The 261,192-nt window shown below is 42.1% G+C and overlaps 1 protein-coding gene across 4 annotated transcripts; it reads left to right on the top strand.

The window, feature by feature from the left end:
• The first annotated feature begins 49,098 nt into the window (after positions 1 to 49,098).
• On the top strand, positions 49,099 to 250,091 carry CARMIL1 (capping protein regulator and myosin 1 linker 1). 4 transcript variants are annotated; one of them, XM_075084536.1, is made up of 38 exons: positions 49,100 to 49,257; positions 53,140 to 53,237; positions 131,771 to 131,821; positions 136,231 to 136,290; positions 138,527 to 138,648; positions 140,640 to 140,737; positions 141,093 to 141,163; positions 141,287 to 141,360; positions 146,439 to 146,514; positions 149,063 to 149,151; positions 154,710 to 154,804; positions 158,730 to 158,816; positions 163,867 to 163,970; positions 165,749 to 165,826; positions 165,942 to 166,018; positions 166,948 to 167,052; positions 171,688 to 171,757; positions 176,023 to 176,104; positions 177,460 to 177,559; positions 177,647 to 177,701; positions 183,260 to 183,432; positions 185,607 to 185,675; positions 190,040 to 190,133; positions 192,795 to 192,893; positions 195,527 to 195,655; positions 195,917 to 196,048; positions 201,343 to 201,518; positions 203,573 to 203,660; positions 206,655 to 206,804; positions 223,490 to 223,556; positions 223,868 to 224,064; positions 228,116 to 228,222; positions 231,031 to 231,463; positions 236,592 to 236,670; positions 239,476 to 239,709; positions 242,414 to 242,548; positions 245,165 to 245,311; positions 249,470 to 250,091. In XM_075084536.1, exons 1-38 carry the CDS (start codon positions 49,218 to 49,220, stop codon positions 249,520 to 249,522), a joined length of 4,194 nt encoding a protein of 1,397 aa, XP_074940637.1. In that variant the 5' UTR covers positions 49,100 to 49,217; the 3' UTR covers positions 249,523 to 250,091. The 4 variants fall into 4 exon arrangements, with proteins under 4 accessions (XP_074940639.1, XP_074940640.1, XP_074940637.1 ...); XM_075084538.1 differs by lacking the exon at positions 239,476 to 239,709 and having other exon boundaries at positions 49,099 to 49,257; XM_075084537.1 differs by lacking the exon at positions 245,165 to 245,311.
• The last annotated feature ends 11,101 nt before the right edge of the window (positions 250,092 to 261,192 follow it).

Raw genomic sequence — 261,192 nt, 5'->3', positions numbered from 1 at the left:
AAAATGCAGTAATAAAGGGCCTAACTACTCGGTGACTGATGGGCAGCAGCCGGGTGGCTGCCTCGCAGCAAGAACTGAAGTGGTTGCAGGAACAGGGTGAACTCACACCCATCGCCCAGTTAATCTACTGGCAGTGCTGGGAGTGAAGCGGCAGCCGAGGTGCTCTCACAGTACTGGCTGGCTCTTACTCCTGCTGTTTCTGTAATAGTTATAGTAGTTTTTTTCCATGTTGCTAATAGCCCAGCCATGTTTCTAGTGGGAAAAAGCCATCTCTATTTCATACCAGCCGTCTGTGAATTTTTATGGCAGCTATTTTAGAACTCATCTGAGTGAGTTTCCTCAGACTTCCCCAGTCTGAAATGCTATGTGTTCCTTTAATAAGGATGTCACTCATAACTAGGAGGCATTTTTCATACATTATTGATTCATTATTCTATGTGATGGATGTGGGAGGTGTTATGAATCCATGGTAGGAGATCTGGAGGTAGACTCATTTGCTTTTAGTACTACGTGATTAAAAAGAAACTCTCTGCTTGCGTAGGCAATGAAGGTATCACATTTCTCTTATCACCGAGATGGTAGAAAACTTGATTTCTTTCATTTCCTCCATCCAGAAAGCAATGATTGCCAGAACAAGCATACAGTGTGATCTGTTCAGAAGATATACAGTTGCTAGACTAGATCTGTTCTCATCACTTGCAAAACAAAGAGACAGGAAGTATGCATTTAAGGGATAAAATCAAATATTTAGGAGATAAAATCTGCACCGTGTAAATGAAGGATTTAATCTAAGCCTTACCTTAAAGACCTGGGTTTGTTTTCCTGTCTACTATCTAGTACTCAAATCCAAATGAAATGTTAGAAGACATTATGTTTGGGTGCAGGCAATGTAGAGATCAAAATCGCCTGGTTTGGGAACATTCTCACTCAGGGTTTTGTTTCTGCCTGTGACAAATCCAATATGCTGGAGAGTGAATGCAAATCCTGTGAAATCACCATGCCCTGCTCTCACAGTTGGGAGTTTGGTAGAGCTTTGCTAATGCCCTGGCTATGCAGCCCTGTGAGTGACGGCACCTTGGGTGGAGCCTACGAGCACTGCCGACAGCTCTGCAGACTCATGGGCAAGGGGAGCATCCCAGCAGAGGAAAACTGTGAGCACAGCTTCTTATAGTAGTGCACTCTAGTTAGCCAAACACCAGCTTGTACTGGCTATGCAGTCACTTAATCTGATGATGGGCTGGAAACATGGCTGTCAAGAAGACAATTTATAGATAAGTGACAGGGTTACAGAATGACACAGAAGAGCCATGGGTACCCCAGCTAAGCTGTGGGTACATCTGTGCCAGATTTTTCCCCTGAGGCAAAGAAAGAAGAGAAAAGGGTCAAGAAAGGAAAGATTTTGGAGAACTAGTCATGTGGCATCATCTAAAAATAAGGCCTCTGGCCCAGCTGAGAGCTGGCAGCTGGGTGGGAGACATCGGAGAGCCACTTCCTGTCAGAGAGAGATGCTGAAATCCTAAATGAAAATTAGAGTTAACCTAAGTTGAAAATGTCTTTCTTGGGGAAGATCCCCAGTGACTTTCTGACAGGAAATTTTGTATCTTGCAAAACCAGCTCAGTGAAGTTAAGCAACTTCTGGTAGAGTCAGAAATTACCATCAGGTGTAATTTCCACTCAATCTGAAAACTGTGGTCATGTGTGGAGCTGGTAAGGCCCATTTCACCAGCAAACACTCAGCAGCCACATAACTCTCTCATGAACATTTGAGAGTTGAGAAAACTCAGGCACAGACCAGGAAAATGTTTACCCACAGTCATCAGACAAATCTGCAGCAGCAAATGGAAGAGAATGATTTCTTGCTGAAGCTACCGGCACCTGACCGTGGTTGAGTGTCATCTCTGGTAGCGCAATTGCCAGGAGTTCTCTGTCTGACAACAAGTCCTCTGCCACATGGAAAAAACTTTACTCCTCCTGACAGTAAGTCAGTCTTTGAAGAACAGGAAAAATGTTGAAAGATGACACAATAAAATCATTACAAATTATTGCATTATGTGTTCAGTCACCTTATGCAAATCACAGGGTGTGTTCTACATCATGAAGTGTAGAAATTAAAAGAAAATTAAAATAGGGCTGGAAGAGATCTGCAGAGGTTCATTCTCCTGCCCCAAGACAAGACCACCCTAGACAGATATTGGCTAAATTGTTTTCTAAGTCCTCAGGTGATGGGCAGCTGAGCCTTCACTGGCAGCCTGTCCCACTGCTCCACGGTCTCCAGCCTAGAAAAGGCTGCCTAAAGTCTAACCCAACTCTGTCCCGCTGCTGTTTAAGACCAAACATCAACGTGATATTTACCTTTTAGAAAATATGTTGAATTAAGGTACATTTTAAAGGAAATACATTGACTAGGGATTTTTTCCTTACTTTTCTTGAGCAAGGCATTTAGGAAACCTTTATGTGCAATAATCTCAAGCCTTTCCCCCAAATTCCTTGTTGACAGCCACTTGTCAAAGGGATAACGGAAGAACAAAGATTGATTCAGGAAACAAATATATCCACATGTCAAAAACAGTTACCGTTTTGAGTCAAACATCCTCTTTCTGAAGTGAAATGAATGTTGCGATTTCATATCGTACCCTCAACTTTACGAGATTAATGGGCTGCAGAGCAGAAACTGCTGGGCTTGTGCCAATGGGTAAATGTGGTGGCTTGGCCAGACGCGCTTGCTGCAGGGTGGCTGGCTCTGGGACCCCAGCTGGGTGGGCAGCAGGATGATTCCTGTGGGTGAATGGATTCCTTGCTGAAACCAAGGCACAGCTGCTCCTGGTCCCCCAGCCTGGCGCTGCCTGGCACCCCACAAGCGCCTCTCCCTGTCCCCAGCGCCTGTCCATGCCCTGCCAGGGGCTCCTCCCACACTGTCCTGCCCTGACCTCACAGCTGGGTTTGCACAAGAAGACTGAACCACACCTGATACTTCTTGCTCCCAGGAGGGGAGGTTTCAGATGTTTAAATGTTGCCACAGCCCTTTCACTTGGCACCAGTTCAGCTCTGCTTGTTGCTGGCCACTTGTGCTAGCGAGCATCTGATAGCACACTGTACACGAGGTATAACAGGGATACAAGCTGCTAGGAAGTACAGGGCAAGGCAGAAAGCAGTTGTGTCTGGGTGAAGGAGTTCTGAGTTGGTCTTGTTGGGAAAACTCTTTATGCAGAGGACAAAGAGGTGCAAAACATGTTACTTGTGGTGGGGGATGAATGGGTTGAATCAGCTGAATGGCATCATGCATCATCTGTCACTGGTAGTTTTCACCAGCAAAGGAAATACTTTATGTAAATAAAGGCTTATTAAAACCAGTAATAAAGAAAATGAAAAGCAGAGAGGTTCATATCTAAGGCAGCACACATTCAGAAATGGGCAGTGCCCAGCTGCAAGTGCTAGAGCAGTCCAACTAACAGTGCAAATAGATGATGCTATGTGGTATTGCTTTCATTAGTTGCTGCATAGAAATGTCTCACTGTGAAAATCAAGGAAAGTAATAAAATAGCATCGAGTTGTTTATTTGCATGACTGTCCCAGCAGGACAACGCTGTTTTGCACAAGGTTTGAAATCCCAGGGAGGATGGTGTAAACAAGGGAACGCTCACCCAAGATTGCAAAGTATGGTCTAGCAACCCCAGCAGCCCCCAGGGGAGAAAAGCTCTCCTAAATGAACATTTTGCTTTCCTCCTCAGCATCACAGGAGGTTTTGACACAAACAGAGTCTTTCTGTACATTAACAAGACTGTGGCTGATGTAAAATTTTTGTTAAAACCTTTTAAAAGCCATTCCTGGATGGCAATAAGAGGCAGGACTCAGTATTACTATATGGATGTTTCTGCTGCAGCTTGCTTCACGAGGGTGTGATGCCCAGGTTTGTGGGGAAAGTAAATAGTTTTTCCTCACTAGCATGTCTTACAGTAGAGCTACAGATATCCTACTGTGTATGAGTATTTTCTTCAGCCTCTCTTTCAGTGTCCAGCTGAGCACGTGGTGCTCACCTTGCCATGGCCAAGCGTCATCAGTGCTCTGGAGCAGCAAGCTCAGATGTTTCCAAAGTAGATAAATGAAGCCCTCTGCTTTTTCTGTGTGCTTTTGTCTGAGACCTTAGCACGCCATATTCCTGCCTACTCCATGGGATGGTCAGAGCTGTCAAAGCTTTTCTCCTAAAGCCAGTTTTCTGTAGGTCTCTCAGTTATAGTCTCTGCCTGCACCTAACTCAACACACCTATGCAAGTGCACTTTGTGCCTCATACATCATTTTGGTGTGTGAAGTGTTTCACTGACTCGAGATATACTATGAATGTTTCTAAACAGCCATACTAGAAGGTATGCTTCCTATCAAGTATGCCAATCGCTGAATTTAACACAAGCTGTGAAGATAAGTCTCCAAGTGTGTGAGTGCAAATGAATCCCTGGATTACACTGCCTGAGTCTCACCAGAGTGAATGTGCTTCCCAGTGCCATGCAATGCTTTGTACTGCTGCAGGAGCACCAGGCTGTGAGAGCCTGGATGTCCAAGAAAGAGGTCAGAACAGCAGGCAGCTCAGAAAAGATATTTTTTTTAAAGATCATCAAATATGAACTCATCTGAAAGTACACAAAGTTCTTTCCCATTAAGGAAGAACAACCCCAGGATCAGCATAAAGATTTGAGGTGTTACATGCTGTTCTCTGGGTCTGAATTAATCTGTGTGCGAGAAGCAAAGGCAGCACAGCCGTGCCAGAGCTGCTTCTGGTGTTTCTGAGCCATGTGGCTGGGAGGCACCAACGGGAGCTGCCTTTAACAGTGCAGCTGCTGACTGACAGGCAAGTTTGTGTGAAGGGATCTCGAACCATCAACGCCCTTGCTATGCATGGCAGGCATTTCAACAACTGCTAAAAAGCAGCTGCCAGGGGAATTCCCTCAGAACACCCTACCTCTACAGAAAGCTTTTAGGAATAAGGAAGGGACATTTCTTACCTATTTGTGTTCTTCATGGAATCATAGAATAGCTTGGGTCAGAAGGGACCTTTAAAGGTCATCTAGCTCAACCTCTCTGCCATGGGCAGGGACATCTTTAACTAGATCAGGTTGCTCAGAGCCCCGTCCAACCTGGCTGTGAACATTTCCAGGAACGGGGCATCTACCACCTCTTTGGGCAACCTGTTCCAAGGACACTAGTCACAACTCAAAACTTCTTCATTTTTATACCTGTGCCAGCATGGCTCTATTGGCAGAACTTTGCAACTTTTGGACTAGAGAAGTCTAGGAATCTTCAGTAAGATTTATACTCCAAACTAGCTGAAGTTAGAGGGGCAATCTAGATGTGCAATATGTGGTCTGTTAAAGTTAGGTAAGCCAAATTCTAGCAGTTCAAATGGAAGCTAGAATTATGCAACTCTCCTCAAACTGAGTTACTGAAACAGCCCAGGTAACTTTCTGCTCTGTCTTCATCAAGTGTGGGACCTCCAGACTGCATGACCTGTGTTCCGAGAGCCTAAGTGTAACTGTATGTAATTTTTAATGATCTTTAGCAATAAGATACACTAAGGAAACACAACGGAGATAAGATCAAAATAACTTGAAATTGGAACATTTGAGAACTTGGCAGAGAATTTGCTTATAAAGTTTACATGGCAGGGAGGAGTGTGATCCCCCAAATGCTGGGGATTAAATTTCCAAAATTACTGCAGGGATATGCAATAACAACTCCATAATATTTTGATTAGGAAGGAAGCAAAGAACATACTGCTGGATGCTGCTGCCATAGCACACCCCTTGGCAACACCCTCTTTACAGAAAAGGAAAAAAAAGGGGGGGGAAGAGGGGGTGGGGGAAGGAAACCTTCCTATTGCTTAAAGATACATAAGGGTAGAATTCAAGACTCAGGGACACGCACTCCTTCCCTTACCACCATTTTCCTCCCTGAACCCATCAAAGAGCAATCTGTGCTTACAGAAACCCAGCCAAATAGAATAACTTCTCTTCAGGACTGTCAGAGCCAGTGATGGTTCCTTTGGGGTCTAACTAGTCTAACAGGCTCTCCTTCATTGCTTTTATGTAAATTCTCAATATTCTTCATTCCTGGTCAACCCTGTTAATTTAATTTGATTTAATTAATGATCCACTTCTGACAGTTTTGGGGTTGAGGACATTTGAGGCTGAGGTTTAAGATGCAGCCGCAGCAGGAACTATTCCTGGTCTGTGGGCTGGCTTGTTCTTGAAAACAGGTTGCTGGGTGTTAGCTAGCACTATCAGTTCCTCTCTCATGAGTGCCCACCACATCACCTAAAATAGAGAAGTGTCCCAAAGGCCTTGTGTCCACCCAGGGCACAGAAGGAAGGTGGTGTGCTATTCTTTCTGACAGTGCAATATCATCACTGTCTGCATTTGAGTTCTGCTTTCAGCCTGCAGGCACTTTCTTGGTGCATCTGGTGACATACCCTAAATCTAAAAAACTAAGGTAGGCCCACAGAATATTTCTAAAGACTGGACTTGGAACTAAAATTCATAGCTCTACTAATATTAAAAAACAGTAAATGCAACAGAGAAATTGATTTCATGGCACATACTAGTTCTCCCATGTCTTATCCCAGCTAATGCCTCAATGGGATAGCTACCTCTCTCTTGTCTGTATAATGGGGACTAATGACTTCATCACCCTTTTTCTGTCTAGCATTCCCCATTACTCCACAGTTATAAGCCACCCTCTTCTCTTGATATATTTAAATAATTAGCATTGTTAGGATAAACTCTGCAGTTTTCTGAAGCTATTACTTAACTCCCAATATGCGTGACTTGTTAAAGACTGCTGCTTCCAACCTGAACAAGAGCTTCTGTGCCCAGAAGCATGTCTTTGCCTTTTCAGTTATATTTGTAGGTTGAACAAGAGAAGGTCCCCTTTGGTCTCGTCTCCCTGCAGCTATTAATTTGTTATCTCTCACTAACCTCAGAGGTTTTTGAGCCTGTTGACTAGCATCACTGCTAGCTCTGAACAGTTCTAATGTGGAAACCAGTGAGTGAGTGTGTGCCCATATCTCCTGTGAAAAGTCTTATTTCAGATGAAGCAACTACCTCGTAGTAAGAGAACAGACTTAGATGATGCTGAAATTCAGAAGAACTGGGTTATATTCCTGACCCCTCCATCATACAGTTTATATAACTAACCATAATGACAAAGTTAGTACTTTGTATCTGGCATCTAGCCCCCCAACAGACCCCAGTAACATACTGCAGCTTCATAACTCTTCCAGGTTCTCCTCCCTAAGTATTCCTGTTGCTGAATATTAAATGTCAGCAGTTAGCAAGTAAAACCATACACATAAGTGATATTCCAGCAGAATGCCTTCCAACCCAAAACAAACCTTTGGTCTTATTCCTGACACCTTAAAACTGTCTTTTACCAATAACTAATCTACTTGCAGTAGGTCACTAGAAAATACACAGTACCAGTTTTACTATCTTTATATCAACCTCCAAAGCAAAAGAGGCTTCAAAGCTAATTTTACCAATCCTGAATCCCTCATGACTGTTGTTGCAATGCTAATAAAGTTGCAGAGGGAATGAAGAGAAAGGATGATATTTTCCAGAATTACAAGAGGTGTTACAAACATAAGTTTAGACACATAAGAAGACAGTGAGAGAAGTGCAGTGGAAACCTATCACAAAGATCTCAGAAATTGTTGTGAAACCAGAATTTCACCTGCTTTCTTGTGTGATCCTGTATGCTTGTGCATAACAGACAGGCTAAAAAACCCCAACTTTAAACACAAACAAAAAAGAACAAAGCATGTTTGCACCCATGGTGCAACTTTGGTGGAACCTGGTCACCTCAGTCCACCAGCAGCATTGACACCCAAACTAGCCAAAGCTCCTCAAAGGTCATAAGGATAAAAATTTTCACCAGTAAGCACACCTACACCACACCCCCGCCAAGTTTCTTTACTGACTTTCCAAGACAGTACCAACTACCTCAGCACCTCTCAGACATGAGACCATTTTCACTGCAGCAGTCCAGTACCCCCATGCAGCAGGAGGAAGGTCCTTCACAGGATAAAGCCATTTATGTAGGCCTTGTGGTGGTCCCATCCACCCTGCCGTTGACGCCAGCACTCATCTACTCCCACCACGAGCCCTTTAATGGAGCTCAGTCAGGAAAACCTAACCTACAAAAAAATTGCCGCGAGCAGCTGGGTCATCTGGGTGTGCTGGTGGTACTCCTAACCCACACACCAGTGTGTGGTTTGGCACAGCACAAAGCAGCTGTATCACTTTATTATTCAACATTTATGATTGTCAGGGATGCTGGCCACACCTAAATCCCCTTGTAGCCCTGGGCTTTAATTAGCAACATGCTCAAAATACTTTCAATGCTTCTAGAGGATAGCTATAGGTGTCTGCCGATAATGCTGGATGGTGCCTGCAGTCCTCTGTGTAAAAGGTAATGTAGCTGCGTGTTAATGAGTGTCACGGGTACTTAGCATCACTCAAACAAGCTAAAGAATTAATTTCTATCAACACCTCTCGTTATAGCAGCTCTGAATATTTAAAAAAGGAACAACAGTGGTTAAGTTAATAACACAAAAAGACAGGAAAAGGACCATTTAACACTTGCCCAAAACTATTGTGGCTAATTAGCATGAAATCGGGAACTGAAGGTAATGAGACCAAAGTCAGCTTCCTCCAGATCATGCCAAAGCCTGACCACAGTAATAAGGAGGCACACATTGAGCAAACGTGGAGGAGCACTAGTACAAATAACCCTCCAGCTGCATACCTCAGTGCACTTACTTTCCACCTTTGCAGAAAGCTCTTCCCCGTGCAGGGTCAGGCCAGTGCTAACAGCACAGAAGAGACTCTTCCCCAGTTCCCAGTGCTGTTCACCGCTCCAAGCAATCTGCTCCGCTTCCCTCATGCTTTTTCTCCTTTTCTGCCTTCTGAAAATGGGTATTGCCTGGACATGGGCAGTCTCTGGCTGGTGGTAGCTGCCTGCCAGCCTTCACGGGTGCGGGGCCAGCACAGAGCGTTCGTGCTGCAGCTACAAGCATTAGCCGTGCTTCTGCTCCGGCAGGGAGCAGTTATCTTGTAAAAATCACAGCTCTCGGAAAAACATCTCACACAAGATGAGAAATGCCTTCCTTACAGGCTGCCGCATTATCTGAATAAAAATGTATTCATTTATCTTATCTTACATTTTAGTTTTATGAGCTGCAGCATCTCAGCATGGCTTTATCAGCTTTGGTTGATAATTGTGCTAATTTTTCCATCTAAATTAAGCCACATAATGCTCAGGAGCTAAAAACAGTTGCATTATGATGTGTATTACAGAAACATTGAATAAATATTATGAGGAAATCCTTCTGTGATGATGGTCAGCTGCCTTTCTTGTAGCAAGCAAATATGAAGGCATTGGGAATATGGCAGGACTTTTTTCTATGCAGAATCAGGAAACTTGGGTGGAGGGAGCTGGAGTTGGTCCACCCAGGCAGAGCAGCTCAGAAGCTGCTGAAGGTTTGTCCTTTTGTTGTCCCCAAACCTGTTTCTCTAGACCTGACATAGGAAGAGTGTCACAGAGACAGTGTCATGTCTTTGAATTAGCAGGTGGGAAGACACACCCCCTGTGAGGAGGTGGGCATGTGCTTTGACCCCAACAAGGGGCGAGCCTGTAATGAAATCAAACTGCTCCCTGTAGGAGCCAAACTTTGGTGACCTCTCTTAGAGACCTAAGGCTGGAAAGGAGAGTCTATGTAAGCTTCGAGAGAGAGGTTGTTTCCTTTTAATTTGTTATTTCATGTAGCTGCACAGGAGATACACCCAGCAGAGTGCAGAGACCTTGGCAACAACAGACTGCAGACAGGACTTCATCTGAGCGAAGATCTGGTTCTCCTGTCGGTGGGCTCGATGCACAGACCCCCTCAAAGGGGACAACTCTGTTACTAAGGAGGTCACAGCAAACTTAACCTTGGGCAGACAGAGAAGAATGTTTTAGTCCTTTTATGGTCTCATCTAAACCAAGGACAGAAGAATTAAACCGCTCTTCCTCAACTGTACAAGTTTGTTTCTTTGTTTTGGATTATTTCACTTTAAAGGATGTAAATGCCTGACAAATTGTACCTAATTCTGCATAATTTGGGGGCAGCTGAGCATCACTCCTTTGCTGAAAGCCCCAGCCTCCAGTGTACCTTTTTCTCTTCAGGAGATCTAGAGGGAAACTTTCCCTTGGGAGATTTGTAGGACTTTGTGCTCCTTCTTTGATGACCTAATTGCAAGTCAATCAGTGGTGCCCACTCCCAGCACCTGGGAAAGGAGGCTTCAGCCCTATATAGGGGGTTGCAGGGATGCAGTCACAGTCTCTGATTGGACCCATGGGGTCTGGAAAGAAAAGGAGGCAGGTTTATCATAGGGCTGGGGATATGGACCACTCAATCCCCATTAACTGTTTGCTGTATCAAAAATGTGCCACCAAATAGGTGTGACCACTGGACTTGCTCTATATTGTGTTAGTAATGCAAGTGCATTTAGCAGAGATATATAATGAACGCAATTTATTTGTGTTTGTTGAGCTGCACCCTGCCTCCAATTGGATATTTGCAAAACCAACATGAATATTTCTGTTCAGACATGCTTTGTTCCTATATGACTGAACAAACCTCATGAAGTAATGGAGAAAAAAAATTTGCCCCCTATTTTTGGCACTTTCTTTCTATGAAGAGCTTGATTAGAGGAGGCTGGTATAATCAACTCAGCACCTCTGCTCCGCCACGCTGTAAGGTTACCAGACAAATTAAATTGTAAGTTGCACACACATTTTTGCCTTCAGGGAACAAATGCTCCCCAAAGGCCATCTGCCACCACAGCAAGAGGGGTTTAAGCTTCTGCTTTTCAACAAGAGAAAGACCCACAAAAGAAGGGAAATGAGATCAAAAGCCTTCCACAAGTGCATGTGCTGCAAGATGGGATATTTTACAGAGCAGAGAGCAATTTCAGGAGAAGGGCTCTTTGGGGCTGTGGAGAAGGGCAGCTCTCTGGTTCCTCTCCTGTGGGGGTACAGCACACCCCAAAGCACCCCCTTCCCACAGATGCACCTGCTGGAGAACCCTGCCAGCCCCGCAGCGCACTCAGCACCTGCTGCCAGAACATCCACATCGCTCACCTTACTGTCATACATACGTACCAAGCCCATGCTGGAAGAAAACTTAAGCTTAGAAGACATGAAATCTGTTGTTGCCACTGTTTGGTTGGTTTTTTTTTTAAAGTAAATTACATTTAATGGAAATACCTGAGATACAAAGTACCTTGTTTTCATTTTAATTAGCAATTATGGTTGCTAATGAAAGCAATACCAGAATAATTGTGTCATAGTACAAAAATAATGCACATATTTCTCTATGCCAGAAAAATAAGATTATGACCTCTAGTCATAGTTCCAGAAGAGCTAATGCTTTACTAATACAGGGCTTAATTCAAGTGTATATGAGAGAGAACTGTGTAGCTTTTGATGAATGGTGCAGGACACCATGTCACATCGAGGTTGCAGCAGTCCCTTTTCTTAGAGTTGCAACACAATTAGCCAGAGAATCAGCTTCAAGTGATCTCACATTCCTCACTTTCTTTTGTTTTTCAAATTTTCTTTGTATGTTAAAATATAATCTGTAATTCTGTTGGTATGGATTTTCTTTGCCTAGTGCCTTCATATAGACTTTGACCATTTACTCAGGGAAGCACTCATCAGACAAGACTGATTTCCTGCAACCAACTAAATAGGGGTATTTTTTAAGAATAAAAGAAAGGCACATTCTCCACAAAAGCTAATTCATGCAGCATGACTCTTTGAATATATAGTCTAGCAACAAGCAAGAGTTGCAAGTGGCACAGGAGATCCTTGAAAACACTTCTAATTGATTAATTCAGGAGGGTAGCACTGTGGAAATGATTGATTTTAGTCTACCAGACCTCTCTTAGACCTTTTCAGAGACTCTGTTGATCAGTACTTGAATGGACAAATTTGAATACAAATGGCAATATGACAATAGCACCCAAATTCTTTAAAGTGAAGTTTTCCCATAATTTTCATGTATCAAATTGACTGCAACAGGTTAAAGACGCCCCAAAGACCAAAGCATTTTTTAAAAAATGTATCTTTTAAATAGTGGCAACATTGATGTCAGTAGTAATGACTGATCTCAAACGACTGATCTGATTAACAAATAATAGGTGACTGTGTTCTCCTTAGACAATGATGAGATGTAACAAGGGCTACTAGAAAGGGTAGATAAAATCACAATAATATATTTTTTTTAAGTCATCCAGTTATTTTCCTATTTTGTCTGGATTTGCACACCAAACTAAGGGCGTGTACGTTACCAATGCTTACTTAAACTTAATCTGCCCTTACTTTGCCAATCAACGTAAAAAATATTAGTGATGTGGGCTGGTATTTCTGTGGCTCAGCTGGAGTTTGGGAGGCAGGTGATAGCTGCACTGAAGACATACAATTATGAAATACTGAAATGAGAAACGAGGACTATTTGTAGGTGCTTGATCCTCCAGGCTTGGCTTGGGCAAGCTCACATTGCAGCTCCGGCCCACCTTCAGAAGCCATGCAGACCTGCTGCAAAGAGAGGTGGTTGTGCTGCCCTTCCTTCAGGATAACACTTCAAGGATAACACTTGAACATGGCTCATGCTTTTAGAAATAACCATTTCATTGTTCTTCCAGAGTATTAATTGAAATATTGTCATGCTGATGGCAGAGGAGGCAGGCAGTGACTGTGAAGGAGCCCCTCGCTCCATGGGAGGAGAATCACTGCTGTCTTCTGCCTGAAGGCAACCTCTTCTTGGTGAACTTACAGCTTTTTGGAAGCTCTTTGGCTTCCCTGGGCCCCTGTCCAGAGCCAGGCTTGTGGGGGTGACATGGATTTCACACATGGATGTCTGAGGGGGCAGTTGAGCAGTTGAGGGCTCAGCAGGGTAAGCAGGACACAACCTGGCCCCCTGTTTGAAAGGGAAGGCAGCCTTTCTCCTTCTGGACACCCCCAATATGACATTAAATACATGGTTTATTTGTGCTTGGTGGGACCTGCCTAGGTTACCAAGTGCTGCAAGAAGGGGAAGTGTGCAAACTCATGCTATTCAAAGGTATTTAGGTACCTTCTGCTGGTATTTGCAAAGGGCCTTTGACATCTTTTGAGGGTCTAAACCTGCTGTAGTTTCTCTTCACAGCTTCCAGCGGTGCCTGGCTTTCATCAGCTCAGCTGTGTTGTCAGAACCAACCTGTGCCATCAGGCCCTGTAACTGCAGAAAATTTCACTAAACAAGTTACAAGTGTTTCTTCAGATATTGTGGTCAGGACTTATTCAGGCTGGCTGGGACTGACTCAGGTTTATATGCATTTGTTTGTCTCAGAATTTACCAACTTGTGCTCTGCAATCTCAGCTCTTATTTATAGATGTATTCAAAATCTCTTACCCTTGTGACTGTAACGTAAACTGTGAAAATTAGTCACAGAGTGTAACCAAGCAACATCTGTCCAAGCTACGAGGCTGCTTGAGGAGGTCTCAGTACAGATGTTGCCAGCGAGCACCAAGCAGTCCTCTGTCCCCTGCCCCACAGCCTGCAGACATGCATAGTGAAGAAGGGGAGAAGATCACCTCCTATGTACCTAAAAACATTTCCTATCAGATGACCTAAGCAGACGGCATGTCACTTTGGAGTGAGGAATGGCACCTCCTGGAGAAGTCCACCCTTCCCCTCCACCAACTGGCCCATCAGCCAGGTGGCAAGGGCAGCATGGCAGGATCGTGTAGGACTTCCCCAGACTGGGAGCCGAGCACCTCCTGCAGGGACTCCTCCCTGCACATCTGCTGCCTTTCCCTGTGGCTGTCGGTCACTGCGCAGGGGAGCCCATGTAGCTGGCAAAAAGCTGTGATGCTTTTCTCCTTATCCTCTAACCCCTGACAGCTTACAGCTCTTTGGCTGCCTGTCAGAGGGAGCCCAGGCTTGCTGGGCTGGAGTGATTAGCTCTGCATCCCACCTGCGTATTGCGCAGAAACGGCTTTTTTGTGCAATCACCCTTTAGGTCCCTCCTGCTAGGGCCATGGCAGCACACCTCTCATTATTCAGCATCTCCACCTTTTTGGGGTTGCAATAATTATTTTTCTTTTCCTATTACAGGTGCATAGGAAGCACCACGGAAGTATGGGCCTGAGTTAAGCTCCCAAGTTAGTCCAAGTTAGCAGTCAGACACGTTCATGAAATTGTACACAGGGCAATCGGAAATGGCTTAACCAAGCTTATTACCACAAGCAGAGTGTTAATGAGCAATAATTAGTTCACTCAAGAGCTGTGGGCTTACCTCATGTGGTTAAAAAGGAGTGGGCTTCTAATATAATGCCAATTTTCATTGCAGAGATATCATCACGTAATGCTCATCTCAGCATCAAGAAGATATTGGAGTTTCTCGGTTCCTCCTGAAAAACTTGCTGAAATACTTTGGTGTTTCTAAGAGCATCTGTGTATATTAAAAAGAACCCATATGCCTGTGTAGGTAAAATATTAATTGCTTAAGTTTTAAACCATACTGGATTTATCCAGCACTCTTAATCTAGGAGAGGAAAGGAAATACAAGCAATTACAGGCAAACTGAATTGTTCTGTCTATGTTCTTCTTAGAAGTTTTTTTTCTGCTTCAAGGTGATTTGACATTTTTGGGTTAGACTTTAGAAACTCAGTGTGCGAGGCTGGCTTTGTACTGCTGCTCCAAGCACGAAGCGATTCAATTATGCAACAGCCCACCCCTTCCCCAAAACTAAACCCTCTCAGATCCTGAACTCCTTTCAGCACAGGTTTTAAATAGAAAGGCTAAGTAGGGTAAAGCTGGTTGTGGGAGCTACTTTATCGTCCATATTTTCCATCAGACGATTCCTCTGACCTGGCTGGGCTCTCAGGTCCCTGGCTGTTTTTCCTCCTGCTGGGAGTTTCCAATCTCCTCGTGCTCTGTGGGTGATCAGGAGCGGGAAGTGGAGACGACTCTGCATTGCAGAGCTCTCTGCCATAACTGTGGGGCTATCCACTCCTGTGCCAAGATTTGGTGAATGCAACATATGTTGTTTTAATATAAGGGTTCAAGTTTTATCTTAGATTTTGTATCAGATAAAAGGGCATAGTTTCACTGAGGTGAGGTTCTGTGAAAGCATTATAAGGCTGTTCATCTTATGCAAAAGTATATAATGGATACTCCTGCTAAGCAGTTTTGCAAACTTGGTGACAAGCTTACTGTTATTATTTTACTGCACACTGTTTCCTTAGTACTTTGAATAGGTTCATCTTCTCTCAGTTTTGTCTTAGTGATCTAAAATCTGCACATTAAAAACAAAAGTGGAAATCTCAGCTTAATTTCTTTGTTTGCATCCAGAGAATTTACCCCAGAAATTTGTCTTCTGCATCAGAGCAAGTTGCGTAACATTTTTGTAAGTGGAGAGTTTTGCTTGACACAAACATGAAAGCACCTTTTGGTGGGTATGTTGGTGAGCAACTGATGTGAAAGTTCAAAGCAAAGTTCTCACTTCAAAAAATTTGGCAACTCTAAGTGAAACAACAAGTCTTTTTCAGTTTTAATAGCACAACGGTAATATTTCTCTGGAGGTCTGTATTCCTCCCAGAATTTGTATGATGCATACTGATATTCTCTGTAGCTGTCCATCACTCAGAAAGTAGCTGCTTTCCATTATTTCATACAGATGCTTTACAAATACTTCTGTAATTGGGTTTCTCCTCAAGAGAAACACCTAGCTCTTGCACAGTTACTATTGCTCAGCCGTGGGCGACTACAGCCCACACTGGCTTTTGAAGGTGACTTGCAAAGAGGACTTCAGGATGTGGTGGCATTGATGGAAAGCTGCCACCAGCACTCGGAAGCTTTGACAAATGTAATGCTGCCTATGGCACAGGATCATAATCCACAAGGGATTAAAAAACATTTAATCATAAACACCGATGACATATTTACCCTGCTTGGGTTTAAGTCTTCATCTGACAAGACCTATGCTTGGTTATTTCACATCTTTTAAAACATAAGTTAAATGCTTTTATCTGGACTTCCCAAACCAGATGCTCAGGGTAGTGATCACTCCATGCCTGGTGACTGTACTAATGCTTTTAAGGCTCTTGCATGTCTTTTGCATTTCTTTAGCCCTGGCATTCTCCACTGCACAGGCATAATCTGTTGTTCCTTTTCATCACTTTCTCTTTGCTTTCCAGCTTAGTTTTCCAACATGTCACTCCTTACTCAGATGGAAAGGATTAACAGAGCTAAAAAGCTTAAGTAAAGCAGTCATTATATTTGGCACATGTTCGCTAGTGCCTATGCTGTGGACGCTGTAACCACTCTGTTTAAATGACCAGCTTTGGACCAGCTCATTATTTTTTTCAGCTGACTGCTAAATGCTTACCTATTTTGAAAAAATGTTAGGGTTGAAATCCTCTTTAGAAGATCACTATGAGTGGAATTTATCTTGACTAGTTTTATCTATCTAGAAGTTTTGAGACTAGCTTAAGCCCATACTGTTCTCAGGGAGGAGAGGGCAGGAACGGAGAGCAGCAGCATAATTCAGCAGGAAGCAATGATATAGTGATTCAAAATGCCTACACTGCTCCTTTGCCTTTGTCTTCAGAGCAGGGGCTGAGGGTGTTACGCTCAGACTCGGAGGCTGTGCTGTGCCCTCTGCTTGGGAGAAGGTGCTGTGGGCCAGTTCCTGTCTCCCCCACATAGTGCAAGGCTCGTGCACCTCCTCAAAGCGCAGTCTAAGTGGCATTTAAGTGAGATTGGCCCTAGGCCCACTCAGGGATTTAATTCCTTTGGATTTTGTCTAAGCAGTTACTAAAGCTATTTAGCACAAGGCATTAGGTAATGTAGCCTGCTCTGAAGATGTAGGGCTTGTGGGTTTTCCAAATATTCAGCAGAATGGTGAAGTCCTCACTTTATGAACGTAACAGTTTTAATGCCAGAAAAGGGAAACATTTGGCTGTTGGACAGTTGTTTCCTTACACTGCCCCTAATGTTTGGCAAGTGCTGTTTTAAGCCCAGATGAAACTCATTGTAAGTCCCACAAGTGTTGGGAAAAGTTTAGTGGCTGAACCTTCCTTTCATTCAGCGCTTGTCTTCTCCTAAGGTCAAGGCATCTTTGACAAGGATTTGCAGGACATCTGTAAGCTTGTGTTGTAAGAAAATGAGGAGCAGTAGTGCCTTCCTGACAAGGGCTATTTCATCAGCACAGTACTTTTTAGCTGATGCTGAGCGTGAGACCACTATCACTCTGCATGAGAGTTATCAGATTTGCTGATAATTCAGCTGAGGATTGCTAAAGTTTTGTTGTATCCAAAAGGATGAAATGGAGAAGGGTTTATATGCTAAGTCTCTAATGAAAAAGCAGAGTATAGCCCTCCAAAGAAAGGGGGAAACCACAACAAATAAAATAACTACTGCTACTGGTTTAAGTTACAAAAGTTTTTGTCTGTCTTGCTCAAGCAATTGCAGTTATCGCCCATTTCCTCGGAATTCTTAATGTTGGCACCTGTGAATTATTGCATGGTATACAAATGTATCTACTCCATTTGCATCACCAGCTGCCCTGCCAGGGGGCTGCTGCAGCCTCACCATTAAGCTGTCAGGTTCCCTGGTTGTAATGACTAATGACAAAGCAGTTCCAGCTTCTCTGAAACACACCAAAAAATGAATGGTTGGGGGGGTGATAATAAGAAAAACAAAACAAACCACTCAAGTGTTCTTGAGGTTGTTTTTAAAGACTTATTGATGTGAAATTCTCAGTATCTTAATTGGTGTTCAAAACATACCTAGAAACCCATTATTATTTTCCAGTCACTGAAGGATTGAGTTTCAGCACTGCATGGGTACAGAACTAACAAAGGCTCGGTGGGAAGAGGTTTTGCACAGCAATGGGTGAACATTAGTCATACTTGTATATTCTTCTTTCCACACCTCAAAGGTCTGAGAAGACAAAGAGCCGTGCCTTGGATGGTTTTGAAATCCATCAATCTCCATCAGTCCTGAATGGACCCCTCCGAGTGGAAAGGCTTTTTGCCCACGCAAGTATCACAGCGCTGCACAGGGCGTCATGCCTCCGGGTACGTTACAGTACATTTTCCAAAGAACGTTTCCTTGAGGTAAGAGGTAAAATATAGTTGTATCCAATATTGCATAGAGTCAACTCCTCTGCAGGAAAGCAATCTCCTCCTCCCTTCCCAAAACAAAAACACCATTTAAAACCACATTATTACCAAGAATGAGTAGGACAAACAGTGCAGTCTTTTTTATACGCCATTTAAGGGTAGTTTAAAGCCAGGTTCAGCTATTAGCTTATAGAAGATAATTTCCATTTACAAATATGAACAATATTTCTGTACTGCTTTCCCTAACACCAGTGACTTGTGTAATTTTTTTCCTATGAACTAATTACACATACCGTGAAATGAGGTGGGTTTTGATATTGTGTGAGGCTATGCAGTTCATGTAAAATTGTGCTTTTGCCATTTTTCTTTTCCAGAAGACATATTTGCTCCTGGTTTCTTGCTTTTCTCTGATTTTTGGTGGCAATTGATTTTTTTTTCACTTGCAAACAAATTAAAATACAGAGCAGACATTTTCCTGTCTAAATTGCACAGCCAGTTTGGAGCAGAAATAGTAAAAGGCTGTTCACAACATTACTCTACATTACTCCAGTAGGCCTTGCTGGTGAGGAGAAAAAGTGCCTAACGATGAATACTTAATGAGATTTGATCAAAGCTCACCATTGGTTCCTTGCCCTAAAGGTTAGAGGTTGTAAAAGCCACATTAGCACCAGAGGATATATCTCTTTAGGCTCACCCTTGCTAGGCAAATGCTATGGCCAGACCCAGGATGGGTTTGTGGTGATGACAGGCAGTGCTGCCAAGGACTGGACCCAGACCTGGACCTGAACCCAGACCTGGACCCAGACCCAGCACAGAGCCACGGGTGGCCGGTCCTCGTGGGATGAGTGTGTGGATGGGCACCCCGTGTCTTGACTCCCAGCCCCAGCTGGGATTATGGCTCTAAACAAGTCACTTAATATTCCTACTGCAGCTTCCCCACTCCTTCCCTTTCACCAAATGCTTATAATGATACGTGAACTGGTATGGACGGGTCAAACCCAGCAGAATAGCTCCAGAGACTTCCCAAGGCCAGGGACCTCGCAGACTCTAAGCACCAGGCTGGCATGGCAAGCCAGCAAAAGCCACCTGAAATGCTCCTCAGCCACTCAGCCTGCAGAACTTCCCAGTTTACTGTTCTGCATCAGGGACATACAATGCTTTTTCTCCACATGAAGTCTTACATTTTTTGTGCAAACCCCATCTGTTAAACTTCAGGAAAACCCAGAGAAAACTCCTCCCCACAGATCCCCAGGACTTTAACATGTGTTGGTGGCCAGAAGCCAAGTACATTTTAGGGAGTAACAGCAAGCAGCTGCTCTTCAGACTCTTCGCAATGCAGCTTTAAGACTGCAGTTATTACTAGCATGATTCAAACTCAGCTTCCAACTCTAGAATAAGCAGGACCTTTTAGCCTGCTATCCTAAGGAAACATTGTACATGTGATGATGCTCTGATTGGTCTTTCCGTTAGTATTTTTGAACCCACTGACCAGCTTCATTCAAACATAGCAGTCAGGCAGCATTCTGGGAGACCCCGTGTTCCTACACAGTTCATGAACCATGTGTGCCTGGGCGAAGGGAAACAAGAGAAAAATCAGGTCAGCCTGTATGAGACCCCAGAGAGCTCAGGGAGAGGGAGATGCTGTGGATGCCCTGCTCCAGGAAAGCTTTACAATGTTTTTCATCTGCATGGACATGGAAGCATCCAGCAGGAAAGTGGTATCAGTTTTTATAGTGGTGTCATGAACTTACACTCCCTGTCCAATGTCGCCCACAGTATTGGAACCAGCCCTCATTGTGAGGTGAAAACAGTCAATTTTGTGAATGTCAAAAGAGTCTCAGAGGGCTTCTCTGGTGTGAGCTGCAGTTGCTTTCCCTCAGCCAGAGGGACAGCCACAGCCAGCCAGGCAGTGAGGAGAGCACCGCATTTGAAAACCTGCCTTTGTTCAAAGCAGCAGTTTTGCCATGAGCACACGTGCCTGCAGGGAGCTTCCTTCAGTAACTCAGCTGTAAAATGGGGCCACAAGAGCAGGCACAGAAGGACTGCAAAGTCCCCTGACAGTTCCTTTGGATGACTGCTTTAACAAGAAGGTACAGTGACAGCCTATGCTCACAGGGACTTCAGAATCCAGCCAAAAGTATTTTCCTTGATTTTTTTTCTTTAATTCTCAACTGTACATTTCTAAACAGAAGAGAAGCATGTCTCCTGTAATAGCAGCACTTTTGCTGCAGCGCCTCAGCAGGAGGCAGCTAGGGAGGACAAGCTGAGTCTGGACACAAGGAACTTGCAAGGAACAGACCCCCCACAACCCTTGCCTCAGCACCAGCCACACCAGGTCACAAGAAGCTGTGCTCCTTCAACAATGCAGGCTAAAGCAATTAGATTAAAGATGCCAGAAGTTATTTCTAGTAACGAAGCCAACAAACACTCTTCAAACTGATTAGTATTTTTCAGACTCATTAAAAAAAAATCTTTATCCTTCTTTTTCTTTTTGTTCAGTGCTGCAATGTTTTCCAAAGCCAGAGGCAAGACAAAAAGACCGGCTAGGGGAGATGTGCAAAGATAGCACTATTGTCAACCAAAGAAACCCCCCTGAATTATTCAGAGTATCTGCCATTCTCGAATTTCCCATTCTTAAAGCTTGAGCTAAGTGCTGCTGTATGCATTTGGCAGTAGTTCTTATTAACTCAGAGGACAGCCCAAGTAAGGAACATATGTATTCATAGGATAATTAATGTCTAAAGTGAATGTTGTGGTGAGAAGTTTCCATATACATTCCCAAACTATCTGCCAAATGCATATTTGTAAAGAGTAGGAAGCTTCAAATGGAAAAGGTAAATGTAGTCCTAAGTAGACATGAAACAGAACTGCTTCTTTTTTTCTACTTCATTAACAGCTAGAAAATTGATCATAAATCTGTGACACACCAAAATACTCACAAAGCTGCAAGCATCAAAAACCAATGAGCAACTGAGCACAGTCAACCAACAACTAGGAAAAACAGACTTTCTGACATCTACCAGTAATTTTTGAATCTGAAAGGCAAGCTGGAGTTTGACAAAACAATACTTAAGAAGGTAAATGTGAGAGCTGGGTGTCCGCGCTATAATGCTGTGGGTTAGAAAAATTCACACAGACCTTGGTATCTCCATGGATAAACTAGGATAGTGAAATGACGTGAGCTCTGGGCAGAGGTGTTGACAGACAGCATGTTCATTTTATCATATTTATCCTTTAGCAGTGTAGTCTGAATGACATTCTCATTCCAAGATCCCTTTTCCAATATATCACCCCCTTGATAGGGGAGAGAATGCTTCAGTTTGCCAGCCAACCAACCCATCCTCCTAAGCCATGTGTTGCATCTCCTCATGAGTGATTAGACACTACAGTTGCTTGAACCAAAGAACTCTCCACTGTTTCCCCAGTTTGTCACAGATGCATTACCCTTGCTTAGTCTCTGCAGAACCACTTGCAGCATTTCTCTCCAAGGTGCCAGCTGAAAAGGAGCCAAAATAAATCAGCTAGAGGTGGCTGGATCTCTGTACAGTGGCACTCACTGCAGTATATAAGGTCTGTCATAGACAGCAAGTGAACTACCTCCAGTTAAACCATGGTGAAATGGTAAATAACATACCCCAGCAACTTCCAGCAAGGCTGTATATATATATATTAGCTCAGTGATGTGCATGGTTCCTACCAGCCAAAGAAGCAGGAAGGCTCAGGACATGGTCTGCACTGTGACAAGCTACCCATCTGGTTATGTTTCGTTCAGTCAAAATTTTTTCATACATGCAGCTGGTCAAAAAAAAAGGGGCAGCTATTATTCTGCATTTTCCCATATTCCCCTTCCAACACACAAACCATCCCCCTTTAAAACTCTATTAGAAATGTGAAAAAGTGCCTAGGCATGGTAGGAAGGGACCCTTTCAAACCAGCCTCTCCCAAAGGTGGTACACCAGCCACAGGGCTTTGCTCAGCAGGGGCTCCCCCATCTTGGGGCTGTAGGGGACAGATGGACAGCCATGATAGTGCCCCTGCCTTCCCGCTGTGCCCTCCACAGACAAGCAAAGAGCCCTGGACCCAGGGTGGGCACTGGGGGTAGCGGGACCCTGCTCTGTGCTGGCCCCGTCCACGTGGTGGGATGGATGCGAGCCGAGGAGGGCAAGGGCACAAGGGTGGGAAAGGGAGAAGGGGTGCTGGGGGGGGATCGGACGCGACACTTACTGCAGAACCGCCGCCGCCTGGCACCACGTTGCCAGAGCCGCGTCCGCACCCAGTGCAGGCATGGGGACAAGTCCATGGCTCGAGGGGCTGCCCGTCCCCGGGGCCACCCAGGATACCCTGGTCCCCTCCGGGCAAACATGCTGCAGCCCCGGGCCACCTGGAGGATTCGGCGGGCAGCTGCTGAGGCCCTGCCGTCCCTCGGTCGCCGTGCCATGTTTTATGCATGAAGGTGACGGCGCGTAATTTCATCCTTATTCTCTGCGCCCAGTGTGTACGTGAGCTCCTGCGACGTGGAGGAGCCACAGCATCGGCTCCTGGGGAGAGCAAGCTCAGAGGGTGGCAAGGAGCATGCAGCGCTCCTGGGGTGGGGGAAGGCGCCCGTCGGTGAGAAGGGCCCTTTTTCAGCCTCTGTGGTAGGGGCTGAAGTTCATCCACCCGCAGGTCTACAGGCACTGTGCTCTGTGGACCCCAGAGGGGAAAGACATTCAAAGATATTAGGATGCACTACAGAAGCCCATGTGCACTCCAGTCACAAACCCACGGCCTGGTTTGAAACCCAACCCTGCTGCTGCAATGTGAGGAAACAGGGGTGCTGAGAGTGTTGGAGCACAATAAAGTTTTAGCATGTCCATGTCAGTACTGCACTGGTAGGGGTGGTCAGCATTTCTTACTTGTACTCTGAGTTAACTTTTGGTGTTACAGTAATCCCCAGAGTGCCACTCATAAGCCTATCACTGCTGTGCGAGGCACTTGTTCTGTAACATAACAAAATGGCCTCTCCACCAATGAGTTGACAATTTAGGCACCTGATCTCATACCTGATCTCATCAAAAGCTTTGCCTCGACAAATACTTCTGTATTTCTTACCTTAAATGTTCCCTACATCTCAAGAAAGAGGTTACTGTACGGCCCTGCCCCAGCACACCCTTTACCAGGCAAGAGCAAACCTAAGAGGCGGGTCTGGAGCTCACGAGCTGTGTTGCATACCCACAGGCAGTGTCCTGCCTGGCAGGACCCCTGGAGCCTTTCCCTATGGCAGGTCCTGCTGTGAGACCACTGAAGGTTGGACAGGAGGGTGGCAAGCCCTGCCACATGCACCGGTGAAACTGGAGAGCAGTGGCTGTCAGGGTTTCTTGTTTCATTGCCATTTGAATCTCAGAGTAGGGTCGTCCAAGGGGCCATCGTTGATTTTTTAGGTCTGATGTAGGCAGGTAAATCTTGTGCTCTCATTGTAATGATAGATAAACCCCAGCAGATGCATTTGAGCTTCATTTTAAAGTTTGTTGAATTCATCCTGGTCTGGGCTAAGAGTAGTATTTTGAATATATGGGAAGTATATGAAGCATTGAAGTATATGGGAAATAAAATACTCATTGATATTTGTCCCTGAAGTTTGTGTAATAGCCCATGTTCAGCTCATCCATGCTGGGAATTCACACAATATTTAGTATGACAACCCCAAGCACTCTGGAAATTTAAAATCAAACCCACAAATTACTGTCAAGGGAAGATACAAAATTCCACAGACCCCATTATGTTTTGCCAGACATCAGTCATGTCAGATTATTCATTTGGAGCTGATCAGAAATGCAATTAATGGGTGGTGCAGAAACACTTTGAAAAACATGAAGAATTTGCTTTGGGTCTTGAGTCATTGTGCAATAACTTGATTTTGAGACCAGAGTGAATTAGCTGCATACTGTGGTTGACAACACTGCGGGCATAACAGGGAGCAGCTAACCCAGGGTATTTTCTCCACTGACATGTTTCTGGTATGTGAATGGGCACCACCACCTATTTCTGTTTCTATCAAGGTTTCATCAAATGACGGGTCTGCTGAAACCATTGCTGTACCAGACTGGAAGGGATTCCTGGGTCACCATGTCCAGTCTCCAGCTGCCTTAGGCAATCCCAGCATATTTCCAGTCTTTAATAAATTGTACCTCAGAATTAGGGTTCCTGCCTTCTTTCACTTGAGGAGTAAGGAAATATGGTTGAGGGAACTTTAAGTAGTGAAGAGTCACTTTTTGATCAGAATTCAGCACAGCTGTTACCTCAGTGTCACCAGTCACTTGCAGTGACTCTGATGCACATAATTTACAGCAATAAATGAGATATAACAGCAGGTACATGTGGGCTGGAAATAGAAATTACATCTGAAATAAGAAAGGTATGACAGCTTTTTTGTATTTTATGCTTAAATTGTGCTAATAATTGTCTTTTTAGAACCATACAGACAAATAAATAGGAATAATGTAAGAGACTAGCTATGTAACATTCAATTTTGCTTGAAAATATGTTAAGATGACAAGTGTATTTGTGCTGATGATAGCTTGTTTCCTTCAGTATTTGATGTTTGTCCTCCTCCTTTTTTGTCCTTTGTTTTGAACACAAACACTCCTAAGCTTAGAATAAGGTATTTGTAGATATATTTTGACCTTAGAGTAGGCAGAAGTCATCATTTTGATATGTGATTTCTGCCAATTCATTATTTTCTTCATAACACTCTGGGTGATTTGCATGTGGTCATCTTACACCAAGGCGCAAAGGAGACATTCAGAAAAGCTTAATTAGGCATGTAATTTTCAACCCCCCACCATCCATTTTCCTCCAATTAATTTTCTGAAAATGAATGATGACATGTCAGAGTCACAAGGCAGGGCACCCAGTACATGTGTATTTCTGCATTTTACTTTAAAATCTTGGTGGAGAGGAAGAGACATGCAGTTGCGCAACAGAAATAGGAACCACTGAGCCAGTTCGCATCCAGTCGTGTTGCTCCTGTAACTCCAATCAGCAAGAAAAACCTCGGCAACAGCCAATAAGGGCAACAGCCTTCAGTCACGATAGAGTTTCCAAGGTTAAATATAATTGCTCAATCCGATCCTAGACACTGACATCCCAGCGCAATGTGGTTTTCTAGCAGCTGCTGCTATTTCTCTAGAAAGACTGAGACCTCCTGCAGATAGTGATGGCCGCAAGTTGATGCCTGAAGCCCTGACATGTGGCTTTACTAGCTTTTTCCCTAACATGCTGCTGATAAACAAATACAGTTAATGAACCTTTTCCATCATCAGAGGCAGTCTGTTGTGGGGCTAGGTTCCTCCACTTCTCTTAAAGGCTTTGAGATGTTCCGATTGCAATATAAGCAATAATTTTTCAAGTTAGCAAACCACAAGCCTGCTAAATGTCAGAGCACTGTACTTCGGCATGTCAGGTGTCTATTTTGATGTACAGTGGAATTCAATCTTATTTAATGCTTGAAAACAGTTGATAAGGTGCCATGATGTTAGCGGATGTTGAGAGTATACGGTGCACTCAGGGATGGAGGAACTAGGATTTCAAGGAGAACTTCCACTTAAGCCACTCACTCATGTGTTTCAGTATAATGATTCAGTTAGTTAAATTACTGGGTAGCAGGGTTTATAAATGCTGCAGGGGAGTAAAAGTCAGCATTGATGCCTCAGGATACAGTACTGGCCGGTCAGCGCTCATACTGCAGCGCAGTCCTGTGCTACTCTTGTGCCACCTACAGACCAGTTCATTAATTCATCGTTTCCCTAAAAGGAACATTTTTACTTTATTTTTAAATGCAAATATTTGATGTTGGATTTTGCCCAAGGAATTAATATCTAGTGAATACAGTCAGTCTTCAGGTCTAATTTAGAGCTGAACCACCCTATCCTGCACTGGTTGGCTCAGTAGAAGAAATGGGTGGGGTGGGGTGGGGTGGGGTGGGGTGGGGTGGGATGATTTGTGTTATCCAGCATGTCAGATCCAACAGTGCTTTCTGGCCTTAAATATGTAATCCCCTGCTGAAATCATTATCATTGCACAGATGTTCAAAAGTAGAAGCTACCTGGAGAGTTTGCTGTCTCTCCATAGGTTCTTTTCCTTACATGGCTGAGCTACAGTGAGGGGTTGAACTACGTTCCTATACCAGGGAGAGGTATTGAAATGCATGCTGCAGGTCCTCACCCACCAGGTGTGCTAATGGGGAAGTGCTTTTCTTTTGGCTTTCCAAGCCCCTGACATCAGGAACTACTTTGCAGAATTAAGAAAATACTTTTGACTTTGTTATCAAAAATCAAGGCAATGGCTAAATGGATGTGTGGAATATCCCCCCACTTGGGACATTCCTGAAGTGCTTACAATGTAGAAAATACATACACTATTTGAGCTGTAAAGTTATCTGCACCTATCTTGGGCAGATAAACCCCAGATTGGCAGGCTGGCCTAACACTGTGAGTTGCTCTGCCAGCTGGATTTAACAATTGTTAGGAGGCTGGATATCGCTATTGCTCTGCAAACGTCGTCTTCCTCGCTCCACCTGAGGCAGTTAACCTTCTGAAGGGTTCAGATTAAAAAGAGTTATTCCAGCGCCCATCTGAGAAGTGACTGAAACCTGTAGTGGCACATTGATGTGACAAGCCTGGGATTGGGTGTCTTAAATGCCTGTGGCATTGATACCTGATACTGGCTTCAAAAGAACATACAGCCTCCTCTAATTGGAGCAACATAGTTAAATTTTGAAATACTTGGAATACTTGACAAATAATATAGCCTTAGAACATGTTATATGCGATTAGATGGAAGGGAGTCTTGAGACACTGTATCCTTGAGTAGAATAAATAAGGGAAATGTACTAGAATAACCTAGTTTAGTATCAGTAAGAATTGTGTAGCCAAGCCAAAAACAAACTGAACATGCTCAAAGACTGAGTTCAACCGGTGGACATGGTGAGGAAGACTATCCACGACCACCAAAGGAGCCTGGAAGACCACCAATGAACACGAGTGTGCATGCGTTAAGGACATTTGCATATATTAATGAGTTCCAAGAACAGTATGATTATGTTAATAATTTCCTAGAAATCTAATAAATATGTATATTTCAATTGCATATAATCCCTGTAGTAGAGCAACTCGGTGCACACACCAGGTGGAGCGATCCCCTGTGCGCCCGGTGCCGCAATAAAGAATGCCTGCTTTCTAAAACTACAGACTGAGTTTTAGAGAGTTCTTATTTTTGTCAACTTACGGTATCAGCATCTATCAAGAATTTCTCCAGAATAACAGTATCAGTGGGCCGTGCAGGCTGCTGTCAGAGCAGGTAGTCCTTCCAGAGCTTCTTGTAACAAAAAGGGTGATCAGAATGGCACCCTTTTCCACATGTGATCTTAAATGATCACTTTGCTCTGGGGCCAACAGAGCCTTGGCCAGGCCAGGGCGTGACACTGGAGAAGTTGCTTCCAGCTGCAGCTTCTACCTCCCACTCGTGTTCCCCTCCAGCTGCACATTTCAGTGGGGCCATGACCTCACTGTGTATTTTTAAAAATATGTGGAAAATAAACTTTCAGCTAAATGGGCCGTCTCTTGCAACTCTTTATTCAGTATAAAGGTAAAAATGGGAAGACGGGATGATAGGCTTTTTCACTCTAATTTGAAGGATGGTGGAAATTTCAGGTACCCTTTAAATTCATATTCTTGTCATATTCCCTCCATATACACTTTATACTCGCTGGGTAAAAAACTGGCTGGATGGCCGAGCCGAGAGAGTTGTGGTCAGTGGACCCAAATCCAGTTGGTGGCCAGTCACAAATAAGGTTTCCCAGGGCTCAGTGTTGGGGCTGGTCTTGTTTAATGTCTTTATCAGCGATCTGGATGAGGGGATCAAGTGCACCCTCAGTAAGTTTGCAGATGACACCAAGTTGAGGGGGGAGTGTTGATCTGCTTGGGTGTAGGAAGGGTCTGCAGAGGGACCTAGACAGGCTGGATCGATGGGCCAAGGCCAATTGTATGAGGTTTAACAAGGCCAAGTGCCAGGTCCTGCATTTGGTCACAACAACCCCATGCAACGCTCCAGGCTTCGGGAAGAGTGGCTGGAAAGCTGCCCGGTGGAAAAGGACCTGGGGGTGTTGGTTGGCAGCCGGCTGAACATGAGAGAGCAGTGTGCCCAGGTGGGCAAGAAGGCCAAAAGCATCCCAGCTTGTATCAGGAACAGTGTGGCCAGCAGGAGAGGGGAGGTGATCGTGCCCCTGTACTCGGCACTGGTGAGGCTGCACCTTGAATACTGTGTTCAGTTTTGGGCCCCTCAGTACAAGAAGGACATTGAGGTGCTGGAGCGTGACCAGAGAAGGGCAACGAAGCTGGTGAAGGGTCTGGAGCACAAGTCTTGTGAGGAGCAGCTGAGGGAACTGGGGTTGTTTAGCCTGGAGAAAAGAAGGCTGAGGGGAGACCTTATCGCTCTCTACAACTACCCGAAAGGAGGTTGTAGTGAGGTGTGTGTTGGTCTCTTCTCCCAAGTAACAAATGCTAGGACAAGAGGAAATGGCCTCAAGCTGTGCCAGGGGAGGTTTAGATTGGATATTAGGAAAAATTTCTTCACTGAAAGAGTGGTCAGGCATTGGAACAGGCTGCCCAGAGAGGTGGTAGTCTCTGTCCCTGGCGGTATTTAAAAGACATGTAGACACAGCACTTCAGGGCATGTTTTGGGATGTGTGGTAGTGTTTGGTTGACGGTTGGACTTGATGATCCTAGAGGTCTTTTCCTACCTTAATGATTCTATGATTCTATGATTTAAAAGGGATGACGAAGGGATCATGGATAAATTTTGTGTTTGGAGACACAATATTTTCTTTTTCATTATTTAAAGTTCAGTATGTGATCTTAATTAATTTTTTCCTTGCATTTTACTTGTTGGCCTGTGGGCATTTTCTTCTAAAATTAATTGGATTAATCATTCCAGAATTCTCAACTGGATGAGCACGTATTTAGAAATTTTTAGAAACAGTTTCAGAGATGGGCAAGCATTTGGATTATGCTACCAATCAAGTTGGCACACCATTGTATTGGAAGAAAGTTTCTCAAGTAACTATGATAGCTTTCTTCTTCTAGGCTCAACTATCTCTCAGGTACCCTCTCCAGACAGGACCTGCCACAAAGCATCAAATATTCAGGATTTAGATAGAAACTAACTTTCCCACTTGCATACACAAATTTGAGTCAGAAACACTGCAGGAAGCTCACACCTGACAAAAAGAGCTTTCAGAATAGATTGCTAGCCCAGAATAACAGCAGGAGACATAACAGTCATACCTCTTGAAATACTTATCATTTTCCCACCAAATATTGAAAATACAGCTGCACCACTCATGGGTCAATAAATAAATATTGTACTCAAGGCATAATTCTGTTGTTTCCTTAATCTTTTCCTAAGCTTCCCTGCCTTCACTTGCAGACATCTACCTGGCACAGTAAAGCCTGCTCATTGAGCCAGGATTTCAGGCTATCCAGGATTTCCACAGGCGTGAGTGCTAAACCAACTGCTAAACCCTTTCAGATGGATAAACTTAGGGTGGATGGGATTGTGTTTCTGTAAAGGAGGATGCCTAAAATGGGAGCTGCTGTGAGAGTGGAGCTCATATGGAAGCTCCCATCATGACTTTACCGTTGCCTTCCTCCTTGAAAAGACGTACCCAAGCAAAACACCAAAAAGTACACAGCAGACTTATATCTGGTAAGAATATTTTGAACACTTTATTACAATAATCTTGTAGCCATGTTTTATTTAGATAAGGGGTAGTTTTCACTATAAAAAGGTCTTAATCATGAATAACTATGCTTTTAAAGTGATATCCATTCCCAAATTTACTAAGCTGCTTTATGTCTTTTCCTTTGAAGCCTGCTCCCTTACTTACTCATTTAAAGTATCATTTCTGATAGTCCTTTTAATCATCTCTTCTATTAGTTGCATATCATATTTCCTGAGTTTAGCTCTACTCAGTATTCTCCTAAAGATTTTATCTCTTTGTGTTGTTTTTAAACAGGTGTTGATTGTTAACACATCATTGTTTTCCATAGCCCTGGCTATATTTTCAGTATTCTGCGTCTTTCTCTTTGAAGTTATTTTTCAGCAGTTGTGACTCCAGCACCAAACACAGCACTCCAGGAGCTTCACAAGGACTATATGGGCCAGAACTTTATGTCCTTCTTTTGTATAAGTATGCTTTTGCAAGCACCATGGTATATAGCCCTATATCACAAAGGAAGCTCACACCCTGTTTGTTTTTCAGTCTTCACAATTGACTTACTCTAAGTAAATTTACTTCTTAGGATTTTGATTTCATATTTATATAAAAGTGATTATTACTAAGTTTGAATAATTTTTAATGTTATCCCATAGAATAGGGAATAGTTAGATATCTCATATAACTGTAACATATCTGGTTACCTTCAAGCAGAAGAAGAGGGAGCACTTAGACTACTAATAAGATTTTAAAAGATGAGTTATTATTTATCTTCCACTACCCCTTAAGATAAATTCTCTCTTTTAATAATCCTGTCAGAAGGTGCGACTCACCTCTTGGAACAGATGTAAACAAAGAATCCACAGCTATTACAGCTAATATTATATGGAGACCCAGTGCAGTCATTCACCTTCATGATTTCTGACTTTGTAAAATTGAGAGACCCTAATGGCATGATTCAAAGCCAAAGAAAAGTGTCAACTTAAATTCTCACACTGAGGTTGCACAAGAGATCTGGTAGGAGAGAAATAGGTTCAAATTACTCTATAGTCTGACAAAAAAATTCCCTTCCGCTTGCTCGTGACTCAGATGCTTTTACTCACTGACCGCCTTAGAAAAGCATGCCTGATGAAACATTTCTGGCCATTGTTTCTTCCCCTGCCTCTCCAAAACAAATGACTGTATAAGAAGAATCTTTTAGGCTTATTCCAGGGACTACTGCAGAGAATCAAAGCCTTTAACTCAGTGCACCACTGTGAAGGCGCATGAGTGGTCGTCCAGAAAATACAAAAAATCATTAAGTCTGCAGAGTCATATTTCAAAAATAGTTTGCCTCAATCTCATCAGTACCTTCATTTTCTTGTGAAATTCTGAAACTTCCAAGCTTCAAAAGCTGTGATTGAAAATCACATCCCAATTATTTGTAATAAAACTGCAAAAGGAGGTATCCCTTGTCTCCAGTGGAGCGGTAGCATTTACATCATGATGTAAATAAACTGTGCGTTAGGCCTGAGCTTCTCTTCCAAGTGAACACCTTGATCATGGCTTTATTGAAAGTTTTCTGGTCTGAGGCTTGGTTTGGCACATCATACAGCTTGCTGGGATAACTGTAACTTGGAGAATGACAGAAAAACTGTGGGTGGAAGGGGCTTCTGGAGGTCACCTGGTCTAACTCCATGCTCAAATCAGGGTTGCCTTCAGAGTCAAACGAGGTTTCTCAGGGCCATCTCTACTGGAGCTTTGAAAGGTTTCCAAGGATTAAGCTAATAAAGCAGTACCGAGTACCTAAGGTCCTCTACGTACATTAAATAAAGATAGGCCCTAGATTTTCAGTCCTGATAACTAACAATTCCTGGTTCTTACCCTAGACACATTTTTTAAATGCTAGGGCTCCTCCCCTTTCAGGTTTGTCCGTAACTGAAATTGTACCCAAACTGCATGTCAGTATGTTTTCCCTGGGCTGGTCATCTAGAGGTGTCTTGTCCTCTGTCCTCCTTTTGGAGCGTAACCACGTGTGATAAATGGGTGACACCTCTCCTGTGGGGCGCAGTGGCACAGCCTCAGGTGCCCTCTGCTGCTGCTGGCATGTGGCACAGTACAGCCTACTAGGATTTATCCCGGTAGGCTTTAACCTACAAAGTGGATAATTTTTTTTGCCCTTTTTGGCTTTGGTCCAGCATGAGGAAGGTCAGGGCACACTGGAGCCATCTGCATACCAGCCCTTTGCCTGTGGCCAAGGCAAAGCCTCCAGCTCCCACTGGGGTGGAGGGGTATCTCCTGTGCAGCAAGGCCAGGAGAGGAGGAAGGATGTGGGGTGTCCCTGCAGCTGCGGGGCTCCAAAATGTTGAACAGCTCCTGAGCAGAGATAGCTCCAGCCAGGAGGACTGGCTTGGTTGCTGCAGTAGGTGGCCATCACCTAGTGGAGAGAAAATAAAGAGAATGGCTTGCAAGGTAATGCACACAAGACCTGCAAAGTTGCTACTGCTACCAAACTGAGATGTGGGTGGTGTATACTGAGAGGACACATGATGTCCAGGAGGGCTCCTGCATAAGCTAATTGTTCATGCAAAGCAAATTTTTCTAAACCGGAGAGTTCAGAACAGGCATTGCCCTTCACTTCGGAAAGAAATTTGGATAAGTCTGTCAGCTCTTAGATTCATAAAGGTTCACACACTAGTGATCTTACAGCCCATATAGCAACAGCACTGGGAATCTGTAACACTCTGACTTCAATACTTTGTAGAGCTTAAAGCATCTTTAATATTGTTGCCATGAACAAATGGTCATTTGCATCACTATAATGGTTACCCATGGAAAAAGGCAGTGATTTTTTTTCTGGGCATCTTCAAGACATGACTGTTTTACTTGGGGAGGATCTGTGCACTCTGTACAATCAAAACAAACTGACCTTGAGTGAGGTAACATTTTTATTGCCAGGCTCTGAACTAGCTCAGTGATCTTTTCAAGAGGAGGAGGATGTTTTGCATTTTCTTCCTCACTAGCCTCCATTCTCAGGAAAAGCTTTCAGTCAAAATCCGAAGAACTCAGACATATCCTCTCTGACATCTCTGCTCAGAATTCACCTTTCCCATGTTAACATACAAATTCACATATGACATCACCTAAGCTGGATGAACAAGAATGTCTGTTTTTCCCTGTGTCACTCTATTGCCTTTTCTTCCCAGCTCACATCTCTGCCTTTAATCTGTTTTGCCTAGCTGATGCTTCTTTTCCACTATTTAGGCAGTGAGGATATGAGGCGATGTCTAACTACCATTTGAGTATTTTGTTAGTATAAACCCCAGCACTCTAGGTTCCTAGGAGTTACTGTAATTTCAACAATAAAAATAAATCTCCACATAGGAGGAAGTGCTGGACTGGAGTGAGGGGTCTTTCAATCCCCTTCCACTTCCTTGAGCTAAAAAGATTTTTCAGAGTCCTGGGGGTTTGTTTGTTTGTTTTGTGGTTATGTTTTGTTTTGTTTTTTTTGCTAATATGGCAATTAAGAAACCAGAGATTTTAAGGGAACCTCAAAGTTTATGTGGAAGTTTTACAGTGGAAGCAGAAACAACATCCTGAAATAGCCAGAACTCATACTGTCCCCAGGTTATGGTGGCCTTCTCACATATTTCTTCTGCTCCCTAGGCTGAAGTCTGTCCTGAAAGGGGCTGATGAGGGGGTGGGGACCCATGGCGAACAGTCTCAGCAATTTCTACTGCGAGATCATACTACTCGTGCTTGCCCAGGTCTTGCAAATGCTTCTAGTGGAGAAAAAAAAAATTATTCCTCAAATTCCAGCAAAGGACTGGTAATGATGTCTCACAGTGAGATGATCCTTGAGCTATCCTCTCCCTAAAGAATAGTCTGGCTGGAGCAGAACCTCTGGCTGGCTGCTAAAGGAGCAAAGCCTCCAAAGGTGTTTTTCTCTCCCTGGAAGATGCAAAGTTTAATAATTCTTAACCATATGAAAACATAAGGGAAAGAGCACAAATCCATACTTATGCTGGTATTTCTGTGACTCTTTAAAGAGCTAAATAAATGATGGTTAAAGAAAACTTTGCCCTATAGAGAACAGCCAAATGGTTCAAAATGTAATAGGATTATTTTTACTTTAGCACTTTCTGGCCACAAGGTGTCAATACTTACTCACAAGAAGAACTAATGGCCGGTGTATTTATTCTCAAGCAGAGCTGCAGCAGTTCACGGCTCTTTCACGAGCAATGGTAGCTAGGGAGATAGAAAATGAAAAGGTAGTAAATGCAAGGAATGAGTATAAACCTCAACTGTAAAGTTTTCTCCTCTCATCTTGCAAGGTGATCACATGCATGCTTTGTAGTATTAGATATGCAGCTGCACCTCTATAGCTAATGGATTAAATCAACTCAACTCTGTTATTATTTTTCTGCAATATTTCAGTTTTGATGACACACGTTAAAAAATTGTACTCTTTCCAACATATTTCTATTTAACAAAGATGTGAAAAAGATCAGCAAAAAAAGAGAAAGATCTAGAGGCACATCCAGAAGCACTTAACACCTCTGAATAACAAGTGACAGAAGAAAAAAAAAAGTGAGAAAAAAGAAAAGGGAAAGCCAGGCTTTCAAAAAGCTCAGCACCATTTAGAAGTCTGATAAACAGCCAGGTTTTTCAGCAGTGCTTTAATAATGAAACGTCTTACCAACTGATGCTGTATAAACAGCATTTTTTGCCTTCAGAAATCCTAACAGAACACTAATAGTCCAGCTCCAATACAGCAAAGACATTTTTCCCTTTCACCACAGCTAATGGACATTGAAATCCCTCTGGGTTCCCCGGGTGAGCTTCAGTTGCTCTGAGCGGCCATTCTGCGTTCAAGTACTCACTCTGAGCGCTAGTGGGAGAGAACAGCACTGATTTGCTGAAGAGCAAAAACACAAATGATGTGGCACATGTAATTTAGTGGTATTCTGAATTGTCTCTTTCAGTTGTGCTATATTTTTTTCCCTGTGAGTAAGGTAGTGTGTGAATATGCATGGATTTATGATCCATGGTGTCACATTGCTTGCTGTAAGGGAAGGGAAGCATTTTTGTCTCCCTATAGGGATTCTTTCCAGTGTTGGAAAAAACCTGGAAAGAGGAGAAAACCCTTTCTGTCCAGTCCACAGCAAAACAGTCTCCTAGTGCATCCACACTCTGAAAACTGACTAAAGACAGTGCATTTTTACCTGGGTAGGTATCTCTTGACCTTAGTCAGTTTGTCCTCAGTGTTTCTCACACCTGTTAACACCCCTCTGCAGCACACACAGCCACCAGCTCTACTAGCTTCATTGCAGCAAGTTCCCCATTGCGACAGTAGCAGAGCCACCGGAGCCAGCAAGCTGTCGCCAACAATGTCAACTGATGGCCACACGGTCATGCAGGTGCCGCCAAGGTCTGGAGCTTGTCAGCAGGACCTTTGGTTACTAATGATAATGCCTAAGATGGAGGAAATCCAGCTCAACTGCTGGAGACTTGACTGAGTTGGCAGCTGAAGAAAACACTTTCTCTTTCAAACCAAACCTACTTCATGTTGAAATCATCATTAGATAGTAAACATTGCAAGCTCTGGGAAGGGTGTCTGGGGAGAGCATAGCTGCAGTTCAGCAAGGGAATTAGCAAAAACTTGGTGGGTCTTCCAGGGGAATGAGAAGAAAATGATGATTTAATGGCCTTATTAAAAAAGCAAGGAGGTTCCTAGGCGTGGTGAAGCAAGAAGTTGCTTCAGGATGGATTGCTTTGTGTAAGTGTTATAGGGAACTGAAAAGACTTCACTGGGCAGCTTCCACCCCCGGCCATTTCCCTCTGCTCCAGTGTGGCCACAGTGTCCGTGCTTGGAGTGGTGAGCATCTCCTGCTGCCTCACAGCTCAGCAGCTTTGGCACTTATTGCACTCAAGTGTTCTGGTGCGTGTTGCATTAATTACATTGGCATGTATTGCATCTCCCCAAACTAACTGGTGCATGTTGTGTGCTAGTGTCTGGGCTGGTCCCCTTTCTGTGTGTGGCGAGGACATCTGGCACCTTTTCCCTGACACGGAAGTGAAGGTTTTGTGGCTGAATATCTGTGTATTGGAAACAGGGCATTACGGGTGCCTAATTCCTTTGCTGAGAAAGGAAATGAGTTGATTGGGTGTGTGCAACTGGGAAGAGTGAAGAGGAGTGAAGTCTTTGTGTTTGAGGCAGTTTTTCCCCTTTTTATTGAATCACAGGTAAATAAATAACTCAAACAATCCAGGACAGCCATGGGGACAAAATCAGAAGAGCACGCTTAATGCACAGGTAAAGCATAAATAAGTTCTGTCAAAGCTCTAATTGTATCTGTGTTTACCCTGAGATGCTGACAACACACATTTTGCTGCTTATTAAAAAACATTAATTTCAGATGCCATCTGATGTAAAACTGGAAATAGATACAGCTACTCCCAGGGCAGCAGTAATAAACTAAAGGTTCACGTAGCTCCCAGCTTGCTCAGAAACATGCCTGCAAGACTGTCCTTGGAAAGGGCTGCACAGCAGCCAGCCTGGTTTGTATCAGGCTGTTCCTGCTCAGCCAAGGGGATGAGGTGCCCATACCCCCCTCCCCAGCAACCCCTCAATGCTCCCAGGGGTGGGGTGAAGCCATAACAGCAATTGTGGCTGCTCTGTTTGCAGCTAGGGTAGAGGCAAGCTGGATCTCCTCAACATCTTCAGAATACTGTTTTTTTTCTGATGACCACTTCTCCCCCAGAACAAACAGGTTTCTCTTCTCCAAACCCCATCCTTCAGGCATCCTATTGTCGCTGCTGCAGAGCCCAGGAGTCTGGCTGGTTTCTCTGCCAGGGCCCTGACTGTGCTGAGGTGAATGCTGATTTAGCTCTTCAACTTCTGTTTTCACCCAAACCCACTATTTCCATCTCTGCTTCCTCCCAGCCCTATCGCAAATATTGCAGTATGCATATTTTACTGCATACCCACTGTTCGGGATATTTTTAACAAGGTTGTTTCTGGCTCTTATTCTTCATATTTTGGTTTTGAGTTACTGCAGGTTTTACCCTTTGTATTTAAATGTGTTGCAGTTGAGAGAGAAGTAGGAAAAATCCAGGACCATCTGTCTGCTTGCAGTATGAGGAGCAGCACTGCCAGCTTCATGCTGCCTTGAATTGAGCTGGTCACCCTGGCTCTGCTCCAGTGCCTAGGGACCTCACTGGGGCCAATGCAGCCCCTTGTTCTCTACAGACCCCTCTGTCTGCCACCAGGCATATCTAAGGTCATTTTTGTAATCTGCCTACCCATCAGAAATGCAGCTGTGCTTGCTGAACAATTAAATGCAAGTTATCTGACAAAGATTTTAGGCTTCTCTTGTGCTGAATGTAAATGAGTGCATGAAACATTGACCAAGGTTTCCTATTGTGAAGCTACCTTGGGTTAAGGGAACTCACTTGTCTACCCAGCTAAGCTCCTCTGTACAGAAAACTGAATAAAGCCATGCCATGAGTACAGAAACAGTGCAGGTAGGTATTTTTTTCCCATTGAGGTACATACTCTGTTATAATTTTTTACCAGTCACGTGATGGTGAATGAAGTCAGGGCGAACACCTTGTGGAAGTTACAGAGGTGATTTTTACTATTTGAATCAAGTTAGGTAGGTCTTGTCTCTGCTACGATTTTACATAGATTTGGCTGGTAAGGTGTAAACTCAGATCTTTTTGCACCTCAAAAAAGCCTACAGCAACATCTAGCTATCACTTTTTTAAAGCCAGTAAAATGATCCCTGGAGCCTCTTTGTGCACGCTGGAACAAAGAGGCTTTCTTAAGAGTAGGCAAAAAAGTAAAAAAAAGGCAAGTAATCAACCAGGCAAGGCCAGTGGTCAACCACAGCCCTCTCTAGGAAAGACTCTCACTGTCTGCATCACTTGGTATCTCACAGCAAACCCTCTCTTCTCTCCGTGTGCCCACTGAGCCCAGGTATTTGACATTGGAGAGTGATGGAATTTTCCAAAGCACAAAATTTAATGGGTTGTTACAAAACAAAAATCATTTTTGACCTCTTGCTGAAGAATGGGGAGCTAATGCTTTCTATCAGCAGAGAGCTGTTAACGCATTGAAAAGATTACGCTGATTCCTTGACGGCGGCGCAAATGAATTAGAATGAGGGAAGGAAAATTGTCATCTTGTACTGAGCACCTCGTAATTTTGCTGTCAGTTGAAGAGCTAAGATTACTGCCAGCAGCAGATAATACACAGCGAAAGGAACCAAAAGCATCAAGTTGCAAGAAAAAAAAAGGAAGAATAGCATGTGTGCAGTGAGGCAGGGAAGGAAGAAAGGGTAACAAAAACCTGCTCACAACTGTAAATTAACCACTTAGGGGCAGACTGAAGAACACTAAATGCTACTGGATCCTTTCTGTTGAAATGAAGGTGAAATAAATTAAATACAAACTCATCCCTGACACCACTTTGTTTTATCGCACATAATCATAATAAACTGATATATTTGTGCTTTGAGAAATTGCGTTACAGAAAATGACAGCCAAGGCTGACGACTGAGGAAAACGCTTCCAAAAATCTCTAATCAAATTCAGGAGTAGATTTTTAGTCCACTGGGGGAGTAACCATTTCATAATCATTTTCAGAGATCATTTGAGTACTTGAACTTGATGAGAACTGGCGCTTATATGCTAAAACCAAACTTCAGGCTGATTGCGAAACATGTTGTTCTTGTTGTACTAGTTTATTATGTAAATGATGCAGAGAGGGAACAGAAATTATACTGTTTGACCTATACCACTGACGGAAAAGTGCAGCTTGCAAAGTGTGAATGTTACGGTCAGCCATATAGTTCCCTATTTGCCACCTTTATGTCCCGGCCTAAATAATGTGGTCTTGTTTCTGCTGTCCTAGCTGGGAGGCATCTGTAACTGAGATAAAAATGTAGCTGGAGATTAGAAACTGCAAATAGTTACTAATAAAATTATGCTTTGCAGATCACTCATTATTTTCTGAATAAGTATGTGGGTAATTCTTTTCTAATAACAAATACCTTCAGCATGTGTGTGGTTTTTCCAATGGTGATTTGAGATTAGAGATTAGAGAAATGGAAGAGTAGTCTAAAGCATTCACAACAAGTTAAAAGAACAGCTGTGATTTTTCTGGAGTATCTGCCCTTTATGACTATGTTCTCAACCTCACGATGTTCTGACTTGGTTTTCGTTTGAATCTTCTCACCTGGTTTACAGTACAACCCTACAAAGAGTTGTAACGGCCTGGTGGTGTGCATTAACTCTGGCAGGCAGCTCAGCCCCACACAGCTACTCGCTTACCCCCCCACTGTGGGATGGGGAAGAGAATAGATGGGTCAAAAGTGAGAAAACTCATGGGTTGAGATAAATATATTTTAATAAGTTTTTTAAAAAAAAAGGAAACAAAGGAAAAAAAAACAGCCAAGAAAAACAAGTGATGCAAAAAACCACAATTGCTCTCTACGAGCTGACTGATGCCCAGCCAGTCTCCAAGAAAGAGCGGCCCCGGAAAACTCCCCCTCCCAGATTTTATTGCTGAGCGCAACGTTATATGGTATGAGATGTCCCTTTGGTCAGCTAGGGTCAGCTGTCCTGCCCTCCAAACCTCTTGCCCACCCCCAGCCTACTTGCTGGCGCAGCAGCGTGAGAAGACCCTGTTGCTGTGTAAGCACTGCCCAGCAATAGCTAACACATCCCAGCGTTATTATCAACACTGTTTTCATTAAAAAAAAAAAAAGATTATGTTCATTTCAACATCTATGTATCAGCAAAACATAGCACCATACTGGCTGCTACAAAGAAAATTAACTCTGCCCCAGCCAAAACCAGTACATCCAGTCAAGTGACTATGAAATATGGCAATAAGGTGAGCAGAAACATCTTAGGCTGGTTTTGCTGATGGCGTACCATGAAACTGCAAGGCAGGCTTTGCTTCTGTGATCTCCTCATATTTGTGGCTTATCTCAGGAATTTTAAAAGTGTTTTCCTTCTACTGTTCTCAAAGTGCTCCTTTGGCATAGCTGGCTTGAGGTCATTGCCTCTGCAGCGAAACATCCAGTCATTGCATTTTACTGGAGAAGTCCTCTGAGCACCCTTCAGCGTGCAGGGGAGGAGAGACAGAGCATGCTTAGGCTAAGTCTATAAGCCAGAAATAAGCTGTGCTGGGAACCATACCCAGCCCCTGGAAAGCAAACACCTGCACTAAAAACCCATTCCCTGGTGTGAGTCTGCCAAGTACCACCTAGCAAACCACTCTTCCTCGCTGCATAGTGCCTAAGCTGCTCCACGTACCCCTCTGAAGGCTAAGGGAGCTCATTAGCACAGATACAAGCCACCCCATGCTCATCAACCTCAGCACCCAGCAACTAATAGAAATACAGCCTTTCTCTTCACATGTGGTATGGTAGTGTTTCTCCTGGTTTTTTAAAGCTACTGATGTGAATTTTACCTCTCCTTTGCTGGGGAGAAGAAAAGCTGGCTGGAGAGCAAAGTGAGGCAGGTCAGTTGTTGGTGGACTTCCCTGCAGTACCCTGAGGGCCACGATGAATGGCAAGAACTGTTTTCTTGCCCCTTCAGCAGACCAAAACCTTTCACCACATTTGGTTCAGTGGTGTCATTTGCCCCCAAATACCAGCCACTTTAGGAATTAGAATTAGGGCTTGGAATTAATAGCCTAAAGATACTATTGTTCAGTAAGACTGAGTAAATAGCCATACATGCAGGCAAATCTACTCAGAGGAACATATGCATGTACTCTGATGAAAGGAGGTTGTGTGTGCTGGTGATAATCCTATTGCACAGGACTTCTTTTTTTTCAGATCTGACAAGTGATGATTTGAACATGAAAAGTAGCACTTTTTTATTAATTTGCCTCAAATCATTGCTGACATGTATGCATCCAGAAAAATTGGTGTGACCTCAACTTTGCTGTATTAGTCAGCCCTTATGTTAACATCCTGTTATGGCCAGCCCCAGAAATGGCAATCTCATTTTGCCAGTAAATTCCTATTACATTGCAATATCACATGTGATGCTGTTTTATATTAGGGACATGTTGCTAGGGTGTTCTTGCTGTTTGCTCACACTGCTTTCCCTGCTTGCTAATTCCTCCATATGATACTTGCAAAACTTTCATAAGTTGTCCTGGGATGACTGATGTTCCTTACTTTATTTTACAAAAGATCTAGGACAACCGTGGACACTATGGAAATGGCAAGGAGATCCTCTAGAAGGATCTCATCCTCACATGGAGCTCTCTTGAAGCCTGACGCAACTGTGGATTTCACCAGGTAGGTGCAAGCCTGACTGCAAAAAAGTAAGTCCCCTAAAATAGTACCGAACCAAGCCTAACAGTACAACGATCTGTGAAAAAAAGACCAATATGTTGTTAATCTTGAACACCATTCAGCCAAAGCTCTGTAAAAGGTTTATCAGCTGAAATGGGTGCAGGTTCTCTGACTGCATTATGCAGGAGGAAGCTTGTCCAGAGGGAGCAGAAATACCATACAGAATATTAGTGCCACAGCTCATATGAGAGTTCACATCTTCTGTGCAAAAGGAGACTCCTGCAGTTTTATGTTCTAGCCATATCCCAGTCTTTTCCTAAAGGTGGCTGATATTCAAAAGGCTGGTAGCTCAGTGTAGCTAGAAGCTATTTGGTATTTGAAATTCACCTGTAATTGGTGCCAGCCTTCTCTTTGTTCACCATATATTCATCTTTTTCCGCTCCCAAGGCTGTAGAGTCCAAGATAACTTTTCCTCCACACTTCTCACCCTCTCTTCCCTGTCTCTTGGGCTATCACACTGTGAGCTGGAGGGTTATGTGTCCAGCCATTTAGGCTTAGCACACTCTCTTGAAGGCTCTTGTTGACATACCACATGGTCAATGACCTCTCCAGAATGTGCTGCTTCTGGGTAAAGCTTTTTGAGATCTAAAGAACACATTTTTTGCAGCAAAGGCTGCTAGATTGAATGAAAGGTATTGGTATTGGTGGAAGGGCTGTTAGTTTCTGGGGGAGAAGGCTTAAGAATAGTAAAGGCTGAGAGAGAAACTCAAACTTTTAAAAAGGAGAGCGAGAATCATGTTCAGTTTGAAATTTAGGTCAGAGTTACCCCAGAGTAATTTTTGTACGGGTTCATTCATCTGCTGGCCACGAAGAAAATCTGTCTTCTTCTTCAGTTATTTCAGACAGTACAAGTCATGTCTATGGAGCAAGTTTCACTACCTCAATTACAAGGGACAGTTAATCTCACGGAGCTGATGGGAACCCAATCAAGGCATGTTGTTTGATTAAGTTGGAGTCAATGGTAAGAAAAAGAGGCTTGCTGAGACACCTGACATAATGAAAGCCTCCAGTAGAGGAGAAATAGGATTTCACAGACCCTAAAAATGGTGCAGCTTGACTTAGTACAGGTGAGCTGAGGAGCTGCAACACTTGTGTACCTGTTTTAAATGCTTTAAAATGTTGCATTTCCATTCAGTATCTTGCTAAGTATATTCCACATGTCGCTAGCAATGTCTGGTCTAGAACAGAGAAAACCAGGACACCAGTCTAGGCTGCGTGTTTAGGAATTGTCTGCTTTTGCTCTCTAGTTCCACATCTGAAGTCACAAAAATTATAACAGTTTCTAACTAAATGTGATGGGATATGCAGTGGATTATGCTTTCACGTGAGAGCTAAGTAGCAGAAGCAGATGAGCTCTTAAGAAACAATGATCCTGGTTTTATGCAAATATGCCTGCTTAAAACGAATGAGGGAAGAGGAATATGGAAATAGATTATATGATAATACAGTAGAGTAACCAGAATTATTCTGAATAGATTTCTCTTTTTAAGATTTTTATGAGGCATCAGCTGCTCTTTGTAATTCTTTTCTTAACACTACCATCAAAGTATGTCTTATCAAAATATACATCTTTGCTGTGGCATTTATGTTCACCCTGTGAACATAAATTAAAATTGAGACAAAATATGGTGTTTTTTTGTGCAGGGCACTGAAATAATCATAACAACATACAGCAACTGAGAGTAAAGGGTTTGAAAAGACTCAGTCACAGATAAGAACAGGAGGCTACTCACAAGTGTGCCATTTCCTTTGTCAAACTAGTGATTAATCGAGGACACGCACCTTCCCCATCAATTTTGTCTTGACTGGTGAAATCCAAAGCAGGCATCCAATTATTCAGCAATATAAGACATATTTATTACTGTGCAATTAGCTACCTACTTGTTTTCTGCTCTTCTTCTAATTAATGTTTAATGTCAAAACACCCCTAAGTCCTGGAACATCTACAGGTTTCTGAACAGATGTGATCAATGTGAGGGGCCCAAATATCACATTTAATGCCATCACCACACATAGACAATGAACACAAAGATATTTATTTGGTAAAAATTATAACAAACAAACAAAAAACTGTAGAAAGCCCAAAATTGGAAGTCCTATAAATTATTTTTAGGCTGAATGGAAATAAAGCTGGTATGGATGAGTAGATTTCATGAACTTAGCTCAGGCATAACTGTAAGAGTGTGTCTTAACTGTGTTTCACATACTTGCATAGAGTGACAGGTTAGCTGCCTCTTGGTCTTTAAAATGCCCCTAATAATTGCAGTGACTGAAAAGTAACACTTCCTTAAACCATACCACTCTTGGAAATGCCTGACTGGCTGGTATTGTGGCATGTGAGACAGTATGGCCCCATTCTGCGTTCAACCAGGACAGTAAACAGCATCTATGGGGTTGCAAAGGCAGAGCTGGTGTAGAACTCACCTCTTTGAATTTGTTCTTTGGAATGTGACTGGCAAGGCTGGGACATTTGTATCAAGAGCTGCTTTCTGTCCCATCTTTCGTGAGACATTCTGAGCTTTTGCTGCATGCTGCAAGGCAGCTTTGCAAGTCAGATTGGGTCACCTGGTTCCTTCCATCACGATGCTGCTCTGCAGCAGGATGACTCCAGGGTGCAACCTGAGTGTCAGTCCAACACCTACGGTCGGCCACCAAAGTCTTTCGACTGGCTTCAGCAGGAGTAGGATCACACAATTGATCACATCATAACATTGATGACACCACACTATTGCTTCTCAGGAAAAAAGACGGAGACTCTTCAGTGCTGAAGCCATAATCCAAGTGGCAGAGAAGTTGGCAGGGAAGACACGCAGCAGTTGAGACTCCGAATACCCTTCCTTATGACAGCGTGCATGGCTTGGCACCGACTCATATTGACACCTGCCTTATCTGCGGGAGAAGACAGGATTTACGCTGAGAAGGAGGACAAGGGCAACAGATAGGCTGGAAAACAGGAATATGTTATACCGTATGTCAATACAGGGTGTGAGGTGCCATGATAATATAGACCTGTGACAGGTGGAGTCAGAAGTTCCTCAAAAGCTGTTTCATGCAATTAATGGTTAATCTGATGCCTGAAGGCTGCAGTTTTGAGGACATTTCCTCTCCCTGCATCCCCTTCTGTGTCAAATATGTCCCTGATCAATGTCTTCTGAAGCTCCTAGTTCCTGCCTGCTCTGTTACCGTCAGCTAAATATAAGCTGTGGATGCTGCAACGTTCCCTGCAGCCATCTAACTCACACACGATCCAGCCCACTACTCTCATCAGCATTTCTGTCATGCCAGAAACTACAACAACTTGAGCAGTCTTTAGAGATAAAATATGTCCAACAAACCCACACAGATCCCATTCCTGTGGCAGGCAAATCAGTTATCTTTTGAATGACTTTTAAAACAACTTCATAGGTCTTCTGCTCTGGCAGAAGACAACGCAGCCTCTTCCCATTCTCCAGGTGCCTGCTGCACGTGATGCGCAATCTTGCACGACTACTGGAGTGTGATCCTAGCCAGGGCACCCAGGTTGTGATCATTCACACTGATGCAGGTAACGTGAGGTTAGAAAGCCCTGCTAACATAGCAAGGACTGCTCAGGAGCGGCTCAGGGCATGAGCTGCACCTGAGAGTTATGGGAATGTCACTGAGATGAGGCAGGAAACCCAGCTAAGTCTGCCCCTGTTGTCCCAGTTTAAATTGGGCACCTCTGTTCTCCTCAGCTGTGCTGATATGCCTCTATCGGTGGGGGAGGAGGGATAACAGACGATTAAAATTCAGTTACTGAAATGACAAAAATCCCCTTTCTGACCCCCTTCACTGATTCAGGTTACAACACAGTATCACAATTTCTCACACTGGCACAACATGGAAGGTGGTACGCAGCTGCACCGGGTGGGGATGACTTGCTGTAGGGGGCTGAACTTCTTCAAGTGTCCTTGCTGCTGGGGAAAATGTCTGTGACAACTGCATCCCTGCTGAACTGACTAGTGGAGAGTAAGGCTGAACAGGAAAGGATGACGATCACACCTCCTTACAAAACCAGCAAACCCTCCATGGTGTGGCTTTGCCTATAGACTGTGGAGAAGAGTCTCTGTTCGGGAGGCTCTGGGAGTTGATTGTTTGGGATCACTGGGAAAGTGGTCCAGTCCTCTCTGTGCTGGGAGGTAGACCCTTGGGATTGGAAACACCCTTCTTTTCACAGGCCAGACTGAGGTTGTGATGGCCCCAATGTCTAGGCGTTACTGTAGCTGGAGGAGCAGGAAGCAGCAGCCTGCCTGGGCAATCATGTTCTGCCTCCTGTCCAGGGAATAAGGAATGGGAAACAATGCATTTTGCTGATTTAACCTGGCCTTGGGAGCACTGATCCACCTGAGTTTAGACTGTACCTCCCCTACCTTGAACCGGGTCCAGTCTCCTAGGCGCCAAGGCAGGAATTATACAGTAACCTTGGCAGTGCTACTTCGTTAGCTTATAGTGCTGGTGATTAAAACAAACCAAAGCAAAACAAAAAAGCGCTGCCTGCTGCCATCATTCATTCCTTTTTTTTTTTTTTCCCTTTACACACCCTGGGCTCGCCATGCCGGCCAGCTCATGTGGTAGGAAGCCAAGAGGGAGGAGGTGCTAGCAGTATCCCAGCAGAATGCTGCAGGCAGGCAGGCAGGCCAGGAAGGAACACATCATTTTTGCAGCTGATGCCTGCTGAGAGGCCTGCAGTTGTCTGGCAGCAGGCAAGGAAGCAAGGTCCATGCTTTACATACTGTTTCAGACAGAAGCGAGGCAGTGGTTTAGTGCAGCATGAGAAGCTGTCAGGTTTCATGTAAAAGTGGTCATAGATCCAAAAATGTAAATTTTTAGTAGAGCTGGTGAAGAGTGATGGAGGAGAAGGTGTCTTTCTGGAAATTTTAGCTGAACACAGGGCATTAGGCTCAGTACGGAAGTAACTGCACGAAATTACATGACCTTTCTTATCCAGACTTCATGATCTGATTTTTCCCTCCTGGGTATCAGAAAAGATGTGAACCTCTCAATTCTTTTTTCGTTTCCTGACGAAAGATGCCCATGTTCCTCAGTGGAAGTAAGCTTGCGTGTATACAGCAAGCAAGAAATGCAGTTTTCTGCTGAGCTGCGAGGAAAGACTGGCAGAAAGGAAAGGAAGAGTTCAGCAGGTACTCTGCATACATCAGAAAAGGATGTAGTTACAGTGAGGAAAAGAGAGCAGAGGACCAGCAATACAGTGCATTCTGTATATATACACATTCATATCCAGATAAGATTTGATTGACATTGCTATATATTAAAAGCACACAGCTTCTTTACTATATTATTTTACTAATATATTCACTTTTTGTTTATTTTCTTTAAAGGATCGTGTCGTGATTTAACCCCAGCTGGCAACGAAGCACCACACAGCTGCTTGCTCACTCCACCCTGGTGGGATGGGGGAGAGAATCGGAAGGGCAAAAGTAAGAAAATGCATGGGCTGAGATAAAAACAGTTTAATAATTGAAATAAAATAAAATAAAACAAAACAATAACTACAACAACAACAATAATAAATTGCAGTGAAAAGGAAAACAACAAGAAAGAGAGAGAGAGGAACAAAACCCAGGAAAATCAAGTGATGTAACCTCTCACCACCCACCAACCAATGCCCAGTCCTCCCCAAGTAGCAATTGCTGCCCCCAGCCAACTACCCCCAGCTTATATACTGGGCACGATGTCATATGGTATGGGATATCCCTTTGGCCAGTTTGGATCAGCCATCCCGGCTGTGTCCCCTCTCATCTTCTTGTGCACCTGGCCGAGCATGGGAAGATGAAAAGTCCTTGATTTAGTATAAGCACTGCTTAGCAACAACTAAAACATCAGTGTGTTATCAACATTATTCTCATCCTAAATCCAAACCACAGCACTATACCAGCTGCTAGGAGGAAAATTAACTCTATCCCAGCCCAAACCAGGACAACATCCTTACTTTTTGTGATGATGATGATTATTACATGTAAAGAGCAAACTGGAAAGAGAACAAATTGTAGCCATTTCTGTAGTAATCGTATCTGTATTGGTAAAATAACCTCTGATGTTATTTAGAGATCTGGTTGGTGCCATGGGGAATCACCACAAAACTGTTTGACAAGTCACATCAATTTCAAACTGCTAGTCACGTTTCTTCTGAAGACCAGAGTATGCAGTAGTCCCTGAGACACAGAGTGCAGCAGTACATTATTGCACCAGCAAAATAACTCTTCTTGGTTTTACACTGTTGCTCTCACTGAATGCATTTCAGATTTCTTAATTAGACATAAACAACTTTAATCTCCCAGATCCGTCACTCATGTTGCAGAGTGCTTGAAATATGAGGTTTATGCAGTAATCCACCCCTTTAGGATGGAGGGCGACCAATCACAGTCCTGCTGCAGTGAAAATGATCCTTTCATTGAAACTAGGCATCGCTACCAGAAGCAAGCTGAAGGATTTCCAAGGCTGCCAAGCCTCTTCCTTCACTCCCATCCAATAAGCTTCTTTCTGTCTTGATTTTTATAGGTGCAATTAGGCAGCTCGCGTGCCGCGTTTCTGTAACATGGCTGTTAACTCACGGCAAAAATCGTCAACAGCAAAGTGCACCAAGCAAAATGCTGCACTTTGTGGATTTTTCTTTGGTCCTGGGAAAGGAGGCATGTTCGGTTCCCTTCGACCTAGCAGAAGCTCCGAGACCCGCCTCTCTCCCTGCACAAGGAGTTTGCTAAGCAATCTCTAGCGAGGGCGTTATCTCAGAACAGGTACTGAAGCGGCTGCCGTCCCCACGGAGATAAGGTGGGGGAGTGAGGGAGAGGCGGATGAGTTCTGGACCAAAGGTCACCCTCTCCCAGGGCTTGAAACGATCCAGCCTGAGCAATCCCTTTCCCAGGCGGCGAGCACCGGCTTTACGATGACAACCACCCCCGTCACACCATACACCTTTTCTTTAATGACATGAGCCCAGAGGAGATTTCCCGCGGTGCAGGAGCCCGAAGGTGCAGAAAGGCACAGGAGGAGGGCCGGTGCTGCTACCGGAGGCCTCGGTGGCGGACGAGCCCTGGGGCGGCGGGGAAGGCCGAGCCGGGACCTGAGGCGGCGGGGGGGCCGGGTCAGGCCGGCTGAGCCGAGCCGAGCCGAGCCGAGCCGCTGGCGGCCGCCGGCAGATGGCCCCCGCCGCTGCTCTCCCGGGCCCGCCGCAGCGCCGGGGGCTGACCGGGCGAGGGAGGGGCCGGCCTCGCCGCGCTGAATTTCCCAGCCCGCTGCCCTCCTCCCCTCTTCCTCCTCCTTCTCCTCCTGCCGCCTCTCGCTCTCGGCGGCCGGGCGGGCGCGATGGCTTCCTGAGAGCGATGCTCTCGGCCGCCGCGTCCTCCTCCTGTGCCGCCGGGTGCTGGGTGGGCGCGGGCGGGCGGCTCCCGGCGGCTCTCGCGAGGTGAGGAGGCCGGTCCGGGGCGAGGGCGCCAGCCCTCCCGGGGCGGGGGCAGCACCGCCACCGCCTCCTCCCGCCCGCGCCTGAGCCGCCGGTGCCGGGCGGGGGGAGCCGGGCGGCGCGGAGGGACCGGCCGTGTGAGGGGGAAGGAGGGAGCCGGCGCGGGGGCCGCCACGCCTGACGGCCGCCTGCCCGCCCTGGGCCGTTCCTCCCCTGGGAATGCCCCTCCCGGCCGGGCGGGCAGCCGGGGGCGTCATGTAGCGCGGAGGGAGCGGGCTCCGCCGGGCGGGAGAAGCCCCGTCCCTCCCTCCGTCCGTCCGCCCTCACCGCACACACGCAGCAGAGCGCGGCGCACCGCCGGCCCGCCCGCCTCCCCCGCCCCGCCGGTTGCATGCCCGCCGCGCCTGGCGGAGGGACGGCGCGCCGCTGAGGCAGCCCCGCCGCCGGGCACCCCCGGGCAGCGCCACCATGGCCGAGGAGAGCTCCGACGTCCCCAAGGAGTTGATCGGTAAGGGACGGGGCATGGCGGCGGGGGCGGGAGACCGGGCGGAAGGTGTTGTGGGGCTGGCGGGAGGGGGGGCAAGTTTGGAGGCCGCCGTGCGCGACCCCGGGCTGCAGTGCTGCCGGTGTGTGTGTGGGAGGGATGTGGGGGGACCCGGGGGGGGGCCGCGCGGAGACGGCGAGGCCGCGCCGCGGGCACTTGGCCCCGCTGCTGGGTGCGGGGACGGGCGGGCGGGGGCTGCGTGGGAGCGGGGAGGCGGCCGCGGGCGGGGGCTGTACCCGTGTCACCGGCCCCGGGCTGGCGCCCGGTGTGCCCGCCCGCCGGCGGGCAGGGCCGGGCCGGGCCCGGGGGCTCGGCGGGGTCCGGCGGGCGCACGACGAGGTGGCCCCGTCCCGCCCCTGCCCCCCGCACCCGGAGCCCACCGCTCCCCCGGGCGCCCCGGCCCGACGGCGCGGGCTGGGACTGGGGCGGCGCGCTGGGCTCTGCGCCGGGCTTGGTGTTTGATCCCCTGGGGTTTGCATAGTTCGAGTCTCGTTTTCCTACGCGTGTACGACGGAGTTCGTGATAAAAGTTGTATAGCTACACGCACTCAAACCCCCGTGTTGCGTGGATTGCGCTTAGGATTCGTAGGTGATGGTAAAGGGCCCTGAAAATTCCCTTGGGGAGCTTTCGATAAATGGATCACTAGCGCTGTACGTTGGTAACTGGTGTCGTTTAGGGGTAACGGGTCTGATGCTCAGGGCCTGGTCCTCAGCCGCCTTGCCCAAGCCAGACTTGCCTTGGTTTTAATTGCAGTTTTGCCTGTTGAAGAGAGATCTAATGGTCTCACCAACATTAGAATGATTTAAAGTGTTGCCTTAATGACAAGTAGAAACAGAAATTTGTCAGGCAACAAGGTACGTGTTGCATTGAATACAGTCCTTACAAACCCCTCCTGGTTTGTTTGCACTGTTGCGTTCCCTTCAGTTTCATCAGCCAGTGCTAGTGGTGGGAATTCGTTTTAACATTTATAAAATATTGGTAAAAATCTGGATGGAAAGTTGCAGATGTCACAGATTTTTTTTTTCTGTATGGCCAAAATAGCTCTGTTTTCCAGTCCTTTTAATGCGCAAACTGTGGGGTTATGAACTTCAGTCTTTAGCTTTACTACTAAGAAATGATAAGCTGGGAAGTGTGCTAGGAGCAGCTATGGTCAAAACTGTGAACCTTTTCTATTTTAAAATGGCCAGGTATGTTTTAAGTGCTAAACATGTGGTGGTACTTACTCGCTGTGGATCTGCACCGTACCCCAGTATATTGTAGGTGAGGTGTGGTGCATATTACGGGTAAAATTAAAGTGAGCATCTTCATACACCGCACCCATTGGTGGCTTTGGACAATTTTAAGTATTTACCCCCCAGTCCTGGTGCCCTGTGCCCACCCAGCTTGCTTTGTCAAGGGCTCTTCTGGGGCATGTGGATCTGTTCATGTAGGTTGGTCTGATTTCTAGCAGTATTTTTGGTCTCTGTGTGTTAAAATTTAACCTTTTAAATAGACTTTTTATAGTAACCCTATGCTTTGAGAACAGGATGAAAGGATGTGCCTTAGCACTGAGTGATTGGAACGTGGAGATTAAACTGGGGGTAGGAGTGTTTGAGCTGCGGTTTTTGTTCTGTTACTCCCTTCCCATGTGACCTTTGTTCAGGTCTCATAGGTCATAGTCTTCAAAAAAAACCCCTCTCTTACTCTTGGCTTACCTGGATCTGCTCCTCCGAGGTACAGGTGTCTGAAGGTAGGCACTCATAGTCTCCAGTGTTAAAAAAATGATTGAGTGCTTGAAAATATGAGTCTTAATGTTGCGTTTCCATCTCAATCTGTAAAATTGCTTTGCTACTCCACTTGCAGCTAATGTGTAAGGAAGTGTCTTCAGTCACATGGGCAGTATCTATGAAATCTATATCTTAACTCTTTGAAGGAGCATTTGTAGCCCGTTCTGGCAGATAGAGCCTTAGAGGGAGCTGACATCCCAATGCTCTGCGGAGGAGTCTCGGGTGCCAGGCCCGTTTTCTGCCTATTGCTTGTTGAAGTACGAGTGCCGGAGCTGAGGGCCTGCAGTCATTCCCACTGCTGCTGTGTGGGACCTGTGGGACAGCCAAGGGAAGTGAGGCTTCCCCACGCCGGCGCCTCAGGAGGAAGCCTTTTGCTATACACAGGCGCTTGGAGCTGTTTTTGGGAGAGGAGAAACCAAAAGGCAGAGTCTGGGGGAGGAGGCGAATTAGCAGAGACAGCAGCAATACCTTTCCTTCTCCAAGGTGGTAGGACTTAATGGAAAAGACTGTGTGGTCAGCTTGCTTCTGAGTTCTCAGGCAGGGACAGGAAGGCCAGAATTCAGCATCACCCATGGGAGGGGAAGCCTTGAGAAAACAGTTGCACATGGGAGGACAAGGCTGGACTTCTCCCGGGGCTTTGCTTACCTGGCTGCTTGGGGAGCTTGCAGCCTGGCTCCTGACCAAGCAGTTGCCCGGGGAGCCAGCCATGCTGGCCATCTGCCACTGGGCTGTCACAGCTTGGGGCAGGCTTCTCGCCGGGCAAGCCGCTGCTACCGAGGAGCTTTTGTTTCCTGATAGGAAAATTAAAATTCCTGGGGATAACATGCCGATTCTGCAGAAAGAGCTTTCTGGTGGAGAGTCGCTCCAACCAGGCGCGTTTCTGACTTGCACACCCTACTGCCCTGCAGGCAAAACGCTGTGGCCTGGGCTAAACGTCCAGGCTTAATAAATGGTGTGTTGTTTGTGCTAACACATTCTGACTGCCAGATGAAAATTGTGCAGAAAAGTGCTATACAGAGCACTATATTAAACGCCTTAGGAAGAACCCATTATCTTCAATTTTAGCCTTTAAACTTTAGTGTGCAGGAGGGCAGAGGGTTGTGTCTGGGGAGGGTGGAGACTTGCCTTTTACAGATGCCAGTTGTAGTGCTGGAAATAGAAATCTTTTAAACACATTAACCTTTCTCATCCCTTTTCTGTGGGGGCTGGGGAGTGAAACCTGTGGGAAGGTGCCACATTGTTGGCTCATCCAGATGAACTCCTGTGTTTATCTCCCAAATCACATCAGTGTCAGTACTCGTATAAGCTTTCAGACATGGTTTACTGTGTATACATTCCCTTCAGGCCACGGTGCAAACGTTTAGGGGAGGGGCTCGTTCATTCAGTACTTGGCAGAGACTGCCATGTACGTGTCTATGCATATATGTATTAAAACATTATGGCAATTAATGGAACTTTGGCGTTGGCGCCATGAGGTGCCTACATAGTTGCTGGGGCTTGGACCGAGACCAGTGTTGCCTTCCATAGCATCCGCGGCATAGCTGTCAGGTGTTAGCATCTCGAAGTCTGCTTGGTTTGCTTTGCAACGTAAATGCGCGGCGTGCAAGATGTGGGAACACTTGCTTTTCCATTTAGCCTCCCTGATATTGACAACAACAGGCTAAATTTTTTGCAATGCAAGAAGCTAATTTGCTTTAGCAAGCTTTTCAGGTACAAATAATAGCAAGTGAGGAATTTGTTGTGTTTTCCCAGAGTAGAGCTAAGCAGTGCTGGGGCTTGTTTTGGGAATGCTTTTGATGTGTAAGTAGTGCTGGAAAGAAATATCAAATGATGCTTAGAATCCCGGCATATGGAATCGATAATCCTATCATACTAGATGTAAATGTATCACCTACACAATAATTTATAAAAGGTGTACATGTGTTAGGTTGTGTTTAGTACTGGTGTATGTGCATGAGATTTCCATGAGTGCAAGCGGCTGAACAACGTAGGTCTGAGTCTTTTGGAAAACTTGACAGTGGTGTCTGTTTCCTTCTCATGTTGACACTGAAGGTATTTAAGATATTTTCTTTTATTTCAGAAAGCATCAGGGATGTTATTGGGAGGAAAATAAAAATTTCAGTCAAGAAGAAAGTAAAGCTGGAAACGAAGGGAGATAAAGTGGATAACAGAATATTGGTAAGTATGAGAGAAGGACTCTGATTACATATGTGAAAAAAAAGCCTGTATGTTTTCAGAAGGCATTAATTCTCCTCTGGAAGGATTCTTTGAACTTTGTGTGTGCCATAAGGTACACATATCCTTATTTTCCTATTTCCTTTCTAGCCTGCATAGCAACTTGATGTGCAGGCATGCACACGTGTGTACATGTTTATAACTGAATTGCTCTTCAGAGTTTAGGGCATTGTGTTGTGGACTGGTGCTAAAGCAAGCTGTTATTAGAACCTGTTCTAAAATAATTCGCTGCTTTTGCTGGTTTCCCATTTACATCCGTAGGAATTTTGAGTGGACAAGAATGCAGAATGAAGCATGTAGAATTACTTATCTTTTGAGAACGTTCTGAAGTTGTTATGCAGTGAAGAGTAACAGTAAAACTATTGTGCTTTTTGAACTCAGATGACTGCTTTTTGGTATTCTCTGTTAAGTCATACATCTGCACTTTTAAAAGAAATGCTTAATGTGTAGGATCCTCCATTGTCATTCCTAAAACTGTAGTGGAGGAAAGCGTCAGATTAATCTCACTTAAGTATGCTTTCCTGTTTTCACAAGAATAGTTTTGCTGGCCTCTCTTGATAAGAAGAAAGCTGTGGTGATGAGCTGGTATGCTTGCATACTATCATGAATACTTGGAATGCAAAAAGAGATGGAACTCTATTTTTTCATTCTTTTTATATGTATCAGGAGAACTACAGTAACAGACACAAATAAGTACAGTGCTGTTACAACATTTTGCAAGATATTTGAGATGTGGTGCTTTGCGTCAGTAAAAATGCTATTGCACATTTGAAAGTTCTGTTGCCAAAACTGTTGTTACAGATTTTAGGTACGCTCCCTATGCAGATATTCTGTTTTGTCTTTAACAAATGCAACTTATTAATCAGTTCTGAATTATCTTTGTAAAGTACATGTCGCTTATCCCTGGGCAGTAAGGCTCTAGATAAAGGTCAACTTTTCAGCTAGAACAGCTTCTTAAGGAGTTTGAAATATATTCTGCATAATATCTACCCATGCTATATGTAGCTCCTGGGTTTACAATTTCTGTACTGGGAATAGGTTGAATATGTGCATGTTGATTTATCATCACTATTTATATTTGAAAGCCATGCTTATAGGGGAGGCTGATAGTTTCACTGTAACACTTGATTGACTTTCTGACTTATGCAGAATCATTATTGTTATCAATATGGATATTAGGAAAAAATTCTTCACCGAAAAGGTTGTCAAACATTGGAACAGGCTGCCTGGGGAGGTGGTGGAGTCTCCATCCCTGGAGGTATTTAAAAGAAGGGTAGATGCGGTGCTTGAGGATATGGTTTAGTGATGGACTTGGCAGTGATAGGTTAGGGGTTGGACCTGATGATCTTAAGGGTCTTTTCCAACCTTAACGATTCTATGATTCTGTATTGTGGAAGTATTGAAATACTGTTCTGATCTGATGGGACCAAAAGAATGTCAAGCTTTGAATTGTCAGTGAAGTTTCTGAAGGATGTGCTACTAGGCAGTAAAATGCCTGAATGTGATAACTTTGATGTTTTTTCCTCTCTTTGATCTCCTAAACTCTCAGGTGGGGGACTTAACCTATTATGACTAAAGAGGTACTGAAAGGGAGGAAACCTCTTTAAGGTGTTCACAAGTTAGCGAGCACTTCTTGTGCATGCGCACGTGTTGTCTGAAGTGCGCAGTATAAGTCTTTGAAGGGGATGAATTGCTGAAGGAGGTGTTGTCTGGTACAACTGTTTGGTCTTTGATGCAAAAATGTAGAGGATCTATATTGTGGGGAAAAAAAAAAGGGAAAATGTCTTTGTGGTTAGAGAAATTGACTGTTGACTGCTGGGGTTGGGTTTTGTGTTTTCTTCTGCCACAGAAGAAAATTGCCCTGTGTGAAGCTTTACAAATCACTAATGGCATTTTTTTCCACAGTGTTTTTCTAACTGCATGTATGTATCTTGTATCTTCACTTTATGTGGTTTTTTTTGCAGAAGTGCTGAGTGTTATCTGCTGTGGCAGAGGCCAGTGGAGACTGGTTCCTTTTGAGGATGCAGAGTTCTCTGAAATGCAGAGTGCTCTGAAAAAAAAAAAAATGACATCAGCAACACCTTAAGTTGGGGTACCTCAAGTTAGTGGAGGCTTTTTGGCCTTACTGTGTCTATGCAGTTCCACTTAACTGTGAAGTAGAGGAGATATACCCTCCTCTCCTCAAAAGAGTGATGCTGAAAATAAATAACCTTGCTTCAGAAATATGCAGGTGCTTAATGCTAAATACCACAGGAGAGCTGCCAACAAGATTAAGAATCTTTGTACTCTGAGCTGGGACTTAACAGTATTCAGTAAATAATGTATATGGCCGCATTCTGACCAGGGCAGGTAATACTGAATGCTGAGTTGCTATGCCTTGGGTGACCATGTCAGACTGAATGCTCAATGAAGCGTTGGCAGCAAAAGCAATTCAGTAATTAAAGACTATATCCTTAAGTGCATGCACCAGAGGGCTCAAATGTGATTGCATGGGCAACCTTCATGCCAGCGTTCCTCGACTCCTGAGAGCTTAGTTTTGAAATGTTAATCTTCTGAGTGCAGTCTCCAGAGTGCACGTGCGGCAATGAATTGTTTTGAGATTTTGGTTTAAATTTTATTAGTAATTAGGTGTTTATAAACAAATTAGGTAACGTGCATTGGGTCCAGCACTTAATAAGGAGAAAATACCCGTTGCTTTCAGTCTCTCTAACCCCAGAGCCATGGTGGAATGTGCGCGAGGTTTTAGAGGAGGTTGGTTGCAGAAGTTGGCACTGAGCCCTGGCACCCGAATCTGCGCTTTAATTAAATGATTTCTCATCCTTCCTTCCTAGGAAAATCCAGCAAAATCAGTACCATTTTGAGAGAGAGATTATTTAAAAATGACTGCGCTTGACAGGTAACGATAAAAACACCTGACCTCTGGCCCTGCTGCTCACAGGGTATTTAAGGTGCACAGTACTAGAATATGGATATAACCATCTACTTAAGTCACTCTACTCTAGGAAGTTCCTCTGATAATAAGGATGAAAATAGGAGTCTGAGATGAAAAAAAAACCCCGTGCAAAACTGCTCGTGTTGCTTGTGGTGGAACTGGTGGATAAAGTCCATGCTTCCCTTAAAGTGCTTTAGGATCTCAGCTCTTGGTGCTGAAGTTTGGAAATGATGACTGGGAATGTTGATGTAAAACAGACTTTTTCAGTCTGTACAACAAGCTTGTTGCCTCAGCAATCTCAACATTCAGTTACTTAGTTTTTCAGTTAGTCATAATGATGCAAACCAGTAAATGGCGAGCTGTTCACCTGCCTCCGGTCTCAGGTGTGCAGGCAGCAAACTGATATCCAACCCTGAAAAGGCAATAACCGACTTGAACGGGCAGAAGGTCAGTCCTCAAGCCATGAGGGCCAAACCCCAGCCCTATCCAAGTCAGCTCAATACTCTGGCAGAGCGAAGCTGCCACTAGGAAGGTGAGGAAACACCCAGGCATGGAGGAAACCTTGAAGGGCAACAAGCCACCAAGGAGGAGCTGCCCCACAGCATGAGGAGGACAGGCATCGCGGGCCTCCCTGATCACGGCGCAGGCCCACCATGCACCAGCGAGGCGAGCAGAGCAGGGCTGAGGGTGGCAGCCGGGGCGGCTGTGCGCTGGTGATCACCCCAGCACCCTAGTGAGACCTGAGGTTGGGTCAGAGGGGCAGGCTCAGCCAGGAAGATGGCCGGGCACCGGTGTAGCTGCAGTATTGCTCGGGCCGGGTGCCGGCATTCCGGAGCAATATAGGGAACCCCAGTCAAGGCTTCTACCAGCTTTTTGGGTCACACACCCGCACCGCCTCGGGTGCAGGCAGCCAGACTCCGGCAGAGCCCTTGGGCAAGCTGCCCTAGCTGTCTCCACGGGGCTCTGAGCCAGAGGCAGGGTACTGCTGCAGGAGTGGGCCCCACTGTGTTTGGCTTCAGTACGGTTCCACAACAGCAGTTTTACCGGGTTAAAATAGGTAAAGATGTCACTATTTTGTAATTGGGTCGATGATTGCTTTGGTTTTGTGGGATTGTTTTGTTTAAACTTTCTTTTGAGGGCAAGGCTTCAGGCATCATGCTGAGCGTCACGCTGCCAACTTCTGACCTTCTCTCTAGTTGCAGGTGAAGCTGATGGGTATGTAGAGGTCTCAGTTGTAATGATAAACGTGTCGGTTTTGTGTGTGTGAAAGCAGTCAGAAGGAGAAGTGTTACACCTACTCCCTTCCTTGAGGGCCCCACCTTTTGGCACCATAAGGGATCAGTCTGAATGCTCTGTCCGTGAGAGAAGTTTCAGTGTTTTGTCTTCGTTTTTAGCCCGGAGGCCTCGGTGATTATCAGATTATCACCTACGGACGAACCCTGGCAGGAAACCAGGATGCTTAGTTTCCCTGTTGTGGTGCTGCTTTTTTTCCCCCCAAATTCCCAGGGTATCTGTACAGGGTTTTTTCTGAATATTATCCGTTGCAGTTTCTTCCAGTCAGATTTGTTGCAATTGGTAGCAATCACTGAGAAGTTGAAATTCTAAGATAAAGGCAGCTTGTTGAATACATCTGACCAGCTTGTTATGAAATACTGATGTTTTCAGTAGTGGTTCATGACAGGCCAGAATTCGGGATTCCTCTTACTTCTTGTTTCTTTGCTATTAATAAAAGAGAATACCCCTAGTCTAGTTGCCTTTGAGATTAGTTTTGCTTTCCAAAATAATATTTTAGGCATTAAAGGTGAGGAAATACTGTCATTGAATACTTTCTGCAAATGACTCTATATGGCTGGTCTGGGTTTTTTACTTTGGTGACAGCTTTTGGGTGTGTTTTTTTTGTTGTTGTTGTTTGCTTGAGGTTTTTTTTTTTATGTTTTCCTAACCTTAAGGTAATAGAATAGTGTGATACGATGTAGTGACCACGAGAACTTTATGAAGAAATCCCACCGAGGAATTTCTGTTATGCTGCTCCCCCAGGTCATTTATGTTCTCTTTGTTAAAATAAACACAGTGCTACTTCTGAAACTGGGACAGTTGCTTTGGCCCGTGGCTCTCCTTAAAATGTACTGTACGCCCAGTGTGGATCACCAGGAGTAATTTGTATGCCCTCATCACTTTCTTTGGGACGTATGTTTCCATGGGCTTTTAAAACAAAATGTTTAGTGAACTCTTTGTCCAACATGTTTATATTTATTCTGTGCACATGGTCTGAGATTCCATATCCTGCTTTTAAAAGTCACTTATAGAAGCTCAAATTCTATTTAAAAAAAAATCTGTCTGTATTTACTTCAGCATTTATGGCAGTCTTGTGCAGTGCCTGTGTGGCCTCTGAATACTGCTTGAACAACCTGGCTGAGTGTACTGAAGCAGTTGAGAAAAGCGTCTATGAGCTGCTGTGACTGTTCAGCTATAAGGGTGGCTGTCTCCGGGTAGAGGCAGTAATATTTTGCACTGCCAAAACTATTTTGGGATTAAAAGATCTGGTGCTTGTTTTCCGTTGCTCATCTTTTGTCTTGATCTATCCATGATATTCTATTGAAATAAAGATTTATTTCTCTATTTGGGTGCAAGTATCTTGCCTTAAAAATATGCACGTATATTAAATCACTAAGAGCGTGAAGCTCACAGGGTTGTCCAAGGTTAGTTTTACATAAATGTGTGCAATCTCACACATTATATCATGACAGCTGGTGTGTGATAATGATGTTAAATATGGACATTCTTTTAAAATAATGGTGTTTCCTCTTCTCTGCCCAGAACGTTGTGTGTTATGACATATATCTTAAGTGTGTGTTTATGAAGATGAAAGGAAGTAGGTGTTGGTACATCCTTCATGTCAGGAAATCTAAGTGAAGTGAGGTAGAGTAATCAAAATTACTTCTATGTGAAAATGTATTTTAATGCATGTACAAGACACCTTTTAGAAAATAATTGAACTGTGGCCAATAAGGTTGCTGCAGGAAACTGAAATAAGAGAACTGCTGGAAAGAGAATTTCTTAATCCAGTCATGCAATTGTATATAGTCCCAAAAATGGAAGTGTTTTAAAAATAGATATTAATTTATGTGCAGGTTTTTACTGAAATCTATGTTTATGTTATACACTGATCTATGAGGTTACTTTTGATTTGTGGGAAGATTTACAAACTTATCATTCTGAGGCTGTGATAGTGCATGTAAATGTTGAAATCCTCCTTGTTGAGATGTTTCCCTTGCAGGAGGGGAAACTGGCCATCAATGGAATTAACCAGGCTGACAGGAATGCTTACCTCTTCTTTGCGTTTTTGAGGCTGGGTATTGCTTTTCTTTCCTCAATTTCCATTTCCAATTCCTACTTCTGGTTTTCCTTTTCATCTTCTCCTTCCTTATTTCTATCTTCTCCCACACTCACAGTATCCATTGCAGACAGAACCTTGCCTTGTGTTTAAATCGGTGTTGATGCACTACTTAGAATAATAATATGAATAAACTCCGAGGCTCCTTTCTCTCAGGTTTGTCTGCATTAAGGATAAGATCTAATCTACTCGCTTAATTAAACTGGCCTTTGACCAAATGGAAACAACTCTCTTTCTCTGGCTACCTAAGCAAAATGTAGATTTTTCTACAGTCCTGGCACTTCTGAGTGCAGCTCTGCTGTATGTTTCTTTGACACTTGGTTGAAGCATAGAAGGTTTCTTGCACGTTGAGAGTATAGTGCATTCTTTGCATGCTTTGGTAGGATAGTGTAACCGTTAAATCAGAAGAGCTTGCTTGTTCTCCCTTTCTTTAGTTTTGGGCAACTGGTACACATGGGGAAAGGTAAGAAAAGGTAACTCGTCTTTTGATGCCCTGAAAGCACCTGCCTTCATTCTGCCTCGTGTACTTTGAATGTGCACGCCCACCTGCTGGCATTTATATATCCTTGTTTGTGTTCTGGAAGATGGAAATGTAAACGTTATCTCACTCTTTTAGCAGCTTCTGGTTTTCTGTTCACAGCTCTAACAGCTCTCAGGAAAAAAGAGTGGTGGGAGGCAGGAGTCCACTGTGGCTCTGAATGGTTCATGGGATCTTTCCTTCTGTCAATTTTTCTTAACCCAATTAAAATCTTTTTTTTTTTAACTGTCACACTCTTTCTACTTCTTTTGCTGAATATATAATGCACCAAAGAGGTTTGCTAATGTACTTTTATTTCTAGAGGGTCTGACTCCCTGCCACCATTATTTGTGAAATGGAGCCTTTCTAAGTGAGGTTTTGCATTGAAATCTGTGCATAAAAGTGGCAGAAGACTGAATATTACATATAATTTCCCAAAAGCTGGGAATGAAAAATAGAAAATGAGCATTAGGGTCAACTTCTTGTCTCAGTCATTCTTCTCCACTGATGGCTTTTTTTATTGCCCCCCACCCCCCCGAAGAAAGAAGGCTTGGAACGGAACAGAATATCTGTTATTTGGCATACCAATATAACTGCAAAAACCTTTTCTATATTTGGGTTTTTTCTTTTCTTCTCTCATGGCTTGTTTTGTCTGCCTGCAGATGCTTATTCTGAGAAAAGACTTCTCATGCAGGAATATAGTTCACTTTACTGTAAGTGGTGTGGAGGATGCAGTAAGCTTGAGAGAGGTCAAAAGGGCTACTAACTGAGAAGTTAGCGCAGTGTACTATGAAAAATGCTTGCTGTTGCTCAGAGCCCCTCTCTTCAACCATCATTGTGGTGGAGAAATTGGTGAATGTCACTGATTTCTGATTATTACAATATTTACTTTGGATCACTTAAAATTCTGCTTAACTTTTTTTTCTCATGGTGGTGGTAATTTAATTCTGTGTAAATTAATTACATGCTCAGGATGTAAAATTGTTATTTAAATATAAATGCTACTATCTGTGCTTCGTACTGCTACTGTAGTCCCCAAGCTGATTTCTGCCCTTGTTCATGTCTAATCTCTCCCTGTTTCTGGAACACCCACTCTGAGGCAACTCAGGAATGATATCTCTTTGTTAATGATAGCTTCCCTAATTTGAACATTTTAGATGGCAAACTATTACGATGAAAATCTAATCATAAGAGCCAGAGTCTGATAACTCCAACACTCCTGAAACAGACCTAATCAAATTAATTGGCCTGCTGTGTGAGGGAAGAGCTACCCTGGCTTGGGGAGTTAGGGTTGCAGAATAAGGCCCAAATAGCCATGGGTTGTGATTTTAACATCAGCGCACTGAAACAAGTTTCTGCTGGTCGGTACAAAGTTTGGAAAAGAAGTTGCATCTTTGGTGGTGGGCATGGGAGAGGTGGTTGCCTAGGACCAGGGCAGTGGCTTCTGGGAGTGCGATGGGTAGGTGGGGTTTTAGCAAAGGGGAAGGCTTTTCCCCCTCAGCTGAACAGTATTTGCTCATTGTTATACTACTGTCACTTTTCAGGGGGCTTTGCAAATGAATCGTGACAGCACTCACCCCTCTGAACAAATACAAATTAATAGCACATCCTGTGTGGCTAATGCAAAGGTGCCTGCAGGATAGAAACCATGAGGAAGAAAGGAGCAGCTCTTAACAGCTTATGTTTCTGGATCTTGTTTGCAAAGTGTCCTTTATTTTAAAAAAAAGTAATTGTGGGTTGGGCTTGTGGGTTGGTGCTGGACGTTGTGCAACTTATTCCCTTGGCTGACAGGCAGCATTTGTATCCCCATGTACAGTAGAAGGCCTGTGTGACAGCAGGAAGGGCTTCAGAAAGTGGGTATGCGGGGATGGAAAACAGAAGGGGAGAGGCAGAGTCTATTTTCCTCTTAGGATTTCTGTCCTGCATTGCTTTTTCAAGTGGTGTTTGTTTCTGTGCCTTTCAGTAGGTTGATAACTAGATTTAAATTTTTTTCCCCTTTCTGCATTTACAGCAGTGGTTGGCAGCGTGCTGCCGTGAGGTGGGCAGCGGTGTGGTTGGGATGTCTGGAAGCACTCTAATAGCTGGGGCTTAGGAAGCCAAGGTGACTCGGAGCAAGCCATTTCCATTTTGGTCTCCTGAGTGCTTGAAAGCAGAAGGCACGTCTTTATGGAATAAGCACTTCAGGTACACGTCTCTTCCTTTGAACACATCCTCAGTTTTCTGACTGAACAGGAATCCTCCCCTCGTACCTAAAACTTTGACAAAGTACTGCTTTTTGTAGACCTTCGCAAAATTTTGACGATTTGAGCTAAGCTATATGTACCGATTTATTCTTGGGGCCTGGGAGGAAAACAAGAAGGTGATGTAGCTGCTGCAGAGCAGTTTCTACTGGGATCTGATTAGGGGAAGTCAATGGCTATTGACCCTGATCTGAATTGGGAGGCAGGGCACTGCTGTGTTTGTTCAGGATCAGCCTTTGAATGAAAAGACTTCTCCCTCTCTGCCTTCAAGGCCATTAGCAAGACCAAAACTATTCATACAAAACTTTTGATAAAAGGGGAAGCTTTCAGAGGCTCATCTCTTAACAAACACTTGAGCCTGGTGCTTAAGAATGATAACGTCTTACAACCCTGCATGTGAGGAGCCTTAGGGGTGGGGCAGTGAAGGTAGGCCAATACAGATGTTTGGATTTTTACTGCCGCCAACTTTAACTGAAGATCTTCTCTTTTGGTGTTTACAATGTTGCCAGTAAATATTTGAAGAAATGCTAGCTCTGTTAGGTGCTGATGCACTGATGAGTAATAATTTCTGCATCTTGATAAGCTTATTCATATTCCAAATCTAAAAGTATGTATTTTATATTATTATTACTTTAAAAAGTATAACATGGAAAATGCATTTTAAATACAACAAGCAGTTTTCTTGACTGCATCACTGTTCATATTTGCACCTTGCAACTGTCAGAAGAACGCAGTGTTTGGGCTTTGGGCTTTCTGTTCTCTCATCTCAAGGTGCTGGAATGCCTCAATTTTTTGGGAAGCTTATCAGTGTATGCTGTGTACACTTGTGGCGTACACTATGGCTATCTTTATGCTCCCTTTCCTACCTTTCCATCTGCCTCTTTGCTCTCCTGCTATCTTCTGTGCTTCAGCAAGTCCTTGGAAACTTTTCTATGTGTAATTACTGCCAGGACTTGGGTTTGCTTTTTAGTCTACCCTTTTCTTACGCTTCTATCCCCATTTTCCCAACAGTGTATTCCACCACTTCTGTTTCCTTTCCTTACAGAGATCATACAAACATCCCCAAAGACCTTAGTATCCCTGCAAATATGGGGATGAAGGACAGAACATAATGTTGCTGTGCTAAAAAATATTAATGGCTGCCATAAATTTCTTCTTTGTTCTGTGTATGATTGTATTTGATCCTGCTAGCCAAGTTCTTTGCTTCCTTTTTCTCTGATTTCACTAAAATCTGTGCTCCATCTATGTTATTTGTGTCATGGAAGCAGTTTGGTTCAACTGTGAATTTATGGGCTGTTAGTATAATTGGGCTTTAGGTTCTTTCCACCTTTGCCAAGGCAGCTTTTGAAGGTACAAAAAAAAAGAACCCCAAAAAACCCCATAAACAACAAAAAAACTAAAAAACTGCTAGCTCCTTGAGAGGCTACTGCACAAATTACAGTTGTCCTGACAGGAAGCAAGATAGTGTGATGGGCACAACTTACCTCTGGCATTGTTGTCTTCATCCCTCTACGTAGGTGAGCTGTTGGGTTCAAAAAAAGGAAAAAATAGAAACAAAACAAGTAAAGAACCATAGTATAATGTGGCAATTTAAATGCAGTTAGCTGATGTGGATAGTGCCAGAGCAGTCTAAAATGTTTATTCTGTGAAAACAATGCTGAGTTGCCCAATCTTTATAGTTTTCTCTTTGCTTTGGGAAGATGTCTTCCAAGAGATTTGACTGTAGATGAATTTAACCATATCTTATATAATCTGTACTATTTTCCTCACAAAGGATTTCATAGCTCCTTTTCTACCATTTACTTGCTTAGCTACACTATGCAGGCAAACTGCAGGAGAAGCTGAATGCTGACTTTTTAGACTTTTATGTAGGTATGTCAACTAAAGCTTGGAAAATCAGGTTATCTGGAAAAGAGTGCATGTTCAGTCTTCAGCCAAATGCCAGGAAGAGTCTTCTGAGTGGCCTCATACAGAAGGGAAGTATGTTTTGTCTCAGCTGTAAACTTGCTGGTTTTTTTTGCTGCACTGAATTACACTAAAAATGGTAAGATGTGCAGGTCTCAACTCTTAAAAGTTGCTTGTTCAAATTAGAAAAATTTTAGGTGGCTACAGGATTAATGCTGATGCTAAAAACACGTTGCCTTTTGCCCTCTCATTGTTAAACTGTGATCTTTGTCAGCTGGTGAAGATTTATTAAACTTAGTGAATGTTTATTGTAAGCCCTAGAAATATATTTTTCCCTGTTAAATATTTTCAAAACATTTAGCAAAAAATACAAACCCTAAAGATGAGTTAGTTTCATGTGATATTTCCAGTGTAATGCTATCCTTTTAAAGTATTTTAAAGTATTTCCTGTTAGATGGATCTGCTGGTTTTTATATGTGCGGGAAATGGTGTGAAATTAAAATCTTGCAGGTTTTTGTATGGTATTAATTTATCACAATGTAGCCTTAATGCAATTTTTAGTAGGTCTTTGTTCATCCTGACTGATTAAGTCTGCCCAAAATAGATTATTCTTCTATTTTATTTTTTATTTTTTTTCTATGTTTCGTTTTTCTATTTCCCACTGTTTGTTTTAGAACATTCCTTATGTTTTCCCTTTTTGGAGGGTCTCTTTACTTTCACCATAAAGAAAGTATTGCAGACAATTGTTTGAACTCAGGACTGGCCTTAAGGACGTACACATAATTGAAGGAAACGCTGGCAAGTCAGCTTCTCAGCCTCCCCTTTCACCTCTAACTACTCCAGTCTTCCACTGCTCTCTGGGACGTGATTCCTATGGTGCTGGTGGTGCCTCTCCCTTCTGCCATGACCAGCATTAAGCTTGCGTGGAAGGGGTTAGTGAATTGTCCATGACAGACTGCTAGGGACCTCCTTTCCTCTGCCTTCCCAGGTGTTGCAGCAGCTGGGGCTGCCTGCTGCTAGTGCTTTCTGGCTCTGAGTAAATGCAGCATAGTGTCAGGGTGGCTTAGATCCTAATGGGAGGAGGAATCCTATCGTGCTTGTTCCTTGAGATGTGCCACGAAGAAAGCTTTGCTGTGGAGTAGCCTGTGCATTGCAAGTTCACAGCCTGGCTGTTCCCTGTGTAACCTTGTTCCTGTGCCAGAGCCCTGGGGAGCTGAAAGAGGCCATGCTGCCCTGAAAGAGGAGGTTTCTCTGCTTGCACAATTCCTTCTGTAACGCTAGACCTCTCTTGTGCTAGATCCGCAAGTCTGCAAGGTGCTCCTTGACTTCAGAATGTGATGGGACAAAGGGATTCACTAGCTGTACTGCTTCTTCCGGTGCACCGAAGAATTAGAGGAAGAGAGGACTGCTTGCTCTCATCATCCATTGCATTGGACGTGCTCAGTGAGGGGCCAGCGTCAAGAAATGTTTTGCTAAGTCACCTTCACCTGCTAATTTTTTAGTTTTATTGATAATATTTCTAAAAACCCTTTGTGCAAAAGGGGATGTATAGCCTGACAGAACCGGCAAAAAGAAGAGGAATAACTTTCTCCACCTCCCTGTGTCACTGTTTCTGAAGTGGTAATAGCAGCTTTTCCTGGAACATAAAGGGGAAGAGCTGGCAGAGACATGAGACTCTCAGTCAGAAGCCTGGCAGGAGTTAAACAAGCAGCCCTAGTTGTTCTTGTGTTCTCTTGAAGTGTATTTTCCATGGGCCAGGCAAGGGACTGGTTATAAATACTGCGCCAATCTCACTGGGCTTTAGTTCTTGTTAAGTAATTTGAGATCCTTTGGTAAATGGTGTTATTTTCATACTTTTTTTTTTTTTATTTATGCCACTGCAGTTAGCTTTAAAAGAAAAGCTGTTGTAGAATCACAAATTGCATAGATTTTGTTACTGTAGGAATAACCCATGTGGTAAATGTAGCAAATTGACAGAGAGTTGCAGAACTGTTTTAAAAGACATGAGAGACTTGCTACAGTGCATGTATGTTGCTCCCCTCTCCCCCAAAACTGTTTCAAGCTGTGCATTAGCCTTGAGATCCAGTTCTCTGAATTAAGATTTAATATAATAAAATATGCTGAGAAAATCCTTAAACATGTAGGGCCCAGATGCATCTTTAAGGAAGTTGAGTTGTTTCTTACTACAAAGTATCTTGAAGGACACTGAGTAAGTCAGGTAATTGACGTTTGTGGAGATCTGATGATCCTCCCTTGGGGAGTAGAGAGATTTTCATAATTGGCCATTGGATAATCTGATGGCATTGTCTAAGAGAACAAACAAAAGTATGTGGTCAGGCAGAATTTGTCTTGCCACCTCACTTAAACTTGAGTGGTGGAAATACATTAAACACCGATCTGTTACATTTGTAACCATCTGTTCAGTTATGTTGAATTTATGTCTCTACTTAAGATGTTGCCTAAATCAGGTTATGGCTTCTTAGCTGTAATCTCTCATGGTCTAGACATAGAGCACTCCCAGGAGGCTTTTGGACCTCACACTTGCAGGGTGAAGAGTGGATTGAATTGACCGGTTCAGAGTTTCTTGCACAGCCTGAGGATTAGTGGATCTGTTGGTGCATGGTGGAGCTGGGCCGCATGGACTAGGCATTAGGTTAGTGCTGTAGGCATTGTGGATGCATTGACATGAGGAAATTTAGTATCTGGGTTACAGTAGCCTCCAGCAGTAGCATTAAGCTGCTACTGTAAGAAAAATACTCTTTTTCTAATTTTTTTTAATTCCCCTGTAATGGAAAATCTGTCGTGAGCTGATTTTGGCATTACATAGACGTAAAAATTCCTAGCAGTTTGCAGTTATCACTGTACCAGTCACTATGTGGAAAGATTGCTTTCAAGCATCTGTAATAGGGATATTGATGTTTTTCCTCTCCTGTAGGCAGAGTTCATGCGTAAAATTAACGTTGAGCTTTTAAGTGTGTTTAGTAATCACCCCTGCCATGAATGTATGCCAATGCGTATAATGTTGCACATACGGATGCTTTGGATAGGCCTGTGACTTAGAGCCAGTTTGTCCTATATTGCCTAATATATTACACATAGATTACATACATTTCAAAGATTATTATGTTATACTCTTATTTTAAGGTCAGTAGAGTAACTGAAACAAGAGGCAATAAAATCAAATCCGAGCCCAGCATGCTGCCTCTTGCATCAAGATGATGTTCAGTTGCTAAATGTGTTTTTCCCCAGACAGCGAGTGCATCTGCAGATTCTGCAGTGCCCATTTGTTTCAGCCTGAGCACACTCGTCTGTTGACACTTGCTGTGAAATACTATAGCCTCGTTCACCTTCTGTGCTGCTGAGTTCTTGTAGCTTTATCTGCTTCGTTTATTCATTATTAAACGCATGCTTTCTGCTTGACAAGAGCTATAAAATCCCTTTCACTGTGGCTGGACCCAAGAAGCTCCACTGAGAGTCTAGAAGGGTTATTAATTTTTTTTAAAATGCAAATACTATGCATTTCTACTTTCCACTGAAGTGCTCTTCAGACCAGACTACTTAACCAGGCTGGCAGATTCTCTCCATCCTGTTCTTTAAGCCGTGTAGTCATGTAAAAACGAAGTGCTAGGTTTTTCCAGATTTCTACTGAAAACATGAACAAGAACATCTATGTCTTTGAAAATATTGCTAGAGGTCTGATAATATATTAGGTCTACATAAAATTGATTGCTCATGCTGTGTAGTATGTGTGGTGTTACATGTACTTCTGTGTTAATGTAGCTGGTATGCAGTCCCCATTAAGAACACACACAGCATAAAACTGGAAGGTGTGCTTTTCCGACATGAGCTACAAGGGTTCAAGCTTTCTGAAGTTTTAAAGTAACTCAGTTTACATGTCCAGTGTTGAAGTTCTTTGATTTAAATTTTATGATCCTTTGAGAACAACAAACAAATCAAGGCTTAGAACTTAGGAAAGAAACAATCTTGTGTAAGCACTGGCTTGTCTTTCAGTTCTTATTAATCATGTTCTGACTCATTTTTATTACATTATATTTTATTTATCCTTTCTTAGGTGAGCATTCCGGTATTGGGGAGCTATAAACATACCTGATTCTAATCCAGGACACCAGCTTTTCCTCTAAAGGGAGAATAACAGAGTTAACCGTTAGATCTTGGTTTGATAAGAAGGTATCTTTACAAATACAAGCTGCTTAGAAAATTCAGCCAAGGTAGATTTTAGCTCAGTCCTCACCTGTGTGTATCTAGTATTTGCTTTGAAAATAACCAATTTGGGACTGTAAGGTTCTTTTTCTGTAAGATTCACCTCTTGGGTCAAGAGAGGTAGCCTCAGGGCTTCTCATGCAGTTGGATGTAATGCCAGCAGTGACTTGGGACAACAGTTTTGCTGTCAAGATAGCTGACAGTGGAAGAGCTGACTCTTCCCCTAGAAAAGAACAAAGAAGCAGATGGGAGGCTGTCTGAAGACTATATCAAAGAAAGGCCAGGGAGAGCGAGATCAAGGCCAGAGGAATTACTCAGGCTGTTGAGTGAGCCTCCCTCTTGCTTTCTGTACTTGACAGACTGCAGCTGTGAACCTTGGCCTTCTCCATGAGGCAGAAGGCCTGGAAGGAAAGGCATTTTTTTTTTGTCGAAGTAGGGGTCAACTAGTGTTTCTCTATGTGGGTGAACAGAGGCTGAAAAGAAAGCGATGGAGCTCAAGTGGCTTTGGGAAACCTGATCAGTTTACATACTAAATGTTTTTATGGCCATTATTAGTAAAGAAGTTCAAGGAATTGAATCTTCCCACGCCTCAAACTCATGGGTTTTATCTGGTCCCAAGGGTGGTTATCTTAAGGGTTGCATAGCTTCACTCTTACCTGGCCAAGAGGCAGTTGTACATCTGTCCCAAGTCCTGTATCTGGTGAACTAACTGTAGGGTGAGCCACGAGCATGTCGGGTGATGTGCAGGTCTCCTCAAAGTGCTGTAAACCAAGCTGGGCACCAGAAACCGGTTTGTTTTGACTGGTAGGCTCTTGGTCCCTGCCATTTCAACACTGGGCAAGATAATTCCTTCAGGGTTACAGTATCTCCTCAGAGGAGAGATGCTGGAGTCCACAATAAGCATGCAGCTGAGGACCCTGACCCTTGGTAGATGTGGAGTCAGTACTGTTTTAGCATCAAATGTACCACTACCTCTTTCTAATAAGGAACACTGTCTCAGTGCCATAAATGCAATGATCAGGTGCAAGCTCTTCCTTTTCAGTAGCACTAGATGTGCTGAAACGCTTCATTTCCAAGCTATAGGATCAAACTTTTCTTTTTGTTTTAGTGCCACAAGGCGTGTGGAAGTTGTGGGAGTGCTAATTGGAACCAAGTGTGTCATCTGCAATGAATAAATAATTGGATAAATTTGTATCCTTACCTCCTCTGTCTGGTTATGTGTTTACAAAAATGCCATGGTGTTTGTTTTCTAGGTGGATTTAACACCATTTCTTGGAAATACCAGATGTGCAGAGCTCACTGTTCAGATGCTTGAGTCTGGTTTATTGGATATTTGTTTGAGCACTGTTTCCACACCCAAAATTGCAGGAGCTGGAAGCATTTCTGCTGTGAATATTGAAGCTTGCCCTTTGTGAAGACTTAAGGGGTAAAGCCCTGCTGTCATTTCTGTGGGTGCTTTTTCAGTAAACTTTGTTTCTCAAACATCTGTGGAAGGAGTGAGCGCTTGTATGAGAACGCTAGCCTACGGCTGTTGGTGCTTGCTGAGTATGGTGTGTGGTTGTTGGCTTAGCCTTGCTCTCTAAAAAGAGTGCTTTACTGAGGCTTCTACTGCTTTTCTTCTGTTCTTTCTGCCTTTGGTTGCTTTTTGGGAATGACTGTGAACAAATCTAAACTTTGAAAATTATACCTTTTGTTTTTTGTGTTTAATGCTTCTGATGTCTGACCACATAACATTGTATCAGAGTACACAAGGATAGCATTAACTCTGAATAACATTGCATTTTAGATGTTATGTTTATGGGTCAAGAGTTAGAAAGTTGGGAGCTGTCATGCAAGCATTTATAGCAGCAGTTTCTAGTGACAGAAAGCCAGAAGGAAAATCTGTTACCTCAGGTCATATTGACAGTTGTGTCTGCTGTCAGACTCATTTCTTCGGATTTAATGGTAATAAAAATGCCTGAACATAAGCTCTGAGTAGTATATTGATAACTGAGTGAATGACAAATATGTTTGTTTAATACCATTAAATACTTAGGTGCAGATGTATAAAAACCTCTAGCCAGCAGCATCCAATAATCAAGTAGGGTTGCCAATTTACTGTAGCCATCACATAAATCATCTTACACCCATTCATGCTGAGCAGGTACCTTGGGTCTTCCTCTGCATCCCCAAACCAAGACAAATCAAATAATATGATTTCACCACCACCACTACATTCAAAAGTTGATTGTTTGCATGGAGTGAGTGGGATGGTTTAATGACAAGAGGAAAAGATACTGAATCCTGGAGTCATAAATGATATCGGGAGCTTTCAGCAGCTATTTTCATAAGAAGGAAGACTCTTTTGGAAAGACTCCACTTCGCAGCCGGGAAAACACATATCAAGCAAAAATGTGGTTTGAGTTGGGTTTGACAAACCAACTCTTTTTTCTTTTCTTTAAAATATTTTGCTTCCAACATTATCTCTGTGCTCTGAGAACGTAAGTGATTTCAGTGTAGTTTGGTACTTCCCAGTTTGTGCTTCTCCAGTGAAGTCCACAAAATAAGCTCTCCTGGACCATGTGTTGTCTCTTTGCAACTTAAAAGTGTCCTTGAACTGTATGATGAGCTGTGATATCCTGGGAAGCTTGGGTCTGATGTAGCCACCAGCTTAGACAAATAACAATATATAGTTAAACAGTTTTCTTTCTTACACTAATGTAGGCTATTCTCTGTTTTGAAAATGCTGATTTTTTTTTAATCTGTATAATTTGCTTACACACTATAGCAAACTAAGTATGTTGCAATGTATTTGTTATTAAAGGGAAAAGCAAGCAGAAGGGAATCGTCTCGGTCTCTCTGACTCTAGGGGATATCACCGGTAACTGACATGTGAAGCTCTTCCCTGAAGTGAAACTCCATGCAGATTTATTGTTAGTAAGAAGGGAAAAACATATTGTGAAGCAACACAAGTGTTTAACAGATTTTAATAAATACACAGTATGCAAGGGCAAGAAAAAAATATTTATAGTATTACAGGTCTGCTGATTTTTCAAATGACCTTGAAAATATGCAAGTGCAGCTGTTCTTGTTAATGTGAAAAGATGCTTCTTAGGAACAACATGAGTCTGGGGGCTGGGTCAGACTATTGCAAGTAAAAATCCTGAAGATAATGACTGGTGACATTAGCATCTGGTTTGACTGACTTAGGAAGGTGTGTTAGGATTTGAGAACCATCCCTGACTATTTAACTATTCGTGACTGATCAGACTGGGAAAGGGCTATTTTTGCCAATAAACTAGCTTGACAACAATGCTGCAGCTTCTAAAGCAAAACTATTGCTCTTTTGAAATTAAGTAGTGGATATGAGCTACTTAAATTGCTGGAGAAACTTGAAGTTTTCTAACTTCTTAGGCCCAGTTTGGTTTTGGGATTGATTCCTGAAGTTCAAGAGGCCTAGGATAGAGACTACCAAACTGATTTTTGTAATTCAGTAGGAAAAAAAGACAATGTTTACATGGCCAGGATGGCCTTTGCCATGAGGTCAGAATGGAGAAGGGCCATGTTGAATGGTCTTCAAGTGTTTAATTTCTTTGCACTTCTCAGTTGTCTGTGTGTGTACTGAACAAACTGACTGACCTTGAATCTTTGTGATCTTAAAAAAATTGCTTAGTTAGGGCTTGTCAGATGCTGGTCAGGATTAAAGTTTGACTCAGTGTGGAAACTCTTCCTGTATACAGAGGAATATGTAGTATAATCCTTTCTCTAGAAGTTAACTAGTTTCCATTTAAAAGGTCATTAATGTTTAAAAATGTATTTGGAAAGTTGCTACAAACTTTGAGAAGTCATATGCTGTCACAATTTTTCTGCTGAGCTACATGAGTGATTAAACCAAATTCCCTGGGCACTGTGACAGTTTTATCTTTTCAGTGAAGAAGCTGCTTCATTCAGTTTGTTTTCCTCTGTAGAGAAGTCCGTTGATCCCTTGAAAACTTGATACAACAGTTATGTTTCTTTCTGTGAAGAACTATTCCCTTTCTGCTTTTTATTTTCTGGATGCTCCATCCCTTCAAGCAAGGCATTGCACTCAGGTTTATAATTCAGAGGATGCTTTATCAAGGGAAAGATGCTTACGGATTTGGTGGTGGTGTGGATAGTTGTATGACTGCGCAGGAGTGACCTAGTGTCAAAGCCATGCTTGGCTTTTGTGGCTTTCCTCTTACCTGTGTTTTCAAAGAAAAAGTGCTGATTTCTCTGTAATCCCCCTGCCCCTAATGAGAGAGAGAGCGAGCAGCAACAACCTATGGATGTTCTGAAAGAATAAACCCATAGCAACGTTCAAACCCTCTCCCTACCCTGGAATTTTTGTTATTTGTTCTGCTAGCCATAGGTGAGACACCAAGCTCTCTGCGGTGGTTTTTCACGTTCCACTGGAGGCTGGAGGGAGAGCAGGAGGAAAGGCTTTCCAGCTAGAAAGCAACTGCGCATTACTGTGGTCCTCTGTGCTTTCCTGAGGGAGCTGCTGTGATGACCAGAGTGATGGGCAGCAAGTAAGCTGAGCAGACCCAGGCTGCTGCAGGGCAGTTTTACCTGTTAGTGTAGACAGAAGGCAGGTATCAAAATCAAAACAAAGAGCAGTGGAATAGCTCTTGTGAGCCATACCTAGTGGGCTTCACGGCACCGAGAAGGAAAAAGCAGATGGAAATGTTCAAATGCATTTCTTCCCTCCCCTTCCCTGTCTCTTGGATCTTTTATTTCAGTCAGTAATGGAAAGCTGTGCTCAGAGTTTTGAATGAACGGCTTACACTGTGTTAGTGTTAAGTACTTAATGAGCCTCATTTCTCAGAGATCTTGCAGTCTGCCTCAGTTAACCCAGCTGCTTTTTTTAGGAGTACTTGTTTTGGCAGAGGCTTTCTATGTGTATGAAGAATGCACAAATAAACCGTTGTGCAATTTACAATTAAAAATGAGGTTGTAGGGAATGGGAGGCTTTTAAACTAGGAGATCAGAGCTTGCAGAGCCAAGGAAAACAATTGCTCAGCGTCACTTTGCAGGCCCCCATTTCAATAAGACCTGTGTGTCTGTGCCTGATGAATAGAATGGAGATGTGAGTCCACACTGAGGGAGTTCTGCAGTGCTTGTGAGGATCAGGTCCTGGCAAAGGGATGTGGAAGTAACCTGGGAGGGCCAGGAATTAAATTGTTGGTGGGTGTTTTTTTTGGGGGGTGTGTGTGTCGTGTTTTTGGTGGTGGGTTGTTTTTGGTTAGTTGGTTGGGGTTTTTTTTCCTGGTTTTTCCTTCTGCCCCCCCCCCCCCCCCCCCCATAAATGAAGTGTGGCAAAATTCTGCACAGCATGTGCATTTATAGTGGTCAGGATTATAATTGTTAAAATGAGTGAAACTAGCAACTCAGGAAGCATGTACTTTCAAGCAGGGTTTGAAAGGATACAAATACATAAATCTAGAGCTCATCCACAGCTGTGGAGTTGTTTCAATTCATAGACATCAGTGGTTAGCCATAAGAGTAGCTGTGCTAAGGTTTATCCTTATGCTAAACTCAGATTTCTGGACTGATTAGGTTAGCTTTAAGCAGGATTACTTTGGTCTGATGTAAATTTTATTTCGGATTGAAAGGGAGGAGGGCTGTTGCCTTAGTAATTGCATCACATCAGCAGTTCCAGTGACGGCTTGGTGTTAGCTAAAATTCCAATTATAAATGAGGTTTTAAAGACAGACCTGTATTTCTCTTCTTCCTTTTGTATAGGGGTCTTGAACAGCTGTCTCCTGGGTGTGCTGCTTTAAAAATCTTTTACCTTTCAGAAGTATCTGGAATATCAGAGCAGGCATAACTACACAGGTTAAAAATGTCAGCTGTGGGTTACACAAACAACTGCCTGAATTGCTGGAGTTCAGATGTCTAGCATATTTGCTACAGCTGGTGTTTGTCTGCGTGCTCTTACTCTGAGAAGTCCTGGGTAACCTACCTGCCCTTGTGCAGCAGTCAACTTTCCACGTGTATTGCCATGCTGCTGAGATGTGCCGCTGAGTAAGGAGCGTGCTCTGCATCCAGGTTCTTGTGATGGTGCTTTAACCTTACACCTCGATCTTAGGTAAGAGACCGCAGCTTAGTTCTTTGCTAGTCCTCGGGCAAGATAAAACCTGCTGCACATTTAGCTGGCTATAAGCAAAAGGATTGTTATGTGAGCTAGTTAATTGATTGGAGAACAGCTCTGAAATGGGTGAGGTAAATCACCATCTGTGAATAGAAAGGGACCAAAGGGGTCACCTAAACTTCAGCTTAGGCTGAATGCCTGTCTTTTTAGATGGCTCAAGTTAAACAAAATTATTTTATTTGTCTTGCTCCTCTGTGCTTTGCTTTCATGTTTGTGAAGCAGAAGAGTAGCTTGGTGCTGCCTTGCAGAATAACCATCGTTTTGCCTTAATGGTGTATCCTGCTGGCACGCAGGTTGTCTTCACTGTAATGGGTTTCCACAAACATGTGGCACTTGGTTATACTGTTGATCTCTCCATTTGTCTTGCTGTGGCATGCTATAATTGTGGCTTCTGGTCTTCTGTTGAAGCTGTAATGGTGTATGGGGACACCTTCTGTGGGTTGTGGCAGTTGTTTTGTGGAGTCTGCCCTTTCCTTGTGATAATTTTAAAGTATGTTCAGCACTGCTTTCCTCCCTCTGTCACTTAGAGACAAATAGGACTGGAACACATTGGTCACATGGAAGTTAAACATGTTCAGAAGTGTAGTATAGTACAAGTATACCCTTGTTGGGTGGGAGTGTCGATCTGCTCGGGGGTAGGAATGCTCTGCATAGGGACCTGGACAGGCTGGATCGACGGGCCAAGGCCAATTGTATGAGGTTTAACAAAGCTGAGTGTCGGGTCCTGCATTTGGTCACAACAACCCCATGCAATGCTCCAGGCTTGGGGAAGAGCAGCTGGAAAGCTGCCTGGGAGAGAAGGACCTGGGGGTCCTGGCTGACAGCCGGCTGAACATGAGCCAGCAGTGTGCCCAGGTGGGCAAGGAGGCCAACAGCGTCCTGGCTTGTATCAGGAATAGTGTGGCCAGCAGGAGCGGGGAGGTGATCGTGCCCCTGTACTCGGCACTGGTGAGGCTGCACCTTGAATACTGTGTTCAGTTTTGGGCCCCTCAGTACAAGCAGGACATTGAGTTGCTGGAGCGTGTCCAGAGAAGGGTAACGAAGCTGTTGAAGGGTCTGGAGAGCAGGTCTTGTGAGGAGCAGCTGAGGGAGCTGGAGTTGTTTAGCCTGGAGAAGAGGAGGCTGAGGGGAGACCTTATCGCTCTCTACAACTTCCTGAAAGGAGGTTGTAGCGAGGTGGATGTTGGTCTCTTCTCCCAGGACACTAGTGATAGAACAAGAGGAAATGGCCTCAAGCTGTGCCAGGGGAGGTTTAGATTGGATATTAGGAAAAATTTCTTCACTGAAAGAGTGGTCAGGCATTGGAACAGGCTGCCCAGAGAGGTGGTAGTCTCTGTCCCTGGAGGTATTTAAAAGATGTGTAGACATGGCACTTCAGGGGATGGTTTAGGAGACATGGAAGTGTTTGGTTGACGGTTGGACTTGATGATCTTAGAGGTCTTTTACAACCTTAATGATTCTATGATTTTATGATTCTAGAATGCTATCATACAAACAGTGCACTGAATAAAACTGATGATGTGTCACATACTGGTTGTGAGGAAAAGAAGCTGTTGTGGAGTATGTTCAGTGATGGTATAGAACAACCCTAAATAACCATGGATTTGACCAAGAACAGTTTGCTTAGGTTGCAGCTGAGAGGAGGCGCTCTTTCACCATCTTGATGGAGGCCTTTGATACTATCCTGCCCTGGTCTGTGTGGGAAATGTAGCATGTGCTTTGGCAGTCCCCTTCCTGAGGCCAGGGTGGGTGCTGCTTTTGTGGTCTGGCCATGGCTGGTGTCCCACCTGGTGCTGGAAGAGGTAGGTGTGCCTTTCCCTTTGAGGCAAGTGTCTTTCATTGAGTGTCTCCCAATGTCTTTGCTCTGACAATGATACCAGAAGTTTTCCCTTTGTTTCTGAGAATAAATTTTTTTTGAAAGAGCTGAAGATCAGGATTACTTTAAATAAAACCAAATTTTTAAAAGTGATGAGGCACATGCTCTTAAATCAAAGATGAACAGAAAGTGTTGACTAATCCATCACCAAACCCAATTTAACTAGATAGCAACAGCCTTGAGGGGACAATCTTGCAGGAACAGTGAAGTCAATTCAGGGGATAACGTAAGTTTATGTTCTTCTCCTCAGGCAGGAGTTTCTTGTTACAGCACTGGTAACAGGCCTCTCAAAACGCAGCCTGTGAACTGGTGACTTGCTTCACTCTGATTTAATATTATCTTGGCAGTTTTTGAAAGTCCAGCTGCGAGTCTACTTTATTATATTAACTGTGGGATCCTATTTTGTATTCACAGAACGTTTGCTTTAATGCAATATCCTGGGAAGAGTAATAATCCATTGTAAATAGGATATAGCCACTGAATGCCTTATTTCATGGAGCTTCTAGTCTTTCTCCCCTCAAGAACTCTTAATTATTTTTCTAGGCTCTTCATGCGGTTACTCTCTGTAAACATGCGGATTTATTTCTGTCTTCCCTCCCTCCTTTCCTCCTGCTGTTTGTTGCACTGTAATGCCCAGTCTTCAATCTTGAAAGCTTTGTGGGGGCGATGCCTATATTCAAATGGGACAGTGGATTCTCAGTTCTAAAAGGGTTTATAGGCACTGCTTGAGCAGGAATAATGAAATGTGAAGTGTTTGTGGTGATGTGTTTAGTTTGGGATATAAAAAAAGAGAGAAGTTTAATGACTATTAAAAAATCCTAACCTACTCTTGCAAAAACTCAAAATGTTTGGAATCCAGAGCATTTTTTTTCTCATATGCAACACTGATGATCTTAAAGGTGTTTTCCAACCTAAATGACTCTGTGACTCTCTGATTTCTGGCTTACCTTTCTTCAACACCAAAAAATGGGCCTTGAGCTTTGCTGTTGTCCGAGGTGGTTGGCAAACGTGACTAACAACCAGAGTGTCAGCCCTCTGAACGGGGCAACTGTGGTTGTTTGTCAAATGATCAGTGAGTGGGGGCGACCCGGGTGACTGGATGTCCCTGCTAAGCTGATCGAGCCAGGCTGTTATGAATATACATGGTGCCAGGATGCTTCAGGTGATCAGGGTGATAGGGAAGAGACTGAGAGACCGTGGTGTCTAAGGCTCTGCCTACTGGGTGTGAGAGGCACCTGAACAAAGATGCTTCTTTCCGTGGATGGATGTGATCTGCAAGGGTGCCACATACATAGGCCATTTATATAGCTATTGATTGTCCTTTCCAAGTACTTGAAATAAATGTCTGTTCCTATGGACGTACTAATAAGCAGCTTGTAAAGGTTTTCTGGTATATGTGCCCTTGCACAGAAAAATTTATCACTGTATTCATAGGCTGGTAAGACTTTTTTTTGTTTGCTTTTTCTTTACACCGAAGGGGTAGACATTTTTCTTTCTCAGCAATTTACTTATGTCTCAAATGTCTTACATTTCAGCAAATGATGTTCCAATATGTCATCTTACTTTCCAGAAGATTTGGGTTAGTTTGGGATTTGGGTTTAGTCAGGATTTGGGTTTAGTTCAGCAGGTATCAAAAAAACCCCAAATCCCACAAAACCTCCTGATCCCTCTAACCCTTGCAGAAAAAAAAAAAGAGCATGCAGCAGTTTGCACGCAGGATTCTTGGCTGCTTCTGCCTGGCCCCTGCCCTAAGAGGACTGCAGTCCAATGGAGAAGCTGTTGTTTGTTTGCCTCCCTTTCTTTCAGAGAATGACTTCTCAAGGGTAGGTTTGTAAAAACCTGTGTACGCCCTCCCTTGAAGCTGCTTAGAGTGATTTGATCTTTAGATGCTTACTGTGAGAAAAAAAACATTTTTCTTCTTTCTCAGTATTTGTCTGTCTTGCATCATTCTGATGCATTTGTATATGTTCAAAATGATCAAGATACAAGCTTCAAGGGATGCTTGATACAGTTTAGTAGAAATTGTAGCCAGTTCCAAACTGAACTAATGACAAAATTTTTTCATCTTCCAAGTATGAAGTGTAAACACACCTGAGATAATTAACTCCACAGGAATGAGCCCTGAGGTATGTCCCTTCACTGTGACTGCAAGCGTACCTGCCTCTTTGTGGGTATGTCAGGTACGATGATTTCTAATCCAGTGTTTGTGCTCCTGTTAAGTGTTAATGTACCCCTAACAGGACAGGTGTTGAATAAGTGTGTGGGCATGGCAGGGTGAGAGTCTGTGGCTTTTATTTTAACCTTTTTGATTCCGTCAGTGACATGGAAGGTAAAAATTAAATCAGGAAACTTGTTCCTTCTGTCCATGAGTTCTCCTTCCTGTCTCCTGCCCCTGCTCTGCAGTGACCCTCTCCGAAGGGGCTTGCTGGAGCTGCAAAGGGGTGCACCACAGCCCAGGGGAGAATCCCTTGGGGAAGAGCTCCTAGGTGAATCACAACACATAAGCAGAGCTGGAGTGAGCTTAACTAAGCCTGCCTTGTGCTGTCACACACCAGGATTGCAAATGAATATGGGGCAAGAGGCCAACCTGGCAGGTGTGCGGGAAACAGAAGTGTTGCTCACTGTAGCAAACTGGGATGACAACAGGGGGCTTGCTAAAATGGCACCAGAAGCATTGAGCGTCCAGTGGCTCTGTTACAGCTAGGCCTAATGTGGCGTAAGCAAGCTGGGATTTATTGGCCCACACGTGGAATTGGGAACAGGGTTGAGGCTGTTGCACAACGCGAAGTGTAGGAAAAAATAAATTAATAAAAATAGAGGTATGACTCTACAGTGTTAGTAGGCCTCATGTCTCTCATAGTGCATGGCGCTATATAGTCCCACTAAAACTAGTGGCCACGTTCTGTTGGTTTTTGTGATGGAAAGTTTAATCTTTCAAAGTTGTATACAAAGGTGCCGTTTATAAACCTGAGTTAGAAATGTAGTAGACACCTCCCATTTTGTTTTAAATCTGGAATATCTCAAAGGAATAAAACTGTCAGGAAAAGAATGCATCTGTGTTCTCAAAAAAGCACAGTTAGGAATGAATAATAGACAAATTGTTTAATGCCTCATCTTCCATTAATTTGTCAGTATTCACCCAATGGGAATATCTTAAAGTGTTTACTTGTTTGTCAACTTATCTCTGAGTGCTGGTTAAACCCTACTTTCCTAATTTATTGACATAATATTTTCAAGAGATAAATATATTAGATTCTGTATACCCTAGTGGAGCAGAGAAAGAGGATCACTTTTCTGTAGAAGTGTTTCCTGTAGAAAACAAAAGGCTACTAACTAAGCAGTGATATTAACTAGGTGTGGCAACATGTGCTGATAGGTCTTTGATAGCAATTCCACATGTTTCTTGGTGCTTTAATTACTTTTGAATAAAAGGATAGAATTTCCAGGCTTTTAAAGTAAAGGACATTCTAGACCTAACTTGTCTAGACCTTTTGAAAATCCAGCTTGCTTCATGGCTGTATTTATAAGCCTCTGAATACTTTTGAAAACCTGCTCAATAGCTGGTAACTACTGGAAAATTAGAGAAGAAATTCCATTAATTTGTGTTCTTTGAGGATCAACAAATGAAAGATTTTTTGGGGAAACAGCATTTGCTGAACTATTTTTACTATGGAGTATTATAGGGAAGTATCATGAAAGGATGTTTGCAGTGATGGTTTTGTAGCCAATACAGTGGAATCAAGTATTGCAAACCAACATGTTTTATTACCAGTTGTTTATTGTTTCTTTGACTTCTGAGATTTTTAGGTGTCTTGTACATCTTTCTGAAAAATATCTATATGACAGTGATAATCAAAACCCAGGGAGGAAAATTAATGTATTTGTGTTAAAGGCTAGAGCAGGAGGTGTAAATAAAGCTACTCAACTGTGGTCTGGTGAGGCTCCCTCTGTTATCAGTGTATAGATAGAGGGGCTTCTCCAGACCGTGATTGGGAGAGTCTAGATTAAGCTCTTCTGAACCTCTTTGAGGAGATGGCTGTATCTTTCTGTTGATTACAATTTACCTCTGAATTCTGATATCTGAATGCAGATATTCAGCAATATGAATATCCTCTGCTGCCATGAACCTGAAGAACATGATTTGGGAAGGGTGAGGTTGTTTGGGAGAGAATAAAAAGGGGGCACTATTCTACCACTACACAAGTTCAGAATTTCAGTATACAGTAAGTGTGAGGAATAGGTGTTTAAAAAAAAAAATTTTGTATGGTGTCAAGTGCAGGGGCTTTAAACTTTCCTTGGAATGTTTTGCCGTGATAGTTTTAGTTTTATTGCTCCAGTTTTGGCAGGAACCCTGACATGGCAGTATTATGTCTGCAAGGATAGTGAAGACTCCATTTATAACTGTTAGAATAAAAAGCCATCAGTGTAATTTAAATGGGCTGTATTGTAAGTGTGGTCCTCCATCTCTGAAACTGCTTGGTGGATCTATGTTAACCCAGCCATCAAGTCCTTCCAGGATCATCCCTTGCATATCACTATGTGTTACTTCCAGAAGGTATCTGTTCTTCTAAATTTGTGATACAGTATTGGTCCTCTATAGGAAATGTTGTGAGGGGCCGTATGTGTTTGGTTTTGGCACTCCTTGCACTCACAGTTGACGAAACGGTCGCTTGTCAGTATATTGTTGGATGACCACATCGGAGAGGAATGCCACCACAGGGGTGGGGGAAGGATGTTCACTAACCGGCAGTAGCAGAAGTGTGGGAATTTTAGAATTGAAGAGAAATAGGCTAGTCCAATGACCCCTTTTCATGCTTATTGCATTAAGAATTGAAGTACTAGTCCCCAAACACTGTAGACTATATGAAATATCTTCCCAGTGTATTAAATATTGTCTATTTCCCCCTCTTCCTTCCTTCTTAGTTAAAATTTTTTTAACAATGGGGGGGAAAGTAAATTGCATTGACTGGCTCAGTGGATTTATGATGAAAAAATTTAATAGCTAGATAGGGTCTTGTTTATTATTCGTAGTCTGGTGTCTTCCTGGAAATGAGATTAAGCTGTTAAAGCATTCAGAGAGGCACTTTTTTTTTTTTCTGGGACTTGTGCTTACATTCAATTATGTATTTTTTTTTATCCTTACCACCAAGCATGTCATGCATCTCTGGCCTCAAACTGTATCACATGAAAGATTAGTTATTATTTCATGGCTGATGAAATCAGCAAAGGCAGATTCTCTCTGGCTGTAGAAGGCTGGTGATGCTCCCTGCCCTGTGTAGGCCAAGGAAGCTGACCTAATGATAACCCATTGGGCAGTGTAACGATAAGGCGGTGTGTATCCCAAAATCTGAAGTTTGCAGGTGGACTGAATTCCTCATGGAAGGAGTTGCAGGGTTCCTCTCCCTCTCCTCGCCCAGGGAAGCATCACACTGGGTTGCTACAGTGGATGTGGTAGAGAAATGTTATCTTGTTTTGCAGCTGAGATGCTTTTTTCCTTCAGGCGTGGTAGCTGTCACTTATATCTGATGAAGGCTGTCTGCAGTTGAAGGGTTTGCAGCTTGTTGAGGGTAATGCTTGAAGTTTTTTTTTTTTCTTTCCACATGTAGTTAGTTATAGGTAGGTCTTGAAACAGTACATGCTTCTAGAGTATAAAACCTAATAAAGATGGGAAAAAACAATAAAAGTGAACAAGAACAAAAAACTTTTTAGAAGGTGGAGCATGTTCTCTGTGATGGCTGGCAGATAGCAGTGGGTTACTGCCTGGTATGCATGGTTAAAAATAGGAAGGATGATTGCAGTTATCCAAAAGGACAGAGTGTTTGCAGATGCTCTGGAATCCTCTCATTTGGTCCCAGGGAGGGACAACAGTGTGTTAGGAAGGAGACCAGGTGTGCTATGTAGAAACAGGCAACACAGAGTGTTGCAGGAGAGCACCTTGTGTGGTCTCTGCCCACACCTGTTTTATCTGCCCAGGGAGAAGAAACATGGTGCTAGGTTTTTTTTGGTTGATTGGTTTTTGTTTTTTAAACCACTGACATATATTTATCTGACCGGAAAAAGGTTGGAGGATGCTTTCTGAAAGGAATGAGATGCAGTTGCCTTTGGTTCCCAAGACTTTGGCTTTTCTAATTCATATGAGTATCTGTTTAACCAGCCAGCTTCTTGGCAAACCTTCAGTTCTGTATATCTTGCTTCTGATAGCACATTTCTCACTTTACTGTGGAGAAATAATAGAGATTTTGAGGCTTTGTTTACCACAGGTTTGTAAAAAAAGGTGTCACGCTACAAGAGCAATTTCTTATCCTGATGATCGGTTGTAAGGCCAACACTTACAACCGATACTATCCAGGAATTGTGTGGATTTCCACTTGATTTCAAGGCCAGCACTGATGCTGAGTACTAGAGGCTTGTGCATGACTGTCATCCCATGAAATGGGAGGGTTTCATGTGACTCTTCCCTTAAAAGATTGTGGCTTGTATTTTGTAGGGTTACTGCCTTGTATTGCTGGGGGCTTGTTTTTGCACTGTATCAGTGCTATAAAGCTTCTGGATAAAGATGTTTGTTCAAAAGTTTGCGCGGGCTGCATTAATACCTGTGAGTTTGGGTTTCAAAGGCCAGCTGGCATCAGGTACCATGTGGTTACACGTATGCAGACATGTAAGAGTAAAAGGAAACAATCCTCCAAATCCTATCTGCTCCTGTTTTGTTCCACCTCTCCCAGCAGCCGGGTGCAGAAATGCTGCCCACACCATGGTGACAGCAGGCGATTGACCAGGAAGTGATGCATGCTGGTGATTAACACCGGGCGGCCAGAACAGGACGTTCGGATCATGAAGGAATATGAACTTTACTACTTTTTTTTTTTTTTAATCTGCTATTGTTTAAAACTGACCTGTTGCTTTCCCAGCTGGTGTCATTTTCTAGAGGAATGTGAATTCTGAGACTCTAACTTCATAGCAAAGAAACAATAATTTCATAATGATGAGGAGTCAAAACATATTTGTTAAGGAATTTTGCCTCAACAAGGGGGCAAAATGTATCAGTAAGCTGGACAGTAATAATGTATTCATTGTCAGGTAACTGAGCTGAAAGCAAGTCTCTGTTCATGCTTTGTTTTTGCATTGCTGGTTTGGCTCCTGATATTCTACCTTCCACTCATTAGTATGTTAAGCCAAGTGGATATACTCTTTGGCAGTTACTTCCCCGTTTTCCATCACTTTGGAGTATACACGTTCATATTGCTCTTGCAAGAAGCCCATTTCAGGGAAGGAATCCCCCATTATTAACTAACTTTGTAGTGAAAATCACTACTTATTTATTTGCAACTCCTGGTCATCAGTAAGCACTGCTCTCCTCTTAGAAACGAATGTATATTTGTATGGCTTTTCACTTTTTATCTTTACAGGTGCCTCACTGTTAAATGTTTCTGTTGGAATGCATGTAAAAAGCAGTGAAGGAAAAGAAACTTGTATTTGTTTCATAATGATCTCTGGCTTCACATTTAAAATGTAGCTCACACTCAGCAGTTTATTTTTATGTCATTTTGTTAGCTACAGGACTGTGTTTATGTTTACATTAATACACCAGGACTAAAGTGAAAGCATTGCTCTCGTTTGGAGATGCTGTAGTCATTGGACAATACATTTATAAAGTGAAAGTCATGTGTTAATGAACTTCCTAGTTTCAGCTCTAAGTTGTGATTTAATGGTATTATCTGAAGTAGGGTGACCTACCCCTTCTTAGCTTTGCAAGGTAGGTGATTTCCCTGCCCTGTTTTGCAGGGGACTCTCACCCATGCAGTGATATGGCCACTGCTACTTCATTGTCAAATCAGTCAGTGCACTGTATTGTTGGGAGGTGAACAAAGACTGGAAGGTTGACTGACTTGCCCAGGAATGTGCTGGCAGGGGAGAATTCAGGCATCAAGGCCAGGTTGTTAGTAGATGGGACTGGAAGTCATCAGCTGTGCCTTGGGGCAGGATAAACTGTTGTGAGATGAGGAAGGATGAGTGTCTGTCCCAGAGGTGAGACTTGTGGCACAGATTTAAGCAACTTGCCTGGAGTGGTCTGAGGTGGACTGACTGAAGGCTCTCCTGGTTCCGTGGATCTGACCAGTGTGGCTTACAAGAACAAGGCACTCTCAGGTATTGACAGCCAGTGTTACCTCTACCAGCTTTGCAAGCTGGGTGTTAATGAAGAGAGTCCGCTCTAAGCATCTGTGCCTGTGCTGGGGAGGGGGCTCAGCCAGCCTCCACCACCCAGGTCTGTATTGCCGCTCCCTGACTGCCTCAAATGACGGTGCTGGCTTCCTTGTGCCTGGGCTGGCTTGCTCCCTGCAGCTGACTGCAGCCGCCTTCCTGCAGGCCCCTTGCCTCCTCCTGGCCGTGTGTTCTCCAGCGCTCTGTGCTCAGTAAAAGCTCACCTTGTAACCTTGCAGAAACTCTGTAGGGAAAGGCTTCCCAGGGAGGACAGCACTTTCTCATTATTAACATAATCAACTCGTGTTTATTCAGCTGAGAGGCTGAATTGTAATAAATGCTTAGGAAACTTCAGCAAAAATGCTGTTGACTCAAAAGCAATTGGAAGAGGTGATTGCTTATGGGCAATAACTATCTGTGGCATAAATTATTTACAGAGTGCTTAAATTGTCAGAGCTCTTGAAAGAGAATGGGAAGTGAGTTGTGTCCTATGGCAGGGCTGGCTTGTTCAGCCTTGCAGGGAGGGGGGTGAAGATGAACCCAGCAAACACGATTCATTTGAACAAAATAAGTGTGGGTACCCACTTGTAAAACGTACGGAGTTTCTGCCGTCACACTTGGGCTGCTCACAGCCATCCCGACTTCACCGGCTGGTCAGTGTTTTTTCCTGGAGCAGCAGTGCTCACTTCCCATCCTTGACTCTGGTGGTGAGCTGCTGCGAAAAGTGTTGTGTTTTCAGAGGAGACTGCATGTCCATGAAAAAGGACAACTTCACGTATTTGGGTCCCAGACGTGTGCACACATGACTGCCTGGACCAATAATACATGGAGCTCGATGGAACTCTGTGTGCATGTGGTGTTAATGTGTACGTGCTATACGTAAAATAAAGCCTGATCTTAAATGTCTGCTATGATTTGGTTCATAAGCAGTTAATCAGGTTGTAAAGCAATCTGTAAACATCCAAAGCATTGTGGTTTTGCAGAACACTGATGTGACTATACTGTAAGACAGAGTAATGACGAGGTCATTCATTTTAAATCAAGGTGCTTACCATCCTGCCTGGGGGCTTTGTAACTGACTGGGGTAGATTACTTAGAAAACTGTTCAAGGGCCTGTGAGATGGTTTGAGGAGCTACAACACTGGAGTGTTTTAGACCTGCACAGTAGAGAAATTACTCTTATGAACATGCTTCAAATGGTTCTGTGGTATTTGGGGAAAATACAATGACTTTTATTCCCCCCCCTTCAACAAGATATAGCTACGCTGTACACAAATGTTTTCAAGTTGTTTTTGAGACTCTAGTATACTGTACTTTAGTGTCTGGAAAGTATAATTAAGCAGTTACATCATATTTTCTGACATGACCAGTACTGTACTGGTAACCACAACATCCCATTAACTGTTTAGCTAACCTAGAGTATTTCCCAGAGAGGAAAGGGTTACATGCATAAATATTTTCCTTAACTGTGTGAAACACAGAGGCATCTATAAAGAAAATAAATGCCATGAAAGCATAGCCAGAAATTGGCAGTGCATGCAAGTTACTTTAAGGGTAAGGCAGGCAAGTGCTGTCCAGGAATAGGGCTCACATGAGAATTTTACAAAGCTTCAGCCTTCATAGATTGCTGCTGCTGCGTTCTGGAGGGTCGGAAAATCTGTCACCTTTCCACTCCTTTTTGAGAACATAACACCTTCTGGATTAAATAATGAGACATGCTCTTTGGAGGCCCATTCAGTAAAGGATTTGAAGATGTGATCCAGAGCACAGAAGGCTGTATACCTACAGCAGGGGCAGCATCAAGGGATACAGGGCTTTGATGGATTATGTGATTGGCAGTATCGCTTACTGAAACTTTAATCTCCTGTTTTGAAGCTGGAATAAAGCAATGGAACAAAAAGCTTATGACTTATTTTTAATTCTCTTTTTTTGGCATTGAGAGGGTGCTGTGCAAAATTATATGCAGCACTACAGTTTGGATGTTTTTGAACAGAAGAATACATACACTAAGGTTAAATAAAGCTTGCTATTGAAACAAGACAGTTGTAATACTACAACTTTGGGGAAGAATTTGTGCTGTGATGAGCTACAACAGAAATGGGTTTTGTTCCTTACATTAATCTTTGACTTGTGGGACTAAAATGGACATATTTCTTAAAATAATCTTGGTTTTGTAGCAGTTATGCCTCAGACAAGGCAAAAGGAGTATTGCTGTGGAACCCAAGGGTGTGAGAGGGAGCATCCCAAATGTGAGGAAGAACGGTTATAGGACATAATAGCTGAACACGCTTAATACAAACTAAAACATAGGTTGGGGTAGTCTTCCCAGTTCCATTCTTACAGTTACAAGCCCCATGTCTCACTGAGAATTTAAAGACTGGCTGGAAGAATTGAGCACAGTCTAGGAGACTAGCTCCAGGAGCCTGGGCTAAGAAGGACAAAAGAGAAAAATTGAGCCCATGTGCTCCAGCTGACATGGAGAAATTGACTGAACTTACTGTTTGAGCTTGCATCTTGTGTGTGTGGCAGCGCTGATTCAGCAAACTCGGCCGGCTGCCTGTGAAAGTCCACTCAACTGCAGAAGTGCGTTGGGACTGACTGTGAGGAGCAGGGTGCAGGGATTGGCTTTTGCTGTCCCTCTGGATCAGAGGCAACTGGGTAGCAAGGACTGTGCCTCACAGGCTGCTGGACTCACTACCATTCTGTCCCTTGCCCCATCCCTGCTGCCTGGAAGCTGGAGATTTCCTTTAACCTAGTTTAAATGCGTTCCCCTTTCTGTTCACCTGAGCTCTCATGCATTGGCCAAAAGAACCCTGAACCCCCTTGTGTAGCTCTAAGGTGTCAACTAGGTGTTTACCGGCTTCAGCAAGGTCTTTGAAATCCACTCTGAACAAACCCAAGATAAACATTCCAGTAATAAAGTGAGTTGCAGTTCACTTAGGTACCTCCTCTGCTCCTGTTTTCTGAAAGCATAAAATAAACCTTGTAAAGATTGCACAATGTAATAAACCCCAAACCCTTATTGCCCATTATCTCTCCAGCAAATTCTCTGGTGTCTGTAGTATTTGATGGTACATGCTGAAGGCTGGGAACAGCAGAGAAATGAGCTTCTGGTGGTTTGCTGTGAATATTCCTCATCATGAGGTTTGCTAGTCACAGTTACTGGCATTCATTATCTATGTTTTCTTTAACAGTTCATTCACAAATCTGACATCACATTGTTAGTTTTGAGAACCAGCCTCTTCTAGTTTGTACACAATACATCCAGTGATGCTTAGTGTTGCTTAAAAAGCTAAACTTAAATATTTCAGTGAAGTATTTCTAAGCTAAATAGGAAAGACAGCTATTGTAACTCATAATTTAATAACTATTTTAAATAATCTTGTGCTTGGAGTTATGTTCTCTACTGACCTTTTCATAGTTATTGCTACATTATTTGCTGTTACTGGAAAGTCTTTTCAATATCAGTTAATATTTTTTTCATAATAGAAAGCTTTTCTCAAAGAGTTTCAATGAATTTATGCCTTACATAGGACACAGAATGAGATTAGCAAACTTTGTATTTGTAGAGCATTAGTGTAGTGTAAAAGATTTAAAGTTTAACTGCAGTAAAGAATTAGTTTTTATAAATCACAACCAAAGTATTTCTTAGAATTCAAATTAGGATTTACATTAATTTGGTAAAATTAAAATAAAATAGACATGTCCAAATAAAAAAAATCCATGATCAAATGATTTGTCAGATACAAAAGAAGACATTATTCTAAGTTCATCAACTACTTAATGACTTTCAAAATTGTCCTATAAAATGTTGATCTGTATAGTAGGGGTCAACAAATAATGCTGCATTTAAATACTGGTGGTTTTTTTTGTTCTGGGTTTGTGGTTGGTTTTGTTTTGGGTTTTTTTTTCTTTCTTTCCTGAAATTAGCTGAATATGTGCCATTTGTTGAGAAAATAATGTGGTTTTGTTGTTTAAGTTTTCTGAGTCTATCCAAGGCTTTTCTTGACAGGCAAGTTGTCTAGGAAGCGTCAGGCTTGTGCAGTGGTTGACGTCCATCGGTGTTAGATAATTCCTGTCCCTTGGCTGAGAAATAGCATTCATTCCTGCTCTGTGGCTGCCCTGGAGTCCTTTCTTCCTCTCATAGTTGACTATACTAGTATCTTTTCCTCCTGCCCTTTGGGGTTAAGGTATAAGCCTTTCTATTCTTTCCATTGTATGGGAAGGTCCTCATAAACATTATTCAATCCTTTTAACTTCACCAGAGAGTATTCTGCAAATGAGCAAGTCACTTCTACAGCAAAGAACAAGGCTCCTTTTCAACTGAGTTGGTCACAGAACCCTCCAGCCTTCCTTGGCAAATAGTCTCTATCACGATCAGCAGGAGCAGGGAGGTGATCGTGCCCCTGTACTTGGCACTGGCGAAGCCACACCTCAAATACTGTGTTCAGTTTTGGGCCCCTCAGTACAAGACAGACATTGAGTTGCTGGAGTGTGTCCAGAGAAGGGCAACGAAGCTGGTGAAGGGTCTGGAGAACAGGTCTTATGAGGAGCGGCTGAGGGAATTGGGTTTGTTTAGCCTGGAGAAGAGGAGGCTGAGGGGAGACCTTATCGCGCTCTGCAACTATCTGAAAGGAGGTTGTAGCGAGGTGGGTGTTGGTCACTTCTCCCAAGTAACAAGCGATAGAATGAGAGGAAATGGCCTCAAGTTGTGCCAGGGAAGGTTTAGATTGGATTCTAGGAAAAATGTCTTTACTGAAAGGGTTGTCAATCATCAGAACAGGCTGCCCAGAGAAGTGGTTGAGTCACTACCCCTGGAGGTATTTAAAAGTCATGTAGACCTGGTGCTTAGGGACATGGTTTAGTGGTGGACTTGGCAGTCCTAGGTTAATGGTTGGACCTGATGATCTTAAAGGTCTTTTCCAACCTAAATTATTCTATGATTCTATGATTATAATGCCTAGTAATGAAATAAATTTAAATTAAATTAATTACCATCAGTAATTAAAAAAAGATAAAAGAATCCACAATGATTCTGGATGTTCCCCCTTATTCTCTCTTTCTTTATGAAGTAGCTATAGTGAACACATTTAATCTGCAATAGAGTTTTCTACATAAAGTTATCCGAGCCACACAGCTTATAGGTGTCAATCTGCAGCAGATCCCAGGCTTGTGCTGCCCTCCAGCAGTCTCGCCTTCTGCCTAAAGCTGATGTGTCAGCAGTGGTGTGCTTGATTTTTTTTTTAATTAATTAGGTGTTCTGCTACTGGGCTTGTGGGTTTAGCTGAATCTATGAATTAATAATTTTGTGATTTCTGTGGAGGAAGGAAGGTGATATGTTGGCTGTCCAGCAGGCTTTTTAAATTTTTGTTTCTTCCAAGTTTAAGTTACTGAATGGGTGGTGATAAAAGCACTGCTGTTGGGTGTTATGTAATTATGATTATTTTCTGAATTAAATTATTCCTTCCAGCTCTTTTCCCTTTCTATAGCAGTACTGATTTTTAGAGAGAGGTTTTTAGTGGCTGTTTTAGTGGAGATTTGGTTTACATGTTTTAATGCAGTTGGAAAAACTTCAAGACTAAGAAAAAGCCTTTTTTTCCTGTTCCTCTTCCTGTTATTGTTTTTTATACTCTTTACAGTAGCACCCAGTGTCTGCTTTTTGAGAGCTGCAAAAACAGAGGGAAACAAGTAGGGCTTAGGGCATTTGCAGCCTGGCAGGCTTCAGGGTGGCAGGGAAGAACTGGCTGTTGGGGCTGCAGGTTTCTACTTGCTGTGGCTCGTGGGTGCTGCGCTGGGGAGGCTGGACATAGGCATGTTCCTTCTACTCTGGGATCCCATTTTCATGTTGTTTCCAGAAGGGAGAAACAAGTGCAAACGTAAGATAACAAAGTCTAAATCGTGCTGCACACTTGAAGGCCTATTTAGTATGTGTATATGCCTATACAGAATACATAGTACAAAGCTAAGGAAAACAGGGTGCAGCTGTGAGGCGCTATGATGTACAATTGTTACAGTTCATTTTGGAAAGTACATTTCTTGCATGTTCCTTTACAGCCATCCCAGACTCTAAAATTACATTTTTCTTAACTGTTACACATGCCATATTGTTTAGATCTTTCATTTTCACAACCAAGTGGCAAGAGTACTGCAAGAAACATACCAACCAGGCTTTCAGTTAAGTTCATCTCGCTATGTATGTCTTCCATACTTCCAGTTCCTAGCAGATTGCCCAGTGTAAGAAGAAGAGCAAATAACTTGCATTTGAATCCCTCAGAGTAAAATCAGCCCTTTTTAGTGCATCTAGACAGCAACTGCATTTGCTGGGGATAGCTGTACCTCCAGTAAGGCTGCATGTCAAATCACAAAGAGTAAATGATGATTGATCTTTATTTGTTCAAGTTTGGATAGTGTATCTCTTTTCCTGCAACTCAGCTCACCTGGGGTGAGCTGCCTGATTTTTGTGGACGTATTTTGTGGAGAGATCGTAGTCTTCTCGATTGGACCCTTATTACAGAGGTCTTACAGGGAGGAGTAAAACCAGGAGGAAATCTTTGGGGATGCAGTGAAAGAAAGGATGATCAAGAAGGAAGCTTCTTCCGAAAGAAAAAGGCAGTGAGTAGCAAGAAGTGCGTAATCTCCCTGGTTGGGCAGGACTGGGATGGAAATCACCTTGCTTGTCTTCCTGTACAATGTACAATTTTGTACATTGAGTGGCAAGCTGTGAGACCTTGTGAAGTAACCACGCTGGCAGCTTAAAAATCAGGAAATATATTACTAAGTACATTGGGAGCTTATTGAAATGATAGTTTATTTAAATAGAAATCCTTGATGAAATCAACAATTCTTAAACTTGTTTTGCTGCTTTTCAGGTGTCTTTTTTTGTCCTGCTTTTTCAGGATCAGCATTCAAAGCCTAACTCAAAAACATTCTATTTCTGCCAAGGGTTGTGGCCTTTTCTGGGGAATGGTGGCATTGGATTGAAGTGCTTTTTTCACTGACTACTCCTATGTTTTCCATATGGCTTAGGTTATCTTTCCATTTCTGTGTTTTAAGCAAGCAGTAATGTTGAAGAATGATTTAGGGAAGCTTAAAACTAGGTGAACCAACTGTATAGAAAATTGGACTGGACCTTTAAGGTATTTCTTTGGTTTTCATGTCTGGTGCCAGTTATTGCCAGCAATGGGTAAATGGCCTTTAGTTGACCTCCTTAATTTCTTTGAAAGTTGTTTTGACTTTTTTCTATACTGATGTAGGAGGAAGTTCCTGAACAAGTTTACATGATTTACATTGTGCTACATATCCCTCCTTGTTTCTTCTCCCTAAACCTCTGACTAAAAACATGTGACCTGATGGGGTGCAAATAACTTGCAGACCTTGTAAACCAGTGGTGAGTTAAATGTTTGCTAATGTTTCTTAAATGGATGCAGATATCTCTTTTAGGTCTAAACATAGGAAGCTTGGGTGTCTAATGAAGTACATGACTTATGCCAGACAGTTGTTTATATAATATACTGTATAAAATTTGTATAAGTTATCTGGGCACCATTTCAGCAAAGTAGGTTAACGCATGCTGAAATCCAGCTATTCAAGTAGTAGCTATACTTCAACATAGGGTTAGGTAGGTGGTCAAGTGACCTCTCAGTCAAGAGCTAAAGAATTTTGAGCCTTTTTTTTTTTTTTTTTTTTTAAATTTGAAGAGTCTGTGTGACTTAATTGTGTTGTATGACTTATTTTAGGTTTATTCTTGATGTCTTATTAAGTAATGTTTGTTCGGGGTATTTTTTTTTTGTCCTGTGCAGTTATTATCTGAATATCACCAGTCTTATGTCTTAGTTAATAACTCGTATTTTGTCATTGAGCAAACTTGCTCCTGGGCAGTTGGAAGGAAACCCTTTGTCCTCTGAAGTTATTGAAGCCATTTGGACTTGTCTGTTTAATTACTTTCGGATGGACAGGAAAAGGTATGCTGGGTGATCCTGCAGTAGAGCTCCTCTATGGACTGCCTGATGCTAGGAAACATCAAATACTGCTTAAAGGCATCTGAAGCGTGTCTCCATTTACTCTGGGCTTTTGATGGTGATGAAAACCAGTACCTGATCAGAGTTTTTCTTTCTGGCTCAGTGTCAGAGGGTATTGGTGGTGTGAATTTGCGCAAAGCTGCTTTGTTTCAGCAAAACTGTTTCTGAGGAGCAACGTAAACCCAAAGAAAAGTGGACATCCTGAGGGTTTCCCCAGGTAATGTCTAAAGAGGCAAACTCCGGAGGACTTTGCCTGTTAGTGTTACAGTCTGGCAGGGGTCAGACAGTTCTAGGTGACTTTTGGCAAGCCCGGGAAAGAAACTGTCAGGAAGGGGAGAACTGGCTCAGCCTGGGATATGCTGATGGATGTTTTGTAGACAAATGGTTTCCTTTGAACATTTTTGTCTGGAGTAGTTTCACAGGGGCACTGAAGCTTTCACAAATTTAGAGCATCTCTGTCATTTGCCCTTACCGCATTTGCTGGATGTCTGCAACATTAAGCCTGATGGAGGTGTGTGGCACCCTAAATGCCTGTGTGCCGTGTAGCTGCTTTAGTAGCATGAAGTTTTTGTTTGCTGCACGTGTGCCGCCATTGGCTTTGCACCTTTTTTCCCCTGACGTGTTAATAATCTCATTGTGTAAACAAGCTGTCTGAAGAAAGTTGTGCTTTGCTGTCAGAAACCTTGATGGGAGCTACTGTCACATGGAGGTGTGCGCAGCAGGAAAGACAGCTTGCTGGAGAAGTGCTGCAGGGCAGGAAAGGTAGCTGTAGCTCCTAATGGCTTTATCCTGGCCGTAAGGTATGCTTTGCAGCACTGGGTCTTGCATCCTTCAGTAAAGCAACCATTCATGAGGTATGTGGCCATGTTCACCCAAATCTTAGTCAGCCAGAGATGAAGGCTGCTTACAGCTATTTTATCGATATTTTCACATTCAAAATCAGTTGCCTTTAACTCTCAGCAAATTGGCTAGGATCTCTTGCACAGATGTCTGTCCCACATGTGTCTTCTCCAGTGGCCAAGCCTTTTGAAGTGTTATGTTCAATTCTGACAAGAAAAGTCATAGCCTTTCTGTTTGCAGATATGTGAGGTGCTGGGTATGATTTCAGTATTGTCCAGTTTCTAGCTGGGGAATTCTTTTCTGTACTGCTAATTTTTCAGGGTACAGAAGACCTGCAGTATTTATTAAGTAATCCTTAAGAAGGAGTCATGTCTGCAATTTTGAGTATTTCACATTGAATTCTCATCTCTCTACATGAAAGTGCTATTTCTACACGATAGGAGAGAATATCGTCAAATTTCTTGTTCAAATTTCTCATTGAAACAATTAGTGTGGTAAAATAGGAAGTAAAGGACCATTACAAGAAGAATGCAAAACTAACTAAATGAGATCTGTATTGAGAACTTCCTGAGATAAAATTTTAGATGTTAACATTGTCTCTGGGGAAAGTTCCTTTTAAAGACCTTAGTAAAAACCCTCTTTCTTGTAAGAAATTTAAATGATAAATGCTGGCGGGAAGCCACATTGTTACACCTCAAATATATTGCAAAGTGATCTAATAACAGGTGAAGAGCAATGTCTTAGCAATGCTGAAGTTTATAGCAATATGGAGAAAAGTCATCCGAGGATAAAATGAGTAATATCTGCCATAAGTAATAATTTCATTTTGCTTCATCAAACAAGGCACTAATCAGATATGTTCTAAAAAAGTAATGATTCTTTTATTCTCATGGTAGCTTTTTGTTTCTTGTAACACCAACTGTGTACTTGAGTTGATTACAGTAGGGCAAGAACAACTATCGTAATGCTAATCATATCTTACTACTTTTAAACCCACTAGTACTCATGTGACAGAAGTCTTGCATTTATTCAGTCTGCTTCCTGAAAATTTAATTCACATAACAATTTGTAATATGTTTACTCGGTGAAGTATGACAACTTGAAATGCACAGTTCCAAAATAAAATTCCTCCCCCCATCTCTTTCTGATTATTTTGTGCTTGTTTAATGGTTCACTATTACAGAATTCAGTGGGAAAGTTGTTTTAAACACCCATCTTGCAAAATCTCAGTGAATGCAGGAGAGAGAATTGGGCTCACTATGGGTTGTGTAAAATTAATCACACCTGTAGCATGTGCATTTAGAAGGTTGTAGGTTCAAGACATTCTAATAATGTGAGATGGAAAAAATAATGTCTGAAACCAAAAAGTGAAAAAGCAACTGTTTTGTATTAAAAACCATGAATAGAGGATACTCTTAACTTTATTCCTAGTTCTTAGTGCAAAAAAACTCTGCTGACATGTCCAGGGAAAATTAGTGACTGCACCATCCTAAATAGAAGACAGCTTTCTCCGCTATCTTTTATTTCCAGAAAGTAAGCAATATTATTAAAGTTGTAAAATTGTTGCTTTAGTGGGGAAGACTCAGAGACATATACAGTTTTAAAATACATTGGAAGATGGAGTTTTTGAAAAGGGAAGAAGGGCTTGTTGACAGTTTTGAACTCTCTTGAGTCCTTTGATTGGGGGTTACTTTGAAGTTAGCAATAGTGTCTCCAGGATGAGCAGGTGATTATGTGACAATTGCTAATGCCGAAGATTGATTCTGTGCTAGATTTATGCATTTGTTGACGTATTAATTCTGACAACTCTTAAACAAAAACACTAACCAACTAAGAGGCTTTTCATCCTCGTTTAAACTCCCAAAGACTTCGAAGTGGCTTTCTCAATGAGTGGCTACACAACATGCAAAGGGAAAACCAGTGTACTAAGAAGGGAGGTATTTTTAATGCGAAGAGAAGAGTCAAATTAAAAAAGCATTATTAAATTGTCCAAATATAGGCCTGGCTGCCCACAACCACAGCCCAGTTTCAAATTCCTTAAGTTAAAAGAATTTTATGATGAGGGTGCCGATGTACACCAAACTCTGCAGCTTTTCTGTAGCAGGCAATAGATGGATGGTAAAGCCAATGCTACAGGACTTTCTATGAGATAGTGCTGAGTTAGCCAAAAAATATTCCCTCCCTCTTCTGCAGCATAGGACTGCACAGATCCTGCTCTCTTATGTTTTTCAGACTGTGCTATTTTAATTTCAGCATGCATGCTGATATTCAGCTGGTTACAAGTGTCTAATTATTGTGATTATATGCATGCAGACTTCATCACTTTTTTTTCTAATGGAGCTGGCAGTGCAAGAGAAGCTTGGCATTTTATCTACTGTATAATTTGCTTGTTTTATGCTTAGTGTAACAGCTTGCTGAATGAGTGCTGGAGTGAGGCGCAGATAAACAGCAAGGGGAGGGTGGACACACTGGCACGTGGGTCCCAAGTGGTCGTTGCACGTATGAAAGATGACCAATAAAACAGGCATTGGGAAGACCAAATAAGTGCAAGGAAATTCAGGATTATCTTCTGCCACTTGTGCAGATACACCTATTGACACCTGCGTCTTTGTGTTTTCCCTCAGGGTGGCATTTTCTCTGTGGGTGAATGACATCTGCTACTTGAAGAGGCCCTCATGGTGGCTGGGTGTGTGCTCAGCTGCCGGTGTTTCCTCATGGGTCCCGGCAGTGACTCCCCGGGATGTGCAGGGGTACGTGGGTGAGGCATCCATTACTGGAGCTCATGTGCTGCCATCCATTGTTTCTGGGCTGGAGGCAGCCAGGGATGGTGGCATTACTCTGTGAGCAGGACCTGGCCGCTAGCCTGCCGCCAGGGCCGCTGCACGTTCGTTTGCTGAGAGGTGGTTATTACGAGCTCTTTCAGAACCTAAGATGGCTTCAGTCAAAAAGAAATACGTAAGTAACGTCCTGCCTGCCCTACTTGGGCAGAGTGGGAGGCAGAAGCACCCCAAGGGTAATCTGTCTGGACATGGTGGTGGCTCCTTGGTCATCCTGTGGCTGCCTGGGTGCCTGGCCTGGCCCGGCCCAGCTGAGCAAAGGGCAGGAGCCTCAGCAGCCCTCACTGCCTCGCTTCTTCCACAGCCCGCAGTTACGCAGCAGCCCCCATGCCTCTACAGCCTCGCTGCCCATTGCTGCGTTTATGCTTGGCCTGAGTTTTGCATTTACTTCCTTGGGTAGCTGCGTGTTCTTTACTGTTTACATGAAGTAATTTGTTGGAGGCTACCGCCATGTTCATTTTAACAGCTTTCTTCTCCCACAGGTATCAGACAACAGGTAAGCACTAGATGCCAAAGGCTCTGGTTCTGGTTCCTAGCCCCACAGACAGCTTGTGACCTGTCAGCATTGATAGATGGGGCTGTATGAGAAGCAACTCGGGTCAGACCAGGTGTTAATCCCAGCCAGTGCCTCAGATAGGCATTGAGGCTTTCCATGGCCACGGCTACTGCTGCTGCCGCTGCCCTTGCTCTCACTTCAGGGAGCCTCTCTGCCGCTTCCCAGCTGATTGGACTCCTCATCTGCCTTCCCCCTGCTTTGCGTACACCAAGGCTGCAGGATGATGCAGTGAGATCTGGGTTATCTCAAGACTTGGCCAAGTTGTTTCCAGCCTGAATCATGACAGCGAAGAATTCTGTGTGAACCGACTCACTCCTCGAGAAGCCAGCTTAGTTGCCTGGCGCGGGGTCTGCCGCAGGCCTGGAGGCCAACTGCAAGACCTGCGCTAAATGCTTTTGTACGCTGCTTGGGTGGTTCAGCACTGCTTGGGTGTTTCTGTGCTGGACCATGCTCTAAGACAGCCTGCCGAGGGCTGTTACAACCATGTGAGGTTACAAAAACGGCACATTTCGCTCCTTCTTTTGGGCATGTTACTTGGCAGAGCAGGTGGAGCTGTGCTAGGAGCCTTCTTTCTCTCACCAAAGAAGAGATTTCAAACTTGTGCAGCAGGACCTCCTGAATTTTGTTTTTCCATTTGACCTTTTTATGTGTTTCACGGTGAAAAGTTTGTGGTTGTTCTTGAAGCAGTGGCTTAGATTTATTCGTCTGCGGATTTTGTAACTTTTAAAGTAAACTTTGTTAGCATATCCAGGTTTTTCTTTGCAGGCCTGAAGTCTGTGCTCAGGTAGTTTTGGAGAATAAAATGGGCTCTGATATTACGCTGATATTGACATCAGGATGTGGGATTTACAAAAACCATTAGATATTACGAGACTTGGCAGTAAAATGACAAAAGGTAGGCTAACATCCATTCACAATTCTGCATGTAGTGGGTTCATGGAAATTCTCAGTTACTTCTAAAAGGTCACTAGGTTTCAGTAGGAGCCATTGACTTGCGATAATATTGTGGTTTATTCATACTTTGTTATTTTGGAAATTCTAGCACTCTAACAGGAAATTAATGTTTTCTTATCTGAAATTGAAAAAAACACCAATGTTTTGGGAGTATTCTTAAAATGAGAATCTGAAATAATTGTTGGGGGGCATTGAAATGTAGAATTTCAATGATGGTGTGAAACTTTTTTTTTTAAAAAAATCAATAGTTTAAGATGCTAAATAGAACTAAGGCACGTCTCTCTTGTGAATAAAGAGACAAAGGGCAAAACATTTGACATAGAGGTGTCAATGTCATTTTTGTTTAAAATGCTTATGTGCCTGTACATGTTTCCATGAAATGCTGAGCTCATGATAAAGTGTTTTGGTGTGGTTTTTGGGTGGGTGGTTTTTTCTTTTTTGGTAAAATATTCTTTTAAAGTATTTTTAACAGTCAGTCTCTTTCTATCTCCTGCCTTCCCCCCCCCTCTTTTTTTTTTATCTGCCATATGCTGCATGTCTTCTGGCAAGATCACTGGGGATAGATGATATCTAAATATACTTTTTCGCAGTTTTGGCACAATGTGGCTCTGATCCTGATTGGGACTTGAATGTTCTTTGGGATAAAAATGTTAAGGAATATGATGGCATTTATGAAGTGGGCCCTTTATGAATATGGGAGGTGCTTTCAGCCTTCAGCAGAATCAGCATTTCTCTAAAACGCCCCCATTGTTCAGCGGAACAACCTATCGGCTAAAACCACAAGATATTAAGTAATACGGTTATAAAACAAGTGTTTTCTGCTTTTTAATCAGATTTCATATATATGGTATATTCCCATGTTCTGCTGAGTTGTACATCCCGTGAATAAGGATTTCAAGGCAAACAGATACATGTTTGGAGACTGCATTTAAAAATCTAAATTTGATATAAATAAAACTTAAAGAAATATAATAAACACATCCAGACTGCCTTTTAAACTTTCTTCCATACCAATAAAAGTAGTTTCTCCCATTATGCATGGTCTCAAAGTATCTCTGCCGTGTGTTAATGCTGGCACGCTGAAGGAGCCGTGTCTGTGGGAAGTGTCTGGTTTAATGGAGACTGCCTCATGTGTTTGTGCTGTGATGGGTTTTGATCTCGATTAGGACCTGGAGCTGCTGTGGGTCCCTGAAAGCAGGTGAGCAGGAGTCGAGGCACCAGTCGAAATTGCTGGGTGGAATCAGAAGAGCACATGTACACTGCCTGGGTATTTCCTGGGTAGATAGGAGTAAGCAGGACATTTGACTGAGCTCTGTTCTGTCCTGGTCTGAAAACCCCAAGATTTTTCAGTATGATCTGTTCTTCTGTTATTTTTAGTTAGAGACCTAGAAATGTAACAGCAATTATCTGCATTATTCAATGTAATGAGTAGGGTTCTTGGGCAAGCCCAGACTGGGATCTCATCAATACTTACAAACATCTGAAGGGTGGGTGTGGATGGGACTGGGCTCTTTTTGGTGGTGCCCAACAATAGGACAAGGGGCGATGGGCACAAGTTGGAACATGGAAATTCCACTCTAAATATGAGGAAAAACTTCTTTCCTGTGGGGGTGACAGAGCAGTGGGTTGTGGAGTCTCATTCCCTGGAGACATTCAAAACCCGCCTGGATGTGTTCCTGTGCCCCCTGCTCTAGGTGTCCCTGCGCAAGCAGGGGGGTTGGATGAGGTGATCTCCAGGGGTCCCTTCCAACCCCTGCCATTCTGTGATTCTGTGAGACCATGCTAGCTTGGATACTAGGAGCTGTATAGTACAGAAAGGAGGAGGCGATAGCAGCAAATAGTGGCTTCATAGTACTGTAGCTGGGCCGCTTCCTAAGCTAGTTCAGGTTTTTCTGTATGCTGTGGTTCATGCCATATAAACATGACTACGTATTGTCCAAGACACTATCCCTTTCAAAAGCTTTAAAATAGGCAAAGTAAGGAAACTATGAGAAGAAGATACTCTGAAGTGTAGAGGCCTTGCTTGGATTTACTGGCAAGGTCCTGAACAGCCTGAGGTCTCACACGTCTCCATCATGCTCCGATCTGTTAGACAGTACAGCCCCTTTGTAGCTTGTTCCCTAATCATTCAGTAGATGAAGGACATAGGGGTAAATAAAGTATTGCAGAAAACTATAAGCCTCTTGACAGAGTGGTGTGGATAGTGGTTTGGGAAACGGCAAGCAAGTTTCATTTGTCCTCTTGTTTTTTAGCATGTACCACAAATCACAGCCTATGGAAAGGAGAGCTTTCTCTGTGAGATCCCAAATGCAGCAAAAAATGGTTCAAAGTCTAGACTACACTTATTGGAGCAGGATGGAGGGAAGTGCAGTATGTACCTAGCCTTATGGCTAATTTTGTAGTGTTTCTATGTATGCAGAAACACTGATATCTGGCAGTTGTGTGCTGTTTGAAAATGCACAGTAACCTTTCTTTAGCAGGTGGACTAATAAGAAATAGAAATCTGCTTGTGCTTACTAGATGAGCATGATTTTCCCTTTCTTTACCATCTTGCCTTTTTACCTCCTGTGTTAGTGAATGTGAACTATTTTGGATTTGTAAGTGTTCATTATGTTACAGTTTCCTGGCACCAGTTTTTTCTGCAGCAAAGGAATCTGGAAGTGTAGTGGTTTTTTGTTTTATATATTTCTAATGAATAGATAAATAAAAATTATTAATTTCTTTTAAAGTACACATTATTTCCCTGTAGAATTCTGGTCTTAGTATTTATATAAAGTGAACAATAACTTCCAACTCGGGAATGTTATTGCTCATGTTACTGCAACTTACTGGAAGGAATAAGATCACACTGACTGACTCATTTTAAGGGTATTTTGATTCTTCTTTCTAAGTTGAGCAACTGTTGTGGGTTTTTCTGTTGTTGTTGTTGATTATCTTCTATTACTGCTCACATCTTACTTGGCAGCTAGTTCTGTGTCCCTTACGTACCATGCTGTTCTGGATCCGTTGCTTGTGGGTGGGTGTGTTTTGCTAGCCGTTTTTCATGGCTTGTATTAAATCTTTCTACCATCGTTACATCTACCTTTATCCATCCTCCCTATGAGATGCGTTAGTAGGAACACTGTTGTGTAACTCAGTTGGGATAGAGTAGTGTGCTTGTTATATGAATCTTACATGAGTTTGCTTGTTACATACATGTTACATGAATTCTGTAGATTCAGGAGCTCATCCGTGAGAATGGAATGTACCACAGGACGTACCTGCACCGAGCTGGGGCTAGCTATACCGACAGACCTGCAGAGTCCCAGGTGTCTTTTAGGACTGCACAAGAATTTAACAGCCTAAATTCCACCGGACTTGCTCTGGCTAGTTGTAGGAAAGACAGCCAGATAGCAATAGGAAAGGACAGTCTGTAGGGAGTAATAACCTATGGGCGTGTGAGTAGAATTTAGGTCTCTCAGTCTGGGTTTTGTCTTGCAAGAAAATCCAGGCCGTATAATGTCATTATTAAAATTAACTTTTACTAATTCCTATTAAACCTTACCTTTTCTCAGCAAGGTCTGCGATCATTGCGTTGCAGCTGTATAACCTGTTAACTGGACTAGTGCTACACACTGGTTTTGCTCTGCCACTTTGAGGAGAAGGTGGCTGGATGTTGCTGCCCCAAACCCAGTCCCAGAACTTGTTCCCACAGAGATTGTCAGTGCCTTCGAGATTTGCCCAGAGCAAGGAGGCGTAATATTGTTTAAAACAAAGAAAGCAAACCACCTTCCCCTTCAAAAAGTGGAGCTTTTCTGATATTGTCACAGTGTAGGATATTTAACTGAAAAGTTAGTGCAACTGCAATCTTGAAGTCTTCTGGCATGCAATTACTCTCTGACTACCTTTTGAATAAGCTTCTGTGAAAGAGGAGAGAGACACCTGTATTACGATCTGTTAAAATATTGATGAATGAAAGAAACCCTTCCAAGAGAGGACTGGTTCACTGAGTCTAGTCCCTGCTGTTACAAGCACCCCACATCATAGAACATTGCTCATATATTAACCAAGCTCTACCTTCAGGGTTTTTGCCTCTGCTGCTCCCATCTGATGTCTTGCTTTCCTAGTGCTGAGGAACCTTCCAGATTCCGACAGAGATGCCGTCACAGTTGGTTTAGTCATACTTGTTCTTGTGCCAGTTAAACTCCTTGTAAATTTAAGTAGCTCTTCTCCTTTTCAAGATTTACTGAACAAATAAGAGGGATGATTACAGTCCCCTCAGAATGCAAATACACCGAGCTCTTTCTGGTGTCCTGTCACATAATAGTCGTCTTTCCCCTCAACCATTTACTGGTGAGGCCTTTAGACTTAATGCTGAGGATTTTTGTCACAGTGTTCTAGGTGAAATGTTGACTTGTGTAGTAGTCTGGTCTTTGTGTAACCCTTGTTTTGTCCCTTGTAGCAAGTTCCCTACTCACCTTCAAGTTCTTAATTCCTGCCTCCAGTGACCTAAGCAACACTGCTGCCTCCTGTAGGGTACTCAGCTGTGTTAGAACTACATGTTTCCTTCATCTAGAAAATGAGCTGCTATGTTGAGAAAGCATGTCGTGTTGGTGTGATGTGTTTTTCTTTTTGGTGCTGGCAAACTGATGTTGTGTTTTATTCTGTTTTCCTTTAGCCTCTTTCTTTAATTATGCCTCCCTTTACAATGTGTTCCAATGCCATATGTTTCTACTGAGGTGATTTTTACGAGCAGTAGTTGCCTGGATGACTTGTTTTTGTTTGCCACTTCCTCTGCCTTTTTTTTTTTAATTAAATCTAGTTACCATGTTTGTTGAATATTTTCAGATCATATACCACCTTATACTTAATAATTTTATTGAAGTCCTTGCATCTAGCCCTGCAATTTAATTTGCTAGTTCTTTAAGAATCCACAGATGGAGATTATTGAGATTTTTCTAGCTTTGAGTGCATTAAGCTCTGAGTTCTGCTTCTGTTCTCATGCTCTGTGCCTCATAGGCATCTTGGATTTCCCAGGCTGTAAAACAAGAAAGTTAATTCCATTTGGAGCCTGTTGAAAGTCGCCTATAAGGCATGTTGCTGTCAGATGCTCTGCACAAGTGTTGTGGGATTCCCGAGTGAAATTTTCATTTCATTGTTTAAAAGTAAGGATAGCGGTGCCATGGAAAAGTCTAAAACTGTGTGTTTCTTCTGCTCTTCCTCTACACTGCTCTGTGCATTCACTCACACTGTCTGGGAGCAGCAGTAATTCTTCTTCCCAGCACTCGCCCCATCATTCACAGTGATGTACCTCCCATCCGACAGGCAACCCTTCCCAGCACCTCGTCCTTTTGCCCAGCAGCGTGCTTGTGCTGCTGTTGTGCCGAACTCTGTCAGTAAAAAAAGGAAGCAATTTCTCTGCTACCTCTTAGGATTTTGCAAGGACAAAAGAGGCAGAAGCACATGGCTGGTTAATGAAATGTGATGTTTCCCAACAGATCCCAAAAGATGCTCTCTGAATGCGTGTAGTAAAGCTAGGATTGGATTAGATGTGAATGGAGAGCCACACTGACTCACTTTGGTTAGTTTAAATGGTTTGTGCAGTTTCCGGTTCAGGGCATGTTAAAGTCCATTCAGGTTCATAAACAGCATTTCCCCAGCTAGTGAGGTGAGTGAATGCAGCTTGTCTCTGGTTTCACTGGGGAATTACAGAGCAGGCAAGAACAGGTAAGAAGATAAAGCCACCACAGATGAAGTGTATTTGAGGAAGGGTTGTGACTTTGCATGGTGGTTCTTTCACTGATGACTTGTCTTAAAATAAAAACGTTTAAAAAAATTGAAGCTCAGCCAATGGCCACATAATATGTTGTTGAGACTGTTACAAGGTGGAGGCTGAGGGGACTCCTGGAAGAACTTGACACACGCTGGCAGAGGAACAGTACCGCGTATTTCTCCTTTCCTCCAGTCCCGCCTTCCCTTCCATCTGCCCTCCCCAAACCCTAGAGAGCAAATACAAACCCCATTAAATTCAGGATGCTGTTTACAGAGGGAGGCTGGAGGGTTTCAAACAAGTTCAGTTTTTGAATTTTGACATTTGAAATTTAGAAGCTTGTGAAGAATCAGCTCTTTAGCAATCACATTTTCCTCTTCCTTTTCCCTCCTGAATTCCTCTGGGGGCTAGGACTGAATCTTAAAAACTTTACAATTTTAGAATTTAAGATTTTAAAATGTAGAGTTTTAGACTTCAGCAGAAGCGAGGAGGCAAGGCCTGTCATTCTGAGCAGGAGAATTTATGCAGTGGGGATGATGCTATTGCTGAAACAACTGCCTGCCCCGAGACCCTTCTGTTTGGATTGCTGTTGGAGAGGCTTTTTTGACTTTAACGTGTTTTGTCATTGCCAAGCCAACTTCTTTTAGCCTTTCACAGAGCAGAAAAGGAAAGCCTTGCTCACATTTTGAGTATTTGAAACCTACTGTTGCCTCAAGCTTTAGCTTCCTGTGCTGTGCTGTAGTGTCTGATAATGAAAGATGAAAGCGTTCTATTTTTGTCTTGTGAACGTAGCTCATGTTTCATGGGCCAGATTGGTTGATTTTTGTGTGTTCCTTTTCAGTGCTGCCTTTATCTTGGGGAATGGGGAAAGAGGGAATAGCGACTTCACTGAGATCCTAAATTTAGAGTGGTTAGAAAAAGTGAGGATGTGTATCCAGGGCCTTTTCAGCTTTTCAAGGCACCTGAAGAGGCTGATATGTGACCAAGCGTGTCAAGTTGCAAGGATGGTGCCTGTGCACCAGAAAGCCCCTTGCCCTTTACCCCTAATGAATATCACAAGTGGCAAATCTGTGCACGCTGCGACACATAAAGACAATCTTTCTTTCTTTGTCATTTGAAATATACACTGCAGAGATAGCTGTCAGTGGTGTGTTCTGATCTAGACAAGCTTAAAATACACATTTAAGAAATTATAGTTGATTCTGGGCATGTTTTCATTCTGTATGCCTAGTACACTAAAGAGTTTGGTATAATAATTTTTATTTACATAAAAGTATTCTCAAAGGTGAGGGACAGCAGATTTGTGGTCTTTTTCTAGCTGTTCAAAGTACAGAGATAATATTAAATGGAAAGGGGAGCATGGAAAAAGAACATAGAGAAGAGGCCATGATGTTCTGTGCCTTGGGTGTCACATATTTTCTGACTTGGATTTATTGGGGAAACTTGCTTATCTGAACTGCAGTTATCCAAGTGCTTTTACTGCATTGAGTATAAAAGCTAAATATGATTTGTGTTTTATTTCTCTAAGACCTATAGCTTAGCTGTTGAATTAATATTATTTCATTATAGTTGGGTGTATTGGGTTGTTCTCCTACCTCACTTTGCTCTCAGATGTTGATATTTCCATGTTCTTTTTTAGAATGATGGATATAGTAATTAAAAACATGTTTGCACGAGTGTTGCAGAATGAAACTCCATGTCTATTCACAGTGTGTTCCTGCTGTAGGAATTTTTCTGTGGAGACAGAGCCTGTGTATTTGTGTGTCCAGTCTGAAGTGCTCCAGAGCAGATGCCACCCATGTTCTGCAAGAGGCTGTAGTTCAGGACACAGTTCCGTCTGCAAACCCCAGCGGAGAAGTTCTATGGTTCAGCTTTCCCTCTCTTTCCCCCTCAGGCAGTTCACTGCTATCCCTTTCCAACCTGCCAGTGTAACTCCTCAGCAAGTGCAGGAGAAAATAACTGCCTGGGCTGCTCTGGCAGAACTCGGGTTAGGTGACTGCTACTGGATTTCACCTCCTTCTGAATACTGACACACCTGGACGGCATTGCACACCAAGGATGGCTGAGATCCCTTGCAAAATAGTGCTGTTTTCGTTGCAAAAGAATTACGGTTGTTACATTCATACAGGTATAACATTTATAGGAGGTGCTGCTTTTTGTGCTGGTACGTCCAAACTACAGCTTCAGAGACAGATGGCGAGGATATTCTGCACCATGCTGCCCTGTTCATGATGAACTGGCTAGCATTGTTAGCATATTTATAGTAGGTTCTACTTTTTGTGATGGCATTATCCGAACTACCATCTTGTGAAGCCAGGTGTCAAGTTTTTTTTTGTTTGTTTTATAAATCTCCTTGGCACTGCTGACACAAGACAGCAGATTCCAGGTAAATCTGCTGGGTTGCAGGAGTGTGCGAGAAGAGTACAGCTTGCATATGCTGTCCTACAGCGTTAGTAGCTCCTTGTCAGGCCCTGCGTGGGTAGTACAGAAAGAAGCACTCAGCTGCTTGGGCAGCCTTTCCTGCTGAGAGAAGTTGTGTTCTGTGGAAAAAGCCATGTCTCAGCAAGCATCTGAGAAGGCTTTCTTCAGCTTCCTAAGTGTACCTTATTTTCTAGAAAGCAAGAGCTGTGCTAGGGCACATGCAGTCATCAGAGGTTTCTTTGCTTTGAGTGGGAAGATCCACAGTGATTTTTTTTTTAAACTTTTTCTATGACAAGCTCCTGGACTTGGAAGATGACAATAGAGTACAAATGATGAACAGTGATGCTTTGTATGAGGGCTAACTTCATGTTTGTTCTGCGATACGAGCTCAGCGCTTGTTTTTACCTGGTTATGAAAATACAAAGATGTTTATGTTTTGCTATTTCACACATACAAGATAGCATAAAGGGCATCTTAAAAGGTACCCTTTTGATCCTGCTTGTTATAATTCAAGGTACTATCTTCAGAAGACATATAGAAGTACATTTTAATCCAAAGCAAAATGACAAAAAGGAGTATATGTTGGAGAGCTGCATTTGGGGTACACCTGAAGTGAGTTGCTGATATATTCTCTGGGTGCTCTGAGACAGAACAGGCTGTTGCTGTTGTATGAGACCTTTGTACACTGCCTCTTCCCAGCAGTTTAGGAAGCTCGTGTACCCTGATATGATATACACTTGAACTGGCATCTTGGTAAGCAAAACAGGTTACACTGATGGTTACATTGATGGGAGCCAGAGAGGGAGCATCAGGTGTGTGCTGTGGCTTATCTGGAGGATACAAATAAAGGAGGGCCTGTTCCCTGCTCTGGAGGCACCGTGTTCATGATTAACTATGTGTCAGCAAGTGTGCGCACATGCGTGCATGTTCACAAGTAATTGTCTCCGCGAAAGGAATTCCAGAGAGCTGGCTAGATGTCTGCCTGAACAGTTGGTGAATCTGGTTAAGCTATTGCAGGTGGGTCATTCACAAAAATAATTGGTTGTTTTCAGAGAGTTGGTTATGTTTGCCCTTCTTGTTTAGCATGAGATAGGGAGTTGTTTTGCAGTGCATTGCAAGCTGGTTATATTCAGCTTCATACCTGCAGCTGTTACTTTTCCACATGTGCAATTTTTTTCAACGTTGCTAGAATTAAGTGTTTTTCTTCTTAAATGAAATATGTCCACAATTAAGAAAAAAATTCCTTGGTGAGACAGGTTGCTGGTATCCATGGGGTTGCTGGAGGATGGCCAGTGGAGCTCATTGACCAAAGATAAGAATTGGAAAGCGGCAGCATGTAAGTCTAGAAATGGGAAATGCTGAATCCTGGTGGTACTTGGCTACCCGTGGCTGGAACGACTTTGTGAGCAGAGTCTGGGCTCCATAAAACAGCTGGTGACATGTCTCTATTTGAAAGATGGTTTTAGTTTACAAACCACAGCCATGCTCCGTGAGTTACAGAGCAAATTTATATTAATGTTCGCATTTTGTTTGGTAGGTGGCCCTTTTTTAATGTTGCTCAGGATAATTTGTGCTCTTCCCTTTTTCCTGTCTTCCTTCACTCTTACAATATGTGGTGCAGTTATTTCTCTGCAGCCTTACTGTTTTCTGTTGGCTTTCTTCTCGTTCTCCTGCTTGCTGCTTAGGGCCATAGGGAAGGGGATTCAGCTCCTCCACCTGCATGCTGTGTCAGTAACTGAAACCGCCTCTTCAGAGAAGAAAAAGGAAGGGAAGTGCTGGTAGCCATAATGGTATATAGAAACTCAGTAGTCAGCAAGGTCCCATGCTGCATCAGTGTGACATTTCTATTAAAAGGAGTTTCCCAGAGTGGGAAAGAGCCCTGTTGGAGTCAGGTTTAGAAGCAAACTGTGTGAAATCACAGGTGAGACAGGCAAGTCCTTAGCAGTCAATACCTGTTTATTAATAGTTCCACATTTATGACAAGTTAAATTTGTGGAGAGAGAAATAACTATAGGAATCAAATGGGAATTACTTTAAGTGGAAACACCCACAATCGTTAATGAATTTTCCGTGTAACATGTCTTTACTAAAGAAAGCATCCTCTTTTTTTTTCCATTTCCCCCCCCAGGAGGCAATAATAATGAGCAGCAGTACTTCTAATCTTCAATAAAGAGTCTAAACAAAGGCAAAAAACCATGTCCAGCAGTAAATTACTACTTTGTTTCTTTCTTTTTTTTTTTTTTTTTCTGATCCTGTTTGGTATGGCAAATCTCCATTGCTGTTTAAATGTTCTCCCACAGAACTGAGAGAGAAATCATGACAGTTCAGCAAAAATGAATGCAGGAAAAAATTGAAATGTGTATTTAATGTAAGACCATTGGAAGCACATCCAGATGGAGAGATGGTGCTGTCTGGAATACTGGTGCTGTCTTTGGAGGAAGATTTTATTGCTGCCCTGTTGAAGACTGAGGTTTTCGAAAAGTCATCATGTTTTTGAGACAAGTTTTGCATTCCATAATGCACGGTGGCAAAAAGCAAAGAGCCGAAACATTCTGATAGCATTTTATAGTTTATAGAGGCACTTCATGTAATAACTTTGCTTAGCAAATTTAATTGTTGCTGATGAAAATTGGGAAGTTAATATTTCCATGACCCACGGCAATCAACTTTGAAACAAGCCCATTCCTGAAGTTTTCAGTTTTAGCAGATGCCTTGTTTGAGACAAAACTTCAAATACCCATGACTCATGGCCACCAACTGAAAGTATTTTGTTGTTCCTAAGGGTACAAAACAGTATCTTATATATTTTGGGCAGTGAGTCGTGGCTGAAAAGTTATGTCAGTAGTGCTTCTAAAGGTAAAATGGATACAGTGATTCTGTGGACAACATCTGGAGTTCAGGCGCCATTAGTTAGTTGTGGGGATGGTTTGCTGTCATTGACTTCTGATATTTACTCATCATCATAACACAATACTCGTTACGTGATATTTACTCATAAAAGATGACCAAGTGGTTCATACGGTTTATTCTGCTGGTGTCTTTGACCTCCTCTGGAGTCATTGGTGACAAAGAGCTGTGAGCTTCCATAGTTTGGTACTGGTTGCCGCTAGATAAGACTGTTGATGGTTATGATTTTATGAGGCATGGGATTGTGCAATGAGCTGATAAGGCCTGACCTGATTCAGCATGCTCTCCCGTTGTGCCCATACCAGGATTTGCAAAACACGCAGACTAGTGTTGCCTCCACAGTGCTCTGTCGTCCAGTCTTGTGGGGTGAGGGCTGTCCAACATCTCCAGCAGGCTAGCTCAGGATCTGTGCTATCAGTTGGCATCCATCCGTGTGCTTTCTGACTTCTCGTTGCATTTAAGGTAAAATGAAGGTGCATTGCCTTCACTGAGAGCTAACCTGAGAACAGCTCAGCGTCATGAAATTACAGATGTTTTTAAGAAAACAGACCTGTTTCCCTGGCAGTAAGGAAGGGGATGGCAGCACTTACTCTGGTGCAGTAGCTGTGGGTGTGGGAGGGAAGCATTGTTCTCACCTGTTCTTCCAGGTGAAGCACTTCTGCCTGTGCATAGTTGGCAGCAGCAGTCATTGGCTTGAGCTGCCTTGCCCACCTGCAGGTCTGAAGTTGTTTCTTCCTGTGCTGGAGTGAGTTTTAAGCTCAGGGTTAGGTATTCTGGCTGCACGTGTGCGACTGCCTCTCTGTGCTGCCCTCAAGACCAGAGGTGAGTAGGGCATTTCAGCTTCTCAAGCTGCTGTGCACGGGGTTTCTCTTGTTTTGTTAGCATCTAGATGCAAAGGTGTGGGGATTTGCACAGCTGATTCCAAGTTAGGGGTGGAAGAGTGTAGCTGATAGCTGGCCTTTCTTTCTAACTTCTCCCTTGGTGGGCAGCTCTTCTTTGCTCAGGGCAGCAGGCATTAAACAAGCAAAAGGATGGAGGTTACCTGGCCTCTGGAGTGCAAGTATTTCACTGTCTGTGGGGCAGCTGGGCAAATGACTAAGTTCCTTGGTGTCTCCTTCCTCAGAGGCATGGATTTGATGTTGTGAAGGGTGTGGACTGCAGCTGACATCCCCAGTGACTCTGCTTGTCTGCTGAGAGTGTTGTAGATGGAAGATAAATTGCTCATCATTGCAGTCTGACAGCTGCTTAGAGAGCAGAGTAGGATTGATTCCTGAAGTTCTTCCTTAACTATTTCATTTACCTGGGTGGACGTTCACTATTGAATTGCTAACTCCTTTACAGTGATGAATAGTAACATAACTATTTGTCTTGTTCATTTTGTGTACTCTTAACATCCTAGATAACACAGCTAGTATATTGTCATTTATGTCTCTTAGGAAAAAAACCCTGGATTGTTAAAATAAGCTGGTAATGCAGTCTTACTGTATTTGGTAGAGCCTATTGCCTTGGGGGATGACATATCTCATTAACCAGCCATAAAAATCTTGCAGTTTTCCATCTTTGCTTCATCAGCTATATTACCATTCATGTTATGTGCCTACAGTTTGTTCAGGTCAGTAGTGAGTAGCGTATTTGTGTATTTCTGGTGTATTTACACAAGGCTGCTCTCTGATGCTTGCAGGCTCTGGAGTTGGGTCTTTCGAGGCTTGTGCTGATCTGCAGCTGCTCTGTAATCAAGTAAGAAAATGCCCTATTCATTCGGCGGGGAGGTTTGCTTACCTTGCATTGTGCCATTCAGTTACCTGTTGAGGCGTTACCCCCTTAATGTGCTATAATAACAATAGACTGTTGGAAAAGCAGGTAGCAAAACAATAGCTTGAAATAAGATACTTTCTGGAGGCATCTCAGGGGTGGTTAATAGCTAATTCCTGAGCTTTTGGCTGTTAAAAGTCTGCTCTGAGCTCCAGCCAGGTTACAAAACATGTTTTGTCTGGCAGTAGTATGGATCAGTGAGCCAAAGCGTTATGAACAGTTAAAAAAATCCTTCTGAGAGAGTTCAGACCCTTGTTTTGGGAAAGCTGTTGAGAGAGTATGAAGGAGGTATGGTTTCTCCGGGGCCTGCAGCACAGGAGTTTGATAGTCACTTAGGTAAGGGGGGTTTGCAGTGTTTGTTGTTTCAAACCCATATTCCTCTAGTTCTGTTTTTTATACTGATAAGATTCAATATTGGGTGGAGAAGGCTGCTTATTTGGTTTGGCCACAGCCAAAACTTGATTTGGTTTGGCCACAGCCTTCCAGGAGGGAGAAGACTTGGGTAGGGGATCGTGGGAGAGGGTCTGGGGAGCTGTGAGCACCACCGGCTTGGACCGGGTCTGAGCCAGGAGCAGGCAAGGACCCGGTGATAAGCTTGGGAGCTCAGGGGAGTCTGCTGGCAAGGGCTGGAGTGCAACCCAAATGTGCAGACTCCAAACAGTGATGGTGTGGCCACCTTTGCTATTTTTATTAAATTCATAAGTGGTGCTTTGTGAATGTATAAAAAAGAGGCTCTGGAGAGCATTGAGTATTAAAATGTCTAGTTTTAGGTTGTAATTCATTAGAGTATTTTTCTGAAGAGGAGAGTCAGTTGTTTTTTCAGGTGTCTGGTTTATTTGGGACTGTGAAAGGGAGATTCTTTTATGAAATGAAACCTTCTTACTGCGTACAGTTGTGGGACAGATGCTATATGTTGTCATGTTGCTCTCATTGGAAAGCAAACGTAAGTATAGCTACAGCAGTGTTAAATGCTGTGACTAACCTAAGATACTCCATTACATACTGTTTCAGATTTTATGCAGACAAGCATGTTATCTTCTGCTGAAAGAGCATTTGCTACAATTTTATTTTAGTAATCTGCAAGGGGTTGCTAAGTGTACATGATAAATAGATTGCTACCTGCAGTATTATGAAGAATATTGTAAGAAAATCTTGATAACGTTTTCTGCTCTAGTACCAAAGAAACTGTGAAAACTGTCCATGTACCCTTTTTGAGTATTTTCTCCTTCTACTGTATACCTGTATGCATGAATCTCTATGAGGAAAAAAAAACAACCTGAAAAATATTCTTTACTTCATTTTCCTCTGTTTAATTGCTCATTGCTTTAGAAGTAAGAGGACTTTCAGGTCTTGTGTTTTCATGTTTTTCCCTTTCTATTTCACTAGCTGAATAGTAAATCTATACTTCTTTTTGTATTAGATAGAGGTTTTTTCTTATTTTACTCTAAGTAGACACTATGTCTTCTTCCATGGTGCTGTGGAGGTTACCGTGTAGGTGACCTCTGCTTTTTAATTTGCAAGCAAAACAAACTTTGTGTGAGCATGGTCAAGCATAAGTTTTTTTTTCTGGTTACGGTTTATTTTTTTAAAAAACAGCATGAACTTTTTAGAAAACTGCCTTAAGTATGAATGTACTTATCTTGGCTGATGTGATAGCTAAATGGAAGCTGAAAGGGCTCTTTGGAAATCGCTTATGTGTCTGTAGATAGCAGTAGTGTCAGTATTACAGCCAACTTGACCAAAATGACATGGTTTATATATGTTAGGGCATATGAATGAAGCATGCTACCAGGTTAATGTGCCCAAACTGGGGGCTGATTTTACAGTTAGCTATTTTCTTTGCTTCAGTCTTCTTGATTTCGCTTTTTAATTCTGTGAATTAGCATCAATACACGTGGGAGGACATTTTCTTTGGATCCCGCACTAAATTATTCTGAACCGTGTAGAAGCCCTGACAGTGAGAGGAGTTGAATGTCTGTCTCCTCATTTATCCTGTTAATGGGCTTTTCACTGTGTATTTTTGCGCTTATTTGAAGCAGTGATATTAGTCTTCCAATTACTGTTCAAGCTCTTTGACTGTGCCGATGAGCAGTTATGCAACATGTCTGAGTTGCTTCCTTTTTCCCAAGAGTGGGCAAGTAAGACAGGACAAGTATTTGCTTCTACACGCAAGTTAACTCTTCAACTGAAATTCAGAGCTCAGGCTACGGATACGCCGAACAGGTCCCTGATAAATGAGAATGGATGCTGTGTGCCAGCATGATGTCAGGAGTGCTGGATTTCGGTCTGATGCTTCTGAAATGTTGAATGCAAATTCATGGAGCGTTTTCATCTTTCATCCATTGTAGGAAGTGGTGATTTTAAAAAAATTATTTAAGGTTAATCAGCCCAAATGGAACTGATTGTTCTAGTGTAGCGGTTAAACAAGTACATGAACCTTCATGTGTGGGCTTGTTACTGTGCTGCTCAGTGCCCCTGTGATCTGCCCTACCAGCTTCTGGCATCTGTTTCTCCTTCAGGGACCTCCGCCGTGCCTGTGCTGCTGCCCTTTGAACATGGAGTAGCTTTGCCAGGTTTATGAGCAGAAGCATCTCCAAAATGAGGTGTCTGTGTCTGGTAGGATGCTGGGGGATGAACTGCCAGGTGGCAATTATGAGAGCGGAGAGCTGCCAGGGCTTGGAGAGCTGCTGGGGCTTGGTCTATATACCTAAATCACAGAATGACTCAAAGTCATCAAGCTGTGATGCATCACTGGCTTGTTTGGATGCTTAATTACATTGTCCTCCTTCTACTCTTTCCTATGACAGTAATACACATCTGTCTGATCCTTTCTAAAGAAAACTTAAGCTAGGATTATCTTCTCTGTTTGGGTGTTTGTCCTGTTGATGGAAAGCAAAGGGTGGCAATTAAAATCATGGAACTTGTTCAGCTGTGAGAGAAGGCCCTCCTTGCAATATGAGATGACCAGCAAGCTCTGGCTGATCCATCTGTGCCAATTTTAGGAAGTTTCCATTTCTGTTTGCCACCTGCCCCTCACTTGCCCCTCAAAGACAGAGGTTACTGCTCCACTGACGAGGTCTGTGGTGTGGGCATGGGCATGCACGCCTGGATTGGGTGCTGGAGAACTGATTCAGTGTACGTGCACATGTTAGCTCCCCTCCTGCATGAGCGACCTGAGCAGCTGTGTGGCATCGCCAGTGCCGCGGCGGAATCGGGGAGAGAGTGGGCTCAGCCTCTCAGGGATAGCTTTGTGGTTACACTGGATTAGCCGTAGTGTGCAGCTGTATCCTAAGACTGCATTTTGGCACGTGCATGGAGGCTTTGCACTTTTAATTGATTTCCCTCACTTTCTTGCCTGCTTCATGTAAGTGTGACCTAGAGCATGGAGTGCTGAGGCTGATGCAGTGCTCCTTTCACTGCAAGCAGTTTTATGTGTTATTACAGGGTATGAATTTAGTTCCCTTCTCCTAATTATGAGATTTTTCATCTTGGTTGACAGATTTAGATTTCCTGCCACCTATCAATGGTTTAGTGAATGTAGTTGGATCTTGGAAGAGACTGGTTCATACACATAAACAAGAAAGAAAGAGGAGGTGGATCCTGCTTCTAGTCCTGGTGGATCATCTTCAGATATTTCTGCATGACTATGTGGTTAGAAAAAAAGGCACCATGTATTTGTGTGACTGTTGTAAGGCTTGCTGTCTTTAGTATCTCAAATTGTGTAGAGCTGTTACCCTGACATTCCCCCCCCCCATCCCCCCCCCATCTGCTTTACTTAATAACTAGGGTAGAGGGGATGGTTCAACTCCAGACTATTTTTTTTTAAATTATATAGATTTACTGGCTGTATTTTGACAACACAAATTGACTTCTGAAGCTATACCGGAAATGTACCAGTTTTATGGACTGGTGAGATAACATTAACTGTAATTTTTTATTTTTAGGTTTTTTTTTCTGTTTTTTAAAAGATATTAGCTTTTAATTCTTATCCTTTCCTTCACAGTTTTCAGAGAACCTCATTTGCTTGTAGTTCCAAAAGATTTCTCTCTTCTCTATGAACTAGCAAATTAAACACAAAAGAAAACAGTATGGTTTTGTTATTTCTTTAAAATTGTTGATTACCTTGTATTTGTAGTCTATCTGCATTTATTTATTACACTGAAACAGAAAATAATACTTGAATTAATGGTCCATTACAAAAGTAGTACTAAGTTAGGGGAATAAATCACAGGAGTATATGCTTTGCAAGGAATGGTGTTTTGAACTAATAATCTGGAATAGAACAGCACTGTCTTGTTTAAAGGAAGTGTGGTTCTGCGGCCGTCTATACATTTGCTGCTGAAAAGGGTTATGTTCATAACATCGCCAGAGTGGATTTAGAGGATCAAAACATGTTCCACTGTAAAAGTGACCTGGAAAGAAATATTTTCATACAGTTTTATGTTGTCATTGTTTTTCATTCATTATACACATGCACACATCCTTGGCTGAGATGTTCTTTTGTCTTGTTTGTTGGTTTCAGAAGCTTCCTGGCTTTTCTGTAAGAATTATTTAGTGTCCCAGATCTGCCAATTATGAGCTTCTCAAGCTATCGTCACAGGAGCAGAAGGGTGAACCTCCAGGCAGAAACCTGGTGGAAATAGCACTGAAGCAGCTGCAGACAAAAGGGCAGGCTGTGCATTTGATAACATAAGAATTGAGTGCACTGGGATTGAAATGTAGGCATATGAAAGGTGACAAATTTAGCCCAGGGTAAACCTGCTTTTGGGAGAAAGCTCAGTCTCTAGTAAGTGTCATGTGTTCACAGCTTTTAAATCAGGATGGCTTGACTTGGCACAGATTAACCCTTTTGTTAACCCCTATCCTCAGTCTCTGCAACCCATATACATTTGAGTTTCTCTGGTCATGTTATCTGTTTCCACTTGGGGAAAAATAATTTGTGGGTGAAATGTTGAAGGTATGGTGCATTTCTCCTGGATTTCCAGGCCTGTGGTGGTCCAGATGTAACCATGGCTCTGAAGATGATGCTGGACATCTGGAGATCATGGTCACATCTACTCTAGGTATACATAAACTCAATAGCTGGAGTCAAACTTGGCTTGCATGAGTTGCATGTTTACTGTCAGGAAGCCTAATGTGTCTCAGGCATGTTGGCTTACCAAGCATGAGCAAAGCAGCTATCATTTGTAGCCAGTAGAGCAGCCCAGGCTTTCCACAACCATTGGACTTGCTCTGTGTAAGTTTAATTTTTCTTGATTCTACGTAGAACGAATCTTCTGGAGCCACAGCTGAAGAGGTTGGTCAGCCTTAGCCTAATTTTTTTTCTTCCAAGTTCTTCTTCAGTACCTGCATGTTGCCAACAAGTTGCAACTGCAGTCAGCTTAAATAAAAATCACCATCCTTCCCAGTGAAGTTTTATGTGGGGTGTTGAGATCTCTGCACTGGTAATGCAGCCTTCCAGAAGCAAAAAAGTGGTGAAGACTGGGCATTGAGTGCAGAGGAAAAATGCATATGTTAGTTCTTGAATTTGGATTACCCTGACATTTGTCACTTCTGTAGTGTTTTTGCTTTACATTAAAAGCTCTTTCCAGTTTGGTTGCAGGGAAGTATCCATTTCATGTTCTCCTCACCAGGAATGATAGCCAGATTACAAGAGCTGAGGCTTGGCCCTCTTTGGTTGTGTCTTACGTCACATCTTCATTTGGTGACCTCACTTTTTCAAGGTTGCCGAGCCTGTTCCATTTGTGGTGGCCCTGCCAGGCTGTTGCAGCACTGGCCTTGTGCAGGGCTGCTTGAAAGCCTGTGGACTACAGGTTTTGACACCTTTGGAGGGAGGATTATTGAGTACCAGTGTTTCCAGACAGCTGTGATTCATTCAGCATGTATTTATAGTGCCACAATCGTTACAACCAGGGTCAGATCATAAATTGTGAACCTTGAGGAGGAGGAGAAGGTTGTGTTTTCCTAGCTAATTCAGTGGGAGTCAGAAACTTCATAGGATTAATTGATTTGTGCCACGAATGGGTCAATGATGTACTTTGAAAACTCTCATGGATTTTCACGTGGCTCCAGGAAAAGTGAAACCACCCCCTCTAGCCCTGTTGCATATTTTAAAGCAAAATTCTTCAGACTTTTTGTTAGCAACCACAACAGACGCTCAGCTTATGAAACTGCTTTGTGGCATCGGACCAAGAGCTGAAGTTACAGGCCCCATGCTGATACTGTTGGATGAAGCGCTGTGGTCTTTGTCATGCAAAGAGGTGGATGTAAGGATATATTAATATTAATTTAAAACCCTGCTATTTGGCATCTCTTCTTGAAAGGGTTACACCTACTTGCTTCTGCCACCTGCATTTTTAAATTAGGGCCGTAATCATATGTCTGTATAGGGTAATAGCTTCTAGGGTGGGAGCGGCCTCATTAAAAATGTACTTTATGATCATGATAATGTGATCGTTTGAGGTGAAAAGCCAGTTTTTATTTTTTCTTTTAATTGCATTAGGTAGTGAGTGTCCTTGCTTTTTTAGCTTGAGCAAAGTAATTTTTTCTGGATCTTCTTTGCTCAGCCTGGAGTAGATGTTAATAGAGTGTCCCGTTGTTTCCATCTCGACTGCTACTTTAGGAGAAATCTATACCTGAGGACAGAAGATCTCTTAATTTCTCATCTGATTTATGACCGAGGGGGAAGTAGTGGCCCGTTCAGAATTGGTGGGAGCTATGCAACGCAAGTGAATTTGAAAAGTCAAAACTCTACCACAGACAAGTTAACGTGCATGCTTTCTTCTCCTTGTTTTAATTTCTTGGTGCCCTCGCTGTGTGGGAAATACTGTGATTTAGGAAAGGGGAGGAGGAGACATCTGTATCCAGTCTGCAAGAAAGTAAAAAATGGTAGTGTAGACAAATTGGGTGATTACAGGACCCTGATGTAGGAGAAATGGAAGATAAAACAAGGCTGACAGGGTTGTTTCAGTGTAGCAGTTGTGGTGGGAGGTTTTTGGGTTTTGATGGCTGTCCTTTACGGACATCATGAATGCTCTCATCTGAATAATGAAGTTAATAGTCCAATAATACTAGTGTTTGTGTGTGGGTGGAGTTCAGATCTTCAGTCTATCTGATGTTCTGTTCCGTGCAATTTTCTGTAAACCTGCTAACAAGACTGTGTTCGTTCATTTATGATGATTTGGGGCTTATCAGTGTAATTAAAAAGCTTGAGTGATTTTTTTAAAGTTCCAATTTTACTTGGACAAAAAAAATCTGTGTTGATATAGTATAAAAGCTCAACAAAAGGAAAAGAAAACATTTAGAACCTTAAGCAATGAAATATCTTGAGAAGAGATTGTAAATAATAAGTGGGTTGAAAAGCCATGATTCTATACATTGATGAGCCATTTTGGCAGCACAATTGAATGATATTTTCCTTTCTGACTTGTTTGAGGTGGTCAACAAAATTGACTGAATCCAAGCGAATTTATTTAAGTAGTTGAAGGATGGTGTATAACTAGCAATACTTAATCAATGTTATTGTGAACTTAGGCTAAGGATGATAGTCACATTAGCAGCAAATTCAGCTAAACTGGTGCATGTGTATTAATACCATACTTTATAACTGGCATAAAGTTAAAATTGCACTTGCAAACTGTTGTGGTTTAGCCCCAGCCAGCAACCAAGCACCACACAGCTGCTCGCTCACTCTCTGCAGGTGGAACCGGGGAGTCGGAAGAGTAAAAGTGAGAAAACTTGTGGGTTGAGATAAAGATCGTTTAATAGGAAAAGCACAAGCCGTGTGCGCAAACAAAGCAAAACAAGGAATTCCTTCACTACTTCCCATGGGCAGGCAGGTATTCAGCCATCTCCAGAAAAGCAGGACTCCGTCATGTGTAACAGTTACTTGGGAAGACAAATGCCATCACCCTGAATGTCCTCCCCTACCTTCTTCTTCCCCCAGCTTTATATGTTGTACATGACGTCACATGGTATGGGACATCCGTTGGGTCAGTTGGGGTCAGCTGTCCTGGATGTGTCCCCTCCCAGCTTCTTGTGCACCTGGCAGAGCATGGGAAGCTGGGAAAGTCCTTGACCAGTGTAAGTGCTACTTAGCAACAGCTGAAATGTCTCCACATTAGCAACACTGTTTCCAGCACAAATCCAAAACACAGCCCCATACTAGCTACTGCAAAGAAAATTAACTCTATCCCAGCTGAAACCAGCACACAAGCCTTACTCTTACAAACTAAACTTAGATGGACTGTCGTTTAACCAAGGTAAAACTTCACTTGCAAGATCCTGTACTACCTAAAGTAAGAATTTAAATCCACCTGAATTTGATAGGTGACAAGGAAAGGCAACTGTAACAACTGGATGAAGTGCGCCCCGGGAAACTGAACATTTGTAGTATATTTTTGAAGGATAAACACTTGTACGTTATTGTGAAATATAGTAACCAACATTTGGTTTTGGTTTTGCAGTAAAAAACCCCCCTTCACCAACATTAAGAATCAAAGAAACCACAACTTTAAAAAAAAAAAAAAAAAAAAAAAGAAAATAACAGCAATACTTCTTTGGTATGGTTCAAGATTATTTTAGCATGGGTTTTGTCTCACATTGGCTTTGAAGCTGTGATCATAGTATCTTGGGCTTAAAGTTGTGTTTAACGGTGTTTCTGTAGTAGGCTGAAGGCCTTTGGGGTTTTGCTGTTTTGGGAGCTGTCTATATTAAGAACATAATAATGACACAAATTGTGTGTTTAAGCACCCTGTGTCAGAGTTGAAAAGATAAAGCATTGAAAAGACGCAGCATGAGAAGTTTTGTTTATGATGTGTTGAATTTCAGCTGAAGGCTCCCCAGCTTTATTAAAAGCAGTACACATCCAGTGGTACTGGGTTTTCATGAGTGGGCTTTCAGCCGTGCTGTTCAATAGGTAGAGATAACAGGCCTGGGGATCCTGTGCTTAAAGGCATCCTGTGGCTTCTTAAAAGTTTTGTCTGTATTAATTTTTCTCTCTGTTTTCGTCACTAGTGGAGTTGTGTTGATGGCAAGAGCATGGTGGTGCTTGGGAAAATGGAAGCCGAGGAAGGTCATGCTATAAACTGCATCTCTGCTGCTGTCAGGATACCTTCTGACTTCTCTTGTCTTAGAATAGAATAGACTTTTAAAAGGCTTTGGAGTAGAATATAATTGTTTAGGTTGGAAAAGACCTTTAAGATCATCAGGTCCAACCATTAACCTAGCACTGCCAAGGCCACCACTAAGCCATTTCCTTAAGCACCGGGTCTACACATCTACTGAATGCCTCCAGGGATGGTGACTCCACCACCTAGCTGGGTGGCCTGTTCCAGTGCTTGACAACATTTTTGGTGAAGACATTTTTCCTAGAATTCAACCTAAGCACAACTTGAGGCCGTTTCCTCTTGTCCTATCACTTGGGAGAAGAGACCAACACCTACCTCACTACAACCTCGTTTCAGGTAGTTGTAGAGAGCGATAAGGTCTCCCCTCAGCCTCCTCTTCTCCAGGCTAAACAGCCCCAGCTCCCTTAGGTGCTCCTCACAAGACTTGTGCTCCAGACCCTTCACCAGCTTCGTTGCCCTTCTCTGGTCACGCTCCAGCACCTCAATGTCCTGCTTGTACTGAGGGGCCCAAAACTGAACACAGTATTCAAGGTGCAGCCTCACCAGTGCCGAGTACAGGGGCACGATCACCTCCCTGCTCCTGCTGGCCTGATACAAGCCAGGATGCTCTTGGCCTTCTTGCCCACCTGGGCACATGCTGAACTCATGTTCATCTCATGAACATGCTGGCTCATGTTCAGTTGGCTCTCAAACAGCACTCCCAGGTCCTTTTCCACCTGGCAGCTCTCTAGCCACTCTTCCCCAAGCCTGTAGCGTTGCATGGGGTTGTTGTGACCCAAGTGCAAGACCCAGTACTTGGCCTTGTTAAACCTCATACAATTGACCTTAGCCCGGCCCATCAATCCAGCCTGTCCAAGTCCCTCTGTAGAGCTTTCCTACCCTTGAGTAGATCAATACTCCCCCCCATCTTGGTGTCACCTGCAAACTTACTGAGGGTGCACTTGATCCCCTCATCCAGATCATTGATAAAGATATTAAACAGAACTGGCCCCAACACTGAGCCCTGGGAAACCCCGCTCATGACTAGCCTCCAGCTGGATTTGGGTCCATTGACCACAACTGTCTGGGCTCAGCCATCCAGACAGTTTTTTAAGTAGCGAATAGTACGCCCGTCCAAGCCATAAGCAAACAGTTTCTCTGGGAGAATGCAGTGGCAAATGTTGTCAGAGGCTTTACTAAAGTCTAGGTGGGTGAAATCCACAGTCTTTCCCTCATTCACTAGGTGGGTAATCTGGTCATAGAAGGAGATCAGGTTGGTCAAGCAGGACCTACCTTTCACAAACCCATGCTGACTGGGCCTGATTGCCTGCTTGTCCTGTATGTGCCGTGTGATGGCACTAAGAGGAACTAAAGGCTTGGCTGTCTGGAGAATGAGGCAGAGAGGTGCTTGCAAACCCACTGTCTAAACAGAGCAAAGGCTGTTCTCAGGTTTCCTTTCCTTTTTGGCACACTGTACCTTCATAGTGGAAATTAAGAGAGTCTGTAAATTGAAGAGCTTGTAAATTGTGATTCTAGATAAAATGATAAAGCCCAGAGGATCTAGTTAGTATTACACTTGCGCTGACAAGCCATCTCAGTTGTTCAAGTTCACGGTAGTGAAGTGACCTTTTAAAAGCTCTCCTCTTCTCTGAGGCGCTCATGTTCTGAAATGAGCAAGCATCAAGCATGTGGCTGTGCTTACAAAACCACAATTCACCCACAAAATTATTTTGAGAAACAATTTGGCTTGGAAGACCTTTGCATCAGAATCTCAGGAAGGTTTTTTTGGGGGAAATAAGCTGATTTTTTTTCTCAGAGGCAAAGGTCGTTTACAAACTATTGGAGTTTTCTGCATAGCCAGGAGCTGAATCCTTACTGATTGTTCGGTAGCAAGTGTAACGGTTGTTGAACTTGGCTTCTGAGTTTGAAGAGCAGAATTATTTGTTGCTTTTGCATTCGGTAGATTGTAATTTCCACTTATTAGCATGTTTTCTGCCGTTTTTTGGGAAGCTTAATTTCCATTTGGCTGTTAGAAATTGATGTTCCTGTCATATGAATAGGGATAGTTTGTTATTACATGTATTTTATCAGGTTAATATACTGTATAAGAAGCGATACAAGCAAAGCACAGGCAATATTATTGTGATATATTTAAGAAGGAATCTTCACAAAACCCGGAAGTGTTAGAATAGCTTTCTTTGTTGGACAGGAGTATATTAATTTTTAATAATGAACAGCATTAGATAATTGACATCATATGACTTTTAAAAATCTGCAGAAAGAATAATAACCCTCCATCAGCGATTACTTAGTGGGTTTTCCCAGTGCGTGCCGTTTGTACTTCTTGGGCAGATGAGACAGCCTTCGTGTCGGGAGTGGGGTGAAACTGCAAGGGTTTTTTTTTGCAGGATGCCGGAGGCAAAATTGCTTTCCTGGAATGTGGCAATTCCTGAATTTCTGTCTAAGGGGAAGCTAGATGCAATCAGCTGTGTCACTGCCCGAAGCTGGCCTCGCCTCCCGGCTTGGGTTTCCTGCCTACAGCTCTCCCTGCGCTAGATACAGAGCAGGAGCAGGGGGAACGAGTTCGAGCTTGGATTTATCATCTGGTGCAGAATTTTGTAAGAAAGAAGTCATCCAGCAGCACGTAGTGGCATGATGGGGGAGTGGGGACATTGTTCCCCCTTTGGTTATTTGGCTGCCCTGGCTGTAGGAATGAAGTGCCTGACAGAAGCTTTAGTGGGTTTTATACAGGAGATGCTGGCTACTAATCCGCTAAGCTGGTGGGTGGTCGGCACTGGGTAAGCCAACAGAGGATGCCTCAGCCATTGTCAGCTCCCACTGCTTAAAATATAAAGTATGGGAGCTATGGGAAAGGAGTTGCATGCGGGGATGGCAGTGGGTGGTGAAAGGGACATCCCTTCCAGTGCAGGGACGGGAGTAGTTTGTTCTCTTCTTCCTGTTTCTGGAAGGCACTTTAAAGCTCTGAAAGAAAAGATTTCTTTAGCTGAGGGGGAAATGTGATAAACTAGAAATAAAACAGCTGTAAAAGAGATAATCTTGTAAAATGTAAAACAGTATAACAAAAAATCTGAATTTGGGGGTTGGGAGTATAGTGATGACTTTTAAGGATTTTCAATGACCAAGTGGCTGTTTCCAGCACTTAAACACCATTACTCTCTTGAAAGATTGATGGCCTTAAGATATCAAAATATAAAAAGATGAAGGCTTGCAGGATACCTCAGGTGATTAAGGATGGAGTGGCTGTCACAGTCATGTTACTTCCAGTGGTTGTTTTGTATTTTATGGATGAGAGAGAGGGAGAGGGGGTTCTGTGGGGAAGCAAAATGAGGAAAAGGAAATCCGAGTGCACCTGAAGGACTGCAGTGAGGCTCCTGTAGGGGAGCAGATCTTGAGTAATCCCCTCTGGACCTAATGAGGAAGAGGGTTTTATCTTGTACCTGTAACAGTGGTTTCCTTGGGAAAGAGCTGCCTTGGCTTGGAGGTTTTCGTAACTCTCCACCCATCGATTTGGTTTTGTGTTTCAATTTGTATATGTGAAGGAGAGGACAAAAAAGACTTAATTCTACAGATTTATTAAAGCAACATCTTTCTCTGGCCCTTAGCTCTAAGAGCAGTCCAAGGTCAATGTTATTGAGACTGTGGTTTATGGCAGTGGGTATTGAGGAAAATTGTTTTACGGTGCTTATTTATTTTATTTTAATATTAAGAGGAGCTAAGTGGGCTTTACTAATTGAATCTTCGTTTTGTTGTTGATAACTAAAAGCAAATATGAATGGTTGTAGAGAAGTTCCTCATAAAATGCTTGCATTACATATCAAATTGCGTTTCCTCTGTCTGTGAAGTTTTTGTTTTGTTTCCGGGTCTTTTTTTTTTTTGCATTATGGTTGCGTGTGACACACCTACAAAGAAAGCAACCCTGTCATGAAGGAACACTGTGAAATGTTTAATCTGGCATTTCTAAGTGATGAAATTGAAGACGATAAGAATAAAACCACTGCAATAGCAAAATCTATTTCCAGCTGCTTTTGCATAGAAACAACGTCACATGCGGCACACCAAAATGCTTCCAGTCTTACCTGCTGTCCCTAAACCCAGGAAAAGGCTCTGTGTAGGAAGAGGGAAGGCGTATGGATGTTTCTTACTATTAACACCAGGGATAGATAGTTGGAGGGTTTTCCTAGAGTGCCTGTACGCTCTTTTTATGATGGAGAGAAGTAATGCAAAAGCATAACAAATTATTGCACAGAAGATGCTGGAGCCCAGGGCCTTTCAAATTACAAGTCAATGGAATGTTTTCAACCTATTATTAAGGTGAGTATCGAGAGCTATAACATTGTAAAAGGCTGGTATGCAGGGAAGGAATCCTGCTGTGGTGCTTCATAACCTGAATTGGGGCAGTGAATCTGTGTAACGGCTGTATACAGAGGACAGTGGGAAAAAATCTGCAATAAAGGTGTGTTAGCACTAATGTGCTAGTGACCTATTTATTTGTATCGTAGATGCAGAAAAGAAAAAACTCCTTTGGGGTTATATGTCTCACTGATGAGTTACAAATGAATGTATGTGGTTCAGCCTGCACCCCTCCCGTGCCCCTCCTTTACCCTCTGGGGTCAGCCCAGGATGGGTCCAGTGCCATGTAGAGCACTTCGTATCAGTGAAATGCTGCTGCTTTCTGTTTCCTATTTTTATGGCTCAAGGCAGGCTTAAATAACACGGTAGTTAGGTCTTTCGGTATTTACTGCTTTATAGCACTAGGATTTTTTGCTGTTGGGAATTGTGCGGTAGTGAGAGGAATGGTGAGGAAGTTTTGCAGTCTGTTAGGGGTTGCCTCAGCTTAAGCGTTCTGCATGGGCATCTCTCACAATGCCATGAAAATCTGTTCCATGCCTGACTGGTGGGAAGAGCAAGGGAGCCCTTTGCACATAAGCAATAGGTGGCTGCCCCTCCACGAGCAGCTCTGTGGTTAACGGAAATGATAGATGATGAGGCAAAATTGAGTGTGAGTATGGTCTGGATCAGGGGAGTCCTAGTCTGCACCACTGTATCACAAGCTGCTTCAAGTGACAGGGGCTGGCAGTTTGGGTGCCCGTGGCTCCTGTTGCTGCCATCGGTGGTGTCCGGCCAAAGCTGAACCACTGCCTCAGCATCTTCTGAAATCCTACCTTTACTGGAATAGCTGGGTTGTTTGTTTGCACATTGTAGATGGGGTTACAGCAAGTGTTTATATTTATTTGTGCTCCAGATGTTAAAGAAGCACAATTTGATTCACGTGTCCTTTACAAACAGTTTACAGGGCTAGGGCACTTCCTAAAGGTGATAGTAGTAATGCTATACCTGTTGGAGGAGCTAATGAACAAATTTGGTGTAGGCAGGAGATCTTGTTTTAATTTGCTGATAAACCTCCAAGCTAAATTGTTCCCCCTCTTACTCCAGAATTAAGAGCCATTTACTCCAAGCCTCTCTTTCAAGCTTTGCGACTTCATTTTGCCCTTTTGTTTTAGGAAAATCTCTTGGTGTGTTCATGCCTCTGACTCTTTTTGTCAGTTTTAAAATGAGGATACTTTTTCTTGACTGTCTTCCAGGGAGGGCTTGTTCATTGTTGCCTCTGAGGTAGAAACCGCTCTGCATATTGGAACAGCTCTCCAAAGGCTAAATAAGTGTTTCCATTAAAAGGGTCCTCTCTAACTGAGGCTGAAAGGGAAATTTGAATGAAGCACTCCATTGTGCCATCTTGTGGTGTCCCCTGTCATGTTTGGTAAATTAATTTGAAAGGTTCTCCTCTCCTCCCCTCTCCCCTCTCTTCTCTCAGCAGATTTATTGCCAGCAGTTATGATAACTGATCCCACTTTTTTTGTATAAACCCATTTCAATTAAAACTGTTCTCCATACCATTCTTTGCTGTCCAAAAATATGCAACATGGAGGGCCATACAGATCAGGCATAAGTTTTTAATGCAATAGGACCAGTGAAAAACTGCTCCATACAGCATGCTGGTGGCAGGGCAGAGGGCAGGCAGGCTGGTTCTCTGCTGCTCTAGCGAGGGGACCTTGTTGGGGAAGCTGTGGTTGACTTCAGGAGTGATCACACATGCAGCAGAGCAGTCCTTTGTGGGGATGGCCAAGGTCATTACTTGCACTGCAGAGCTCGTCCCCATCTTGGGCAGGAGAGAATCGTACTGATACAAATAATAGGTTCCCTTACTGATGAGGGTCTGCTCTGGGGTGTGTTTCGTGTAGGTCTTTGGCTGGCTGCACAGGCACTGACAAGTTTAGGCGAGCCTGGGAATGTGTTCAGCTTGGATAAAGTCAGCTGAGGGAGAAATTCTGGTTTTTGTGTGTGAATGCCAAGAACTGAATGGCACTAATCCTGTCCTGAAGGGTCTTCCCTAGCTACGAAAGACTGCTTCAGTGCTGGTGGATAAATAAGTAGGCGTTTGGAACAAGAGTGAATAAAGTTTGTCAATGGCTTTATCATAGATAACGGTTTTACAGCTGAGACCAAATGATCAGAGGCGTATTTGGCCTCAGACAGGCTGTGGGTGAAGGTGGTGGTTCTGCGAGCCCTTAGGTTGGGGCTGAACCAAGCCACTTTGCTGCTGTCAGCACTCTGCAGAGAAACCCACCGTATGCCAAGCGATACCAGCATTTCAGAAGCAGCATACGTGTTCATGTTGTGCCTGAGCTAATTAGCCCTCCAAAAGACCTCCAGGATGTCAGCTAGCCTCATTGTGTAGGGAGGTTCAGTGCTTTTAGCAGAGACCGCCTCGCTCAAAACCAGCACTAATATCGCTAACATTGTGCTGAAAGGGGCCTTTTATCTAATCGAACTCCAGTCGCTTCAGGGTGGAGCATTTACAACATCAGGCATGCAACCCAGGAAATGAACCGTCGATCCTGTGAGACAGAATGGATGCTCTAACATATATTGATTCAACTGTATTTTAACAAAACAAAAACTGTATTAGTGCTGCTGCTTTACCTCATGGTATTATGGGTCCATTAGATATTGAATCAGTAGTAGTAATGGAAAGCTTATGATAGAAATCATAAAGTAACTAGTAAGTATGGAAACCTAAAAATAATGATATTTTGAATAATAATGGTAATGAATAATGATAAAAATAGGGATGGCAAAACTACAAGATATATAAAGAAAAGCAGATGTCTTCTGGACTTCAAAGAATTCTCAGAATGCTGAATATCTAAATGAGAAAACCTGTCACAAATGCTTGCAGCAGTTTGAAGCCGACAAAACGGCAAATGCTGGGAGGAAAAGGAACTTGTGGAAGGAAAGGATCAGAAAGTATATTTTTAAGAGGTAAAACTGCAACAGTGGATCAAAAAAGTACTAAGCTTTTTATATATATATATCTGTGTCAATCAGTTTTCAGCAAGAGAAAAACATTTGGCTAATCCATCATTAGTTTGAGATTTCAGCAGAGGGAAGTTACAAAACATCTGTGCTAGTGAGTGGAATGAGCATCATGCGAATTCCCGGGGCCTGTGAAGTGCTGGGGTGGTTTCATTTTGTTTTATTTTGTCAAGATGATGTTTATGCTCGCTGTGTTTTCCAGAATTCTTTATTCCTTGGCATTTTAAAAAAGAGTAGGGATTTTTAAAAGATCTCTTTCATTTGCTTATGGATTTGAAACCACTTTAAATATAGATAAGGTGACTTGAGCTGATGTCTGCCTGGCAAAATAGATGCAATTAGCACAGAGCTGTGTTGCTGAAATGATCTTCCAAAGGCTGACTGCCAGGTAAAGTGGCTGCGTTAAGCCAGTGCAGCCCTTTTAATACAACTTGCAGTGCTAAAATGGGTAATAAGGCTAGGATTTGACAATAAATCATGAAATGCATCTGTATATTTATGTTTTGTTGATATACTTACTGAGGATCTATGTTCACATTAATTTTACTTACTGAAACAAATTATTTATCCTGGTAAATAGAAGATGACCTCGTAGGCCATGAGCCTCTGGAGAAATAATTTGCAGGGTATGTTTTTGGTGAACGTTTCAAAATTAATTTCCAAATTTTAACTTGCTGCTTATACATTGTGAGCAGCGTAGAGTGAGTCAGGGAACGTAGAGTGATAAAAATGTTAAGAAATCATCAACTCGGGTATCTATGTGTGAGTAGGAGTCATTTAACATTCAAATGATAATCCCATTTTGCGCTTGAAAAAAAGCAGAAAAAAGGAAGACAGACTGAAGCTAATGTAAACTAAATATAATTCTCCTTTATTGTCCCTTCCATGCAGCGTCAGCCAGGTTATGTACCTTGTATAAAATTTGCCTGAATGTACTTGCTGCCTTCATGTTGGTCACTTGCAAACCTTTTGGCTTACAGGTGTGTTAAAGCATGAATCCTCTCCTGAGTCTTTCTTTACTGTGCGTATGCGTATCTTTTGATGGGATCTTTTACCTTTATTAATGATTGAATACCACTTGTGACCAAACAAAATGGTTATGGAGGAATTGGATTGTGACTTGTTGAGCTGAACACGTGAACATTTTCTTATCGGAAGATAAGGTAGGTGGTTATACACCGTTCCCAGCTGACATTCCTGATGGGTGTGAGTGAGGGAGCGCTTTGTTCAGAGTTGTCCCTGGATAGGGATCTGCTCCTCCAAGTCTCTGGTTTTCAGAGTGAGTTTCACCAAGACACTCCTCCTCCTGTACTCAAGGTTCCCTGGGTGCAAAATAAGCGTAACAGTGGCCAAGTCTCCATAAGATGCTTGAGAACTGCTAGAGGCTAACTGGTGGCTACTTTTGCTTTTTAGTTTCTTTTAATGAATACATTGAAAACTGCAAGAAATCTAGAATCTGTCTGTTCATAAACCTCAGCACTCCTGGATACTTCTGAAAGCCCTAGACAATTGTGCAGTTAAGCACATACTTGTTATTCATGTCAGAGACGTGCAACAGAGACTTGGGACCTCCTTCACAAAAATAGCTCAGTACTTAAAAGGGGACTTGAACTGCCAGTGTGAAAACACCTCCGGTGCCTCTGCCTTTGGCGCCAGCATCATATTTCGCAAGGGAAGGAACAGAGCGATACGTTGTTTTGAGCAGTCTATAATGTATGTTCTCTTGCCCTTGCAAGTACTAACAACCATGCAGAATCCTACTGACAGAGACATGGGTGAGCCGGTATCTTAATAGCCTTTATTTGTTTATGCACTGCAGCCTTATCGAGGAGGAGGTCACTGGAAACTGTTCGTATTTCGCAGCTTATCCAACAAGTCTCAAGTTGATTTGGGGTAGAGGTTACTGTGTTGCTAAAAACGGTGATGTTAAAATGCAGATGTTGCATAAAATTTCAAAAAGATTGAGAAAAAATCAGAAAACAGTAAACTAAAGCTGATCCTGTCAAAGGTCACGATGCATACTCATGGATTTTAGCAGCTAAAATTGTCATAAATGCCAAGCCTCCTCCTGGCCAGTTTTGCCAGTCAAAAAAAGAAATCTTGTCCTGCTTTTGTCAAGTCGGGACATTAATGTTGCAGTAATAGTTGACCTTGTCTTCAACTGACTCTCTGTAAAAATCAAACTTGTACTTGTTTGTGACAGTCTCCACTGTGAAAACTGTAGAAGCCTCAGTGTTACTGGAGTAGAGGTCTCAGGCATTTTGTACCATCTTATTGCTCAAGAGTAGTTTCTTTACCGCCTGAGTGGGGAGGATCATCTTACAGCAGCCCTCTCCTTTTTATGTAAATGCGTCTTCTGAAAGTAAGTGGCTTCTTCAGCTTTGTTGGTTTTAGCAAGATCACTTTACGGGCATTGGTGCATCTACCAGGAGAATATTCACTGACACCTGCTCTGTTGGAGCATCATATTCTGGCACAGTTTTGTTACAGCCTTCTGGTTACTTGGTTTGCATTTAGCTTTGTTATTAGGACTGCTCATGTGTACTGTCATCATGTTAAAATGACCCTGACAAAGCTCATAAAGTAGCTTGAACCCATATATGCAGGCAAATGTTTTATAATAGGACCGTGACATGATTTTCTTGTAACCAGCTGCCTCACTGTGGTGGCGTACACAGGAGCACCAATCTCTCTAATGTTGTAGGCCACTACCTAGAAGTTAAATACAGAAAGCACCTCTTCAAAAGTTGCCCTTCCCCCTGACTGTCTCACTTCTACACCTGAGATGTGGTGACCAGGGAGGGTACCTGATCACCTGCCCTTCTTCGGAGCTGGGCCGCTTGTTTGTGGGTGCAATGATGGGTAGGAGGGGCACTCCTCTTACTGACAGCAAAGCTTTGCTTGTGAGCGGGCAGGAGTGTGATGGAGGGTGTGATCCTCCCCAGAGGCTCTCAGGAGTGACGTGTGCCTACTGTGGGCAGCTGCCCTGAGGAGAGGATGGGGGTAAGGAGGGGGAAAGAATTGAGGTTGTATTACTGCATGGGAGAGCTGCTGCTGGGCTGGGGAAGCTGTGGCTGTGCAGTGGTAAAACCCCTTGGGCTGACCTTTCCCCTTCCTTTGCACACCAGAATGCAGAAGGCACACTTGTGCTCGGCACAGCTGGGAGAGGATCAAGAGAGACTATTTCTCCCACATGCCTGAGTGCAAGGGGACGAGGTGGGTCTGTCTGGCAGGGTCTGGACGTGCCAGCCAGTGTAATGGGCCTTCAGTGAAGGGGTGAGCCTTGTAGGAGGCAATGGTTAGTACTCCACAACAGCTTGGCTCTACATCCATGAAAACCAGAGCACTAGGTCTGATCACATCAACCCTGAAATGCTCTGCTAACACCCAACGCTAGTACAGCATTCATGCTCTTAGGTTTTAGCAAGATGTGGTTCAGCTGAGATACTGAAGCTGAAATCCAATCACCAAAGCATTTGAACGCTATTCGGAGCTGGGTGCTAGGTTGCCTTCTCAGGGAGGTTCTCCCTGACCGAGCGAGGACCATGTTTTGTGTCAACATGCACACCTGGAGATGGATACGTACCGAGCAGAACTAGGTTTGGGAGGTTCCAATTGTGTGAAGGGCTCTGCATGTACTGTGGGATTTTGATCCTGATGTTTGAATTAAGTTTGCTTCAGTTTTTTTGTCTGGGAAAAAAATGGAGCCAAGCAGTAGCTAATTCCATAGACAGATAAATCAAAAAGCTATACTCCAGTTTTGCAAAATGGGTCATCCCTTTCACAAAGTGCAAAATCTGTGAGTAGGATGTGCTACTGGAGATTGGAGTGATACTTATATATATCATTATATTTTGATTGGCAATAACTTCCAAAATATTTGTTTCATTTTGTTTTCTCCCCAGAGTCACTGGTCTCACTAACCTAATTGTGTTTTTCGATTGTCCTTGCTGGAGAAGAAATGTAGGTGGTGTCAATGAGAAATCTTTGCATTGTTATTCTAGAAATGCACCGAGTGTGTCCAAAAGAAAATGTTTGCTTACGGTCTCTTATATTACTAATTATATCATGTTTATCTTGCATATTTTTGATATGTTTAAGTACATTATATGCTTCTGCTGTAGGACTTCTTATCCTTGTTTCTTTTTAAAATGTCATTAAGATTGCCATTAGATGTTCGTGAGAGATTGATTCAATAAATTTCTTCAGTTCAATGCTGTACTAACTAGCTTATAGCTGATCAGATTGCAGCAGTCTTTTCACTATGCTCTACTGGATCTGAGCCCAGTTTTCCTTCCTTCAGTGTATGACAGCAAAGAGAATCGACAGTCACTCTGCTAGAGGCGGCTTTTTCCCTCTGGTTTCAGGATTTTCCTGGAAAAGAACCTTTAATAATATTCCCAATAAATATTTCTTACAAATTCTGTTCTTTTTTTTTTTTTCAATAGATATTGGCATCATGTCGGGCATTTCTTTTAACAGCTCGGATTCCCACCAAGGTAAAGCTACTGATTCTATAAATATTCTGGTTTTTTAGATGCAAATGTAAGTTGCATAAACTTAGCATATTTTATACTTGTGCATCTGTTTAAAAAATAATAACGAGGAATGGTATGTTGTATGGTGTTGAGTTAGAGTGGTGCTCCTGTAAGCGCCTGTCTTAAATGGATTTGTCAATTTATATATACTGTTTCAGAGGAATTTTAACTTCAAGAAATGCAGGCGAGTGAAGAATTATGTTGCAAACACTAACTTGAAGAACTGTGAGATGAGGCTGATGACCTTTCTAGTGGAACAGTTTATGTTCAAACAAGCTGATGGCGTTATTGCCTCTAGTGTTTGTAGTGTCAAATAGGAATATATGTGATTTGGAGACAGAAATTATGTTGCGGTTTATTAAATTCTGCTGTTTTCTGATGATTTCTGTGATTGATTTTGAAAAGCATCTTGCCAACCTGCCTTGCCAATGCAGGTGAATTATTTTTTTCTACTCCTGTTGACAATTTGTAACGATTGTTGTCGCAGAGAAAGATAATTTCCATGTGAATGAAAATGACTGATGTGGAAGCACATCTCTTGAACAGCTTGGAATCATTGAATGGGAATTTAGTGTATGTTCTATTTTGTGTTTTACACACACATATGTGCATGCGTTTGTGTAAATGTGTGTGTATATGTGTGTGTATATAAATATGCTTTATAGAAAAAACAGGATCAATAAATGGAACGATTGATATCAGGTTTTCAGTTATGGTTACTGGTAAATGTGACTGTCCCTTACCTATAATTTGAAGATGCTGACTGACAGGTTAGGATGACTAGTTTGAATTTCTGCTTAAATTTATTTCCCTCAGTTGATCACTGGGTCCCTGCAGCGCAGATATCTTTGGTTGGTTGTTGGCTTTTGGATCACTGCAGTTTGCAGCCTGTTTTTAAGACAGGATTTGGTGGCTCATTGCACAGAAACATAGAGCCAGTTGATGAACAGCTTAGACATCAGTGCAATGGCAGTATGATGGACAGGTGGTGATGGTGATCTTGTTAAAGAATAGCAAAGCCACTGTAATTCATCAGAAAGCTCTTGAAGGCTAGGTCTCAGTGCACTAAGGAATAGCTGTACTTCTAGTTTAGCATTCAGATACTTCTCAAAACTCCTTTGATTAAATGGATTTACGTAATTGAAAAATGTTTCTGTTTTCATGGAAATCTAGAATACGTATGCTGTAGTAACAAAATTGTTACTTTAGTGATAACAAATGGAAGAAAAGTGGTCAGAAGAAACTGCTCATTGTTTATGTCAAAATTAAACTTCGTATATCTGAGCAATTACTAGGATGGTTGAAAATGCATTTGTTTTCTAGCAGTATTAGTGAAACTAAATTTTTTTAAGTCCTTACTATTTTCAAAAGCTGCTCAGAAGCTTTTTGAGCCTGAGAACTTCAGTATAACTGGCACGCAGTAACTGCTAGGAAGACAGCTGAGAACGTGCAGCAAAGACACTTTATTCCTCCAGGTACCTCTCACAAAACATGAGTATGTGGAGAAATGGCCAGTTCTGAGTGACTGTTATTACTACATCTGATTCCAAGCTTCACTTTTCCTTAAATAATGCTGTTGAGAAGTATCTACTAAACAAGGATCAAAGTTAAAAGGAATAAAGGTTGATTTTAATATCAGCTCACACAGATATCCTTAGAGCAAGGATATTAAAATGGCCACCTCATAACTTTACACTCAGGTCCAATCAGTTCACTTCCACTAATCTAGATGGATTGATAGGAGAGAATTGCCATACTTAAAGCCTACTAATTCTTGCTACAGTCTATATAAAAAGTAGTTGCAACATTAGTAAATGTTAGATGTGTCATCAAGCCCACAGATAAGCATATGAAAAATTTGTGGGAGTGTAATTCAGGTTTGTGAACATATTTCTAGTGCCAGCTCTCAGCAAGTTCTCATTGAAAAAATTGGAAGCTGTGAAATTAGCTGGTTTGGTAACTGCAGGGTCCCTCATAGCCTTTTAAGAGGATTTTAAAAAAATATAATTTTAGGTAATAAATGAGATTATGCTTTTTAAAACCTTGTAAAAATTATTTCTTAGTTGCAGGTAGATGATGTTTAAAATGTGTTCTATATTATTGCTGCAAAGCAAGGACTGTAAACACATGGTTTTAAGTAGAAAAATGAAAGATGAGCTATAGAGATGTTGCCACATTTCCTGGTATTTGTTAATTCTAGTCAAGAGGATTTTTGTGGAGTGAATGCTTGAGTCTGGATCTGTGTAAACTTCTCTCAGGAGTAGAAAGGTATTTTTGATAGTGTGTACATATACGTGTGTTTGCACATAACTGAGTACGTAAGCAAAAGCAGAAACTTCGATCTGGTAAGTAAATAATTTGCAAAGTAGGAAGGATTTCAGTCATAGAAACTTTTCCCTAAAATTTCATTTTTGATTTGGGTAAACAAATGTTGGACAGTCGCATATGTTTGTTTAATTTGACTGGCACTGGGGAAAAAGAGCCTTTCACTGGTAGCCAACAAGAGCTGCTATGGAATTTTTTTTTTCTTTCTGGCTGAATGAGCTGCACTGGGCCATGTCCTGTCATCACAAAATATTTCCAGTCTTAGCTTAGAAGTAAGTCACTGAAGACGCCCGAAGAGAAGTGAATATTTTACCCGTGGGAAAAACGGAAGGCACCGGTGTGGGCACTGGGAAGATGCTTGCGCTGGTTCTGCCTCTGCTGCATTGGTTCCCTGAGCACGCTCGCTTTGTAAACAGCTGCGACAGCACCCCTGTGGTCTGAAACTGCCTGTTTGCTATAGGATGCTGCCCCTGCAGTAGAATAAGTGAAACAAAGCATGTGAAGCTTCTCAAAAACTTCAGAGTAAAGTTTGGTTGCAAAGTTAGGTCTTTGGTGGAAGGTGGACTTTGCACAGAAATGGCTGAGGGGTCCTTATGTCTTGTGACGCTGTCAAATCATGAGCGCAACTGAAAGGAAAAGGATTCAGAAAACAGGCAATGAAACCCAAGCAGACATTAATAACATCTTAAGTCTCTGCAGCTGTGAGTAGATAACGTAGCTAAGTGCTTAAAAAAGGTCTTCTATTTAATTAAATCCCCCTAAATTTCAGTGTATTCTAAATCATAACTATTTTAGCTGGAATTTTTTTGTCAGCTTCATCCTGCAGTTACACTGTTCATGACTACTTAGAGATTTGCCAGTGAGACCTTGGCATTTAGGAGGCCTCCCTGTGATCTTGCTGCTTTCTGGAAAACTTTTAGCTGGTTCTTATGGTTGGAAACTGGTATGTTCCTGGATTCTGTGCTGTTGCAGCCTTTGTGAAGAGGAAGTCTTGAGAGCTGCATGTGGGTTCTGAGCACCCCAGGAGTTGTTCAGGGTCATCTTTTTAAAAGACTGCCACAAATACAGAAATAGAATAATACGGTGCTTGCCAGTTAGCCTGGGAGCACCCTGACTGTGAACCTAGGGTAAGATAAAGTACAGGAAACTTTGTGCAGTTCAAACAGACTGCTCAGTTACAATGGTTTTAATGATAAATAAAAGGAAATGACCATGCTAATGTCTGTAGTTATGATTCAGTCCAAGAGGTTTCTTTCTGCATATCTCAGCTGGGAGAATGTTTGTCCACAGAGTTGTGAATTCAGATTTAGCACACTCCCTGTAGCCCTAGATTTGTCCTTGGAGAAAAGGACTTTCCTGCTTTCTCCTAAGTTTCAGTTTGGATTTTCTATGTTCACCCATCTTCCCTGCCTATCCTGACTTGTCCAGATAACCCACTCAGGCAAAGCTAATGTATTTTTTCTTCTCATACTTTTAGACATGCATTTAGACTGTCTAAAAGCAGTCATGAGCATTTATACATCTATATCTGTATCTATGAATAGTATTTTAATTTATATATGTATATATAAAAAACTGCGTGTGCATGTCCCTTCAGCTTCTGTGCAGTAATATTTTTCACACCTGTGATCAGTGTAACTAATGAAAAAGTAAGATGTGGTGCTATAAGTATTGTAATTAATGATTATTCAGTTACAAGAGTACGCATCAGTAGGGCATTGAATAAATGATGCTTTTTATAGTAAAATTGTGTAATAAATTTTATTGTAAGTTTATGTGCTCATAGCTTGCAGTAAAAAGTATGATGTGGTATTCCCATAATGTCTAATAACCATTTGAACCTGTAACAAGCAAATATAAGCATTCTTGTAGTGTAAAATGCAGTCAGATAAGATGTTAACAAACACTTAGCGTTATTTACAGGAGTTGATGTAAAAGAACAGTAGCCTCACTCAGGGTTTTCTTAACCTCGTTGGAAAGGGTAGGTGCTCTTTAAAATAAGATGATGTTTGCACTGATGTGGAATTTTTCTATTTTAACTACAGTTAGAACTAACTTTCAGCTACTTGGAAATCCAAGGAGTAACTTCCAGTAAACCAGGTCAGGTAAGTGTATTCTAGATAAGAGGTACTTGTTTACTCATTGCTAAATCTGTTCCAGTCAAGGAGGTATTGATCTAACATGCAGGTGTCCTCATCTACTGAGTACACTGTACGTTTGCATTCTTACATTCATTATGCTTTAAAGTCTTAACAATAATTATGAGAATTTAGAGAGTCAATTATAGGAGTGTGTTGTGCAGGTGGGATGATGATAAGAAATATATTTTTTTCCCCTAGTTCAATATGGTACAAGTTTTCATTTGTTGTAAGAATATTTTTCTGAGAGATGATATAACAATGGGGGCTGGTATATAATCATCACCACACAGGCCTGGATGGCTTCTGTGGTGTATACCTTTATGGTGAAGCCAAAAGCTACTGCTTACACTGCAGGCAGAAATGGTTTGCTTCCAGCTATTCTTGATGCCCTTACTGTATAGAACAGAAAATATATTTGACAGCTAGTTATGTGCCCAAAAAAGTGAATGTCAAAGAGAAGGTGCTGAAAAGAAGAATGCCTTTAATACGTTTTTCATTCATAAGATGAACGCGTTGACAAGATTTGACAGTTCAATTGTATCAAAGTGTTCATGTGTTTCACATGTGTTTGGCTTCTAAAGAGCTTTTTAAAAATAGGAGCGTCTGACTCTTTATTTGAACTCTGAAAAGCTCTCATTGTGTTTAACGTGTCATCTTTGTAACCTGGCTTTTGAAGCTTTCCATAAAGGAGAAAAAGAACCCCAAAAGCCCAGATATTTACTATTTTAATGGGGAGACATTTAGTAAATTTTGTGTATGTTTTTGTGGCTTTATTTATTTAAGGTACTAAAATGCCATGGTAGCTAATGCAAATTATTGCTGGAGGCAGAGACAATCACTGCTGTAGCAAGGTTTACAAGGGATTTTCAGCAACTTCACTTAACATACCATTTTCCTAAAATATTTTTTAAGGTTTTGCATGTTTATGTTCATTTGTGTTTTAAATGTGTAAGTCTTATAGCTGAAGGCATGCAGAATCCTAGATTATTGCTTGCAGGGCAAATGGTTTTGTTACAGTTTTCCTGCAAATAGCATGTTATATCTGTGATGCCTGAAGGACGTAGTCTTGTGCTAGGCATCTTGCAGAAAGCCATGAAGAGCTTCCCACCATAAGTTAAATGAACAAATGGACAGAGTAATATAGGGAAATGTTGTGTTAATATTGGTGGCGTGGAAAAACAGTAGTAACTTGCCCACTCATTCATCTTCAGGGAATGACGACAACAGGTTCAGAAAAGAGTTGAATTGGTGGGAAAAGGTGTGAAGATTCTCTGTGTGCTTTTGGGATGATACAGCCTTTTCGAGGGTTATCCTGGTGATGACCCTAGGCATGATCTGGGAACCAAAAGAGCCCTGGGAACCAGTTGCAATAAAAAGCAATCTTCTGTAGCATACTATGCAGTGTCCGCCCTCGTACTGTCCATCTACACTTCTTATTTATTCCTAATGTTAGCTTCTTACTGTGTATGCATAGCTCCTCATCTAAAAGGGTTTACGACTTGGACTGTGCTAAATATTTACACTGGAAAAGACAAACATTACAGTGCTTCCAGGTCTGCTGTGTCAGTCATACAGTAATCTAATTTGATTCTGAACACTCCATATATAACAGAGATGGGTTGCAAAAGGCCTGATTTTTTTCCTCCCTCGCTGAAGCATGTATCTCCCAGACTGTGGGGCAGTTATGTTGGCTGAGTTACTGCTTCATCTGAACCAAGATAATATATTACTGTAATATTTTCTTAAACAGCGTAGATCAAGGTATTAGACCTTTTCCAGAGGATCACAGCCTTTAAAGGCTTTTACTTTTTGCTGGAGGAAGCAGGCCCTGCTCGTTCAATAGTTTCCTGTCAGGCTGTGCTTGCTTTTCCTGGTGTTCTGGGACATGTTTCAAAAGAGGACAACACTATGAAAAGTTCTTGGTTTTCAGATGTCAGCTGAGGTCAAGATCCTTTGAAACTTTTATTCCCGTGGGAAGCGGGGCACTGTTAGAAAAAGCAAAGTTTGAGTATGGGGGTCTTGTACATTCAAGAACAACTTTCAGAAACTTTACCTGGAGCATTGTTGTGCTGTGTCTTAAAGAATAACAGATTCCTACTGGCATGCAAAGCATTCAGCTGGCATTCAAAATGCTCTCCTTTTTGAACAGACGTAAATTGTATGATACCCAGTTCCTGCCTTCATGCCCTTTTATTTACAGTTGGTTATGGAAACTGAGAAATGCAGCATCTCCATGAAGATGACATCCTCGGAGGATGTGAATGAGGTGCTGGCACACATTGGGACCTGCCTCAGGAAGATATTCCCTGGACTCTCGCCAGTGTAAGTGTCTTTTAGGGAACCTCTAGTGGCAACAGATTATGTGGAAAGGGTGACATGCCACCACTTTTTGTCCATGGGTGTCTCCACCCTGACCTCAGAAATGCACTGAGGGTATAAGAAGCACCTTGAGGCAAGCAGTAGTCTTTTATACAGGTATATGACAGAACCAGCAGGCAGTGCAGAGCATGGGTAGGCTATGCATGCTCTGTAGGGTCAAAAGAGCATTTGTTCTGAAGGGGCAGTGCAGGTATTTGGAGTGTTGTTTTTGTTTTACCTTATTGCCTCTCCAACCTCAGGTAGAGCTCAGGTTCTGGCTTTTGTTGTAATCAACTCCTTTCCCAGCTCTGATATGCACTGGAGATTTTTTTGTTTGGTTGGTTGGTTTTTTCCCTAGAAGTGAAGTCTGAGTTGGGAGAGGAGGGAAATTTCTGTTTACTTTCAGTGTATGTGAAATGATGCACGTGGTTGGAGCCTTGTTCTTCAAAACTGAGCCATGGGAAGTCTTGTCATATACTTTTGCATAGTGTAACTGGCTCCTTGGATCATGTATCTCCTCTAGGTTCTTTGCTCTGTTTCTTTATGCATTGGTCATTCCTTTGGGGTCCCCCCCCCCATATCTGTGCCTCTGAATTTTGTCATCTTGTGGCAATTCTCAGTAGTTGTTCTTCAATTTATTTTATTTCCTCTCTCTGTGCTTGCCTCATCTTCATCACTCTACCAGATCTTGCAGCTTTACTATTGCTCTCTTCACCTTCTGGGTTTTCATCAATATTAGAGAAAGCAGACCATGTAGAAGAATTTTCCAGGACACACTGATCTTTCTAAGTGAGCTTTTGTAACAGCTGTTAGATGTGAATGGTCATGCTAAATTTACATGTTTTATTTTGGGTGCATCTTTTTATTATTCACCTTTCCTGTAGGTGGAGTAGGAAATCGAGTTCATAAACTACAGCTGGCAGTTTGTTGGTTTTTTTTTACTTCCAGTTTATCTCTGTGGCAGTATTATTAACTGCCTTAGTGGAGATCAAGCTCTTCCTTCAAAAAGCGACATACAAGTGAATATTTGTGAGCAGATTTATCGTAAAACCTCGGTAATGATGTGAGAAATGTAGGCAAAAAGAGTAGAGTGAAGAGGGCTGCAAGGTTGTGCATGTTTGTCTTGGTGTCTGTGAAGGCCTTGAGACATACACGTGTTTTCTCTGGGCTTTCCCGAGAACATTGCTGGAGCATTTGGTGTAGCTGGAGAGCTTGGTTCCTGGAAAAGAAATCAAATTTCTTGCTCTCCTCTCACACGGCATTACGTTCCAAAATGAAGGCATTGAAGTTCTGCAGATCATATGAGACCAAAACAAGCAAAAGGCTGGAAAGAGGTTTCTCCCATTAGTATCTTTTATTAATTCTTTCCCTCTGTTTTATGGAATTCTGCAGTTTATAAGGCAGTCCTGTCATTCAGAAAAACAGTTTTAATTCTTAAAATGTAGGAAGGGACTGTGGTTTTGTTTAGGGGAAGAAGAACACTACCAAAGATTGAAGCTGGCTATCTAGAGTGCAGCCTAGAGGCTGCGTGTAGCTACTCAGCGTGCACTGTGGCTCTTCGCACCATAGTGCTTTTACTGCACAAAAGCACTGTATACACAGCAGCGGTTTCAGGGTAACCAGTAATACCATGTCTCTCCCCTGTTTGGGACATCCTTGTGTTAGTCAAGGGCCACGAGTCTCCTTAGCCTGAGAGATCCTGGTCACAGAAAAGGGCTCAGTTGCTCCAGTAGTCACAGGGTTAACAGTTAGAAAGAAAGAAAAGACAAATGTTATTCCTGCTGGGCGCATCACAATGTGTGTGACTTTTAGGCAGAGAAGTGAGTTGTATTAAAGATGGTAATTCTTACTATATACTCATTTAAAATCGTACTTGAAATAAAGACGATTTTGAAAATATTTTTAAATTCGTAAGTCATGAATGTTTTTTTTTTTTTTCACCCTTTTGCATCTAGGAGGATTCTGAAAAAAGTAACTATGGAGCCTTCAGAAAGACTGGCTAATCTCCAGGCCCTGTGGGACAGTCAGACAGTGGCAGAACTTGGACCTTGTGGTGAGAATGGATTTAAAGGCTCAAATATAAAAAGGCTAGAATTGCAGTGTCAGGAAGTTTAATTCTATTTCTGGCAGAAACTTGTAAAGGTGTAATTAGTTTTAAGGTGTAATTACTGTGAAGCAGACTTCTGATTGGTAGGTGAAGGCACTATTTTAAGCTTTCTTGCAACCTGCTGGGCAAAGACAGGATAGTCTCAGTTTCTTTCAGCAGCACAATGGACAGCCTTCTGAAAGAAAAAGAGAGTGAGTTTTGAAAGACTGGATCTTTAAGTATTAAAATATCCTTTTAGATGTTTGTTTGTTTGTTTGCTTGTTTTACTATTATGTTAAAAACTCTCACGGCTTGCTTTTAGGAGGTTTTTCGCAGATGTATGCCTGTGTTTGTGATTGGCTTGGATTTCCCTATAGAGAAGAAGTACAGTGGGTAAGTACACATCTTGTTCTGGAGCTCTTTTCAGCTAACTGTACAAATGATGAAAGAGCAGGTAAATCATAGTAAAAACCCAACAGTTCTGTGAAGATGTATTTGGTTATGTATTTTTAACAGGATGTCGATACAATTTATCTGACACAAGATACCAGAGAGCTGAATTTGCAAGACTTCAGCCACCTTGACCACAGGTAAGCAATGTGCAGTAATCGTCCTATTTGCAAAATTTCTTGTGTCTCCTCGCAATAGGGTTCGCCTGCCCTTGCTAAAGTGGGATGGTCCCATAGCTGTTACTTGAATATGTAGACCTCTGAAATAACTATCTGTATCATTTTTAGTTTTCGGCACAAAGCTGCTGTTTTTGCATGAAAGCCCCATGGAGAGCACATTTCACTGAGGAGCCTGAGAAGATAAATATATTTTGCTGTTGGAAGCACTCCAAAAAGTTAGCAGATAGATACTTTCCCTGTGATGACTGATATAAGAGCTCAAATTCAGCAGAGCAAACATGCAACTACATCTGGTGGGCAAAGCAAAAAAGGAAATTATGCAGTCTTTACTTATGCAAAATCTTTTTCTCATGGTGTGCACAGTAAAGGAAATTATTTTTGTCAGCAAGTTAGTAGAAGGTTTAAGTTGTTCAACTGAATCCCAGCCAGTAGTTTCTCCACTTACAATAGATGCTATCAAAAACATGTACTTCCAGAAAGGAACTAATTGACGGTAATTTTACTATGAGATGCTGAAACTTAGCTAAGTGTTGTATGTGGTTTGCTGAATTTAGCTGGCTGAGAAAATTGGATTCTAAGAAAATTGAAGAGGAAATGGGAGGAAGTCTTAACTAAAATACGTCATTATACAAGGAAAAAGACAAATTTAAGAAACTGTAAATAAGAAAGGGAAAACATTTGTTTCTTTGGGAAAGCCCAGTGGGAAAATTAAGAATCTGTCAAAGGTACAATGTTAAAATATTGTAACAGGAAGGCTGAATTGGAGGTAGGTAAATAAGAGTATTATGCCACAGCATTCTTTGCAGCTTTAAGCTATCTAGTATGTAAACTTGCAAAAAACCACACTGAAATACTTACTGAGCTTCTGTGATGAGTTTTCACAGTCTGCTCTGAATCCCATGGCAAAGTTACTAAGCTGTACCTGTGTTGGCTAATTCAGAAGTGACTCAAACAAGACTACAGGGCTGCAACTAGTGCGTGATGGATGTAGGCAAAGACTGGCTAGTTAAGCCTTCCTTTAGGCTTAGGAAAGGAATACTATTCATCACAAGCAAATGTGGGGCAAGAACATAAGAATGCTTTAAACTTATGGCAAGGTGGAATTGCTGAGAAGACCATGGGGCTTTCTTGAGAAAGTGACTTACAGATACTCAGCTTCAATGGAAATTAAATGTTTGAACAATTTCTTGGGAGTGAAAAATACTACTTTTTAGGAAAGAATAGATAGAAGAAGTGTTTTAAGTATTTAGAATATCTCATCTGGTTCAAATGAGTTGGCTTTTGGAAAACGGAATAATGGGTTTGCTGCTTCACAGAAGCTTTTAATTGAAGTATACCTTACAGAATTGACATCACTGAGGAAGTATATTTGTGTTAATACTAAGTGTCTCATGGTAGTGTAAGTCCAAAGATTCAAAACAATTTTGGAGCCATTTACGTGCTGTGGAATCCACCTTGTTTTGAGAGTTTCTATGTGTTGGGGACTGGACTGAGAAAAAGGTTTGGATTGAAATTTCAAGAAAACTAAATTTTTTAGGAAGCCAAAACCTTATGTTATTCATTAAAAGTACAAATTAGGATCTGAGATACCAGTCAACTCAAGAATGTATGTGAGTGGTTTGTGATATATTTAGCAGAGTAAGAATGCTATAAATTAAATGTCATCATGCTTTGTATTTTGACACTGTTGTATGTCTTGTCCACCTAGTCTTTGGGATTGCTGAAACTATATACTTCATGTTGTGGAGTAGCTCTGAAGCAAGGCAGGATGGGTACTACACCCGTTCTTTAGATACAGGGGCTATGCATTGCAAAAATAAACAATTTGTGGTTCTCCTAGTAAAGCATTTCCGTCAGAGGTCAACATAAGATGGCATGAAATATAGATGTATTTAAGTTCCCAGACTCTCTGACATTTAGAGTGCACAGCATGGCTTGCCACATGGGAACGTGGCTTCTGGGGTTTTACCTGAAGTTATGCTGTACTACTGTTGAACCATATAATTGTTTAATAAGACCAAAAAAAAAAAAAAACCAACAAAAAAAAAACCTCGAAGTGAACAGGGCTTATTTAACACAGTAGCATAATATTAATCTGTGTAGCCTATGTTTTAGCATATTTGGACATTCAAAAAATTGTCAGAAAAGTCCGATTGATTAGATTTCTTTTTTTTTCCTTTTGTGCTGTTTGGATTTCTTCCTATATTACATACACCGGGGACAGAGACGTTGAAAAAAACACGAAGGCATTAGTGAAGCTTGAATGTTGTTGAAGCTTAGGGAGATATTCTGCATTCTAGAAGAACAAAATCTTTTTAAATTTTAAGATGGCACAAATTTACATTTTGTAAATCTTACTTTATTCTGGATGGTAGTTTAGTAAACAAAATAATAAATATAAGTAACTCAATTAGAAATGCTCATTAGCATTCTTTCATAGGTTGCAAAAGAATTCAGATCATTGTTAGTACCACATCTAGGATTTAATAAAGTGATTAAAGCAGTATATCATTTTGAAAAGGAAAACTCAATAATAAGTGCAGTGAGGTTAGGTGAGCTCAAAGCAAGAGAAGAGTAGAGATAAATTCCTAAGGGACCTTCATGGGTCAGAAGCACCTTCAAAAGTTTGACCAAAATAAAAAAAAACCAAAACAAACTTATATGGTTTCTCCTTAAAATCGGATGGTAGAATCTGGTAAAGCTTCTGGAAAGTATGGCTACGGCAGAACGGGCAGAGGTTCCACTGTCGTGAGGCACGTGGGGAGGAAGGGGCGCGTGTGGCGATGGGTTAGCAGTTGTTACTGAAGTGTGCTGGTATCTGTGCTTGTCTAGGGTCTGAACAAACAGGCCTTGAATACTGCGGAAGACTAAACTATTTCAATTTGAGAATTTGCAAATCAGCTGGGTCGATTTGTTTTAAAATATTTCTGTCCCGCTGCAGCGATGTTTCTTCTTTAACTTCTTGAAAATGTGATGGTTTTCCCACTAACTCCGAGCACCCCCTATCCTTCAGCGGTTTCCCTCCGAGGCCTGGGGCGGAGAGGGGAGAAAGGGATGGCCTCAGGCAAGTTCTGCCGGCAGCAGTTCTCCTGCCCAGAAGGTACTGAGCTCTTGCCAGCCCTCCAAAACAGCTTACCAGTTCCCTGGCAGTGTAAACACTTGTAGCCAGTGATCCCCGGTCGTTGTCCCTCTGTTCCTTTGGAGGAGCTGGTGCTGCTGCTGACAGCTGAAATACATCTGCCAATGGTGCCTTCTGCCTCTTTTGGGGGGGAGGTTCACAGTGTGAACAGCTCTGCTCCATCAGTGTGATGGTGGTATGGTCAGCTGTCCAGCATTTGCACTGCAGCATTCACCACCGCCTGTGGCTGGCTGGGTACCACTGGGTGGATAAACCAAATTACACCTGAAAAACGACTCTTGTGTTCATTCCACTTCCAAGGCAAAGGCACTGTCAAGAGGGACATCAAAGCTGCTAATTCATTACCTTCTTTCCAATTGCTCCAGGGGAAGGCAAAGGAGGAACAAACCTCTGTGTGGACATTCCTTACTCCACAGCGCACGGTTCCTGCCTGCCCAGCCTAAGGGGAAAATACCTCTGGTTTGGTTTCTCCCCCCCACTAACATTTCACTAGTCAGTTACTGCTTTCCATGGAGATAAAGTGTGTGTAGGAACAAAAACAACGTGGTGGATGGAAATAAATCTATACACTTCATGGAGAAGCTGATAAGACTCTACTGTGCCAGTGGCAATGAATTCACCGTGAGACTTGATGTGTGCTGTGAACAAGATGGAAAACAGGCTCGGTCCTTGAAGGGCACCACACACTAGCTCCTCTGCAGGAGTGTGAAAACGGTCTATTTGCATGAGCTTTGCAGTTGGTGGGCTACAGTCTTTTGCTGAAAAATGCCGCACCTTCTTATCGTTACCTTAGTGATGGGCTTGTACTTCCAAACCTAGCAACTGCAGTTCCCCATATAGCCGGCTGAAGGCTTGTCCGTATGATGTTGCCTTGTCTCCTGGCTTTTCTACGTGTTTAACAACCACCCTGAAGTGTATAAACGTTCATGGAGGAAAAGTGAAGGAGAGAAAGAAGAAAAAGATGATGTGAGATGCTGCATGTTTAGTACAGATCTGTGCCTACCTGCACAGGAGGAGGTGGAGACTATCTTATAAAAACAATACTTTTACATTTCTCCCTGCAAAAACTGAGGCTCGGATGGCACTGTTTTGATGGTCGGATAAGTTCATCTATGTTACAGCTCTTCTATAAAGTCAAGGGGTTTTAAAGTACAGTCCAAGTGTATAAATGCGTTTAATATCTTGTGTCAAAATGATCCAAGTGCTGCACTACTAAATAGTACGCTAGTGCTTGATGGATGATTCTGCTGGGGGGTAGTGTATGGACATGACATTTATCAACGTCTGTTATTGGAGAAACTTAACAGAGGGAGAGCAGATCACATTAAGAGGCTTGGAATGAAGAAGAAGGGAATAATTTAGGATTTCATTTGTGAAATCCCTATTACAATTAAGGAGGGTTTGTGCTGAAAGTGGCATTATTCTTTTGCAGGTCTCCTGCTTCCTGGGGGAATTTAACTATAGAGATGAGACAAGGAGGTGTTCTCTAGAAGCATTCAGTCATGGAATTATATTAAATCATCAGCCTGCCAAAAAGCTTTTTAGCATCAAGCTCAATTATAATTAGAGGTGATTAAGAAGCTTAAATATGTCACAGGCTGAAGAAAAAGTAATGCTAAAACTAGGAATGGCAGCCCAGACAAATTCCTGGTTTAAAAATTCATGCTAGAATAGATGTCAGTTGGCCAGTGAAAAATTTGTATTAAAATACGAGAAAGAGATACAGCTACTGGTGATGCACATTTTTTAGAAAGCAGAGCTTTCTGTAATGGGGATGGTGGGCAATTAGCATTGCAAAAGCATGGGGAATTAGATATGGAAGAACACTTAGGAGATTGTTTCAAATGACCAAAGCCGACAGTTATATGAAATGTGTGTAAAAGTGTTTTTCTTTTTCTAGAGACTTAATACCTATAGTTGCTGCTCTGGAGTATAATCAGTGGTTTACAAAGCTGTCCTCCAAGGATCTGAAATTAGTAAGTAATAAATTGAAACAATATACCTGCCTCGACTAGGCTGTGCCGTGTTTTAGAGGATGCTATTACATTTTTCAAGGTAAACTTTTTTAGGCAACTAGAACCAGGCAATCTTTTTCTCTTAATCGTATCAGAAAAATATAAACTGTTGGATAGTTAATTTGGGCCATAGAAACACTGCTGAGAGTCTGGTCTTGTCAAAATTTTGAAGGAATAAAGTTTGAAAACTCTGGGTGATAACAGTAGCCCATAAAACTACTTCATTAGGTGTTGCTATCTCCCTCAAACAATGTTGGGAGACTAAACAGGAAGCTAACTCTAAAGAAGTTGCTTTTTGGAGTTGGAAAGAAAATATCAGGGTTCTGGTTTTTTCTTACATATAAAGCAGGTTTTTCCTCTTAATTTTCATTGCAACTTGATGAATTTTTCTCCCAGTTGTCTGAAGCTAACCCTGTGTAATAGCAAGGATTTAGTGATGTGTGACATTGATATTCTTCCACATCAGTTTTCTTTCTGAAAAGCAAAAACGGGGCAAACCTAAACAAGTTGGACTACTGAAGAAAAGGCAAGGAAAATCAGTAGTTAGGTGACTTTTAAATATATCAAAATATACTATTTCTTCTAAACTTGAAAGTTTCTAGTCACAGGTGGAGTTAGTGGTTTAAGAAATTGCTTTCACACTTACATCCATCAGCTTTTGTCATTAAAAATGAAGGTGAATTGATGCAATTTTATTGATCTGATAATGCTCTTATTGCATTCCTAAGCTATCATTTTCTATGAAAATTCCGTAGAAACTAGGTTATGTGATTCTTGGCAGAAGAGTAGGCAAAAAATTTTTCCTTCTTGCTGGGACATCTTATTTGAAATTATGCACGGAATGAAGTGGACTGTTTTTAATCCTGTTGTAGTTCACTGTTAAAGTCACCGTTGTTAATAGGTACAATGCAATTCATCAGTTTCTGCTTCAATGAAATGAGATAGTTTGCTTAGTTAGAAGACTAGCTGGTGTAGTTTGCTTAGAACAAGAACTGACCGCATTATCTGTCTGAGATATTTTTTACATGAACGTTTTTTGGAATTCTTAGCAACTTTTCTGTGGAAAACAAATGAACTTTGTCAACCATGAAAACACACCAATTCCTTAACAACAAACAAACAAAAAACTTTATCTTCCACACATTCCATTTTCAGTCAAAAACACCAGGAAAACGTAAATTGTTGGACAGTAAGTCTGTGCCATAGGCACACTGCTGAGGGTCAGTATGGGGTCAGACATATCCGGAGGCCATTGAATGCTTTGTGCTTCATGAGTCCCGCTCTGACATTGTGTTTGATAGATGGTATCCGTAGTGTTTTTGTAGTACATGCGTGAAACTCTCCACTTGCAATCACGCTGCTGTAGAAGCATTGTGATAATATTCTGAATTATTGAAATATGGAAGGCAAATACAGAATTGAGAAGATGGCTGAGCTGACTGCCTTTAGAAAACATTGTCTTCTTTACTGGGTGAAGGATTAATAAGATTTTATATGTGTGGTAGATCAGGCATTCTTCTTTTTAGGAGAGTCAATTAGTTTAAAATTTAAAAAATCCTAGAAAATGTCAGACTGTCATTAGCGACACAGATGTCCCAGGTATGAATGTCACTTTTTTTTAAAACGTGGGTAACAGAATAGTTTCAGGAGTTCATGATCATAACTGAAATTCAGCTTTGGACTTCATATAAGTGTTGGTTAGTGGGTGCTGGGGGAGGGTGGGGGTGGTGGAAAAAGCAAATCCAGAAGTGAAATAAAATATTATAGTAAAAGGTGATGAGATACAGAGTTCACTGTATGGCTTTTGAATCATTAAGGTTTTATCTCTCTATTTGAATGAGCACAGCAAACAAACTCTTTTGTTACTGTGTTTTGTTCATGGTACTTGCAAATGTCCGTGCAAATTCTAGAATCCAACAATGGTAAGATCATGAAATGGGGTTTACTTCTATGTACATTGGGAGAATTCATACTGAAATACACTGACCTGTAGGCACTAGTCCTTAGAAGTCTTTGGAGAACCTTCAGCTGGGGTGCTTTTGCTCTTGAGGTTTTTTTGGGTTTTTTGTCTGCCTTTTAACATCTTTCTTTGTGTATAGTTGTCATTCCTGGTCAGGCTTTATTCTTCTTTGCACTAGTTGCCACTTTGTTCTGAAGGTTTAGCACGCATAAGAACAAGATTTCTTTAAAAATTAAGTGAGCATTTTGTCTGAATCACAGGGTTTGGGGTTTTTACTATCATTACAAAAATTCTGCTCCCTAAGATTAGGTGGCTTGCTGCATAAATGACTCACTTTTGGTCTGCCTCTCACTTCCCTGAGTCTTTTCCAGGAGTCCTCTGTTGCCATCTGACTCTCTCTCTGGGGTGTTCCTGGTATTATTACTTACTATTTATGTATGACAAAAAACTGATCACGGCCTGAATCCCGTTACAACGCACAGCTTATAACTCAATACTGTCTGTTGCATATTTGTGTTCTTTAACGCTGTTCTGTCTTTTCTGTGGCAGTCCACTGATGTCTGTGAGCAGATACTGCGAGTGGTGAGTAGGTCCAATCGATTGGAAGAACTGGTATTAGAGAATGCCGGGCTTAGAACGTAAGTAATTCCTTTGAAATGTTGCATTTTAGTTATTGCTTACTCCGAGCAAAAAGGGTGTGTGTTAGCCAGAACAAGCATTAAAAAAAACTCGTGCTCAATGTCTACCTTGTTCTGAGGAGCCTGTAGTCATGAGCTTGCCATCAGTCTGTTCAGAGTTTCCTTACGTCCAAGAAATCCCTTTAAACTGATGGGTTTTAAGATTGTGCCTGGAGAGTTGGGTTAAGTGGAGCAAAATGGATTGGATAAGGGCATAAGCCCTAAATCTACTCACACTGTTCCTCTGCAAATACAGTTGCCAATTGAAGTATTAACAGCTTTTTGTCATTTAAAAAACGGCGTTTGAGGTTTTATGAAAAAAGAATATTATTGCATCTCACGTAACAGATTATAGTTTCATTCCCAAGAGAGCTGGTTTTATCTTATTGTTGATTGCAATTAGCAACTTTTTTAAATCAAGAAAGTAGATAATTAAGTTTAATGCCTTGCCATAGCCTTAAAAAAGAAGTACTTAGAGGTGAGCCATACAATTTAATCCTTGCATATGTTTTAAATACAGTAAGTTGGAGTTCCTGGATACTTGCTTTTTTTTCCCTTCACAGAAAAGAGAGACAAAGTTCAAGGTACAAACTAGCGCAGTTGGAAGTATTTGTAGCTTATTTTAGTGTTAGAGCAGCGTCCAAGACCATGTAGACAAGATAAAGTCTAGTGCTAATGAGTTTTTATGTTAATTTAAAGAGCAGTGGAAAGTTGGGAGAAACAGAACTCTATACTGACTTAAAAATAATGGAGGGAACAAGCAAGGAAAAAATATTTGGTGTGCTTTACATTGTCTCCTTTTCCATTGTTTAGGTCCTTTTTGTCTTTTTAAAATGGGTTTTGCATTGAAATACCTTTAAAAGAAGATGACACAGGAAACTTGAGGTGGAGTTTGGAATTACACCCAAACTTTATGATCACTAGTGCGTTGCCGTTAATAGGTGTAATTTCAGATGTAAACACCTGATTTTAATCTCATTTTTCTTGCAGTATGTGCCATGAAATCCAGAGATAATAATGAATATTAAAAGATATATTAGCACCTTGCACATTGCCTACCTTAACTTATCACGGTTAGATTAACTGGTGTTGGTTTTAACAGGACTTGACAGATGATCAACCTGTGACTTTGGTTTTCATGTCTCCATCTACATGCCTTGATGTGTATCTGCTCCGATCAGCATTGTCTGTTTTTGTCAAGGACACATTTGTCAGTTTTGCCAGTTGTCATATCTGCTTGCTGGGAGGAAATCCTCTTGTTTCTGGGTATCTTCACTTCACATAGCTTATAGACCAGTCATTTTTAATGAGCTGTGACAAACTGCCATACCAGGGTTAAGAAAGAGCTACCAAGAGCAATGCTTTGAGAAATAATCTGAGCAGCTGCAAAAGCGTATTTTGTTAAGATGATTCCATTCTTTTCTACCTCCAGCCAGTCATTTCTGTGATTTAGTTTGGGACATGGTTCCATAAACACTTGTCATCCTCCCAACTGTTGAGACAGCAAACTGTTGTGCAGTAGTAGTTGTAAGGACCCAGGACTAGGGAAGTGTGGACTTACTGTTGGGGAAAACAGGTTGTCAGGTGAAACTCCCTGTCTGATAAGATTTGTGCCAGTTTAGCAGCTCTTTAATACTTCATCCCCATTGCCATTTCTTTCACAGACATAAAGGGTGCAGTCTAGATTATTTTGGATGACTTTAATGCATAAAGAAAACACTAATGTCTTGGTAAGTGTTAGGATGCTAACTAAGGTATGTGAAATCCAGATTTCAGGGAAAGGAGAATAGTTCAGGACAATGTGAACAAATGAGCTTGAAAAGAGAGATACATCCCTGAGGTGTTTTAGAGGAATGGGGCAATGTGTGAGAACCAGAATATTAATTTCCATGAAACTGCAAGATGGATTCTTCAGTCTGCAAAGGCCTGTTTGCAGGAGCTGGTGAATATGATCTATTTGTTGCACTTAAGTATTCTTTGAAACCTGGCAGGCAGAATGTCCCTGCTGCCTTCCACACTGTCCTCTGTAGCCCTGTGCCAAAGGGAATGGCCAGCTATGACAGAGGGGGAACAACAGAGGTGCCTGCTGCTCATACCCGAAGGGCCTTTGACAGTGACATTGCATGTCATTTTCCCCTGCTGGGTGGGCTCTGAATGTCCTTAGACCTGACTGTGTTATTCCTCCCACGCACATCCTCTTTTTTCTGTTAGAGGGATGTTGTCTAGACAGATCTTGAGAAATTGTTTTGTTTGAGATTTCCAGATCTGTGGTATTCTTACCCTTGGTGAATTATCCTTACTCTGCCCTTGTGTAGTTAAACTGAGTCTTTTTTTGGGCTGTATCTCCAAGCCTGAATGTTCAGGCGAGCATGGCTGTGCAGTGCATACAGAGTGAGTTTGATGCTTTATAGAAAGTGTCAGGCTAACATTGCATGCTGTGTGCCTTAACTGTGCAGCCAAATAAAGCAATAAATTTTAGGACTTGAAACAAAGAGTGGACAAAGGAGGGGAAGGGATGTTGCTCAGTGAGCACAGCACAGGTGCCTCCGTTTATGGTAGAGGCTGCATAGGGAGTGGGGAAGTTGTGTTAGTTTTTTCCAAAATGAACCTTGGAGCCCCATGCACCCTACATTAAGTAATGCAGTGCTTTCTGGTGGCAGTCAATTTACTGTGCCTTTGCCGATTGGTTCTTACACACCCCAGTTGTCCAAAAGGTTCGGTAATCCTGCCTATATTGGTGGGAAAAGCTGGAGCAGAGTTTGTAAACAAGCCTGGAGGTGTAGGCAGTACACTGTAATGACAAGAATCTGTTAGGGATAAAGGAAGAGGAGGAAACTCCCCATGAAGAAAGGGGATTTTGTTTGGTTTTTTTTTAACTCAAAACCTCATTTTTCTTGGACATAAGGAGCTTGATTCAGTTGCCTAAGCACAGGCATCTAGTACCATTTGAAATGCTGGAGGGTATCCACAGAATGTTGGCAAACGTAACCGAGGACCTACAGGAGATATGTAGTCGTCTTCAGCAGCATCTGGTAGCAAAGCAGGGTACCCTGAGGCCTGTCAGGTGGCACAAATTCAAGCCCAGAATTTCTTTTTGTTGAGTGTTTCTATTCACATGCTGCTTGTATCTTAGGAAGAGAATGTGCTTTTCCTAAAGACTGCACATCATCATGCATTTGCAGCACTGGAAGCTGGTCTACCCCCAGGGGTCCATCTAAGGACATGGGGTTTCAGAGAGAAACTGAACTTCCTTGTAACATCTGTACTCAAGCAGAATTTGCAACAACAGACAACCAAAAGCTATTGAGACGATTGCTGTCCAGTCTCCACTCTTTTCCAGAGACCTCCCTCAGTAAATTTGCAGATTACACCAAGCTGGGTGGAAGTGTTGATCTGCTGGAGGGCAGGAAGGCCCTACAGAGGGACCTGGACAGGCTGGATTGTTGGGCCAGGGCCAACGGTATGAGATTCAAAAAGACCAAGTGCTAGGTCCTGCACTTGGGTCACAACAACCCCATGCAACGCTACAGGTGTGGGGAGGAGTGGCTGGAGAGCTGCCAGGTGGAAAAGGACCTGGGGGTGTTGACTGACAGCCAGTGAACATGAGCCAGCAGTGTGCCCAGGTGGGCAAGGAGGCCAACAGCGTCCTGGCTTGTATCAGGAATAGTGTGGCCAGCAGGAGCAGGGAAGTGATCGTGCCCCTGTACTCGGCACTGGTGAGGCTGCACCTTGAAACCTGTGTTCAGTTTTGGGCCCCTCAGTACAAGCAGGACATTGAGGTGCTGGAGCGTGTCCAGAGGAGGGCAACAAAGTTTGTGAAGGGTCTGGAGAGCAGGTCTTGTGAGGAGCAGCTGAGGGAGCTGGAGTTGTTTAGCCTGGAGAAGAGGAGGCTGAGGGGAGACCTTATTGCTCTCTACAACTGCCTGAGAGGAGCTGTAGTGAGGTGGGTGTTGGTCTCTTCTCCCAAGTGAGAATTGATAGGACGAGAGGAAAAGGCTTCAAGCTGCGCCAGGGGAAGTTTAGGTTGGACATTAGAAAAAACTTCTTCACAGAAAGGATTGCCAAGCATCGGAACAGGCTGCCCAGGGAAGTGTTTGAGTCTCCATCCCTGGAGGTACTTAAAAGAAGGGTAGATGTGGTGCTTGAGGGTATGGTTTAGTGGTGGACTTGGCAGTGATAGGTTAGGGGTTGGACCTGATGATCTTAAAGGTCTTTTCCAACCTTACTGATTCTGTGATTTTATGGAAGAGGATGCTACCTCCACTGCTGTTCTCAGCACGCAGGGTGATCACTTTTATGGTAGGCAGGATCTGTCCTGAGGAAAACGGGCAGTGTTAATTCGCACTCTTCTAGCAATGTAGCTGATAGTTCTCCTCTACTGGCGTACAGGAGGTAAGAGATTGCACTTCAAGGCAGAGAGTGAAAGAAGCTCCACAAAGGAAGCTCAAGGGATATTTTTGATTTTTACCTCAGTATCTAAGTTAGGTGAAGTAAGAACATTGAAATTATAGTCTCAGTTTAACAAAAGCACTAGGGCTAGTCCCTTAATACATGAAAGCTTCCCAGTAGGTACAAGGATGGAGGATTTGTCTTAGAGCTGGTAGCAGCCAACAGCCTTGTGACTTAATGCAAGGAACATGTCCACCTGAGTCTGACAGAGTGGTTGTGTAGGAAGCCCGAGCTAGATTTCAAATTAGTGCTGTGGGTGGTGGTAGTCCAGCTGCAGCAAAACGCTCTGAGTTGGGCAGTGTTCCTTTGCCTCTCTAGTGGATTTGGAACAGAGTTAGGTCATGCTACTACAGCTACCCACCATAGGTGGTTAAAGTTAGTTCAAAGCTATCTGTGCTACCTGACCTGGCTGTTTTGAGCATTATAGAACTGACACACCACTGCCTGTCTGGGACATGTTGCTAGGACTGTGGTCAGCCAGTTATGTACTTTGATGTTTCTCACTGTAAAAAGAAGCAAGCAAAGACCAGTTCATCAGTGTGCTGCTGTTCTTTCAGAACGTTATTCTTGCTGTTTTACAAGGTCAGAAATACTCCTGGTTTGTTGACCTTCTGGATATGCTGCAAAGTCCATCTGTTTGAGTGACTGTTTGTAAAGAGCTGCTGCAAGTGTGGGGGTTGGCTTGCGAGGGAAGGAGGGTAGTGGGACGTAAGTTGATGTATATATCCCACTCGTGTGGCATGGAGGAGATGGAAGATGTGCTCAAGTTTTAAGTTATTCTGTGTAACTCCTTTTTTATATCTTCATATCTTTATCAGAAGAATTTGCACTTTGATTCAGTTCCCTTCAGTCTCTTAGGCCACAGAATGAATGAATAAATAAATAAATTGAAGCTTGCTTTGAGAGACAGCAAATTGGCCAGATAAGCATTGTTTAAAACTGAAGAATCAGTTACTGCTCTGCAGTAGGATAGGCCACTTATGTGTAGTAATCCCTCAACATTTTCAGGGCTCTGAGTGTGCTGTTGATATAGGAGATAACAGGAGTCTTTCTTCCTCTTTTTTTTTCAGAGATTTTGCACAGAAACTAGCGAGTGCCCTAGCCCATAATCCCAACTCAGGACTCCATACGATCAACCTTGCTAGCAATCCACTTGAAGATAGAGGTACCGTAACATTTATTTTTCTCTTTCTACAAATGTAATAGGAGGATCACTGCTGCTCTCTTCAGCTTTGCCTAAATAATAGGTTATTGTTTTGTGGGTAATGCTATTGTAAATACCTGTTGTTCACAAGTGCCTGAGAATTGTTATTCTTTTTTGATTTATACATATCCATTAGCTTGTTAAGAGATATTTAAATGTCTTAAACCAAACATGGCTTTAATTAAATCTCATTGCGTTTTCATAGAGGTTTCTTTTAAAGGAAGATAGAACACTGTGACTGTTTAGGACTAGAGAGTAAAGTGGTATTTTTAAAAGCAGTGTAATCGATTCAAAGATGAAGCATGAGGCAACTTTGTTCCTTGGATTACATTTTCCTGATGGTTTTGTGTTTTTATTTCAGCCATAATTCCATACTTACTTTCGGTATTGAAACTGTTCCCTTTTTCAGCTTTGTGCTAGTCTGTCCTTTTGCCAGTACTTGGCGATGTTCAGTAATACTGGCATAACTGCCATCCTTATGGAGCAAAGTGCTGTTGACTCCACAAGATGGAAAATGAAGCTGAAGAGCTCAGCTTTTCTCAGAGTAGGCACTGCTAGGCATGATTTCAGTACATATCAAGTCAAGACATTCCCCTGCTTTGTCTACTCTCTTTTCGCCCAAGAGGCATTTATTTTTAAAATACGGTTACATTCTTTCAGCCTGGAGTTGACCTTCAGTGCTGCCCATGTGAGATTTCCATTTGCTTCACTTAATGCATTCCAGGCACACAGTGTTCTGGGATCAGATTATCTTGTACTCCTGTTGGGCCAGAAGGAAAATAAGAATTTTATACAGTAAGCCTTTTCTTGTTTTATTTGTTTGTTTGGGGAAAATTTTCCAGTCTCTTTGCTGTCATGATTCAAAATAAAAAAACTGTTCAGTTTGATTACAACCTAACTGACTCAGAGTTTTCTAGGTGTGTCTCCTTTCCTGTTGTTTCAGTGAAGAAAAACAGATGGGAAGGGGCTTTATCCCCTTCCTCTTTTGTATTTATTTTCCTTTTAACTAGAAACAAGTATGAAAATATTTTTGGTTTTAAGCTACTCAGAGTAGATTTTTATTTAAAATTGTTCACATAGATTGCTCTTCTGATTACCTCTTGCCTGCTGATTACTGCTTGGCCTCCTTAAGAATCCGTACTGCATGAAAGCCAGTGTTTTGCTGAAGAGCATTATTGTTACAATGTGCTGTAGGCCTAACTGCATTGTACAAAATTTTCTGTTTTAAGTTGGAAAAAAGGCTGTCACGTTGTTGATTTTGCTTTTGAAGAAGTGCATTTAGATGGTGTTATATGAAAGGTTTTTCTAAAAGGAACTAATTTTAATCTTGAAAGGAAAAGAAATAACCAAAGCATTTGGTAGATATTCTATGGTGATGAGGATTTTTTTCTTTTAAAACATATCAGCGTGGATACTTTCTTTGCACCAAACCTATCAATTCAAATCATTCTGCAGTATCCACATACAAGATACAAATGAAATGCAGAAACTACAACTTGGAGAAGTAAGTAGGGTTTTTTTCATTATCTCAGTCTCTCCTATCACATATGCAATTAAGATTTGACCTTTTCATTAGAGCATTAGATAAGTTATATGAGCAATTAAAGGGAAATTAACTATAATTGCAATGTGCAAATATTGCAGCTTTTCAGTTTAAGAAAGATTTACATGTCCTGTGATCTGATATTCAGTGAGTACAATGTAGATTTGACTTTATTAAACTGAAGAGGCAGCAAGTATTTAACAAGTAAAAGCTGGCATAATGGAGATTCATTTAAACATATGGATTTTGGAAAATACCGCTTGAAAAATCACCTCCAGGTACTGAAAGTTCAACCAGATTAGTTTGCAGTTATAAGGGAAATCATGCAGAATTGTGTGAATTATAGAATCATAGAATCATTAACATTGGAAAAGACCTCTACGATCATGAAGTCCAACCGTCAACACAACACTACCATGTCTCCTAAACTATGCCCTGAAGTGCCATGTCTACACCTTTTTTTGAACACCTCCAGGAGGCTGTAGTGAGGTGGGTGTTGGTCTCTTCTCCGACGTCACTAGCGATAGAACGAGAGGAAATGGCTTCAAGCTGCATCAGGGGAAGTTTAGATTGGATGTTAGAAAAAATTTCTATACTGGAAGAGTGGTCAGGCATTGGAACAGGCTGCCCAGAGAGGTGGTGGGGAAGAACTTATCATTGTGCCTTGTTTGAGCAAAAAAAAGCCCACCCTAAGCTGTTACACATTATTGAGTACCAATAAGTAAAGACATGATACAATTCCATTAATGCAACTGTCTGTATTTCAATAACGTGAGAAGTCTGTTTAGTTTAACTAAGGCATAGAACCTGGCTTCAGTTCAAATACAAAGCAGTGTTTATATGAAGTGTTTTACACTGAGGCAAGTCTCTTAATTTGTGATCGGCTTCCCTTTATGGTACTGTCAATATTTGTGAGACTAACACCTGGAAAGTTTATTATCAATCTTGGCTTTAAAAGCTAGTCATGCTAAAGTGATGGGAGTTTTGCTTTTGGCTCTACTAGGATCAGAATTTAATCTTATATTTTGTTAAAAATAATGCAAACAAACATACTGAAGCATAGAAATACTCAAATTCAAAACTGTGTGCCTGGATGCAGTTAACTCTACTTCTGCCATCAGAGCTCTCATCTCTGTTGTGAGGTTAGCAAAAATGTGTGGCTTTAAAGAGCGTTCAAAGGCCTGAATGACCAGAAGCACTTTTTCTTTCCTGCACCTGATTCCTGTATCTTGTAATTGGGTGGATCCTTAACCCTCAATGATGGTAAGATGTTAAAATTGTTCAGCTTGGCTAGAGTGAACATATGTATGCAACATACTAGTGGGCTATTTCATGTCTGCATATGTGGAAAAGGGTATCGGCTTTTTCATTTACTGTGTTTTGAAACAAGTAAAAGGCTTTACCCCCTTTCTCTTTGCCCTTTTCTATCTGAGTGAGTTGCTCTAGAGGACAATATTTCACACGACAATTTAAGCCTGGAGTTTCTGTGTTGATTTATTCCTCTAATAAATATTTCATTGATTGGTTCCATTGTTATTTAGGGTGTGCCCTCTTAATCAAGTTTCAATCTTTTGCTTAAATGGGGGGATTAAATTTATGGAGTGTGGAACTTGGATACACTGAGAAAGGTCTTCAATGAAAAGTGCTTTATTCTTCCCCCCCGCCCCTTTTGTTGGATTTGTGCTGAGGTAGTCCAGTCTGTGTCAGAATCTTAATAGGTTTTTACTGTTAGGGATCGCAAGTGGTTGTGGCATTTCCAAGCTTGTGTCCTGGCTGGTAACCTGCAGGCTACTGTAAGGGAATTAAGTGGCCATTACAACTCGGTGGAGGTTTCAGGCTCTTAAGGTTTACCTCTTACATGGGTGTCTCTCTTGCCTTGAAGGCCCTTCCATTTAAAAGAAAATAAGAACAGTTTTAAGTTTTCCATGAAGCACCACTGTTGGGTTTTATTTTGTGGGTCTTTTATTTTTTTGATTGAACCATAAAGCTTCCAGGTTTCCCAAGTGCTGACTGTTTGACATGTATAATATCTTCCCTTTGACTCCTTCTCAGATGCATGCGTGCATTACATAGTTTTTAAACTTATATAAGATGCCTTACTGATTGTTAACAGCAAAGTTCCCTATCTGTTTGGTGGTTAGCAAAGAAGGGATCTTAACTACATCAGTCATTTCAAAGATTTATGATCTAAACAGACAAGGTCATTTCAGGCCCATTCCCACAATGAATGCAGTTCCCCCTGTACTTCCACCAGTTCCAGCTTCCCCTGGTGTGATTGCTGGGAAAACCTGAGATCACACAGTTAACCTGAAAATGCCCATTTTCTCCTTGCTCTCCCAACAGGTGTGTCATCTTTGAGCATCCAGTTTGCCAAACTTCCAAAGGGACTGAAACATTTAAATTTATCTAAAACCTCCTTGTCACCTAAAGGTATGTTTTAGAAGTATGCCTCTTTTTCTGTTATGAAAGTTTCAGGCTTCTGTACTAATAATACCTGTTGTTACCAGATAATAAAGTAATTAATTCTGTAAATTATTTACATGTGTATTCTGAACAGTGCAGCTGGTTTTTTGCAGTCCTGCATTGCTGAACTGTGGGCTGGGTTCTGCATCCCCTTCATTGCTTTGAAAAACTCGCTTCTGTAAGCTTTCGTCATGAATTTGTATTGTAAAGAAAGACTGAATTTAGAATTGGCATAAGTGTTATGTTTCATCTATGCTTCAAAAACATGTCTGAAGGAAAAACGTGTAGGGAATTTTCTGAATGTTTTGCACACAATTATTTTATGAAACCAAGTCTTCTGACAATGGCTGTTAAGTGGTTTGCTCTGAGTAAAGATTTACTCATTTTATACTCTACAAATTTCTGATTTTATATCATAAATGAAACGTATGCATATTTTAAAAGCAATAACAGTACTGAAACACAAGTCAGAAGCTTTCAGCATTTTTTGCATTGCTGTTTTACGAATAATAGACACATTGACCTCTTAAACAGGCTGCCCAAATCCAGGGTCTCCTGTATAGAATATGAGTGTTAAAAATAGAAAGAATGCACTGACATTGTTGCAGCTTTTTCGCAGATGCTGATGACCTGGAAAAGATGAGTGAGTTATGGTCTATGAGGGCATTAGTTGATAACAGATAGGAGCCATGCTCTTTTATCCTTTTAATTATTGCTCTGTGAAGTGCAGATTCTGTGTTCTCCTAATCTTTAAGGGTTGACCTGGGGGAATATGGGTGGGAAGAAGGGGATTTTTGTTGTTTTTTCTGAGTGTTCTGTAGCTCTTGTTATGCTTAAGTAAATAGTAAACACTAAACTGAATTTATTCAACCATAATTTTCATTGAAAAGACTTGATTAATCTCTGGGGTTGTTTTTTTCCGTGGCTAACTCTATTTTTGGTGACAAGCAATTGATTAAGAATCTTCACTAAACTTACGTGTACTCTTGAGATTAGATGTTCATTAATTTAACAGAAATTCATGCAGTTCTGGTATGCTCATTCATCCTATGCTTTTTTTCATGGGATCTGAAGGATTTCAGCAAGTGCTTCTGATCATTGAGTCAAGAGAACACTCTAGCTATGCTTCCATCTTTGTAAAGAATAAATGCCAGCTTGATGAAGTTCATCCACAAAACTTTTGTCAGTAAAAATTAATTCTGAGGTTACGAAAAGAACTCAGAAGGTTTCTGACACAGTTTTTTGAGACAATCTTCAAACAAAAGCTGAAAATACATTCCGGTATGTCTAATACTGACCTTATGTGAATCCTAGTTCAGACTGCATTGCAATGACTATCTATTCTCCAGAGAGTAACATGTCACCATGAATACTGTCCCATGGCAGCTCCTCAGAATTCCTTAAAAAAGTATATGTGATGTCTTAAAATTTGAATTCTTATAATGCTGTGGTCCTGAGAAAACTCAGCTTCACCTCTTTGGTTGTCTCCCAAGCTGTCTGTCTTAGCCAGTTTTCCTTCAACTTAAGAAGATAGTACTGAATTGGTTTTAACTTGGGAGGCTATTTTTGAACTTGTAATATTGAGGGGGGAATATTGTAATATTTTCTGTGGGGAAGTCTAAAGGAGGCCTTGGATTCAGTAGGCTCCCAAGGTGCATGGATTTTTTTGTTTTCAAACCTTTTTATTTTTTATTTTTTATTTTGAGCTTATCAGTTTCAGAAATTCCGTACAATCCCTTACTGGTTTTGACCTTATTTAAAAAGTGCTTTCTATTCGATATAAGTTTCTAAGCTTGAGAAGTGAAGTTCAGGTGGTACCTTCCCAGCTGATCTTTTTCAAATATTGTATCTCAAAGTTCCTGAGAGCTATTAACACTCTGAGCCTCCTGAGAGTGGTAAAAGAGCATGAAAGATTGTCTGCAAATGAAAGTGAGATTACTGTTAGAGTATAGCATGAGTTAGGTGAAGTTCAAACAAAAATTTATTGATTTGAAGATTCTGGTTAGATGGAAAATTCTAGTATACTAATTCAAAGATAGGGCTTGCTTTTCTGAGTCGAAGCCAAAGGCTAATAACAAAAATTGCTCATTCACATTGTTTGCCTTCAGTGATATGGCTGATTTTGAGCAGTAGGCCCTTTTTAGCCATGAAACAAGCAGCAATGTTGTGGATTGTTTGCATCACCACCACCTTTCTCAGACACTGCTCCTCAATTCCCAGAACTGGTTCTTGATAGTATATGCTGAATTGTTGCCAGTACATTACATTCATTTCTGCCGCTTCTTGTTGCTTATAAATGCTGTTGAGAAGACTCACTGAAGTGAATCCAGAGCTATAAGCTCTAGTGGTTAAACAGAGCTTTTAGATCTTTCAGAGTTTCAAGAAGTATTTGTTTGATGTTTAGCTTTATAGATATGGTGTGGATTCAACAATGCAACATTAAGATAAAAGAAAAATTACACCTAACTGAAAAGTTTTGAGACTTGGCAGAGGTGTCACTGTGCTTTGACTCTTTTCAGTATCAAAAGCCTCCTGAAACCAAGAGCTGTACTATTAACCTGAGAGACTTACTTAATACTTGGAAGCTTGGAAAACTAAAGCACTGAAGTGGGGTATTTTGGTCTTCAGTGGCTTGCTAGCTGCTTCTTCTACATCCTCACTGATAAATCTGTTTCATAATAGTTTTTAATTGAAGAATGCACATGTTCCGTCCATTGAATGCCAGTCCATTTTCACTGACCAGTAGCTTTGAGAAATTGCCCAAAATTGTGTAGTAGATCAAAACACATGCCTACTGTATAGCTTTGGCCAGGCATTTAAAAAACACACACATGTACTGCTTGAAAGGCAGCAATAGCCATCTACAATAAATTAAAAACTTGGTGGTTATCTCCAGAATCCTGAGATGAAAGTTAGATTTGCTGGAAGTAGCCACATCAGAATTGGTATTTGGAAAAGTGGAATAATTTTAGAGGAAGAATCACACAATCACAGAATCAGGAATCATCTAGTCCAACCTTTCTGGGAAGAGCAGAGTCTAAACAAGATGGCCCAGCACCCTGTCCAGATGACTCTTGAAGGTGTCCAACGTGGCCGAGTCAACCACTTCCCTGGGGAGATTATTCCAACGGGTGACTGTCCTCAATGTGAAAAATTTCCCTCTCATGTCCAATCAGAATCTTCCCAAGAGCAATTTGTGTCCATTCCCCCTTGTCCTCTCCATGTGACTCCATGTAAAAAGGGAGTCTCCATCTTCTTTGTAGCTGCCCCTTAAGTACTGGTACATGGTGATGAGATCCCCTCTAAGCCTCCTTTTCTCAAGGCTGAACAAACCCAGTTCTTCCAGCCTATCCTTATATGGCAGCTTCCCAGTCCTTTGATCATCTTGGTGGCCCTTCTCTGGACCCCTTCCAGCCTGTCTACATCCTTTTTGTAGAGCGGGGACCAGAACTGTACACAGTACTCCAGGTGTGGCCTGACAAGCGCTGAGTAGAGCGGGATAATGACTTCTTTATCTCTGCTGGCGATGCCCTTTTTGATGCCACCCAGCATCCTGTTGGCCTTCTTGGCCGCAGCAGCACACTGTTCGCTCATGTTGAGCTTTCTGTCCACCAGTACCCCCAGGTCCCTTTCCACAGAGCTGCTCTCCAGCCAGGTGGATCCCAGTCTGTGCTGCACTCCCGGACTATGTTTTCCCAGGTGCATGACCTTACACTTGTCCTCGTTGAATTTCATAAGGTTCTTGCTGGCCCACTCTTCCAGCCTATCCAGATCTCCCTGCAGAGCAGCTCTCCCTTCTGGAGTGTCTACTTCCCCACTCAACTTGGTGTCATCTGCAAACTTCATCAGGCTACACTTGATGCCGTTATCCAGATCTCTTATAAAGATATTGAATAACATTGGGCCCAATATTGATCCCTGGGGGACTCCACTAGTGACAGGTTGCCAGTTTGAGGAAGAGCTATTTACCACCACCCTTTGGGTATGGCCTGTCAGCCAGTTCCCCACCCACTCACTGCACAGACCACTTGTCTAGACCATAATGCATCAATTTCTCCAGGAGGGGGCAGTGGGGGACCGTATCAAAGGCCTTGGAGAAGTCCAGGTAGACAATGTCCACTGCCCGCCCCATGTCAACCAGGCAAGTCACTTTGTCATAGAAGGCCACCAGGTTTGTCAAGCATGATCTGCCTTTAGTGAAGCCATGTTGGCTTTTCCCAATCACGTGCTTCATTTGACTTGTGATGGCCCCCAGGAGGATTAGTTCCATAACTTTCCCAGGGATTGAAGTAAGGCTGATGGGCCTATAGTTACCCGGATCCTCCCTCGAGCCCTTCTTGTAGATAGGGGTGACATTTGCCTTCCTCCAGTCCTCTGACTGGTTTGTTCCCAACATGAGCTCTTTAATTTTAATGTGAAAAACATGTATTTGTTCTGCTGAAGAACTGAGAGTCTTTATGCATATCTTCATATATTAATTAACTCTTTTCCTGAAATTACAGGCAAATCTGTAATTGAAATATTTTTAGTTTCTAGGTCTCGTCAGTTGTTTTTGAAGTTCTGGCAATTATAATTATTAATGTACTTGGTCTTCTACAAATACTTTCTTCTACTTCCACATATACTTTTTATCTAAAGATTTGTTTGCAAGAAGAGACTGACTTAACATTATGGAGTAAACTCTGTTTTAAAAATCTGTTTCAAAACGGGATTGCACTGTTAAAGCCATTGCAGAGTTTGCAAAAAGACTTCTTCCCTGGATCCAGGACTTAGAGCCCACTGTAGCTGCATCAGGGCAGCTGATGGAGTGTGGTTCAGGCAAAACCAGGCATGCTGTGGTAGGAGAGAGTCTCATACCTGCCTGGTGATCTACCTTCATGCTTCAGTACAGTGATGGTAACAGGAGGTTGTTAAACAGTTATGTATGTTCACTGAAATTGTGTGCTTGCAGGGTCGGGGCTAGTTTTGTATAAAATTGGCTAAGCTGAGTACTTGGTGGTTTGTTTTTTTTTGGCAGGGGTGAATAGCCTTTCCCAGTCACTGAGTGCCAACTCGCTGATTGCAAACACGCTTGTCTATCTTGACCTCTCAGGGAATGCACTACGCGGTGATGATCTCTCAGTAAGCACTTTCTCCTCATTTGTGAGTTAATGAATGAATGTTTTAATTTATCGTTAAGAGAATGGCAAAGCCACTCTGTTTAGATCCTTTTTTGCCTTTATTTCAGTACAGTTCAGTGGACTTACCAAGCTCCCTGAGTTCTTTTTGAAAGTGACCAAAACACAAATAAAAAACCTCATCTTTTTGGTGAGAACTGTATTACAAATTTTTAAATGGAAGGTTGAAAACCGTTGATTTCTTTTGACTTGGAAAGACTTAATTAATTTCTTCTTTTCAGTGTTTGTTTGTATAAATAAATCTGTGCACCTCCTTGACACATCCTGCTGAAGTTTGTGATTCTTTGAAGAAAGTAATTATTTTTGAAATTCCTTTGTTCAGTTTATAAATTGCTATAGAGGTACAGCTCTATTTTCTCCCTAACAAAATCCACTTAGTTCTCAATTTGTATGCATTCAATTTTTGACTGTTACATCTGTGTTTTTCTCTTACATCAAACGTAGTGTGTGTATAAGTGTCAGGTTTTGAATTCTTTAAGTATTGAGCATCTAAAATATGCAACACTGCAGTCACTTAATCTTATTTAAAGTGCAGTCAGACATGACTGTGTTACTTTTTCACAGTCCTTACTAGCTTCAGATTCATCAGCACATACAAAGAACTAGCCTTTTCAGACATAAGAGGTGAAAGTTTCAGTAGGGCAACAGGATTTAAAAGGGAGCAAACAAATAGTTAAATGTAAATAAAGACACATGATGAATTACTCTTAAAGAGAGAATAACTCAGCAAATAATGTAAAAACAGAAAGTAAAATAAAATATACAACTTCAGTAGGCATTGCTTAAATCTGATGTCCACCTACAATATTTTAAGGGACATAAATACAAAAAGTGGGGCTTTTCCTAGCCTGTCAGAGTGAGAGAGAAGCTTCAAAGAAAAGGATTATTAATACTGCGATCTCTTAATCTGTGGAACAATTTTCCAACAGGAGTAAGGAAATCTTGTTATTTAGCATTTAAAATAAACCCCAGGAAAACACAGGGATTTTTAAAGCAGGGACCTTTCTTGCACTGTAGATATATGGTCGAAATGACCTAATTTTTAGAAAGATGAATCTATTTTAGAAATGTCGAACATGCTCTGATTGGCTGGATTTCATGTGGACTTGAGCGCTCCACATTTCTGTGAATTAGGTCATATTTTTATTTTTGTTGTTCTCTGAGACTAAAAATAGCCCAAAGTAAACAGCGTATAGTAAGAAGTTTCACATATGCTAACATTTGCATGACATATCCTATGCATTACTGAAACCATCAATATTTAAATCTTGTTACCAGTTCTGTATTCTCCCTTAAACCTTTAATGCACTGCTGGTATTAAGAAACAACCATGGGCTTTAGATGCAAATTAGTTGCTTCCCTCATGCTTAAAGGGGCTGACTTAAACTTACAAACCAATTAGCCTTTCTGACATGTAACAGCAACCTGAGTGACATTCCAATGTATTTCTAACTAAATTAATTATCATTTGCTGTGAAAGTGAATTGCAAAGAGTAATGTTTGGTAGATGGCGTCTGAGCACCGTTTTTTCCCCCTTTTAAAAAATGATAGCCTTCAAAAGTAAAACAGGTTGTGTTGATTAGGTGAAGTTTCAGACATAACTCTTGTAGTGAGACTTCATAATAAAAGTCTAAAATGTAATGAGAAGTAGCAGTCCAGTAATCAGTGTCATAATATCAAAACTAACATGGATAACTCTTCTTTTTTCTCCATTAATTATAGAGCCTGTACAATTTTTTGGCCCAGCCAAATGCCCTTGTTCACCTGGATTTATCCAACACAGAGTGTGCACTGGATATGGTAAAGATGTTTTTTATCGGGATTCAAATACCAAGGAAACATTCCCCACCTTCTATCCCTAGGTGCTATTCTAGGTTAATATAAAGTAAAATCCGTCGTCTTTGTTTTAAACCAGGTGTGTGGAGCCCTCCTTCGTGGGTGTCTTCAGCATCTAGCTGTCCTTAGCCTCTCTAGGACTCTTTTTTCTCACAGGTACAGCTTTAATGTAATTACTCTCAACTCCTAAAATATTTTGGTTTATAATTTCTTGCTCTCATGTTGCGCCTTTCTTTTTAAGAATAAATCTAGGACTTTATAAAAGTCTTAAAAGTCTTAGTTCTTTATGAAGTAAGTATTATTTATTCCAAGCAAAATATTTTCTTTCCCTCTCTGCTCTTTGCTAGATGGCTGTAAAATAAGCTACCTCGTCTAATACATTTTTTTGTGATACTGATGCAGTGGAAAGTCCATATATATCTTTTGTCTCTAAGAGGCATAGCATCAGGCTTTGAAGTCTGACTGACTTGACTCCTCTTTAAACTTGGTTTTTAAAGTTTGTTTTTTTTCATGATTTCATGATGATTAGAAATGCTTTTTTTTTTTCTTTTTTTGTCCTTTTCTGGGAGGAAGTCCCTTTGAAAGTCTTTGAGACTGAACATTGACTTTGTAGAATACTTGCAGTGTAGGAAATATTAACAATAGCTTCCCTTTTCTACAAATCAGTGTCTTGGGTCCATATCAGAGATAATACCTAATCGGGGGTAAACTACTCCAGCAATGAGTAATTATTCTAGTGGTGAAAAGGCAATTTCAGGGTTTTTGTAATGTCCTGTTTGATCTCCTACTCATAAGATATGTTTGCCATTAACCAGACCTAAATGATCATTCTTTGTAGTTCATCAAACAGAAGTTAGATAGTAATGTCTTCTGTGCAGCAGTGCAATGCTGAGGATTGGTTGTTGAATCAACATTTTGATGACATTCTATTTCTAAGCTAATTGAGAGCCACTGATTACAGAGCTCTTGACGGTAGAGCAAATTAAACATGTAAAAGATCATTACAATTCTGATGTTTGCATTCACTATTTGTTGGAATGAGGAGTGTCTAGATGCTACTTCTTAATAAATTTGTTTACTTACAGAAAAGGAAAAGAAGTTCCTCCCTCCTTCAAACAGTTTTTCAGCAGCTCACTTGCTTTGATGCAGATTAATCTTTCGGGAACTAAACTCCCTCCTGAGCCTCTAAAGTAAGAATTTAATTTCATTTTCTCCTGTTGCCTGAAACCTAGTTTGCATTGTTATTATGTGAGTGCCTCATATTAAAAATGAAGAGAAAAGGGTGTTGCTTTTTTTTTTTTTCCACTGTACATTATTGATATTGCAAGAGTGAGTTTCATAATGATCACACATTCAAGAAATGTTTCCATCTCACAGTTGGGTCTATTAATCATATTTTGTTCTGGGGGAATGTCATGGCTGTTTAGCTTCCATCAACATTTTTTTGTGATCAAGTTTTTACTTTGTGACTTACGAACAAAACTGTTTGCTTCACAGTAAAATGGGATTATGTACTTGTGCGAGCGCCATTCCTTTGAGGCTGCGGTGTTGCAACAGCCATTGTGAAACTGAACCTGTTGCAGTGCTTGGGAGGAGAGGCCTGTTGCATGGAGCTATGCCCTCCTTTTATGGGGAGAAATGATGGCAGCAACTCCTAGGAATGCGAAGTGCAACACATCTCTCTGTTATAAGTCACCCACCCTGTGGCTAGCAGGTTCTGATGATGTGAATTGGGCACTTCCGTTGCCCACCCAACACTGGAGAGAAAATTCCTCTTACAGCCTAATGCAGGCTGAGGGAGATTGTGTAGCACTGTGTCACCCTTCCTATGGCGTGAGCGGTTTTGAACTGTGTTGAACCTTCCAGACGTAAAATTTAAAGGTGTGTTTTAAAGTCAAGATAGATCTAGATAGATAGGTCTAATCTAGATAGGTCGTTCTGTGATTCTGGCAGAAACCTTGTGTTTATTGGGTTAATTAAAGAAAGGGCTCCTTCCAGAGTGTCAACTTGCTAAAAACATGCATAATGCTACGTGTAGTAGGTGCCCAGACGTGTTCACTAACCATTTTGGGGAACACACCTTCAAAATCCCAATCTGGACTCAGATGTAGATGTATGTGTGCGCGCATGTATACTTGTGTGGTTGGGACCCTGTCTCCTGGGGGAAAACAGGGAAGAGAAGTGGACAGTAGCTCAGCAAGGGAGTAGCTAATGAATGGGAGTCTGTAGTAAAATCAGAGATGTGGGATGTGAGTGCTACTGGGGGAAGCTAAGGGACAGAAAAGTGGTAAGTGCCGCACAGGAAGAAGTAGTGTACATTATTTTGGGATATTTTTTTCTTAATACAATTTTCCATTGGAGAGGCCAGAACAATATGATGCTTAAGTGAGATGCACTGGATTGAAATCAATATTCAACTGCGGCAGCCTACCATTTTAGCTCTGATCTTTCACTCTTCTGTGTGTGCTCTTGGTTGCTGTCTTGCTTGCTTAGACTTTGCTAAGATTAGGAAGGTATGGTACTGGTGTGTTTTCAAACAGAAGGTGATTATTGAGAAACGTATTGGTTGATTCTGATTAATTTAGGGCTATTGATTAGGGCTGTGGTGCAGGGCAGCAGGGAGCTATGTTTAACGAAGCAAGAAGAATGGAGGATATATGTGACTAATACACAAGACAATCTTATCAGTGTTACAAGAAAAAAAGAATGCTGTGAGACACTGAATATATCTACACTGATTAGGAAAGGTGAGAAGTCCCGAACTGTAAGGTTCATATTTAGCTCTTCTCCTTGACATGTTGAGTATCTCCGGGAGTGTGAGGAGTTTTGGCAGGTGAGTGGTTTACAATTGTCTGTACTCATGGAAGATGTTATTATGTAAATTTATCCCAAATATTTGTGACCCCTTGATCTGGCAGCCATGCAGCAAACAAGAAATTCCTAGTCCTTTTCAGCCAAAGTGGTCTGTATTAGCAAAAGCCTGCTCTGTTGATAATATTTAAGCTAATCTGGCACAATTTGACTGAACTGGGTTAGAGCAAGTTACTTGAGTGACTGGTGTTGGTGGAAGAGGCAGTGATGGGCAGCATAGGATGAGCTGAGAGTAGTAACCTCTTTTGCCAGCACAGAGAGCTCCAGAAAGGAGTATCTGTCCAAAGTCTCAGCTGGATAGCATTCTGGCATGGGTTTCTTCTGTTTTGTTCTGATGGCAGTGTTCACCTCTGCCTAGGAGGTAGGACAGACTTCTTAATATTGTTTTTGGTAGTTTCCTTCACGTGCTTTTTTCTCTGAGTTTTTTTTTTTTCAGTCTGAGCTGAGTGTACTTCACAACACCGCAGAGAACTATGGTCTGCGGTACACCTTGCTTTCCCTCTCAAACCCTGTATGGCTTTAACAATGCACTTGAAAAGCATAATCTCGTCTTAAAAGGACTGAGGATGTGCTGTATCCTGGGGCAACTGCTTAGTCTTTTGGTCTTAACTGTAAGAAATTACAAAACTTCTAGAGAACAATCAAGATCAGAGGATTTGTTAAAGACAAGAAGATGGAAACACCTTTTTTCAGACAGACTTATTTGTCATTGCGAAGATTGCAGTAGCACGAGGGATGATTTCTAGGAGGGGAAAAAAAAAATGACGTAGTGTACGGTAAGAGTACTTCTCTGGCATCTTTGATCAGTGCATGTCAAAAAGCTTTTGGTCACAAAAGGTCACAGTTAGATGTGTGATTCAAGACCAAGCCTGCCTACAGAAAAATATATAGGTAAAATGCAGGTACCTGACACCCTGAGTCCTAAATTCCTTTGGTTAATTGCTATTTAATTTCTTTCTTATCAACTTCCTTTAGATCAAGAGTTGTGATATGTGTAATGGCGTATGCTAACTCAGTGAGTTTAAAGATATTGGTTAATCACCGCTCAGGAAAGGAGGTGAACTTGCTTGTACAGTGATGGACCTATTAATAAAGTCAAGCCTTTCAGGGAAGAGGTTTACTAATAAAGCTGTACTGGGAGGATGCCACATAGTCGGTAGCGAAAGGGTGCTTTTAGTCCTTGTACATAGTTAATGTTCCATCACAGCTTGCTCTTTTTTTTTTTTTCTTTATTTTTTTTTAAACTGAGTGAAGCAGTTTATACTCTTTGCCTTGTTTAAGTGTATGTTGGCATTTTTGTTCATTTACAGACATTGCCAAAAGTTGTATTTTGATCTGTCGGTGCTATAACAAGACAAGTTTCTGATATGCTTCTCATGCAAATGCTAATTTCAAGGCCATTTCTTGCATTCTGCATGTACCACAGTTGACAAGACCTTTCCATGTATTGCCATGTGTGTGATTTAAACATAGTGGCTAAGTATAATTATAATATGTCTGCCTTCAATGCCTTTCAATGCTGATGATTTTTCGTGACAAAGAATTGAGAAATTATGAGATTTTCTTAGGATAAGTTTATAGGAAAGAGGTTAGGAAGAAAACCAACCTATTTTTTCTTCCTGTGAAGAGAGTTCTATATTTGAAGCAGCACTGTGTCTCTTTTTTTAATCTACATTTCTTTATGGTTGCACTGTATTTTTGAGGTTGCCTCAAAATATTTAGGAAGTTCCCTGCAAAGTTATCATCAGCCAGATGAACTTTGAATTGAAAGTATGTTTGGGAGGGAAATACAGAAAAGAATCGTCTAAAAATTTGTAAAAACTGTTACAGAGCTTTCACATTTTTTTTCAAAGTCTGCATATTAATGCTTAAGAAGTAAGTAAGCACAAGATATTTGCCTTTGTTAACAGCCAAGGTCTGAGTAACATTTATACCTGCAGGGCAGATATAAATAGGTTTAAATGAAAAACCTTCCCAGGGTGCACGTATTCTAAATGTGGCTTTTACCTACCTCTCGGATAGCAAGTCTATAGGCAAATGGCTCAGCAAAATGGATTGGGTTTTTTCTCCATGCCTCAGTAGTTTGGCTTCTGTTTGCTTGCTTTTGGCCGAAACAAAGTTCGGGGAGGAAGTCCTTCTGTTTCTCTGTTCAATTACTAATTCAAAGCGGCATCTATTCTAAAGACACTGGAAGGTATGCACACAGGCTGTGTTTCCTCCTTCGTTAAGACACGTACTGTTGTGCTTTCTGATTTGAGAATATTAATACAGATGTGATACTAACACTAACTTTTATATGTGGAAACAAACTTCTGTAAGGCTTTAAAGGTGGATTTATGAAAATCATAATCAGTTGTCACTACACTTTGCCATTCTGCCTAAAGGCAAAGGATACCATTGTCTGGGAACATAATTTTGAAATCTGTAAATATTTATTGGGTTGCAGAAGTGGAGAATTATGTGATACTTGAACACAATCCAGCATTTGAGTGTTACAGGCACTGTGCCGGGCTGAAATGGCTGGCTGCTCTGCATCTTGCATATATTAAAACCTGCATTTTTTTCCCTGAATTTTTGGAAAATCAGAGAGTTAGTACGGTCGTACAACAGAACACTCATTTTGTAATTATTTTATGCTCTTTGAAAGCAAATGTTGAAGAAAATTCATGTCTGATGAATATTATTAAATGTTGCTGTAGCATTAGCTTTACTGTTTCTTTATTAGCCTTGCATCCCTGCAGTTTTTGAAGCTGCTGGAGTGTTCTAAGTGTGGCAGGTTTGTGCTGCCGTTGCCATTTAAGAAATAACTGCTAAGCTGGTATGGTTTGTTTTGAAATGGTTCTTCGCATTATAGGTGTATTAACTTGTGATCACTTAGATAATTATGATGATGATGAAAAGCTGCCGCCTTTTTTTTTTTTTTTTTAAATGGTTCTAAAATTGATCTTTTTCAGAGCGCTTTTATTAGGCCTGGCTTGCAATCACAATCTGAAGGAGGTGTCTTTAGATCTCAGTAGCTGTGAGGTAAGGAATATTTATCAGGATGTGTTCAAAAGATGCAGTGATGTGGAATTGGAGTTCCCATTAAATTCACTGGGCGAGATATTCTTCCTCTGTAGTCAAAAGTTGTGGGAAAGGTAGAACTCAGAGAAGCAGTTATGGTAAAAATCAGCTGCTGTGTGCTATAGCATCATCCTAAATAATGAGCACAGAGGTTCAAAGCACCTGCAGCGCCTGACTGCAAAAACCTTCCTTGCAGTGTAGCTGTTCTAGATACTGAGCCAGTGCTCTGTTTGCTGCTTGGCAGCTTCTGCTCTCTGGTGCTGTGATTACACAGGACCCTGCAGCAGGACTTTCCAAGGTGCCCAAATTTGAGTGGGTCACAGGAAGCTGCATGCCCTGAAGGCATGTCTGTGGTTTGATTATCTTCCTTCAGAACCAGAGACATGATTCTTCTTCTGCAGGTTTGCTTTTTAACCTTGGGAGAAATTCCACTTTCCTAATCAATTAATCAATTCAGGCCAATAGGGGACTTTGGTAAAAGTTGATTGAAGCATGCCATTAACTTAAGAGGCACTATGCAAATGGCTGCAAATATCTCAAGAATAAATAAAACCAACTGTGGCTGCTTGATTTGCTTTATCTTGTTCCCTCTTGCTTCTCTGTGCTTTGCTGTGCACTTTGTTTCTCAGGATTGTCTGTGGTGTTGCAAGATGGCACTTGCGTAGCTCCAACTTATGGCAAAAGATTGATCAAGACCCTGGGGAGCCAGTGAAGCAAAGTTACACAGAGAACTGTGTGGACTTTTGCCAAAAACAACAAGAACCAGCTTTGGCTCAGGCCTTCTGTAGCTGAGTGGCCACCCTTTCCTTTCTAAGCTGCAAAGAAATCCTCTCACTTGTTGGGCACATCTTTCCAAGTCCATCACCTGAGTATTAACTGTTCTGGAAGTGCCTTTCAGATGCAAGTTTCCCTTTAAGTAGAAAACATGCAATTTGATTAACGTGTTGAGGTGCAGTAATCCTTGTCTTAGGTTCATGGTCGATTGCTTTTGGAATGTGCACAGATTTACTTATGCAGCAAAAACCAAATCATTGTGAATGCATTTCATAGTTTGTTTTGATATTTTATACTTCTTAAAAAATGGCATTACTTTGAAGAGTATTACATGTAAATTCCAAATAGAAAAGCTTTCAAGTCAAGTACACATGCTTCTGACTTCTGAGTAGAGAGATCAGACAGATGATAATTTTTCTTTCAGAGGGAGGAACGAAAAGGGAGGAGTAATTAAAGTAACAAAAATGAATTCCTGTAATCATAACCTTAAAAGAATAAATCAATAAACCACAAACATAAGTAATGAGAGTATAAATTAGCATGTAAATCAACGAGGGCTGACATGAGTGAAAATGTAAACCTTTCATTAAATAACCCCAAGATGGGGTATGGAGGAGCCCTTTGAGGGGCGATTAGCAGTATTGGACACCAAAGCACAAGTGTTACAGCCAACTCGCATAACAGAAAGGAAGGGCTTGCGCCCACCTCATGGTGTTGCATTCCCGTAGCTGGTCCCTCCAAACTGACAGCACTTCCTTAGATCCTTCCCTTAACATTTTCTCATATCACTGAGCTTTTTTCATTCTCATGTGCTTTGGAAAGAAGAAGTTATGCTTCCACCAACAGGGGATTTGATGTGCCAGGAGCTGGGAGGCCCAGCACCATGGGGTCCTGCTCCACCTCTCCCTGACCCTCTGTAAGCTGGGTAGGGTAATCTGCACCCAGAAACAGAGCCATGGGAAGCTAGGAGCTGGTGACCTGCACTACTCCCAGTTCCTGCAAGCACATGCTGTTAGGAGGCTATTAAGCTGATGCTTCAGCTTTGCCCTCCTCTTTCCTACATCAGGCAAGCTGTACTCAATTATGGAAGGATAAATCTCTCTGTTCCTTCCCTCTCCCACCACTTTTCATTTGCTCCCATAATTTTCTGGTATATTAACTCCAAGCTTAATCATTTTATATTGCTTGTTTTCTTGGTTTTTTTTTTTTTAATTATTATTTTTACTATGAAAATTACTTTTGTTTTCCCTACCTGCTCAGCACTGATGTATTTCACTCTTTTCCCTTCTGCTTCCCTTAGCTTGGTCACTGTGTAAGTACCCTCCATGCTTTACCTTAATTATTAAATCAGTAAGCAGCTTTGTTTGCCCTTCCCATATTGGTACCTTATAGCTTTGCACACGCTTGGCATTTTTAATTATTGTAGGGTTGTTCTTCATTTTCTGAATAAAAGCTTGTTTTTGTAGTCTCAGAAGTATGGCATGCAGGAGATATTGTAGAGGGCTCTTTTTTTTCAGTATCACAGTCCATGTTGACGAATAGCCCTTCAATTAATCTCTGCTTTTTATATATATATAATTTTAATACAGTTGCAACAAATTTTGATCCTAAAAGTACAGTTGTTATCACCCTCATATTAAATAGATAGCACCATTTGTGCACATGAAATGTTCGTGCATTTACAATTTTGAATATAGAATTATCGGTACAAGATTGAAAGCTGCTCCTGAAAAATTGTCTACTTCAATCCTCAAAGAATATATAGCATAAGCATTTGGATTCTATTGTGAGTATAATTTTAGCGTATAGAACTTTTACCATACCAACAAACAATCCAAGACCGCATATAATCTGCCAGTTCCATAGATTTTGCAGTAATAGATGTGACACTGTGTAAAATGGTTGTCTTATGGTGGGCCATGCTGAGAGAACAGCACAGAGCAAAACTGAAATATTTTTGTATTCATGCAGCAAATACTACAAATGTTCTTACAAAGACAAAGTTGAATTTAAATTGTACCACTTCTGGCCCAGATACAGACTTCAATCTGACCACTTCCTGAGAGGACAGGGTGAAGGATAGGCAGGCTTTGTTGTATGCAGAAGAGGAAAGGTGCCTTACGTTCTGTATCTCTTACACTTCCAGATGTGACTTATGATTTAGATGTTGTCTTTGACCACCACTGTTCTATAAATGCTGAGGCCAAGCTGTTGAGCTGCTTGTTAACCAATCACATATCTCAAACTTTCTAAAAAGTGCCAAATCAAGTCTTTGTTGAAAAATACTTCTGAAGGCATTTCTGGTTCCTTAATTATAGCATGGACAAAAGAGACTATTCAGAGAAATATCAGCAGGTTGATTCAGGATATTTAGCCAAGTCAGTCAACTAAGTAAAATATTACTCATTTTTTTATGCACAGGAGGTGAAAAGGCTGTTTCATGTTTGAAAAAGCTTTCTGTTTTTTCTGAAGGAAGGAAAGTGAAAATGGAAAATGCAAAAAAGAATTTTTGTAGAACTTCTCCCCTCTTTTGCTTAAGCCTTTTTCTGGGGGATGTTCATAAAGTGAAATGTACTTTATAGAGTTTGCATAGCTGCAAGAAATAAGAAAATGCTTTTGCTTCTTTGGAAAAAAAAATATTGCGTTGTTTAATTCAGTAGCATTAGTAACTAAGTGTGTAAGTTTTAATAACTTTGATTCTTAATGTTTTCTCCTAGGCTATTTAATTGGTTTTTGTTAAGTCTTGTCATTTTTTAATATTAATTTAATATTTCAGATTAATAATATTGTAATTGATATCTTCCAGCGAGGCATTTTTGTTACTGTTGCTTGTTTTCTTTTATGCCTATTTTAAAATTAAGAATAAGGTAAATTACTGGTTTCTCTTGTTTATGGGCCTTTGTGGCCATTTTACAATTGGGTTATTTAAATTTGCTTTTTAGTGACAGGGAAACAATTTTTTTATTTTTAATTTGCTGAAAGAAGGTTCTCACTCTAAATCTTGATGGTAGTGGGATTCAAGGGTGACAGTGTCGCATGCTTATAGGCTGGGCTAATTTTTTTTTTTCCCCCTCACTGGGTGTTGGAAATGCCCCGGCCCTTTCATGTGGAGAACCCACACCAAAGTCCTGCAGCCAATGCGTGGCACAAGTGCTAAAGGATTCGTTGTGTCTGCACCATTTAAATCTTTCCCTGATGTAACTGCTGAGCAGTAGTTTCAGCAGAAAGGAAAGAAAATCCCTTTTCTCATTTATACGCAAATAGCGAGAGGGAAGGATGAGAACAGTAGAAATGCGTGCATTGGCTGTCACGTTGATGTCTATAACTTCTTCTGTTGCTTTTGTTTTTGCCACTGGTAGTGCCTTCTGTATTCACAAAGCTCCTACCGCTGTTTTCTGTGTTATCTTGAAACCATAACTAGTTTGCAAAAATGGATGATATTTTGTCTCTAGTTAAGATCGGGAGGTGCACAAGTCTTGGAAGGATGCATAGCAGAAATACACAATATCACCAGCCTAGATATTTCAGACAATGGTAAGTACACAGAACAGGAATGGAGGGTCACGCAAGTCCAGAATCTGAGAAACACTTTTTCTTTCAGCTCACAGGGTAATCAAGGATGGTCACTCTTGCTTTATGATTATTGGCCATATTGGTTATGGAAGTGTCTCAGACCGAAAATTCTTATTGCTATAAAGTATATAAGAAATGTTTACGGACTAAATGCACCCTCAGAAGTTTATGTTGTTTGAGATAGATGTAACACAGCAAAATAAATTGATGGCAGCAAGCATCATATTAGGTCTAAAGGAAAGTGGGTTTAGGTACGAGAGGATGAGAAGCTAAATGAGAAATGAAGGCGTACTGAAAGAAGAAAGGGAAAGACCAGATACAGAATGAAGCTGAGGTTGTGATACTGAATAAACAAGAGAGGCAAATTTGGAGCAAACAGTCAACCATCTTCAGGTCAGAGAAGGCCTGTTTGAATCTTTGGAAAAGTCTTGGACTATTCCTGCTTTGGAGGCTCTGTGCATCCTAGCTGGGAATAACAGCTGGCTTTTCATCTTGCAAACTCAAATTGTAGATGCATGGAATGCAAGAATTCACCAGCTGTGTTTGCACCTCTGACAGCCACAGGCACAAGTATTTCAGAAAGAGATTCCCAGTACAACTGAATGCCCAAGAAAGGTGGGGTGGATCGGCAAGTGGAAAGCTTTGGGAGCTACTGGCTCAGCCCAATTATGTAAACAGATTGATTGTTATAAATAAAAATAGATATTTGACATGTAAATTATCCTGCGGATCTGGATCCTAAGTCATTGTAATCTAACCAGTGGATGCTTCAAATACACTGCTAGTTTGGGAATACAATACTACAGCAAGTTATTTTTCTTACTCAGGATTAGAATAAAATTTGGCTCGTTTTTCAGGTAATTTTATTCGTAGCCTGTTATGTTGGCCTTTTTGCACTTGAAGGCTTTGAGACCTTGTTGGTGCACAGCTCTACTAAGACTAAATAGCAGTTAGCATGATCTCAAAATCTCTCAGAGGAACGTTAAACTCTGCCTGGCAATAGGAGGAGCTACCCTTGGGTGGTTGGACGACAGATAAAGGACTGTGTTTCTCTTCTGTGTTTCAGAGAGGTGCCTTCAGTGGCTGATTAGGATGGAGATTTAAAGGGCTCTTTTTAGAGAAAACATTTTTCTCATAGAAAAATACAGGCAAAAAAGAGAAGATTTAAAAACAGAAGAATGGAAATTTTTCTAGAGCTCTTAGAAATTAGTACACTGATACAGTTACTTGAATGAGTATAGCGTTAATAATTGGACCCTGGCTGGGTCTTTTGTGAAAATGTGTTTTAATTCTTAATCTAATTTGATTCTTTACAGGCCTAGAATCTGACCTCTCAACCCTTGTAGTCTGGCTTAGTAAAAACCGGTCGATAAGACACTTGGCGTTAGGCAAAAACTTTAACAACATGAAATCCAAGTAAGGCTTTTCTTTCTTATAAATAAGAAGCGAATGGATGAGGAGAAGCTGCTGATTTCATCGTCTTCCTAACTTTTCTTCCCTCAGAAATCTCACTCCAGTACTTGATAATTTAGTTCAGATGATCCAAGACGAGGATTCAGTGAGTATCTTTATGCCTACTATCATCATGTGTATTTGTACCCTCACAGCCTGATTTGATAATTTTCTTCACTGTGTTAATTTGCTGCTTAAGGTTTGATCATGATCCCGCACAGACACATCCAACATTTTGGGATTTACTTTTTCAAATAGTGATTTGGATTATGTGTAACATGCAAGGAAACATTTCTTAGGATAGTCTTAGGATCTGTGCTTGTTGAAAAAATATTCATTCTAAATAGTTAGATGTGCTTAACCTAGTTGCTCTAGGTCTAAATTATACAGCCCTGTAGGCACAAGTTTTCAAAACTTGTGTGTCCTGATAGGGGTTTACAATGGTAGCGTTCTCTGAGTGGTGATACTTCTTCAGTAATGGAATTTTAATTTTTCATTAATAGAATGCATTATTTCCTGATAGCTGTTCTTGGGTATTATAATCTTTTTTTTTGCTTGCCAAAATCCAAAGTCAATGCAGTGATCTCCCAGAGCTCCTTTTTCCTTCAAAAGATGCAAATAAACTGTTCAGTATGCTGTTCTTTACTTTTCCTAGTACATTTATCACAGGAGCAATTTCATAAAACCCTTCTAGAATGCCTTGCTGGGATCCTTGCGCATTTATTCATTTCCACCCACTCTCCTGATTCTGAAAGAGTTTTGTGGCTGGGTTTGTGTTCTTGCCTTACTTGGCTGTAAGGGAATCCTAAGATGCTGTTACTCTCATGCCTGTCAATCTTTATTCATTTCTTAGTCCTTTCTTCCTCCTTCATTCCCCATACAAGTAACAAGCAAGCTCTGCTTTCGTCATTGTCCAGAAATGGCTGACTGTAGACTTCATTTGTCTAAGCACCTGCTATTCCTGTTGTCTTTATTGTCTCACCTCCAAGTTCAGGGTCTCCACACTAACTGTTTTCTTATTTTCTCCTCCCATCTGCGTCTGCACCCTGCAATTCAGTGGAGCAGTTTTTACTAGGGTTTCCGATTTCTCCTTCCATACAAGGTCATTAGACCCGTATTTGGTGTTCATCTTTTCTTGCTGCTTAGCTGTATTTTATGTGATTTGTTAAGCTTGTCCTCTCTCCTCGCTGTGTCCTCTTAACTGGGGTTAGCGATACTGGTTTTTTCTTGATTCTTTGCTTACCTCCTCACCTTATTCTTTAAAACATGGGATGTCAGTGTGACATAGTAAAGTGCTGCATACAGATACCAGAGCTGATTCTAATCGAGTTAGCACCTGTAATGAAAGCAGTTAAGTCCTTGATTGCGCAAGCCAGATGGAGCATCTAGCTGAGAAGTGTATTGGTAGATTTCTGTATTCCTTCTTGTACCAAACTAGCCTCTTAATTTTGCGGTGTGTGACTGCCTCCTTCTACTCTGTCTCTAAAGGGAAGGGTGCAGGGCTGTCTTCCCCTTCTCTCCTTTTCCTGTTGATTCCGTCCTGAGGAGTGGTGTCATTTCATCAGATAGCACCTGCTTCTTCTCTTTGGACATGTGTCTTTTCCCTGTATCTCATACTTCATCTTTCACAGCTATCCTGAAGACTGTTATATCAAATGGATTAATCACAAGCGACTATAATTTAATATGGGGTTTTTCACTCAATTTTCTTCATCCCTTTGCTCTCTTGCAGGTGAACATGTCTTCCTGTTTGGGCCATATCCTAAAACACCTTTCAACACACTCTGTGTGTCTTTTCAGTATCCAAACTGTCTTCTCAAACATGCTATTTTCTATTCTATTTCTATTTCCTTTTTTCTATTTATGTGACTATCCTATTCATATTATCTGTTCACAAGGATAAAAATTCCAACTTTCACCTTATTGTCTCTATTAAGTGTTACAACCTTCTGTTTATCATTCCTGGCTTCTGTTTTGAAGCTTCCAGACAGATAAAACGTAGCTGCTAAATTTTAGATGTACCATTCTCACAGCTTTCCATCCCTTGCATCATCATCTTAACTTGTGCTCCTTTTCTTTTCAGCCCATAGGCAGTGTCAGCCATCATTCCATTTTCTGCCTTTGCCACAATCCAGTGGTCAGATGTGTTCCTGTAATTCTTACTCACCGTGTCTTTCCTGAGCTATCCTACAGAACACACTCTGTAGTCTCATCCCATTTTCAAATAGTGTTACAATGAAATAATCCACCAAAACATTATTTTATTTAGGTACTTAAAATAGCTGTCTCTCCTTCATGTCTCTCCTTCATTAACCTTTGGGATACAGCATGTGATCCTGTTGGTGTTAACCTGTCTCTTCTCTCCCCATGTTCTTTCCTCTTGTTAACATTCTTTAGTGAAGGAATCTTATTTGTTTCTGTTTCATCAGGTGCTAAAATCAATCTGAAGCATCTCCTAGCAACTAAAGAGTTGAGGATGTAGACTCTGTAGTGCCTTGGGAAAAGCATGTGTTGCAGATAGCTGGATGGTCCTCACTCTACCTTGAGATAGTTCTTTCAAGTTCCCGGTTATTTTGGTTTGATTTTGAATCCTAAATGGGGGGTAGACCTTGTTCTGCCATTACTATGCATTTACTGACACAGGACATTAAAAAGTAAGGGTGGAATTGGAGAGACCAAGGCATGATGTCGCCCGGAGCATACTGCTTGATCAGTATTGCCTGCAGGCTGGTACAGTTTGGGGACTGTGCATTATCTGCATGGAAAGCTGAAGCAAGAGACTTTAATCTAAAATAGTCATCTCCCAAACGCTTCTTCATGTATTTATACACACTTTAAGTAGATCAGTTGTTGTATTAATATGAGTGATGAGTAAAATGATTTATAACAATCAATGGCTTGGTTTTATGACTGTAAAAGTACAGCTAGATGCAAATGCTTCTACACAATCTAAAAGCAGTAGTAGTAGCCTAAACAGCAAAATTTCCCAGGTGTTTAATATAGACAAGAACATAATATTTAGATCTGTTTTGGTTTTGTTTTTGTTTTACTTTGTTTTTTTCTCGTTTTAAGTAGATGCTGTACTGTGCAGGCTATGATAATGTATTCTTATTAGTATTGCAGGAAGTGTCTGAAGCTGTATGCTTACTGTGACATTTCTTTTCTTGCAAAAATAGATGTTAGACTGCAGGTACAGTGTACAATTACTCAGAGTAGTAGTCAGTCCTGCATAGGTGGAGAGAATTACTACAGTGCTGAATATCTTTAGTTCGTAGTTCACTGTTTACTGCAGAATTGACCTTTTGAGGATTTTTACAGCATTTTTGTTCATAGGAGAACAAATTCAGCTTTATTTAATTCTTACATGTTTTCCAGCAGGAATATGACAAAATCAGTGAATCCAATCATACAATTTCTAATTCTATTCTTTACTTTAAGAATTCCTCTTTCTTAATAAGATTCTGTTAAGAGATCTTCACTGTATCTGTTTTCTGCAGCAGGGACACTGAACTGCTTGTCAGACTTCTGTTTGCTCAAGATCCAGCTGAAACTAAGTTGTTCAAAGTAGTAAATGTTTGCAGGATATGTAGAGTATTGCCCCTGTTTGGGGAGGATGTGGTTTCGGTGGGGTTTATTGTATGTTGTTGTTTGGCTGGTTTTTTTAAATGTAACTGTCAGATAATTTAATGAATATTTAGCAGCCTGTATATTTAATCTTACAGAGTTACATTCTGTTTGTAGTTTGCATTCAGGGCACCAAGTGAGTCCAGAGGTTTTTGCTTCTTGCTCGTTGAGTTAAATGATAAGGGTAGCTGCACAAGACAACTGCCAGTTCATCCACTTCAAAGACAATAATACAGCAGGTGCTTTACTATGCTGTATGCATATTTTGTGTGTGGTAGTAATGATGTATAAGTGTCAATCCTTGCAGAACACAGTGCAGAAGCATTTTTTTGTCAGAGTATTGGAATGCAAGAGGTGAGAAGTCCTTCCCTGGGAGGGTATTTGAGGTTTAGAAAAATTCATACGTGGGACGGAGCACTTCCAGCTAAGTTACTAAGTTACTAAGTGACATATGAGAAATAGAAGAAACTTCACCTTCACAGTCTTATTGGTGATTTCTGTCCGAGTGCTGCATGATGCTGCTTTTCTGTGAATCTGTCACAGGAGATCGTCTCAAACTTGTGCCAAGAGCTCTAAATGCCATTCTGATTTGATGCTAATATTCTTTAGGGTACATATTATAATAAAACAGGGAAACACAGGCAGATCAAGGGGCATTAACATAATAATTTAGTAATTTCCATTTAAAATAAAACCAGCATGTGGCTTGCGTTACTGTTAGACTTCTTAATTATAAACCTGCTGTGCCTCCAGATTTTTATGCATTTCCTCATCTATAAGTGTATTTCTTATAGTTGCAGGCTTTTTGGTTATCACTGTAATCCAGTGGTGCCTGGAGGCTAGAGTCCCAATGTAGAGTGGGTACCATGCAAGCATCTTGGACCTTGGAAGGTGTGCGTAGTTCAGCTGGTTTATTTATATTAATCTAATCTTTAGGCATCTAATGTAGGTGCCATGGTTCATCCTTATGAGATGTTGGTTTTCCCATACTAGCAATTGGAGATTTTAGGCTCCTAAAATTCATCCTCCAGTATATGCCTAAGTGGGTGTATAATGACAATACACTCCTCTGTATGAATTCACACTTGAGCAAGGGAAATGTTTTGTGGAGTTTTTGTCCATTGGCAAAGACAAATTACAATTTTAGCATCTGTAATACCTCTGCAAGGCATGGCGATGGATAGACTGTAGTTCTAGAGCTCCTACGGCTGAGTGTTGGGACACTGAGAATGAAGGGGATACAGGCATTTTTAAAAGAAGTTTTCTTCAGGCTTACAGTGTGACTTGCAGGAGCTCAATTAAGTAGTTTCAGCTTAGCATAGTATATAAAAAAAAGTTACATAAAGATATTGCAGTCACAGGTGTCAAAAAAACCACTGTGAACAATACCCATTGACTCACTCATTTTAACAGATACTCTTCTTACTGTTTTTAATTTCAGACCTGCTACAGTTTTCTGTCTCTTTCCTCCCAAGTGTCCATGCCCTTAGCTGAAGGAACAGATACTCAAAATCATGCCTGAAGTTGAAGTAACAATAATAAAATAGTTTAAAGAATTGTTTTTATTTTAACAATGTCTGAGATCCTAAGTTGCCCTTGGATAATGCTCTCAGTTTGAGGGAGAGGAGGGGAGTGCTAGATATTTTTATTTCTCACTGACAGGGAAGCATGCTGGTTAAGCAAAACCCACTGGACACCAGAGGTTGTTTTCTGAAGCTGGTTGTTGCTTTCTTGCCTCTTTTCATGTTCCCGCTCTATTCTGTACTTAACAGGACACAGGAAACTGGAGGCACCTGTCAATTAAAAATATTTTTTTTTCATGGTGTTGCAACTTAATCTGTGCGTGTGTATGTGTTTGTTGCCTGTGCTGTAAGTGGTTGACTCCCAATTTATCGTGTGGTCTGCAGCACACAGGGAAATAACTCTGATATTTACTGCTGTCTCCAAGAGTTTGGGGAACTTGTAACTTCTTCTGGTTGATGTTTGAGGAATGGGTGCATTATCAGTTGCTGTTATCAGTGCCTTTTCTGTGCTCCGCAGCCTCTGCAGTCACTGTCCCTCGCAGATTCCAAGCTGAAGACTGAGGTTGCCATCATTATTAATGCCTTGGGCAGCAATACTTCTCTTACAAAAGTGGACATTAGTGGAAATGCCATGGGAGATATGGGAGCAAAGATGCTGGCAAAAGCCCTACAGATAAACACCAAGCTCAGGTAAGAGAAATGTATCTGCAGTAAAAGATAGAATGGCTTAATAATACTGAAGTTGTTGGCTTATTCTCAAGCTGTGTTTCTTCAGAACCCTTCTAGGTACAGCCACTTTATAGTGTCTCCATTTGGAAAGATTCTCATCCTTTTATCTTTTAAAAAAACCCAAACAAACCACAAAGCAAAAACAATAGAAGCAAATTGTGTCTGCAGAAACATTCCATAACTGAAACTGGAGAAAATTACATTTTCTAAATTTAAACAGTGAGACCTCTTGTTGGAACAAGAGAGCTCTAAATTTCCTAGAATCATAAAAGAAAAATTACTTTGTTATAGAGCTCTGGATGTCATCTAATCCAATGTTCTTCTCAAAGCAGGGCCATCTTTAAAGCTATATGAGGTTGCTCTGGGCCTTGTCCAGGCAGGTTTTGAAGATCTCCAAGTACAGGGATTCCACAGTGTCTCTGGGAACCCTGTTCCAGTGCTTTAGCCACTCTCTTCTGTTCTGCTCTCTTTTCTACTGGAGGTCTTCCCAGCAGAGAAAATTCCGGTACTTGGATGGGAAACTAAAGGAAATTGTTCTTTATCTTCTGGAGTATCAGTTTGCAGGAGAACTAAGAGCATGTGGAATTCAGAATGGGTAGCAGCATGGACCATCCTTCCTTCTCCTCTCCCCTGCTTTCAGTGCTGATGGACCTTGGCATCTCTTCCCTGCATCTTAATCTGCCTGACAACTTCACGGCTTTTTAGCACATGTCTGGCACTGATGGCTTGAGAATATCACTTTTTTTCTATCCAGCATATGATTAGCAAACAGAAAAGCCTTCAATCAGCATGAATCTGGATGGGGACCTCTAAACATGTCACCACCATCAGGAAAGCTAATCCTCACTCCTCCTCTTGTCAGACTCTGCAGATGAACCTTCCTCAGTGTATTGCCTGTGTGAAGAGACCAATTTGTGCTTGGTCTCCAAGCATTTGTTCCCTGGAGGATAAGAAATTCCCCAGAATGGTCCTGGCTATTTTGTTCAGAAGCAGGGATCCTGGTCATTGCATTGCTATGCCCAAACTGAATATTGAAAATGTCAAGAAAACACCGGAGAGGTGGCTTAGGTTTATTGAATGTATTAACCTGAACTGACCATGAATATATATGAAATATATACACTTTCCAATGACAAAAATATCCAAGATTTGACTCTAAGCATACCTGATCTTTGCAAAGTGGGTGTAGAATCTCTCTTCCGCTCTTCCTTACTTCTATCTTTCCAGTTAAAAAATGAAGGGATAATTCTGCAACAGCAGAGAGTGTCAATATCTGTGAAACCCTGTCATTTTTTTACCTCTTACACCAGAAATCTTTGTTTGGTTTTGTGCCTTTATTTTTTTTTTCAAGAACAGCTACAACTAGTGCTCTTGCACAAGCAAGATTTATCTGCTTCCCTGCCTCTTCTGACTACTAATGAGATCTCTGAACATGTGTTCGCAAATTGCCAGGCAGTCTGCTTGAGTGGTCTAAATTGGGGGAAGAGGGGGAAGGCTTGATCACTCTTATCACTATTGTGTATTCAAAAGGGCTGCAATTTATGCACCTAACCTAATGGCTTATGCAGGCAGCTAGTTACATTGCATGTGGAATCACAGGAATTGTTGAATGAGCTAGTATGGGATTGAATATACAATAGCCTGCAAATTTTGACCACCAACCAGCATGAATTGTTTAAATACCTTTTTCTATTACTGTAACCATATAGCCAATGTAGAACAGAGATTGCTCGCTTACTGCAATTTTCTTGTTTTTCAGTGTGGGCTTGCAAAGCAGACATTTGAACTTTATTTCTGATGGTATTCCTGGAAAAAGCTGGAATTTTATCTCCAAATCTTTCTATTAACTGCATTTTAGACAAGTTACGTTTTTATGTTAATGATGGAAAAAATAGTACAGAGTCCCCTTTAAAGAAAAGGAAACTGATTTTTGTACTGTCTTTGTCCCTAACTTCTGTCATTTCAAGGTTTTAGCATTTAACTAAAGGCAGGTTTTTAAAATGTTGCCTTCTACTATACAATTTTGAACATACAGCGCTGTGTTATTTTAATATGCCATGTTTCAATGCAGATTTATTTGGTGGTTCTTGTTTAACTTTTTTTTTTTCTTTCTCCTCCTCCCCACCTGCCTTCAGAACTGTAATATGGGACAAGAACAACATCACTGCGCAGGGCTTCCAGGACATAGCTGTGGCACTGGAAAAGTAAGTTCATAAGCAACTGAATGAATGATGAAGAGGCCAAAGACCTAGATTCTGAATGATCTGAGCAGCTACAGTTCTCACTGCAGTCAATATGATTTGAAGATGCTGAGTGCTCTCAATTTTAAGCATCGGGGTGCTTAATGTAAAGGAAGAATGTGTGACTTCACATCCTTCAAAAGGATAGGAAAAGGCTTTATAGTTCTTTCATCCATACTCTTCTATCAGCATTAAGGCCATTGAGTTCTGCTGTTAGCATTAAAATTCTGATTTTGAGAATAATTTCCTTTTTATTCATTCTCTTGTGTTGATAGCATGCAGAAATTCTATTCTAGTCAGTGAATGAAGCTGTACATAATAACAGAAGATTACTGAAGCATGCCTTTGTGGTCTGACTTTTTTTTTTCCCCCCCAGCAAGTTGAAACTAATAGCAACTATCTCAGGAGCTGCAGTTGTTCATCATAATCACTGTGGTCCGGGTCATTTTGCTTCTCTGAGCTTACTCACAGTTGCAGCCATTACCAATGATAGATGCTAAATGACTTTCATCTCTCTCCATCTCTATCACATTTCTTTATATGTTATCATGACTTTTTTTATGAGGGAAAAATTACAGATTTAAATTAAGCAGCAGTTGCAGTTGTTTAGTATCATTAAATCCCTTGGAGAGGAACAAAGAGTCTAGAAGGTGAAGGTAATGTACAATTGCTAGTTTCTAGACAAGATGTCTTGCAAAACTGTATAACTACTTAGGGTAGCATCCTAACCCTCGGAGGGGTCATGCTGCTAGAGCGTATAAAGTTACTTGTTTTATGAAACCTTGGTAGTTTATATACTTGGTTTCAAAATGAATTCAGTTGCACTGATGGGGGAAATTACATAAACGATGTATAATTAAGCAAATCATCTTGGAATGATTCCATTGATAGTAGTGAATAATAATTTGCAAAGGTTATTTGTCAGCTTGCAGACATTTCTTTTTTAGGAAGCAATAGCGTGTGCATTTATGAGAAAGTCTGTTAGAAAAGTACGCTTATTTTCTGATTAGCATCAACTTTACTTTTCTATTCTGAAGTGCTTGGAAAAGTAAATAGAAAGGAGGGGGAAATCCTATGGCAAAAGCAAGTCAACTAAGTAGGAAAAAAAAAGAAATGCTACAGACAATTGTGTGACATTGCACTTTGTTGAGGCAACATCTCATTTATTTAGCTTCAAAGCCAAGATCATTTTATGTCTCCTCTAACATTTTAAATGGTTAAAGCCATTGATAATATCACAAACTAAGCTACAAGCAACAGAGGATTAAACTTGCTAGAGATGGACCGACAATACTGGCTGAAAACAATTAGCCTTTAAACCAATCCATCTCAAAGACATTCTGAGAACATACTGCACCATATGTTTCCTAAAACCACATGAAACCATCAATATTCTGTAGGAAGGAACTGTTGCTCAAAATGGAATGAAATACACTGAAGATGCTTGGGGGTATGTATGTTGTGTGTGTTGTTTTGATTTTGTTCTTAAGAAAATACTCATGCAGCAAAAGACAAAAAAGCGGAATGCTAGGCTTTCGTAGTAGGATGAGGAGGCCGAGGAGAATTGGGAGGGATTGTAACAGACTTTAAAACAGGCCAAAGTAATCTGAAGCTTTTTTCCCTCCTCCCAACTTTTCTTCATCTGCTTAAAGTTGTGTGAAAATGTTGTTCCTGCAAGGGAATTGCAGGAGCTTGGCTGCTGGTAGAGTTACCCCGAGGGTGTCCCAACCAGGCGATGTGAGATGCTGAGGTCTTCTGTAGAGTCTGGTACAGGTGTCAGTTCAGGAGAGCATTTGAGAGTAGTGGGCAATCCTGTTCAGCCTGGCCGTTAAACAAGGTTTTCTATCTCGGTAATTTTGATACAAAAGCAAGCATGTGCTTGTGGGATTTGTGGTCTAGAGCACGCTCTGTTGTAGAACTGGATGGCATTGCCCCATATTCATTTCTAGAAGAATTTTTTTTTTCTGTATGGACAGTCTGAAGAAATAATACAAGTTCTAAAATCTGATGGGAAATACTGGGATTTGTTAGAGACGTTTGCAGTAACATGAAGTTCACATACCCAAGCCTGCAAAACAGATGATCTTATTCCTGTTTTTAAAAAAACAGGCAGTAAAATCATTGTTCTGCAGCAGAGGTTGTATGTCATAAAGGGAGCAGAATTTACTACAAGGGAGATAACACACGACGAAATGTAGGGCTGTTGTCACACATGCTGTATGTAGAGGTAGAGACAGGAGGTTTTGAGACATCCTTTGCAGTCTTTGAGCACCTCTCCAAAATTTATCATCCTTTAAATATAAGTATTTTGCCGAGGCTATTAATGTGTTATGAAATCACTGGATTGTAGAGTTGGTAGAGGAACGTACTCCGTTACAAGAGATAAGTGGAGTGTTAATAAAAAGAAGAATGGAGGAATATTTTAGACTTCAAAGGGAACAGAGAAAAATGAAGTGGGCCGTGAATGTTGCTCTGATGAAGTTGAAAAGCAAGCTTTAAATTATTGGGTTTGGTGTTGGTTTTTTTTTTTTTTTGCCCCTAAAAGCTGGTTAATTCTTAGATGAAAATAAAATAGCGTTACAGTACAATGCTGTCTGTCTGGAAGGAAACCAAGTACAGAGCCTTCCTTAGGGTAGTGGTCTTCTAAAGTTCTGCCTCTGACTGTGTGCCCATGAAACCTCCTTGCTTTTCATTTTGCCCCCTTCCTCTGCATGTGTGTCTGTGTGTGTGACAGAGGGTGCCCTAAGCCTTTGACTTAACTGAATTTAGCATATAATTACTAGCATGAGAGCTGGCAATTATCAATTTCAATGAATGTGTATTAAATGACAAAGAGCTGCAGAGATCCTTGGAAATCTACCTTTGGGTTTTTTTTTTTTAACTAAATAAATATCCCACCTGTCAGGTAGCAGTGAAGCAATCAGCAAGTTCTGTAATTATTACCTGCCACTGAGCTCGGTATCTTCGACATTTAAAAATTGTCCCCATGCTGGTGGACAGCCAATTATTTGCTGTTTAGTATTACATGAGGACATATAACCGGGCTTATATAGTAGGCACAGTAATTCTGAAGGATAAGACAACTAGAAAGTAAAGTTAATTTTCCAGCTGTGATAGAGTGGGACTCTGTGGAAGGATAGGGACCTTGCTGATGCCACGTGAGTAACTGCTGGCCACTGGCAGCTATTTATAACCATGTTTATGTTGGGGAAGAAATGTAGAAGTCTTCCGTTATCAGTAAAGGTAAAATGTTGGGTAGTATCAATGAGGAATCAGTGTGTTTGGCCGTTCAGATGATCACTGTCCTTCAAAGAGTGGTGTTTCATGTTGTTAAGCAACTGGTGGGAGAGGAAGTGAAAGAACCTTGGAGCTTCACAGTAGTTAAGGTGTCTGCTGTTGGAGTTAGTACACTTCGTGAGGGTTGGGTCCGTTGAAGTCAACAGAGTTGGCTCAATTGAAATTGTCAAGTTTAAAGTGCTCAAAAACAGACGGTTCCAACCATATTTATGTAGCTTTGGATGGAATAGGAACAGACGGTTAGTGGGACGTTTGCAGACAGCCAAAGGAGGAGGAAGAGATGTTTGCAGGCAATTAAGGCTAATTGAAAAATAGGAAGAATAATTTTCTTTCCAGGTTTTAACTTCCTGCGCTTTTTGTTTTCATTTATTCAAATCTGAAGGTGTGTGGACATACCACTGCATGTAGCATTTTAGGTTTAACTGTGTCATGCTAGCCACTTTATGTTCTCAGAGTTTAAATACAATTTTGACTCAAGACCAAAACCCTGTCTTTATTCTTACATCACAGCAGATGGACAAAGCTACGGAAATATATTGTAGACAAATAAGTGAAATGCAGGGAGCAATTGTTTGCATAAAGCAATGTGGAGATGATATGCTTGTTTTGTTAGCTTTTATTCAAAATTCAGCGTCTTCAAATTGTTGTAAACACAAGAAGTTAATAAATAGTAAATTTTCAGAGCTCAGTCTCTTAGTTGCTATCTGTCTGTTGCTGAATATTTCCATTTAGACTTAGATCTGATAGAATTGCCAGTAGGCACTGACACTCCCCGTTCTGTTTTGGTATAGGAAAAAGCAATCCAACCTTGATCTCCACCTCTACCTAGTGGCAAAGAAGAATTAGCAGCAAAAATGAGCATGCATGCCACCAGTTAGTCCACTTACAAATGTGAAAAATACATTATTGGTACTTTCCACGGACAAGCTAGATGCATCATATTTCTTCCTTGTAGTTTATTCTTCATAAAGAGATACAGTAATTAGGTTAACCTCTACTGTTAAAAAATATTTTCTTTTATTTTTTTGTAGGAATTACACCTTGAGATTCATGCCTATACCGATGAATGATGCTTCCCAAGCACTCAAAACAAACCCTGAGAAAACAGAAGAGGCACTGCAAAAGGTATTCTGTATACCACCAAAGTACAGAAACAAAACCACTAAAAATAAAGTAATAATTTTAAGTAGCTGTGATTTCATGTTTGGCTGAGTAAGAATTCTAGGCTAGATTTGTTGTGTGGACATATACATGGTAATCAAGTGCTGCAAGAGCAAGTAAGACTTTTTTCCAAAGAATGGTTGGAGTGAAGGGTGATGGAATGCAATGGTGTAGTATCAAAACTTCATAACTACATAAGCACAAGCTAGACCTTGTACTGCTGTGCACATAACTGTGGAAGGGAGAGTTAGAAACTGGCATGTTTGTTACGTATGTGCTTGTGTGTATCTCCATGTGCACAGAATTACTGGTGCGCATTTTTTATTTTGGCATAAAAAGTGCAGTCAGCACTGTACACAACAAAGGATGCTTTTTAATTTGGGGGAGGACAAAAACATTTACTGCCTGTGGTTTGTATTGTACATAAAAAATTCACACACTATGTTGCCCTAAATAAACTACTGCACCAACATGTTCTTTTGGATGAAGAGGTGTTGACAGTATCTGTAGCTGTTCCACTTGCATGAGTTATAAAAGTCCCAGCTGAGTTTTAATATAGTAAATCTTGTGAGCTCCAAATGAGCCTCCTGCTCAATCAGAAAGCGTACAGTTCACATCTCTTTAGTAAGTAGATTCCTTCAGCCCGGGTAAGGTCATAAAGACTTTACAAATAGTTCTTACAGCTAACTGTGATTAAAAAGCAAATGTCTGTGATCCTTATTAGTAAAAAAATTTTCAGTAAAGTGAATCTCACAGGGAAAAGTGCTGGTAGTTATTGCCTTTTCTGATGCATGAAAATTATCTAAGTTCTGCTTTAAAAAATCTGGTTCATGGGGGATGGACATATTTCTTACATCTCGTTTAATATAATTGTAGATAGGTTTATATCTAGAATGTTAGATGCATCTCTGAAAAAATATCATGAAGCTTGTGGCCATGGGGATTTAAATTCTGTGTTAATTAGGCATTATGTACGAAGAGCCCCTGAGTTTGTTTTAACATGTGTGGTTCAGGCTTTCTTTACACAACAGGAGGAAGTGCTGTCCAAAAACAGGTAAGTCTCTGGAGCGGTGCTGTGAACACAGCTAACTCCGCGCACACAGGAACACCTCCCCGCGCAGACTGAACTGTCATGCCCAGCACAGGGACTGCACTGACCGATGGATCAGGAGTGTCCATAAGCTTCAGCGCACCACAGCTTGAGTACAATGAGAGTGCTTCTGGCCCTGGTCCAGCACCAGATGGACATAGTAGCTAACCTCCCAAGCCCCGGTATCTTTGCAGCACACTTTACTTACAGTGTGGGCAAACCGGATAAACCCCACATTGCTGTGGGGCATAGCCAGGCTGTTCCAGTTCTTGCTGCTGATACAGGTTTAGAGGTGACCATCAGTCCCTATTAGTCTCTGTCTCACAACCTGCTGGCCACTCCACCCATCCTTTTCTCCTCTTCCTTTCAGACCAGATTCATCACCTTTGATGAATCCCCACATTAGGGGATTGATCTATGTGCCGTTAAGCTGGCTGATGGTAGATGTTCGCTGCTGGTGACAGTGGTGGGCTGTGACCAGCAGCTGTGCGTAGGTGTTGTGGTTTAACCCAGCAGGCAGCTAAACAACACACAAGCGCTCACTCACCGCCCCATCCCTTGGAAGGGCAAAAGTAAGAAAACTCATGGGTTGAGATAAGAACAATTTAAGAATACGAATTTGTAACTAAAAGGAAAACGACAGAGAGACAAAACCCAGGAAAAAAGTGCTGCAACCTCTCACCACCCGCTGACTGATGCCCAGCCCATTCCCAAGCATCAATCGCTGCCCCCTGGCCAGCTCCCCCCAGCTTATATACTGGGCATGGCAGCATATGGGACAGAATATCCCTTTGGCCAGTTCGGATCAGCTGTCTTGGCTATGCCCCCTCCCAGCTTCTTGTGCACCTGGCCGAGCACGGGAAGCAGAAAAGTCCTTGATTTAGTATAAGCACTGCTTAGCAACAACTAAAAAGTTAGTGTGTTATCAACATTATTCTCATCCTAAATCCAAACCACAGCACTATACCAGCTACTAGGAAGAAAATTAACCCTATCCCAGCTAAAACCAGGACAGTCGGAATCACTTGTCTTTGAAGAGCACTTATGTGCTACTTAGCCTCAAGTAACTTTTGAACTGAGGGTCTTGTATCAATTAGGCACTTTTAGATATTTAATCTTCTCTCCAGACCATACTGCTATTTAAATCTGTGTCTTCGCAGTAGGCCAAATACGTCTAAAAGAAATGAATCTACTATCTTGTGTCATCATGGTCTCTACAACACTTATGGATAGAGTCTTCAAATATTTCTCAAACCTGGATCTATTCCTTTTGTCAGTGTAACTTCCTAAATTTTTCAAAATTCAGAAAACACTGGCAAAAGCACAGTGTTTAATGATGTTTCACGAGTCTGTGAGTGAATGAATATTTGCCAGTGTGATTAGTAAGCGTTGACACACACAGAATAACGTTTGCAAATGATAAATACTCAGGCAGTTTTTTCTGTCAGTCCCCATTTCTGATATGGCAACAAAATTGAAAGCATATTATAATGTGGAGAGTCTAATTGGTTTCCTAATCTGGCTTTGATTTTTAGATAGAAAACTACTTGCTTCGTAATCACGAGACCAGAAAGTACCTACAGGAGCAAGCATACCGGCTGCAGCAAGGCATTGTCACTAGTACCACTCAGCAGGTGAGAACTTGTTCGTTACGGGTTCTTCTCGGTGTCTAAAGTCTGCCTGGGAACAGAGTTCTCTCTCATTGTCTCAGAGTAGCTTAAAGCAAGATGCGCCTCATATATACTTTGTTTCCCAAGAAATAATAATTTTCAATTATAATATTTTTGGAGGGAAAAAAGCTTTTGTGAGAGGGAGGTCTTATGTATAGTAGTACTGTGTAGAGAGTTCCTGAGCTATTTCTGAATGAACTACTGTTGGAACCGGGAACAGTTTAATTCATTTGTGCTCAGGAGTCAGACTTTTCAGCAGGCTCTCACCAGTGCGACAGGCATCATCATAAGGCTCTGCCAGTTCTGGTGCCTGAGTCGGTTCCAGTCTGTCTGCCTAGCACTGAGCAACCGTGTAAAAGTGCCCTTAGGTACCACCAGAGCAAATAGCCTTAGAGAGGAAGTCATCATCTACCTTACACCTTCAGAACTGTGGTTATTATGGGATGCTTTACTTGGAGGGAGGGAGCAAAGGAAGGTAGAAGTCTTCTGTGTGCTTTATAGTCTGGACAGCTGCAAAAGCTTCCTGTCTAACACAGCCCAAAATACCGCTTGAAGCTGGGAGACTTGTGTTTTGTCAACTACTAACACATGTTTTTCTGGGTGTTTGTTTGGGGTTTTTTTTTTTTTTCTTTTGTTTTGTTTTGGTGGTGTGTTTTGTTATGGGTTTTTTTGGGGGTGGGGAGGTGGTGGTGGTGGTTTTGGTTTTTTCTTCCTCTTGAGACGACTACAAGCATTTTCTGTGGTAGTTTACCATTCTCTCTGTTCTAGTGTATTTCTTGCCAGTACCCGTCAGGGCTGTTTTCAGCTCCAGTCCACCACTGAAGCAAGGTGGTGTAAAGTGGAACAAAACTTGTCATGGGCTTCGTTTCAAATTTACTTCCATGTTTGCACTACTTGTGTTCCAGTGCAAATAGGAGGCTCGAGCAAACAGGAGAGGAATTTACTCAGCTGAAGAGCAAACCAGAAATGAAATTTCTCTCTGTTCTCTGCATTTTTTGGGGGGAATCTTAATTCAAAGTGGCCTTTTTCTACCTGTGTTATTAAAACTTAATGGGACAGAATTTTATTAGTAGAACCTGAAATTATACCGTAACCTCTCAACAGAGAAAATGGTATGTGGAGATGTACTGGCACTAAAATCTGCAAGACCAACAACTTTATTTTATTTTAGTAATTTATCTGTTCTAATGCCACCTTTTTTTTTCCCAACTTAATAATATCCACATTAATTAAGTTTAGTTCTTTTTATAGCTTTGTGGTTTTAGTTGTGCTTTTCTCCAACAACCACACATATCAGGTTTCAGTAAATGTAATTAATTGTTATTTTGAAAATAGAATAAAATTACTCGTTTCTATACTAAATTGTGTGCAATAAGGATGGGTTTTTAAAACAGTTTTAAATGAGAGCTGGAAAAGATTCTCTAGTTAGTGTGGTGGAATTGCATTACTATTCCCAGAGTGGTTTGGTTTGTTGGGTTTTTTTGTTTGGTGTTTTGTGGGGGTTTTTTGGAGGAGGGGGAGGTGTTTGTGTTTTTTGGTTGTTTGTTTTTTTTTTTTAAGTCCAGATGTCCCAATGAGACTTTTCCACTGTCTAATAATTAATTAGGTTTTTGTACTTACACAAAACCACTCAAAACCCTTTGAAGAGGAAGAGTCATGTGGAGCAGAAAAGGAGCATGCTGTGAAATTATTTCAGTTCTCATTCCTAATGATATAAGATGCTAGAACTCAAGACTCTGTATGATGATGATACATGCACTCAGATGTTGCTTCAAAATGTCAAATAGCCAGTTCTAATTAATGCTGTCTGGGCTGATAAAGGCTTTTAACTATTATATCTTGCTGCCCCTTACATCTTAATCAAAACTGACTATATGTCAGGCATTCTTACTGGCTTGTCTTGTAAGGATACAGATGTACCACCTGCCCCGTATTTGCAGCATGTTGAATGAATTGTGTTGCAGATACAGATTAAGTTCAATTTATCCCACTGTGAAAGGTCTGATGGAAACTTCAGCTTTGGTCATTACAGTTCCCTTGCTACTAGGAATATTTACATTTTGAAAGAAAACCCCAGAAGCCTGTGCAATTGCATTTTGCTTAGACAAAATTGTTCCAGTTCTTGCTTGTTGTTTGTTAAATGGATAGTAACAGAGTTTTCTTAACAGAGCTTTCTTTTACTACCTGAACTTCTTAACAATTCAGGGACCTTTGGAGCTAAGTGTTAGGTATATTGACAACACTTTCAGCATTATACTTGCTCCAAAAAAACAGAACAACACTTGGAACTGGATAACTTGTTGGTTATTTGCAGTTATCCTGGAAGTAACTGTGGGGGAAATATTCCAAAGCATTTATCTTTTTTAATGGTAAAGTTTCATTTATTCTTCCAATGTTTAGGTGTGTCTTTATGAGACATAATGCTTTTCCTCAGTAGCATTGATATACCTCCAAGCTCTGATCATGCATTTCCAGATCGTTACACTGTCACTACAAATCTCATGATGCTACTGTTGATTTGCTACTGGGACCAAATTCAGTTTGCACTTGACCAACACTCTGATGTTTCATCTTTTATATTTCTTTTGTTCAAGTAGATGATTGACAGAATATGTGTAAAAGTGCAAGATCATCTCAACTCTTTAAGAAACTGTGGTGTGGATGCTGTACAGGAAGATGTCAAATCTGCAGAACGGCTTATGCGGGATGCTAAGAACTCCAAAACAGTAAGTCTTTCCCAGCATGCTAGTAATACTGAGAGTAGTTCAGCGTGTGCTTGCAGCTTTTCTCTTTTGGGGGAGTTAAAATAACAATGTGTGACAAGAGTATTTTCTTCAGCTGATCAGCTGTAGGTAGTATTTAAAGTGACAAAATCATTCTAATTTAGAAAGACTTTGATTTACCAGAGAGATTTCCTCCTGTTTGTCCAGATGTGAAGACAGGTAGTGATGAGCCTTTTTTCTGAAGTTATTCATTCCGTCTTACAGCTCTTACCAAATCTGTATCACCTCAGTGGAGCTTCTTGGGCAGGAGCGAATGGTTCACTCTCCAATCCAATCCAAGAGACACTTGAATCCATGGCTGGAGAAGTCACAAGGGTTGTGGATGAGCAACTTAAGGTGTGTGGATAGATGTGTTACCATCTCTCACATGTAGAAATAACTAAACCTGTCTGTTGCTAAATGCAAATGTGGCACACCTTATTTTTTTACTTCTCATTATATTTGTACGTAAGCTATCTTTTCATTATTTGTTTCTTATAACTTTATGCGCTATTATGCAGATACTTGCCCAGGTGGAATGAAAAAAATGGCTTTAGAGTTTGCAGTGGGCAGAAGGAACATATACTGTTTATTACCATTTTATCTTCTAGAAGGCTAAGACACATCAATTGCTCCTTAAGCCCTTAATAAAAGGTATCTCTCAAGCACCCTAAGAAGTCTTATGCCCTGGAGAAATGTACTCACTAATTAAGGTATTCCACTGGAGTGAAAACTGCTTTTCTGTAGGCTCCTATTGCAGTGGAATTTTTTTCCCAGTGACCTCTTTTGAACCTGATGCAGAATTTCCACTTCAGCTGTTTGTTTGGATAACTTGTATGTATTGAGAGCGCACCCAGAATTACTACAGGCAGCTTTACAGGAAACCTTTTCACCAGTTGCCTGTCAAACTTCAGTTCTTGAACTAGATGTCATTGATCTGTAAATATTCTCACCTGTATGTTCAGCCAGCTGTTGCTCAGAAACTTCTACCTTCAATTATGTTAGATCTCTCTGTATAATAAGCAAGGAAGAGTCATTCATACAGCATGTGCGAAGGTATCGGTCCAGGAAGAAGTTAAGGTGGGGAAACTTCACCAACCGCTGGTATCTGTATGGAGGCTGATGAATTTTAAGAATACGGTTCTGAGGCAATTCAGACCAACATAGTTTATGACTATGCTACCTTGCCTGTGTTTTGCTATAAAGAATCTGGAAGTGAAGGTTGAACTTTCAGTTGAAACATTATGAAAATGCTTCAGTCAGTGGGAATATAATGAAGAGCAATAATAATACCACATTACTAATTACTTTTTGAAATTAAAGAGTTAATGAGGAGGAAAATGGTGCTGAATTTTTAGTATTTTCCTCCCTCTCCCCATTATATGAAATTAGGTGAAGATTCTTTATCACTTTTTTAATCTCTACACACATGAAAGTGATTTTTCCACAAGAGTTTTCCCAGCAGAGCTTCTAGGCTATTATTGGGACGGGAATAGTGAGGTCAGTCTGTGGAGGGTTTATGCACTTAAATAAGTCCTGTACATCTTAGAGAGTCTTGCAGAAGGGGTAAAAAAAAAAAAAAGCCTCTTCAGCTTTTGGAATGTTATTTATAGTTCCTGGCATAAGATTGTGTTAATGTGTCTTCCATTTATGCTTTTACACGTTTACAGCAAAAGGCACTTTAGCGCAGGCATTCTAACTTTTACATTTACTTTTGATTTGTGTGGCTTTGAAATTTAAGTACCTTAAAAGAAACTATAAAGTCATAATGCTCTTTGTGTATTGTAACACTCATTTTTATTAATTTTACACTCAAGGCTGAAAGGTTTTCCTTTAAGTTCTGTGGTGGTGTACTTTGAGTGGAGGAGAAAACGTTGAACATGGATTGAGGTTTTTTTTTCCAGTTGTTTAGGTCAATTCAAAGCATCATATGCAGTTTATTATTTGTGAAGATATGTTACTGTTACATAAGTACAGTTCTTTTCGTAATTGCTGGGGGAAAAACATCCTCTGTGCTGTAAGCGGAGTTTTGATTTTTAGCTTCCATAGCAACCAGAGCCTGATTCTAGAAAGAAGTGATTGGAAATCGGGGAAAGTCAATGAATGCTCTTCAGGCAAATATGAGATTATTTTTTTTTTAACCTCAAAGAAGGGAATTAGGGGGAAGGAAGAAGTTAGAATAAGGAAAAGCAACATCTTGGAGTGACTTGAACTGGTTAAAGGAGAAATTATAGCAAAACTCTTGCATTTCTCTTCTCCTGCTGGTGTCACTGTGGGCACACAGAACCTGGAGAGGCTTTATTTGGTCAGCAAAGTCCCAAGGAAAAATTGTAGGCAAGACAAATGGTGCTTAGGCAAGAGAAGATTGTTTTGTAAGGACAGAAGTGCTTGAACTATTCCTCCTAAATTCCATCCTAGTGCAAAGGGTTTGTTGGCTCCACCACCTGTTCCATTTTTTCTGTAGGTATCATCATCTTCCAGTCCTTTTACTCACCATATCTTTCTCCTGAATGTTGAGAGACATTAATTGTGGGCAGGACTTCATTCTCTTCTTTTTGCATGCCTGCTGACTGGCGCTTGTGGCCTTGTGACTGAATCGTTTGCCCCTCCACAGTCAATATTGACAGCTGTGAAGGTATCACTGAAAGGTTTTGGGATGGAAGTAGGGCGTGGGGAAAGGTTTCTGTAGATATGATAATAGTCATGTGAAATCAACGGTTGAAATCCACCACTGAAGAAACTATGTTCAGTTGTACACTTAAACAGAATTTGGATCTCTTCTTTAACTTCTAAATTGCACGTTCTCTGAGTATTTTAAGTTAAAATTAATTTTGAAATTTTCAGGTAAGGTCTTTGGTCTTTCCTCCTACTTTCCACTGACAACTTCATGCAGCATTTCTTGAAATAATCCATTTTGAAAGACCATGCTAGACTGCAACTGTAATTCAACATAGCGAGTCTTCATAACTTTCATGATTATGACCATTGGTAACTCTTGGGAGGCTGGGTGTGATTTTTCAAGGTAGACTACACAGTTGCACCAGTGAATAAATGCCGTGGAAAGAAATGGATGTGTCAGAAATTCTCATTAGTAGTTTACCTGACTCAGTTGCCTCTACCATTGACGTTCTTCATCCTCTATGTGGATATGGCTGCAGGGGCTTGAAAGGCTCTTCATTAGCATTATGGCCCCAGAGACACCTTGAGGATTGAAGGAGAGAATGTGTGGGGAGTCCTTAAAGTCCAGAGAGCTTGGGAACCCAGAAACAAGCTCCATATAAGCTATAATGTCAGTTGTCTCTTATACCTGTAAATCAAATGTGGTAAAGATCAGACTTCCCTGTATGCTGTGGCCACTTCCTGCTGCTGTGTTGTCTTCATGAATTTACACTTAAAAAGCAGTCAGTTAAGAGCCACAGACTGGAAGATGCTGCTTTGAATCATTAAAATTATTATGCAGTAATGGTAGGTTTGTTTCTTACTCAGTATCTACATATGAAAATTGCCAATTACGGTAGGGCTATGCAAGGAGAAAAAAGCTCTGATAAGATGGAGGTCACTTAACTATGCAAGTGAGATTGAGAAGAAAAAGGAAATTGGTAGAATTTTCAAGGGGTGCAGTTCATTATTTTTGTACAATTTAGAAGCACCTAGGTTAGAGACAAGCTTACCTAGTTAGTATAGCATTGTAACAAAACGATGATTTTGTTTCTTTTTTATTTGTAAGTACCTTTTTCTGTTTGGTTATCAACCTTCAGTCTTACTGGATGTTACTTGGCCCATTTCAGTAAACTGGGCTCTGTCCTGTTTCCTCTCTTCTTTCCACCTTCCTTTGGATTTTAGAAAACTGCTCAAAAGCTGCACATGACATGGCATATGTAGAAGACGTCAGGTTTTTCAGATAGTTGCTGCTTGTCCCACTTGTTTAAAGGCTTCAAAGTTGGGGGAAATGGGTCTTGCATGTACACTGAAGCGTAAACCCAGGATGGTGTCTTTATTCTCCCTGCCTCTTTGGAAGCACCGTAGCCCGAGGAGACCCCATGGTCGCTGGAGTGCAGCAGTGTGACGGCTCCAGCCTGCAGAGGGACAGGCTGCCGAAGAGAACCATCTCCTTACTGATCTTTTCTAAGTAGCACTTCACGCTGGGAATGAATGTAGAGAGTTTGTTTTCAAATCCCATGCTGATGAGCCTTGACCTCTTGCAATCTCTGAAACAAGTCTTTTGACGGGAAATTAATTGATGGTTGAACAGCCTTCTGAAGATACCTAAAATAGATTTCCTGAGTTGCTGAGACTGGAGATGGAGTAAGGTGGATATAGGAGAGAATTTGAACAAAGAACAATTTCCAGTCTTGTCAGAAAATATGGCATGGTGTTTATAAACAAATCTGTTTTACTGTACACAGGGTACATATCAGCACATAGATAAAACAGTTTAAAATTTAGTTTTCCAGATGACCAGCTGATTGTTTTATACCTTCTGTGGTCCTACATAACATTTTTGGATATGAAAATTGAAAGCAATTAGAGGAAAAACGCTTCAGTGATAGAAACACTGCTAGTGCCCTATATGTCTCATCCCGATCCCTCTGTGTGTACATTAGACCTTTCCTGCACTTTTCATGACACAAGTTCATATATGGATGATTATGTGAGGGGCTTTGAGCCCTCACCTGCACCTGTAGTGAGGGCTCTGTAGCCTTCTAGTCAGAGCTGGGGTTTAGAAAAGAAACCGATAGGTGATAAAACAGGATTTAAACAAGAATTACCTTTTCTCACAGGCACAGATAGGAAATAAATCTAATGCAATTGAAAGGGGCTTCATAACATAACTTCATAGCATTGAGGTATATGTGAAAGATCTTTCTAAGAGAAAGTCTAAGAGGGAAGAAGTTGATATATACCATCAGCAGGGGAGACCTTATTTTAAGAAACAGAAAGTTGAGGGGATTGGGGGCTTACACAGTCCTGCTTCTGGAGTGTGTGTAGTTTTCTTCAGTCCTAGTTTGGGGTTTTGATCAGATATTAAAAATAGCTGCAGTCAACACTTTTTATTCTAAGTTCACTGCGGACTTCCATGTATGTAAGTGAGATCCATATATTAAAGGTTTGTATGCCCACTGCAAGTCATACTTGTAGCTGCTACTTAATATTTGGCAGGTATGTTCCAGCCCTGTACAGCATGCCAAGTTCTCATGAGTCTCCTTTCTTCATATCCTGATGCCTCTCACAAATCTGCAGGTCTGGAGCATTGATGAAAATTGCTGATTCAGGGCACAGTTTAAAGTGAAGGCAGCTGCAGGAGAGCATCCACTGCTTCTGCAGCAGGCAGAGGCAGCAGTGGTGGGTGCACGAGGGAAGCTAGTTTATTGTTCTGATAGTTAAACACACAGAGATGTAAATGTTTAATATTAGAAAAGTCAAACAAGTACAGTTGTGTGTCGTTTTCGAAACAAGTAACTTGTTCCTCCTTAGCTTTATTTTGTAAAAAGGCTTTTATGTTGCAGCTGGATTGCAAAATGGATTGGAAATTAGGAATAAAAATTGCAAGCCCAGAAGTGTCATGCTGCTTTGCATCAGAATAATGCTGTGATCTTCCAGCTAATGAAAATCTCGATACCTGATGTTAGCTTTTGCTTACTGTGCTGCAGGCACTCCTCGAGTCTATGGTGGATGCAGCGGAAAACCTTTGCCCAAATGTAATGAAGAAAGCTCGCATCCGTGAAGACCTGATTGAGGCTAGCACTGAGAAGATTTCCATTCCGTGCACTTTTGTGAAAAATGTCCTCTTGGAGCAATCTGGAATTGATATCCTCAATAAAATTAGGTACTTTAAAAGACTAATCTCATAAAATTGGTTATAGAATTCGGATTTTTGGTTTGCTTGTATATGTGTTTGTGTAATAGAAGATTTTTGGAATGCTTTCATGACTCACAATAAACTATATTAAGGCATTCAAAGACCAGGAAATTGTCCTACAGGTATGGTGAACTTAGTTCAGGAGATCCAAATATTTGGAATCTCCAGGGATTGTAACTTGATCATTAATGCATGTGTTTCTGTTTTATTTAGTAGGAGCTTCAGTTTATGGTACACAAATAACATTTTCATGACTGGTACATGTTTTTAAACCTATTTATGTTCCCAGGTAACACTCAATTACTTTAATAGAAGGAAATTGCAATTCTTTTCTTTGAGTATTAACAGCGCTTTGTCTTATGCTGCATTTGATCTGGTCCTGTAGCTATGACAGTCACTTTAAAACTTTTTGTTTGTGTGGGAGTTGTGCACAGCAGACAGACATACTTAAAAAAATGGAAACTTGGGTATTCAAACCACAAACTGGAGCAGAAACAGCTACCCTGAACAACAACTAGTTCACTTTTTTTTTTTAAAAAAAGAGGCTTTTACCTGACCTTTTATTGCATCTTTTTTTTTTTCATACAAAATACATACCAGAGACTATATTTATGCAGTATAATGTGGTTGACCTGTACTTAAACCTTTGCAGCTGCCATCGTTTGGCTAAGGAATCCTTTCTGCTTGATGGAAAAGCATGTCATTTTGCGTTGTGATGCTAATATCTTTGCAGAAGGAGAAAACAGTAAGACTTAGAAATTAGTTTTGTAGAGCGCAGCAAATTTGGCAGGAAAAGGTGTTGAAAACTACTAGCTATGCCCTCAGAGTGTTTAAAGTGGTTCAGGGAGTGAATTTTCTTCACTTCAGTCCTATCAGACAAATCTTGACCCTGAGACAATAATGCCCCTTCCACCTGTAGAAGCTGCAACTGTCAGTGCGGTGAGGGTGCCACACTGTCACGCTCTCTGCCTTATATTATTTGAAATTAATATGTAGGTAACTGAGGGAAATCTCTTCACTCTTGTTCTCTTCTCACTGTGGCTTGGGAAGAGAATTCTGTCTCCCTGTGAATTGCCTTTCCAAGGAGTTTCTTACCTTTCTTCCCAGGCTTTCTGCAGCAGTAGGGCTAGCCCCAGATAGAAATAGCTTTGTTAATCCAATGCATCTCAGTGCACACACAAAAACCTTAAAACAAAATCATGTTACTTGCTGGCAAGTGTCAGCTGAAGCAGTTGAAGCAGTTGGCCTTAAACTGTAGAGGCAGGAGAGATGGAGCTTCAGGCTGCAGCTCAGGCGTACGCGCTTGTCAGCTGCAAATCAGCTGCCCTCCACAGCCTGAGCCTTTTGTACTGTGGCCAAAGACGGGACCCCAAGGGAGCAGTTCAGGATACACATTTCCTTCATAGGAAGTTACCAGTGAAACCTCAATTTAGTATACAGGGTATGTTGGTGTTCCACGTAAGTCGGTGTAACGGGAGTGGCTGACATGATGTTCTTGAGACAGAAAGTGATTACCCAGAGCAAAAAGAAGCAGCAGAGTTGTGATGGCAAAGACTGGAGAACCAGCATTGTACAGTTGACCTTCAGCTGGCAGACAAACACAAAAAGGAGGTGAGGAAATGAGTGGATTGTAGCTGTTCAGTGTAGTAGTGTTAAACAGGCAGCACTGTCCTAATCCCATTCTTCTGAGATTTGTGTTTCACTGACTTCAGTGGCGACTGTTCCTTACTGAGTTTCGCATGTGTTTTTTATTCAGCTCTCTTACCCTGATGTTTTCATTTCAGCTCTTAGAAAAATGTTAGAAGCAGGTTAAATATGGTACAGAGGCTCTTGTGTTTATTGTGTGATTCATGAGTTTATTTCTGAAACCTGCAGTCATGTATCCTGACACCCTCTAATGTTTTAGTTCAAATAAAGTGACAGCACTGTGGATAATCGTCGCACTGTTGAACGCGTAATAAAAACAAAATTCTCCTGCGTGAATTAAAATTTTCTCTGTCTTGTTTTTAATCCTCACACAGTGAAGTAAAGCTGACAGTGGCTTCTTTCCTGTCTGACCGAGTTGTAGATGAAATCCTGGATGCACTTTCCAATTGCCATCACAAACTGGTGAGTATTTGCATGGTTGATATCTGAATATGCGAGGTATCTTAAAAATGCCTTTTACACTCATATCTTGTTCAGTTTCTCCTTAGCACAGCTATATTTTGAAACTGGACTTATTTTCATTAGCATCACTGACATAATTTGAAATACGATCATGGGACTCTTGACTCTTGCCTCTTTGCTTTAAGGAAGATACAACCTTGGAAGAGGCTGCATTATATATTTGTCCTATTATTTTTTACATTCTTGTCAGATCTAAAACTAAAAATGCCATTAGGATGCAGCATTGAGTCATTACTTAAAAACAGTGCCATACTTGTCCTGGTGAGATGATAAGGGTTGGTTGCTCATGAAATGAGAGGTTACATTTCATTCTTTAGAGGAGGGACTGCTGAGACCTTGTTCCCTGAATGAGGGCTGAGGCTACCTCAGAAATGTAGGTATCAAGTTTGAAGAGAAAGGATTAGAAATGTAGGAAAGGAAACGCTTATTGAAGGTGCAGAGCTGTCAGGCGCACAGTTATTTATTATACAGGTACTTGCTTCATCAAGAGTAGAAGGAAAAACAACTGCATATCCACAGAAAAGCATTTTTATTTCTAATGCAGTGGGCCTCTATGAGGAGAATCCAGTACAGTAGTTTTTTAAAGAAGTCAGTGGGTGGTCGTTCTTCAAACTGAAATTGCTCTTAATTTCTAATTGAAATTTCTCTGGCTTCAGCTTGTGGTCATGATTTTGTTCAGATGTTTTTCCCCACAAGATAAAGGAACTATATATATTTCTCTTTATTTCCTCTCTGTGGAAGCCCTCATACACAGAAAACAAATCACTCCTCCCCTCCCTTTTATCTGGTTTTTGTTTTTTTGGGGTGGTTTTTTTTTAATCAATTAAGAGACTGGGTTATTTGAGGGTGTGTCTTCGTGACACAGAGCAGCATTGTGTAAAGATACAACCTCTGGTGTCAGGAGCTATGCAGCAGCATCAGCCTACTGTGCAAATGGCCACGTTAGTTAGCTCCAGTTGGTCCTGGAGCAGGCTCAGCTGGCATGAGCAGTGGGCTGTCTCTGTCCAGTGGTATTGCACAACTTGGACATATCCTGACTCTTGCACAGTAAGTCATTTTCTCCAGCCTTTGAGTCACTTCAGTAACAATCCCCTGTGCTTTCTCCAGCTGTTTTAAAAGTCTCTTTTAAAATTATGGTCCCCAGAACCAGACAGACTATCCCAGTGTTTTAACCAACACTGTATAGGAGAGAAATTGTTTTACTTCTGGCATTCTTTACTCCTCGTATTACATAAGCCAATGAGATAGGAATTTTATCCTTTTGTCAGGGTTTCAGTGGTAGCTCATTTTCAGGACACAGTTTGCTAGATCTTCCTCCCGGTAATGACTTCTGGACATTTGCTTGACACTTGCTGCTTTTCAGGACTGTGTCTATAGCTAATTGCCAGTGCTCTTAGTTCCTAAGGAATGATTGCCTGTACATTTGATTTCAGTTGATTTGCTTTGTGATTGTGCATTAGTAACACATCCCTTTCACTGTTTAACTCTCCTATGTTTCAGTTAGCTGCAGATTATTTCAGATAGTATAGGAGTGATGAAAACATTGAAGAGTACGGATCTCAAAAATGCTGGTGGAAGAACTCCTGTCTAATTTGTCAGTGTTAATCTTCAACTGACAGCTGCAGTCTGAGAGCTGGCAGCTAGTTCTTAATACAGCAAAGATTAAATGCACTGATATAGTTCTGTGCCAGATCCTTAAATTGGAGTGTCACATACTACTAATTCAGCCACCTACAAATGTCTGCGTATGTTGCAATGACACAGAAGTGTTCCAGGCAAATTTGAAAAATAAACCTTGTTTGGCAAGACCTGAGTTTGCCTAATGTGTTGATGATAACATTAATTACTATTCTAGCCATTTTAGTGTGATTAAAGGTAAATCCATAACAGTTCTCTAGTTGTTTTTCCCGAGTAGGCACTAGACTAAGTGAGCTATAATTGACTCAGGTCATCTGTTTACCCTTTTTGATGTTTAACAGAACTACAATCCCCTGGTTGTCTGGAGTCATGCTGGTGTTAGGCAGTGGACTACACCTCTCCCTAGCTGCCTCTTTGAAGGCTGCTGTGACTAACTGATTTGGGCCAGCTGATCTTCAAATACTTGCTTTTAACAGATGTTACTTAATATTCTCTTTAGTTACCAACAGAACTAGAAAATATTTCATCATTTTCCTGACAACATGAACCCCCTCTATTCCAAATACAGTCCAGCGTGGTTTATGTAACATACCCTGTGTTCTTAGTAACAGGTTTTGCTGTGCAGGTCTAAAACCAGATTTTATTACTGTTAGAGTTTTTCCTCTCTAACACTTTAGAAAAATACATCTTATGCCATAGATCTATCCACGATGAATTTTTTTCTTTTTATGGTAACACCTACCTGTTTCTTCAGTGAAACAGAACTGAGGTATTTAACGAAGCTGTCCTGTTTTTTGAATAGCAGGTGATAACATTTTGGCTATCTAGAAGTTAAGGAAACTATATTAGCTGAAATTATGCCTGTCTTTGTATTATTTAATTTAAAAAAAAATAGTCCAGGACAAAGCTTCACTGCTACCCCTTTATTTTTCTTTATAATAAAATCAGGACAAATGCTGAGAAAGCCCCATAATACTATTGTAAGTCAAAAGTAGGATGGCTTTTTAGGTGACCTTTTCCCTTTTTCTTTTTTCCTTTCTCCTTTTCTTTCTTTTTCTTTTCTCCTTTCCTTCTTAGAATGTGTGATGAAAAGGGTTTTCCATCCAAAAAAAGAGGGGAAAAAGCCAAACCAAACCTAAACAAACCCTGTATGAAGATTAATGCACACAACTGAGCTTTGCTTTTGCAATTGGTCTTCTAGGTTCTGTGATCACTTAAGTTCTGTAAGCTTTCTGGTTGGGTTTGGTTTGCCTTTTTTAACAGTTTAATTGATGTGTTCCTGTCTTTATCCTCTAGGCTGACCATTTGACCAGACGTGGTAAACCACTTCCACAGCAGGAATCACTGGAAATTGAGTTAGCTGAAGAAAAACCAACTAAACGTTCTATTATCACAGTTGAGGAGTTGACAGAGATCGAACGTTTGGAGGATCTGGACACTTGTATGGTAAGACGCATTCCTCAGCCCATTTGGTTAAGCATGCAAATAACTGGAAGAAAAATATTTTTCAAAACATCATTTGGCAATTTCCATGGTATCAGGAAACCAAAGTTAGGAACTGACTTCTAGAAAAAGCAAATAATAGCTTGTGAACATTCTGTCTGAGTTGCATATTGCTGTTCAGTAAAGGAGAAGCTTTTACCTTTTCTTCGCTTCTTTCCTGGTACCTATTCAAGGGCCTTTCCCTTGCATGCATTGCTACAATCAAGCGAATATAAGAAAAGTCTCTTCCATTGGTCACAGTTTCACATAGGTTCAGTTACAGTAATAAATTGGACCATGCTATCCGTTGGCAACATGTTTCTTTCTGCCTTTGTCTTCATTCTACTTGACACGGATTCCTCTGAGCCATGACAAAAAATGCTTCTGCCTTGAATTTATATTATTAACCATGAATAGAATTTTTTTTTTTTTAATTAGCTTTTGAATGTATGGAAGGAGTCTTAAAACCTTGAGACTGGGCTGCAGGTGATCCTAGAGGGTGAGCTTTTCAAAAGTAATTGAGCTAGGAGTGTGAGGTTCAGTAAAAATACTGAACATAAATCACTGAAGTGCCTTATAAAATCCCATGTGTGACTTTATAATAAAGACAGCTCCATGACATATCCTGATTCTTTACAAGACGTAAATCCACAGAATTACAAATAAATGAGTTGCTAACAGTTTTCAACCTTAAATCCCCCTCCACCCAGCTCAGTCTGTTGAGGAGCTCTACTGTGGACAGGAACTTCAGAGAGTGCTTCTCTATTACAACTTAGTCTAATAGGTGGTCACTGCTGCAAGGGATGGGCTTTCTCCTCTGCCCTCCTACCTGGTTCCTCGGCTGTGTGCTTTTACAGGAAGTTAAACTGGCAGAAAAATTTTTTGCATCTTTTTGTAGAAGTTGTTTTGTTTATTCAGCTCCCTGAATAGATCTACTGCAAAGTCAGACAACTACAGCTCAAGAAAAGGAGCAGCAGGGTTGCGCCTTTCTGCAGCAGCTCTCTGTTGGTCCCACTTAGCTATAAAACAAAAGCAAGCCTTCACTGGAAACGGCAGCTTAAAATAGTTCTGTCTCCCTTCCAAATCTTTTTCTTCACCAAGATTTGATTTGATGCAGTGTTTGTCTAAACATCACAAATTCGTGTGAGGCATGTAATGTTGATAGCATCATCTGGCTCAGCATTGGTACTATCAAGTTCCAGAAGCTTTCTGTAGCCAAAGTTCAGTAATCATTCCGAGCCCTAAATCCTATGGGAGAGAGGCATCTAGTAAAATATGTGACATCTGAATTCTGTACTTGTAAGTTAGTTTTTGCATGCTGGCTTCACATGTAGAAAAATAGGCAAAGTGCTCATTTTGACATCCCACCACCCCCCTTTAAATTTATTCTTGCAGCCTGTTAAGAATAATAATACTGGAAATTTAAAGAACAGCTCCTGTCTTTATCTCATATCACCATGGTTATATGAAAGGCTCATATCGCTATGCTGTTATCTTTCACTTCGGTCATATTCAAATAATAGAAATGTGATGATGCTTACACTCTTTAAAAGATGCATTAGATGCTAACTGTACTTATCTCCAGAAGTGTTTATATCTCTCTTCATTCTCTTCATTCACCCTCATCTTGCACAGAGATTCAAATACCTTTGTGACCCAGATTCTCATCAGTATCTAATTTCTGGAGAGAATGAAGCATCAAATAAACACAAGGCAGTAATCTTAGTGCTAAAGAATCCATTTATTAAAAACTGTAATCCATTTTTAAGAGCTGCTTTTTGCATCCTGGGTGCAAGTGATATTGGTTGCTGTTGTAAAAATATATACATGAATAGATAGCCCCAAGAGGCTGAGTAATACAGGGATTTTTACTGAGCTGGTGTCTTACTGAGTTTTTTGCAACTAGAAGCATCCTAATGGATTTCTTGCATCTTCTGGGTGGAGTTAGTAACTTCAAAGGTAGCGCTTTCCAAGTGATGTATTCTAGTTATGGAAAAATCCTACAGATTTCAGATATTGTCTTGAAAAAATCAACCTGCTTTGTGGCAGCTTGGAGGTGTTGTACAGATATTTGCGTGGAAATGAGGCACCTTCTGAAAGGGGCATCAGTGAATGCTTTGTGAACTGGTCAGTGAAGGAAACATATGTTGCTGAAAGTTTTTGCTAGAAAAAGAAGCATATGGTTTTATGAACTATAATTATGAACCTAATTTCCTTTGATTATTTTTAATCTTAAATGAGAAATAGCTATTTAGATCTCAATTCCAAAATGGCATTAGTCCAGAACACTGCCTTGTTTGGCCATTGGAAATCCCTAAGCGTTACAAATTATTATGATAAATCTTAACTTTGTGAGTAGATGATGCACCTTGCTGCGTATCCTGCAAGCCTCAGACCTGAAACGTTGGATTGCAGGTTGGTGGTGTGTATGTTTGGGAGCCTAATCTCCTATTTCCAAAAGAATATGGAACGTGGGGTGAGGCTGATCATGTTGCTGGGATGCCAGGAGAAACTTGCCTATTCTAAGCCCTGTCTACCAGTTCACTCCAGCTAGTTGTCAAGATGTCCAGGGAAGAAGAGATTTTGGTCTTGTAGGAGAGGCACTGAGTTCAGACCACCATTTTGGGGGAGCTGGTTTTTTTCCATTTGCAAAACTGGATTAATTTTGCAAACCCATTATCTTCAGCAAGCCTGTTCTCTTCATTCTTGTTTTCTTCAGCAAGCCTATTGAGGGATCAGTATTCTGGCTGAGGCTGGCTCTATACAACAGCGTGTTGTTATTCATCAGCCTCCCTGGAAGCTGTGTTTGAGCAATTTGGGGAAAAACTGGATCCAGGTTCAATTTTGACTCTATGGTTACAGGTAAATTATATAGCACTGAAGCTGAGTGAATGACTATGAGTGAGGTAGATGTATTTGTGATAAAATGCTTATGAGCCTTTTGTTCTTACGTGTGGATTGAAAGTGGAAGACAAGAAAGTTTGTTTATAAAACCTGGACTGGCAGCATAGGGATCTGAAACCTCCAGTGGTGTGTTTCACAGCCTGCACGCCTATTCTCAAGCAGGGCGCGGCGTGGCTGTGGCTGGGAGGATTTCTCTGCCAGAATAGAGTTGCCATCTGTCCACTTTGAAGTTTGATATGTATATACAACACAGACAAGACAGAATAAAATATCACAAATGGGCCCATGAAATGCACCACTGAAAAATAGACTTAAAATGTTATTTCTAGTTTTGTTTTTTTTTTTTTTGGTGGGAATTAGGACTTACTAAATACCAAACTGTGCAGTTAAAGCTTATTAGCTTCAACTTAGGACATGATTCTCATCCAGCTTTAACAGTGGCCTGAGGGCCCATAATATGAAAGATTTGTCAGTCATACCAGAATTTGCTAGTCTGTTAAATGAGTTCTTCAGAACGTTGGGAGTGATTGAGTGGTCCAGCGTAGGATATGATAGCTGGAACATTACGGACCTGAGAGTTCCTGATCTCCCTGAGCTGCAGTACAGTAAATTGATGCTTCCCTAATCTACAACTGCCTTAGTTGTCTACGTTTAGTTAGAGCTGCGTTGACGGTAATAAGTCATTAGATAAAAATTGTGTGCAATTAAGATGGAAAGAAAAATCTTTATGCAGAAAATCACTTACTGTTCTCAGATTAAAGGAAAAACCATGGCCTGCTTTTCAGAGCTTAGACTCAGTCATGAATTAACTTCATAACGTAATACAGTTTCTCTAAATTTTTCTGTGCATATATGACAAGTGACACATTTTAAACTTATTTTATTTTAAAACTAACTTTATTTAAAGCACCCTTTTTCACTGAGACTATAATGTGACTTGGTATGTGTAATATGTCGATACTGTCGTGTATCTCGGTATGTGTAATTGTGTAGGTAGACACTAACTGATTTAATTTTGCATAATGCTTCTAGTTGTACTTTATTCTTTCATAGCCATTAGTTCTTTGCAGAAGTAAGATATATTAAATAGCGCTCAATTCCCCACCAAAAGGTATTGGAACATCTTCATTACATTGTGTTTAACAGTTATGTTCTAAAGTTTGGGGGGGTTGTTTTGTTTGGGTTTTTTTAACTTTTTGAATGTTAGTTTGGCGTCCAGAATAATAAAAGGAGATCACCAGAGTTGAGCCACTATTTACAGAAAAGTTTTGAGAGAAATAGCTTTTCTATTAGAAATCCATGTACTCATCATCTTTAAAATATCCTTTTCAGCAATAGAATTTTATTATTATAGGTAATAACAAGCATACAGCCAGGATAAGCATTGCTTTTAGAGCAAAGCAGAGGTTATTTGCATTATGAAGAGGTGCGGTAGGAAATTGTTTGAAACATGTAAAGAAACTGTAGGTAATAATACACAAGTCTGCTTATAAATCTTCTTTAAAGCATTTCAGTGTAAGGTTGAAATGCTTGGATGGTAAATTATGTGTTTGCAAAGTGCTTGTAGCTAATAGAAAAGGACTGCCTGTGATGAATATTGAACCTTAACCATTTCTCATCTATTTCTAATTTTAACCATAGAGGTGGTTCTATGACTTTAATGAAGGAAAGTTGTAAAAAAAAATCTCATGAGCAATATAATAATGTTTTAGTCTTTACTGAACAATAGATTTCATCTCTACAGTAGAGAAGAAAATTTGCAGAAGTAGCAGAACACTTGTAGATTGGTAATACATGTGTTTTCCTGGGAATGGAATATAATTCCTTTAATTCTAAGGCTCCAAAATAAATGGCTAATATCTAGCCATTTTCAGAGATTTAGCAGATTAGTCCGGGTGAAGACTTATGAACCCATGGGTTGTGAAAGACAGACAAGGAGTGTATGGACCTCAATGTTTTCAGAGAAAAGGGAGAAATTGCACTTGTTTGCACCAGAATTAAATTTATTAAAAAAAACACCAACAAAAACCCCTCATAAAGCGCCACCTGAAAGCTTTTCTCTCCCCACCCCCACATCCAAAACAGGTTAGAATTAAAATGGAAAGCCCTTCAGTTGCTTTCACTGGAGGAAGGAGAAAATCATGGTACAGACTCGTGTACATGTGCACTGATACTGTAGGAAGAAAAATTGTACTAGAGGTTCTGTGGTATGCCCTGAGGTACTACCACATCTGATTCTTGTTGCTCTCTATTTACCTGCAGCAGAATTGTCTCAGACATAGATAGTCAGCTTTTTAGATGAAAGACTGAACACCTACTGCAATAAAACCCCAGTTCCTGTTGGACTTCATATATTCTCCTGTGCTATAAATAAATCCTAGCTCTGCGACTCGCTTAATCCATCAAAGATCATTGTTCTAGCTGAAATGAGCATTTCCACTTTTCCATGTACACAGCTTGCTCTCCCCTACCCACACCCTCACACTTGTACTGATGTTCACGCAGCCTCACTACAAACCGGGTGTGGGAATTGATTCAGCTGAAAATTAAGCTTTTTACGGAGGATTTATTTCCCGCGTTAGTTTACAGACTGACTAGTCCTCTGATTGAGTTCACAAAACAAATCCTGAGCGGCAGGAACAAGCAGGCAGGGATGAGGGCAAAGGCAGCAGCCTGGATGAATGCCGGATTAAATTGATTGTGACACTTGAGTTTCTCTCTTGTATGCATTAGCAGAAACGGGCCTTTGATGTGTAGTAAATACAGCAGTCTGTGGGAAGCTAGCAATCGGCATTATGGTATGCGAGAGTATTCTTACTTCTGAAAAGGCTTCATCACAGGCATGCAAGCAAACCTACTTCAGTGGGAGTCCAGTAATATTTCTGACTCACCCCGGACTAGGAGAGTTTATGAAAACATTTCCAGGAGGGGCACAGCACAGTGCCAATGTGCTCCCTAAGCCCTTCTCTACACATGCAGTGCAATGGCTGGAGAAAGTGAGACACAAAGGGAGCTGGTGTGATAATTTTGCAGAACCCATTAATATCTTGTTTATTTGCAAGTTGTGTGTTTATCATAGCCTCACCATTAGTACTATGATTACATTAATTTTAATTGTGAATATTTTTTGCCTATCTTTTCCTGGGTTCCTTTATATATAGTTTTGCAGCATCCTCACTGCCTGTAGAGGTCCTTATCTGTGTTTATTCAATGTCTGTTACGTGTATAGACTACAGACTACAGTTTCTTTCAGGCTCAGGAGGGGTTACGAGTTCCCAGCTGAAACACTTTAAAAGAAACCTGGCTTTCAATGTCTTTTTCCTGGTCTCTGAGTGGAAGGAGGTGATGGATAATTGATATATAGTATGGTTTTCTTAAACCAACTGAGAGTTCAAAACTGTTTCTCATAATCTAGGGTACATTACTGGCACAATATGAAGTAAGTGAAGAATGTCATAAACTGCTTCTAGTTACAGCACGGCATGCTTGGTTAACAAAACAAAAAAAAAAAAGTAGTGTAAAATTGGAGACTGTATTCCAGTTAGGTTAAAATGAGAACGGTGGAGTGCAGCTGCCGGGTATTCTGTTTGGAGGGTGGCACTTCTGTATCAGGAGCTTGTCTTCCCATAATGCCGATGCTTTGTTTTTCCTTAGTAGACCCAGATTTGTATTGGGAGTACAGGGGAGGGTGTGTAGTTACATCCTTTGTGGTGGTAGTTGCTTTACTGATAATGAAGTTCCATCATTTTATTTTGCGTATAATGAAAAGGGAGTTCAGTAACAAAGCACTAACTGTAACACTGGTCTGGAGAGTTTAACTTCCCTGCAGTGGTTTTAAGAGGGAGTTTACTACTAAGAAATTAGTCTGTGGTAGACAGTAAGGTCTTGAACACGCAGCTATGGAGTCTTAGGTAGTGCCAGGCTTGGCTGCTCAGTCCCATTATTCCCCACTCCGCTAGCAAGAATTTGAATGCCCAGGCTGCAGGCAGAGTCATCTCAGCTGGCACCAGCTAGCTGTTGCAGGCTGTAGCCTGCTGGTGGACACCCATCGACCACTTGGTGAGAGAGGTGACCATCCCTACCTGGGTTCGCTTGCCCTGTCAGCCAGCACGCGCCCATACAGCCAGCAGCAGGGATCACCCAAGCGCTCACTTACCTAATTCAGGTAAAGTTAATAGGTTCCGAGGACAAAGGCCCTTTGCACGGCCTGGATCAGGGGGCACTTGTGTGACCCTTTTTGCCAGCAGAGCTGTGAAGTCAGTTGAAGTTCAGCACAAATAGATGCAGAATTCATCTTTCCACACCCTCTCTTTATTAAGAGCCTGCTCGTTATTTCCCATGGCAGGTTAGTGAGAGCTCCTTTGGAAGAGTTCTTGCCAAAATCTAGACTCTGTAACCTTTGGCAGAGGGACAACAGCAAACACCATGAGAATAACCACTAATAGTGCCGTTTCTGTGGCACACATCTGTCTGCAGCCATAATGCTTCTTGATTCAATTAATATCTGGCAAGTTGACCTGAAGTGGTTGAGGAATTTTCTATGTAAGTTGCACGGTCCTTTCTACTGCTTTTTGATTCTTCAGACGTCTCAAATAAATAACTTGGCACAAGTTACTTATCTGTGTTGTATGGGGGAAGTCCTGTTTACTCTGAAATCTGAAAAGCCTACTGAAAATAGCACATGCACGAGTCTGACTCACCAAGAGTGCTTCATATTTCTCTCTTCACCCAGGACAGGGGGCTTGCGATTTTTTGGTCTGCAAAATGGATACCTCATATTGCAGGGACAAAGAATAGTTGCTCACAGGAACAGGGGACAGGAAATCTGTGCTGTGTTAGGGCAGGTGGTTATAGATTACCATTAGATTTTGCTATGTTTAGTCAAGGAAAAGGAGGTTAGGATGAACTGGGTTACTGGAATAGGAACTTATCAATAAATAAATAAATAAAATCAAGAGTACATAGTGCCAAAAGGCTAGAAGACAGCTTCTGACTGAGTCATCAGAGATCTCATCCCTGTTGTCACTGACAACTGCATCACACCATCCTATTCATAAATTTATTAGGCTTCCTCTCAAAACATCTCTCCCCCACACTAGTGGGGAACTCAGAGGTAAATAGATATTACTAAGGACAGCTAAAACCTCATTGCAAAGTGGTGGGTGTATCTGCAGTAGGATCTTACTTCATGTGAGTAAATATGGAATTACTGTGAATTTTTGAGGTCAGTAGTAACAGGATTGGAATACTAATCTAAAACCAAAAGCACTTCACTGGTGAAAAAACCTTCAAGTAAGCAGATGTTGAAGAAAACCAAAAAGGAATGAGCAGGATAGAAAGACAAAGTGATTAAAAAGTCAGGGTGGTTTCATTCGAGGCTGATAGAACCTTTGTTTATATTGTACATTTTAGCTGTGGGTCATTTCCAATACCAGGAATAGTATTTAGATACTCCAGGGGAAGTTTGTGTCCACACTCTCTGAGTAACTGCAGAATCCAGTGCCTTGCTGCCAGCCAGCACTTAATTCCACACTTGTGGGTGAGCAGTCCTGCTTTACAGGACCTCCTCTTTCACGGTGTTTCTGTCCTTCCCTAGGCTCACATGCTGCTCCATGACTGTCTGACCAAGCAGCATTATTTAAATTATATATGACACTTAGCAGCTGGCACTCCATAGACCAAGAATTGCCTAAGAATATCTTAAACAGCTGTCCACCCCTCCATATTTACTGAGGTTAAGAGCTTTTTCTGCTTACTATGTGGAGGTTTAGGTCATGAACAAAGTAATTTTGGATCAGTGTTTGCCAGCTGAAGGTAACGAACAACCATAAGCAAGCAGGTTATGGTGGCTTAAAGAGATGGTTTGTGCCATCTGACCTGCAGCAGCTCTCTGTTCTACACTTAGTTTTTAACTAAAATAAATCAGTTGGAACCATCCTCTTTGCTCATCTTAAAGCCCAGCTGCTGCAGAAGATGCTGCTAGCCTCTTCACGAGCAAGTAGAGAACAGAACTGATGATACGGAGAATTGCTTTTTTTCTTGCAGGTGGTAGTTGCAGGCAGAGTTCCTTGCAGGATACTCATTCAGAACATGAAAGAAAAGATTCAGTTTAATAGTTTTAGGAGCTGCTCAGTTTAATTTATGCATCTGTTTTTTACTCTTCATAATAAACGCTTTGGATATTTATATGCAGGAATATTAGTGGGAATTTTACATTACTTGAAAGATGCAAGTGCAGAATTAAATAATTAAAAGAATATATTGAAATACTTGGTAAAATATCACAGGGCACATGAGCCGCATCTCAGCAAATGGAAAGGCAAAGGTTTCTTGGCTAGTAAAATAAAACGAGCTCGGGGGCAAATCTATTGAGCTTATCTTACTGCAGTGCTACTCCTTTTCTTTCAGAAAATGTTGCTGTACAAAGTAATTCTAAAGGTCAGGCTGGTTTAGATGAAACTAATTGAATTAATTCTGAACCATAGCTCATCCTCTAGAAATTCGTATCTTGAGGAAGGAAAGAAAATAAACAAACATACTCCTTAAATTCACATCTGGATTATTTGTATGCCATATTTAGTTACAATACCTATATTTATATGTAGCATTTCCATATGGAGGACAGAACTCTGAAATATAAGGTCAGGACTAGATCCTCTGCTGGTGTAAAAATGCATAGCTGCTACATTAAGGACAGCTGTGTCAACAAACAGCCTGTTGCAGCTTGGCCTTGGTTTCTAAAAGAGATATTAGTGGCTTTGCTCTCCTGTCTCCTGTAAAATACTCCATTAGCTGTCATGGATTTTAATATTGCATTTAACTTTCCAAGGACAATGGCACTCAAGGGGGAGATTCTAAGGACGGTGATTCAGGTTACCATCGCTGATAGTGGGAAGTACGTAGCTAAATTTCAGCTAGCCATGCTGAGGGTTTTACCCTGGGAATCACGTTATAAAATCTTCAGTAGTTGAAGTAAGCAATAGCAACTTTCTAGTTTCTAAGGCTTTGTGTACAGATGGTAAGACACGTGTGTGTCCAAAGGTTCATATGCAAAAAATCAAAGTTGGTCAATTTACTGCTCTGCTTTATAAAGAATACCTGAAGATTTTTTTTTTTTTTAATGAGAACAGATGCGTGATATCTCTGTCAAAGGTAGTTAGAAGAAGCGTGGGAAATGTCGATTGACTGACATGGTGTCATGGCAGCTTTATAGGTCAGGATTCCTTACAGCAAAAGAAAACAGCAGGACTTGTGATAAAATGCCTTGTTTTCTTATGCCTCTTTCTTAAAAGGGCATACCCCACAAAATACATATAGCTGAAACAATTTAGCACTGGTTTAAAATGTTCTGGAAGAATCCTTGAAAATACTTTTTTTCTGACAGCTCATTCCCAGTTGGCACATTGTTATGATTCCCTGAGCCAATTTCTGGTTTGTTTTGGGTTGAATTTGTTTGGGATTTTTGGTTGTGGGTTGGCGTTTTGTCTTCAGCAATGGCTCATGTACACTGGGAGAAGAGCACTTCATTTTGCAATTAATGCTGAGAGCAAACGAAGAGAAGGGTTGGGTGGCCTTGTGGTCTGTAGTGCTTCAGGGGTCTGAGGACTGGTATTAGGTTACCTGCAGAGCAGCCAGATTCCTTGGTGACTTCAGACCAGTCCCTTAGCCTTTGCTTTGCTTAATGGTGCTTCCTTGTCTCACCTGTTTCCTGCTGTGTGCCTCCCTCTCCTCCTCCTCCCTCCTTACTCCCCACCCACAAGCTGTTTAGCACCTTTTAACTTTTAAGTGGCTCAGTAGTCACACTCACTTAGGTGAGATCACTGAAGTTAGGTCACTATATCACTGAAGTTAGGTGTTTCCATAAGCCCTTGCTGGATCAGGGCTGCAGATTGTAAACTTCCCCCAAATCCTGGAATTGCTTCCTGTTTATATATGTATTGCTTTGCACTTTGGTCCTAATCACATTTCCAGCTGCTTGTATAATACAAATAACTCTCCTGCCGATGGATTAAATACACAGAACGCACTGGAGTATTACCATGAATGGTGTCTGAAAGAGAAGTCGTGTTGCAGATTGATTTTTGAAGTGTGCTGTAGATTTATTTTTAAGATGGTTTCAGTTTTCAAGATGTTTCTCAATGGATTCTGCAGTCTCTCCAGCAATCTCAGAGCAGCCCTAGTGAATGGTAGTGTAGAAGATGGGCAAGAGAAGAGAGAACATGGATTCTGGCAGGGAAATAGAATAAGAGTGTATGTCTGTTCAGACAGCATACAAAAATGAGAGTAAAGAGGAGGTTTGCCTGAATCACTGTTAGTGGAGAACTCCTTCAGAAACTTTGGCTTTATGCAGGTAAAAGAAAAAAACATTAAAAAGAAAAAAGCATAAAACAAAGAAAAACCCTGAGGACAGTAGGAAAATAAAGGAGTGGAGCTGTGTGCAAGAACACTGTTCTTGCTATTCAAAGATAGCCCATTGTATCTTTAAAACTTTTAGCTACAGTTAAGCTTAGAAGTATCAACCATGACAAGTGGATCATTATTGTTGAAAATGTCAAAGCATTGAAAAACTGACCTTAATACCCCTTCAACAATTAAATTATGAACTTCATGTTATATGCAGACTGTTTTCACTGGTGATAATTAAATACCAGTGCAATATCCATTAAAAATGAAGGACCTCCTTGCCAAGAAGTTTAGTCCAAACCATGACTATTGACTTCTGCCACAAACACTCTGCTAATACCTGCAGTGTTGTTATAGCAGCAATTCCCATTCAACTGTAAGACAAAACCACACTCCCCATAATTTTTTTTTTCTTATTCTAAATTAAGGAGTGTCATTGGTCATGTGCCACACAAGAGATGGGATATGGCATTGCTTCATTTCATATGATGGCTGTGCTGCTTCCTTTTTTTCTTTTAATTTTTTGAAGGGGAGAAGAAAGGTCATGCTTTACTAATGGAATAGTATTCTTCTAATGTGCCAAAAGTGCTTGAAAGCCTGTGCCTCTAAACCTCCTTATGGGAAGGAGAAATACTCTTGCTTTGGATTAGGTTTATTTAAACCTCAGGAGAACAGACTTGCATCCCTTTTCATTCTTTCAAGAGAAGCTTTGTTTTGTTTTCCTTGCTCTCCTGCTTTCCACAACAAACTGCTGATTTTTAATTCAGAAGCTTCCTTCAGACTAGGAAGTAACAGAATTACAGTTTTTTCTCACTACTGGTGCCAGCAAAACGAAAAAACACAGTACATTGGGACAGCAGGTGGTAGGTTGGCACCATTGGCGCATGCCATATATTGGAAACAAACATCTGAAAACCTGAATTTGTCCCAGTATAGATAAAACAAGAGAGATTACATCCTTCTCTGGTTATCCTCTGGAAACATGAAGTGTATAGCACCTCCAAATGGAAGGGATTTGTACTTCATTCTTGCATGTCACCTTTCCTGCTAAGACTTCTAAGTGTTTTGGCTTTAGTTTTCTTTATTTTGGTGACTTCTGGTTTTGCCTCCTTTCCTGAGAACTGCTGTTGCTTTGTCTTCCCCATTCATATTCTGTTTTCTTTCTTTTTTGCTGCATGGAGACTCTCTGCTGTACAAGTGTAAGTATTTTTTTAGCTCTGCTGTTTCTGGCCTACTTGTTTATGTTTTTGAGTTTCATTTGCCTCTGTACTGCCTTGTGAGTCTCCTGGGAGACTGTAGTGCCATCCGTCTGCACCTACAAATGAAATAGGCAGCGGTTCAGGGATGAGATTGGATTTTACAAAAAGCTTTAGCTAGTGTAGCATCTGAATTTAAAGCATCCCTTGGCTTTAAGACCAAACCAAAGCAGAGTGTGGATGTTGGAGGTACAAGCACAAACATTACTGCTCAGAAAATCGATTGATTTGGTTTTATATTCAAGCATCATCCAGCTTCATGAAAGAATGGCTTAACAATGGGCATAAACTAGGGCTTTCTTGCCACTAGGGTGGAAGAGATGTCAGGGGTTATCTCAGTTCGGTCAGTTGTGTTTTCTTTGTCTAGTTGCATCACTTTGAGCTTTTGAGTGCTGTTCTCACCTTTTTGTGCTGTCGCCCTTAATCCGTTCTCGTAGCTGAAAACCCATGCATTGTTTTGCAGGAGGGAGGGTTGAAGGGAGACTGGTTGGGAAGCTGAGTTTCAAGAGGGAGGGGGAAGTTCTTCATTAGTTTGTTTAAATTTTTCGAAAGGGAAGTGTTAGGAGGGTCACAGAGCATCCTTGTATCTAATAGGACTGAATATAAATTACTTTGGAGGAGGAGGAGAAAAACATGGAAATGAGCATATCCCTCAGCACTGAGAGTAATTTCAATTACCTCTATAATCAAGAAATGTAGAGTTTCTGAGACCCTGTTGCTAAAATCACATCACTTTCTGGAACTCAAAGTGATTTTAGTTGTTGCTTTTAATTCCCAAGATACTAGTGTTCAACCACAGTTCGTAATATAGTTTAAGAAAACTCAAGAGAGCTCAGATAGTTTTGTAAGGAAGGGAGTCAGAAGGGAGGAATCTGGAAAAGTGATCATGGGAAGAGATCCTGGGAGTTTAAAGCTAGCTTGGACACATGAGAGTGTCTAACTCTAAACATGCCCTTATTTGGGAGCGTGGTGGAGATTTGTTGGCTCCCATCTACTGCAGAGAGGTAGCTTCATGGAGCCATCTCCAGAGATCTCAATGGCGTAGGTGCACGCAGACTTCCAAGAAGGCCTTCCAAGACCCAGAGATGCAGTTAATCTTTTTATCTGTCCTGCCAGGCAGCCTACAGCGTGCTCACGGAAAAGTAGGCAAAACAAGAAGTTCAGGAGGTGGTCTGCTAGAACGGAAAGTCCCTGGAAGATGTGGATAAAGTGAAGAAGGGGAGGTCAATACTAACAGCTGTTGCCCTGTAAAGGCCACGAGTGAAACATAAGGCAGGAAAGCCATGTTGTGCTTCTGTGGCCCAAGGTGGTGGGACAGCAGACAGTGTGCATCTGCCAAACCTGAACTGCTTCCATGAACTATGGGAAGTGGGGCTCAGGCTGGGGAGAGGCGGAGATCTTTTCCTAGGAGTTCAGATATTTCCTCTTGTAATGACATATGCTCTGTAGCATACTGCATGGTGGCTGAGATATTAAGCTGAGATTAAGTCTAATATTTTGTAAAAAGAGCACACTGGCCTATTTACATTAATGCTTTGACCCATTTTGCTCTGTGTGTGATCTAGAAAGTTCACTTGGCAAAAAGCCTTTCATCTGTGTGCTTCCCTAAACAGGCTAGAAAACAGAAGGTTTTAAAATAAAAGTGTATGTATGGCTGTTATTCATGCTCTTAAAGCAAATGGGAGGCATCTCTATCCCTCTGCCTTTATCCCCAGCAACCAAGCTGCTGATGGATCATGCCAAGCTGACAGTAAGTTATAGCAGTGATCCAGAGACTGGCTTATGATCATCAGCACAAGCTCTGCAGGGTTATCTGGGGGCATTTTCTTGTCTGGGAAGGAAAATAAAATAATTCTGTTCCTGGCTGTCGGGGACGTCTTGGAGTGTGTAAGTCCCTGCACAGGAGCCTCAGAAGTTGCCCCATGCTGTTCTGCATTGGTGCCTTGGGCTGCTGCAGCTCTCAGCTTGTCTGTGTTCATCCAGGAGCACTCTGAACACTGGCCATGGCTGTGAAGTTACTGAGCGATCGGAGTTCTCCCATCAGCCTTGTTTTCTGTCCTTTCTTTTGCGCATGAGTTGCTGCATTATCCTACTAGATGTAATTTCCAGTTACACCACCAAAAAAAGTGGCAAGCAGACCAAAATGCATGTAAATATCCATTAACAAGAGAAATGGGCTATGGCTGGAAATAAAACCAGGGGACTACTGGTAGTGACTCCTAATTGCTGACCCCCAAATGCTGAGCTGCTTCAACTCTTCCTTACGTGAGGTGCAGATGCCTTCGGGTGTTTCAGGTTTGGGTGATGGATCAGCAGCTGTCGAGGCGTACGGTTCAGAGGCTGCCCACCTGCCTACCTGTTGTACAATCCACTGAAATTTTGGCTGAAAAAGTTCAGCACATCTCAAGCCACTTGCCATCGAATCCATTGCATTTAATTTATTGGTAACTCTGAAAGTAACGTCTGACCTTTTGATGCAGTAACACTTTGCCTGCTCATTAGTTTCAGGGTAAGTCTGCTCAGGTGGCAAGCTATTTCCTGGCTGGTCTTGAAACTATTGTGTCATTTACTGATGCTTGTCAAATGCGGGAGTAGAAACCTCCAACAGCTGAAGGCATCTGTTTTTTTTCCCCAGCAATGAGCATGGCAATAAAAACAGAGCTCTGTTGCACAGACAGTGCTATCACTGCCTGCTCTGTAGTCTGCAAGTCCTTTTCTGGTCTTGAGAAGATGGGTAATAACTTTCCTATTACAAAAATCTGTCATAACCCTGAGCATGTGAATAGTGGCATAATAATCCTCCTGACTGCTTTGGATGGGAATATGAATTCAGTACATGTAAGTCTGTGCACTGAACTTTTCATACGTAAAAACTAGAAAATGTTTACCTTAACCAATTCATGATTTGTCTGAAATGTTAGTGCCAACTATGTCTTTTCTGGCTCATATAAAATTGACACTGCTGGCCTTGATTAACAATTCTGTTAATGAGCTGTGAGCCACTCCAGATTTGAGGCCACTAGGCTTCAAGACTAGCAAGTAAATGGAAGTATATGGGTGTCACTAAAGCCAGCATGTATGACACTACCGCAAAAGAAGCCCATCTTTGCAGAAGCTCAGTCTTTTTAAATTAACTCTTTAGAAAACCTGCAGGTCAACTTTTTGTTTAAATGTCTTAGAATGCTGAGCTATGTTAAGAGGTTCGGAATTGGTGACACATGCGTTTCCTGTGCAAAACTGTCTTTCTTGCCATGCAAGCTTTCAGAAGAGTTCAAGCAAGAAAATTAGGGCAACTTTCTTCCAAAAATAATAAGCTTAGGTCTTAAGTCTGGGTATTTGTGCTCTTAAGACAACATATTCCTTTTCTCTGGGAATTTGAAGACGAGGAGAATAATAGTGCATAACTTTCAGTAAATGTGTTGAATGTATGCCAAGGTAACTTTCCACCTATTGTCAGCGTATCTAAAGTCCCTGGAAGTCATGTGCTTGCTGGAGGTGTTAATAACACTGACATGGTATTTTTGCTTTTTGAAGACGGGCTGTGTGCTCCAAGACCGCATTTTCCTAGGGAAGTTTGGGGAGCTGTGTGGTGGTGTCAAGAGGCACCGATACCTGAATTATAATCATTCCCAGTAGCATGTCACTAACAAATGAACTGAGGAATTGTATTCTTTATCAAAAATAAAAGCCAGAACAAGGTGGAAACTATCCCTGGTATTGTCATTAACGGTGGAGTACTGGACACAGTAGTTTACGTTTTCTCTGCCACATGATCTCAAATGCAGAGGTGCAGTTTTAATAGTTCCCTTATTTTACAGTTGGGGACCAATAAGTGTACAACCTACGGTTTTAATGGGAAAAATAAACTACCTCCCCGGTTCTGTTCAAAGTCAGTTGAACAAAATGTTGATTTAGAAGAAGTTCTGAAGGGGATGAAAAAAACATTCCCTCCTGGTGTTAAACCCAACCAGATCTTGAAGTGATACATAGGCTTGAAGAACTGATCTGTTGGATAGAAAGGAAAAGGTGTTCTTTGTCATTTCTTTTGCCCGCTAAAGTAATTTTTCTTTTGTTTTATGTTGATAGATGACTCCTAAATCAAAAAGGAAAAGCATCCACAGTAGAATGCTCCGTCCAGTGTCCAGAGCTTTTGGTAAGTGAGAATTTCTACATTTTTGCTGCTTTGCTTGCCTGAGATTCTTCTAGGTAGCTCTTGATTGAAAAGCACAGGTGACTCTCCCTCCCTCTGCATTGCATTTGGGGCCCACACTGGTTGCTTTGTTTTGTGACTCTGCTAGTGTGTTTGGTAGTAAATATTTGCTCACAGTGCTCTGTCTGCTCACGAACATGTGGCTGAGTTCTCTAAATGTGTTTATAACTATTTACCACAAAAGAGAGGAATGGCATTGTCTTTTGTTTTAAATAGCATGTTAAGTCTAATTAGAAAGTTTTGATTTCTCTTAGAAATGGAATTTGATCTAGATAAAGCACTGGAAGAAGTACCTATCCATATAGAAGACCCACCATTTCCTTCCAGCAGGCCGGATAAACGAACTTCTGGATTCATTTCAGAGCTGCCATCAGAAGAAGGGAGAAAACTGGAACACTTTACAAAATTAAGGCCCAAAAGGAATAAAAAGCAGCAGCCCAGCCAAGCAGCAGTGAGTCTACGTTAAAATATTGCTGGCAATGCCATCTGTTGATTCCTTTTTGCCATGAATCGAGTCTTGCAATGTAATGAGGGTAATTGTTAAAGTTTTAAAAGCCATAAGCACCTACTTAATTTCTCTTCTGGTATTCACGTCTTTCAGTGTGCAACCTCTATTACAAGCTTTTTGTCTTGTTTGACACAGCCTAAAACCAGGATATGTTTTATCCTTTTTTAATTTGCTTTTGTTTTTTCATGGAAGCAGTTCCTGGAGGTACTTGGAGCTTTCACAGGAAACACACAAAATATCATGAGACTTTTCAATTATATTGCAAGGGTTTGTTAAGGCTTAATCCTTTTTTCTGCCTGCATTAAGACGTGGTAACTTGGCATGAATTCTTATTTCTATTAGCTCTCAGAGGAGCTACTCTGTGACACCCAGCTTCCCACAGCTCCTTAACTGAAGATGGTGCTTGGGCCAGCAAATCTGCATAGTCACAGATCTGCTTTTCATGCTGGAGCCTGCCTTAGAAAGGCAAAACAGAAGAGTACTGTCTGTCTACGAAAGGCATTGGTGTGAACCCAAGTATATGTGTGCGGAGTTCCCACAGTTCCATTTCCTTGGCATACCACATCAATAAAGATTTATTTCTGTGATGGTATATCTTCAGGGTATGTAAGGACAGATCTGGAGGAGTTACAGAGCTATTTCATGGCAACAGAGCGCAGCTGATATGATATGCCCCTATCAAAGGGCAGCCATTGCTTCTCTGAGTTATGCTCCCTAGTAATGAATGCCTGTGGCTTCTTCTGCTCCCTGAGGATTGTTGGCAGACAGGACCCTTGAAAATTTCCCTAATGCTGGGAAAGATCATATCAGGCAGTAGAGTGCTTTTTGCAGCACTTGGAAATGGAGAAACCTTCAAGCAGAGGGGATTCGCAAGCCAACTTTCCATTCCCTTGCACTTCCCAGGGAGGGATAGAGATAGCAGAAGGATGGACTGGTCTCCCTGTTTAATGAAAACACATCTGTGTTTACTTCTTCCAATTCCAGTTCTGCAGAACGCACATGTTTGCCCAGTTGCTAAACTTGCCTCTCTTCCAAACCTACTCGGCGCATCCTGTGCCATCTGCACAGGGGTGTGGAAGGAGTGGGGACATGGGAGGGCAAGTGCTTCACTACCGGGCATGGAATTAGGGCATACAGTGTCTTGCTCAACAGAAACAAAAAGCTTACTTCTTGTAGAGAAGTGTTACTTCCCATGGTAGTGTAATGTTGTGGGAATGCTCATCCACATCAAATTAATTAGGAAATTATGGGTTTATTTAGTCGCAGAAATTGAAAGGAGCCTTTTTACTTAAACTCATTTGTCCCTGTCTTGTTTTTATGGACCATTTAATTCCTTACTAGTTCTGACCTCATAACAAGTTTAAACAAATTATTGAAAGACTTAAGATGTTTGCTTTGATGCTTCTGAAAATGAAAGAACCAAATTTTGAAGGCCAGAGTCACGAGTGGACTGTGGCATTGTTTGCAGAATTGATTTGCTGCTGGTTTTGCTACTTTGAGAACACAGAAGACAGTGGTTAGGAAAAGCACTGGAAATGTGAGATGCCAAATCTTGACCTTTTCTACCACTTAAAGCAGGTCTGTTGGGTTGTTTGCTGTTCCCAATACCTCCATTTAGTAATTTATGGGGTCTTGGATGATCATAGCTGTACTTCTCTGGTTTTGCTGGAAAACAGATTTATTCTTTGTAAGCTGAAAAATATAAGAAAAAAAAAGGGAAAATGGAGAAATATAAACTTTTAACTCGGGGTGGGTGGGCAGGCAGAAGAAAGATTTATAGTTTTGTCATATTTTTTACTGAAATGAGTGTTCAGAGGCAAAAAAAAAAAAAAAAAGAGGGGGAAAAAAGCAAACCTCAGAACCACCCAACCGCAAGTAGCTTTGAAGCAATATGATGAAAGAGGTCTTTATCATTTAGATTCTGTGAGATCTTAACCTCAGGAGTTCTTCCGTCACATGTAAAGATTTAGTACAGCAAAGAGGTGAATCTCTAATGTATGAAAGAGATTGTGATTCATCTTATTTATTTGTGCTTCCAAGCCAGTTTTTTCCTTAATGAAGAAACATAGAAGGCTCACTTTTAAACTTAGGCTAAAAAAAAAGAAAACGTAACTTTTTTTTTTTCCTTTTTTAGCATTAGGAGCCTAAAACAAACTTAATCAGAGTTCAGTCTTTAACATTGATCACTAAAAGGCATTACAACAAACATCTATAAGAAAATCCTGTGCCTTGAGGATCGTATTAGGCCCTCAACATATCTGTATGTCTTCAGTACATTTTTAGGAACTTGCTCCTTTTTCAGATGCTGACTCTTTTTCTTTCTTGAGGTACATCTCCTCATTTGTTGTAGATCGTTGGATTCTTGCGTTACTTACCCTTCAGGAGATGCACTTGCCTTTGATACTTACATGTTTCTTCCTGATGTTGGAGCACTCCAGTATCAATATTAAATGGTTTCTCAATTCTGTTGGAAATGCATCAGCCACTTTTGCTTGACACATTTTGGTTGAAACATCAGTCTTAGCTATTTTTTGACTGAGAAGGTAAATACTTATATTGAGACGGCCAGCACTAGTGTGACCAACCCAGATGTTAGTATATGCATTGCTGCCTAGTGTCAGATGCTCCAGCTAAGCAAGTTCTATACAGAAAACCCCAAAGCTGGAAGTCTGAGAAGTCATTGTGCTTCTTAGCACAAAACTGGTGTTCATAGAAAATATGCAGTTTAACTGACAACAAAGCAGTTGTTACCAGCTGGGCTCTTTTCAGATCAGTGTTCATTGCTACAGCAGGTACCAATAAAATATTAACTATTATCTTTGACAACAAAGTAAATACTAGGCTTCTAGCAAGGTTCAGGAAAAAGATTTATGGATGTGTCAAAGCATTAGTTAATATGCAGTTCGTTGTCCTGGCTTAATGAGGCTAAGTTTGATGTTAACAGCAACTTTTAAGAGTATTATTTTTCTTTTTAGAGGCATAGAAAAGAGTGTGTATTCCAGCTGAAGAGGGAAGCTGGGATTACTCTGAGTTGTGGCAGCTAGGAGATTCCTTGATTTAAACTGTTTAAAATTACAAACCCTGCTATTTTGCGGCAGGCTGATTCCTGGTTGTTAGTACTACCAAGAATACAACTGGGTTGGGTCTTGTGGAGTCCTCTTTAGTTCCCTGAAAGGTTTCCATGTGGCATTCACATTGAAGGAACTCTCTCTACTGGTAATAGAGCTTTTCCACATCAAAGCCACGTATGGGAGGTAGACCACGTGAGAAATCCACCCAGGGGACCGCATGTTTCATCTTCAGGAGGCTGTAGAGTCACCAGCTAATCTTCACGGAGCCATTGTGGCTGGCAGGTATTACTAAGTCAGCCTGGTTTAGATGCCTCCGGTCACCCACATTCAAAACATGGGCACTGAAACAAAAGAAAGGGAGCAGGTCTTCCATTTTCAGACACTCAGCGGAAATATGCGTTCCATTCCTAAAGTGAAATGCCTGATTCTGTATTTAGAGTTTCTGCTTTTGGAAGTGGTGGACTGAATGAATTATAAAAGGCTCTGTTAGCCTGCTGGAGCTCTGTTTCTAAATTTCTAAATCCAAAATCCAGAACATATGTTTCTCTCTGAACAGGGAAACAACTAGCTGTTGAAAATACTTTCTCTTCAGATCACAACCTGGTCAGGATTTAATTTTTCTTTAACTGCTTTATTTGTTTTCTGACTGAACTAGTGCTCTATTCTCACCAGCCCAAGGCATTTGGTTCCTGGCCTCATACATTACAGTATCCAGTCTGTCACTGGTGTTTGGGTTACTTTGTGTTTGATGTAATGCGTCAGCTGGCAGAGACCAAAAGGGGAATTCCAGTAGTGATTCCATTGTCTGCACTGAGGTTTGGTTGGCACATGCAACTTTTATGACATCTTAACTCTTAGTTATTATCATTGAAACACATATGCTTAGATTATTATATACCAGAGAGAGTTTTTTCTTCTGCCAGGTGTCTGCTGGAGTGCCTCTAGAAGGAGATCAGAATGGCCTCATGGGGAGAGTGGATGAAGGCGTGGACGAATTTTTCACTAAGAAAGTGACAAAAATGGATTCAAAGTAAGTTCAAATTTATTTTTGTTTTAAATTAAATAAAAAAAAATAAAATCCATCCTGATAGCTGGGCAAGTAACATTTCTAAGTTGTATTTTACTTCTGTTCCCAATATCCAGGGTCGCTGTTGTAAAAGTCAGAAAATACCTTAGTAGTCAAGACATTGTGAATTCAATTACCCTCCCTTAAAAATGACTACTTTGGAATAAATTGCTTTAATATACCATGTGGGGAGGGTTATTGACTAGTGTGTATTTTTATAATTCAGTTGACTTCATTTTACCCTTCAGTGGAGCTCATCAGAGCTGAAGCAGAGCTGTGTATTGGTTGAGGATGGTCCCCTCCAGTGCTAGTCATACACACAGGTGTCTCTGTCTAGTAAGGACTGCTGTTGGGCACAGTGTTTTGAGAGATGACAGTAGATTTATGTTGTTTTAAAAACATGTTAAAGATGTGTTTGACCAATTTGTAATATTCCAGGTTTAGGCAATACATTAATCTGAAAGATACGTCTCCTTCAGCTTTATATAAGGGTTATACAGCTTATACAACTGCTTTGTAGCTGGCTGTACATTTACAGAATGATGCATCTAGATGTTCTTGCATTCATACATGTTTGTGCACATACACACAGACACACACACACACACACACACACAGAGACACGTACATAAATGAGAAAGCTAGGGCGTTTTCCATACAACTTGAAATGATCCCTTCTGTGCTGTGTGTGACATCCATTAAGGAAAATGGTAGGTGTTAACTGGTAGATAACTGTGGCAGGAAAAGCAAATGTTTTAAAGTCACTGTGAGTTATAAATATCTATAGTGACATGTGAAGCCATGTGTGATATACTATGAGTAGTGGTAAAATTATGGTAGCTTTGAAAAAGTGGATTAGCTGGGTTAAGTTCAGAGTGCTTATAGACGACTGCATCCTCCTGTGCTTCCCTTGGGCACCTGCCAGCAGCTTGTTTCAGATGTCCCTCTGAGCTTGCAGTATCCCTGTGTGCCTGTCCCTGGCCGTGCCCATTGCTAAGGATCTTGGCTCCATTTGCTGCACCGGTGGCTCTCTCTCCAGCTGGGGTGCTCTTACGCAGACATGTTATGTGCCCAGCTTTCCTCTCAAGGGTGAATACTCTGCTTCTAAGATGCCTATAGAAAATCTTACTGGCAGGTGGGTTGTTTTGGGGTTGGGTTTGGGGTTTTTTTTTTTTTGAGATTGAGTATCTGCACTATAAAGGAGACCTCTCTGTGTTCCTTGCTGAGAGAAGGTGGCTGCACCAACTAGTTCCATTTCAAGCAGGGTCCTTTAGGGACAAGGTACCCCAAAAGCTCTGTGAATTATGTGCCTGGATCAGTTGTTCTCCTTTTACTAATGGGCAGGTACAAACCGGAGGTAGCACATTGTAGAAAGAGAGCAGAGTGAAATTGTATGTTGTGGTGGGTTGACCCTGGCTGGATGCCAGGTGCCCATCAAAGCTGCTCTTATCACTCCCCTCCTCAGCTGGACAGGGGAGAGAAAATATAAGCAGAGACTCGTGGGTTGAGATAAGGACAGGGAGAGATCACCCACCAGTTACCACCATGGGCAAAGCAGACTCAGCCTGGGGCAATTAGTTTAATTTACTACCAATCAAATCAGAGCAGGGCAATGAGAAATAAAAACTAAATCTTAAAACACCTTCTTCCCAGGCTCAACTTCACTCCCAATTTTCTCTGCCTCCTTCCCCGACAGTGGCACAGGGGGACAGGGAATGGGGGTTGCGATCAGTTCATCGCATCTTGTCTCTACCGCTCCCTCCTCCTCACTCTCTTCCTCTGTTCCAGCATGGGGTCCAATCCACGGGAGACAGTTCTTCATGAACTGCTACGGCGTGGGTCCCTTCCACAAGGTGCAGTCCTTAAGGAACAGACTGCTCCAGTGTGGGTCCACCACAGCGACACAAGTCCTGCCAGCAAACCTGCTCTAGAGTGGGCTCCTCTCTCCACGGGGCACAGGTCCTGCCAGGAGCCTGCTCCAGCACAGGCTTCCCACAGGATCACAGCCTCCTTTAGGCATCCACCTGTTCCGGCATGGGGTCCTGCATGGGCTGCAAGTGGATATCTGCTCCACCATTAACCTCCATGGGCTGCAGGGGGACAGCCTGCCTCACCATTGTCTTCACCATGGGCTGCAGGGGAATCTCTGCTCTGGTGCCTGGAGCACCTCCTCCCCCTCCTTCTGCACTGACCTTGGTGTCTGCAGGGTTGTGTTTCTCACATGTTCAAACTCCTTTCCCCAGCTACAGTTGCTATTGCGCAGCAGTTTCTCCCCCTTCTTAAATATGTTATTCCAGAGGCGCTACCACCGTTGATGAGTTGGCTTGGCCTTGGCAAGTGGTGGGTACTCCTTGGAGCCAGCTGGTCATTGGCTCTATCAAATATGGGGGAAGCTTCTAGCTTCACAGAAGCCACCCCTGTAGCCCCACTGCTACCAAAACCATGCCACGCCATCCCAATACATAAGTGCACAGACAGCTTGGGCAGAGCTGTCTGGTGTTGGAAACAGCTGGGTGCCCAGTGCAGATGAAACAGCTGCCTCTCTTCATTATACCATGCACAAGACCAGCACAGGAATCCTCAAGACAGTATGATCAATGTTAATTGTGCAGTTTTTAATTTAGAGGCACCAGCAAATGACTGGGCCTGGGGCAATGTATGGAGCATACGAAAGATTGGCTTTGCCCAGGAGAAGTCATTTGGTACTATTTCAGAGAGATAGAGGAGGGGAGTGGAGAAGAGTTTAAAATGTCTGTGTCTATCTTTTATTAGGAGACCATCAACTAAAAGCTCAGACAGCATTGAGCCCAGTGAAGCAGGTGATGAGAAGAAGAAAAGGGACTCAAGGAAGAGTGGCTTCCTTAACTTAATCAAATCAAGAGGCTCCAAATCGGAACGTCCCCAGACTGTGTTGGTGGCAGAGGAGCCCTCCTCACCCAAGGCTGCTGCAAAAAGTCCAGCTGTGGACACAAGCAAGAAGGAGGTAAAGCCTGCAGAGCAGAACGGTGGTACAGAGCGATCTGAGGAATTAAAGACGCCAGACTCACTCGAGGAGGTGCAGCCAGACGATGCAACAAAAGCTGAGAGGGGTGACAGCAAAGGAAGCCCACAAGGAGGCCGGAGGTATGGCGTGCAGGTGATGGGCAGTGGACTTCTCGCAGAAATGAAAGCCAAGCAGGAGAAGAGAGCAGCCTCTGCTCAGAAGGTGAAGGCAATTTGATTTCTCTTGAGTTGTTGAAGAGCAGGAGTTAGGTGTCTTCAAGGGCGGTGGGTTGGGTCTACAAGGGTTAGTGGCTGGGGCTTGACACATCAGTCCTGCTTTCCAACAGGGATTATGGTGTTCCTGCAAGAGGATTTCTCTCTGCTGTGGTGGTGAACACAAATACCCTGGCCAAGGACCAGACCACACACATGGAGCAGGAGGTGCATCCTTAAGCCTGCGCTTTCTCCCCTCTTGTGGAGGAGGTGGCAACAGCTCTTGTGCTTGATGTCAGGCCATCACAAGCACAGAAGAGGAGATGTAATTGTTTTCATGTATTACAGAGTAATTTTTTTGGGTGGCTACTAAGCACATCTTGGATGTCTCCACTCTATGTGATGTGTGATTTGTTCACGTGTAATGGAAGTGTGCTTTGTGAAAGGTAAAGGTAGGACAGACTTATTCTGTGCCCCCTCTACACCGGTACCTCAGGTGTTTGGCAGAGTGAACTGCAGTGGTTGCTATCTGTACTCTTCTCTTTCGGAAGGTGATGTAGAAAGATGGAGAGATGTACTGTATTTTAAATTATGTATTCCATGCAGAGAAGTAAATCTGGCTTCCAGACACTGTTTACATCTATTCAGCTTATACTTCTCTTGTTGTACTTTTTTATTTTTATGTCCTTTTGTACCACACCTAACTATTTTTATGCGTTTGATTTCTGTATTTCAAATACTAACACTCAAAGAAAATAAGCATGCATTAAAAAAAAATTAACCTGTTCCCAATTATCTGTCCAGATTCCCTTCACTCTCTCTAATTTTCTCCTCTGTGAAGTGCTGATGCTGGGCAGGAGCCCTGCCCTCACTTCACAAATGTGCAGAGTGGAATATCCTTATTTTGACCTATTTTGTCTGATGCCCATTTCCAATTGACCTTCCTCATCATCATCCCCTGCTTCCTCCCAGCTGCAGTTGGCATGTTCCAAAGTTACCAAAGGATCAGCTTTTTTTCATTCTTCTCTTCTTAAACATGCAGGGCACTCAGATGCTATCCATTCCCCACCATTATCCCCTGTAATTTGGAAGGTGTTACCTTACGACAAAGCTCATCTGCAAGCTTTGCTGTGTTTTCCTTCCTTTAACACATGGCAAAATTGTCTTGCTGTGACTCAGCAAGGCACCCAAAGGTCATTTTTTACCTTTCTTTATAGTCTTACACTGATTGCCATCATGTCTGAACCATTCCTGCAGACACTGGAGCCTTGTAATAAGCAGATTCAAATCAACACAGTAGTAGTCTGTGGCTCATTAAAGGGATCCTTAGCATAAAACTGATTTTTCTAAAGAAATGACCAATTCCCATCTTTCTCATTGGTGCTGAGTAGTGCCCATGGATAGTCTCATTGATTTCTAAAACACCATGTTTTCAAGTGAAATGCCATATGATTTTAAATAAGAGTGGTATGCTCTTGTCTGTAACTTATAAAATACTAAGCTACTCCAGATAATATAAATTCTTACAACTGGATAAATTGTGTATGCTTAGTGCTTTTCAAGGTCTTAACACGCCATCGAAAGTTAGTCAGATCTGGAATCATGTGGCTGAGGTAGAATATTAGCATGTGTAATATTTTTTAAGTGGGGAGAGTAAAAGACCCCTTCGATTGATGAGCTTTCCTAACATTGCCTGAGAACTTGAATATCACTTATCAAAATGAAAAGCTGTTACCTTTTCCCAGTGTGTTTTTCCACTCTTCACTTTTTTACTGGTTGGAGAGGTTACCCCTCTTCTTCCAGGTTCAATTTTCAAGAAAATAATGTTATTGATCTCTTTTTTGTTAGATTTTGTAAAAAATTATATTTATGGAATGCAAAAGTAGGTCTTTTTTTGTTTCGTTATTTGAAGAGTAACAAGAAAACTGAATTGAAATATAGGAATCTCTACACAGCAGGGCACTGAGTTTTCCATTCTTAATGTTGCCCAGACCACACAAAATTGAACGGCTGTTCCAAAGAATTTTTCACATACTTCATCCTAGATAGCAATATCACATAATTCAGGATTGTGCTTTTTTTTATTCATTATGTTCATGAAGGTGAAAATCATACAGTATCCTGATTGTTGAGCTACAGAAGACAGCATCCCACTGCTGCTACATTGTTTAGGATGGGTATGACATCAACTTCCCTAATATCTTCAAATTTATCGGAATTCCAGTATGACAGAAAATTGTCTTTTCCTCTAAGGTACAGATGGCTGCTTATATTCTGGGCTATTTTACGTGAAAACAAAGCCAGAAGGAATTTACTATTTCATTCATACCATACCGCAGTCTTGTTACAGATACAAGTGATGAGCAGGTGCACAGTAGATGGAAAGATGGTAAAGGCATTTTTGTTTTCTTTTGCTGAGAATACAACGTGCAAATTGGCATTAATGGTAGAGACAAGTATTTGCGCATTAGTGTTGCCTCTAGGCCTACATAGAAAGAACTTTTAGCTCCATCTAGTGTTTACAGACTGAATTTTTAAATACCTCGAGCAAGACCTATGAGCAGACCAAGATCATCTGTAACTTGTTTATTCACTCTTGATGGCACCCAACTCTGCAGTATTTCCCAACCTTGCCTGAATTGTGATTAAAAGTAGAGCCTGGTCATTATTTATCTACATGATAAATTCACCTGCATTTATCTGACATGATTGACAGCTTCTCGGTAAATTTTTGCAGCATTTAGTGTTGTCTTGGGACCATAAGCAGTTTGTGATGTGTGTACAGTAGGTACCCAAACATGCTAACGTCCTAATTGCATTATTAAGTACGACACTAATAGATGCCAGCACTGGCTTTTGCACTTGCCTCTGTACATGGTCATATTTCCCCAGTAGTTCCATAACGAGGGAGGAAGGAGTTATAGTGAAATTAGATTTCGTATTGTCATGCAGATCTCAAGTCATTTACCGTAGCAAAGTGTTATGCATACATCTTCAATGTTTTCATAGGAAAATGAGTATTTCAGTGAAGGTTCACTGGAATTCACATTCCGTGAAGAAATTGTTGGTAAATTCCATTCTCAAAAGTATTTTTTTCTAAGGTATGGAAGAAAAAACCAGTGAGTGGAGAGTGGTATTCCCTTCAAAAATACATAGCCAAGACAGTCTTACAAAGAAAGACATGGCTTTAGGAGATGGAGAGGTGAGAATTTAGCCAAAATATCAATGATGGTCAAGAAATGGGAATAAAAACTGAATTCTCACTCTGTGGTACAAAGCATAATGTCCCTGGAAGGGACTTTGTTTTGTCTGTATGGGTACTGTAACTTACCATTCTGGCCCTTCAAGTCATGGCATTTCTAGACTGCTTCTGCTCAGAAGACTTTGTTGTTTGGCTTACACGTGTTTTTTAACATGACTTTATGCTTAAAACCTTTAGAAATATCATCCCTCAGAGTGGATAGTTATAGCTGTATTGGGGTAGTTTTACAGTACAGGAAGCTCAATGACAATTCTAATAGTACCATTCTTAATGCGGCATGGCCATTTTAAGTGCACACCTATACTTCGTGGAGAGGTCAGAAGGTAGCATTACCCTGCCAGGTCTTATACAGAAATGGCAGGCACTCAGCATCTCCATCCTTTTCTTTGTTGTATTTAAGAGAGGCTTTGTTTTAGGAGCTGTGAGATTACATGAGCAAAATTGAGGTATCAGTAAATCTGTAAGGCCAACCAGACTGTTTTCTGCATTGCACCCCAGAATCTGCTTCTCTTGAAAAGCCTGTGTTGAATTACCACCACATGGGAAAGACACATGGCCAGCATGGGATATTTAGAGATCATTCCTCCATGTTTATATTTAAAATAATATTTTCACTCTCCTGCTACTTGTAACCATTCTCTTCCTTCCTACATTTCTATATTTCCTGTTGTCCAGTCTTTATCTGTGTGCTATACCTAGCAGTCTTTCAGATTGTAAGTTCCAAAAGGCAGTGATCATATTTGATGTATGCTACATGGCATGTGGTGGAGGTTTCTGAACACTATGGGACAGTCATATCCCAGCACGAGTCATAGACTTGGTGTTGGAGTAGTAGTCCAGTGTCCTGAACATGTTAACACGGCTTACGTGTGGGTATATAACCAAATGCAATGGTCATCAGCACAAATAGTTTGCTTTGAGTCATTTGCCACACTAAATGTCTTGAAATAGAAAATCAAGATCAAGATCGAAACTGCCTACAAAAGTCTATCCGCACCTTTTTGGTTTCAGAAAAAAACCTCAGTATTTTGCCTAGTCTTATCTTTATAAGGCTTTCTGTCACAGTATATCCTGCTCTTACTTCTATGCGCTTTTTGTATCCTCCCATTTATCCCTTTGCTTAAGCTTTGGTAGCAGGTAAGACAGTAAAAGGAGGCTAGTTCTTTTGCAAGCACGTTGGCTGCGTATCTAAACTTCTCTTGGTGAATACACAGGTTTCAAGCTCACTTAGGCTTGACAACAAAGTCTTTGCACCTTTTCTTTTGAGGCAAGGTTGTTAAGAAAGCTATTCCTGAGAACAGAAGACTTGGTAAAATACCAGTACATAAACAAGAGGCCCCCTTCCTTCAGAGGTGCTGAGCATCCAGCAGCCCTTATGGTGGATAGCTTTAAACACCTTTCAAGAAGTAAGGTTTTTAAAGAAATCCTGTAAACATGTGGGCACTGCTGCTTCTATAGTTGTAAATTTACCTAAAATAAGTTATTCTTGTATGTGGAAGAACATGCAATCCATTCAACAGTCTTATATTCCAAATCTAGATCTTCTGAAAAAGAATTTTAATTTTAAACCTAAACAAAGAATTTTAAAAGAGGGAACTATCTTTGGAGAAAAGACTGTTTACAACTAGCAACTTTAGTTTCAGCTCCGGTGGCAGGGTGTCATTGCAGCTTTGCTAGATGTGTGGCAGTATTAGAAATCAAATCAGTGTAATTTTCTTCCTACTTGGATCTCCAAGACCTGAAATAGAAACAAGGAGACAGAATCTACTTTCTCTGCCTTATGGCTTCCAAATTAGAGCTTTTTTCGTAACAGAACCACTGAGTTGTATTAATTACAGGTATATTATTAATACAAGAGCTTCTCTTACTCTTTCAGAAACTTGGGAATGACACAACTACCAGAGAGTCTTTTGACACGGCAGTGAGCTCAGAACGACTGGATGGAAGTGGCACAGGTACATTTTGGTTTTCCTGGTATAAACTCTTTCTCGAAAATGCAAAATGCCTAACCTCAAAATCTCACTTCCCTCTCCAGATTGTATGCCTACAGCTGCTTAAGCAAAATATGAGCTGCTGCTAAGTGGAAAGGATTAGAAACAAATCTCGCTTTTTGTTTTGTGTTTGACAGCACTTTTCATGAAGTCAGCTCTAGGGCTGAGTTGACGGCTCAGCTTTTACTCTTGTGCTCCACATGGCGAAGGAGGGAAGGTCCTCGGTGCATGTGCCTGGGGCACCTTCAAAAGGGAGCTGAGTTGTAATGGGATCAGCAAAGCTGAAGCTGAACCCAGGAGCCAGCAAAACTATCTGTGCATGAAGAAGTGAAACTCCTGAATACACCTAAACATGACCAGTTTGTAAGGTTTATAGTAGTCAGCACAGGTACCAGCCTGAGTTGTCCTATCTTCCAGCTGTTGGAATAGACATCTCATAGGCAGTGGCAGCTGGCTCTTCCCAGGGTTTACCTAGCTTGACTGAAGCCAGGGCTCTCTGCAGAGCTGTGGAGGCCCCTGGCACTGAACACATGCATTAAACGACTCTCCATCATGTACAAAGTGGAGTCTAGCCTTGCAGTGCTTACAGCACCAATTCCCTCTGCACCTAGTCCTGCCATGCCTTTGTCAAGCTGTAGCCCTGTCAGTGCCTACAATGTAGCCATCTCAGGACAAGATGAAATTACGGTCCTTGTTCATATTTTTGGGACTGGCCAGTGAAGTGTTCAGAAAGGATTCAGCTCTGGTGGTTTGTGCATACTACCCTCACTGGACTTAAGAGTGGGCTGAACTAGGAAATCCAGGTCTCATTTCTCAACAGCAAGTGGTAGGTACCCTGCAAGCACAGCACACAGGGTTGCCAAAACATACAGAAGCAAGGCTGAAATCAAAATGCAAATGCGGCCATCTTGGCTGAGCGCTTCAGAAATCAATTTTGAAGTTTTATACCTTTTTAAAGCTAGTTTTAAAAGACAGCATATTCAGAGCATGCTGAACTCTGTAAATCAGAGCTTTTAAAGCCTGCTTGTCTTTTGAGGAGGACCTTGTATACTATACATGTCTCCTGATATCATCAAACTGAAATCAGAGGAGCAAGAATAGTCTGTGCCTGAGGCATTGGTAGCAGCTGGGAGTGTCTGACTCCAGTTTTTCTCTGGTCCTTGTCTCTGTATATGACACATTTCACCCCCACCTCACTGCACTGTGCATGCCTGTTCCTTTTGGCCTCCAGCTGTCAGTTCTTTCTTTACCACTCTTGCTTGAGAGCTCCCCGAGGCTGCTCTTTGCTGCAGCAACTACAGTTTGTCTTTGTTTTGGGTTAATTTGTTTTAACTTACTGGGTTCTAACAATATTAGCTGGCCTGGGGTTAGGAAGGCAAGGAAGAGAGTTAATGGAAAGTTGCTGGATGTTGCTACAGGAAAGCTATAGATAGTGATGCAGAAGGAGATTAAGGGGTTTTTTTATTCCTTGCTTCACGTCTGGATGTTGCCTGCTTTTTTGTATGCACACACGCACAAGTGGAGAAGGTGGCCTGCTGTTTCACGTGCTACATGAAAGTCTATTGCGTGCATGCAGACACAAACTCTCCCTGTCACGCACTGACACAAATATATAAGCACCACACAGCTCTCTATGGTTTGCCAGAGTTTAACTCCAGCTGGGCTGAAAAACAGCTACATAAGCTGGAAAAACATATTGGAGATTGGCTTGCAACAAACTATATCAGCACTCCCCTCCCTCCCACTGCCATTAAAGTATTGGCGCTCAGCACTTTTGTAACAAGTAGGATTTCTGAATGGGAATAGCAGGTAGGTAGGTCAAGTCAGCATCTGTGAGCATGTACTTGGCTTTGCCAAGTACCAAAACTACTAGTCTGCATTTCAGTTGGTCTGTAATTCTCTTCTGAGAAAAAAGATGTGACAATTGTTGAAAGTCCCAAGCTACCATACAAGTTCCAAGATTATCATTATGTCTGCTACATACAAGCCTTCAACCTTCTGAAAGCTGCAGAATAGGAAAGTAGGGCAGGCATTTTGCTTGTTTGCAACCTAGCGTCCAGCAGGCTTTCTACCAACTTGCACAGCTAGATCAGACTGATTCATTGCTTGGAAGTCAGTGTAGCTTTATCTGTAAGTACCTTGGTCTTTGGGATAAATATGTTGATAAACTTGCTAATATGTGGAAACCAGAATCCATATACAGTGATATTAGATAAATCAAAATATTATATCAAGAATACTTTGGTCTCGGCTAAGTTTCAAAACCTCCTCTAGAGTTTGCTAAAGGCAACAAATAACAAGATGTAGCCTGCTGATCGCACGTTTGGGATTTATTTTCTGGGCCAGGATTTCTCTGTTGATCTTGGATACCCAACCTTTTCTCTGTAGAGGAACAAAACAGCCAAAAGCTGCCTCTTCCACTGATCCATTGCTGCTTCTCAGCAGGTGGCTGTACCATCTGCTTCCAGAAATATGAAGGAAGAATGAGGTCCAGGCAGCCATCACCCCAAATATATTAAAAAGGGGAAGATGCCATCAACTCTGAGGCAAATGAATTATGAAGCTTAGCACGTGTAAGAACTCTAGTGGTTTTAGATGCTTTTCTTAAAGTGATTTTGAATGAAATGTTAGAGAGGGTCCCCTTAACCACTCACACGGCAGTGCAGCAGTGATACATGAGCTAATGATGGTATTTTCCACTCAAGCATATCTGTGCACAGAGCCTTCCGTGTTGCAGGAGACTTTATTTTATGTGTCTATTTATTTTAGTGCCTAAACTCCAGCAGACCCTTCCAGAGAGTCGGTTTGCCTCGAATAAAGGTGACTCCATCTCAGCATCATCAGAAAAAAATTCAAAAGCTGAACCAAAGGCAGAAGCTGGTGCAAAGGCAAGAAGCTCTTCCAATACACCAACCAGCCCAAAACCCCCACTGCAGTCAACAAAGCCCAGCCTGGCAGGACGACCCACGGTGCCACAGAAACCACGCTCTGCCATTCGTACTGGTGAGGAGCTCTTCTGGGCGTTCATTATCCCCAGCTGGGTACTTCTGAGTGGTGTTTGTGTGGGCTGTGGAGGAGACACCCGTAGCCACATCCTGAACAGAAGTTAAATGTAGAGGGACAGGTTCTTCAGTCACTTGCTCCTGACCTGCATCCGTCTTTTCCACTTCCCTCTGCCGTAATTCGAATAAACTTATTAAAATGTTTTAATCTGTGATCTGCAATAGTAAAACCTGAGGAGAAGCAATAGCAGCGGTAGCAGAGCTGTTTTGAGTTAGCCTGCTTTCACGGAAGAGGACAGCATAGAAAGCTACTTCAGCATCAAAATCCTATTGTAGTAGCACCACCAAAAATAACTGTATTTTCTCTAAACACCTGGCTCTAAACACTAAAGCCCTTGGGGTTTTCTGGCAGGCTATTCTCAGCCCCTCCAGCAAATGCCTGTTATTCTTAGTAACTTGCACAAACCCATTGTCTCTCACTCTCTTTTTCCTTGTTTTGCCTTTGTTTCTTTCCTTATTGCTTTTGACTGGAAATAATTGTAATCATGCTTTTATAACTCTGCAAGACTGCCAGTTGAATGACTATTAACTTCTGCTCTGTCCTAACGTCTTTCCCAGATATTATCTTAAGGTTTCCAGTAGTGGGAAATATTTCACCAGATCTCCCGTACATTTGTCTGTTCGAAATTTAATATGCCAGTGTCACAACCCCCTTTTGCCAAAGTACAGCCCCTGCAGTTGAAGGGAATTAAATGCTAGTTACTGACTCCCCCAGCAGCTATGGCAAATACAGCTTATTGCTAATGACTGAAAAATGTGAGCTTAGCCATCTGTAAGGGCTTGCAGACCTCTAGGCTTTTTCCATACTCACTGTTGACCTTAGCAAGATGTCATTTTTGGTGAAGATGAGGGGGTAGAGGGATATCATAGCCTCTTCCCTGCCCTTGATGTGTACCTGAGCATTACTTAGTCTGCACTCTAGTGGGTAGAGTGCTTTTCAAGTACAGAATCACCTTCAGGTTTTAGATGGCTTTAATTTTATTTTATTGGCCATTTTAGAAATGGTCATAAAAATGAGGTGCTGGGTAAGATGCTCATGAAAATTAATACAGTAGGAAAGTAGGGCTTATTTGGTGATGCTTAATCTGTAAAATAGGCAGTGTGTTTTCTCAAAATCTTAATTATCAGGAAGACCTGAGCTATCTGTTTCTGCCAGCTCCCATTTCCTGCACAGAGAGCATACTTAACAAAGAGAGTAATTAATATTTGCTCGTAATAGGCCAGCTCCTCAGGTGGCAGCAAAAGCAGCACTATCTCTGCTGCAGTCTAACTTCTATCCTAGTCCTTGTAGCAACCTGCTGGCTAAGCACGCCCAGGCAATGTGATGAGGAAGCCGAGCAATAACCCTATTTATGCTATTGCTCCTGCCGTTGTTTCCAGTGGTGTGGCCAAACTAATGGTAGGAAATTTTTGCTAAGTAATCTGAGGGCAAAGGAGCACAGCTCAGATGTCCAGAAATTATCAAAGACTGAAAATGGTTCCTCAATGAAGCACATAACAGCTTCAGTTCAGAAATATGTAGCTGTGTTTGCCAAGCGCTGTGCTCGTCCATATGTTGATACCGAGCTTCCCAAAGCAACTGGCCTCACAGGCACATCAAAAGCATGGAGAAGGTCCAAGAATTAGTGTATTTGTTCAGATCGAGTTGCATTTGGAAAGTCATCACTTTCCTTTGCTGAAAGTAAAAAGATTGACTCCTTTGTGGTGACTTCTCAACAGTGAGATAAATTCCTATTAATTTCCAGTATACCACTGAATTAACTCATTGTACAAGTCTGCAACACAGGTGATACTCTTGAGTTCCTTTTTCCTTCTATCAATACGAATGTGTTTCCTAGTTCCTCTGTTGCATACGTATGCCACTGTTTACTCCTTGTGAAGCAAAAATACAAGCAGTTTAAGTAATCCATTGTGGCTGTACTTCCCTGCTGTCCAAATAAAGGCTGTCTAGTGTAAGACTGAGAAGTCTTCCTCTAAGGACTGTAAAGATGGTAATCGACTTGCCATATATAACGCATATCCAGCCTTTTAGAGAAACAAGACATCCAGATGGTTTAAACTATGGATTTGAATTTAAATTCCAGATTTCCTCAGTCTAGAGGACAAAGAATTTTTTCTAGTTAGAAAATCTTTGCAGATGCTATCATGTTAAGTACAGGCAGTTTATTCCTGGAAGTACAGAGTTCTGTAGGCTATTTATGATATTTGTTTCACTGGTTCACTTTTATGCCTTGTTACTGTGAAACAGGACATCTAAATCGATTGGTTCATTATGTTTCAGGACAATAAAAATATAAATAGAACAAATATTTCCAAAGAGCCATCCAAAATAATTTTCAGCTGTTCTTTACAAATTGCATACTTATATCTTGCAGGAAATTCAGTTGGTCCCATCAGATTTGTATTTGTGCTACACATTAAAAATCCTGAAACTGAGATCTTTGGCTATTAAAATTCTTTCACCTGGACCGAGGGCCATCGTGTGTTCTCTTGACATAATGTAAATTCCTGAATCCTTCTTTCTGACACAGATTCTAGCTGTTTCTTGTGTATTGTTTTGAGGTTTGACCCATCATAACAGCACCATTTCTGTGAGCTACAACGCAAATATAATTTCTCATCCTTTTGTTCATGGTACTCCACAGAGGATGCTCCGGAGTCTCCCTCTGGCCCCAGTTCCCCAAAAGTTGCCCTGCTTCCACCTGTGCTGAAGAAAGTTCCTTCTGATAAAGAAAAGGATGGTCAGAGCAGCCCCACAGTCAGATCATTTTCTCAAGAAGGTAGGAGTGTTGGTATAACTGTTGTTCCAGCATGCTTGTCTTCTACTAGAATTCGATGTGTCATTGTCCCCTGATTTGTTTTCACTTGGAAGAAAAGAGGGTTACTTATTTGGAGGAAAAAAGAGAAAGGAAAGTATATCTGGTCACCTCTTCCTTACCCTCTCCACCCATGGGTTGGTGCTCTGTATTTTCTTCCTTTGATAAACCAGGTGAAAGATTAATCCCTTGGAATTAATTATGGAGCTGAACAATCAAGGGACTCTTGTGTATATTATGGTTTAGTTTGGTGCTGATTGATATTAGTCACACACAACAATGTGAAATGCTGCTCTGTGGTTCAGTACATTACCAGGGGAGCGGCCGTGACTTTGCTCCTCGCAGCCAGCCTGTTCCTCTGCATGTACTCCTGCTTTCTGTGGGGTCACTGCATGTGACTGAATTCACCTCCTCCTCAGGCAATGAGTCTCTGTGTGCCAGCACAGGGCTTGACACCTTTTATGCACAACAGTAGGCTGCTGCCTTGTCTTTGCTGCTTTTCATGTGTGCACTGGATCTCTACGTTTGCTGATGCATTTGCTTGTCCATAGCTGGCTCTTAGAAGAGGTGAGGCTTCCTCTGATAGCATAGGGTATGTGGAGAAGTAGTCACAGAATTATTGCTCAACGTGGTGTTAGCTGGCACAGATTACAAGGTTTGACATCTGGGTGAGACCTCTTACTTCCTGGGACTCTACTCAAGAAAGACAGTGAGCCCCATTTCCATTCCAAGGTGATTCCCATCACTTAAGCTGTGAGACAAAGGGGTGCTTTTTCACACTCTGCCAGTAGCTTTTCTGAGTGTAGGGTGGGGGCAGATGAGTCAAGGCAGATACGTAATATGGGTCATGAAGACTGAGCAGTTGTGCTGCCCACGGAGCCCACCATTACCCTCTAGGTGAGAGGAGGGGCAAAGCCATCCTCAGGATGGTCCAGAGGTATATTTTGAGAAGTTTCTCCCTTTCTCCTGAAACTACCGTTGCCATTATGAAACAACTTATCTCACAGTCTGGGTTTTGCTCTGCTTGGAAAATAGTTGCTGTGGTGGCTACTGTTTGGTGACTGCATGTCAGCACATGTCAGGTATCTCTCTACAGACTGTGGCTCTCACTTCAGCCACCTGTATGATGCTGTTGAGTTGTCCTTGTGTCATAAAAGTAGCCCAGCAGAACCACCACAGTCTTGCTGAGTTATGTAGAGCTAGTAGGACATGGCACACCCAAGGTTCTCTGCCATGCCTGGAAAGGGCTGAGGGTTCAGGCAGTCCGTGTTACCAAAAGCTGCAGCAGTTTGCGACTCAGGGTCCAGAAAAGACACCAGGGTGTCTGAAGTGCCCCCGGTGGCTGGGGCGTTATGAGGGCTGTAAGGCAGAACAGTGTCTGGCTTTGTTCCTGCCTTTGGTCCCATCAGAGCCTGTGTTGAGACAGGTGAACTGGGCTACAGCTTAGGGATCAGAGTCACTACACTGGTGCTGTCGTGTTGAGAATGGTTGCAGTCAAAGGCTCGTGCCACAGCAGACTCTCAGCTGCTGTCTGATAACTGCTTATGCTAGAGTCCTTGTTTTCTCACCAGCTTTTCATCAGACTGTGAGAGAGCTTCTTACTGCATAACTAGAGAAACACAATGTAATGGGACTTGTTGCAGATTTATTTTAACTTGAGATTAACCTCACCATTTCTGTGCGATATGCCTTCTCCATCTCCCTGCCATGAGAGGGGACACATTGGAGAAGCAGGGAATATGGGATCGTAGGTACAATCCCTTTGTGTTACAGCAGTCTCTGACACGACAGATTTGACAGGGTTTTGCAGTTTGTGGTTGTCACATGAGAAGGAGGACAATCGCTTTATTTTTAAAATGTGTTTGCTGTTTGAAACTCCTTACTCAGAAGGGGTCAGACACTGTACTTTCCTCACTCCTTGCTCCCTTAGACCTCAACAGACTACTTGGCCAAACACAGGGTTTTCTAGTTGCCTCTACATTGCACTGTACGAATTCTACCAGTAATAGTTTAGAATGGCTAAAATTAGATTTCCAGGTCCTTACGGAGCTGCTGTGCTTTGCATAAAATTGCTCAGGAAAGAGTAAATTCTGTTTCTTTTATTTTTTTTATTCTTTTTCAGGTTTTTTCTTTTTTTCTGTTACTGTTCTGCTTCCTCATTCAGTCATTCCTACGTCCTTGCTTTCTGCCACCTTTCAGGCTAGCATGCTCAATTAATTTCTGCAACTGGTAAATCACTGCAAATCTGCCTAAGTTAGTAAACAAAATTATATCTCCTGGAAAAGAAAGCTGCAAATTACGTGATACTTGATTATGAAATTGCTTTATATTAATGAGTTTAACTGTACTTTGTGGGACAATCTCAGAATACACCTCTTTACAGAGCGTACCTGTAAGATTGGGCTGCAGTTACCAACATGCGCAAATATCTGGACTAAATTAAGCAAGCATATTGATTACTACTCTTTGAACAAGTGATTAAATGGGATGGATAAGTGAAATTATTTGTATTTCTTTATATGGATATATGTGGGCCTACAGAACAGCTTAGGGGTATAAATGAATCGTTTTTCCTGCTAGAGCAAACAGGAGATTGTCAAAAAAGAGATACAGCTCATGACTGCGCCAAGCCACCTGGCAGCGTGAAAACCACTTCGGGGCAGTACTCTACCAGTGCAGAAGAGGAGGCTAATGGGCTTGGGCAGAGGAAAGCACAGCCCACTTCTGGTTAGAAGTTTTCATTTTTCATTGGGACGGTGCTTGATAACTGGCACTAACAATCGTTAAGAAACGGTAATAGCAAAGAACCACAAAAGGGGGGGTGTTTGTCATTGGATTAAGAGAAAGGTAAAAATCTTACGGGATGCTACACATCTTTACATCCCCATGGGAACTACGTGGCATGAAAAAATTTCCGGATTAGAAATGTGTGTGCATTTTTCCTTTGTGGCAACACCAGTGACCAGTACCACGTAGAACCTGCAGCCCCGCTGTGGAAGAGGGCTCGTTACAAGCCGTGGTTGCTCATTGCAGTGATGCTGGCACACTGCTGTGTAAGTAAGTACGCTGCAGGTAGACTCTCCACTGCTCTGTGTGCTTACATACCTTTCTTTTTAAGATGTATGCACTGAAGTATTTCAAAATACATTTCAGCCTGAATATTGTTAGTGCCAGTTTCAGTACATCACTCACAAAACCATTTGAGAACAGGATAAATAGGATTTTTTTGATGTAGTACTTGGATTTTCAGCTGCATAAACAAACAAAAAACCACCAAAAGGACCCAAACTCAGCGCTCTGCTGCACGCTTAAGCCGTGCTTCCTGAAGAGCAGCTTTGACTTACAGTGAATTCATACAGTAGGCTATAAAAATGTTTGGTTGATCTATGTGTTATTAAAATATAAAAGCTCTTGTTCTCAAATGGTACGTGTTTACATGCTTCTCTTTACCTCTTAACTGGTTTGTTTAAACAATGATTCAAAATTGCTTTTTTTCTGAAGTATTTTAATGAGGTATTTCAACATCTTATGCAATTACATTTACCCACAGTTTTACTATTTATAAGACATCATGTATCCCTTTTGTAACATCCTCAGCCCAAAACGTATAAACTGATTTCATATTATAGAATCAAACGTAGCTCACCCAAACTTGCAATCTCTCCTCCCCATCATAATCAAATCTTAGAACTAACTAAAATATAATAATATCTCTCTGTTAAGGTAAGTTTCAAAAGCTGAGGTGCTGCCACAGATCTACCCACGTCACCTGTGTATGGTTTCACGGGGGCAAGGGTAAGCTCTTGTGGCAGAAGCCTGCTTGCAGTATGTGGACTTAAATGCATGATATATTTTTCAGGCATTTTTGGGGCAAACTACCTGTCTTAGTTTATCAGGCCATAAACTAAAATGGCTGCTGCAGGATGTGTTCTGGGTTTTATTTCAAGAGTGAATGGAGACCAAACAAAGGCCATGTAATTGTGGTGAATGGAGCTAAATCCAGTTGGCGGCCGGTCACGAGTGGGACTCCCCAGGGCTCAGAACTGGGGCCAGTTCTGTTGAATATCTTTATCAATGATCTGGATGAGGGGATTGAGTGCGCCCTCGGTAAGTTTGCAGGTGACACCAAGTTGGGTGGGAGTGTTGATCTGCTCAAGGGTAGGAAGGCTCTGCAGGGGGACCTGGACAGGCTGGATCGATGGGCCAAGACCAATTGTATGAGGTTTAACAAGGCCAAGTGCCGGGTCTTGCACTTGGGTCACAACAACCCCATGCAACGCTCCAGGCTTGGGGAAGAGTGGCTGGAGAGCTGCCTGGTGGAGAAGGACCTGGGGGTGCTGGTCAACAGCTGGCTGAACATGAGCCAGCAGTGTTGCCCAGGTGGGCAAGGAGGCCAACAGCGTCCTGGCTTGTATCAGGAATAGTGTGGCCAGCAGGAGCAGGGAGGTGATCGTGCCCCTGTACTCGGCACTGGTGAGGCCGCACCTCAAATGCCGTGTTCAGTTTTGGGCCCCTCAGTACAAGAAGGGCATTGAGTTGCTGGAACATGACCAGAGAAGGGCAACGAAGCTGGTGAAGGGTCTGGAGCACAGGTCTTGTGAGGAGCAGCTAAGGGAGCTGGGGCTGTTTAGCCTGGAGAAGAGGAGGCTGAGGGGAGACCTTATCGCTCTCTACAACTACCTGAAAGGAGGTTGTAGCGAGGTGGATGTTGGTCTCTTCTCCCAAGTAACAAGCGATAGAACAAGAGGAAATGGCTTCAAGCTACATTGGGGCGGGGTTTGATTGGATACTAGGAAAAATGTCTTCACTGAAAGAGTGGTCAGGCATTGGAACAGGCCACCCAGAGAGGTGGTTGAGTCACCATCCCTGGAGGTATTTAAAAGACACGTAGATGTGACACTTCAGGGCATGGTGTAGGAGGAGTGGGGGTGTTGGGTTGACAGTTGGACTTGATGATCCTAGAGGTCTTTTCCAACCTTAATGATTCTATGATTGTATAATTACTAGGAGTACAGGTATCAAGAATGACTCAAAAATTTCCAGGCACCTATTTCTTTGAGAACCAGTGGTGTTTGGGAAGGTGGAAATGCCTAATTTTTTTTTTTTTTAAACAGAATTTAGGTATCTTAATCCTCTCCAAATCCATTGAATAGCTTTACAAACCTTTCTCAAAATCATTTCTTCCTCTTTCCCAGCTTGCAAAGGCGGGATAAGAGTGCAGTGAGTGTGTAGCTGGTGGCTGTCATTTCCTCCCATGTTTTGGCTAGCACAAATAAGGAAATGGGTATTTTGGACTCAGGAGAACTATTTGGTTAGCAAATAGTGTGTGTGGAGGTGGGTCTTCACAAGATGTGTCCTGGATGTGTCTATTCTGTTTTCATCATGGCAGGGATCCAGGACTAGACAATGTCTGTGCCAAACAAAAACGGGCCAGAGCTTTCTGTCCCGTTGCACGGCCTGTTGGCACGCACCAGCACTGCCTGGGGGGTCGTGCTGGCCCCCAGGGATACAGGGAGCATCCCTGCTGAGGCTGCCCCAGCAGCTCAGCAGCATCGGCTCCCTTAGGATTCCTCTCTGTATTTTCCACATTCCTGGCAGACCCTAACACAGCCTGGTACGATTTGAAATGGCCGCGGAGATGCGGCATCCTGCTGCCTGTGTGCCCCTGCTGTGGCTGGAGCTGCGCGCTGGTGACAGGGCAGGCTGTCCTTTGCGGTGGTGAGGCTCTGGGTGAGCGATACACAGGGAAGGAGAGGTGGTGCTTCATGGCCACCTCGGTTGCTGGTGCCTTGTTAAGAGAGACGTGCACAAATGTGAACAGGCACGAGGATCAAGGCAAACCAAAGGCAGATGTCTTTAACTGAAATGGTGGAACAAAGAAGGTCTCGTAACTGTAACATTTAATTTTGTGGGGGTGAAGTGAGATGACTTGCAACCAAATCACATTTAAGGGCCACTGTGTGTTTAAAGGTTCATTTTAATTGGAAATATGAGATTTCTAAGGCTATCAATCCTTGTGTAACGTTACCCCCATTGATGTGTTTAAGAACTCAGTTGTTACCATAGCAATTGTAGACCACTGATTAGATCAGAAATCTTAACAAGGTTTTACAACCTTCTTTCCCATTTATCTCAAAGCTTATAGGTTTGGGGAAAACCCTGGCCTCACTGAGATTTGAGAGTGCTGGGTGAACACAATGGGTAGTGTTTGCATTTAGATCATGGGAAGTGGGTATGTCCTCCTGCGTGGAGAAACACTGCTGAGCACAGCAGGGTGCAGAGGCCGGAGTCTCAGCTGGAGGAGATGTAGGTTGGTCTCAGAGCCATGGGCGTCCCCGTCAGGACCTGGCAGTGCTGGTAGGGCAGGGAGCAGCAGTTCAGGTTACTTGGGTGCCAGGGTGAATGTCCATCCTGATTAAGGCTGCTGAGTCAAAAGGAGAACATAGATGTGTCCTGCCTGGGACGTGCGCCACTGGTCTGAGGGATATCCACCTGCGCAGTCAGGAGTGCATCGTCTGAGATGCAGCCCAGCTAGAAAAAAGAATGCTTTTCTGGTTTTGAAGTGGTGTGATGAGAAGAAAGTCTCCAGGCTGTTTCTAACTGTAATGTTTATCCGTGTCACAGTGAAGTACTGAGTTACATATTTCACGTTTGGCTGCTTGCCAACCAACGGTGGAATAAAGTTTGCTCAAACCCTCTCTCTTCTCTCTCACCTTTTTCTGGGTTGACGAGTTAATGTGCCTGTGCTACTCCCACTAGTGCAAATGAGTTCAGTGGGAGCAGGAGCAGGTCCTGTGTGTGCATGAATGACTGGGGTTTTTTATTATTATTTTTCTTCCTTTCTCTTCTGTGATCAATAGTAAGACCTATTTCTCTTTTATTCAGCTGCAAAAAGAAGCCCTGGGCAGCAGTCTCATGAGTTCCAGGAACTGAAGTAGAGGTCCTTAAATGAAGATGGCCATCAGGGAAGCAAGTCCAGTGACTTTGGCGAAGCAGCAGATAAAGATTTTATTTTTGTTTAGCAGTCAGTACAAGTGCTTCGTAGCGCAAGAGCTTTTTATAACAATCAGGGTACAGCAATCAACAGCCCTTCTAGCCAACTGCTCTTTCACCAGATAGTTTCCATGCAGAAAACCTGATCTTCCAATCGTAATTTACAGTACGCTCACTCGGCATTGATTCAGTCCTTAATTTCTGTTCTGTACGACGTGCAGGCATTCCTTTCCATGCCTTTGCTAAAGCCAGCGATTCTTTCATGTATTCTACTTGAATTTCTCTGAAGCAGCTACAAAGAGTGCCCTGTGTTAGGGCGTTTAGAAAGCAAAGCAAAATAACTGGACACTGTCTTACACTACTACACTGTACAGCAGGTAATGTGTTGTACTGCTGAATGTAAATGTGTCAAATCTGCACGTGACTTACCTATAAATATATTCTTGCGGTATGCAATTGCACATTGTAATTATATTAAAAGAGCACACTAATAAAATAATTTGTATAGATTATATATATTAAATGCCTGGGTATGGTTTTTACATTCTCCCACAGGGAGCTTCTTTCTTCCTGTTCTCGTACTGTACATAAAGCTCCAACGCTTACATTTGTGTACTGTCAAAAAGCACAACAGAGAAGGATTTGGATGACGTATAATCATGGTATGCTTCCACATTCATATATTAATGTATATAGTTGATTGGAATGAGGGCAATGGAAATTTTATTAATATTGGTGTTTTCTAGAGGCCTTCCTCAGTTCTGTCTGCATATTAGCTTCCTTTCAATGTGTAATTCTACGAGGAAATAGTTTGACATCTGTAAAAACATTTCAGCTTTTGAGGGAGAGGGTGCAAATTTCACAGCTACCCACTTACATTGCAGGTCCAAGGGATTTTATTCATATGTATATTTGTAACAATAAAAAATGATTTTACAACTGAAACACCAGTCTCTGTTCTTACAGCATTATTTGTGGTCTGACAGTCTCTGCTCTTTGAACAATGTCATTGTGTCAGGTAGGCAAAGCGCGCAGTTAAGACAAAACCCACATAATCTTTTCCTGCTTCTAGTAAGAAGCCTGTTCCTGCTGAAAGGGACACGTACACGTCATCTTCATAAAACTGCTGAAAGAAGATCTCTGCTGATCTGTCAGGATCTTCAGCAAAGCAGCCTTCACATGAGCCAGAAACACCTGCTATCTGAATTCTCTGTTCTGGTTCCAAAGGACAGAAACAAATTGTTTTGGGAACTCTCTCCCAGGAGCAATTTCCCTGGCCCTCCTGTGGCTTCTTGCCTGGGTAGAGATGCTCAGATACCTGTCTGTCAAATGACCTTCTGTCTGATCCTGTTGCTGTGGTTTAACCCCAGCCGGCAACTCAGCCCCACGCAACCGCTCGCTCACTCCCCCACGGTGGGACGGGGGAGAGAATCAGAAGGGTGAAAGTGAGAAAACTCATGGGTGGAGATAAAGAGAGTTTAATAGGTAAAGCACAAGCCATGTGTTTGCATTCACTGCTTCCCATGGGCAGGCAGGTGCTCAGCCATCTCCAGGAAAGCAGGGCTCCATCACGTGTAACAGTTACTTGGGAAGACAAACGCCATCACTCCAAACGTACCCCCCTTCCTTCTTCTTTCCCCAGCCCTATGTGCTGGGCATGATGTCACATGGTATGGGACATCCCTTGGGTCAGTTGGGGTCGGCTGTCCCAGCTGTGTCCCCTCCCAGCTTCTTGTGCACCTGGCAGAGCATGGAGAGCTGAAAAAGTCCTTCACCAGTCCTTGACTAGTTGTCGCACTACTTAGCAACAACTAAAACATCTCTGCGTTGTCAACACTGTTTCCAGCACAAATCCAAAACACAGCCCTGTACTTGCTACTATGAAAAAAAATATCCCAGCTGAAACCAGGATACCTGTGCACGTATCTGCTATTGCCACTTCTCCTATTGCAGTATAAAGGGCTGCTGAATCAAAACAGTAGCCTTTTATACCAGAGCGTCTAAGAAACAACTATAGAGTTTTACAACTCAAAAGCAGGCTACAAGGCTGTGGGAAAGAGGTCCTGAAGGCTGGGGGTTCGTACCTGGGGTTTGCGCTGTCTTGAAATTATGCACTCGTCTAAAATGATTAAGAGAAAGTTCTTCATTTTCACATACGTATATTCTTGATTTATTGGGCATCAGTGAGAACAAAAGACACGTGGCAAAGGAAAACCTGAGATGCTTCTATTAGAAAGGAATAATAATCCAGTCATAAATAAACCACAACTTTTATTCCCATATGACATGGAAAAGACAACTGTCTGAGAAGCGTAAGTGTACAAGAAGGGTTGCCCGCTTTGTTGGTTTTGTGAATTTAAGAACATGAACAGCAAGATTTGTGGTATTAATTAAAAAAAGTAAACTCTAGCTTCCAAGTGCTGAGAATTTCTCTTACTTGTGCTTGATGTCCTTCCCACCAGCCTTCTGAGATAATTGTACTGGTCCCACTGTGAGAAGTCACGGCGATAGGGTGCGCCCCTCACCCTGGTATCAGTAAACTGAAGACAGGGATGTCTGAAATGCTGTAGAGGAAGTATGTGTTTGTGCTGATAAACACAAGAAGAAAAGCTGTAGTGCTGTGATAGGTGTCTGCTGGAGTACAAAGATTTTATTAAACAGCAATGTTTTTCCATATTAGTTATGGGAAGTCCAGCCTGTATTCCAGCCATCAGTGTGTTGTGGGTAGGCTGAGTGGTGGAGAAACGACTTTAGAGGAGTGCTAGTGTGAGCTCTTGGAGACCTGGGGTTTGGTTTTGGGTGCCTGTGTGGTTTTGGGTGTGGGCAGGAGCAATTATCTGCTTTTCTTCACCATCTTTCTTCCTGGCGAGCCCAGCACTGTCAGCCTGATCACACAGAATTCACGTTGTGTTCAGAGCACCCCTATTGTACCTCTTCTATATTTAAGAAATACCAACTTTTATTTTCAGTATCTTGAGCCTGTAGATGCCTCGGGTTAGTGCCAGGGTGTTTCGGGAAAGTAACAACCACCGTACCCTGGTGCCAAGCCAGGGGGTCGTGGCTCTGGGGGCCAGGGGAGGTGCTGTCTTCCCACAAGCTGCAGGCTCTCCAAACCAGATGTGCAGCTTGGACAACCTTCCTCATTCCTCTTGTTGCCTCCCTGCTGCCTGAGCCGCCCTGCAGATGCTCTGTGGTCAGTCGCCCATGCTCCCTGCCTGTCCCGGGCCATGCGCTGCCCTGGGAGGGCGAGGGGCCAAGCCCAGAAGCCACATTCGGCTGCTTTGGTGAGATGCCAGTGGCAGACATCCCTAGAGCTCCTAGGAGGCTGAACGGAGATCAGCTAGTGGCACCACTGAAGAAAAGAGTTGTTGCTTGTTCTGCCAGGGCATCCATAGCATCTTTGAGTACCACCGGTGCTCTGCGTTCCTCCCCGTCCCACACCAGGCGCTGCCTGGGCACCTCCAGCTGTGCCGGCAGCAGCAGGAGCAGAGGTAGGCGTGGAAGGAGAGGTTGCTTACCCTTGGGCAGGCTGCCGGCCTTCCTCTGCAGCTGAGGGTGACTCTGCAATGCCATGCTGTGCGGTCTGGCGGCTTGGAAAGGTCTCGCAGGGTCCAGCTTGGGGTTATGTCCGACGTGATGGTTTGGTCCCTGGACCATGGCTGATCTCGAGCAAGACAGCAGCATGTTGTGTTTGCTGTGTTTGGAGGTGATGGTGAGAGGCTGGCAGCATCGGAGGTGACAGCAAGGTCCTCTGCATCCCTCCATGCACACAAGCATGTGTAATGCACGACTAAGAGTGAAGGACCTGGCAGCTCTGGTCACCCGGTTAGAAATGCTGCCCTGGAAGGGGGGTCCTACCACCAGCATCTCTGGTCACAGCTTCACCTGCCTGATCCAGCCTTGGGAAAAGGGGTGAGAAGCTCTCTTGGAGGGAGCTGCCCTGTCCTTTTTTGCTCCTAAAGCTAGTTTTCGGGTTTTGCCATTGAAGAATCTCACCCATGATGTACGTAGTGGGAGCACCCCCCGCCCCCGAGACTGGAGAAGGGCTGTGGCTGCCTGCCGGTGTCCAGCGTGAACTCAGACAGCTCTACACCACATGTACAGGACCTACTTCCCACTCCCTACTGAAGGAGGTTGAAATCTGGCTGATAGATTTGGAGCATTTTAAAGTATTCCCTGACGTGCAGTAACAACTGTAAATAGCTGCTTCCTAAGATGGGAACAGCAATCGCCTTAAATCCTCCCCCTCCACCAGAGCCATCCAACCACGCTGAGACAATTTGGGAATGAATGTGGTCACAAACCTGTGCGACCCACTGCACTTAACTGAGAGCTGCCATCGGCGCGAGCTCTTGCTGCTGCTGCTTATTAATTGATTAAGGGGGGGGGGGGGGCGGGGGATGATTTCTCTCTCCTGTTGCAAAGAAAAAAGCTAATGAGAAACATTTTCTAGGAAAATACCAGAAAGCTCTGCTTCTCTTTGAAATGCTGCTTTCTTGTGGTCATGAGCGAGCTGTGTTGCTTTCCCCACACCCAGGGATGCTAATGCTGGGTGGGCTGTGCCTGAATCCCACCTCTGGAGATTATCCTGTGCTTGTGCTGAAGCTGGGGGGAGGTTTCAGGTAGCGACACTGTCCTTTGTTTCTCCTGGAGCTGTGGCCCAGATGATCTCTAACGAATACAGCACAGGTGAGTACCGGAGATTATAATTTGATGGCAGGCTCTCCCTGGTCAGACCTGGGAAGCAGAACAGTCTTTCCCTAAGAAAGAGTCTGTAAAGAGGAAGGATAAAAATAGCTACATAAACACATGGTGATGACCTTCTCTTTCCTCCAAATAGAGATAACAAACCACAGTTGTCTGAATCATTCCCTCTCAGTGCCATCAGCCCTCACCCCTTCCCTGTGAGCCCTTTCCGTAGCTCTGGGCAGGCAGCCGGTGAGCTGGTGCCCAGGGCCTTGTTTCCCTGCCTGTGCCCAAGCAAAACCCTCCTAAACTCCTTTGGATATTATTTGGTCAGTTCAGTGGCATTGCCAGTGAGTCCCTCAAAGGTTACAAACTGCTCAATGGATAATTAAAATGCCTTCAATTTCTTGCATAAGCATTGTGTCCTGCTAAAGAGAGAAAAGCGCTGCCATGGGTTGGCCTCCACCTCCCCATCCTGGATATAAGAGCTCATAGGAAGATCTGCCAGGCACCTTCCCAGCTTTTCTCACCCCTGTGCCCACCCTCCTGCAGCCCTTCATGCCTCTTCCCAATGTGAGCGTCTCACCAGTGCCACAGCAAGTGACTCTTCACCTGAGCCTCCACCAAGGTCCAGCATTTCCAACTCCATTGTGACCACAGGCAGAATAGGGCCCTGCAGTGGCCAGGGTGACATTCCCGGGGCGGCAGAGAGGGGTACAGTCACTTTTGGTTGAGAGCAACCAGCTTCACCAAATAGCCAGGGCTCCCTGGCCCTCAGGCCACAACTGCGCCTCACTTCAGCAGGCACTGCCAACAGCTGGCAGCTTAAAATGGTGCTCTGATCATTGCACATGGAATTCTTCTTTTCCTTTTGTGAAACTGAGATTTCCCCAGCTCTGAAGGGCAGTCTTCCATCCTCGAGGATCTTCTGGCAGCATCGAGGTTTCAGTGGATTTGGCCATGGGACTCCCGCCATCTCATGCTCCCCTCCTGTGCCCCATCCTGATCCCCTGAGACACTAAGAAATGGGTGGAAAACTGTCCAGAACACCTTGGCTGAAGGGACTGCGGCTGCAGGCTTGTCCTCACAGGGCTGCTCCTTGTCCTGGTACAGGGCTGGGCTGTATCAAGGGCAGAAGGGCTATGGGGTGTCAAAGGCAATACTTCATCTTAGAGGCAGTGGTTTGGTTTGGTCATTTATTTCCGTCATTTATTTATTTATTTGGGGTTATTCTGAGATGTGCTGAAAGGCTAATGTGCCCAGGTTGTCCCTCTGAGGCTCTGAGAGGGGGAGCTAAGTGGGGCCAGCTTCAGCAGGGGCTCCTGTGCTGAAACCCAGTCATACCTGGCAAAGGCTGTGAAGCCACGTGTGATGTGCCATCAGGAGCTCACTGGCACAGTTTGTCTATTTAGGGACCCACGAACAGGCACCTGAAGGGGGTGAAGAAATGCAAAAGTGAGGTCTCACGGTGAGTTGCAGAGCACTGAAATATCGAGTGGCATAAAAGCTGATGGCAAGTCCCTGGAAAGCAGCCAGGTTGGGCTTGGGGGGTGGGGGGTGAGCTGCATCCAAGCACCCCTGAGGGATGTGAGACATCCCAGTGGCACCGGGCTCACATATGGTGAGGGGATGGGAAATCGCAGCTGGTAGAAAGAGGCTGGTGCAGAGCAAGGGCAGAGCTCCTGCCTGTTGCGTGTGGCTTGGAGGAAAAGAGGGAAGGGATCGGCTTCTCTGTCTCTGCCTGCTTAAAAGAAATCTCTTAAAAACACTGTTTTCCGCTGCGTTCAGGACAGAGCTGTCAGTTCTCCATCAGCACACAGCCAGGCACAAACTGGTGCTTGGGACGATGTGCTTGCCTGGGCAGAAACTGGGACTGCTGTCCTCGCCCTGCCCAGGGCAGCCTGTGGCAAGGCCTTTCGCCTCGCCATACCTGGGGCTGCCGGCTCACCCCCTCCCCAGGACACCCCACCCGTGGCTGCTCCTGCTACTTCAGAGAGACCCCACAGGGGCAGGGGCTGCTGCTGCCCTGGGAGTGCAAATTGTCCCAGAGCCAAGTACTGCAGAGAAACTGCTGTAAGGGCAGTGATGCTTGTCAACACTGAGAAGCTGGAAAGTGAGACCCTGTATTTTCAAAAAGAGAGAGAAAACAAAGTGTGAGTCTCTTTGCAGCAGGCAAAGGTGGGGGGGGGAATGCATTTTTAGAGGTGTCTTTGCAAGAGGTGTGCTATTGCAAAACTTCATTTCTTATGCCATATCCCACAGCAAACTGAAGAGGCTCCTGCCGATACGAGAAGAGTCTCTTCCTGACATGAAAGCCACTCTGCCTTTGACACCCCTACATCAGCTGTCCTGGGGCATAATTAGATGCAGGTTTCAAGTGCCCATGTTTGAGGAGCCTGCATGGAAAAGCAGAGATGCTACCACGGTCCCTCCCAGCCCTGTGGTGGACCCCTCTCTCCCATGCCACGGTGCTGATGCTGCTTTGGCAATTTGTGATGTGCTCTGCCAGCTGACCCCAGACCCGGCCCTTCAGATCCTCTGTTTTTCTGCTTTTCCAGTAAGTTGAATTGAGAAGAAAAGCTGCGTGGGAGAATGAGCATTTTAATTAGATTGATACTGGCCAGAGAAGGCAGTAGAGGGGCTGCCAGCTTGGTAAATCCAATTTGGTTTAACTGAATGGAGGAGTGAAGTTAACTCTGTAATCTCTGCTCAGCATTGCTCAGGGGGTGTGTCCTTCCCTTCCAGTTTCCTTAGGTGGGTAGAGGAGAGCCCCATGGAGGCTGAACAGCCTCCGCTTTATTTAGACAACATTAAATACTAGCAGAAGACCAAAATAATGAAAGTCATTAACCATAACTGAGACTGCAGCCCCTGGCTGAGTAGCATCGGGCAGCGTGTAGCTGGGGAAATGTCAGCTTTTCCTTTGGGAAATCTTTTCTTAGATCCCATCTGATGGCCTGAGTCCTTTCCCCTCCTTTCCAGCAGCATCCCAGTGGGAAGGGGTTGGCTGCTGCCCTGTAACACTCATAGGATCAGCATTGCCAGTCCAAAACGGAGAAGAGGACAGAGGACTGATGCCTCTTAGTTTGGGGGGGTTGCACGGGGAAGGCTGGAAAAACCTGGCCTTGGAGGGAATCTGTGGATGGGAACATCTGTGGGATGGTCGTCCTCATGCCACATCACAGCACCAGTACCAGGACCTGAACTGGCTGTGTGCACCCGCACACCCACACCCTGCACCCACTCAGCCAGAAAGGATGGAGCCAGCATCCAGCCAGGCACAGGGATGCGGGATTTGCTGGGCAGAGGGAGGGAGGGAGCAGGATGGGGAGGGAAGAGGGCATCTGCCTTGGAAGGTGGGAGTTGGTTCTGCTGCTAATAAGCAGCTTGTACCCATCTGAGGGTGGGGCTGGAAAAAATAAGAGTCTATTTCTTTTCTGCAGCAGACAGCTTTATCTCTGATGATTTCCACGCAAATGGTAGCAGGGTTCACGGACTCTATTATTTCCACTTTGTTTCCCTTTCAGTTTGTCTTTCTTCTGCTTCTCCAGCATTTTCCTTTGCTGGAATGCTCACAGACCCCTTGCCAGGCAGCAGCACATCCTCCCCACCCTCTGCAGCCCCAGCTGTGCGCAGCAGCTCACCGGCACCCTCGCCTCCCACACCGCTGATGCAAACTAGGTACTGGGGAAAATGGGTTGCACCCAGAATCCCGGCTTGGGCTTCCTGCAGGACCCAAACTACCTACAAAACACACACTCAGTGCAGGAGGAAACACTGCTGGGTGCCAGCGGTGGCTTCCTCGGCATCTCCGGTCAGTGCAAAGCTGAGGGTAGCTGAAGCCATTTGATGAGGAAGATTATTTCCGTTTATAAATCCATGTCTGGGTCTACTTGAATTATCTTCTGAAAAGGTGAGGGACAAAGTCGTGCCAGAAGTCCAGATGCTGGTTTTTTTTTTGGTTCCCTATTCTGGTCATGGAAACCCAGATGTGTGACATCATTACTTCGAGTCTGGCCCAGAGAAAAAGGCATTTGTTGGCTGCTCCTTTTTCTGTTTCCAAATCATCAATCTGCACTTTTATGCGTGTTTTCCCATTTCCAGTTGCTTGATTAAGCCTTTCTACGAAGCTAGCCAGCCTGGGGTTTGGCCACATGCTCCTTACTCTGCTCCCTACTTGGGAAAAATTGCCATTTTAAAATTTATTATCAGGTAAATAATGCGGCGTTGCTTGTGGCTCCCCAACCCACAGCGGGGCCACAAAATGGCCGTGCGAATGCTTCCAGCATGAAGGCACCTGCTGAAGCACATTCATTTAAGAGCCAAATGCCACAGAAGTCAGGGCATATCTGGGGTATTTTCTCCTCTTTGAAGACAAGAACGTCTTTGTGGGACTTCTCAAGGTGGGATTTTGGGAAGGGTGAGGGGTGCTGTGGAAGAGACGCACCTGTCAGGGAGCCTGGGAAGGTGCAGAAGTGGGGTCAGGGGCTCCCTGAGCGGGGGAGCGAGGGCTGGTACCCACCAAGACGAGACCACCTGAGCTGAAAGGAGGGAAGAGTTACTGTTCATTTCCGCTTCTTAGTGAGTCTTACTTATCTGTATCCCAAATTTTTGGTTGCATTGTTCAGGAGCCTCACAGATCACAGAGAAAACAAGTTTTCCAGAAAAAAAAAAGCTATTTTTATGCTTTTTCAGAGCTATTTTACACACCCAGATTCACATTAAAAAAGGGGACGTTTTTTATTCTTTGATGTCTAATTGCCATAATCTGAAAATAAACCAATAAAAGAAACATCTGAACTAATGATCTGCCATCACAAAGCCTTAATGGAAAAAATCATCCTGTCAAGTATTATTACATTAAAGCCATTTCTGAACGTAAGGAAAAAATAATGGGACACTGGTGTGGTTATCTTTAAAAATCTGTAATGCTCTGAAGCAAAAGAATTCAATTGCCTTTCTTTTTTTTATTTTCAGCTTTTCAAAACACGGATTTGAGATCTTCTACCTCAAGTGTTACTGCACAGTGCAAAGCCAGAGCTGAAGCAGGAGTCCTTAATAAAAAGCATTCCCTACTTTTAAAATACTGCCTGCCTTTAGTTCTTACTTATTCCTTTAACAAAATAAGCCAAGGCAGAGCCGCTGCTGAGTTTGGTACGTGAGCTGTACACACAGCAGCTATCTTCGGTCTGTGTTTTAAGGCTAACGGCAATAGATCCACAGTTCAATACGCTCCTGAAATTTACGGTGCCCTGCAGAAAGCCCTGCTGAACCAGTAAAAGTTGCTTTGAGCTTTTTTTTTTTTCATTCATGCTTTACTGAGTCACCTAAAGCAATTGGAGAAGCCAAACCCCATTTTAGCCATGCAGTGGGGCAGCCGGATCCTTGCTGCACGCTGGGATTTCTCTAAGCTTACCTGGTTCACAGAATCACAGAATCACAGAATGGCAGGGGTTGGAAGGGACCTCTGGAGATCACCTCATCCAACCCCCCCTGCTTGAGCAGGGACACCCAGAGCAGGGGGCACAGGGACGCATCCGGGCTAAATTTCTGCAATTCCAACCCTAAGACCCCTAAATCTATTTTGTGCAATACATGGCGGGGACAGAGTGGTTAAGAGATGTGTCTATGGGGTATGTTCGTGGAGGGTTTTTTGGGGGAAGCAATGGCATAGCTGGTGCAAACAGGAGGAGGCCATCAGCTCTGCTCCTTTCTCCCCCCATTGCAAGCATGCTCTGCTGCTGTGTGAGAGCAAAGCCTCCCTCTGCCAGGGCAGGCAGTCAGCGCTGCAGGTGGGTGGGGGGACAGGGATGCTCAGATGGATGGACACGTATCATCCACACCCTCATGCACAGGTAACAATGAGTTTTTGTGACAGCCCATTAAGCCTTAAGGTCCTTTTTTGTCTCCAACCTTGACCTGGTTTCACTGAGGTTGTGTGAGGTCCTGAATAAATATTGGCAGTTTAAATAAGGTGATGCTTCTTTCCTGCTCTTCCTCCTGTGAGGGCATGGGGGAGAACCAGCTGTGACAAGCTCTTCTCAATGCCCTGAGTTTTTAATCAGTTCCCATAAAACCTCTCTGTCTGTCCCTGTCGAACGGCAGGGTGCTTCCCCTTGCAAGTATTTCAAAACATGGGTAGTATTTCCCCTTAAGTTAATTTTGTTAAGAATATTTTCAGTATGAAAGTAGTTGTCATGCTCATAGGACCAAGGACCCTTGCTGGTATCAGCCATGGTGATGCTTTCCACAGCCAGGTTACAAACCATGCTAGAAACTGATGGGTGGCTCTTTGCTAAATACATGGATCAGGGCATTCCCTGGCTGAGTCAGATGGGCTCGGTCCCGGGAAGAGAGATGGGGCCAAAACGTGGCCTTCATGCCCCACCGTGCCATAGAGCTGCGCCAGGTGACCTCATCCCACGCAGGAGCTCGGGCAGCTCCCGTGGGGCACACGAGACCACTGCTGCTGGGGAGCCATGGTGGGAAGCACTGGGGAGAAGAGGCTGCAGGGGGTTGGTTCTGTGGGGCAGCCGTCACCCCAGGGCCAGAAATGCCTTTTGGCAGCGAGGCAAGAGCGGGTCAAAAAGAAACCTGTGGAGCAGCTGGTCATGCCAGCAAAGGACCTGTGCAGGTGTCCCCTAAAAATTTACCCTTCCCTGTGAGTGGTTACCTATTGAGTAACGCTCCTCTCCCATGCTGGGGTCGTCCGTCTGAGCATGCTCATGAAACCCGGGGGTTGCTTTTAGCCTTGCCGTTGCATTAACATCTTGACGATCGTTTTTCTGGAGATCGAAGGTGATGCTGGGCTGCTGGCCAGGGAACCCCCGTACCGAGCCACTCGCACGCTGCTGCTTAAAGGCGTCGGCACCACAGTGGCTCCTTTCCCTTTGCGCACTGGAAAAGCTGGACATTGCTGTTGTGATCTC

This window comes from Phalacrocorax aristotelis, chromosome 2 (assembly GCF_949628215.1).
Source record: "Phalacrocorax aristotelis chromosome 2, bGulAri2.1, whole genome shotgun sequence".
Taxonomy (NCBI): Eukaryota; Metazoa; Chordata; class Aves; order Suliformes; family Phalacrocoracidae; genus Phalacrocorax; species Phalacrocorax aristotelis.
This window is presented reverse-complemented; position numbering and strand designations above follow the sequence as displayed.

Excerpts from the sequence above, each read along its gene's own strand:
- CARMIL1 (XM_075084536.1), top strand. The coding sequence starts at position 49,218 with ATGGCCGAGGAGAGCTCCGACGTCCCCAAGGAGTTGATCG. Across the intron at positions 166,019-166,947 it reads AGGACTCTTTTTTCTCACAG|AAAAGGAAAAGAAGTTCCTC; the intron begins GTACAGCTTTAA and ends GTTTACTTACAG. Across the intron at positions 203,661-206,654 it reads CCAATTGCCATCACAAACTG|GCTGACCATTTGACCAGACG; the intron begins GTGAGTATTTGC and ends TTTATCCTCTAG.